General features: G+C 40.7%; 1 protein-coding gene and 2 long non-coding RNA genes across 3 annotated transcripts; 1 reads left to right on the top strand and 2 right to left on the bottom strand.

Annotated features, from left to right (window-relative positions):
- The first annotated feature begins 4,597 nt into the window (after window positions 1-4,597).
- Window positions 4,598-8,229, top strand: LOC103462662 (uncharacterized). Its single transcript, XR_533373.1, has 3 exons — window positions 4,598-4,997; window positions 7,747-7,930; window positions 8,027-8,229. It is a non-coding gene; the product is annotated as an uncharacterized LOC103462662 (long non-coding RNA).
- Window positions 8,230-34,622: 26,393 nt separating this feature from the next.
- Window positions 34,623-38,093, bottom strand: LOC103462661 (uncharacterized). The gene is made up of 3 exons (XR_533372.2): window positions 36,828-38,093; window positions 36,695-36,762; window positions 34,623-35,606 (listed from the first exon to the last, which is right to left on the bottom strand). It is a non-coding gene; the product is annotated as an uncharacterized LOC103462661 (long non-coding RNA).
- Window positions 38,094-41,860: 3,767 nt separating this feature from the next.
- fto (FTO alpha-ketoglutarate dependent dioxygenase) lies at window positions 41,861-181,675 on the bottom strand. Its single transcript, XM_008405567.2, has 10 exons — window positions 181,456-181,675; window positions 156,821-156,898; window positions 155,702-156,719; window positions 150,853-150,978; window positions 147,347-147,426; window positions 146,746-146,889; window positions 138,695-138,814; window positions 118,216-118,340; window positions 47,398-47,538; window positions 41,861-45,626 (listed from the first exon to the last, which is right to left on the bottom strand). Exons 1-10 carry the CDS (start codon window positions 181,531-181,533, stop codon window positions 45,620-45,622), a joined length of 1,917 nt encoding a protein of 638 aa, XP_008403789.1. The 5' UTR covers window positions 181,534-181,675; the 3' UTR covers window positions 41,861-45,619.
- Window positions 181,676-215,057: the final 33,382 nt, after the last annotated feature.

A 215,057-nucleotide genomic window follows, 5' to 3' on the forward strand; every position in this document is an offset into this window, starting at 1 on the left:
ATAATAATAATAATAATAATAATAATAATAATAATAATAATAATAATAATAATAATAATAATAATAATAATAATTTTAAAAAAGCAATATGTAGGCTACATGTTCGGCTGTGTTTTCAAGCGCACAGCAACAGAGGACTTGATATTTATTCCCTGTAGCTCTGAGGATGTTTGCTCCTGAGGGGGCCCCACAACACGGACCGTTCCTGATCACCAGGATTGCGCTGAAACTAAACGCTACTGAAGGGCCAGTGATCATGTCTGGGACTCAGGGCCTCTCCTCTGATCAGTGCATGAAATTAGGGATTAAAAATGCCTCCGCAGAAACAAAAGTAATCACGGCTGCGTATGTCGCCATACGTGTCCAACCTGCTCCCGGCTACAAAGAGCAAATGGAATGCATTAGCTTACATTTTGTTCCGAGCCTTTACGCAGGGACCATTTCCAGGGGGAGGCGCGGACGGGTGTGTAACTCATTTCCCCGCACGTTAAGTGGATGTTCTCTCCGCTAATGAGCTATAATCAACACTGACTCCTCTGCTTGTTTCTGGGGTCCACGCAGCGTTAAGTCTTCAGAGTTTGCAGGGGTGTAACGCAGCACCCGACAGCCTAACAATAATCTGATCACAAAAAAGTCAGGTGGAAAAAAATGACATTGTAAATGTCCTTTTTTTTTTTTTTTTAAATCAAGATCTCGGGGCCAGTGCCGGTTCCTGCATAAATGGTGCCCTGGGCGAAACTTCTTCTAATGTCCCCATTACCAGAAAACAAACAAACAAACAAAAAAAAAAAGAAGTAAAAATATATATGGACAGGATTCTCCATATTCAAAGGATTTATACGTCACAAAATGTGTTTTAAGGCATCGACAAAAACGTAGGATAAATTCGTTCCAGTCAGTTGATACATTGTGTTTTTAAAGCGCTCACCTTTCATAACATTAACAATTCTACTTTGTTGTATTTTACAAAGTAGAGCATCGTCTCTTAAATCTGAGATTCTGTTCTAAAGAATCTGTTCATTCAAGAAAAATTCAGTTGCTTTCTGAGCAGTTTAAATTGTTATTACCTTTATTTTATTTGTTTGCTTAATTTTTGTTTGCTTACTTCCAATCACATGCAATTCATCAATCAAAATTGCATCCTATTTATTTATTTATTTATTTATTTATTTATTTATTTATTTATTTATTTATTTATTTATTTATTTATTTATTTATTTATGTATTTATTTATTTATTTATTGCCTGATTGATTTATTGATTTAATTGTCTTGCGGCACCCCCAGCCACGGTAACCCTGATCAGAGAGCCATACCACCCAAAGTGAAAAGCGTGGGTATCCGAGGCCTGTGCATTGTGTTTGGTTTAGCTCGACTGATAGAGTTTGTGAAACTACACTTCAAGATTTCAATACAGATTCAGATTTAGCACTTTCAAAGACAATGAATTCCCAATTATGCTTCCTGTCCTGTAATTAAAAACTAATTAATTAACAGTTTTGTGGTATAAAGACTGTGGGAAACATTGCCCCGTTTGACAGCAAAAACAAATTATGCTTAATTTCCTATTTAATCATTTCATATGCTGTCTTGAGTGCTGTTGACCTCTGCTTGCTTTTGCCCTCAACACACTGAGACAGTACTCCAATTATTGAAATTAAATAAAAAATGAAAGCGGATTTTTGAACATGAAATTTAATACGTCTGCCATGTGTCTGGAGAGAAGTGGACAGAAGTGCCAGACAACTGGAAGACTCCGGCCAATGGAGCCATCAGAGGACCTTATGTGAATGAGGAGAAACCATGAAGTAAATAAACACTAGAGCAGATCTTTGGAGGGGTCCAGAGGAGTCCTGTGAAAGAGGAGGCTGCTGCACACTAAAAGGGTCACTCTTGTGTTTTCACCTCATCCACCCCTTCTGTCAATGTTTCACTTCAACCACGGTTCCCTCCAAGACCCTGGACGGTCCAACCACACCCCCTCCTTCCACCGAAACAGACAAATGTCATCTCCTTTGTGAACCTAGCTGGGGTTAGAAGTGGCCTGCTGTCTTTGTGCACAGGGCTAATCCTTTTATGAGCCACTGTCAAAACCCGCCCCCCACCCGAGCGCTTGCCCAGGCCAGGAGAGTCGCTGCCCCCTTTGGGAGCACCGGGCCTGTGTGTTACCTGACAGGGAGAGCACATGTTCCAAACAGTACTCACGTTGGTGCAAAGGCCTATGGGTCGGTGCACTCCACGGCAACTTGTTAGGGAAGAGAGGAGCTCAGTTTTACCCCTTCCAAACATTCTGTGTCTCCTGCATGTTTTATACGGCATGCATTATTGAGAAACCGAGTGAAAGTGCACGAGTAACATGCTAAAGAACTGCCAGGGAGCACAGACAGCAGGGTTGTTGTGCTTCCTTAGGTTGAAGAAAGGACAAAAGGACTCAGAAGGAGTGACATTCTCCAGGGTGAAGCGAGAGAGAGGGAGGGCACTGATTTCATGCCTTTTGTTGACGAAGGTTAGGGAGAGGAATTCTTTCACTGCATCCGAAAGGCAACAAGTGGAGAAGGGGGCCACAGGCCAGAGGGAGAGAGGGTTTTGGGAGGGTGGGCTTTTGCCGTTCACTCAGCTGAAAGATTGGGCTTTTTTTCAGCCCCTTTCAGATCTCTCATACAGACCCAAGTTACAGGGCAATTATGGAAATGCAGCTTTGAAGCCAAGTAGAGCCGTATTTGAGTCCCTCCTCAGGACAAAGCAAAGGCAGCCCCCTCCTCTATAAAACATGTTTCAGTCTCATATGTGTATGTTCTGAGCATCTATACGCAGCAAACAAAAGTTGCTTTGTGAGGTATTTTTTGGGTAAAGGGCCTCCTTTGCACCTAATTAATTTGCAAATAAAAGTTTTGAGGTGGAGATGAGCAATAGGCAAATAAATATATAAAGTCTGGACTTGGTGAAGGCCTCCAACAGCTGCATGATTTTACCCGCCTGGTGTCCCGGCTCCACACCCTCTCCTCTCACACGCCACTGACAGAGGCCCGGCAAAAACCATGAGCGCCGTGCTTTCTCAGCTTTGTACATTAGTCAGCGGTGTAGCACAGAATTTCACCACCTCGTGTGAACTAATAAGACACATTTTCTCCGGCTTTTGAGAGGATAGCAGGAGAGTGATGTCCCGACATCGCCCGACACAGCAGAGGCCTTGTACAACAGTGTTTTTACACTCCGAGCACATCTGACAAATGCCAGAAGTCCTAGCTTTCACTCATCGCTGTTAATGAGAGGACATATTTTGAACGTTTCCAATATTTGTACAGACTTCATACATGATGAAGGCCTTTTTCTTCCCAGTCTCAGGCAGAGAGGACAAGGGTGGGGTGAGAGACGGGGAGCATTCATGGCTCCTCTGGATTGCCTGACTCCTGAAGGGGGACTTAATAAATTCTTCCTCCTTGGAACACTGTCAAACAAGTCCTTTCTTACATCTCCCATGAATACATTACCAACAGGCTTGATTGATTAGAACCCCCTGCAAGAGGGTGAGGCGATGGACCGACTCCCCTGGTGTGATTAATAGACTTTATTAAAAGAGTCCTCTCCTTTTTAATAATGGTAATGTGAATGAAGGCATGATGGAGGGGGTGGAGGGGAGGGAAACAGGAAGTCTAACGATGATGGCCGGAGCTGTCCCTCTGTCTCATTCACATCCTCTTCAGTGAGTTCATTTTCACTTCTTCCAATAGGCGTTATCCATCACTTCTCTATGAGAGTCAAATAATACAGGCTGTTTTATTAACTCTTTTTCTCTTTTGTGCCAATATGAAACCCTTTAAAACGTCTCTCAGGGGTAATATGAGGGCCTTATTGAATATGTTTCCTGTTAGCAGTTTACGGCTAAATGAAAATGGCTCAGGAAACCACAAAACACCTTTAACAAATGCGTTTTTGGAAATAAAATGATGCTGATATTTCTCTGGATCCAGTGGCTTAGATGAGATTGGCTGATGTACATAATAGAGAGAAACTAAACATTGTACTTTTGGTTAATCAGTACTTTAAATAATCATTTAACGTTTTCATTTTGTTTTATTTCACTTTCAGTGCCTCTGATAGGAAAAATAAGAATGCATATTTTCAGTGTTTAACTTATTATCTTTAACTTATTGCATAACATGAGCAAGAGACACTGAGCTCTGAAAACAAACCTCGAATGAAGACGAAATACTGTGTGCATATATATATAAATACATATATTTTTATAATTACTTTATTCTGATATAAACCCAAACTATATGAGCAGCAGCACCTCACTACATGCCCAGTTGTTTGCAATATAAAATTTCCTTGTGTTATCTTTTTGATAAAAATTCAAACATTCCTTTATTTTACCGCAAATTAAATGTCAGAGAAAACAGAAGCAAAAATCGCTTTATGAATCTCCCGCATTCTCTTACTGCTTATATTTTTCTATTCATGACTTATGAAAGACAGTCACACCTGAAGTAATAATAGTAATTTAAATAATAATAATAAAAATAAGAATTTTTTTTTGTAAATAAATAAAACATGTACTTTACAACAAATTCTTGTTATTCTTCACGTGGCTGGTATGTGTGCTCTAGCAGCTTGCTGGCTTATCATTGTACCAGAGAACTTATGTGCTGTTTGGTAAGGAGTAAACCTTGTTCAGGAAACTGTTTATCCACCTCGGCACTGTGTCCGCTTATCAGCACAACACAGAAGCACCAGAGACTTTCCCAGCGCCGGACTCAGCAGCTCCGACTTATCACCTTGCTGCATTTTGCAACCTCACCACCAGCAGCACCGAGAGATTTATTCAAACATGGATACCGCACACAGGGCCTTTCAGAATCCCTGCACATTGCTTCGTGACCCAGACGGGTCCTGTTTGCTTTGCTTCTCCAAGTCAGACACACGCGTACAGTTCTATGGCGCATGACATCACCAGACAAGACTTGTAAACCTGAAAGGAAGGGTCGATAACAGCAGGTGAGAGGGCTTCTCAGTGTAATGACGATGCTTACCAGTGTCTAAGTTGTAAACCCTGTTATTGATTGTCTTTAGGTTTACCCAATAGTCCTCAAACTACCACGCTTGAAGGTCCACAGTAATGTGTCTGCTCAGAATCCAATATCCGCTACTATTAATGAATACTGACAAGCAGCTCAACCTTTGTATTTTTTTATTTAATGTAGTTAGTCCCACTGAGAGCAGGGATCCTGTTTCCAAGGAAGGCCTCGCCAAGACTGCATGAGTATATTTGGTTATGGTAATTTATAACAAATTCAGTAAAAATAAACAGATTTTATATTAAAAAAAAAAAAAAAAAGAAAAGGTGAAGGAAAAAGACAGAGGCTGGGAAATATATTGAAGAGGGACTAAGAAAGGCACAGTGCTAAAACAGTAACTATATGTTTAGACAAAGTGTTTACCACAGGCTTTACTAGGGGTATAAATAATAGATTTACCACTCTATCATGCAGGATGAGGATGAGTGACTTGCTTCCTCGTACTCCATGGGGAGTTTAAGAGAATATACGCTAAAGCCAGGAAAGGAGGAGGTAGAGAAAGARCTCTATTCTTCTCAACTTTCTTTGTGCCTAGATAAACTTGTTGTAAGAAACATTGTCAGCCACTCCGGCATGACACCTCACACCCAGATAATGGCATTGCCATGCAAATGAGCRATGAGGAAACATATACCAACAGCGTGTATGTGTGTGTACACGTGCATGTGTGGGCTCTCATGCATGCGGCTGTTTTGTTGGCGTTTCCCAGAGAAAGAAAGCCAATGCGACACAGTAACTCGGCAGTGGCAGGAAAGATTGTTGCCATTTCTGTATTCAGGATCTAAAMGTACTCAGAAGAAAAACTTCTGGCCTGAAGTTAATTCCCAATCACTTCTTTCCCCATATCTTACTCATCTTTAGACAAGCTGCTTCGAGACAATGAAAGATTTTAAGCAAACCAACCAAACTCAATGACAGTAATGCAGCACGATGAAKATAAAAAAATGTAKTGGGATACTAGAGATTTTTCTGACATTTTATTAACTTTATAAAACCTCTGACACGATACACTATTGATTGTTGATGAAAATGCTCAGGAAACAATATATTAGAGGAATATCAGATTATTTAGTAAAAAGATACCTTAATACTGAACATCAAAATGTGCAAATAAGTTAATTCTGATTTACTGAAAGCTACTTGTGCTGATMMTCATGGTTCTGTCCTGAATCCTAAGCGTTTTATCCTGAACATTAACGACATATTGCCTCATATAGTCGACAAGTTGCATTATTTGGTAATGAAATTATATTAAATTGGTGAAGTTTAGAACAATCAAAAGGGAAGTGAACGTTTTTAATTATTATTTTTGTCTAAATAAATCAACAGAAAATGACTGTATGAAATTTGTAATATTTAGTAAACAAAAACAATAACATGACTCAATTTTTTTAAACAGTGATAACTAACAGCTTGAATAGAAAATGTAAAAAGTAAGTTAGCTTGAAACAAGACATTGCTACATGTTGTACCGTTCCAAGGTTTTCTGCTTGAGTTATGGTGCCAATTAGTATTTGGTAGTCAATTTCAAACACAAAATAAACTAGTTTAAAAGCACAGCTAATAACTGTGGATGGGTTAGTGTACATGAAAGAAAAAAATCAAAGTGCATACCTGGAACTTGTAAAAAATAGAACTAAATACTGCATCGATAAAGCATGAATGATTTAATAAAGTATTTTTAAACTGTGTTCAATAGTAGTAGGAAATTTAATAGACAGATAGTAATTGTTTAGTTTGGTAAGTCATTCCATAGCATTAAAATTATTAGTCAATAGTGGGACACAAAAACAGAGTTGAACCAGAAATCAACACAGAAGTTCTGGTTAGGATCTGACGACACGTGGCGTCAATGAAGGTTCTCATTTCCTTTAAAATGTTAAGAAACTAAACACGTAAATTCAAACAAGAAAGTCTGACAACTTYAGGTGAAAATCACCAATAATAACTCATCCTCCTGTGTTCCAGGGAAAAAAAAATAAATAAAAAACTCAAGCCAATATAAAGTAAARCTGTCTATCCATCTCCTGTCACGGACAGGATGGGAATCAGGAAGTGGGCTTTTGTGAGACACAGCACAGAAAAGTGTCTGAACAAGTCAAGCATCAAGTATGAACAAGTATGAATGCTCCAGTCCATCTCCAGCTGTGTCGGCTCTCAAGGTTTTTGTCCTTTAGTAGCAACTGGTCACAATGAAGTGGCACTGTGGCAGGCAGAGAAGGGTGGGCGCTGTATCACTGTCTCCCTTTACAGAGGGACAAGTGCCACCCACCCCTTCTGTTGTCATGCTAAGACAGCAGCACTCACCAGAACTGTACCCTTATTCACACATCAGCCTCAAGCCCACGCCTGGCCGCAGACAAATGTGGGAGCTGCACATAGCTTCCTCCCACCAATGTCAACACGTCCTCCACATGACAAAACCCCTTGTCATTTTTTAAGAAATTAACTTTGCTCCCCTATATTGTGGATGCATTCAGCYACTCGATGACTCTAAGGGCAAGCAAAATGGACCTTGAATTCCCACGGGCCTCATCACCGAGAAGCACAGCCTTCCTGTGTAAAGGACCATGAGAACAGGCATATCTAATGTCATTTTACAGGTAGATAGAGCGGGAGATTGGGAAGTAATTGGAAGTAATAACAGAAAGCTCCCTTTCGTCCCACAGGACTCCATTTTCTCTGCACCCTGAAATTCCCAGAAGAGTTCTTGGCATATTTGCTGTGACGCGAAAGAAATACAGTGGATGAACTGTGACCTTTGCTCTCATTCCCTGAAGGTCACCACTCTACTTTACATACACAGATGAGGCCCTCTATTCCGGAAATGATAAGACAAACAACAGAGTAGAGGTAAGGTCAGCAAGTTAAACCAACAGCTAGAATGACAGTTAATTGGCCGGAGGGTAGTGTAACTGTCATCCATTTCCCCTGGGTTGACTTGGGAAGAATCCCCCCGGCTGCCTGAGCCAGCTCTCCTGAGACCGCCGCTTCRCATAAGAACCTTCACTTCTCAGCTGTCTCCCACAGGTTCAACCAGTGGACATTGGCGCAAGGGAAAACAAAATGATTATATTGCCTCCAATTTGATTATTACTTCATCATTATTGTTTATCTTGTGGTAATACACAATAAAGACTGTGACAAGTGAGGAGATGAAATGTCAGAGTGAATTACAGGCGTATGCAGAAAACTGGCCGCAAATCAGCTGGCAGCGCTAAAAGGTCTTACTTGCTAATTGCTCATATCCTACCAGCAGTGAGAGGCGTCCAGCCGCTGTTCAATAGGCTGGCTGACTGAGAGCAGACAGATAAGACTATGTGTAGGGATGATTCGACCCATGCTCTAATGAATTGCTTAGTCCTGTGTGTCAGAAGCAGTGACACATGGCATGAAGRCTCTTGGCCCCCCTGTTGGTGAGCTCAAAGACAAGGGGAGTGAAGGGAAAATAACTTCTCACACAGCATTCAAAATAAGCAATCGAGTGTGTGTGCGGATACGAGTGGGTGTGTGCTGGAGTGGCCCACATGCATCTCTGAGGATGAGTGATGGTTTTAGCAGAGTCTGTCTGCCTAATTTCGCAGGGCCTGGGTTTGGGGTGTGAATGAAGGAGAGAGTGTGTGGAAGATAATGGGCCATTCTCCACGGTGCTCTGAGCTCTGTTGGCACACAGCTGGTCATCCAACTAAACTGTTTTTCAATTTTCAGCACCATCCAGTCCCCTAGCAGAATTCCTGATATGCACGGAAAGGGAATACTGCGGAAGGAGGTCAACACAGAACGACAGAAAGAAAAACATTTGTGTTAATGGGGAGGATGAAGGAGGAAGTTATAATAGGGCCCACTACACCCAAAATCCATCTGGGACCTGGTAGGAGGGGGATCAGTCAATGACAGACAGGTGTTTCTCAGTAGGCTCTTTAATCTAATTCCAGGGCCTCTGCTTTGAAATCCTTTGGGATCATCTTTGTTTCTGCAATTTTCTTCCAATACAACTTTTCATTTGTCCCCATTTCAAGTAAATCATCTTAATGTACTAAAAAAGTAACAACAGAGGAGCGCACACTGAATATAAGTAATCTGATCTGTATTCCATGACTGAATTATCAAGGTATTTCTGAGCGGGTAGAAGAATGAAAAAGTTAAATAATTTCAATCTGAACTTAAAAAAAAAAAACAATAATGAAAATGCTAGTAAATATTTTTGATTCCAAGTGTTGCAAATTACAGCAGTTGTATGTTTGGAAGGATATCAAAACACCTGAATAAACTGTATCTGGATCTGTCAGAGGCAGGARGAGGATCTTAGAATTACCAATCATGCTTGTGTATGGCTGCTCACACTTTGCTATGCTATAGCTAGTTTTCCAGAGCCTATAATGAATGCTCATTCTGGTTTTCTCCACCACTATCAGATTCACCATAATTAACAGTGCTAAAACCTAGCAATAYTAGCACTGAGACTATCTGTGTCATGTTACAGTGTCACAACATGGTGACAACTTTAATACATTTGTGTTTTTATTGCTTTTTTTAGTATTTACAAAAGTTAAACACTGAAGCTTTGACCCTTCTAGCTATTTTCAGGATATCGGCTGAAAACAATTCACTCTCAGATTCTGTGCAGCTCTGGATTCCCATGATATCACTAATGCAGTTTCAACAGATGCTTATGTGTCACTGGAAGGAATCTTTAAAGCACAAAATTACAAAAATATAGTAGAAAATATTAGAGTGTTTTACGGTATCATCATATTTTTGATTACATTTGGAATTAGAATTAGTCCTGTAAGTCCACAAAAACATATTGTGAAATATTTGAACAAATACATAACCAGCATCAAACTGTACTTATGCCTCAATGACATGCAGTTCTATTCAGGGAATCCTGAAACCTAATAAGSTGCTGTCAGTCGGTTTTCTTGTCAGATGTGTTGGCGCACTGGTATGCATATTACAAACATGCAAGAATGAGGAAATTAGGGAGATTTTGTGGAACAGCAAGTGTTGCACCTAATTGAGGTTCATTTTCCACTTTTAATGAGCTCCACGTCTGAATAGTGTGTGTCTTTAGGATCAAGGATGTGAAAATTACAACCTTTCAGTATGTCGAGATGRAGTACATTGCCGTACTTTCGCATTACCACCGTTATCTCATTGCATCAATGGAGCACCTGGAAATTAAATTAAACTATCAGAAAGGCATTATTGGAGCAGAGAGTTTTGCTTCTTTTCAAGTGTTTCTTGCAACTGAATATCTACCATGAGTGGATAATTTGTTTTTTTTKKTWRKTTTTTTTTATTATTTTTTTTTACTTTGCTTGTTCTCAGATAATTCAGAACCAGCTGTAATAACCACACAGTGCCACTTAAAAGAGTTTAATTGTCTGTACAACAACCTGCAATTTAATGTTGAGCAACACCAACTCCAGAAAGATGTTTAGAATTTGGATGTCTTGTTTGATCTTGAAAAAGATGTCAGTACGAATAGTCACCTAATTATATCTCCAGGTTACGTAAAGCAAATTMATTTTTTTAAATACAGAAATCCTGTGTAAGAATCCAAACCCAGTATCTGTCATAGCATTAAATCATCCATTCACAGGTGACTCTCCCAGATTTTATCAGATAATTGGGTACATCTTGAAATGACATACCATCTTGTATCTGTTATTGTCAATTGTTTGATTTATGATACATGTGCATCTTTCTTTCCCTGTGTTGTTACTTCACTACACTCAACAGAGTAATCACTATAATTGGTTTATGAGTCACAGAACATTTAGACCTACCAACACCTGGTGTAGGGTGGAGCTTTCTTGCATGGGAAAGTTCTTTGGTATGAAAGAAACAATGTTTCCACAGAGTAAGCAGCCATATCTTATTACAACGTATCGGCCATGATGACTAACAAGACCTAAGTACGCTTACAATGACTGGAATTTGCATTTTACTAGGACAATCAATCTTATTACCAAAAAGACAGGCTGAAACTGTTACTGGAAATTACTAAGTTGAACACAGAAAAATAAAGCCTWTGAGGTGACTGTACACATAACATAATCTAAACAGTGAAAGCTTCTCAGAAAACAGAAACACAAGCAGAACCATCTGACATTTTCTCAAAGATGGTTGAATACTGTAGGTCTTTAATATATTTTTTGTCCTTTTTAGCAAAGACAAAGTCACTTTGTCTCAGCTTGCAAGCTGGGTAGGTGGTGAGGAGGTAAGAGGTGAGGCGAGAGGAGCAAGTGTTAAATAAAAATTCAAAGTGAGAGTCAAAGGCTTCTTATGAACCCTGACAACATCCAAACAACTGTTGGTTTTTAAAAACATAGCACTATCCGCAGCAATAAGCAACTTACAATGGTTTGTGTTGAATAAATCTTTCATACACATAGTACTGTAAWCCAGTACATCCTACCTATTGTATCAGGTAATCCAAGATTACCAATATCAATAGAACCACTAATTCCAGATTTTGATCGTGAATTTGAGTTACCCATCGGTTTGCATGGATACATGTCTCACTGTGCCATCAGTTTTATGCAAAAAATATGGGGAACTTTGAATGACTTCCCCACATTTGCATGTAAATGGTCCACCTCACTGCTTTTGTGATTGGGCAAAGTGGATAAACCACATGATCATGAGGTTGTGGGTTGGAAAAGATGAAGATAAGAAGTGCGCTCTGTTGAGGACAGGAAAGCACATCCAGATGACTGAGACACAACACTGTTACTCAACGTAAGCCCGAGAGACACAAACAGCACGGCTTATGCAGGGCTGTAATCTAAAATAAAATGACTCTCTGCAGAGCTACAAATTAAATAAACCTAAAATCTGGATTCCATTATCATGTCTCCCAATGCCTACATTTTTGTAACATTTAAATGGCAAAATAAATATGAACGCTGCTGTATCAAACAAGGTTCCAACCACTATTTGTTTTTGTGGGTATGCACTGAGAAATGAAAAGCTAACATGGTAAACACAGCCGTTTTTGCCGCTAATTTGTGAGTGGCACCGAATGTTTCTTGGTGCAGTGATTGCTGACAGATTTGTGGATGTGTGTTTTAATGAGTCTCTGATGGCAGTACAGAGGTTGTTCCTGTCAAACAGGCACCAGAACTGGAAAACTAACAAGGGGCGACCATGTGGACACACTGCAGTAACTCATAATAAGCTAAAAGGTAATGCTYACACCCAGACTGTTGTTATTGAGGCATTTCCCAAGAGTAAAAATTAGAGCTGTAACTGTGTTTCTTCACAAGAGGTGAGTCAGAGCTGTCTCCTTTTCCCAAATTGAGCCAACAAACTCTTACAGTAATCGTGGATTACATCAGACGTTGCTTATCTGAATAAAATCTAAAAGACTTCATTGCATAGCTTAGACTTTGTATTATCTATCTGACCCGTCTCACACATCACCGCAAAACACCACCCTCCTCTTATATGGCTTCCCTCTTTCCTTCAATATAAAATCCACATCACTGAGACTGCATCCACCATGGAGGGCCCCCTTATTCCACTTCTGCTGCAACGTTTGGCTGAGATTTATTAGCCTCCTTAACCGAAATGTAATTTTCACCATGTTGGTTTTTTAAAGTGAGGGTGGTAGGAAAAGGATTTTTTTTTTATTTTAGGGGGCTTTGGGAGTAATGTCTACTCAGCTGCGTTAGTAGGACAACTCATTCCAACACCAATACCCCAAAACCCGCAGGGACAGCTAAGTGATTTATTGGCCCCCTTTTATTGACAGCACAAGAGTGAATATGAAGGAGAAGCATAAGTAAGAATAGGAAAGTAATTGAGCTTGTCTACTATGTTGCGTAGTGAAAAAGTAATACAGGTGGAGCCATTTAAATAGGTTTGGACTTTATAGAGAATTATACCAAAAGAACTTTTGTTGTCTGACAGGATTTCCTATACTTTATTACAATGTGTCTTAATTCATTTCCTAGATTTATTTGGTTGGTTTGAAACCACCTTTAAAACATTTATTATTCATTACAATGGAAAATCACTTCATGATGGATCGCACCGYAACTTCATGCTTCTGCCGCATTGTGGTAACGCTCGACATCTCCTACACACTTTTGTTTTATAATGGTCTTAAAATTCAAACAATTTTTAGAAAGTTTTTATTTTGCTCTTGTCTTATCAGGGGAGAAACTCTGAAGGCTAATGTTGGCCCGCTCCCAGACCAGATAATGGTTTCCATGACAGAGCCTCTAAGCTCGGCAGAAAAGAACAGTTTTCACCATTGTAGGGTGAGTAAATGCACCTTATAAAGCCCAGGAAATTACATAGGATAGAAGTGATGTACCATTCTGCGGTCGTACTCAGGAGACACATAGACTTAAAGGAGACAGCTCTAAGAGATCACAGCCTGTGAATCATAACATTTCAAAGAAAGACAGGATAGACGGATGGAGCGAGGAAAGAAGTAGATGGAAAAGAGTCAGAGTGGGACAGACGGTGAATGGCAGATAAAGAAAAGAAACTTAGATATAATGATAAAAAAAATGAGTAGAAGGAGAAGCAATGAGAAGTTGAGAAAGCTGGGGGKTTTCAAAAAAATTACACAGTCACTCGTCTTCCTTTAGCCAAGACACATGTCTATGGTGAATAAATAATAAAGTAAAGCAGTTTCACAGCATCATGTTAGATTGCCAGTTCTAAAACAGGACTGTGACGGCTCTTGTCTGCGTCTGTGTCTCTGGCTGTGACTCAGGCTCCCCTCTGCCCCAGGGGAACCTTTCAGACCTGCAACTTCACAGCTTCATGAAAATAAAGCCCAGAAGACAGGCCTGACAAACACTTGTGGATGTGCGACTCTTGGTAGCGGAGTTACATGTGTCACACAGCTCTGAGAAGTTACGTCCCTCCCTTATGACTCCCCTGGATAAAAATAGTTGCTGAAGCAAGAAGCATTTACAGTGCAGGACACGAGCATCRGCACTCCTGGTGGATTTTGTGAAACRCCTTGAAATAAATTCATCTTTTACAAATTTTGAAGAATCCAATCTTCWGTTTTAGCACATTGGCTCAGAAGGGAAAATCTAGTTTAGATAAAATAGTTATTTTCAACAAACTGAGCATTGTCACAATAATTGGCCTTAAAAAGATAAGCAAAATAAATATTATTTGAGTATTAAAAAAAAAATTWAAAAAAATTAAGACAGCTATTATTACGTTAAACAGGAAACTTACAATTCACAACTTTCTATCTCACTGGATAGAAATATGAGTCTATATTACAACCACTAGAGACCACCTATATGGCAACTTGTAGTTTTGGAGTAATATCAGAAAAAAGTAGTTTTACAATCACAAATCTAAACATGTGGAGAAACTTTACTTTCAATGATGAGCTTTGGTCAGATAAGTCTAATATTAAAGAACAGCAAACACTCCAGACACGTTCAGTGCAAAACAAAACTAAGAATAAGTAAAGAATAGACTCAGACTCACTGTTSAGTACAATGGTGGATCTGAGAAGCTCTGGGATTGTATTCYTACAAAAGTCATGTCAAGCAAAACAATTAATCTGAAATCTTTGAAACACCAGGAGATTTTGAATAAAAATCTGATGGACTCTACCAGTAAACCGAAAGGTCGGTTCTTCCCACACGGTCCTCTAACAAAAATAATGGTCCAAATATAATGGTCAGATCACTTCAAAACAGTTCTCCCTGCAAACCCCCAAACCTAAATCCTGCAGACAACCAGAGCGTGAAACTGAAGAGAAGAGAGCAAAGGACAGGACCCAGAACTCTGGACCATCTAAAGAGATGCTGTTACGAGGAATGGTCAAAGATCAGTCTGTCTGTATGCGCCTATCTTCTAAGAGAGAAGTGTTGTTSTAACGGTAAAGGGTTGTTGCACTAAATATTTACTGCAGATGTCAATAACTGTGCCACGGGCAGTTTTGTTAAAAAGCTGGGGTGTTTTCAGTAAATGTTGTATTTTTCTGAGTAAATGTACCYAGAATAAAGTTTGAATTAAAAATATATATTTGAAGAGCTTTCACAAACCTTTACCAGAGGTTCGAAAATGTTGCATTGACTGTGTATAGAAATGAATATAATTATTTACCGATACTGTGAATTAAAATAACTACCTTGGACTCTGCAGTTAAAATTTATGAAATAATTTATTGCYAGAAWGGCCCGGCATTGAACCCACTATACACACTAGGCCAGACCCCAAAATAATAATWAAAAAATGTCTTGTATTTCAAGAGAAGAAATACAACGTTCCTGTTTAACAAGAACTAAAGTTCCTGTTTTTTCTATTATTCTTTGAAGCAATAAAAAGATAAAATGTTTAAAAAGTCAAAATTCCTTCAAACTGTACTATGTTAACCACTATCAAGCAGTTAAACAATAAATAAGAAAAACAAAACAAAAAAAAAAAGTAAAGAGAAAATTCAGGGTGAATTTAGTCGCTTTGTACAGTTTCAAAATTACTTTCCATGAAGAATAAGTACATCTTTTTTCCTTCCACTGAATTATCATTTATCTGTCAGCCGARCTGTGTAAGAATATTCAAGAACAGGTTATCCACTTTAGATGTTCATTATTACATTATTTTGTAATTTCATCTCTTTATTTTGTTCAACATCTGCTTCTSAGGATGATATTAATAGTGGCATTTATCAGCATCCTAAATCAGTCATTACTCCTTGAATCCCTTAGAAGTCAGAAATGTTGGCGTGCTTGAATTATTCACAGGTCAGGGTTAGATAGGGGTACAAAAAACGTCTTCTAAAAGCTGTCAGGTGCTGGACTGAAAACGGGTAAAATGTTGCCATGTCAAAGACATAAATGTCATAAATCTGTTCAGAAGGATAAAGAAATGTTGCAAAAAAAGTTTGGCTCCTTAAAGGCAGAATATTGAGAAACAAGAAATGGCTCAAGACTTTTGTACAGTAAGCTACTGTACGTTTCCTTTCCACTACTTGTGAAGCAAGTTTCAGCTGAGGTCAATTTAAAATTAAAGTTAGTCCAGCAACATCTTTCTAAAAATAAAAAACCTTGATGCAAAAATCCCATGTAAGCTTTGTATTAAATGCATCCAACACCTGATCCAGCAGGGAAAGAAAAAGAAAGGTTCTGGCCTGCTTTGGCTGTCAAAACCACTTTGCCAACATTTCTGTAATGCTGCTGCAAATGGGGGTGCTTAAGTTAGTATAAGCACATTATACATCCTTTCCCTCCAAATTTGGTGGAATGACTCAGAAACTTGTTGCTGTTCAGCAGTGCTCAAGGAAAAAGTTAAATTTCTATAGAGCACACACAGAGAGAGAGACATGCACCTCAACAAAAACACACACAGGCACACATAAAAATAACAGTAAAGCTTACAATGTCAAAAACGTTCATGTTTACTTCTGCACACTTTTTTTTTTTTACGTTTGTGCAAACTCAATCATATAATTTTTCTGAACTGCAATAAAGGAGTCTTTATTTTACTTGGCTGGGCATCCATCCATACACACCCCCGTATGCCCCTCACCCTCGACTCCAAAACTCTCCAACCGCACCACAGCAGGATCAGTTTTCCCCCCCAGAATCCCACTGAAGCGCTGCCATGTCGGCTGGAGACAATCAGCTGAAATGTTCCTCAGATATTCCTGCTCCCTTTTCAAAAGCCCCAAATTCAATTTATGGACACATTTATTACCATGTCTGTCAGTGACTAAAAGGGAGTTTCATAATCAGGAGCACACATCTGATCTGGTCACAGCAGGCTGCCCCGCTTGGCCAATATGCACTCTATTACACGGTCAAAGCCAGCCGGTCCACAGAGGAAAAAGAAAACACGAGCAAACAAAAGACTAGGTAGTTAGACATGGGATAGCAAGCCCTTAGATGTAGCATGTAAAAAAAAAAGGCTGATCTGATTTAAGAGTGGGGCCATAGGGGGAAATTCTGTTTGCACAGTTCTGGTGCAGGGGCCCTTGACCACGTGTTGAGAGATTGCAAAGCGTCCTCCAAAAGCTCCACAATATTCCCACAGCAAACCTTTTAACTGATGTCACTGAAATGTTTTTGTTGTCTAATGATGTTTCTGTCAGTATTTAACCAGAAGAGGGGCCGGAAACCTAAAGGGCTACTTTGAAAGACTAAACAAGTTTTCATTACATTGAGGTTTGGACCCTTACTCCAGGAGTTTTCATTGTTTGCTCTTTTTTTTATACCCCAAAGTTGCCAAAAACTACACAGTGTCTACCACTTAGCTCCAAAAAAGCAGACAGAATGCAGCTTGTTAGCGCTGGCTATAACAACTCTGAGGCCTTGGCGATTTACTATCCCTGCTCTGCTTGTGAAACATAGATTCTAATGAGCGTTCTGCACGCTGCGCGTCACTCAGCTCTGCAACACAGGGCATGAACTGGACCAAGACCTAGTGATTGAGGGCTTTGCTTTGCTGTGGTGTGTGCATGAGACTCGCACGCCACAGACCGCAGACTCCAATCAGCGGTTCCCGGCGCAGCGGTCGGACAGAGTGTCAGTGATGTCTGGGAGCCACTGTTCACACAAGCTTCTGTCCAGTCAGGCTGATTACCCCTGGAGAGATGCACACCTCAAGCCGAGGCCATAAATCAATACTCGCACACAAAGGTTTGCCTAAACTCTTGCCAGGGCCTGATGCAGTAAAAACAGGAGTAAAGTGGGTTAAGCTCCCCCTAGAGGCCAAAACTAGAGAGCGATTGAGTTAAGGAAACGAAGCGTGTCCTTCATTAGCTGAAAGATCACATTTTACCGCAGGAGCAACACGTTTACAGGGGATTGGGGTTCTGTGAAATCTCCACGAAAAAAAAAAAAAAAAGCGAATCTCTGTCTGCCTTCCAATGGAATTAGGGAGGCTATCACCTGACACTCACCCAGGTAATATCCTGGATGAGAGCCAGAACCAAACATCATCATGGTGAGCTTAAGTGCAACACCCTTGGAAAATATGCGCAGGAACTGAAAACTACATTTACAAAATTGCCTACTTGTCCCTTGTGTTGGTTTTGGACAAGGATTCCGAGTCAGAGCTGAGGGGCTCCTTCAGCATTTGCCAGGATCCTTAAAAGCTAGTAACTGATATCTCACTTTTTTCCCCTCACACACACACACACCACACACAACCACCTCAAGCATTTGGTTATTAAAATTGGAGCAGATCCCACCAGAATGTTTTACACGTTTACTAGGTGTATGTCAAGGTGAGAGACAACACTTGTGAATTATAGACTGGATTTGGATTTTGGGAATTGGAACTAAACGAAGGCTGAAGGAAAGAGAGACAGGGGAGGCATTACTGTGGGTGACAGTTCTGGCTGCCAGGATATAAATCTGACTTCCCTCCACAATCCCCCCCAACACCACCTCCAGCATGCTGCACAGAAACCACAGTGCCCCCTATAGTTAAAATCCACACATGTCAAACTTTATTGGCCTTAATAGTAAATGCCAGAATGATAAATAAAACAGTATCAAGACTCATGCTGTGGGGAGTTTAGTATGAAAGATCAATGAGTGGCTGTCTACAGGGAGCAGGCTAAAAGCATCCGTGCCATCTGTGGTAGCAGTGGGTTGACATGGCACACTAATCTCTTTTGGTTTGTGTGTTTGGGGTCCAGGACGTCCAACAGGCTCAGTGACAGCTGCGCATTGAAGCAAATCCGAACCATGCTTGCAAACAGAGCAACTGCAAACTGATGACAAACGCTTTGTTTGGGGAAGAGATTTTTTGTTTTTTTTTTCTTCTGCCTGTTTTTAGTGGGATCACAAGTCTGGCCATACTAATGGGAGAAAAAGAGCGCCGATTAGGGACGCAAATCATGCAGGCCTCGGTTATTTCCAAAAATCACTAAAATGTACAAAAAATGATCAAATTTGACAAAAGCTTCTTAAGCTCACAGTCAGATTTCTGTTTTTCCTCTGCAGATCACTGGCTCTGTTAACAGAAAGGCTTTTGATTTAGGCCTTGGTAACAGGCTGCAGGCACTACATTTCAATTTGTCTGGTTGTAAACCAAACAGTTTGAGGTGTTTTGGTGGATCCCCCTCTTGACATGCAGCTTTCAATCTTAAAAATTATTTTTTGTACATCCGCTGTAAAACTAAAATCTCCTCTTTAGACAGTGGTAGATATAAATAATGTATTACTAAAATGATTCTATTAAAAAAATGTGCTCGCATATTGTTAAAGAAAGATTGTATCTAGATCCAGTATTTACAGCCAATTGGCAGTGCAAGAGAAAAAAAATAAGCCAGGAAAAGTCTTGATCATTACGTACTCGTACCGCTTGAACAGTTGGACATTTTCACAGTTTCAACAACAGATTTCTATGCATCTGATGGGGATTTTATACATGTTATACATCACAAAACAACAGTGCATAACAGATGAGTAGAAGGGAATGACACATAGTACCCCTAAGTAAAATGTTGTGCAACCTGACACTATTGAGTCTGAGTTTTTTTGTGAATATTTGCATTTTTCAATAAAAGCAGTTAGATTGTGGTTTTATTTTCACATTCTTTAACACTATGGTATGGAAGAGTAATAGTATTGGGCTCAACATCCAAATGTCATAATGTCATTTTTAGTGGGATGTCAGCAGGTGACCCAACTCTCTTGGCTTATCGCTTCCATTCTGACCTTTAACATTAAGCACTTCAGTAAGAACTGGTACATTTTTGATCCAATTATTATTATTTTTTTTTCCATTTTTCAATCAGTCATGTTCCGATCCACCCCAAGAACCCGCTCACGGTTTCGCTTCCACCAATCAGCTCAGACACTTCGTGCGTTTCCAAACACAAAACGTCAGCATGGCGGATCGCTTTACAGGGATCACAGGGACATCTGTTAGGAAAATTAAATAAAAAAACTCAAACAGGTTTTTACATGTTTGTTGGAATTCAATTAAAATGCGATTAGTGGAAGAATTAGGGGGACAGACTGGTGCTCCGCAGCACATTTGGTTGGCACTATCCCTCGGTCTGGTCAGGTTACTGTGGGGATTACCCCTAACAGGATGACCTCTGACCTCCAGACAGGTGCCTGTGGAGAGGATGGAAGTATCTTCATGTCACCATACCAAGAGGGATTCAGCAGCCTAATGGCTGGAAGCAGTTCATCCTGCCATTCCAGCAAACATTCGTACTTTGAAATCACATATCCAAGTGGGCACATACTTCAAATTCTTTACCGTAATGGACTGCATGTGCTAAGATCACAGCAATCAGCTTGGAAGGTTAACTTTTTCTAAACTGTGTCTTGCAAAAGTGTTGACTACTTTTCGAAATGTCACATTTTTCCCATTAAAAGAACAACATGTTTTACTAGGGCTTTGTGAAGCAGATAAAGTAGTGTATAGTTGTAAATTAAAAGAAAGAAAGAAACAAAATTCTTTTCACAGTTGAACCCAGAAAATTCTGTACAATTACATAAATATACACATGCCATTTTTTTCAGTCTAAAGTTAAATCTCTTGCTTATTAAGGTCAGCTGGAATTACCAAGACTATTTCCATTTGATAACTTCTACAAAAATGTTAAGATCAAACCTCAAACACACTCCTTTCTTGTTTGAAAATGAAAAGAAATCAGCCAAAGTAACAGGATTGTGGAGCAGAAGTCTGGTTCCACCTCGGGAACAATTTCCAGGTTTTTGAAGGTTTATCTTTTTAAACACATAGGGACACGATGGCGACATCCAATCATCATACAGCTCAGGAAGGAGATGTTTTCTGTGTCCAAGAGATTAACACATTTCAGTCTGAAATGTTCTAATCAACCCCAGAAAAAAAGCTAACCCTTCTGAAGATGCTAGCTGTTATTACCCACAGTGAAATGTGTCCTGTACCAGACATGGGCAGAAAGGCATTTGAGAGGAAAATGTCCATCCATCCATCCATCCATTTTCTTGCACCCTTTTTCCCTCAGTGGGGTCGGGAGGGGTGCTGGTGTCCATCTCCAGCCAACGTTTCGGGCGAGAGGCGGGGTACACCTGGACAGGTCGCCAGTCTGTCGCAGGGCAACACAGAGACACACAGGACACACAACCATGCACACACACACTCACACCTAGGGACAATTTGGAGAGGCCAATTAACCTGACAGTCATGTTTTTGGACTGTGGGAGGAAACCGGAGTACCCGGAGAAAACCCACGCATACACAGGGAGAACATGCAAACTCCATGCAGAAAGACCGGGGCCGGGAATCGAACCCAGAACCTTCTTGCTGCAAGGCAACAGCTCTACCAACTGCGCCACTGTGCAGCCCCGAGGAAAATGTCATTATTCCAAAAGAAACATAAAAAGCTTGCAAATCTTTAACTTTAACTGCAGCAAATGTCTCTGCCAGCCTGTATTGATACCATGTGAACATCAGTTTTCTAGTACTGCAAGAACTATATTTATTTGGCCTGGACTGTGATTGAAGCTTATTACATAAAAAATATGCTTTTGTTCTAAACTATTTAATTGGCTCCGAGTGCATGTTTAATGTGGTTTCCCTGCAGGAAGGTAAACCCCAATGTTTAGGGCTTTGTCTCTAAACATACTGTTTTGCATGTTAGTCAAACAATTTTCTAATATGACTAAGGGTACATTTGCAAACAACATAAAAAGTCCTCTTTAATTGGATAAAATAGCATTAATCCTCAATATATCAGTCATATTTCTTGCAAACTAACAATCAACATTCTTGCGCTCAAGTTTACAAGGAGATCAGGCTGCATTTCAGTCATTGTACGTTGTGGCAAACATAAAACAGTGTGTATAGAAACGTGTTTCACCAGACTAAAATGATTCTGGTCAGTGTAAAACTTGGTCATTACAGAAGTCTATTATATTGTGTATCGAAACCAGCCGTGTAAAAACAAGGTCATTTGAGCTAAAAGAAAATCCTCATCTGCTTCCATTCTGTGGTGTTTACCATGTTTTCCCCACAAGACTAAACAGGCCCGGGTTTGTCTTCACCATGCGTTACACAGCCACATCAACCCCAAGATTTCTGCTCAGGGAGTGCTTTGGATTTAACAGCTTTCCTCTCAGGGGCCCGTGAGCGGAACGGGCGGCGTACTTTAGCGAGGTGAACCGAGGCCTTCAATGGATAAGCCGTTATCAGACTCCAACACGGTACACATGCAAGAAAACTTCCTGTTTTTTATTTATCTATAATTCTGTGTCCTCTCGGGTCATGCTGTTGGATAATAAGTGTTGCTCACGTTCCAGCTATGCTCGCATTCTGAAATTATGTAAAGACATAGGGAACGAAGGGGAGACCATTTTCATCCCAACACACAAGATTTGTTTCAAACGTTTAGGTAAAACATAGAGAGTACCATCGGCTTTTAGTTCACACCGTTATTCCCTGTGGAAGATGTATGACATCCCCGGAAACGCATTCAGGGAGGGAGCCTCAAAAAGTCAGTCTGAATTGTCCTGCTCCTTGGAAAGTCTTCGGAAGGATGGCAGATACGATGCGGCCAGCTGGAGTAAAATTCCCTTATTTACGGATCATGACCTGCTCTCGTGAGTTGTATTATCTCTTGAAGAAAGCCTCTGTGTTGCAGAATCAATTTGAAAAATGAAACAGAATGGAAGGATTAAAAAACAGCAGCAAGTGCACGGCTGATAAGAGCGTTAGAAATCCTTGCTGATCAGATAAAATGATTATCCTTGAAGACGTTGATGTGGCCATTAAAAAACAATGCCGAGAGATTATGGGTGCCTTTTAAAGTTAACACTTAAATGCCAAACTTCATTGATTGCCACAAACAGAGCTTATATTCACCCAAGTGGTATTTTTTTTCTAACACACATTTGTGTGTGTATTTCATTTGTTCTCTGCAGTGCTCACAATATGCTCACCAAGGACAACTGCTGAGGATTATTTGAATGAGAACCTCAATCATACATAGTTCCCTTCAAGGAAATGAAATATCCATATAATGAGAGGCAGATTATGTTTTAGTCTTTATCAACACAAACAGACACACTGGAGCTCAGCAGAAAATCTATACTCTCTCTACAGTACACAGTTTGATATCCCAGCCATCATGTCATTTTGAATCCATTAATCACTTACTGACAAGGCAGTGAATGTAACTGCCCCATAAAACAGATAAAGTCTCATCAGTTAGGCTTTCGCTGCTAGATAGCCGATCACAGCTGAGAAGCATCACGATGTCGTCGCGAACACAGAGGCCCTGCGATGTTGTGTTGTGATCAGAACGGAATGCCTCGCTTTCCTTTTGGTGAGAAAGTGTAAGAAGTCTCCCTGGATCGTTTCCATTTTCATTCAGCTTTGACAAGAGCCTAAACTCACACTGATCACTCACTGATACGTGACAGCATACCTGTGAGGTAAGGTACCCTGGCCAGATGAGATCAGAACTGAACTTTTTGCCTAACATGCAAAGTAATATTAGTAGCAGAAAAATAAAACTGCACATGACCCTGAAAACATGCGCAGTGAAGTGTGACATTGTTCTTAGCTGGAACAAAGAAGCAGGTTATAGCTGATGGTAAGAGGGATAAAGCTATTAATGTTTTTACTAAAAGTTACATACATTCAGTAAAAACTGTCCATTTACCATCTAAAACATTTTTGAAAATGTTGGTCACACCTCCCTCTCTTGCTTCAGAAGGACCAGGTTTAATCTTGGCTCTACGCAGCAGAGGAACATTTCTGGTTTACAGCAGCCTGACTACTGAAAACCAGAAATGCAGGTCACATGTGACCTGCAGGAAACAACCACTTTATCCCACCAACAATAAGGTATATTTGGTGTTTGAATCATTACAATAGGCAGTTGCAAGCATTTCTAGAGGCATTTGAAGTATTTGAAGGTTTGAGCTACTCTCAGGCAGCTGTGGTCTCTGACCAGCACAAATACTGGAGATCCACTGTACACACATTACTTCTGATTTCACTGGTTTAGCATCAAGACCTCGGTCAGATGCTGCCCACCCACAAAGTACCGATACATCTCTTTGCATATGAAGGAAGACTGATTTATCAACCTATATATGAACATAAATATCTACAGAAACAAAGTAGTTAGGGAAACTAAGGTGTTTTTTTTTCAAAACATGATCTTTTGAAGCAGATTCCTATGCTGGTTTGAGGTCATTCAACCTGAAACTAGAGACATGGAAGAGCTGCAGATCAAACAACATTTTCTCTGACAAGAGGAGATAAACAGAGTGCCAGGCTCACCTCAGAACAAAGCAGCGCCTCACCTCTCTGGCCCACAGCAGCTTCCCGACAGCCAGTGATGCAATGGTAAATCAAGAGGTGGGCAAACTAAGATGGAGACTAACAGCCCCATCACTCCTAGGTTTTGGAAAGTATGAGGGGAAAAGTGTGAGTGTTCACAAGGCCATGGGGTTGTCTCTGGGCTGACGAGCGTTTCAAGCACTATCCATCATTCATACACACACGAATGAGTAGGACTTTTATCACACAGGCACAATTTATTTGCCTTTGCTTTGATGCGTCATGTTCACATGCATCTAAGACTTTTCTAAGAAGTATATACACACACACGCACACACACATATAATATCCAGACAACATACTGTATGCCAGGTTTGAAGTCTGGCCTTAGCCCTTTGCTGTACAACCATCTTGCTCTGCCTGAAGATGTTTCGCTCTTCACTCTTTGTCTCCATCTATTGCTCTTTTGCAGGACCGGCGTCTATTAGCAACTCACATCACAGAACCTCGGCAATTAAAACGGATGTGCAACACCGTCTCCTCATAAGGAGAGAGAGTAACGAGAAAGGATGTAGGAACGGGAGGGGACATGAGTCAGAAATAAAGAGAGGAAAAAAGAAAGAGAGGAATTATAAGAGGGAAAATGTTCGGCACCACCTCTCCTTCAAAACCAGGACTGATACTGTGTCTATTGATCTTTATTACAATAGCAGCAAGCTGTAAAATGTTTGATGGTTTTGTACAGATCTTAGTCCCCCTCATCCATAATTACTGCTACACATGTAGAACCAAGGGCAACTTCAGAAGGGGCGCTGTTTGAAAAGCTGCTGCCAGACTGCAGGGATGATGGGAAATCTCTGCGGGGCCTCACGGTAGCTTCGAGCCCTGAGGCTATCATTCCTCCTGCCGAACACCTGAAGCAACTTAAGTTTTACAGAGATCAAATTATGAAGCTGATTTTAAATAAGAAATGAGGCCAACCAGGTACCCTTACTCGGAGAGAGAGAAATTTTCTTTTATTTAGGTTTTTAATGGGTTTGTGCAGTGACCTAAACACTGTCAAGTTTATTTTAGGTCCTAATGTTGATAGAGCCAACTGGAGCGTGCATGTACTGCTTATCCATATGAGTAAAATATCTGATGTTTTTAGTATTTAATATCCTTATATTTAAATCTAAAATAAAGTGTAAATGTGCTGCTATATCTACGATACTACATTTTGCAGTGATCAACTGAGTTTGGACAAAAGGTTCAGCATAACCGGACGACTATGAAACATGAATACATCTTCATTTGGTTTTCCATAGTTTTTCAAATTGGATAAGTAATTTTAAAACAAGATTTTTCAAACAAAAACAACCATTTTGAATCATGAAAGTCAAAGGCTTTCACCACGCAGTTCGTCAAAAGAAACAGACGTTTTGCTTCACGTATTCCTTCTAGCTGCGATTGGGCTGAAAGTTCCTAGAACAGTTTTCACTTTTTCATACCAAAAAAGTATTTTTCATGTCTTGTTACAATTTTTACGTGTTGTAGGATTTTGTTTCACCTTTGGCTGGAAAGTGGAAGTTGGGGGATTCAACCGTGCAGCAGAGCAGTCCTGATCAGTTGTTTCTGCATTATGAGGTCTATGGTTTTAGGTGGAGCAGAGTTTGCAAATTCAGACGAGACAAAACTGACCAGATGTCCAAGGAAACAAGCTAGACATTGTTTGCTGTCCCAGGATCTACCATCACACAGTGAAAGAAATTACACATTTCCAATGTGGACATGCTTATTGTCCCCACTTTTGTGCAAAGATCATCTGTATGAGAAAGTGGAGGAACTCCACAGTGGTAGACAGGTAATACGGAGCCCTCCTTATAAACAAAACATCCCCTCTTAAAACAACCTTCGACTATGTATGTTCACTGACAAAATAAAGAAGATGAGGTCCACTTGGGAGAGCATCAGACGATAGACATGGACAGAGGAAAACTGGTCATGATGCAACATGGGGTGGAAGAGAGAAGAGGGCAGAATTACAAACAGCCTCCAAGTGAGATGATTGTTGCTTCCAGCAGACGCAAGCAAGACACAGCGGTCTTTAGCCTGGCATGGCCTGAATAATGCATCACTCCCTCTGTAGCTGGGCAGATATATGGGTGAGGGGAGCACTGATTTCTGCCCCCTGGCATTGTTGGAGATATGAATAATGGATAGGTTAAATGCTTGTGCTAAGAATGAATTAGGATATGCTTTGTTCCATGGCTGTATTTATGTAATTATTGGCTTTGGACTCTACAAAGAGAACAAAGACAGTGTTAAATTGGGAGGCAGAGAACCTCTGATCTCATTGTGGACCATGAACATCCATGGTGAGCTCCAGCTGAATTTCTCTCTTCTACGGAAAGCTGAAGCCTCTGGTGTCATCCGACTGCATGCCATTGATTAACATTTAACAACTGGGGAATACTTTGTCACAGGAAAGCAAAGCAAACTTTGAGCTCTTGAAAGCAAAAGTAGAAATAAAGAGAGTTTGACAAAGGAAAGGGAGGGGATTTTAAAAAGGCAAAGAAAAGCAGAAAGACAGGCCTGATACACACTACAGAAGAGACATTTTCACATAGCCCACCATATATTTCTCATGAAGCCCTGACAGAGTACTTCAGACACAGCCATTGGTTGTCTAGGAGTGACAGACTGCAAAAGTCAGGATGAACAACTGGTTCCTGCCTTTCTTTTCTGTCCTCCTCTGTTTCCTGCTGTCTCTCTGTTTTTCTGCCTCTCCAGACTCGGCCACTGCTCTGCCTGGGCAACACAGGCTGGGAAGACGGAAGGAGGATGTAAGTGGGAAAGCAGCATGGGCAATGGCCAGCACTGGAAAAGAGGCTGGTCACCCTGCTGGTTTTGCTGGTGAAGCTGTGCACACTGCCAAAGAGCAGTGGATCACAGCCGGGCCTGTGTTTAGACAGTCTGACAGATCTCCTGCACACCCTGAGAACTCGGGGAATCTGTGCTCCAATCATACATCACCCCCAGCCACAATCTACATTCTCTCTCTCTCTTTCTCCGTTTGTCTGTTAGGTGAAGTTATCTTCGTTCGTGTCTCTTCATCCTTCGCCGCTTGGAATCTCCTTCCATCTTTTCCGCCTGCTTTCACTTCAGCTCTGCTTTCACTTCAGCTCTGCTTTCTCTTATTCTCTCATGTCTCCTACTCCTTTTGAGATTCAATAAGAGCCCTGGAGGCAGGAGAGAGAAAAAACAGGGGGCGGGTGGGTGTAAAAACATCTATGGCTTTATTTACAAAGGGCCCAGGTATTGCCCAGCGTTAAATCCAGGGGAAATGATTTATTTTCCGCCCATGTGTGGCACTGATCCTCGAGGCGTAACTCAGCAGTCGACCGGCCTCGTGCTTGCAATTTACAGTGGCTGCAGCGGCTCATAAAGGAAGAATGGATTAATCTGGAACACGACATAAACAATACGACTCTGACAGCCCTATTAAAACCTGTGCTACTCAGCATCAATTCTCTTTCACACTTTACATCTATCTGTCTCTCTCTCTCTGGGTTTTCTGCAGTCATTGGTTGTTGAAGGGACTCTCAGTGGAAACTCTGGAAAACTGACCAGAGCTCACACCCCCGTCACTGTGATTCCCAGAGTATCAGATTCAAAACAAGGGGCTGCTGCACATCTACATATGGCAACCGGACCTTCTAACTGTTTAAGTTTTGGACATCATCAGGGATATCAGATGTACTCTGTCCACATTAGAGGCTCCCACAGTGCTCGTTAGGGCCAGGCCTAGAAAGGCTTCCTGTCCCAAACACCAGCGGCTTCTCGTTTTCCATGAACTGGACTTCTTTTGGGAATGTGCTATGCTCACCCCTTTTTTAGATATATGCATAGATTTGAAGCGACACAAGATACAGATTAGTATAAGATGCACATACACACACACACCCACACCCACACCCACACACACACACACATGCAGACTTGGACATCTCCAAACAGTTGTCAGCTGCTCCCTGAACCCCTTGGGGAAAGATCACTCAGCATCTCCAAAGACCTCTAATAACTGATAGCATTCATATACTCACATACACAGCTTGTCATTTTGCTAGCTCCATCTCAGTCAGAAACAGGTGTAAGCCACACAGAAAACACTCACACAGAGGCAGAACCTTTTTAACCGCCTGAGTTTTTTTTAACACAAAAAACACAAACTTTCAAGATGGCAACCCATCCCAAAAAGACGAGACAGGCAGGCCCAAAAAGAAAAAAAAGAAACGCTCCGATCAAGAGACACAGTTACTAATTCATGTCCAGCTATGGATGAAAGCTTCAGGAACGTCAGGCAGCGAGAGAACAGACCTGAAATTGAAATCAATAAGTTCATTAGACTGCACAGCCTGTTCGTGCTGCAGCCTCCACTTCCCCTGCAGACATACACAGCAACACACGAAAAAACAGGGACGAAACAAGGTTTGACCTATGTCCACTAGCCAAGCATTCCATTTATTTAGCCCTTATCGCAGCAGCGATCTGAAGAAGCAGCTACACACTGATAACACCCCAGGATAATAGCAAGACCAGACAGGGCCTGACCAAAGAATGGCAGCCGAAAGAAAAGAGAAAGTGAAATAAAGGAAAACGCATCTGGAATCCTCCTGACGTTCACTCCCTTTTTTTCTTTGTGTACATGCTCACAATGCTGAAACATGAGGGGCTCCGAGGAAACTTTTGCATGGCTTGTTTTCTGCAGCCGCCTCTCTTGTTTGAGCCTGTAATTTAGTGGATCCCCATCAATAAGTGAGAGAAACGCTTTGTGGATTCCTGGTCTGACAGCTAACAAGACCCAGGCTCTATCTGCAACAAACAGACAGAATAGCAAACAATGTTGTCTGAGTGTGCACACAGCTATCCATGAATGCAGCTCATGATTCATGTACGCTACTGTCGAAGCTATCGCTGCAAAGGCTACACGGGAGCTAGCATGTGTCGTACAGGCATTGGGAAGAAAAACTTTTTACTATTTAGGTGACCTGAATAGGTTTTCTTCTGTAGTTCTTCTTCCTTTACAGCAATAATCTCCAAAGCCCTGCAGGGAAGTATAGATCAGTGCAGCTGATGTCCTCCACCTGAAACCAGACCCGTAATAGCTCCAGTCTGAACCGGCAAGGCCCCACAGCCTGTGTCACGCTGCTTCCCATTGCTGATTTATGCCTACGAGTTCATAGGGTTTAACATGCCACGTATCCTCACAGTAACACACACAAATGGCAGCGCACACAAAATCAATGAGTCACAAATTGTTCGTGACCTGAGCTCAACTTGCAGCAATAGAGGCCAAACCTGTATTCAAGGGCGTCTTTATCACGTTTAAAGACGCCTTTTCACCCACAGATTAATGCTCATGCCTTAAGCGGCCTGGCTAAACCAAGACTGTATCTCCATCTGCAGAAATGAAATACAAATGGACTTCACAAAAGAAATCCTTCATTTCAATCCTCCTTATCCTAATACCCGAGCAATTCTGTAAAACATTTCTTTTAAAGCATTTTCAATAAAGAAGAGAGAAACTATTGCAACCTTCCCCCACATATTGAAGTTTGAGAATTTGCCGTCCCAGGAGGTTACTGGGAACAGGACGTTTGGCAAGCTCCCGTTCACTAAAGAGTTCAACAGAAGCCAAAACATTTGTTACAGACTCATTTCATTTCCTGGTTAAAACGTCCAGGACTGTGAGGCAAAAGCGTGAACATGAGTTTACACAGAAAGGCTCAAAGGAAACCAAGCATCAAGCTTTTCCCTCAACAGAAACAGGAGCTGCTTTGGACCTCCGGTGGAAAATAGGAGGGGGGCCAGTTTAGAAAGGATTAGAGTGTAGCTACACTCAGCGGCTACTTTATTAGATGCAGCTGCTAAATTGTTTAACACAAACAGCAAATCAACCAATCACGTAGCAGTGTCTTACTGCATTTAAGTACCTAGAGGTGGTGAAGACAACTTGGTTGGGGACGTTCGAGCCAAGCATTAGAACGGGGAAGAAAAGGGATTAGAGAGACTTTGAACTTGGCCTGGTTGTTTGTGACAGGCTGGTTTGAGTGTTAAGAACGACTGAGGACTACATCCAGCAAGCTTTCAAACAATTTCAAACTAGATTATTGAACATGAAAGTTCATTGGGCTCCAGTTGTCTCCACAATCACAACATCTCAGCCCAACAGGGCATCTTGGGGAGTTCTGCATCATGGATGTACAGCAGCTATGATGTTCATCATGCCAATCGCTTCTGACATCTACCTAATAAAGCAGCTGGTGAGCGTAGATGGGCAGCTAGCAATATAGTAAGGCAGTGCTTCAGTCTGAAAGGTCTCATGCTGGCCGGCTGGCTGAATATACAAACATCCGTGAAGTTTGAACCACATCTAAACAAATTTTTCTCATTGTACTACCACTAACAGCCTTGCTTTTCCAAAGATTTTCCTCTTTTCTCTCCTAGGTCAGAATCTACAGCTAAGCTTCAATTTTATTCCGACTACACAGGAGTTTGTCCAGGGGCGGCTAAAGCTTATCCATATTTAAGGCCTGGAACTCACTGGAAGGGCCTAGCCCCAGGCACACGAACATCTTGGCCACATATATATACAGGAAGCAGTGCCGTCCAAGAAGCTGCTGTTGACCATTTATTTATGAAGTCAAAGCTCTGTGGCAACACGCTATCCACTCTGAAACAACTTAAAGCGGTTACATCCAGGCTGAATATTTCATCTCTGAATCGCAGCTCTTTTTGAGTTCTCTTCAAGGCAAGAATGGAGGGGAGAGATGCAGGGCAGGTGAAGAAAGAGAGGGGCCACTGCAGGTGATGCAAGACCCCTCTCTAACGCGGTCAAAAACAGGTGGGGCTGTAGAAGCGAAAGGGGAAAATAAAGGGAGGGAGAGAGGGAGCCACTTACAGGGCTCCTCAAGGTTAGAAGAAGGAGAGGCTTAGTATTCTTTATGTGTCTCGTCTTGAGCGAGGACTGACTCGCCCTCACTCCCATCACTGCCATCTCTGAAAACAAACTGAGAAAAAAAAAAAAAACATGGTAAAGTGAAAAATAGGACCAAAGAAAACGGAACGTTGTTTTGCATAAACGTGACGACACCCTGAAGTTCTCCAGAACACGTGGAGGGACATGGTCCATTGAGAAGCCTCGATTAAAAAGCTGACATCCTCACTGTAAATGCTAATGCACACAAGGCAGCAAAAAGTAAAAAAATCTAACAAACACAGACTCCTTCTTCCTTCCTCCACAGTCTCCACTTTGCTCTCTTTCATTTTGATCTCTCTTTCCACGAGAAGGGATGCTGCTGGCAGGTGGCTGTGTGCAAAGGTATTGAGGTCTATGAAATATTTACCAAAGCAATAATGACTCCCTGGACAGAGTGAGCAGAAGAAGAAGGCAAGAGGAGGAGAGGGAGGCAGGCAGGTGGGGGGGAGCAAAGCGAGAGATGGAGAGAGAAGAGGGGCTATCTCCTGTTTTTTATTTAAACAGCAAGATGATAAAGGAAAAATTTTAATTTGAGAATATTACCTGGTTTTGGCATAACCAACAGATGCACTACTATTCAAAATTTGGGATGAAAAAAAATACATTAAATGAACTTTAAAATGTTTAAACAGGAACATAGTGCCTTTCAAAGTTACTTTTCTACATTTTGCAACAAGCTTCAAGGTATTTTACCTGGAATTTATGTTCAGGATCAACCTTTGTGTTGTGCACAGTAGCACATAACTGCAAAGTGAACAGAGAAGGACAAATGTAATGTAGGATGTATGTATTCTGCCCCCTATGATACAAGCAGGTTCAAGTTCAGTTCACTTGAACTTGAACTAATCTTAAGCTCATTGTCTCCCACCTGTGTGTGTAAACGCGATTCTGTGAAGACCTCAGAACTTTGTCGGAGAATATGTGTGAACGAACCTCATCACGAGGACAAAGGTGAAGCGTAAATAATTGTAGATTGTTGTGTGTGTTGAAAGCAGGTTTGGTGATTAAAACAATATCCACAGATGTTCCATCCGTCATCCTAATAGAGTTTGGCATAACTGCAAACCTGGCCATCCGCCTGTGATGATAGGTACAGAAATGAGAGCACTAATCAGAGAAGCAGCCAACAGACAGGGACATGGTAACTCTGGAGGAGCTGGAGAGATCCAGAGCTCAGGTGGAAGAATCTGTGTCACAGCAGCCAAATAAATGATGTGAAACTATGGGACATGATCACTTTTGTTGACCTCGTCTTAGTTCAAACTTGGATTGAAACAAGAATTGTCAGCAATACCTGAAAATATTTGTCCACAGATGCTTTGCACCCAATTTGACTTTGCTTTAACAATTTTAAAAAGCAGCGTTGGCAACGATGTCGGCCTCCTGATGTACAAAGCCTTCAGGAGTCAACAAGTCTTGGTATAGCCATGAAATGAGCCGTCCTCCTGAGTCAGTAGTCAGAGAAATAAGGAAACGTGCCGCACTTTTCAGATGTTTAAACATCTCATGTGTGTCAGTATTTTTGCTATAGGCAGCGTTTCTGTGTCTGTTGGTATGCAAAAAGCAGGTTGATTAAATACACAGCATATTGACTCATAAAAAAAAAGAACTTAAAGAACTTGAATCATTTGCAAGTACAAACTCGGGAGGAAACTCGTACAATAATCCGTCCTTGTAATACTACCTCTCCAAGGCTGTTGAAAAGTTAAACTTCTAGGACGGGCTCTCCTGCTGCGAGTCTTTAATGCAGAGGGCCTCCTCTTGTTTGCAGAGAGGACTCGGCACCACACTGTGGGCCGGTTTGATCCGGACAGCCAGCAGAGGCTGCTTTAGAAAAAGCCAAGGGGAAGGAAACCCTACTGAAGCGCCAGTGTTTTCCCTTCATAGCGGTACCAGGATGTTGGGGTGGCTCAGAACAACAGTGAGTTCTCTAACCTGAGACTCAGGATCGAGGATGGAAGGAAGGGCTGCCTCAGCACGGCAGAGGTAGGGGGTCCGTTTGGATGTGTCTACAATGGGAGAGAGGTGCAGACGGAGAGCCGGGGTAGGGACAAACAAACATGAGCCCTTGCTCTGTTTAACTGTGTGTAATGTTGCTACAAACCCAGGAAGAAATAAGGTCGAGTTCTAAATATGTTCAAGAAGTCTGTAAATTGAATTAAACTCCACAAGATATTCAGAGTTGCACATTAAAAATAATGATCGCACCTCCCGCATTATAATTTGCATCACTTTCTTGTGGCAGTGTGCTAGCAGGGAGCTCTGCTGCATGTAAGCGTGGAAGATTTATGTCAGAGTGCGAGTATGTATCCAAAACATGACACTCCCTTTGTACTCCCTGAAGTGAGAGGCTACACTTCCTGATCAGCAAGCCTGACACACTGGACAGCTGACCCCTGACCCCTCATTTCACCTGAGCCACAGAGCGACCCCAGAGCCCATTCTCCAGCTCCTGCAGGGTCGCTCGGGTCACAGTTGACACAGCAGTACTGTGTTATGCTGAGCTTGGAGAGCCTCCTCACATCAGCAGCGCGCCTTCACTCAGGAAATCAGTGTCAGACCAAATGGATGCTCTGTCTGTACGCAGGAATGTGTTTGTGTGCATCTGCTTTGTGAATATCGGCATTTTTTTTGTTGTTTTTTTTTGCTCCTTCACCCATTGCAGTGGACACACCGAGAAACAACTTTGCTCTTTTTACTTCAACTGCTTTTCCCTCCTGTCCCTTGAAGGTACATGTTTTAAATTATAGATGAAGTCACAAAATCCATGTTACTCCACAGAATAACTTTATTACGCTTTAAAATATTAGCGTTTGAGTGACCTTGACAACTGTCATTTCCAAAAATGGTAAATGCGCATCATCATATATCAAAGTCCTAATATGAATGGGCCATTGTTTATAACTTAGAAATTAAGAATCTGTAATAATTAATTGATTGAATATTAATAAATGTTAAACTTTAGGTCTTAACTCGTATACAATAGAATAATTATGTGTTTAAAATGTCAAAACAACTTTAGCAAGAAGTCTTAAATCGAATGGAATTTATAGATACATTTGTTTTATTGATTGTTTCTTTAAAGTAAACATTTTAATGTGAATAAAACATAACTACATTCATCAATAGGACCAGTTTTCTTCTTAAGATCCTTAAATGACGTGTAATTATTTTGGACTAATTCTTTAAAAACCTTAATCTTGAAAATCTGATGACTTTCTGTGAAAAAAATCATTCATTGGAAAGAAAAAAAGGATTTGCCGTTCAGCAAAGCAAAGAAACATGCAGTTTAACATAACATAACAACTCTACAGCATCTTTATTAAAACAAAGACTAATTTATTCCCTAACATATACAGCAAAAAGTCAGATCGAAAACCTGGATGGAAAAAGATTGTGTCATTTATGAAACTTGCTTTATGGGTGCTTTTTAAAATGAGCCCCTCTGTATGAACAGTAATTGATCAGTAAAGCAGAGTGTGTTGAGGCAAAGCTTATGGCCCACGTCTTGACAAATGACTAGACAGGACCCTAAAAGCTGACCTGCACACTACTTGAGAGGAAAAAACAACAACACAACAGCGAGGACACGAGTGGAGAAAAAAAAATCCATGCAGGCGGAGCGAAGACGCATTTCGTTTGATGAGGGATATTGAACACCAGGAAGACCGGCAGGCAATTACAATGATTGGAGTTCTGTGCCTCGTGCAAAGCACCAGGCAGAGATTGTGAGGGGGAAGAAAGTCCACACCTTCTTGCTCCTGTGTCTACAGGGGCCTGACGCTTATTAGCATGCATGCTTTTACAGGCAAGGCCAAAGCAGTCAATGCACTCCACTTTATTTATTAGTAAATAGAGACAGATGGTGATGAGGGGTCGTATTGACTACCCATAGCCTTTTAAACAGTAATCAATAGCAGGGGTGGAGCACTGAGATGGGGGGGCATTAACTCAAATGAGCCACGACTGCCGGATTTTGTCACACACCGAGCAGTATACTGACTCTATTAACTGTCATGGCAGCACAAAAATGTAATTCACAGTTGACTTACAGGACCTGACGGGTGTCAACATATTTATAAGAGGATGCAATGCACTATTGATCCCATTGATTAGCTGAGCAGGCATGTCGCCGGGTTTTATTTTGGTGGCAGAACAGCATTAGRAGTAGCAGGGGCCTCAACTAAACTGCAGCCTGGATCAATGTGGAGATGTGTTGAGGCTGTATGTGACAAGCTGAACCTGACGGATGGACACACCAGCACAGTTTATCTGTAAGAGGGGGAGGAGAAAAGACAGTATAACTGATTTGTTTTCCTGGTGTAAAGTGTTAGCAACCTAGTTAAAATGTACTCTTAAAATAATTTAAAAAAAAAACCCATCTGTGTAAGTCACTGAGGGATATCACAGAGGACTTGGTTTACAGAAGCAGTACAGATTGTACTGTATATGAGAACAAGTCCTTTGTCTCCAAAAAAAAAGACATAGAAGATATTTGTGAAGACGACCAGGATGGACTGGAGTAATCAGGTGTGGTTTTTAAGCACCGGCTACGTATCTGGGCGAAATCTCCAAAACTGCCCCACAGGCTACCATGACTGAACGAGCGCGACAACAAAGCAGATTTGAACTATGAATCATCTTCTCTGCCACTTCCCAAAGGTGCTCTGATAGATTGAGAGCTGGTGACTCTGAGAGGATAAAAGAAATACCGCAAATTCTTTGTTATGTATTGCAGATTGCAATGATTGCAGATCAAATCCTTGTGATATTGTAGCATTTATGATGCTGCAATCACGCTAAAATGAGATGATAACTGTTTAAAGTAAGGGCCAATATATCAGAAAACCTAAAGATACGACTCAGGGAGGATCAGAGCTTATTAACACACCGGACAAAAAAATAGTGCAGAAGGTGGTTTATATTATAGTTGGAAAAATGATTTACAATATATACAGGATAAGCTTTCACCATTAGACGACTTGTTTAGTTTTACATTAACCACAAACATTTCCAATAAGTTAATGATCAAATTCTTTATTTAGAAAAAAAAGTCCATATGCTGATAAAGATCCTGACTATAACAAGCAGTAAAAGTCCAGTTCTGCTTCACCAGTAACCAGCCCAGGAATACACGTGCATGTTTCCTTCACTGGTTATCATAACCCAATACAATGACAATTCAAATAGAGTACTCTTCATCTTCATTAATGTTCTAGAATATTTGAATGTTAATATTGCACCATCAGACAATATAAAAACATCTCTTTCATCAAATAGTGTTGAACAAATTTGCTCGATAGTTACGAGCATGCTAATGTTAGCATTAGCATGCACCAAGAAATAAAATAAACACTCACCGGTTCTTTTCTTCCTGTTTGTAAGCCCGTCAAACTCAATCTTTCCAAAGATTAGAGGCATCTAGAAACTGAAAGGCATATCGGTAAGAATATCATAATCAAAAATGAAAAGCAAAATATAAATTTAGCCCACCTGCAGCAGCCAGGCCTGAACTTCCCTGTCCACAACATGCTCTCCCAGACCAAACAATGGGCTCCACCCCCACTTTTAAATACTCAAATCCTGCTACATCTTGCAAGATTTCATACATAGTTCACGAATGGTGGAAGGCAGGATAAAAGAGACAAAGGGAGACATAACCTTAATTATTAAAAATATCTGGATTACCCCAAATAACTTGGGTTGCAATATGCTGCATTATTCTGCTGATGGTATCCACCAGATGATGGACTGCAGTCATAAGAGGGATGAATATGATTAGAGACATTACTCACTGTACAATACTCACTAGATTCATGCTGTTTATGCCAATTTATGATCTGCCCATGTTGGTGTCTAGCAGATTTAGAAATCTGCTTCACAAATGAAGACCCATGAAACAACGCAAAACATTTTCATCATTTTTAAACCAGTTACTCACCGCTTCCTGTTCTTAGTTGTCATAACTTGCCAGTACTGGATTTTTACATAACCGGTTTGTAAAAATCATAGTTTGAGTTGTTATTCTCTGATACTTCACCTAAATCCACACAATTTCTGCTTGTCAATTGGTTGTTTTGTTCACTTTGTTGTCAAGTGGTTGAAAAAGTGTGTCTAATGTAGTGAGAAGTGAGTGAAATATATTGTATGTGTATGCCTTTACTACGACTGCTGCACTGTTGTCTCACGTGGTCTGTTGAAGTGAAAACAGCAGAGTTTGGTATTTACAAGTGCACAGAAATCTTTCAGAAAATAAATAAATAATTCTAGTTTAAGTTCTTCGATCATTATCCTCTTCACTATTTGTAACAGACTAGCTTCTTTCTACAAGCTTTCTGTTGACTGTGCATCAAGAAAAGTTTTTGTTTTCTTTTACGTTTTTTTTTAATTGAAAGTTGTTGTTTTTTTTTAGTAAAATCTTGCTGAAATTTTATTATAAATGTACAGTTGTTGAAGAAAAGTGCTCCTCTGACTGCTATAATCCAGAAATCGTCACTATAGTTGCATGACGACTATAGTTGTATGGCCTAATCCATACAACAGAGGCCGATGTATGGATTAGGCCATTGTATGAGCAGTTAATTTAAGTATATTATGAAGAATGGAGAACAAAGAAAGACAGATGGACAGATAGATAGATAGATGGGGCATGTAGAGATCATTTCTCATCTCCAACACACAGCATTAGCGTGCTGGAGAGCAGCAGTCAGAGGTCGTCTCCAGCATCTATTAATAAATCTTTATCATCTTGCAGCGCTTCCTCCCTGTGCTCAACACTCACAGCCAAACTCAGAGCTACCCCCCCCCCCTCTCCTCCCCTGTAACCCCGTGCACAGGGACCGGCTGAGCTGCAGTGAGCCGATGCCTTAAACCACCCACTGCCGAAGCAATTAAGAGTTTAACCTGGATGCAGCCCGGGGAGTCCACAGAGAGGCTCCAGTCAAATACAGCAAGGCTCTGCAAAGAAAGAGAGGTGGGCAAGAGAGATGGGGAGGAAAGTCAGCCGAGAGATGAGCAAGAAAAAGAAGTGCAGAGACGAGGATGGACAGAAAGTGACAGCAAGCAAGGAGGAAGAAGGGAGGAAGCACACATCTAGACTGGAAAATAGAGGCTAGCGAAGGCAGGGAGGGAGAATCTCATCTCAGTGTACACAAACCTCTCCTCCTTCGGAAGAAGGTCACCGGCTCTCTCCGAGGACTCCCTTAAATAAAGTCCCCTATCCTGCACTTTTCTGGGCAAACAACCTCCTCTGCTCTTTATTAACTAAATATGAGGGGGACTTTGACCGGGGGACAAAAATTCAATATTTTCCCCCACCAAATATTTAAACCAAGCAAATAAACAGACAAATAAATAGATCTCCTCTGCCAGGGGAGTGGAGGGCCAGCCGGTCCCCAGGATGTAATTTGACGGCCCACTTACTTGGAGGGCCAGAGCCCGACTCTACTCAGACACTCATTCGAAGAGCTGTCAATCAAGGGGCAGTAGCGTTAGGGATATGAGTGTGCGCGCTACTGAGATGGTGTGTGTGTGCGTGAGTGTGTGTGTTAAAGCGGGTGGCTGCCAATTCATCCTCAAGGTTGGAGCAGATAAGGTGAGCATCACTCCTGACGAACACACCACACCTTTCTGCCACCCACACCCCCCATTTTCAAAGCAATCCCTCCTCCCTTCTCATATCTGTCCATTGCCTCTTGGATTCTGCATATAAAATAATCCTTAAGAATGACCTAATATTCACAATTTTGTTCTGACAGTCTCCTGGAGATATATTAAACACGATGGCAGCATAGGAAGAGAATGATGAGGTCGATTGCCTTTGCAGTCCGATGCAACTGAGAAAGACTTCAAATGCTGATAGAAGACGAGGAACAGTAGATATTACACAATTTTTTTCTCTGTCTCATTTCTGGTTATATTCTCTGTTTCTTGTTGAACAACATCTCTCTTTCATCTTCAGCTTTGTCTTCATCTTTTGAAATGAGGCAGATCAACAGATCCATCTGCGTCTTTGTACTCGTCCTTTTGTTGTTTTCTGAGGAGGATCTCAGAGAGATTTTGAAAAGGAAAAAAAAAAAAAAAAAAAAAAAAAAAAACTCCCGGTAAGTAAAATGCATCACTGTGATGATTCTCGTACAATAAATGACTCTAATTGCCATCAACGTTGAAAGGAGACAATTTGATACTTTTGTCCCCAGCTGCCTTCAGGTGGAATGCTTCACCTGTAAAGTATTAGCTGTCACTTTGTTCTCCTGTGCTGCTTCGGAGAAAAAAAAAAAAAAAAAAGTCCTGTTAGGAGAAAAATGACAGCATCTTCCCAAATCTTGTGTAAATGCTCAAAGCTTTATAAATAGTGCCAATTCATTGCAGTGTACAGTCGCACACAGTACATTGCCTTGCAGAAGAATAAATACCGCTTGGACTTTTGCACATTCTTCCTACACTTGTACAACTGATAAGCCTGTGTGTATTATTGGGATTTTATGTAATCAGCCCATACAAACTAGAGCAAAGTTACCAAGCGGCTGGAAAATTATACGGGATTTCTCTTTTTGTTTTTTCTCTAAAAAACAAAATAATTTTTTTTTTTTTTTTTATGAAATATTTGTAAATTTTTCAATCTTCCTCTGTCTGAGACTTCAAGATAAAGTGACAAAATGTGGAAAATTATTAATAGTTTTGCAAGGTCTGCATGTAAGTAAGTACAACCGTTTTGATAAATGTATTCTTTGGTTTCTAATTCCACTGGTGATGTTGTTATAGCTCCTTTACCTCTGGCTGCCTTTGTTCTATCTTCCTAAAATGAATAAAAAGCTCTCTCTCTTTCGTCCTAGGTGTGGATTGCATGCGTGTGTGTGCGTGTGTTAGTGGGTTGCTGCATGGGGAGAGGACTGACGATATCAGAAAGTCCTTTCATCCATTTTAGATGAGATGCAGATGACTCAATTATGCTTGGCCCTGACATCAAGACCACTCGGCGGAGGAGCTGCTAACGTTGGAAAACGATCCATTTAATCCCACTGATATGAATGGCGGGGCAATAAGGGGTCTCGCAATGTTAAGAGAGGGAGACAGGTGTGAGTGGGGATGCTTCATCGGTGGTTTGGAGAAACAGGGCTCAGTGGACTGGAATGGTGTAAAAGTGAGAATTCACAATCAGAAACTTTCTTTTTGTTGCTTCTGTGCTTTATAGTTGGCTAAAGTACAACTAATTTCATTCTGAAATAAAGAACAAAAGCTGAACATTAGCTGACATGTAACATTGACTTTGGTTTGGTTCCCCAAGGCAAGCCAGGTGATTTTTGTCATCAGATCAAATAACCCAGTGGAGCAGACCGTTCAGCATACAAAGAATCCCAACTCCCGTGCTCCTGGGATCTGTTTCTACACTAGCCACAGTGTTGCAACTGCTACAAAGATCATCTTTTCAGACAAACTCCAGTGGTAGAAAATTCAACCAGCAGAGATCAATGAGTGTGGAATGAATATGGGGATTGAATGGGAGAAATGGGTCAGCCGTTCCAGACTGGTAATGAAAGAGGGTGAGATAAAGAGACTGAGGTCCTGCAGGACAGATGATATTGCGGCGGCTGGTTACCAGAGCCAGGGCCACAGCAAAGACCCACAAACATGCTCTACATTTGATCAGATTACTGTTTGATCTGAAAGGGCTTTCTCCCTGAAGACCTCCTCTCCACTTTGCAATAAGTGCACACACTCATCACGCCATAGCTTGTGTTCATCAGAGCTGCTTAACTGCAAGGCTTCTGACTACATAAACATCACCAACATGACTTCACCGTCAATTCGCTCTCACTCTCATGCTGAATGAACGGGGGGCAAGGAAGCATGTCAGTGGTGATCAGTTTTCTATCGGCCTATAGGCTGCGCTTCTTACATCCTGCAACTTCAATACTGTAAAAGCAAAAATAGGTATGTTTCAACACTGAGTATTTGAATGTTTATTTATTGGTTTTTAGCGCTACTGTAGCATTTCTGCAAAATAAATTCTTGAAACATAAAAAAAAAGACAATACTTATACTACTAATAAAAATAATAATGCTCATCAGAGAATTTCTCCAGCGTGGTGCAAAAACGTTGTGTAATTAATTTTGTTTAAATGCATCTTGCCAACATAAAATACAAATTAATGTTCTGGGATGGCCAGTTTGGACTGTGGATCCATCCATTTTAGATGAGATGCAGATGATTCAATTATGCGTGGCCCTAACAAAGCAAATAGTTTTACTGTCATTGCATGGCATCAAAGGAAAGCATGGTCAACTTCAGTGTTTTGCACACTACCCTCAAAAAAATCTATCATCTGGTTATCAGGTGGACTGGGAAAGTCCTTAAATTGTATATGGTACCATATGTATTCTTACTGAATACTTCTTGTTTCAAGCTTCTTTTGACAATGATATATATTTTTTAAAAAGTGAAAAGGTCTCTGTCAAGAGTCGAGTCAAAAATAATAATCCAAATTCCTTTAATAAATGGGTTCCTGTATGATAAAATTCCATGATCAAGTAATTAATCCAACTTTATTAGTAGAGCACTTTCATACAGTAAGGTGTAACATAAAGTACTTTACAGAATTCAGTAATACAGAGACAGACATTCAGCCACTTGACACACAACAGAATGATCAAATCACGTAAATAAAACAACTACCTTACAGGCAAAGCAATAAAAAAATAACTGAACGCATGGATAACTTCGGAACAAAAGGCACATAATTATGGTTTATAAAAAATGTTTTTCTTCTGTTTTTAGTATTTAAATTTTATGGTGGTTAATAAATAGAAATCTAGCAAAGAAACAAAATAGACTTTTATGTATCTTGCATAAACAACCCAAAGCTTTTACGAGCTAAATTGCACATGAATAGGAAAAGATTGCACCGGCCCCAGAAAGTGATTCAGATCTTTAACCTTTAGCTGGATTTACAGCAGTTACTTTATGTGCTGCACAGTCTTCATGCTGATGTGAAACTTCTCCGCTCTGCCTCTTTTATGACCTTCAGTGTAATTAACAGTTGCAAAACATTAGGGCTTGTGTTGCTTCACATGTACTCAATCAAGTCAATGTTTTGTTGGTGCTGAGTGGTGTGTGTCTGCGTTGGTGACAAATGAGAGCAGGCCGTCCCACTGCTGACAGCCGCCCCAGAGCTGCGATGCTATCTTCAGCTCTTCTCCCTGCTTCTACAATTACTGCTGCTTCTGTGGCCCCGGGGCCTCTGACACCAGCCAGGACTCCTTGGACACACAATGATCGCACACACAAATACATTACACATGCGGATCAGCTTACAAAAACTCAAGCATGCACATTTTTTTAACAAGTGTCTTCATTTTTGGTATATACAAAATACATTTTAGAGTGTGTAGCTCGTGCACTGATTGCTGCACAGAGCCCAGAACCAAAAGTGTGACCAGGGCTGCCTGATACATTATAGATCTGGAGTAGTTCCTCATTTAACCTTGACTGATTTTTATTCACCAAAATTTTATAATAAATCTACGTTTTGCAGGTGGTGTCTAAATATTTATCACAGGTAAGTTAAAACACATTTCTTGATTTTATTTTATTTATCTAAACTGTATTCAGCCTTACCGCCACAGCCGCACACTGGAACATTTGACTGGGATTTGACCCTAAACCGATACCTTTTCCTCACCACACACCTGGTTATTTTATCTCTCTCTGCCCCTATTGTCGGCCTAATTGAGTATGGCTCGGCTGGCTGGATGGCGGCTGACCCCGGTCAGAACAATGCATACCTGTGGCTCTCACCAGCGCCGTGTAATTGTCTCTTCAAGTGGGGCCCCTTTTTTTAGTTGCCCCCTAAGGGGGGAGAATGCTCCACACTCATCCATCACTCAGTCACTCAGCCACTACAGGAAGTAGTTAACACAAGCAACCTCTGGGACAGCAGCTGGTAAAGGGCGGGGCGGTGAGGTCTCAAAGTGCAATTGAGAATATTAGCCGTCATTTCTTTTACTGGGAGAGACATCGTTCAATCCATCTGTCCACGAGTCAGTCGGAGGAAAGTTTTTGCTGACACAGCAGCTTTTCTCGGAGATAAAAGAATCAGCAGGTTATCTGATAAAAATAAAGGAAAGGAAAATAAGCTCTAGTGCTCACTCAGGGGTATCGGGAGGTTTCTCCAAACACAAAATATAGTATGGCAAAATGTTAAGGGATGCAATATTAAAGATACTGGCACTGTTTTAAGTTGTAGCCCATTAAATCAGCAGAACATATTCTCCAGTCATTGACTTGCAAAAGGCTTCAGATCCCTTTAACTTTTACAGATTTGTTCCCGTTACAATAGACAAACACAAAGTACAGAGACTGTAACCTTTACTTAACCAGGTATGTCTCAATGAGATTAAAAATCCATTTTTCAAGAGAGAGCTGCACAAGAATGTTTGCAGCACACCGACAAATCAAAACCATATGAACTCCATAAAAATACAATATTGTATTCACATTTACTTGAGTACATTTTTGAGACATGTTCTAACGTAAGACTTCTTTTTTGCACACAAGTTACATTGTTCTAATGTTATCTTTTATCGGCTAAGCCTGCATACATTTGTTAACTACTATACGTATTGGTTTCAAAAGATTTAGGCTAGGAAATATGATTGGAAACATGATTTTTTATGTCTGCACCTATTTTTGTAATGAACAGTTTGTACCTGTGTGCTGTTACTGGGTAGGAATACAACTTTCAAAAAATGAGAAGGATTCAGGCGATTGGATAAAACACATTTCTTTTTTATTTACTGCCATTCCTACTGCTTCAGACATACAAGCTGAGGCGCTGGGAGCACAGAGTGATTCAAACAAGTCAACGCCGCTGCTGATCTACAAACCAATCTCCCCGACAATAACAAACAACAAAAAGCGCTGAAAGAGAAGAAGTAAGAAGAACAGCGTTTGGCAACCATTAACATCTTGGAAAAAACCTTAGAAGTAAAAAAAGGAGTGCATTTTGCATTTTTAATAGCAAACAGCATCTCTACTTCATCATGAATTAGAGAAAAATAAAACTAGCTGAGCTGCTAAATCACTTTGAGGTCGGCCCTCTTCCTCAACCCGTTTTTGCAGCTTTTCTGAAAGTGGATTTTGTCAGAAGCTCCGGATCTTCCCCTCGCTCTCTCGGATGGCCCGCAGCATTACAGGGGAACGTGGTGCTCTACACGCTTTAAGAGTAATTAAAAGCGACTGAACAGCTGTAATTATGAGAAACGGCGGTTGTGTTCCGGGTCATTCTATCAGAGCTGCCTTTCATCAGAGCAGAGGAAGAAGGGACTCTTCTGCAGCTCCCCGTTTCTTCGTCTTCAAGAACAAACAACTAGCAGGCGTCCTGCAGGGCTCACACACACCATCACATTCACACATTCGCGCCTTTATGTAGGCATGTGGGGGAGAGAGCGTGCACAAAAAAAAACACACACACAAGTCAACAACCGATCACATGTATAGTCGCATTGGTAAATGTACACACACACGCATACACACACACACACACACACAAAGTACATTCGCAAAGCAAAATGGCACAAGCACGCCACTGCACCACAAACACGACACGTTCTTCATGTTTTCCACCGGATGACATTCAGAACTTTCTTATCATAGTCTCTCTTTGGTCTCTTCAGGCTCATTCCACTTCTGAACACAATAAAACGGGGTTACACTATACACAAGTGAAGAATGCGATACCATGTGACCAAAGTGAGTTTTCTTACCAATCTATACTGTATCATAACACTGTGAGACAAGCAGAAAGCATATATGGATGTACTGTACTGTGACTACCGAGGAGTCGATCCATTGATAAAAGCATGTTCGGATTACGTGAGATTAAGCAACAGAGTACACAGAAATAATAAATAGTTACACAATGTATGCCAACACTGAAATGTAGGTTCCACGTATGTTTTGTTAGACCGTTGTGATACTAGTAGCTCAATGCTAAGCTCTGCGTTGTTAGCATGTTACTGAAGCACTACTCTGGATATAAAGGTGGTGGTCTGGTCTTTGCTCCCAGACAAATCCAAGTTGGAGCGACCGGAATGCCAGTATCGGCAGGGAAAGCGGTGGGTGAAAGAGAAGGAAAGGGTGTAGATGCCCCAATCACAAGGAATCCAACCATGATGGAATCACAATAAATGTAGCATCAGTGGTCAGTCTCCTCAAACTGAAGTGGGGACCATTCAGAGAAGCTGGTGGGTTGATTTCTTTCATCCTTAGTTCCTTTATCTGTCCTTCACATCCTAATGGAACAGAAACAAAACAATAAATATGAAATATTTATTCATGTGAAAGACTAAGGCTGAACATGGAATCATTGAATTTATTAAGCTCTCAATTATAGTTTAAAACAACAGTGGATGCACATTTTCTTGCAAAACCAATGAGCTCAATTTTGTGTGATCAAAGAAGAGTTTGCAAATATTGAGTCACTAGGTTGTGCAAAGTTGATACGGAGCCATACCAAGAAAAAACATAAATTGAGTGAAAGGTAATTCTAAAATTTTTTGTCTTATAGTTGGGGTCGGGTACAAGTACAAATATGCTGCACTTTTCTGATTTCATTTGAAAAAACAGTTTTCTAAGCCATGCATCGCTTTCATCTATAATGGAACGCATTTTTATTTTTATTTTGTGGTTGTAATGTAATTTGAAAACAAAGAGAAATAGACAAACATGAAATAGACATCATGAAAGTAGAGGACTTTTGAACTGGCTCCATTTACACAAAATAAACTCAAATTTTGAATCTTAAACATAATTTTGTTCACAATTTGAAGCAGGTGTGTCTGTTGGCTCAAGCTGTATGTGAAGTGACCAGTTCAAGTTAGACTTTTAGGGCTGTAGGAATCTCTGCGCAGAGTGAAATAGTGCTGCTAAGACTCGTGCTTGATTTTTGTTTTTTATTTAAATTGTCCTTTTGGGTCTTCATAATGACCATAAATGGCCATTTGTGTTGCTAGTGCCTTGAGCAAGCCTTTCAGCTGTTCCCACATCGTGTGCTCCACATGTACGTTTCAGTCTCCATGTCATGATTGACGGTTCACAAACTGCTCTAAATATAATCACATCAGTTATTGCGTGTCTGTGTGCACGTATTTATGTAAAACACTGAATAATAATAGCTGGTCTATTAACTTATAGAAAAGTGTTAAATAAACAGGCCAAGCACTTGAGTAAATGGATGCTGAATTGGTGTATTATTACAATCATACAGCAGCAGGCACATGTAATGCAAACCTAGTTTTGCTGTATGAAAAGCCATGAAATAAGTGTCTTTTATTGCTGTTGCATATTAGCCAAATGAAAAAAAAGAGAAAAACACAACCTTTAACTTAAGTTATGAATTTGGGACAAATACCATGTTAAAAAATAATTGATTGGTACAATTACTGACATCCAGAATTATACCTTAAAATGATTGTAACTGTAGAATTATTTTAATTTGTATTTAACTTTAAGTTGAGATTTTCTAGAAATTTTTACATAATTTATGGCTCTATGTTTCACTTTATGTATGCATATTTATGACATAGATATCAGGTTCTTTCAGGTTCCATTGATTAGACTGTAGAAGAACCAATACTTAAATTACCAACATTTGAAGGGAGTAATGGAGGTTAAAAACACCCTCAAAATCTCAACGGGATACTCACCAACACTTCTTTTCTTCTCTAGTTGTGGTCAGTTGGCAGACAGACTAAGCACAAAAATCTGTTAGTGTTGGAGGAGGTGAAGACTGGAGGCTGCAGGTGTGTGAGAAGAACTGACCCGACCCGACTCCAGTTACAGTCAAACAAATGTTTTAGATTTTTTTCTACGTGGATCCCTTACCACTAAAAAAAGGGTTTTAAGATGAGATTGTTTTCCCAACTGAATAAATGCACTCAAATGTTGGATTTCTTAATTTTTGTGTGAGATTATGCTACTGCAATAAAAGATGACTCAGGCAATTTTGCCCATCATTAAAAAATWTACTTATTCAGTGAGTGTGTACATTTATTTTGAGCCCACCTCCACAGCAGTGACTCCACTCTGCTGATGATATCAGCCAGATCAAAGGGCAGAGGCATGCCGGGGTCATCCACACCCCAGAAGGGTCGGTCCACTGGGGCCTCCTCGGGGGGTAACGTCTGCGCCAGACTCGAGTGGCACCTGAGGCGAGAGGACACAGGAAACACACAAAGCCATTAACTCCTCCCTCCCATCAGAACTAATTGGAAGAAACACACATCAGGGCAACAGACTTGGAAGACTTTCTGCTGCTGCGTTCAACAACAGTGAATTTGTTAAGAGCTGGAGATAAATGGAGGATGTTCTATCTCACTTGCAGCTTAGGAGTTTGTCTTTGTCTCTCTTGTATAAAAGAGACTGTAAGCATTTGAATTTCCTGCACTTGTCTTGAACGCTTGAACTGTTTTTGGCAATACTGACACACTTTCAAGCCAGGAAAGCTCCCAGAACCAAACATAGCTGAGACAAATAGGAAAAGTGATGTCAGAACATATTTTCTCAAGCGATGAATGCCTGTGACAGCATAAAAGTGATGATAAGACATGATATCATGCATCATGATTAATGCCCTGTTCATTTCACACTCACCAATAGCCCCACACAGCAGGATGCTTTCATAAGAACATCACTCTCTGTTGCTGCAGTGAGAAACCCCAGCCTCTTCGTGTAACAGCATGATTGTTGTGTGATTAATAATTGGAGGTCATCTGTAATTTCCACAGTATGTTGAACCCCCGCAGACCTCGGCCACATCTTTTGTCAGACCTGTGTAAATATTTACTGCTGTGACTCTGTTGTGCTCTCTGCTGTCACTGTAAATCTGCCCTCCCTCTTCCTCCTGACAGACGAGAGTGACCCCTGACCTGGAGGTGCAACAGGGAGAGGCTGGATATGGCATTTTGTATGTTCCCTGTGTAGTGTGTGCTTCCCGAGCCACAAGGCCAGCTATATTCCCCACTCAGTCATTATGCCACCGTCTGTCATATCTCTTTACCCAATCCACAGACGCCCAACCACCAACACCACCTTGTGGCCACCGACTGAGCGGAGGGCATGAAGGAGACCAAAAGAAAGATATGGGGGTCAGTTATGGATGGGATGAGGGGATGTTAAAGTTGTTAGGGGACAGCCGGGGGCTGCCACAATTTGTTGTAATATATTTTCTCCAGAGCCACTTAATGTTCAACTGGCTCTCAGCCTAAGTGCTGCATTTTTGGTGCGGTTAGCCCTTTAAACGGCTGCTGCATTACGGTGGTGAGGAGCAGCATTAACATCCACTGTCCAATATATCTTTTGGCGTTCTGGATCAGGGCCTGATAATAGCATCTGTTAACATGCACTAAGTACCATTATGTAGCACATCACTTCATAAATAATACGATTAAGCGACCTTGGGGCTTTGCGACGAGCCGTGTGTTTAAATGTTCTCATCATTTATTTAGGGTGCGAATTAAAGGAAGCACCACTTCAGAGAGGGAAGATGAAGACATGGATGGCATACTGATCTCTGCAGTGTGTGAGTGCAAACTGACCCAGACAGCAAACACACATACACACCGTGCGATTCTGCTGACATCGGCTTATGGACACCACAGGCCAGAGGAAGCCATGCTTTTGATTTGGTCTGATTAAGTATTCATGCAGCAGAGCTATGAAAGAACAGCCTTTTTCTGCTGCCCTGAGTCATAATGAAAGGCTACATAGCGTGAAACCCCGACTGGCCACCTTCAACAGAGCTGCTGCATTTATTTGACAAGGGATCTTGCAACATTTGTACGCAAACAGAAGGCTCCTGGTTTACCAGAGATATAAAAGATATAGAGGCTGGAGGACTATCAAAGATAATATAGTGAAGGTAATTCAGCACACACTTTTACACAATCTACCACTGTTTCCCCGAGTACCGTCCCCTGACTGCTAAAATGGAACCAAACAAAAAGTCAATACCGGGCGAGGTGCCTTAAGCTCTCCAGGGCTCTCACAAGATATTCTGTGTAAGCCACAGTGGCGTACAAACAAGGCCCTCCGAAAGACTTTCCCCTGGCAGAGCAGTCCACCTTAAAGTTAAGGTCAAAGACAAAAAGGCGTGCATGTGTGTGTTCAGTGGTGTTGGAAAGGGAGGGCTTTAAAGGAGGTAGAGAACGTGTTTGCGAGTCCAGGCTGTTCCAATGGATTAACCCCAGACAGATATGGGCCTAACTATCCCATCTGGCGCTCGGTCAAGAGAGATTGGCAATACAATCACTCATTTCAATTTGCCCTGAAACCTTATAGCCTGGCAGGCCCCTGCTCAAATGGTATGCTAATGCGAAAGGTATCTAGGACTCCATCGCCTCTATTCCACAGAGGCCTGTACCTCCGTGCAGCACAGTGCACTTGAACTGCGGCTGGGGCAGTAGCTCCACGGCCCTCACTGTAATAAGGGCCCGAGCCCCTTTGCGCTCAAACTAACCACTTTAGCTAAAGTGAGTGTTAATTATGGACAGGCAAAGCAGTCAATAAAAGGTTAATGTAAAAGTCAAAGGATAAATTCCTTTAAGCATTGCATCATTCCACCATCTCTGCGACCAACACACTGCTCACAGGTCTCCTAATCAATACGTTTTACTGTAATGCGCTCCCTATCGATTTCCTCCCCCTGCACTCCATGGTCCGAGCTCCATCACTTGGTTGAATAAAGGAAGGAGAGGAGAAAAGGGGGGAGAGAAAACTGAGTAAATAAAATGATTAACCTCAGTTTCACTTTGTTGTTTCGCTCTCTGAGTCCATCTGAAAGGCTTGTCAGAAGAGTGAAGGGTGGTCCAATATCATCCCTGCCATCAGATCACCCACCGTCCTGACCAGCCAAATCATCAGCATCATCAGTACTTTCAATCTCTGGTTGGTGTGTAATTGTGTAGGAGTACACTCAAGCAGGGTCATACATTAAAAGGCTCTACGCTCTTAACAGGGTAGAAATCCGCCTAATAGACAACATCAGTGCTTCCGACTCAAGCAATTACACTGATAAATGCACAATTGTGTCAGGCAAAGTGAAAAACAACCGAGAATGTAGATAGGAGACAACGCTTATTGCATTATTGCTACAGAAGGTTTTTTGTAATCACAAGGGACTACAGTGCGTGGGCTTCCTGACTCAGGACATCATCATACAAAATGCCAAAATGGTGTGTTGCTTTTTTACAAAAGTCAAAGAAAGAAAAAGGTAAGTGGAGGCAAAAAAGTTAGAGCAGCGCTTGTTTTCCAAGGAGGAGGAGGAAACGCACTGTGGGGTATACTAAATAACCAGGCAATACATGGTCCTGCTTTATGTGATAAATTACACATGAAGCATTTAAACATAATTTAGCAAAATTTTTCAGTATCTGTGTTTGGGCCTCAGTTAATTCCTCTCTCACTTTGCTATTTAAGTTCCGGCATTGTTTGATTTACAAATTAAGCATCGCACTCCCTTATTTGTTTCAGCGTTGGTAACAAGTAAACGTTCCTATTGTCTGTAAGAGAGAAAGCTGACTGATTGAAAAGCCACTGGGTGGAAACTGCAGGAGTGTGGTTGGTGAGGTCATTTTTTCGTTTGAAACTACAGCTGGTATGCATTTGAATTTAATTAAACTTCTACTGACCTCAGTAGCCATTCACTCTACATGTTCATTAAATTTTCCATAAGTGTTTATCGGAAAAAAAAAAAAAAGTAACAATAATGGAAAAAAAAACAACCTTAGGCTTACACCAACTTTGACAATTTATCACCTTATATTTAAATAAAATCTAATTCTTCTTTTTAAACATACATCACTGAAAAAAAATTATATAAGGGAGTAGGTTTATGATTCTTGACACATTCGCCCGAGTTGTCTAACTCTCTATTCCTGACTACAAATTAATGTTATGGAGCCCTGAATCAGCAGCCCCTACATGACTCTGCAATGATTCAGTGCGTACGGAAAATGATAGTAAAATGTGTTGAAAACTTTAACTGTAAATATAAAAAAAATTGTAACAACAACAAATAAGTATTACTTTTTGTGGTTTGAATAAAAACTATTGCTACACACCTTGTCTAAGAGTTTTGTGTGGTTATCAAGAAACATTTTCAGGGTTATGTTACTGTGAGAATCTCACACCTACCCTTGCCTAACTTCAATGAAAGTATGTTTTATGAAGATCAGAACAGATAAAGAAAAAGAAATATTAGACTTTAAATGTGTAACTATAGCTACCCCAGTGGTGTATTTTGTACACAGTACATTAAAGGACACCAGCGGAGACCAATATCAACACTGAACAAAGAACCATTTCAAAAGTATGTGTCCTTCCCTGCCTATGAACTTAACCACCCCAAAAGATAAAACTTGTACAAAAGTATACTGAACATCAATCAATCAGCCTTGCCACTTTTTCATCTGTATTACATGCCTGTGCTGATCAAGGGAAGTGAAATACCTTAGATCACCTGCTTCCTCATGCTCTGCCTGTTTCATCTGACTCGCAAGAAATTTTGCGCAGGTGTGAACTTTTATGGTTTTGGCAGCCTGAGTGCCTGAGAGCTGAGAATGCAATCAAACAAGTCATGAAAAAACAGGCATGTGTCTCATAAATCAGCGTGTCCCTGAAGCTAGGGCATGCAATCACGCTCCAAGGGAAAATGAGAATGAAAGAAGTATATTATCTATGTACTTTTAGTATGCATGCAACATTGTGTACAAAATTAGTGATTTAGCACATCTGCCTCTTATTTTAGGCAGTTACAGTTTTAATGGGTGAAAGACAGACGGGTTGATTGCTTCTAATCCAGGTACTAATCTTGGTATTGTGCAAGATACAAGACAGTCATCCAGAGAGCAGAACCCACGTACTTTTAAGGTTTGAATCTCAGCCTATGCCACCCAGAACTCAAAAAGTCACGTTGAACCCCGGTTTTTGTCATATTGGAGACATTAGACTGACACACAAACCTTTAAATTTAAATTTGATCATTTACTACCATAATTATAGCTTCAAATGTGAAGTAGTGGAGAATATGAACCAGCCAGCAGAAACTAAAGCGTGAGCAGGGCCAGCTTTTAACAGTTTCCTTAAGATCAAGCAAATGCTATTGTGTCTGCAGACGGCTGCTGACTGTACATTTTGTATGTGAGGTGGGCAAGTACCAGGGAGGGAGGGGGGCATGATCAAATGCGTGACATATGTTCCTTTCTTTTTGAGTCCCTCTAAGGAGCCTTGGCTAATAAAACCAACATCTGATGCACTCTTTTTTTCCCCTTTAATTAATGGTTGCGGTAACGGCAAAAAGGGGGCATTAGTAAGAGGGCTTGTTTAAAACCCCCACCACTCCACCCACGTGCCACTTACGACTGCGCTGCTGCTGGGAACAATGATTCTGTCGGAGTGTATGGGTACCTGTGGGTGGGGTAGCCTCTTCCTCAGACTCTGTGAGGTCTCCCCATTGCCAGCTGAAGTCTATATTGCTCATTAAACCACATGAAACAAATAAGGTTCGTTATTGGCATCTTAAGCTAGCTTCAAACCCAGGACTCTGGGTTACAAGGGAGTCTACGGCAAAATCATAGAAGTTTTGTTATACCTTCACAGTCCTCGCCTGTTTTACACCGAGAGTGTTTGATGTGGCCTGGCTCTCTGCCCTGTCTGGAGCTGGATGAACCAGATGTAACAGAAAAAAACACACACACACAAAAGCCAGGTAGACGCTAAAGTCAGCCTTCATAATTGAAGGCAATAAAACACTAGCAGCCTGGAAGTGCAAAGGAGGGGAGCTCCTAAACTGCTGCTACTGCTCTCAAAAACCAGGTGGACGTCTATTAGGTGCTTAACAGCGTAACAAATTACCAAACACCCTGGCCTGCTCTTTCTCCTCCTGAGGGTACTGGATGGAATGTGGCCTAATGTCAACACAGGCGCAAAATTTATGAGAGGACAACTATTGTTCAAATGCAATCAGGTTCTAATAAAAAAAGAAGGCAGGTAAAGGACAAATAGATAGGGTCCTCCTGGCAGTTTACTTTTCCAGCAAGGGGAGGAGAGACAGATCAACCCCTAAGGCTGAAAGAGAGATGGCTTGAGTGTGTGTGCTCAAGGTTGACTCGGTAAGAATGAGAATGATTGTGACTTTTGGCCTTCCAGCCACCTGTATCTGGCTGAAGAGTTATTCAAGTAGAACACACCGCTTAAAGTAGGAAAAAGAAATGAAAGACAATTTAAAAGAAAGTTTAACGTAGTATATCTGTACTGCGATGGGGCGCCTGGCTCTACTCAGCATGCAAACGTGACAAAATACCACAATGAGACATTTGTATGTAAACAGACAAAACTAATTAAACTCTGTTCCGACCAGACACTGAGGTTTTTCCGAATGACGTTCATTTATAAAACCCCTGGGGAGAAAGTGGAGCAATAGGAAGACTTGATGGTAAGGGTAAAAATGGTTACAATCCTGAGAGTGATTAAGCTTTTCCCAGCTTAGAATTACACAGGCTGCAAATCTTACGATGGCGAAGAGGCTTCATCAAGAACATGGTGAATGTGGCAATGGGAGCACTAACTCTTATTTTTTGATTGATTGCCTTTGCTGTGAAAAGTTATTGTGGGAGTGATATTGTAAAATAATATTTTTTTAAAATATTTTATCCTTCCCCTTCCCTTGTTGTTCAGATCCTCTAGGCCTTGTGGGCATCATCTGAACAGTGCAATAACGCTGGTGATGGATGTGGTGTGCTGCTATAGCAACCTAGCCCAGCCCAGCTACTGGACAATACCTGACCGCAGTCACATGATAAGGTCGATCTAACGACGGCACAATTCCCACCTGTCTTCAAGCGACAATAGAGGGGTCGAGCTAACTCAACTAATTATAGTGTATTGTATCTTAAATGGACAAGATACAAGTCATCCTTGTAGCTGCGGGGGATGTGGTGTTAAGTTCTTAAGCCTTTATGTAAAGCAAACTGTGAGACAGAAGCTTTAAACTGTTGCAAAACAGATATCAGGTTTCAGAAATGTGTGTATTAAACTGCTTTACAAGAAAGACAGAGTGACATACAGCAAAGGTTCTGTTTTCCTTTAAACAAAGTATGGGAACAAACAGCACAGTGTTCAATAGCAGGAAACAACTTTGAATCAACATGACATTTTATTTGAACAGCATACAAGTAGTCACTTCATTGCTGACACTCCTTGAGATCATATCAAAGGCTTTGTCAATAAATGACGTTAAATCCTTCTCGATGTGGCAGTCGTAAATTATGGAGCTCATTAGTTGGATGGGTGTAGGCGGAAGTCTAATATGGCCATCCAAATCCCTCTTGGTAATAAAGCAAAAATGGACACAGCCATTTAAAAGTTATTGTTAAATGATCAGGTAAATATTGCCATCCTAGCACGCACAACTGTAATTATTTTAGGTGCAGCATCGGTGATTCAGTTAAAGCTCTTTGAGTCTTCATCTTTTCAACAAACAAAGGAGTGGTGCTGTTCGAGAAAATGTTCACATGCGTGCATCTGCAAGAAGTCAATAACAAAACTACCTTTACTTTTTCTGTTTAATCTGCAAGACAAAATCCTACTGGTGCTTTACTTCCTCAGAAAAGCAACAATAGACAAAGTCCCAAATTCACTCAAGCATAGCACAGAATGTGTGTGCAGTCATGCATGAACTGTGCGTTCGTGCCAGACTAGGGCTTTCTGCCAGGTGTTTGAACTTCTGCATCACCAGGTACTCCTGCTGCGAGAACACAAGTTTTTTTTTCACCCTATTAAGTAAATAGTATAATCAAAGGGGCCTCTGCATTAAAAAACGAAAGGAAAAAAAACGTTGTGAACACCCAGCAATTTGTTTGGAAGAGCAGTCAGGTTAGGCCCTAAGGCACTGCACCAAACACCATTCAAAAGGCTAATGAAGTGAGTCATGGAATGAATACCTGGCTATTCAGTTGACTTGGTGTGTGGTTTTAAGGCTACTTTAAATGTAATAATTCACATTAGATGGCGGATCCAAACATGAGACCTACCAGGTAGGGAAGTGGAGAAACAAAAATAACTTTAGTCGAGCTAAAAAAAAAAAAAAAACCTGAAACGGAACAAAAGTAAACAGCCAAGAAAGTAGATTACCGAGTCAAATGAAGCAGAAACAAACCACACAACACGTCACGCAGAATACAGCACAATTCCCAATGCCAATGCTGTAAGGCATTATGCAATGCAATGAGTTTTCTGAGACAAGGCAATACATGATGTTAAGCTTATGAGAACGAGACAAGACTTTTAATTATTTTAAATATTATAAATACCTAATGTAAGTATTTAATGTAAAAACATAAAGAAAGTAAGTTTTACAAACTTAATTCAATTGCATGTAACAAGCTAACACAGAGCTACATTCTCTTTTTTCCCCCAGTGTARTGAAGTCTAAAGTCTTTCTCCTCAAGTCTTTGTCACATCTCAACTGTCTAACGGCTGACATGAATATTTTTTCACCAGCTGCCAARTCTAGTCTGCCTATAAAACTAACACCAAGTTCTCTTWATTTWAYCCWTAKAGCCAGTTTATCATTTTCAAAGAAATATTTTAACATTTAAATCAAGATAATAAATACAGTAACAAGCTCTTTAAATCCTTTAGAAAATTGACAATTAAACATTCTGAAAAAATCTACCTCTAGCACAATATTTATTTAATGCCAAGGATYCAAAAGAATGCAATCAACAGGCCAGCTTGAGAAGCCTGGTTTTAGTCAACTCTGTCAACACATGGCAAGTAAAGAACAAATSCCTCTATTGCTTCAAAAGAGTCAGAAACAGATAAAACATTTACGTCTATTTCCCAGGACTCTGACTAATACATTACATTAACTTTAACGGACAATATCATGTGTTGACAGCAACAACCTACTGGTTCCCAGGACATCCAAAGTGTGATTTTCTATTCCAACATCTCATGCAATGAGATCTTGTTTGCACCCCTRCATTTGGGGAAAGAACATCAGTTTACATAAAAATGTGGAATGAAAAAAATTACCTGTGAAAAATATGATGTAAAAATAAAATAAAGCCAGATGGTTTAGAGTCAAAAGCAACATTAAAAAAAAACAATGCAGCATAGGCAGCGCAATAATTAAAAGTACAATAAAAGAAAATCAAAATGACTATGAATTCTCATTTAATATGTGAAATGTATTCGTGGGGCAAAAATATAAGCTCTTTCTAGTGACTAGATTTTGACTGCAATCTATCAGCTATGGATTCTAACATGATTTGATGCCACAAAAAACATCAAACAAAAATCAACTCACTATACCTGAAAATCCCGTTTCACCACCTTTCATTATGAAAATACTGATGTGAGAAAGCTGATACTTCTTGGTGTGTCAAAAAAACAAAACAAAAGCCAAAGTTGGTTACAGAGGCTTAGTCTGTTTGCCACAAAGACAACAAGACGACAAAAGCCAAAAGAAGCGCTCAGCGTAATGAAAACAGAGGATTACAAGTCAAGTGGTAACAGATCAACTCTTTATTAGTTTCCTGTCTCAACGATTTTCCCTCTCCATAAACATCCCCACTCTGCCCTACCTATCCCAGCGAGGATGGCTCTTGTTAAATTCTCTGGCGTTGCAACTGATCCCGGGTCAGCTGTGGGGAGTAAGAGAGGGATAACCTCTTTCTGAGCCCCACATAAAACCCAGATGGCTGTGAGGAAGCTCTGATCCAAAAACTAGCTTACAACTCAATCACTGTGGTTGCATCTCCAAGTCCACAGTTTAACCCCCTCTGATGTCAGCCAAGGTCACAGATGCACGCTCGAGAGGCGAAAAGAGCCAGGAGTGAAGTGCTGCCAGAGCCGAAGGAATTAGATCCGGGCTGAGTGGCCCTCATCTGGCTAAGCCCAGTAAGCAGCAAGACTAACAGGCTGAGGCACGGTGGTTTGGGTTCACGCACAAACACACACCCATGCGTTGAAACTTGGGTGCAAACGGACACACACACAAATAGAAATATGGCGGCAAACACACATTGACACACACATACTAACGGAAGGACTCCGAGGGCTACAGATGGCATGCCCTGGGCCTGGTAACAGGGGCTCTGATTGAGCTAGTTTTAGATCCAGAGTGGAAGCTGCCACAACACACGAGGCTAAGGGGTTCAGGGGGAAGACAAAGAACAGCGGAAGGAGTGCGTGAGGCAATGAGAAGAGGAGGTGGAGTCTGACTTCACTACCCTCACAAGGGATTCAGCATTTTTAGTACAACATCAACATGTCACTGCCCATTTGTCCCCTTGCCCTGCTGTGCATGTGCTCCTACCTGTGCATCTTCACCTAAAGCCTACTGCCATACACACACTTCATGAAAACACACTTGCACAGTGGGAGCCAGCGGCCAATTCAGCCATAATTCCGCTTGACTTCCGCTGCCTGACTGGCAGGAGACGGTGAGGGTGAGGACAACAAGCTGTGAATACGGGAAGAGACAGAAAATCATTGAGAACCTTGCCTTTATGAATCTTTGATGAGAGTGAGTGGGGGCTGGCAGGGACTCTGCCTCTGGTTAAATCAGAGCATAGTGTGTGTAGTGTGTATATGACTGCCAACAGAGGTTGAGATGAACAGGGCCTGGACCAGGCCCAGACAACTGAAAACCCCGCAGTCTGGAACATTTGTTCCTGCAATTAGTCTCTGTCCTCCTTGTTCATGTTGGAGGTAAATGGTACTGGTAGTTACCAAAACTACTTTGTGTGCAAGTTAGGGGTATTTTATATTGCTAGTTTTGTAGCTGTSAGTTATTCCAAAGAGTAAACTGTTCAGACTCAACCCTTTTGTAATAAAAAACTATGTTTAGATGGAATAATTCCTTTGGTATAGCAGGACAGATTACTCATTATGTTGGACCTATGAACTCAATCTGTTTATGTATTGAGTACATAAAGAAAGATGATGGTAACATAAATTGAATTCAATTACATTTATGTATAGCACTATTTCCCAACAAATGTCTTCTCAATGTACTTTACAAAAAAAATCATCCGATTCCTATACAAATTAATGTGTTTATGGAGTGCTAGTCATATCATTATCTCAACCTTCGACAACATTAGCGCATGTTGCAAGTTTTTCTAATAATATGTAGCCCTGAATTGCACAACAAAATGTGAAGAATAAAACTGCCTTCACTATGGAGGATAAATAAAATAGTTAAAAAATATATTTAAATGGCCTTAAATAATATTTAAATGTTGTCATCTGATGTGACATGGTKTTCTAGATTACTAATTAAAAAACAAATCAGTTAGCAATTACTAAATCTTAATCTATCTAATGTGAAGTTATTGCACAACAGTGACACAGGTAAATATAATTRTATCCTCAGAATCACACAGCAGAAGTCTTTGACAATGTATCACTTTTATGTCTGACACTTTTGGTTACAGCCTCTATTTTCTCACTTAAAAACAGAACCATTCTGACACAAAATAACAGGTTTGGCTCACTGTCATGAAAAACGACACAGAACTTGAAACAAGGGGAATAACTAAGAACAGATTAAAATGATAAATCATGTCACAATGTCTTGTAAGGATAAACCAGTCTGCAACTCTATGCGTGGGAAGTTATATTACGCCCAAAACCCTCGTGGCGTTCCMGTCTTGCTTTTGTTTGTTTTTACCTTCACACCTGTTCTGACTTCGGACACATGAARAAGCCGAGGATGACTCAGAGGAGGTTGTTTTAATTAAAAATACAAGACGGGTTACAACAACGCTCCCTCTCATCTCAGAAACAGCTTTTTAATTGATGTCAAGCAGGTGCCAATTTTCTTCTCAACATGAGTTAGGTTATGTTACGAAACAAGCAGAGCAGCATAGTAGCTTTATCTCATCTGCCACCTGTGACAGCTCCGAATTCAGAGTCCTCCAGGAAGCTCGGCTCATGTTAATGTGTCACCAACGAAGCCTTTTGAAGACACGGATCATCCGTCTGTCAGCTAGCACTGAGGTAGTGCTGACTGACTTCCGATCACACRAAGGCTTCGCAGTCAAATGAACTGTCTTAAGCTGATCAAGAGTTGCCTCGGCTTCCATCTGCATCTGACAAGTTCAAACTTTATATTTCACTGCAAATGTTGATTTTATTAAAAAAAAATAAAAAAAATAGAGAAACAATTTCAACTGATATTTAGAATAACAGGATTTAGGCTAGAATTACCAGAGTAATGCATGGGTACCTCCTGGTACCCATGCATGAAAGCGAATGGTGGACAAGCAAAGTGTCTTTTCTCATCCACTGGAGCCTCCATTTCTATTCATTCACAGCTTCCTACAGCATTAGTTGAATCAAATAAAAAAGTATGTCAGATTGRTTTATAGGGTGGAAAGGAACGTCTAACAGTGCCCCCTAATGGTTCATCCCTACTTTGTGTTAATGACAGTATGGCATGGCAAAGGAATGTCACCTGACATCAAAGTAAACCAATGTCCAGTGTGTGTTTATAGGAAAGAAGAGGTGAAAAGAGCAGTACTTAGCAGAAAAKCTAACTTGTGGGTTTTATCTACTGGACAAATCAATAGCAGCGCCTAAAAGCAGAGCAGAGTGTGCTGGAAGGGAGCTAGAGGGGCTACCCCTGGCCTGCTGCCCCCCAGGCCCCTCCTGGGGGGGTACCTGTCTGTCTCTTCAACCTCGATTAATTCTGCTTCACTGCTCCCATCCTGCAGCTACTTGCTCACACAATAAGAAATACATGCAACAAGCCTAGATGTGCTTTGAAACCTGCATCCAGGGACATCTTGTGCCATCTTTACAATGAAGTGMAACAAGGAATCAATGCTGTCTTAAATATTAGAGTGCAAGTGCAAGTCTGTATGAGCTGAATAAGAGCTTATTCCAGCAAGTTTTGACAGCTGCTTATGCACATGCAGTGAGACAGGTGCAAAGATTGTTTTCCAGGGCTATGTGGAGGAGCTGCAGAGATCCACAGCTCAGGTAGAGCAATCTGCTGACAGGGCAACATTGGCAAGGCCAAATGAAGTCTTGTTTKTACTTTGCCATAAGTCCTGCAGGGCAACATGTGGGAGAAGGCGTTCTGATCAGATAAAACACAAATCACATTTTTGGCCAATTTGCAAAGTTCTATGTGGCGTCAAACACTAGCACTGCACAGAGTCTATAGAGAGATGAGTGGAGGTAAATAAAGAGTAATATTTGAAAAAACTTTGTTAGCAACAAAAGACCTGAAACTATGRAGGAAGTTCAMCATTGAGCAGGATTCATGACCTGCTGACCCCTAAGCCCCATCTGGGAAGTACCTGTCTGCCTCCTCAACCTTCTGCTTCACTGCTCCCATCCTGTACTGACTTGCTCACACAAMAAGCACATGCATGAAACAAGTCTAGAAGTACCTAAAACAATCATGGAGTGACACTTCATGCCATCTATGTAAAAGAATGAAACAAGGAATTGCTTTTTTTCATACATAAAGTGGTATTTCACCTTATGCAAGTAGAGACTTGCATAAGGTAAATACAAGCAAATTCAGACAAAGCCAGTAAGACATATGAGATACTTGTGCACACGCTGTATTTTCCCTTGACATCCAGTAGTACATGGACCAAATATGGACAAAATACAAATGGCGTCTCTTTGCGGTAGACTTTTACACCAGAGGGCAAAGGGAGCAGCATGTTATGCACAACAGGACACTCCCTCCCCTACCCAACCAAAAAGCCCTAGAGAGCAAGGCAGCACTAAAGAAAAGTAAAACTCCCTAAAAAAAATAATCCGACCTTTCTCCTCATCCCTTCTCCGCTTGCTGCTGCCTACTTACTTTCAATCACAGTTAACATCACAGAACAAGAAGTGGAGGGAAGGGAGGAGGTGAAACACAAGCCTACTGCACAATGCACTTGTCTGGCAGCTGCTTGGTCTGACATTTGAGGCCATAGGGACCTTGTTGAAAGAGCAGATGCTCACTGATGTACAGACGCAGGAACATGGCAACTACACAAGTGGCTGAAGCTGAAAAAAATCTGCACAAACATATGACAGGAAAGAACAAGGGGAAAAAGCTGAGGATGGCAGGCTCACACAGAGATGTGTCTGTGCAGAGGCATAGGTTCAAATACACAATGGGGCAGACATAGTTGACTTATATGGGAAAGACTATGATACAAACATTGTGATGCATGAGTTATACTCACAAGATCATACATCAATTGCACATTATTTTCAGCAAAATACAAATGTTACAAAAAAAATCCACCTTCTCCATGTATAAAAGATAAAAACATAAATTGGCCCACCATGAAAAATAATGGTCCCTTTAAATAAACTGAGAAAAAAACTAAGGATAATTTGGTAGGAAAGCCTACCCTTTATTTAACCCTCTGTTTAATTAATGTGYGCTACATGATAACTCTGGAGGAGATGCAGAGATGTACAGTGGGAGAATCTAATTGGACTTCCAGCAATGTACTTCACAAGTCTGTGCATCGTGGGAGAGTAGTCAGATGACAGAAATATATGGAAGACGGTGCTCAGGCCAAATGAGATGAAAAGGTAATTTTCTTGTCTACATACGGTACTATATGTGGTGGAAAAGACTGAAGGAAAGATGAAATGGCAAGAAAGCAGACAGAAACAAAAGGGGGAAACACAAGATAGAGAATGCAAAGTGAGTGGTACAAAGCAGGGAGCATTATGGTGCATCTCCGGCGCAGAGAAATTCGTTTCCGTAGAAGACCGCGGGCGGCGTTATGGAAATGGGTTGCTGGCAGCTTCTTTGGCTGACGGTAAACAGGATCTTGGTAAGGCATATAGCCTCTGGTGAGGCCCACAGAGACTGGCATCATTACAGTACCATGCTGAACTGCAGTACTCCCACGGTCCCTCCTTCCATCTACTTGTTCTGCTCCAACCTGCCCAAACTCAGCTACTGAGTAATTTATAAATCTGGGCGGGGGTGACTGCGGAAGCAATACGCACACATCCTGACACCAAATACATGACATGTTCCACATGTCTTCACACAAAACTACAAAGAGGCCTTTTGTCTAATGAAATTAAAATACTAAAACGGAGCTTGTGGTGTTTTCAACACCTTCAGAACTATTTTTAACCACACAGTTAACCACATTGAATTACAGATAATTGATATCTTCAGCTGTAAATAAGCTGCTTATTTAAATAATGATGGCACTGTCAACTTAGTCCAGAGTACTAGTCTGTAATTCATTCAAAAGTTGTGAATTACAGACCAATAAACTATTAGACAGTTATAGAATCACAGAAAATAAAGTTCAATAATTACACTCATAAATACTTACATTATTGCATATGGCTGAGGCCTTCTCAGTAGCTTAATTGCTCTAAAACAGAGGCATCCAGGGAAATTCTGCTTCCATGTTTCTCTTTGAATTTTGTTGGGTTTGTTTGGATCAAGAATTTCTGCAGAGAGGTTCTTCTCTTCACAGCAACTGATGCAGGCTGCTCTCTTTTCTCTTCCTAACAGCTGCGACTGGCACAATAGGGCCAACATTGCCTTTGCTGTGATGCAAAACAAAGTACATCAGCGTAACGCGAGGTCTTACACAAAAGTAAACAACTTCATCTTGTGTCTGAAATATGTGTCACTTTGATTGTACAAGGCTGCCCATCGACACAGCTGTGTCTGGTTCAAGGAGCTTCTCCTAATTAATGAGGAAGAAAAACAGAGAGAGCCAAAGGGAGAGAAACTCTCTCTTCCACACTTCTCCTTCAAACACATTCCCTATCCTACAGGACCCCATTGTTTGGACTGAGGCATCATGGGTTGCCTTGTTTACAGATTTTAATTGCTCTGGTGATCTGCGGGTAAAACACCCTGATGTAATCAGCCAACAAAAKAAGTGTTTCTCTTTCTGACAATTGTAATAAAATGTTGTMCAGCAATCGGTGGGGGACACAGAGGAAAGACACCGATAAGGTTAGAGGCAGGTGCCATAGAATGTAAAGAAAGTTTGAAATATAGAAGGAAAAACATCAGGGGTAAATGTTTTGGATGCAAATTTTCTCATAGAGAGAAACTAATCCGAACAGGCGGAAAGCAGGGATAAGGATGGAACTGTTGTCCAAGGAAATGATTGCTCTCCCACCTCAAAATGACAACCATGAGAAGCTCACCTTTCCTGGACCTCCGAAGCGGAACCGCAGAGGAGACATCTGCTGCAAGCATCACACAAAACAAAAACACACACAYCTCCACAGACAGATTTGGAACGGGAGGTAGGTCACCTACTAGAAGAGATTAGTGTCACCAGGTAGAGGTATGAACATGGGACTGTCAGCTAATGTTGTGATCTGGGAGGAGCTTGCACATCTAGTTCTCCTGTACTCATACTGCTTTCAGAAAAKCAGTTGAGAAGCTTTTAGGTTGCAATTGAGAATGGATAATCCTCACATGAAGTGGGCAAAATTTATTAAAAGACCAAATTTAGCACTTAGTTTGCAATTTGTTGGGTATTTGCATTTAGAATGTTCACAGGTTTTTAAACCCAGGACCCCGGTTTGTGAAAGGTTTGCATAAATGAAAGCCAATCAAACCAAATGATGGCCCTGTACCTACACTGAAAAAATGGACACAGAGAGCTTTAGTCAGAGAAGCCAAGAAAACCATGGTAGTTTAGGAGAAGTTCCACAGATCCACAACTCAAGTGGAAAAATCACAGGACAGCAGTTATAAGAGAACTCTACCTAAGCTAACATTCAATTTCTAGATGTGCATAAATTTCACAAGTGCAATTGCAATAAAGGTGGTTGGGCAATGTATGAGCTCAGGGATCTGAATACCAAAGTATGCCACACTTTTCAGATTTTGTATYCTTTCTATGACAACTAAATCTCAGTATAATACACTGAAGTTTGGGATTATAGCGTGAAAAAAATCTGGAAAAGTTTGAGGGGCATTAATACTTTTGCAAGGCAATGTAGGCCTGTTGATAAAGGTAATACAAACACCCTGTGCATCAAAGGTCTATGAAAAATTAAACATCCAATCAGATGGCAATTATTCTCTTTAATCTCCCGAAGGCAGCCAATAGCAATATGCCTAAGGTGATGGTGGCCTAGAAGGGATACACATCTTCAGTTCTGCACATTTCTCCATCCTAACACTTACTTTGCATTATGCTCAGCTCAGGATAAAATTAAGTCCTGGAAAACTTTCTAAAGTGCTTCATTTTCTCTTATTTGTGAACTTGCACCATCTTGAACATTGATACCGACAGATTAGTCAATTCCCCTTCATTTTCCCCAGGCAATAGATTGCTTAAAGGTATTTCAATTTGACACAGGGATCCCTGTTTATGTTCCAAAGAAACTGGTTGTCTTCCTGTGTTTTTATCAGTAGGAAATACTTAGATTATCATCAGCATTGAAGACATATGCACAATTCTTATCGACTTGTCAATAACCTCTTTTGAAGATTATTGTAAAGTATCCATAAATTGCAGTTTTAAATCCATTTATTACAAGAAGCTAAAGTAGATAATGTCTACAAATGCCTACAATCTACAGCTAATACAAATAACAGTAAAGGCAGCAAACGACAAAGTATAAGAAGACCAAAACACAACACAAATCCCATTCTGTCACTGCATCAATGCTATCCTCCCCAACACCAACACCCAATGCAATCAATGTGTGAGTGGAGCAGCTCAATGCCAATGATTCTCCCTTGATCTTAATTAGAGGAACACATCAGATACAAACGACATCTCAACTCGATCGACAGCTACATTGTGAGGAGACCGGGGTCAAAGAGAGAGGCAACTTACTGTCAATTCCTTCACAAATGAGTTGGAAAGTCTGCATCCTTAATTTGAACTAAACAGCTCTGAGGCCGCTCCCGCCGAGGTTCTCCCTGGATTGCAAATTAGTCAGCAGCTCACACAACATAATTACCAAACAGAGTTCCTAGATGTGCTGATGAAATATGGATGGGGAGAGATTCTATCTGGTCCCTCCCTGACTGTTCCACCCTAGGTTCTTTACTCTTAATCTCCATTTTCCACTACGTCTCTTCCCCACTCTGTGATGGCAGACGGGTGGTGGTGTAAAAGCCCAAACAGGCTGACAGGCTCCTTAGCCGCATCGCTGAGTGTATAACTAGCAGCATTAGTGAGCACCTACACCCATCTAAGATGAGTATTCAATGTGGCATTTAGGGAAACACACATGTACACACACGAAGAAATACGCACGAGTGGCAAATTCTGGTTCATGCATGTTCATCCAGTGATACATATGAGCATGTCCAACGGTGCTTACATGTTGCAAAGACACAGACRCAAGTATGACCAAGGGGGGTCAATAATGCTGATTTTCCTCGTCAGCTCCTCGGCAGGCACTGGTTTAAAGAGACATCAATCTGTGATGTCAGCACTTACCTAATGAACCTTTTCAGATCGATGGAGGCACCGCTCTGCTACACAGCCTGCCCTCACTGCATGGCTTGTTTTTATTCTTCCTCTGACTAAAAGCTGGATCCAGCTACAGCGCATCCAGGTGTGTGTCTTCATGTGCGCATTCAGCTGTGCAGCACAGACCTAACAAAGAGTGCTGATGGGCCTATTAATACTGCCTGCATGTACGAGCATTTTTGAAGCGCAAACAAGTCAACTCTAATACACGAGTCGATATACATGTATTTGTGTACAGATGGGTGTACTGGCACCCTGTAGCAATAAGACCTTTGCAACAGCAYGCTTATTTGAATGCTTTCTCGACATTCCTTGGATGCATTGCTGTCATACTTGTACGGTAATGACTATGAGTTTCTCTATCTTTGTAAGAGGGATTTTTAGAAAGTTATGAAGCACTTGTATACAAGAATTTTATAAGTTTGTGCACAAAACTAGGTCTAAACTGCATTAGGTTTTGCAAGTGTTGTCTTTCTGTTTTCATATGTTGAAGAGAAATGCTTGTTTCTGTGTGAAACTCAATGTCCTACAACGTAATGAGATTGAGTTGATTGTAAAAAAAAAACAAAAAACAAAACAAAAAAATGTGCACTGTATCAGACAAGTCTGTCATTGAAAACRGCTCCTGGCTTCCTCTGGTGGCGATAAACCTGTGCAGATGTTTCTTCTTTTTCTTTAAAATGCAATCACTTCATAGGCTTGCTGGCAGTAGCGATGGCGGTGGCAGCAGTGTGAGATGCTGTACAATTAGATTAGTTCCATTTCCTTTGATCGCACTCGCCCTGTCCCATTTTGCATKTGACACTTCAAAAGCAGGAGCCTTCCTGCGCCACTTAATTGACCAGAATAAACATATTATATTGTGATAAGTGTTGCGATTGTTACAAATTGTACGGCGTGACTGACACAAATCACGGCATTAGCTTTGCCTCTCTTATCGGCGGCCTCCTCGTGCCTTTTCAATAAACAATCTGGTAGACGGAAAAGAAGAGGAGCGAAAAAGCATGGCGAGAAAGAGAGGGAGGGATTGATGGCAGGCGAGGCGAATGGGAGCGCTGYGGCCATGATCTAACGTTTACCCACTTAGCCATTCAAAGAGTCATCTTCTTCCATCAGCGCCTCGCGCAGCTCTGCGTGAGAAACATTATCTTTCCGCAGGAGCTATCATTCACAGATGGCTTCCCCCTCTCAGCAGTCCGCCACCACGCACTTCCAACACAGTATGTGTGCCTGTTTGTGTCTTTCTCTTTCACTCCACATACTTCTATTGGTACGGCCATGCGAGTGGTAAAATACATTTCAGAGAAGGAAGAGAATAATGTGAGTGAACAATATTTCCTTCATGTGTGCGTGTGTGTTTGTGTGAATGTAGAGGCTTGCACGTGCAGAAAGATGAAGAAAGCTGGTGGAGGCATGGGGTTGGGGGAGGATGTGAGCGAGGCTGACGTGTTAATCAGGGAATCAGCGTCCATCCACTAATGTCTGCCAGTGTAAATAAGGCCCACATCTCCTGCCGTCACATACGCTGGCTTTCCAGACCATTAGGCCCGAGCTGGCTGGCTGAGGCGGCCCACTGCTCACAGGAGACTCATTTACGTGTCTATAGGCATCTGTGGCTGGTGATAGGGAGCCCACGTGAAATTAATGGGACCATGGGTGCTGCCAGCMAGCCAGGCAGCTCTCCTGTGCCCACACACACAGCAATCACCAGYGTGTACGCTTGAATGCGCGGGCAYGCACACCCAGCGCGAGCATGTGCGAGCGCACACACAGACGTTGAATGGCACATGTGCAGCGGTTTTTATGCATCCCGAGTAAACTAACCTTTGCAGTAAAGATTTTGCAGCTTTATTAGTTTAGGAAATGGCTGTAATTAAGGATAATTCATAATGGCTGCTTCTCCCCTCTCTGTGGTATTAAAGAGGGGCAGGCCTAATTTGACCTGCTTGCATTTGTGCACCAAGGCAGTAAAAAGGGTGGAGTGAGGGATTACGTAGGCACAGAATGTGAAAGGGAAGCCTCTACAAACACCRATATATGGAACGGTCAACAGGCCAGATGAGGGCTATTACCATAAGTTTTAATAGGTCCTTTTAGAGAGAAACAAAGTAACAGTCCCCAAACTTTAAGTTTGCATGAAAGCCAAATATGMACATGATAAAGAAAAAAAATAAGCTTTCAGCATCAAAATGTGTATTCMCTTTAAAAGGTTCTATGCAGAAACAGCTAAATAAACTTGGACAACTTTCTCCCATTAACAATAGCAAAAGAAAGAAAATGTTCCAAAACCTCGTGACAAATATTTTAGTTGCCCCTAAACACAAAATAACACAGATCTATAGCCAGTAACTTTTAGTCACGGATAGTGAAAGTGAGGCTGGAAGAATCACCAAGGAGTGAAGGTGTGCATCCGGGATAGGCCAAACTCTCCTTTTACTTTCCCCACAGGGGTGAGAAATGAAACCAGAAGAGGGGATCAATAGCTCCACAGATCCTGCAAACTCCTCTCCATCATTACCTCTGATGAATAATAGAGGACAGTCTCAAGCTCTTTAAGATTCCTGTTGTCACATAATGTCCACAATGAGATCTTCATTAAAAAAAGACAGAAGAAAATGTACCATCACCACAATTGCAAAGGACTGCTTGTATTATATGGTATATTATGCTTAAAGTGCTAGACAATCAGGCTATGCATCTTAATAGTATATTGCGGCAGTTGAATTGACTCCAAGTGCTACACTCACCAGATGTATATCTGTGGAAGCAGAGCTGCAAAAACTCATAAAAAGTGACAGAAGCATTGCTTAATGGTAAGAAAAGACCATGCAATATTGATTAATTGTAATTGATATTGCAATTGTCAGCAACAGTATCACAATAGTTTCCTGATATCGAGCAGCTCTACTTTGAAATATATCAATATACATTTAAATAGGTTGATTAAAAACAAGTTAACTTTTTCAAAGGGAAAGAAACTACCAAAACGTTCCAGATGCGCCCAACATACTGCAAAACATTTTTGACAATGAATATTCTCAAATATGAGGGCTCCTCACTTTGAAGTTAAAGCCGCACCTGTTCTCTTTAAGACTTTTGCAGAGTTTAGGCATTGAGCACCAGTGATGCTCGGACCGTGAGCCTTTAAGTCAGAAAATCAAGAGCAGCTGCTTAAACCTACCCACAATCAATGATGGCGTAGCAACCTGTCCAAAATGTGATTTCCACACTGTCCGCCGCATCTTTCACACATTATCGATTCTCTTCGCTTGTAACATTTTCTGTTAATTCTGTTCACCCACACAAAATCTATATGTGTGCATTTCAAAGCAGGCATCTGAGGCTGAGCACAGACTGCCTCAGCTCTGCAGCCAAGACAATCACTGTCAATCTACCTAATGACCAAGTGTCTGCTGATGCATGCTACTGAAGTGGGGTGGGTCCCCGGGTGCAACATGAAGCAGAATAAAGAGTATCCCCTTATTTCTCAAAGTGTTGAAACTGTTGAAAGGCTGTGTAAACCCTCCCCTGCTGGAGCTTCCTCAATGCTTCACACTTTCCTCTGAAACTTTAGTTCGATCAAAGAGAATGGGGCTCCTAAATAGAAGAAATACAGRGCAACTAGGGTCGGGGTGAATCACAGACTGCAAAAGGAAAGGAAGTCTAGAATATTCTGAATGYGAGCATTAAATTGGGTAGAAAGGATAGCTCTAACGACGAATGGGACAAGAAAAAGTATAAGAAAAGCTGAAACTAGGAAGTTATTGGATGAGAAGTTGTGATCTTGTCCAGGAAAAACTTGCCCCCTTTTCATCGCTCCAAGCACTATTACGCTGTGAGTGCAACCCTTTCCTGAAGATGGAGGAGATTGAATCAGACCTGCTGACTCGCAGGCCTTCTCAGCAGCAAAATAAATGACAAGGCGAGTGCTGGTGAAAGGAGCGCGAGGGCAGCCCAACGGTGTGACCCCGCTGATGAGATGAGAGGCAGTCCAGATCTGCCAGACATGCTATTAGAATCTGAGACAGAGAAGGGACCTGTAGAGAGAGGGAGGAAGAGATGCTGGGAGCATGGTGTCACTTTATCAAATTCTTCCCTGGCACACGGTAACAGAGGTCAGGTGAAGAGAACCATGCGGGGGGAGCGGAGAGTGTAAAGCAGAGGGAAAACACATTGCTGCTCTAATACCTTTCATAAAGAGAAAAGCCTCCTTATCCGACAGCCATGATTAAATATAACCTGAGTGCTGGAAAACTAACCCCCATACCCTGCCCAGGCCTAAGTTTGTGTGAGGACGTGCATGTTCTTGTGTACACACTCGGGGTGAGGAGGGTAAAAGCAATTTGAGGAGATCTTGTTGGGTGAGTGGAGTGTATGTCTTTGTGCCATAGAGGGGTGAGCAGAGGAAGGAGCGGACGCTTGATGTGCTCATCGTGCCCTATGGCTCCGTGACACCATCCGGGTACCGCTCAATGTGTTAGACTTCTGTGCTCCTTAAAATTAATGCTGTCATCAGCAGCTGAAGCTAAAGTGAGATGGTGTAACTTTAGCTGAAGAATAGCTGCCGTGGCCTTATGATGCCATTAGAGAATAATGACATTCAGGTGTCAAATGGCTATTGCTCTAAAAGCATCACAACTTGACATGATGCTTTTTTTCTCTTTCACATTTCACCAACATGCAAGCTACCATAGGATATACAATAAAAAACAAACTATACAGGCAATATATCAAATCACTGGTTATACCCCTCTATGGCAGAAGCAGGTTGAGTCCTCTCAATACATCAATATGTCTCTCTTTTTCCAAGCATGTGGGTCAAGAGTTTAGTAAACTCTTTTTGTACTGTAACTTGAGTAATATGATATCATTAAGTGGGAAAAAGCTGGAAAAACACTTCATGGTTACTGTTAAGTAAGGTGGAGGATCAGTGATGCTGTGGGACTGATTTTCTTTCAAAGTCCAGCAGAAGTTTCTTCTCTAAGCAAGATGTGAGATACCAGGACATTTTAAGTTTTCATCATAAGAATCCCATTTAAGTGCTTTTGCAAACACCTTTACCACAGGTACCAACACCAGAGTAGGGACCGGTATTTATGATAAGAGACAACATGTGCACTTACTCTAACCTTTCCCTTAAATGCTCTTTGACGTCTAACCCTACCAATGAAATATAGGTTGTATTTATCTGAGACAGCTTCTTTATGTGCCAAAAGAAGAACCTGGAAATTCAAAAACAGCAAGACAACACCATCAGATTTGATGAGCCAATATATCCTATAACCTTATTTTAGATATATGCCTATGTGGTCCTCAGAGATAGAGAAAAATTGGGCCATCAGTGTCACTCAAAGCCCCACTGTGGAGCCTTGTTTTCTTGATCTAATAGAAGGTAATGATCCAGAGAGCAGGGCTAGGCTTCCACCACCGTAGAGCAGGCCTCCGGGGGCTACTCCACCCCTGACAGAGCCAGTGGTCGTGGCAGTGCAATAAGAATAAACACATGCAGGCGGGGAGTCTATTTGGCTGAGAGTGATGGCTAGCTTGTTGCTTATCCCAGCCCAATAAATCTCCATACAGGGCCGCGAGATGAGCACCGCTTATCTCATCAGCCCCGCGACTGATGCCTCCGACCGAGTGCCGCCGCTCACACCCCTGATTTATCACGAACACGAGAGGGGAGAAGTTCCTCACCACAGCAAAGCTAAAATAGAGGGGAAGAGGAAGGAAGGGTGGGAGAAAATGAAATAAAAAGGGGGAGGGAAAAAAGACATATTGAAAAGCAGAGGGCACAGGCAAATAATGCAGAAATATAGAGAGCAAACAGAAAGGTTTTCAAGGAAAAACATGGAGGCTTTGGCGTGAGGCAACGCAATAATCTAAAAATAAAAACCGCCTAACCTGAGGGGGAGAAGAGGAAAGCTCGGGGGTAAATGTCACCATCTCCGTGTCAGAGAGCTGTGGTGAGGGGAATTGCACTTGACGGCTAGATTCTTTGGGATTCAGCAGATTTTTAAAGACAGAAAGAAAACAGAAAGTAAGACTGGGCAATAATATTCCAAAGAGACCAAACGCGTTTTGTCCTGTAGCGAAACATGCCCTTCTTAGAGCTGACGCTGGTAAAGCACACTCCGTACTGTTATCTAATGGGCTGCTTATTGTCCAAAACAAAATAAAGTGAAGATTCTTCTGAAAGTTTTTAATAAACATTGAATCTCCTGCACATACTGCAGGAAGCAAAGTTCAGTTGTGGTGTTTGAGATTAGGGGTGATTGACACCATGTTAGGCAATCAATTGAACAGATGGAGTATTAGAATTCACAGCCTTTTCGGTATCCTCTCTCAGCTTCCGCAAACATGAGGACAAAACTTTGGTGCTATGAACGAGTCTGTGCCCCCATCTGCCCACCCACTCCCAAATGTGGGGAACTGGTTGGCCCGCTACCAGTAGATGAACCCAGGCATGGCTAGAGGATGAGAAGGGGGCTTGTCTCGTTGACGGAAGTTGGCAGCAGCAAGAAGAGCATTGGTTTGGGGTGATGGGGACAATGAAATGGAAAGAAGGTTCATGGAGACTAGGAGATTTATGCCAGCCTGACTGTCAATCACTGAAGGCGAAAGTCAAAGCCGGCAAATCAGAAAGGCAGCCCGCAAATTGATCCGTCTCTCATTTTACCTTGCTCGCTGGCTTTTTCTCCATCTTGTGGCCATATGAATTAGTGTGGTGTGAGGAGAGAATAAAGGAGGTGGGAGGGGAGGAAGGGGAGTGACGGGAAACAGACGGGTATAATATTCTCATCACTCTTCACTCCGCAGTCGCTGGTGAGGAGCGTGGCCCAGGGCACTCAGCGGCCCAGCCAGCCGCCTCGCAGACCCTGCAAATATTCCTAAACCTCAATTTTTCATATTTCCCTGTATGCATAAGGAGATGAAAAATCATCCGATCATTTGTATTGTCTGACTGAGGTTATACACAAATATTAGTTTATCTACCGCACCTAAGATTGCCTCCCTAAGCAAGACGGATTGGTCTTTTGGAGAGGGCAATATTCCCCGGGAACATATTCAGTCCATCTTTTATGTGCTGCAATTCACAGAGCAGCAGGTATGAGTTCTATTTTCAGACAGGCTCGATAAAACTGAACACCCGACAGGGACGGTGCTTATTTCACACAATACGCTTTAATTGCAAGACAGTTTTCGGCTGGATAAAATTTATAGTTCTCCAAACTGATCTAATGCAAAGACGCTCGACATCTAATATTCACATTCTCTCCGCATTTACTGAACACTTAGCTAAAGTGAATATTAAAGCAGAACAAGCTTGGGAATCAATTTAACTTGAGAAAAAGTAGGAAAACGGAAAGAGAAAAAAAATCCCCTCTTCAAATCACAGTCTCAATCGATTTCCTTTACCTCTTCCCTAAACTACTAAGTGTCTGGTCCTCGGCTTGGAGCGTGCAAGAAAGGGAGAACGTAGGGAGGAGGCGGTGCAAAGAGGAGTTCTGGGTCAGAAATCACTGGGTGATTATTCACCACTCAGCCATGTGTAAAACTCATTAGACAATGCGTAATGCCTTTAATCAAATCAATGGCACAAGCAACTCTAAACTGATAGCTCCCATCAAAACTTACATAAAGCATGGCAAATTTCTCATTCAATGATAAAAATAAGTGATGGCTTACGAATTATCCTCAAAATGGACCTAATTGTTCTGTGTCTTCAGATCAATACCACGGAGGGAAATAAATAAGAAAAACGATAAATGAGAAAAGTTAAGAGTGGGAACTGCAACAAAGAGGACAGAAAGGTTGTCTTCTTTAAAATGAAAGATTTTATGCTTGCAAGATGCTACATCTGACCGCAAAGATAAGGGCTGCTATTAAAATAAGCTTTTTCACATTTTGCAACATCAAAAGCACAAACTACAATGCTTGTTATTGGGATGTTTTCTTCGCTGGAGTTTTTAATATTTCTTTACAAGTGGAAATGTTAATAACGAGGTCTGCTTATGCATACTGAAGCCCCTAAATAAAATCCAATTTAGGCAATTACTTGATAGTAAATAGGGATCCTGTTGAGATGACAACTATAAATCATACAGTCCACAAACCTAATCTTTATGACAGGCAAAGCAAACTTTTGGAAAGAGACAAAACTGAACTTCTTGGTCAATGTGTAAAACACAATATGAGGAAGTTTAACTGAAAATAAAACCCCAACAATACTATGAAGCAAGATGGTGGTAGAATTATATTGTGCTTCAGCTCCTTCTACTTACCAGTCAACTTATTACTGTTTACCTGTTATCACTCATGCTGGACTTAAAACTGAAGGAGATGGAGCTTTTGAATCTTTGCCACTGCAACAGTTTAAGGTGCTTCCACAGTGTGTATAAGATTCAACTTCTGTGTATGTTTTTAAAAGATAAAACTTAAAACAAATTATTAAGCTTTACAGACTTAATAATTTCAGTAAAAGGGGGTTCTACAAATTATTTTATTGACTCAGGTTGCCTAAATACAAATGTATTTTTCAAAATATGTTAAATAGCATGTATTATATTTGACCACTTCATAATTATGAACCATAAACTTTGTGTATAAAATATGTAAAAGTTTGCAACTGTAAAGGTAAGGGTATGAATACATATGCAATGCACTGCACATGCAATAGGTGTGTAATTTGCAGGCTGGTCAATGTTGCAGCCTTGGAAGCGGGAACAATTAGACATGGCAAAAACAAAATACCAAACAGGGAAAATCCATCAAAACGAACAGCAGGACAAGCTCTCCTCATAATCATCTTTGCCTTCTAAGTCTCCTCAGCAAGCTTTGAGTTAGTGACAGACTCGTTTGGCAGGGCGGGGGTGTGGGGGGCTGTGGGTAATTAGGCGGGTGGAGGTACAGATGTTGAGCTGTGGAGGACCCTAACCGGGACACTGAGAAGCACTGGAGCACAAACAACCCTGCATCTGCCTCTCTCTGCCAGCTCTAAGTACCCCTCTTTGTCAGGGTATGGGTCTTCATTTTTTACTGTTGACAGGCAATGTTATTTCAGTTATTTGGTGGCATCTGGTTAGGCTGGTCGAGAGAGAAAAGGAATGAGAGGAGAAAAAAAAACAGCAAACACACGCACACACATCCACAGGACACACTTTAATTAATTGCGGGGAGATTACATGGTCTTCCAACCGTGTAGTTTGTCATCAGAGCCCATTACACACTTCTATTAGATGTTTCTTCACAGTGTCATGTGTAATTTGAAGGAGAGTCTTGGTGGAGGATCTCTGAAGTAAGGTGAGGGCCCTAATCGGGGGGACTTAAGTTCGTTTCAACTGCAGCAAAAATAAACTGCGCCACACCTCAATTAGTACACAGCAGAGTGTAAACAAACAAGTCTTACAGAAGCAGTGCATATTTCATGGTGTGTCACTCACTCACAGCGACACTGAGGGATGTGGTTGTTTCCAGGCCCGCCGCGGGTCTGCCGCACCACGGTGGCATTGCTCTTCATTTCCGCGGGAGAAGCTTTATTTTCATTGCCAAGCAATGAAGTGTCTTTGTATGACTGGGGTGCACACCACAATCAATCTTACAGCAGCAGAGTTAACAGGACAGAAACCAATGCAGCCGTTACTCGGCACAGAACATTACCAGTGTATGGACTCATTATTCATCAGAGGCTCCATTAGACACCGCTCACTACGCTGCCACACTGGATATGAGGCGGGGAGTCAATGCTGCGTCACACACAACACTGCCCACAGCGCAGGAGCACCGAAGACAAATCATGCACGCCGTCTCGGATAGGAATATGTTTCTTCAGTTTTACCGTTTTAATTTGAGGCTTGTTAATCTGAAGGCAAATGCGTGCTTACTTTTTATCTTTGACCGTTAAAGAAAATATGTTAAAATGAACAGATTCAGAGTGACTCGCAAAAGCATTCATCCGTCTTAAACTTCTCTAGGCTTCATCACATTAGACCCAGAAACATAAATACATTTTATTCAACGTTTTTTTTTTTTGTGCACAAATCTAAAGTGGAAGGAAATAAATGCATTATTGTCAAGGTTCAAAACAAAGATCCCAAAACTGTTGCATGTGTTTGTATTTAGCAACCCCGACTCAAGCACCTTTGTAGATATAGAGTGAGATTTTTGCTCAGTCTTCTTTGTGAACTAGCTCAATGTTAGTTGTTAGTCAGTCTATTTCAGTTTCTCAATTAGATTGAAGTCTGGGATTTGACTGGGCCCTTTTAACATATTAATCTGCCTTGATGTAAACCAGTTGCAGTTCTGTATGTTTAGGGCTGCTGTTCTGTTGGAATGTGAAACTTTGCAACAGTCTTAAGTCTTATAACCTCTGACAGGTTATTAATTTATATTATAAAATACATTTACAATGTACTTTGCTCCATCCATCTTTTTGGCTACTTTCAACAGCTTCCCTGTGGCACCTGAGGAAAAACATTTCCACAGCATGACACCACCATGCTCTACCGGTGTGGGGATGTATTCATGCTGATGTGCATTCAGAGTTTTTCTCTGAAAGCATAAAACTTGGATTTTGGTTGCATTTAACAAGAACGCTATACACTTCTAACATTCTTCCAACAATTGCCTTCTTCAGATTTGTAACATCAGATTTGTAAAATGTAAGATTAATAATTATCCTGTCAACAGATTTCCCTGTTTCAGCCATGGATTTCTCCAACTCTTCCAGAGGTAAAATGAGCCCCAGTGCCGCTTTTCTGATTTAATGGTTTCTTTGCCTGGCTTGTCAGTTTATATCAGGGGTGTCTAAAGAGCTGCCTGGGAGCCATTTGCAACTCTTTAAATGATGTTTAACAGCACTGGGTGCACACAAAGTATTTATCTTTTATCAGTCACACTGTGCTTTCATTTTAATTTCACGTTAAACAGGACCACAAACATCCAGTGGTTTTCACTCAAGTTAGTGCGCCCATTCATTAAACCTGACAAACAGTGACCCATTTCCCATTCTCGCATCTGATCACAGAGTACAAAGAGACCCCCAACCAACACATCAAAATTTAAATCAAATTAAGTTTTTTTTTTCAAATTCCTGATACATTTCCTACAAAAACTAGATTAGTATTACAACAAGTATTTTTAAAAATGTATCCATTTATATTATGTTTGTAAAAAAAAAAAAAAAACAATAATTTGGCCTGCATTGCAAAAGTCTGGACATCACTGGTTTGACTAGCCTTTTCTTTGTGGGAGTGTCTTCATCCTTCCTTTCAGGAAAATAAATGGAAGCGCTCCATGTCAAGGTGAAACTAACTGCAAGGAGTGGTCTTCATGTTGCTGTTTCTTGTCTGATCTTATCTTGCAAACCTTTGTGGTCTTCACAGAGGCACTGTATACGTTTACAAATTCTAATTAAATTACACACACTTGGAATTTATTTGCAAATTGGGTTACATTTAACAGCAGTTAGTTGCATTTGGATTTTATTTCAGGCCACCAGAAAAAAGGGGACTGAATACAAATCTTTGCTGCAGTTTTCAGATTTTAATTGGTAAAATCTTAAAAAATAAAAAAAAAAAAAAAAAACTTGTTTTTTCTACGTTATGGTTATTCACTACTTTGTGGTAATGGGCCACATAAACCCCTAGGTTTTTATTTGCAACATGCCAGAATGTAGAAAAAGATAACATTTTATGAACATTTTACTAAGAAACTGTATTTCTTTTGTTTCACTCAGATTTTGCAATGCTGCAGCAGTTTCAAACTCATCAACAGCATATATAGTCAGTTCAGGACAAACACTCATCTATTTGTCGTTTTTCTTTTATTTTTAAAATGCACAACATGTGGGTCTCTAAAATATCCGAGAAAACTGTCAACATTTTGCAGGCACTTTCATGTGTCCCAATGCTGGTAACCAACACTCTGACAGTCTGTGTGCCCTCATGGGCCACCATCACAGCTGGTAAAGTAGCTAATGGCACAGCATTTAACAGTCAACATGAGGGAAAAGGGAATAATAGACTATAATTTATACATCAGTGTAATTACCCCAGCTCTAATTGGCCACACATATTGTGTAAACTTGGAGAATTTCAACTGCAGCGTCACATTCAGGATTTTACAACATTAGACAGCAGTTAAAAGTGGTGAGAAGACAGACAGTGGGTGCTGGCTGCTGAGCGGTACCAGGGTGGCAGCGCACAGCACATGAGGTGTCCCTTATGAGCCTGTCTGCTTTTTTTCCTCCCTCCTTGCTGTCAGCGCCGTAGCCATAACCATCCCCTGCCATCACTGCCAGTCGGGCCTGGGACAGCTGCTCACCAGAACAACCTCAGCACACACGTGCAGCTCAACTTCTATGGCAAGCAGGCGCAGGGACCCTTAGTAATTGGGCTTTCTCACTCCACAAACCAAAAACAAGTGATAGCACATTCCTGTCTTGCCACACTGGCAGTTAAGAAATGGCACAGTAAAAGGCAGCGCAAACAAACATCCACGAAGACGGCAACACTCAGATTGTTGCAAACCAGGCAATAAACAGCAGCCCCTGGAACAGAAGGTCAGGCAAAACCCGGTCAGGTAAACAGGAAGCCCTCCTGCAAACAGGAAGTGACATAGGTCCTCGGATCTAGATGTACTACATCTATCTGTGTAGCACGTGGAGAAAGTCAAAAGAACGGCTAATGAGCAGAGCAAAGACAAAGGTATGGATGTTTACAAGTGTCTGACTTCAGTTTGAGAGGAAACTGAAGGCAGACTAAAATGGAAATTGAGGACAAACAATCAATGCCTCATTATAATCTCACAACATGCATGCAGGCTTGTTTTTATACCCTTGTCAGTTTATTGTGAGAGCCTAATTTTGGCTTGTGTTTGTTATGCTACCGCTATTACAGGCTGATGTGTCCTCATTCTTAATTTCTGTCCCAGTTATTTTTTATTGCTTTCTTGTTTATCTTCTTCTCAAATGTTTCCTGCTGTACTCTAGAACTTCTCTGCAGTATCCATGTGAATCCCCAGCTGTAAAACAGTTAAGAGGATGACATATCTCTCTCATGCTTCATCTGCAACATTATCTTTTCATCCTCTTTTTCTTCCCAGGCCAGGGAGAACAGGAGGGTGGTGGGGGGCGAATGTTGATGTCTGCTAACTAAACTCCAACCCTCAGTCAAACCTGCAATTACTGCCATGTCTCTCTCTACCTTAAACATTGCTTAACAAGAAAAATATGCCAATATGCCGCAAACGCTTTAATTTGGGCTCCAGAATTAAACAAGCTGCTTGAAGCTGTGTTGTAAATTACCCTGAGGAATGTGCAACTCGGTTCAGACACAAAGCACACATTACTTAGACTCCTTCAATAACAGAACACTTATAATTTGTCCCATTTTGGGGATATTTATTGTTTTTCAACCTGTTCTCCTGTCCTATTGGACCTCTGTGGCCTCGGGCACACGTTCTTATCTGATGCTGTGTCAGACATTTGTTATAAGACCATAACACAACGCCCGTCTTTGCAGAGGAGATGAACCTCTTCCTTGACAAGTAAGGACATGGCTACATAGTCACTAATATGCAAAGGAATCTGTCTGTTCCATGTCTGCCTGTCTCTCATTGAAGCTGAACAAAAACATTTTTAATAGAGTTGACATACTTTTATTTGGGTGTATTCGTGAAGTTGCATGAAACACTTCAGAGTTTGACTTTGAAACCCTAAATACAATATATTTAGTGTAAACTTCAGTTATTAGAAGGGTTATTGAACAAATCTTTGATCTCTTGTTCTGGTTGTCCAGGAATCTGACAACACAGCATGCCAGAGTTTTCACTCTAATGAGGTAGGTTGGATGGATAATAACTCCAAGTTCTGAGCTCTCATGATCACCAACACCGGAGGGCAGGACTTGGTCCTAAACAGGCCTTAATATCTGGCTCGGTGTCCTGCCCGAGGCTGCTGTCAATGAATGATGAATCAGACACACCTGATGGCTCTATCTCTAACAAGGATCTTGGAATCCTCATCAGAGCACTTACTGAATCGTGATTAATTCCCTCCAACACTGCTGACAGAGAAGGTGCTTCATCTGTCGCTGTTCACTTTGCCTGGCTAGGCCCCGAGCAAGAAACAGACAGGCGGAGATGGAGCATTACAGAGAGAAGAAGAAGGTGTAACGCAGTTTAGCTGCTGGTAAAACAAACAATATTGAGAGCAGTGTACTGTAAAGGAGGAAGAACAAAGCGTATGACTGATCCGCTGGCAAAGCTTTTTATTTAACAAAGAGCGCACTGTGAGGCCAGCAGAGAGGTAAAAAGACAGCGTATCAAAAACAGCAATGATGAAGTCTTTAAAAATAATGACAAAACCAAAGTGGGATGCCAAATGAAGAAAATGGCTGCCAAACAACAAAGAGATTACTGCTGAGAAGTGATGAAACAGGGTGATGTCTAAGATGTGGTAACTATAGGAGACAGACACTAATATGTTTTGGCATCTTTAAACCTTTTATTTCTCCCTGGGGAAGYAAGCTCAGGACAAACAAAAGGCCAAAGATTGCACATTATATTCAAGCACAAGACGACATGCACGATAAAACCATCATGAGCTTCATGTGCCATTTGCACGGATCCAACTTTGCTCTGATACCAATAAATAAAATGCAGTCTAATTGACTGCCTTAAGAAGTTGTCCAAGTGGAACATGTTTTACTTCTGCTTAATCTATAAATCAAGCTGTTCTGTCAAGACAGAACATTAGAGAATATTTGTAAACAAACAGTGTCAGAAACACCAATGGACATACAAGAGGTCAGAGGTGGAGGGGTTGAGAAGTTGAAAACACTTTACAGCTCAAAGAGCATTGTTGTAATCTGTCATCCAAAAGTTGACTGAGTCAAACCTACCATGATGGCCTTCCACCTTAAGGTAAAGTCAAGGGAAGGAAGAAAAATAGAGCAGCAGTGAAGAGACCCACTCTTACTCTGGAGGAGCTGTAAAGATAGACAACTCAGGTGAAAGAATCTGCTGACACCAAGTTACGCATTCCACAATTCTCCTTTGTAGAAAGTTGGCAAGGAGACAAACATTTTTGAAAGAAAACTATRAGAAGACATGTTTCCAGTTTTTCCAAAAATATCAAAATGTTACTCAGCAGTACAGGGAAACTGCTCAGAATTGTTAGGAAAACAGATGAAGCTAAAGATGAAATCTGGAATGGACAATCTGTTCAGGGTGCAGAAAACTAGATACTGGGAAGGAGGTTTTCCTGCCATCAAGCTAACAATCCTAAACATACAGCCATATCTATAATGGATACGTTTAGATTCAAGCATATTCATGTGTTAAAATTACCCACTCAAARAACAGACACAATTTCAAATAAAAGAGTTARATATAAGTTTGTGGTTGTATTATAACAAGATATCTGGTATATTTTAAATAATATAATATCATACTCCCTGAAGATAATTTCAAAGGACTTATAGGCCTATACAACCCTCTATCCTTACATYTGATTTAAATATTAGTAGTCTTAAGAGATTAGTGTTTACTTATCACTTCTAGGTAATGAGGTGCCCTTTGTGCTCGATTAGAAAGGAGCTGGTTTGCAATACCTGGTTCTTTTCTTGCTGGTCTCCAAGGCTGAAATGGAGAAAAGCCAAATCAATGCTTGCTGCTCTACCCCTGTCATCACTGATATCATAAGAAAGTGCTAATTAACTTACTTCAACCTCTGGAACAGCTCTGACCAGAGGGCTAATGTAGCTTAATCGCATGTGGGGCCCTGTGCTTACTTCCCTCGGACTTTCTCGCTTCCCAGTCAGAGGTAATCGATTGTAAACTGCAGCTGAGGTCACAGCAGCCCACAACTTCCCCTGCTGACCCCTCCACACCCCCAGGCAGGACCTTAATGGAGCCATGCTCCTTAAAAATCAATACTCAAACTGGACATGGATCACAATATGAGCCACTGCTGATGGGGTCTGACAATTGCTCTTTGAATGTCTGAATGCAATAAATGACTGTTGCAATTCAGACGTTAGTGCATTCAAATTCCCAAAAAATCCCTAAACAGATCTGGAATGCACTTCAACAAAACAGTAAGAAAGGAAACATTCTCCTTTAGTCTGAGTTTACATTTCCGTGCTTCCTCCAAGTAACGTCTTGATCAGGCGCATGCAGAGGAACAAATGTGTGCTACAGAGCAATCTAGTCTATTGAGACTCCTAAGCCCACTCACAGAGCGGGGAACGACCTAGAAGACAACAGCAGCAATAACCAATAAGGCAACCCCATTAATTCCTCCTCACCTTGGGAGGACCTGTTTGAGTGACTGCGTCCTGTTAAGATTAATTCCCGCCTAATACTAATTGGTCCGTCAGCCAATGGGGCCCTGGGGGAACGGTTCCCTTTGGWCAACCCTCGCTGGGGCTCACCATCATTGGAGGGATGCTGATGAGCTGGCATTTTTATCAGCCACTGCATTCCGCCAGAGCTCCCCCAGGGCTCTCCACAAACTATAATTAAATCTCACACAATCCATAATTGTGGTGTTTACAATTACTGCAGAAGAAGAGCACGGAGACACAAGAGGAGGCAGACGGAAGAGCGGAGTGAAAGACTGGAAAAAATGAATGAAAGTGAGTAAAGGAACGGCTTGGCTCCACATTAAAAGGTGAAAAATKAATATTAAAACCTCTTTCTCTTACACCCCGTCTTCTCTCACTTTTCCTTAATAAGCTCTCAGGGCTGTTTGGCAGGGGTAAAGCCCATCACTTATTTATTTTTCCCAGATAGCCCTATTAATCTTCCCCAGGCCGGGAGTGCTCCGGGAGACAGTGATGTGGACTGGATCTGCCGTCCCTTGGGTGCTCCTCGAGGAAGAGCCGTAAATGACCCAAATAAAGGGTACTTTTGAAGGCTGCCGAGAGGCGCCGGCACCATTAAAACTAAATGAAGTGTTTATTAGCCATGCCGACAGCATTCTAAGCGCTGCCAGATCAAGGGCAGTTACAGTTAATGTGTCTCGCCGAAGCAGTCGCAGTTTGTTCTGCCTCACCAGAGGGCCTGGAAGAACCAAAAAGAAATGATTTCTCTTCAATTCTCACACCTGTTTTTCGCTCCTCTGCTCTCTTATTTTCGTCCCATCACCTATCATGMAAATGCCATACCTCCGAACTGTCTCTACTCTCACACCAGCTTTTCCCCCCAGTTATTTAAGCCACATATAGCTACAAAGTGTGACAGCAGCAAGGCATACAGAAGGTAGAATAAAGAGAAATGTGTTGAGAGTCTCGGCAGAAAGGGCCCCCATTACACTGACACCATYTGGCTGGTCAGGAGACATTGACAGGGAACCAAATGCTACTTTTAAGGCTTTGATTGCTCTGCTTTCTGAAATTTTCCCTAAAAAGTTTTCCTGCCCTCTAATTATATTCTTCGTTTCATTTAAGCTTTTAAGCAGCCAGACAGGCTTTTTTTAAGGGGTGAAAAGATAATTGAGATCTGGGCTCAGTTTCACTGTTACTGTTTATAAGGTTTCAGCTTTTAATGAAAAAAATGAGCTGAAATTGGATTATATGGGGAATAAACTGTCCATTCATCATCTTTATATTTTCCTTTATTAGGCAGAGTTATTGCAGCTATGGCAAAARACAGACATCTATATTTCCAAGAACACATTTCAGAGCAAATTCAGCTCCTCAAACAGCTCTTTGGCAGTTCTAAAGATTCTTTAAAATGGTGCTATTTTCTTATTAGCTCATCTTTTAACATTTTAATGCAATATTTCTTTCCCAAGTTCATGTATGCTTCCTCCCACAATATTACCATGTATGAGTGAGAGTAATGACGCTCATTTAGAGTTGAATTAAAATTCCAAACAATGAAAGCTGCAAAAACTTTCATACACCTCAAAACACATATCTTTTTTTTCTTCCACACACATCTCTAATTATTTTTCATCACCTCAAGCAGTGTACGATAATATCCCAGTTCCCGGTTCTGACTTGCCTTTTCTATGGCTGACACAATATCRAGCAACCTCCACCCTTCCTGCCCCCACGTCTCCTTAGCTATTCTGTTCTCTCCCGAAAATGAGTTGGAGACTCGACGACAGTCGTGAATGAAGTTCTCMGTCACCGTTGTGGGGCTTCGTATGAAGATTGATGTTGGACACAGCGCACTTCCGAAGTCAGAGGCTGCAATTACAATCCGGAGTGATTATCCTTGCCCATTAATAGCAGCAGATAGCATGTCACAATCAAGGATGTGCATAATTAATCAGTGGTTACTCTTTGCACCCTCCCTCCACCGCTTTTCCTCTGGGCTATTTTCAATGTAAAACAGGGTTATGGACAATTCCCAGCAGTGCAGACTAAACACACCGCCCAAAGCTTACAAGACGATGTGGGTGCCGCTATTGACAAAACATCACTAACTAGTAATGAACACAGTGAGGGCTGAGACTAATTCCTGATTCCTTCATTTATCTTCCCTGCACACTATCACAACCACATGCCTTCAACTTAGGTCAGTTAAGATTAGAAAAACACAGCACACTTTCCAACAGCGCATTATTTATGTTCTTTTTTTTCTGTTGATGTTAGCGTACTTCTTTTAATAAGAGCAGCCCGATATTATAATCATCATTTTTCKCAATTTCTTTTTGATGTCCAAAAAAAGCCTCCAGGCAAGGTAGAAGAGAGAAAAGGAATTCACACCAACACAGATCCTTTTTTAAATTTTTTATTTTTTCACATCTTCACCTGCACTGGTTTAACACACTGTTTGTAGATCACTATCAAAGCTTTCCTCTCTCTTTATTTGACCTTCCTCCCCAGAAGTAAACCCCAGGTTGATTCCCTTCACAACAAAACAACACTGTCAAACCTAAAGCCCGCTGACTTTCAAACTTTCCTTTGCCGTACACAAGACTTTCTGCTCACAGGTCCTCCGGAGAGCTGTGCCTTCCATCAATGCCAAGCCCAAACAGAGAAGCGTCGGCTCAGTCGCTGTGATTTATATAAGTTATTATAGCCCATTACAGAACAAAAAAATCAGGACAAAAACCCCACTTCACAACAGAAACCGGCCAAACAATGGGACCACAGTGGCGAGTCSTGCCGTTCGGGCGGGTGAAGTCCAGCAACATGCCTGGGCCTCCACTCATCACACATTGTCTTTAATCTAATTCTACACATGGTTTCGTTTCAATTCGAATCAAAAGCTCTCATGTTAACAAACCATAACAGATCTCCCTTAATCCGCCCGGCAACAAAAGATGGATGGATGCAAGAGACACTCCGCCTCTTCGTCCCTGGAATCAAACCTAATTTGCATACAAAACACTAGCTGGAGGTAAGGGCATATATTAAAGCCATTATTTTGTGTTGTTCTCACAGCAAAAAGTTTGCATAATTGTGTTTAGCATTACGTGGGATGGAGACTCACTATCCAAGAGCAACTTCAAATCCTTCCTGTTGCTGCTGGCCATCTACAGTCCTGCGTTCCCTTGATAATGCTGTTAGTAGACAAATAGGGACTTGGCTCTTTCTCTCTTTCAATAACCAATATGGAGACACTATTGCTTCAAAGGCTCGCACGATGCAATATAAGTATTCATGACCTTCCTCAACTATGCCCTCCACAATATTACTACAGCAGCTAAACATAAAGCTTTACCAACTCACAAACTGCTCTCTGGAAAGGAAACATGTATTGATGATTGGGGATGGAAATAAAAATAATAACTTGAGATAAAGTTAAATTCACATTTTTACTGTATAATAGTGACTTTTGTAAAATACCAAGTAGAGAAACAATACAATATTCCCGAAAATAGAAATTTCTTGTCCTAAAAGAATTCAGAAAAAGTAGTTGATATGTTAAGCTGGAATTATTATTCTATGATMATWTTTTATCATAKAATAAAACCCCAAATTTTGCTTCAGCTGCTCTCKTTTTGTTKCAGCAAGATTGTGTGGTGAATCAAAAGAGATGATAATTCACCAATTKTGCTCATCTTCATAGTTTTTCTGTTAAATCCAGGATATAATTTACGGTTCTCCATTGATTTGATTTGATAATTCCCAAAAGAACATTTCCCTTTTGTCTGTGCTCTCTCTGTAGATAATACCCTTGACTCTGTCCATTGAGCTTCTTTGTACATTTTACACCAGTTGGCAAGAAGAAACTTRACTGTAATGAATTATGATTGAATTTGCATCTCTTTATGTGATTTAATTGCATTAGACTGATGAAATAATATATATTATTGAATATAACTKTGATATGTTTATTTTTCTTTTGAAGGACCTTGAGATGAAATTTGTTGGAAATTTTAACTGAACTGAACTAAATCTTTATCAGCTCTTCAGACTCCCTAACTGACCATATTTTGATGTTGACCTGGAAAAAGCAGGATCCCAGTTGAGATTAGATAAAGTTGGCTTTAAATTCACAAGATAGTATTTTGCATCTGTTGAGTACTAAAGAAAAAGCATTCACTAAACATGAATATTAAAGAAATGTTCTGTGAAAAAATTTTCTAATTACTTTATGCTTTCTTTTAAAGGAGCCAAATGTTCAAGAAATCCGGACGTGGCCCGCAGGCCTTAAGTTTGACGTGTCTGAACTACCATAGACATTTTCAGCTAAAAAGACTTGGGAAATTGCCAAGTGATMAAATATTAATTTAGGTCTGTTAAACCGTTTTGGTATTTTTCACAAAGTCAATCAAAGACATAGAAACAAATTGTGTCTGTGTGACAGGCGGTTGGTTACAAAGTGTCTTGACATTTTTTTTGGAACCTGGATCACTGCCAAGTTCTCTATGAGGCGCAGACTCAACACTGGTTCAACAACAAAGTTTAGTCGCTTCTCATGTTAAACGGCTTACAAAGACAAAGAAATAAGAACATCCCTTTGTAATTGGTGAGGTTTTACAGAACAAGTAAAGTCACTTGAAACTAGGTGACCTGGAAAAGGAAACTTAAATGGGTATCACTTCAAAAAATGTGCCATGCCAAACATGGATGACAGCATTGTCAAAGTATGTGTTCAACGAATGTTTCTCAACAAAATACCAACTGGGGAGAAAGAAAATGATTGCAAAACTCAGCTCTTACAACGACAATGTGACAGTAGGCCTCAGGAACGTGTTCCACTTCGAGATCACCAGTTAGGGAATTAGTCAACGCTAATGTGGCCACTTTGCAAGATCAAACACTAGAAGGGTTAGTCACTGGCAGCAGGACTGTATAATAAGCATAAAAACATGTCGGAGCAGGAGGTCTAATTTGCAAAATTCTTCCTTAGTCAAACACCAACAGCAATGATGAAAACCTGACTTGTACATCTGTTTATGACAGCCACCTCAGGCAAAGTGTGAAAGGGCTGAATCAAACATAATTCATTATGTTGATGTAACGCTTTCTTTCCTTTTTTTTTTTTACAAACTCACCACCTTCATCCTGCACACACAGACAGACACAGGCAGCTCTCTCTTCAGGTGCCATGACGTTTATCTAGATCTCACCATATATCTTTGGGATATGCAGTAACTCTCTCAGCTCAACTTGCTGGGCCCTGTTCCTRTCCAAGGTGCCTGGAGGGGGTTTTACAGCACACCTGTGTGTCAAACAGGACTCGAGCTGTCCTGAGCTTTTTTTCTTTCTTTTTTTTTTTTTTCCAGCAGTGTCCTTGCCTCCTGGTGGCTTGAGAGCGGAAGCACAGATCATGAAAAAACATAAGCCATCTTCAAACACATACATAAAGGCCTCTGCRGATGCTTTTATCATGCTGCACATTAGCCATGCTCCGTTCATACATGTGACTGGGTTCCCTCAAAGGTGCGCTCGTATCATATGTGTGCAGCCCTGTCATCTGCATAGACGCGCATGCACACACACCAAAAGCACATTCATATTAGCATGTTGTCATGGTTGTGTGAGCGGCAGCTGGGTATAAATTGCAAACGGGTCTAGCGTAATGAGGACTGATGGCTTATGCCTGCTGTATATTCCAGGAGGGTGTCTTCTGACAGCTTTGGGAGCCGATAAAGTAATAACTAATAATGTGCAGATAGCAGCGCCACTGTGTGACAACTGTGCTGCAAGAGGCTGTGTGTGACTGAGGGAGTGACTGAGCGGCAGGGACGGAGAGAAAGAAAGAGAAAAGCAAAGTGAGAGGATGGGGGAGATGAGAGAGAGGTGGGGGGTGGGGGGGCTGTGCTGTTGGGGCTTCCTTTCAAGTTTCAAACACAACCTCCGGTGATGGTTTCAAACCTAATTCACTACCTCCAATAAACACAGGCAGAAAGAGAATACATAAACTGTTTAACAATCACTCACTTTGAAAAAAGAGGGAACAGAACAGAGGGAGGGGGGCGACTTAGGTATCCATCCGGCATTGCCTTTTTATAATCCGTCAAAACTATAAACAGAAATTGAAATAAGAAGAGCTCAGATAGGTGTGCAGGAGAAACACGAGGGACAGAGTAGGCTGCGCTTCCCCACCTCCCTTTCTCAAGGTTCAACATGGAGCCTCCTCCATAAATCATAGTCCCCACCGCAAGAAGACTGACGAGTGTCAGAGTGACAGATGACACTGTGCATACTGCTTTCTGCCTCCTCTCCTTCTTCCACTACAGCTTTGCAGGAGTCCAATCCACTGTCTTATTGATAGGCGTTCTGGCTCGGTAATGCAGAGCAGGCGAGCACCACAACAAATACAATAGCAGTCTGTGTACACTGGAGAAAGAGTTGCAGAGAGCCAAGGGGTCAGCTGAAGTTTAGTCTTGGCTCGCTGAATGTTGACTACTTATTCTGCAGATTTTCTGCTCATTGTTAAACTCTTTAGAGTTTCCCTTTACTACGGGAAAAAACAACCACCTGGCAGCATACAATCCAAAGATGACAGCTTTGAGGGAGATTTAAAGGCAGGCCAGTCTTTTTTCATGGTATACCACTGTAAAGAACTTTAAAGTAAAGGATTTCCAAAGCCTGACATCTTGCATGCCAACTAGTTCCACTAAAATAAGTTCAACTCCAAGAATATTTTGCAGAGGCACCATGGTTGATTCTATCCATGCTCTATGAATGTGGTTCATGTAATGAAATTCAGACCAGTCATTTTAAGATGGGGCCATACGCTTCCACACCACATAGATATAGCTGCCTTTGTTAAACAAGCATAAGCATAAGCACTATAAGCATAAGTTATAGTTTACAGTATTCACTCAGTCAACATGAAGGCCAGGGTAGATATGGATATACAGATTTTTTATTTTATTTTTTTAAATATGGTTTTATTGCAGTCACATGGATTTGGTMCAGAAATCCAACCTTTAAATTAAGTACATCATGACATTCAATGAAGAATTATTATTTTACTGACAGTCAGAGTTGACACCTATTAACACAGATTAAATAACACAGGAAAGACATTTACCTAACACTGACCTTTGTCTTCGCCAAAATTACCAGTACTGTTACCAAAAGGAGAGCACTTGAACTTCTTTTATAACACTTCAAAATATTGAAGCATGCACAGAGATGTAATTCCTCATTACTCCTCAATCTCTCTAGACTGCTCAGTCATGGGTCCTCTTGATTTACCCTTCTGTATCAATTTATCATACGTTTTAGACAGTAATGAATATCTTCTTTTTTTTTTTTTTTTTACAAAATAAACCTCTTGCTATATCAAATAGAACCAAACAATGTGTCAAGGCTACTAAGACCTTTCTTTAAGAGAAGCCAGTCTCCAGCTTTAGAAATCCTCCACCATGCATAAGAGTTTACATGAGATGTTTTTCCACATATCCATCTTTCGCTTCACACCAAAACCACAATGTTTGTTGTTGTTTGTGATGGTAGAACAGAAAGGTCTATTTGGCTTATCTCCATAGCAATCAGTTGGCATGGTATAGTATCTGTTAGTTGTGTTGAAGACCATGTTTTTTTTTTTTAAATAAACATGAGTCCTCCTCCAATCTGGTTGCCAGAGGTTAGGGGAAAATGAACTCTGTTTCACTTCATATTTATACATTTTCTTATACTGGAATTAGCATATTTTTCCCACAACTTTAGAAATGTGCTATAATTAACAGCAGGGAATTTCCAAAAAATATGTGTAAGATTTTGCAACTGGAATAAACAGTTATTTTAAGCCTTTTTACACATGTACATTTCACAGCAAATAAAAACATTTAGTCTCCATTTTTGTAAAATGTAAATCAAATGGGCCACACTTTCTTCTTAACGCCACATAGGTCAGATTATATTGCAGTATGTGACAGGCTAAGACGGAGAATATTAAAGACCTAATGACAAATCAGGAAACGATGCAATGCTAACATTTCCAGGTGTGACAATACATTGTAATTATAGATATACTAATCCCTAGTTGACGTACATGACATCTTAGGTTTTATACTGTTAATTCAGATTTTGGGACTAGGTGGAAAAATCTGTACTAATACGAAGACAAACTAACACTRTGCGTGTAATCTGCACAAACCATCAGCCCAAATTTTGGCCCCAGTGTTAATCTATTTACTTTCAGATCAGGGTGGAACGGACCAGCTGCACAGTCAACTTTGATCAAGTTTGGCTGTAAAMGAAAATAAAGTCRTGGCAGGAGGTCGAGGGAGGGGAAAGAGAATAAGAAAAGAAGGGGAAAGAGGGAGAATGCACTTTAGTGTGGTTATGTTTCAAGAGGTAAACCACAGGTTGGGTCTGGTGTAGCGGGGCTGATCTGTGTTTTCCTTCAGTTTGATTGGGTCTCTCATTAGGAGCCAGGCCCTGCAACCCGAGCTCCGCCTAATGCCTTGCCGTGTTTAGAAAAGCGCAGAAACCATTTGGCTGTAATAGCGGCCTTTTCAAAAACAAACCTCTGAAATGAAAGAAGGCCAGAGTTGCAAAAACCAATGGTGGATTTATTTTGAAAAGGAGGCATTGGAGACATGACCATGAAAAATCATAAACTGCAGCTGTAAAGAAAATGTAGCAGACTTCACACTGAAGCTACTCATTGCTTAGAATCTTTTTGGTACTACACCCCTTTTCGTGCATGGTGGTTCATCTGATATTCTGGATTTCACTCACCTTCAGCCTCATCATGAGATCTGTCAGAGAGTTACCTTATACACAACAGGCCCTCATTCCACACTGATGGTGTCAGAAGATAAGCTGCGCTCTATCTGTCACTTGTCTGTAATTTACTGCTACTTCTTTTCCTCTTCTTTTTTTCTCTCTTTCACACAAATTGTGTTTCTTTCGCCTGCAGCCGTTCAATCTACTGTGAAAGTCAAGAACATTTCCAAAAGTCTCTGATGCCGCCACAAYGTTTACTGACTTCAGTAACCGTTACCAAGGGAATCCTTCTATATGTATGAGCACAGTAAAGACAGGTAGCCAAAAACACTGATGTCTTCATGTTTTAACTTGCCCAAACCACCATAATGAGCTTGAAACTGTACAGGCTCTTTCTTTCATGTTAATCACCAAGGATGCTGATGGTATGTTTTCCCATGACTGAGGTAATAGCAAAGTCAAGGGGGAACTGGGTTTTGGGCCAGAGGTCAAGAGTGCTGAGTGCAGACCTGTCCCGAGCTGAGTCCTTCTTGCTCAGGGGGACAGGGCATCAAAGCCAGAAGGCCACCCTGCTCAGAGAAGCATCAATGGACCTCAGGGTTCCCAATAGTGACAGCTCCCATGTCACAGCCAGCCTTGTAGAACACAGGCAATGCACCCCAGGGCCCCGCTGAGGGACAAAAATGCATACAGACACCTGTGTCTGGAGCTGTAATTTGTCTCTTCTCATGTTCAAGGTGTTTTATGGGAGCAAAGGGACAAGGTGAAACAGCGAGCAAACAAGTGAGCCCACATAAACCTTCCCTCCTTCCCTGCCTTTGCAAGCGGCACAGAGCTTATTATCTACTAACCTTCAGCAGAAAAATAAAGATGTCTGGCATGTTGTTCTTCCACTGAATGATGACTTATGGGAATGTGAAGAACTTCACAGCTTTCCAAAAGGCTGCATTTATCACTGCATAGTTTGACTGACAGACACATCAACAGGGAAGGAACGTAACCAAAAGTTTACCCAAAGTACTTTCTGTTGTTGCCTAAGTCAGCAATTCTGTGCTATATATATATATACTTATATATATATATATTTATATATATATTTGGGTGCATGTATGTGTGTGTGTGTGTTTGCATGCGTATGGCTGTGGGTAAACGGTGATCCCTGCCTCCCGCTCTGTATTTTATGTTGGGGTATTAGCGAGGGTCCCTCCCAGAGGCAGTGACTACACAGACTCTTCCGAGGAGGCGCTCATCAACGCCCCTGCTTTCAAAGGCAGCTTTAGCCAGTGCCATTCAAAGCAATCAGCCCAGTCAGGGTCTGCCCATCCAGCTCAAATCCCTTCATGGCTATCAGAAGAACTCTGAGCTCGGCCTGCTGGGGGCAAGGCAGGGACGGGAGGTGGGATTTGCTCAGAAGGGATTGTGAAAAAGGCCGTGACACACGCTTATTCATGCCCCAGTAGCCCCCCAACAAAATACATATATGAAATAAATAATTTAAAAAAGATRGGGGTGAGGCGATACCCTCCAACAGAARTAATAGTGCCCATCTTGAGTTTTGCACATACTTGTGCTCACAGTCAAAGTATGCAAACGAGYTTTCATACACAAATGCATTAAACACCGTTATCCACAACGGTGAAAAACTCAACCCTTTAAATCATGATTCATCTGCTWTAAGACATTGATTTGTTGTGGTGGAAAAACTAAAGAAGAGCTGAATGTCAGCAGCAAAGCTGGGAATTAATCAGCAGTTGATAAGCTTGCGGACACAACAGAAAAAGTAGCAGGGCCTTCTCAAGTTGTGCTAATTACTTTCATAGCTAAGCTATTAATAAAGCACTTTTTAGCTGACAACAGGTACAAAGTTGCGGACAAAGTTGCAGTTAATTGTGTTCTGGACCGTAAACGTCCTTATCATGACAACCTAAAAATTTAAACTAACGGACAAAAGACTATTAACTAGCTTGTTTTATAATTTTAAAAAATGATCCACTTTTTCAGAATGTCACTTTAAAGATCTTGSTTTTGTTTTAGTTAGTTAGTTCAGTGGGAGGTGGAGTTTATCTACACAACAACCAAAAATGCATCAGAAGTGTGTCAAGGTGCCCTCGTATCTTTGCGGTGTGGGCAGAGAGGGTACAGCGTACTGAGGAGRGTCAGCCAAATCTTCAGTGTCTTGTTTCCCGTCTTCATCTAAATCCAGTAGTTCCCTTTGAATTGCTGCGGCTGAAATACATAACAAAGCTCTCCTTTGGAAAGGCTGAGCTAATCACAGCAGCAATTGGGATCGAGATACAGCAAATGAGTTGTTTATTCAAAGGCTRAGGTTTTTTGCCATAAAGTAAATGCATTCACTGTTTTCAAGCGCAGACATTTGTCATGATTTGCAGCTAAAGCAAACCATTGCTGCACGTATGATTGTTTTGATTTTTCAGACATGCATTTCAAATAACCGAGAAGCAAAACTTGTCGAAAAAATAAACAGATGTAAACGAACTGAGCTTGTTGCTAAGTCAGATTAACATCATCAGATCAAAAGTATCATAGGTCAGAAAAATGCTGTCTTTGCAAAAACTATATTTGTGATTTAACTGCTCTACAATAAATTACTATAAAATTAAAATAGTCAACTTATCATAGAAAAATGATATGCATATAAGTCTCGCATCTTCTGAAGTATTCAACAGGTTCTTAGTATGGCAATGTATTTAGCCCCATTCATCTTTTATAAACTTTCACTTGCTTCCCAGTCCTACTGAACAAAATCATCCCCACATGATTCTGCTGCCTCTATGTTTCATGGTGGCAATAATGTATTTATGGAGTTAGCCACACAGCATTTCACATGCACTGAAAAAAGTAGAATTCTGGTGKCATCTGACAAAAGCACCTTCTATCACATATTTTCTGTGTCCCATACATTGTTTAATACAAACTGACTAGATGACCWCTAATAACAATTAGAGCATTGTTCRGATAACAATAACAATTAGAGGTCATCTCATCAGTCTGCAATTCAAATATCTTGCGAATTTTCYATGAAACAAGAAACTCATTTCTGCAGTGAACAACTAAGAACTATATTTATTTGAGTTCTGAATGGCTATGGCATTCTTTTGGGTTTACTATACAACTATTGTTGACTTCTCTGATTAACGTTCTTTTTGCCCGGCCAGCCAATTTGTGTGGTTTAACATTTCTTTGTGGATTTGCAAGTGTGCCCTACTCTTTAAATGTGTTGATGGTGAATTAAATGTCCTCCAACCTGAATCTGCTTTGAAGTTCTCCACATCTTTATCCCTCACCTCTCTGTTGTGTTTCTTAGTCTTCATGACACTGTTTTACCACTAATGCTCTCCAACAATCCTCTGAAGCCTTTTACAACAGAAACTGGATTCATACTGAGATCCAATTACACACAAGTGGATCCTATTTAAAGTTCATATGAAAGGGTGCTCAATCACATAAAATCCCAATACAATACATTTTGTGCTTGCAAAATCAAGAAATGTGAACAATGTCAAGCAGTGTGAATACTTTTGCAATGAACTGTGTGAACTCTATTAATTATGTAGCCTTGAACTAAGGACCTGGAAGACCACTAACATTATGCATAATAGCAGACACAACTAGTTAGCTCTATGAGCTGTGCTATCAGTGGCCTTGCTGTCAGCTCCAAAGGATAAAGGGAGGSAAGATTAAGAAGGAAGAGCAGTTCAGTCTCACGTACACTCTTGCTGATATGAATCATAATGTGCAAACCGAGCAAGAAAAACAGAGGACATCTTGACCTGAAACAGGACAAGAGGCTGCAAACGAWCAGGAAGAGGTTTATTGGCTCAAACTTTGATAGAAACTATCAGCAGAGGAGGTTTTGGACTAACAAGGAAGAATATAATCTCATACTAAAATTTCAAAGCACTGGTACTTTCAAGCCCAGGACAGTCAGGATATTAGGAAGGTAAAGAGGCCTGCTGAGTGCCAAGCTATCTTGCCCTGGCACTTAATCAAAGGGATTAAGAACTGGGAAGCGAAACTCACAGGTTATCCTCCAGGAAGCATACCAAGTAGTTATCAAAAACACAGAAGTTCAAAGCAACTCAATTTTCCTATACTAGAAGTGTTTTGGTTAGAGCCCCRAGGCTCGTCTCTAGGTTAAAGAATCCAGTTAAAAATGTTGCCGTCTGCATGCTTGTGAGGCTGAAAAAGTTGGCAGCTTCAAGGGTCTCAGCTAAACACGGGTCCACTGGTAATAATCAGAAACAAGCTCTATCCTCAAAAGACTTGTTCCGACAAACAACTGTCACCCAAGACGGGATGGGGACAAGGGGTGGCAAGTTTTTGTTACAATTACTTCAAGACATCAGGACAGCAAAGAGTGGAGCAATCTGTTCCTCATGTTAACTGTAGGACAGCAGGATAGTAGCAGCACAAAACAAAATGGAAAGCTATTCTATTACAACATCYAGGATAGTGGCCAAGCTATCTACACACATATGCAATGCTTAAGTGGTAAGTATGAAGATTTCCTTTGACATGTATAATTAGACAAGTATAAGGCCTTTGGTTTGAAGTCTAATTTGAAGAGTTTGAAAGTGAAGGCATGTGACAAATCCCATGACTCCTCAAAAAGTCGCAGTGGTTTCTGCAAAATGCTGTGGTGCTTTCCAGCAGCCCAACGAAGCTCAACCAGAATGAGGATGGCATGCGCCGCAAAGTACTGAGCGGGTTTAGAAGTTAGGGGCTCAATTAGGGTTGGGGCCTCTCATGCTGATGACACGTGCCGTCATGCTACAGTAAGTAGTCTAAAAACAAAACAGATGAAAACAAAAGGAAAAGAAGAAATTTGCTTTGACTGTTTAAAAGAACCCTAGTGCCAAAAATTCTGACGCTGCACATGAATGCATGTAGAACCTCAAATTTCTGCACATCATTTTCACTTATTCCGGTTCAGRTTGTGTTAGGTCAGTAAAACCAGTCTCTAAAGTCTTGCACCACTCGGGAAAAGCATCTATAAACATGCACCCAATTTCTTTTAAAGGTATTACAAAAACTTAAGTGCAACTGCTTTGCCCAACTATCACTTAACATKAAATATTTTTTAGACATTTTAGCTCATGCTGACCTCGTTAGGATGAAATCAGTCTGGACGCATATTCGCCGTGTTCATTACCGAATCCTCTGACCTGCCAGGATCCTGGTATGGCTTCGATATACAGCCCCATCTGTCYGACGTTAGGACTATTGGAAACAGATGGACCTTCAATTGTATTTTTGTTCAAATTGCAAAATAGCTACTTGGAAAAGAAGCTAAAATAACATACAAACAAGAGCAACTATGATAACAACTCCGTCTGGAATGGAATGAGTACAGTAAGAGATCAAAAACATAAGGCGTACAAATTCAACTGCTCTTTGAAAAGGGATCACCCATGCCCCCCCTTACATTGCAGGTCCAGTATTGATTTACTCTGCAATTTTGTGTTTCTCTCTCCCCATGCAAGCTTTACAGTTTCTGTTGAGCAGGAAGACTGGGAAAATAGCMCTCACCAGATTTTTCCAAAGCATGAAAAATTGATACTTTGCTTCTTTTTCGACTTAAGGAAAATGGAGGAAATGCTGAAGAGGGTATTTCGAGACAAGAACAGAAACCAGAACTAAATATAAAGGTTATAGAGTAAGTTTAATMAACTATAATGGATAACAGCAACACCAAAATTTGGACCAAAACCTGGATCTATTACATTCTTTGAATGCTRTAACGCCACAGTGTGGGTTACAATGACTTCTGTGAGAATTTTTAAAACAGTTCTGCTCATTGACTGCTTTTTTACTTGATTTAAAATCGTAAAACAAAAGCCGAGTCTCCTTTTTTGTTCCGAAAAAAATGTTTCTGCACAGCCTCCCCTCCTCTCTTTGAAACCCTGCAATTTTCAGCCATAAAATGGAAAGAACAGATAAACAGCCCTCTTTTTTAAGATATTTCAGTCCAAATCACATCAAGGTATAAACAGCGAGCCCTGAGCACATCTCCCATTCTTTTTCAAAGTAAGTCCTGCTGTTCCATTTCAAATACCTTGGGGTTATGGGTCATAATGCACTTTCCATCTTCTGAACACGTTTATTCAGGCATCCTACAGTAAATAGGGGGTAGATTCAACATCAAATATCTCTATTCCCCACGTTGGCCCTTTCGTYTGTTCTCAGTAGAAGTGTGCTTTTGGGTAGCAAAGTAATAGATTCTCTTCTTTTCCTCCTAGACTAAGAATACTAAGTGGCAATATAATTGAGGCACGTGTTGAATATACTGTTGCTGTCTTTGGTGTCACATTGCGTTAAGAACGGCCGTAGGTAAACATAAAATCCATCAGAATGGCAAAATGACCAAGACCTAAAGATAACATAAACTCAATATATGTCAGGAAATTAAATTAGTGATGGCTTATTTTATGACTCAAAGCTCCCAAGCCATTAAAAGGGTAATAAATGTGTTATAAAGCTCTTACAAGCCCCTTAGGTCACTAGGGCMGAGCTGCAGAGTTGTTTACGAGATTGTTTATTACAGGCTTAGCTTATCTTTATTTAGCGCAAAAATAGTTGGCTAAAACAAACTCCATAAATAACTGCTTTATTGGTCAAACTACAACAGATATATTAACCTCTATATTATGAAGAAAATACAAGCATCGAGTGGCAAGGTGAGTAGAGTAGAAGAGAGAATGGGGAGCTGAAAAGAAAGTGGTAAAAAAAAGAAAAAAGAGGGCAGGGTGACAAGTAGGCGGCTTCATATTGCCTCTATCCACCACATATGTCTGGTCCACTGCAGAGCTGACAGCCAGGGACACAATGTGTTGACCTGAGGGCCTGTTACAGACTTGCAAGGRGATAAATATAGAGCAGCGGGACAGCATAGGTGTCTTAAATGACATATCTAATGATGCTCATCCTCTGCAGTCTATTTTCACTGAGCAGAAAAGGGTTATGAGAACACAGCTATGGTGCGATGGGAAAGCCTCAGCTCCGACTGCTGGTAAGTAAACACTGATATCAGCAGAACTGTGTCAATTACTGTACCCTTTGTGCACTTCGACCAACACCCTCCACCCTCTTCCATTAGTCACRTGCACAATGTAAACATCCACAAGTGTGTGCCTTATTTAKAGGAATGCGTGGGATTCTTAATAAAGTTTTGCATTTGAGTGTGTTCAATTTGCATATGAGAAAACAGCTTTGAAAAGACTTGTCTATAATGCATAAGAGCCTTTTAGGCGGTGTTTACTGCAACACTCTATTCCTCCCACTGACAATCCATGCACGGGTTTGCATCATTTTGTGAGACATGCCAGTTGTGAATTATTCAGCCGCTCGTCTTTGCCACRGCACCGCATTTAACAAACACAAGTGTGCGTTTGCATAGAGGAAGACAGAGGGGTCTACAAGGATACTACGGCAACACCTCAGTCAGTCCCTTTGGAGAGGTGGGAATCCTATTACGGAGCCGTCAGAACCTGTCAGATGCCTGTAAGAGGGGAATACAGTGTACACCACCGGTCCATTTACAGGCTGCATGCTCCGTGTACTTTTAAGGGGCCCTGGGCCTCGAGTGTCATRAGCAAAGGAAAACACAGTTCAATTTCCTCTYGCATGAGCATTAAACGAGCACCTTGACTGTACCAAGCCCCATGCATAATTCACTGCCAGTGATGTTTTAAATGTTACTGAAATATACATGGTTGTGTATGCAAATTTGGTAGMGCTTCTGCATGCTGTACTTGCTAAACAGACAACAAGAGAGCAGGCTGGCATGTAGACAGCACCTTTTGGCCACAGACATTATGCAGTTGCAATGTGTGTATGCTGGGGGTTGTAAGCTGTAAATATTACTGCGGCTCCTAATGAAAAGTAAGTTTTAACTACAGTTGCTATGCGTGAAGGTCCTATTGTGRGAAAATTCAAAGAGCTACGTTTTAGATTTGGGCTTGTTGGATTTAGGTATCTAAATCAAGATAGACAACTGTTTCATGCCGTTTCTGAGCACTGAAGGTCAGCTGGCTAAAACATCTCACAGATACAGACAAATCCAGCAATCTAAAAATAATTTCATTTGCAAAAAAAAAAGAAGAAAGAAAGAAAACATGAAATGGGACATTGACTGTGTGGAAAAAGTCACATCCAGCTACTTACAGTGTTACTTCACTTTTTAAAATCTACTGTTAAAACACTATGAGCTGACAATTAAGTTATTTTAAAATCAATCAAATTCTTGTGTTCTGTGCCTAGTTGCTTTAAATGAAATAAAAAGCAGAAACCTAAACAGTTCAACTTGATCGGTGTATGTCAACAGTGATGCTCTATTTTCTGAGAAAACATCTATTGGTTTTGAGAAGAACTGCAGCATAGAGGACCACCGTCTGTGTCTTTGTGAAGGGATGTTGATTGGAGAGGAGAAGGCAGATCGCTGGTGTCACATTTTATAAATGAGGGAGGAAACATCTTCATCCCACAGTCGGACACCCCCCCTCTGCTCTCTCTAACAATCCTCAAACATTGTATGTGTGTTTGTGAACATGTTCATAGTTTGGGCAAGTCTCAGTCCGATTCCCAGCAGTGAMTCCTTAACAGGGCCTTCCTGCAGGGCTGCCAGGCTGTCCAGATCCCCCACCCACCCACYTCCACCCCTKATGGGACAACAGCCCAGCTGACACCCCAGTGGCTTTGCCAAAAAAACCTATGCCTTTGACCCACAATCTGCTTCCCTGAACCTGGTGGGGGGACGGTGAGGAGAGGAAGAGAGTAAACACAATTAAGCATTAAAAAGGGTAAAATAAAAGGGGTACCATATAATCAGATGTGCTGTTGAAAAGGGTAGAAATACAGGTGAATTTACTAAAACATTCCTTAAAGTGATGAAATGAAAAACTCATTCTACTGAACTAAATGATCATGAGAATATCCAGCATTGGTTAGAGTTTGCAAGCTCCACATTAGCAAAAAACAGAGTGTATTTGTGTTTTATGCTCAAATATGCAAAATAGTGACCAATAGCTTTTAGATCCGTATCTAACAAATTTGTTTTCATTTTATGAAATGTTTTTTAAATGCATAGGAAAAATTWGTTTACTTTCTGAATTCCTTGTACAATGAACAATGTATTTGAACAGCATAATCTCAATCACAACCTTAACTAATCAGTACAACATGCACAAAKAATTTAAAAGGTACAGCACACACTTTTTGGTGTGTCCCATCACATACGTACAGTAAAACCGGCCCTCTCAGCTTTAGGTGCAGCTGCCAAAGCTGCGGTGTCACTGCTGTTCACTGGTGTCGAACAGTGTGTTAACAGGATGTGTAATGCGGTGTGCTGGTGCTGTGCCGCAGCCAGGACTGGGTGGCAGCAGCACGGTAGGCTACAGTAGGCTGCTTATCATGAAGCAGTTATGTAGCTGCTCTGCTGGGCCAGTCTAATTACAGGAGAACAGCGTGCACCAGTCTGGGCCTCCAAATGGCACCATATGTTTTCCCAGACTAACCGGCTGAATAAATGCCATTTAACCATCCAGGATGCGCAGTACTCTGTGTCCGGGAATCAGTCACTCACACTCTCGTAAAACCATTCACCCACCCACCCCAAAAAAAAAAAAAAGTCCTACTAGGCCTATCATCCTGCTTATCCCAACATGTGTACTCACATCTTCCTGTGTAGTTTAACTTCTAACAAATTCCATTATCAGAGTCTGGGTGACGGAGTGGGACAGTGATTCGGCGACTACGCTTTAACCATGTCAGCTCAATAAAAGAACCTTGTTAATAGCAAACAGGGCTTTGAAAAMGACAGCTTAATTCCAGGGTGTGCCACAACTGACGTAAGCAGTAACATAATCAATCACAGCCCTGTTTGTGACAGACCAATGCAAAGTAGTGTCTCAATGTGAAGTAGAAGGTTTTCAATTTGTCTGACAATTGACAACYTGAAAGGTTGGACATGCATTTGCAGAACACAATTCTTACTCTGATACCCCTATATAAAAAAGAAGACATTTCCTAATTATTGCATAATGTAAGTTGAGGAGAGATGCACATCAGGTGGGAGACTTGGTTGATAGGACAACTATTAGTCAAGCACTCTAGAAATTTTTTTAAGAARCAATTTAAGAAGAAAGCAAATATTAAATTAAACTCATATAAAGTCATGTTTGGAGTTTGTCAAAAACCATATGAACATTTTGGCCTAGATGAAACTCCTTAGCTGTGCTGTGGGGATGCTTTTCTTCAGTAGTGACAGAAAAACATTGACGTAAGTGGTTGTAACGTGATGAAATGTAATTCATCGGMCCAAAAGACAGCCTAAATATATTTTCTTTTTCTTTTACTCTGGACCTTTTAATTCTGCTGTAAGCCTAATACAGCACRTCTGATTTGTGTGATGTGGATTACTGAAACCCAGTCTAAGAAACATGCAGAACCAGCGCCAGGCCAGTAGCTGTTGCTTGTAAATTGCGGCCATGTGAGATTAAAGAGAGTTTTGTTGAGTTTTAATTTAGCTTTTTTTTTTATCCTGTTCCTCTAAACACACTTYCCTGTGTCAGATGATTAACAAAGGTCTGATTAAAGCGATTGGAACAAATTTTTCTGTTTGAATTTGAAAATATTTCTCTGTTTGACTGAATGACAGAATGCAATCACAGTATCCGTGATAACAAGAGCATAATACTTTGTGGCAGCAAAAAGCTGAAAACATTTCTATCGTAACCTCTTTTTCTGGAAAAGCTCCCCCGTATCACCACAAGATAGACCTATCACACATCATCAGTTTGTTAATGAGAACAGCCTAGACAGAGGCGCTTACAGATGCCAATCGAGGACAGAAAACAAAAAGAGAATGTAAGTAAATACGGACTGTAATTAGTATGACAAGGTTGAAAGAAGAGATAACACACGGCAACAGCCCAAAGGCCCGCGCTTTCACACATGCACGTGCACACGTAAGCCTCCACGTGCACGGGACACACACAGACCACTAATGGTACCATCACACACATGCTTGGAAGGAATCAAATGTTTTAATCAGCTTGCTACAGCACATAATGAGGATCCTCTAAGCCCTAGCTATCAGCTGCCATCGGCCACTTAGTTGCGCCTTCAAAGAGCTGATTTTTCACTTCTTCTACAACAAGCTTAACACAGTAGCTATCAAGAGGGAACACAGTCTGAGTATGTGGTGTAAAAAATAAAAAATAAAAAAGACAGGAAAAAGGCAAAGAAGCTTCAGTATGTGATGTACACTCTACAGTAAAAGCAAAGAGGCAGTTAAGTTAAGGTGGACAGGATGGTGTAGTCTCTTGGGAAAATGTGTGCAAGTCATTTGTCATCACTGTGATTTACAGCATGGGAATGCTAAAGCGTATCTGTCTTGCTCTTTTTGGAGTTCAGATGAAAGGGTATCTCATGCCACGTCACACTTCATAAACCTGACAGTACAGGTAAAAACACTAACGCACTGTATCAGATTTTTCCCTCACCGTTGTCACAAACACACACACACACACACACACACACACTTCTTCTGATGCCGCGCATTATGCACCTGGGCTAGCCACACCTGCTGCATTACACAAGGCGTTCACATGAATCAGTCAAGCCGGGTGCAGACACACCAGTTTCTGTAGAACTGCAAGCACAGTTGAATTCTTACTCAACTTACCGGCTATGCATGCGTGTGTAGGTGTTCGTACGTGCGTGTGCGTGCACTGGAAAGTGTATGCAAGGGTATGCACAGAATGTGTGCAGGTGGGCCTCCTGTTGCAGTTTGTGGCCTCCTGCCCCAGCCCTAACCTCTGTGATGAAGACTCTCAGGTCYCCAGCTGGAGAAGTGATGACCTGAGAACAGCACAAAAGAAAAACATTCGTCCTTGTGTCCTTGTCTTCTTTCAGTTGCAGAACYGGGTCGACCTGCCTAGGAACATCATTAGGCTGTCAGSCTTTAAATGACTTATTATACTTCAATGTTTCATTTCATTTCCTTTAACAATCTTGTCTTAACTGGATGGTTCAACATTCTTGACAATGCGGTTTAATCCACAAGTAAGGTAAGTACTTAACATGTGTTTCTTCCGCCGAAAACACATTTCAAATGTAGTCATTGAAGTGGAATTCCCATAATATTCTGGTAACAACCTAAATAAYCCTCACATACAAGCAATTCACAATAAATGAACCTATAAATAAAGTTGTGTATAATAAGTACTAACAATGATGGAAGGACAAGAATTGAGCATATAACAAGAAAAGAAGCAGTAAAAARATAAAATCAAAAAGATTATTTAGAAAGCAATTCTGYACCCAATTAGTGCAAATTAACATCAATTGCTTTTGTCCTATAAAACCCTCCCTTTATCTAGGTCTGACATCAAAAGTAAGTCATGACAGATAACACCAAAGAGCTGTCTCAACACCTTCTTATACTTTTTTGTTCTCAAATACACTGTTGGTATTRGTTGCAGACATTTTCGAGACATAATCTGGAAGTGTAAAAAGTATCATGCTACCTTAAACCAGAAAGTCCTATTCTACCAAGTTATGCCACGCTGTTAGAATGACTAACATGTTAGTYATTCTAACGTGTACCTATTTGAGYAAGTAGGTACAAGTTTCTGATGAAAGCAAAAAGTATTCCACTAAATCAAAATTGCMTCTGTGTAAACTCAGCATGCTCAAATTTSGTCAAGGTTTTCCAGAGAGCATCTCAATAAATCTATGAAGCACTGAGAGAATAWGGCTGGGTCATAAACATACAACCATTTAAAACACTGTGTGTTTTAAATGTCACYGCACCWCCATGTTTCATGTCACATAATTTCAATCCAAWTTAAAATTGATTGAAAATCCAATGTATAGAAAATAGTATGGAAGTATGAGTCAAAATCCTTGCAAGTGCCTAGTTTCTCTCAATCATCTTTAATATCTTCTGCTAAATCTTGTACACAATATACAGTCCACTGTATTGCACATAATATTTATATGTGAACTATATGAACTAAATTGCTTTGATTCCGTTGTATATCTCAATTACTTGGATAGTAACGGATATCGAGTGTAAATTTAATGTCAACTGCACCATTTCAAATTTTGTGAGAAAAACACAGAGATCTCCAAAACTTCCTAGCTTTTTAAATTAAAACATGYATTTCTGCATGAGTCTTATGTGATTAAGAAAAGATGCCTTCATKATTTAYCCATAAACTCCAACATACTGGATAAAAACAGTATATTATTTGTATGTTTGAAGACCACTTACACTACTCCTCTATCTTCCAGTTGTTACTAATTACATCAGCTGACACAGAGATGAGTGATGAACATATTCCTCCCTCATTTTCCATGTTCTGTTTCTCTGTTGTAGAAAAAAMACTTGAATTTCATGACAMAGCTTTGCTCTTTATTGGTGTTTACAATGTTAAAACATTACCCCCCAAGCAAAATATGTTTTCACAGAGCACGTCTGCACACGTCAAACCAAAAGCAAACTAACGTGAGCCTCTGTTATAACATCCGCCTGCTGCAAAATAAATGATGCCGTTAGCTGTGGTCTCGCAGGTGAAATGTGCCGTTGCTACAATTATTCTAATGCCAGCATGCCGGTGCTACCAAATGCTGCTGTCAACCCAGGGGTTTAATTAGTTTGGCACATGTGCCACTTATAATCACCTGCCATTACCAGTTCTGGCTACATCTGCTTATACGTCTGTCAGCAGTGGGCACGCTGTGCATGTGTGCATAGGTTTATAGGTCAGTGGGTGTATATTCTGGCAACAAAACATCATCTGTAGTTTGGCYACAAAGGGTTCACTGGCATCACTTTTATCAATGGAGTTAACAAGAAACAAATTAAACACTGCTACCTTTATTTTTACATCAATATTAAACAGCCTCATACGTCGACCACAGCGAAGACAATTTTATCAGTGATGCCGACTTGTCAGCAGCCCATCTGTACAGGTGCATTGTGGAAGCAGAGGGGAGCGGGCCTTCATGGTGTCAAACTGCACTGTGAATAGAGCTGCACCTCAGGCTGAATACATCTCATTGTRATTTCATGAGAGCTGGAAAAAGGAAGAAGAAGCAAAGAAAATTCACGGCCGCAAGTTGAATCTCAACCCAAAACAGGAAAATTGGAAGTTAAAAGTGTACCCTTCACTCCCCCTGGCATATACTTGGCTACCTCTAGGGCTGGGAGAGGAGGAGGAGAAGAAGAAGGAGAAGAAGAAGAAGAAGAAGAAGAAGAAGAAGAAGACTCCCAACACCCACAACCCCAAGTCTGTGTGTGTGTATATGCATCTAATCCTACAGATTTAGATAGTTGGATATTACAATTTTTCCTTCAATACAATAACCTTCAATAACCATCCCTATTATTCCCAGAAAGTTCTCATTTAGCACTAAACCAAGGCTTCAATATTGTGCTGGTTGAAAAAAAAAAAAAAAAAAAAACATCTATCGGGGACTTGTGTGGCTACACTAATTACAAATATCTGTAGTAATCCGGCGCCGATAAGAGAGTCATTACTCCACCAGACATTTATCACTATGGGATTGATGACCCATTTCAGAAGCAGCCTTTGTACGGGGAAGTGAAATCGCTGATATCCCTTTTATCCTACATCACTGTTGAAGCAATCCATTCGTCAGGAGGCAAGCTAGTTAGAAGTGTAATTAACAACCATGGACTTTGCCCCTAATAGAATTTTTGCAGGAAACTACAGATCGACTTAGAAGGTGATGAGGAGGGATTTTTACTGTGTTTGTCTTCCCCCACTAATTGCTGTACCGCGAGGCTGTCTGTTGAGAAGAAGTCTTCCAGTCTGTGTCAAGAAAATGCTACAGCAGCACTTCAGCTTCTTCCAAATGCAGAACTTATGTAAGTGTATAAATATGTAAGCACATGTATTTAAAGGTGCCTCAATGAATCTGTCACAAATTGGTAGGTCACAGGTAAAATATGCACTCCGCTGCTTAAGTCAAGGCTTTTCTTTGACTTTTTTTTTTGTTCTTCTTCTCAAGGAAACTTATATACGCACCTACCGATACATGCAAAGAATAGAGGAGCAGATGATCACAGTAGGTAAGGAGTAAAGGTCCAGCCACCTGCCGGCCGCATCCCGTCTTTGAAGCTGTAATGAACAGAGACAGCTTGGGGACGGCCCTGTGAGCTTGTCCCCCCGCCCAGTCTTCCTGCTTCGGGGCAGCGCCGGGGGTCCCGGGGTGACAATGATGCCAGAGATGTTCCACACACTGACAGGCAGGTCTTACCTGGCCAACCTGCTGTACACATTGCCCTGGCGACACGCACGAGAACGGGGACGAATGCAGGGATGCACAAAGATGCACCTGCTTGATGTACATTTGTCCACGCTGCTGCTGCACGCATGTGTTCATGTACCCAGGCGTGTGCAAAAACCAACTAGCACACCCACGTGCACGGTGACCCGGTGTAATCCCTCCAGCGACAGGAGCAGCTGCAGCCGCTACGGCAGACAGATGAAATTTTCATAACTATCTCCTCCAACTTCCATCCTCACCTTCAGGATAATTTATGACCTGCCTGCCAGCCTTGAAGAGACAATATGCTTGCAATGAAATGAAGTGTTCCTGCAGTGTAGGTTATAATTAACAGAGAAGGGGAGAAAGATGTGTGTATATTGGGTTAGAGTSGGGAGGTGCGTGTGTTCTCCTTATTTTAGTGGGCGCRGGTATTGTGCAACCACTTATATTGTACACATTTGTGTATTTAAATGCTAGATGTAGTTAGCTGAAAAAAATATTTAGCTAATATAAAACATTATTTGCCCCTGATTTGGATGTTGGAAAATTAGCTCAAGTTCATCAACGTAAGTGTTTTCTTAGCATATTTTGATAAGGATTTTTCTTCCTTGGTAGTTCTTAGATTTATGAATTCTGAGACAATAAAATGTGGAGGTTTAGCTAAGTGAAATTTAGTTATTGTTGTCAAAGTGAAATTGTATGTAGTCGTCGTCAGGATTTGGCTTCGTCTGGTGAAGTATAACTTATAATTAGCCATGAACATGAAGGTGTGCACTTTAAGCTTGACACCCAGTTTTGACTGTTTGTTACACTAAGTGTGAAACAATAAAGGCTCTTCACTTTCCCTGCTGTGTTGATGGAGCTTATTAATCGTGTATGCTTGTCAGGCAAGACAACATTTGGTTTTATTTTTCAATCATTTTGGTACTTGACAGAAGAAAAGAATGATTTTCTAGCATTGTGAGAATACAATAATTGGCTTATTGTTAGTCACAAAGGCAGCTAAAGTTCAGTTTATAAGTTTAATTTACTAGGTCAGGACATTAATATATATTTAAATGTGCCAGAGTTGGCCAAAAATGCAGCTTTTTAAACTTGTTATTCCTGGACAGCTTTTACTGCATCACCCTAGACACAAATAACARCAAAAACAAGAACACATATGGAARCGATCTAAAGAAAAACATGTACACTGTATATTAATTTACATCAAGTATCATAAGCATCTTAAAACACTAATTTGTGAAATATATAGTCTTTAAAACAAGACTAACCTAAATTAAAAAGTTGCACTGACAGTAAATGACAATGTTGACAAAGCCTGTTAGTGCCAACTTTTTAATCACCTGAATGGAGTTCCAGGAAAAAGATGTAACTTCCCCTACTGTCAATCCACATATGAACTGTGTTTAACCAATTTTTTTTAGGTTGAATTCCATTAGCTACACCAATTCTAGCCGTTAGATTCAAGAAGTCGCARGGTAGAGCTTGTCTGACAACATACAGTTGACTAAAAAGATCTAAAAAGGCAAAACATTACACACTAATTTAAAGAAAATCAAGAACAGAAGAGAAGTCACAGAAACGCACCGGTCTGTAAAGGATTACAGAATTATATCTAAGACTTTGTGACATCCTGTGGAGCACAATGAGAGCCATTACTTTCAAATAATGAAAACATGTGGCACTGGTGAACAGAGCATCAATGACCTTTGAGTGTCCTGCTCTGCAGAATGTTTGATGTCATCTAAAAATATGCTGCCAAAAACATGAAAAGGCCTTTCTCACATCAGCCAAACGCATCTTAAGCCCCAATTWAAAACAAACAATACATGGACTAAAGAGAAAACAGTGAAAAGTTTTGCAAGTTGTGTGTTCTTCTAAATCTGGTGTAAAATAAGCACAGAATWAAAAAAATGAACAGCCAGTCAAATATGATGGTAGTGGTGTGATAGTCTGGGTCACTTGTGCCGCTTCATAAGTGACTTGTGAAAATTCATGGAACCATAAATTCTGCTCTATTCCAAATAAATCCTAAAGGAGAATATTCAGGTGTCAGTTTGTCACTTTAAGSTCAAAAACAGCAAGAAATGTAGGTAATGCAAGTGAACAATGACAAAACTCACTCAAGCAAGTCCTCCACACAATGGTTAAAAAAAAAAGAAAATGATGGTTTTGGAGTGGTGCATATGTACTGGTAAGTAATCAAAATTTCTGTTTTTGCTTATAAAACATAGTAACATGGTTTCTGATAAGATTGTTAAACAGTTTATACACTCTATACATACATAGCAGCTTCTATTTACATAAGATTACTTTTGTCACTTGAAATATAAATGTAATTTTTTCATCTAAAAATAACTTTGAAATACAAGAGTAACATCTTGAAACCTCTCGCCTGATATGAAAAGTGGACTCCGGAGTAGACAAGTGTAACTTTTCAGAACAAGATTAAGATTATAGACATTATGTTTCAAGCAACACTGTCTAGCCATGCTACATTAGTCAAACATTAACAGCAGGTTTCATTACTTCATTCACATTAYTGGGGGRAAAAGTAGGAAAAAGTAAATTTTTTGTTTTCCCAAAAGTAATGATAAAATCTTCACAAAAACCCTGTACTTTGCATCAACTTGTCTCATGAGATGGATATATCGTTACACCCTGGTAAAATGTAATTCTAAAAACCAGGGTTTGGAGAGAACAACCTAAATTATCCTATAATGGCATGTTTTTGCTGTTTGTTTCACATCCCTCCCACACAACCTCACCCAATCATGCATTATCAGCTCTCTGGGATGTTGGGGTTCACCACAAGGAATGTCCTGGTTTGCCCAAGTACTCGTGAAACAGGCCTATGCCATTTCTCTACCCCTTGTCACTCCACATAACCTTCTTCTCCAAAAAGAAATTCTGCTTTCATATTAAACAGTCAGCCTTTAATGGGCAACTATGTCTCTAACAAGTGTGTTTAAATATCTGTGGGACTTTTAATGACATATTAAATCCTCCTTTCTCCAATTTCTGTGCCACATTCCACTGACAATGTCTTCTTGTGAAATGCGTAATTATGAAACGAGTGTTTCAATTAAAACCTGTAAATAATTGTGTGCACTTGTGTCTCAAGGCAAGCAGAGATATAAAACAAAGAGGGAGTGTTCGCTTTGCCAACGTTCCAATTCCACAGTTAAACCACAAAGAGAGGGAGAGAGAGGGAGAGAAAGCATGCCTCTCACTAGCTGATTACTGGCATGTTTGGAAACCAGGCATGATAGAGGTGAGGGAATATTTATGTAGAGAACTTGTCTGTACAGTAAGTAGAAGGTAAAGAAATAAAACCATCAGTCATCTCATCCACAACACATCCCTACAAGAATAGGACACTCTCTGATACATTCTTCAGCCTGGAAGCAAATTGGGATGGGGGACGATTTGCTACAGCAACAGCAGCCATGAGGTTCTGCCGAGGTCAGGTCGTGTCATGCTCAACAGTCTGATTGCTTAACAAGGGTGGGTGCATGAGAAAAGAAATCATAATTTACAATCAAACACACACCTCACAAACACCCAGGCCACGGGCGATCAAGGCTGCACGAAAAGTACGCACAGTCTCAGGGACCACACAGACATGTTTAAGATAAAGACAGACAAATTAGATGACAGCATCTCAAGCTAACCACTGTGCCTGCGCTAATTACAGGCTGCCTGGTGATGAAAGAGGCAGATGAAATGTCCTTATTTGGTTGTTTTTTTTTCCTTTCAGTGCCCCAAACCAAGTAAACACAGATATGCAGTTGACGGCAAAAGTACGTGGCACAGCGTAAAAGAAACACACAAAACGGAGACAGAGAAAATACAGTTGTGCTGTGAGAGTTCCACCCACCACACACAGGTGTTTGGCCACCGCTGGGGAGAACAAACGCTTGAGGTAAAGRGAAACAAGGGCGCAGCCAGCAAAAGTTTTGGCTTGTGACTTCTGCCAAAGAAAACAGACTCTGCAAACCCCATCTGAGCTGCTATCGATACAATAATAAAGGTGTTCATGCGAGGCTACTGTCTGTGGGCTCTGATTAAGCTAACAAATGCTGAACAACTAACAAGATTTACCTATTAAACAGGTAATGTTAGCAACGTGCACACACTCTTAACGACAATGCTGTCTTTGTTGTTGAGCCATAAGCAATAAACTGCATCAGGACTTGGGACATCACTCTCTAAAGTTAATTTACCCTGCATCCAGTTTAAATCGGCCATTTAAATCACTTTTACCCATTTCAGTTTAAGTTGAATTGAGCTTATGTCTGGTTTTGCCTTAACAATAATGTTTTGGTGTTGCCATTCTGAATAAATCTGAACTTCTGCTCATAAAGTGCTTAATTAAATTAACTACATGCAAAGCGAACTTCCTTGTGTTTTATAGCAAAKGCCTTATGGGTAAATTCAAATAAAGCAACCTCTCYTTTCAAATGATGGGAAGCAAGCTACCCTTTGCATTTTTGAACTGAGTTTAGCATCATAACTAGTATAAAAAAAGCCATTTGTCAAAAGGTGGAATTTAAAGATGTGTTTATTGTTTACTGTCCTGATGACAAATTATAGTTTGCTATAGTTGCAAAGGGAACACATGGCCTCCAAGCTCTTGATTTTACAAAATGAGTAGCTCTTACTGCCATGACTGTAATTCCATGTATTTAAGAATTGGCTCCATTAGAAAAGACTTGGATCTGTCCATCTTTATTGTCATCATGATGCCGGAAATCTTTGCAGCTTCCATCTGGGATGGAGGGCCTTCCATTGTGTAGCAACTTTCTGTCCCGCCCACACAGGAATCGGGACGAGGTTTGTCAGGGGCAGCACAACAAAAGGAATGTCGCCACTCCAGGAATGAAGTGCCAGCCGATTAAGGTTTCGCTCCTTTTTGTGGGTGTGCGACTATGCATCACCACAGGGGTGCAACCGTTTGCTGACAACTCTGGTGGGGTCATCCCCGACTGGGCACAGCTTTAACCTCTCCAGCCCCTTCTGGCCCCTGGTGACCTTTGGTTTTGATGACAGACTGGACTTTTTGTGTACCAGCAGCAAGCCCAGGTGAGGACAAGAAAGGATGACAATAGAAGAGAAGATAAAGCCGACAGAGGCTTGGAGACGGGCCCAAGGGTCACGGGTCAAGCTGGACAGTTGAGTGATGAGTGCAGCTGTGGACACGTGGGCCGCCTTGTCTATCCATTGGCTTTGCTGACCATGTCAGCTGATATTTCCTTTGTGCTTGGATAAAGACCTCACTAACCCTCCAAGATTTAGAGAAAAGAAATAAACACAGGCAACAGATGTAGTACATCACAAATTGGGTGTGCTTCTGACATTTTGACCCTACAGCTTCTTCTGTGTGGATTTAATTTTTTGTTTCCAATGGATAAGACAGACAAAATTACAAAAGTGTATTTGAGTTTTTAAAGGTAATCGATTTCACAAATGTTAACAAAAATCATAGTTACACTGTAAGTGCTGCATGGCCTCTTTCTAACCTGCAAGACAAATGATATACATATTCATAGAAACCCAGTCGGGGTGCTGCGTTTTTAATCAGCTATAGAAGGGCCATTTATCACTAAAGCAACACCATTAATGTATGTCTGTCAAGCAGCCACCTGCATTACCTACCCAGTATTAAGCCGATATCATATTGTTTTACTTGGGTTTAGGGCTACAATATTAGCAAAACATGCAATTATAGAATACTTGTTGTAATTACCTAACATTTACCTTACTCCTTTTGTTTTATATCATCACAATGGTCACGATATCTGGKCCTTAGCATCTTTGTGACTAAAATTTAGGTCAGATATGGACTTCAAAGGCATGAGAGTCCATCAGTACCACTGACTTCTTTGTGATCTACAGCCTTGCACAGTGGAAACATACKGTGGAGGAGGAATACGGATTCCAGAATTACATCTGAATTTTTCTATTGTTCTTGTCATATATTTRATGTTTCCATTTGTTTTCATGGAAAACACTTTAACTTTGCCTGTGCATAAATAGTGCTATACTAATCAACTTGACTTATCCAAATCACAAGAAAATAGATTGATTTAGACTATTATTACAAACTAACACAAAGGCTATGCTTTGTAATAATCCAAGGAGAAATTTAGTATCACTGAAGAGGTCTACACAGGCTTGGATGTGTAGAAAGACAATGATAGAAAGGCAGGTTAAACAATCTAGCAATCTCACACATGATGGGAAATCACACCTTGAAATGTAGAGTGAACACTGACAATGTTTAACTAAAGATGAATTTATAAAAATAAATAAATAAATAAATAAATAAATAAATAAATAAATAAATAAATAAATAAAAAGCTGCCACAACATTTCTAATGACATCAACTCTAAAAAAAAGGTTTAAGTTCACCATGTGTCRTATTAAACTAAAGTAAAAGAATAAGAATGATGTTTTTTTTAGTTTTGCTCACCTACTTCAATATTAACAATGGGTAAATACCAAATGTAGTAATACATTTGGTATTTACCAAATGTATTACTACATTTGGTAAATACCAAATGTAGTAATACATTTGGTATTACTAAGTTACCAAGTTAGAACAAATAGGAATGTTCTAACTTGGATTTATGTAAAGGTAAATTACCCTAATTTGCTGCAGTTTTCACACTAACAAACATGTTTTTAGCCCCCATGTATACACAACCCCACGCTGTCCAATCAAAGAAGCAAAGGGAATAAATGAAAAGGTCCTTTTTTCTTAAACGTTATAATGCATTAGCAACCCACTTCTCCTAAAGTAAACTGATCCACACATCCTGAGCTGTTCAACTGCTTCCGATGCCAAAGGTCAATCGCTGGGCTCAGTCCTACCATCCAGAACCGAGAGATGGGAGGCTGGGGTTTGCCAAGTCAAGCACAAACCCTGTTTTAGGTCATAAACACCTCGGCCTGTCTCCTTTTCTTTTTCTTTCTCTCCCACCGAGGTGAGTAGGGTTTGCACTCTGTTAATCTTTCACTTTGGGCCAGCTCGCTTTTACATTGGGCCACGAGAGAACAGAGGAGGAGAATGAAAGAAGGGTAGTAAACGACAAGAGTGGATAAAAGAGCAGGAAGAAAAAGCCATAGAGAGGGCCAGATGGGCACCTTCACAGTCCATTTATCAAACCCAATGTGGCCCTCCTCTCCCCTCCCYGCTGCTCTCATGTCCTAAACCCCCATGTAATTCTGTAATGATTTTCATTATCATATAATGACCTTACAAAGCCTACAGCAGTTTGCGTGGTCAGTACAAAACCCGCAGCTGTTCACTTCAGTGTTTGCTTGGCCACTGTGACAAACCTTTTTCCAGTGCTGTTTTTTCTGCTGGTTCGAGCACCGAGTTTGAGGTTCTGTAGGGTCAGCAACAATTATTTTATCCAKAACTGTTCAAAAGTAGTAAATATATGAGCGCAAAGAGTAAAAACACAACCTCAGAAGAAGTAGTAACTACTCTTCAAAAGCTGAAAAAAAAATAAAAATACAACTAAGAATAAAACTGAACAGTGACCRCATAAATGTGAAACATGATCTATGAATTTTTCAAACCTGAAACGTCCCTGATGCCAAAGGGATGTGCCACTTCCTATCCTAATAGGACCCCTTCCCTGGAGGTGGTATCTTGCTTCCTGTGTGGTACGCTAAACTGCTCGGCTGCRGCACAGTCACCCACCCACATAATAATCCATCTATTTCCAAGGTACTCGAGGGGCATTTACCGAAGGGACAGGGAGGCCAGCATCTATCAAAGAATTTGCCGTATGCATCGGGAAAACCCAGTTACCAGAAAAGCTCATAAGAATAAAAAAGCTCTCATAACTTTGTTGGCTCAGAGTGAATGAATGGACTGCTTCTGCTCGCACGGTGCGCACAGGCATCACTCACTCTGAGGGCCTATAAGTCACTTGTGAAGAACTACTGGTCAACACAGCCAATTCCTCTTTTTTTCTTGCTTCCTGTAAAAAAGATGCGGTAAGAAAAGGACAACAAAAACCCTTGCAACAAGCAAGCCTGGAAACATCAAAATGCCGCAAGAAAAACAAAATCATCTGTTTACTATAATTTTAGTATTAGAATAACATTAGAAATCCTAACTTAAATAAGATTGCAAGATGTTTTGAAAAGATTTGACTGAATAAAGTTGACAAATCTCAATTTGTGTTTCATGCCTTGCTAAAGTATTAACATCTCAAGAACACACAACTACAAACTTTAATACATGATATCTCATCTGTCTGACAAATACCAATCTGAATATGTGACTTCTGAAGACAGTTGTAGAATAATAGCACATTGCGCACCATATTTTAACAATTTAGTCTAACAATATATACATTTCTTTCTATTTGATAATAAAGCTTTTGTGCTGCTCTTTTGGCCCCCCAAAAAGCAAAGCATATCTTCACCCATAGAGTCAACTGTCTCACTTAACATTGCACATAGCCGTGTGTTTAGGTTTGCACAAATGCTTTCTGTTGACAACCACTTGACAGGACGACCCGTGCTTTTTTTATAAGAGGATAGTGGAGGCAGAGAACAAACACTGAGTGCGTTTAAAGGGAAGAGAAGGGTATCAGGAGCAGCCGGAGTTCAAACACATCGCACGTGAGTCTTGCCCCCCACCAAAACTAATCTCATCAGTCTTCCAGCACTGATAGAGTAAACGTCTCTCTGTCCAGCCGACAAGGACTGAGCATTTCCTGTCCCGGTCTGTGATGCTCGTTGTCAGGAACTTAAGGATTGCAGAGCAAAGTCTAGGGTTAGACACAGTTAGTAGGTGGTAACTCCGCATTGTGGGTGGCGGAGGTCATGGTGCTGATGGTAGGATGGTTTCTAGCTTTCAGCACATGCAGCTGGAATGCACTATCAGTGGAGGACCCACATCAGAGCTGTGAGACTCTGGGCGTCGACACAGCAGAGTAAGGTGTGTGGAAACAGGCTGTTTACAACGCTCATCTGGATGGGACGGAGCAAAGGGTCATGTAAAGGGGATAGATTAACGCAAAAACAGGCACCACGGAAAGATGAGAGAATCTAATTAGAGGGATGTGAACAAATACTGTGCCTTCAAAAGGTATTCTTACATCTTGAACAAATATTCAGATTTTCTCACATTAAAACCCAAAGCTTTGATGTATTTTGTTGAAAAGGACGAACATAAACTAGCTTGTAACCATGAAGACAGAAGGAAAGAAAGAGGGCCAAAAGGCCAATGGTTCACAACAGCTATTAGTTGTGCACCTCTTTTCTTCTTCTTTTGAAAGAAAGTGGCAAAAAGTTTGTCACAACTCATGTAAGGGACACAACAAACACATAGAAGCATTTGTTAGTGAGACACTGATGTTAGATCTGTTCAAAAGGACAATAAGCAGTTAAACATTTGTGAGTCAAGCGCTGGAAAAAGCAGCCATACCAGTGTTTTTGTATGTCCTAGCATTGAGGTAGAGGGTGACTGAGAAAATGAACAGCTAAAATAATACTGTGGGGCATGCGTGGGGGCCTTTCCTTATCTGAATAAATGGCCAGGGCTCTAATCCCTGTGCTCTCTGGTTTTATCAGGAGGGAAGGAAGTGAGCGGGCTTATCCAAGACGCACGTGTCGGGGTGATAGCTGCCAGGCCCGAGCAGGACAAAACACACACCAGCCACGGCAAAGCAACTCCGAGGAATTCACTTCAGCTCTTTGGAAGGAGTCATCGATGAATCAATTTGGAACTGATGTGACTTTTTCTGGTGATGTTGTCATGAGCTGATTGCAGTTGGAGTTTGTGGGAAAAAACTGGTGCTACTTGCTACAGGATGAATTTGGTTGTGTATTTTCTTTTCTTAAGGGCTAAAGGGTGTTAATTAAATATCTGCTTGTGTCGGATATTGGTTACTGAATGCCTAAAGAAACATTTGCATTCTGGGTTTTGACTCTTGATGCCAAAGAAATCTAATTAGTTATGGAAATTACTTAACTTGAGGCAAACCGCAGCAAAATTTAAGCAAACACTACTTTGATTGTTATTTGTTGGTTATGATTGATGCTTAAGACTTTGAGTATTGAGTACCTTTAGTTGATTATTTTGCAATCTATTTCATTAGTTTCCCATTTGTAGCTTCTCTCCCTTACTTTACTTCCAGGCCCGCCATACCCCACAGCTGCAGCTCAATCAAGTAATCGCACTCACCTGTTCTTCACTCCATTATTCTCATGCTGCATTCCAGTTACCAGGTAAGTTGGAACTTGGAGGTGGGATTGACGTCAGACCCAAGGTAAAAGCGTTCGAGTTTAGAAGTTGGTATTTCAATATGACAACGCCCATAGCCATTATTTGCAGTAGTTCTTACAAACACCATTTTAAGCTTTACTTTCCGTAAGTAAACACTACTTTTAATTTGTTCAGTTTAGAGTTGCAGGTGCTACATGTAACATTGATTGTAGACGAACTCTTACATGTTTGTCTTTTAAAATAAACATCTTTCCGCCTCACCTTGCCATGGTGAAACACAAAGTTGGCCTTCCATGTTGTGACTGGGGGTAGTCAGAGGTGCTCCCATTTTCCCAGTGGAAAATACAACTTGATTAGGTGATCCAGTTAATTTTTCCTACTGGGAAGTTGGAATTTCCCAGTTATAAGTTGAATTAATTCCAGATTCAGATTCCCTGTTCTCAACCACTTCTGTAATTCCTGTTATTCCAGTTATGTTCCTATTGGCCATTTTTGAAGGGTGTGGGGGGGAGAATGGCAGGCAGGCCTTTCTTCTTTGTGTAAGACATGAGATATAATATCATTAATCTACACTGTTGTCATGACTCTACCTGACTACACTTGGGTCTTGCAACCGTACACATTCTAACATTATGTGCACTTGACACTTGACAGCGAAGAATAATTTGAAAAACGGTGAAAGAACCCTTTCCTATCAACGACTACTCGTCACTCTGTTTCCACCAATTCTACTGTTACAAGCAAGTCACTGCATGAATAATTTTTCAAGTTACCAAATGTGTCTTGTCTGTTAATTTTTTTTTATTTCCTCAAAAAACTAAATATTACAACACAAATGGTAACGCCATGTTCGGAATCCCTGTCTAATTGAGTTTTTTTTCAACCAACCTGACAAGTTGACTCAGTCAATACAACAGGTCAACTGAGGAACTTCTTCCTTTTCTTACTTCAAAGGAGGGTGAACTTGTCTCAGATCAAGTAACATGTTGACATCAACTAAACAGTGCTTCCTAAGACAGGCTCCACTTTGTCAGCAATATTGTCACATGTTGATACAACCACAATATATAATGTAAGTACAATCAAAAAAATGTTTCAAATAACTGAAAATTATGCTTTTTAAACTCCCTTGCAATCAACTATGTTCCTCTTTTTACTCATTGATAGACAAAATATCCACTCTAAAAAGCTAATGAGCTAAATTATTTCATGGGTTTAATAATACGAAGAGAAATCCTTGTAATCTTTCTGTATTAGTGCATAAAACTTAATATAGTAAAGAAACAACCACAAACATACAATGTTTGCTTAATTTGAATGTAAAGAACACGTTTGGACTTTGGAGAAAAAAATACTAATTTGTCCAAACTTTTTCAGTTTTCTGGATTACTTTTTTTAAAGGTTTTATTGGCTCTAGTGGCTCTAGCGAATTGACAGGAAAGTGGGTATTGAGAGAAGGGGGAAGAAATGCGGCAAAGGTCGCCAGGCAGGGAATCGAACCTGCGACGGTCACGTCGAGGACTAAGGTCTTCATATGTGGGTTGTACTTAACACCTGCGCCTCCACAGCAGCCCCTGTGTTACTTTTGAACTTGTATATCATTGTCTTCTTCAGATTTGACATAGAGCTATTTATCTGCCTAAAGAGTACAGTGTCTAGGACCAAATTCAAGATACATGGTTTTACCTGTCTCTCCATGTCTGCCTCTGCTGGTGCCTGTCTGTCAGGGCAGACAGCAGGGTTTCGGCCATTTCCCTCCGTCCCTCCTCGGCTTGGCCTTCCTCCTCCACAGTAGCCAGGAAAAGCATGGTCTGAAAAGATGTAAAACAGATTTTAAGAGAAATACGTGTAAAAGCAGCAATCGTGATCTTAAAAACAGCGAACAGAGAAATGACACCTCTACATCCTACTAAAACATCCAAACTATCTGGCTTTAATTAATATCAGCCTAAATGTTCAAGACCATGGAATTAGGTGGAAAGACAACCTGAAGTGATTCATACAACACTTGAGCTTCTATTCTCAGTGTAGAAATTACACAGCTCTGAGCTGAGACTCAATTATAACATCCTCGGGACGGCAGCATACAGTAAGTCTAGTATAAAGTCAGTTTCACATCAGAGGATGGGCAAATTACACCCAATATTAGAGTGTGAGTCAATTAATCGCGTCCTGCACAGCGAAGTGTAATGTGTGAGTATCCCCCTGTTGAACATGAATTACAGGCCAGCTTAAAGTGTGACGTGGCACATCACTGCTAATCAGAGACATCCTGGCAAACCTTCGCCTCCGAGTCTTCCGCAGCCTCTAAGCTGGTAGAGAGGGAGTCAAACGAAAAAGGATCTGGCAGCCCAAATTAAATGCAGCGCTGTCAGCCGCACTCAAATCCCTCTTCCTCTTTACCCGTCACACATTTTCTCCCGCTCTGAATATCCTTAAATGCCTCCCCCCTTAGCCGAGCCTGAGAAGTGATGGATCTGTAACTGTGACTGACTCTGACGCCTTGTTAAGAACAGTCTCTTCCTGTCACATCCACCAGTCAGGCATGTTCATTTCTTCCCATTAACAGTGACTCCCCAACCCAGTCATCCAACCTTCCTTTCAGAAATACTCCACAATATGAGAGAACTTTCATTTCTTCCTCTCCACCTTTTTTTAATCCCTTTCTGACAATCCACCTGTCTGTCTTAATTCATGTGACGATGGCTTTGATTGTCTGCGTACGTGTTTCCAAAGGAGACGAGTAATATGCTTACTTCCCTCTGCACCACGCAGGACAGGTGTCAAAACACGTAGCGGTGTGTGAATGATTACACCCAACTCGGAGGAGACACCAAAGATTACAGTGACCAGGAGGAGGAAGGGCCAGCTGTACTCCCTCTGCAAACTGTGTCTTTCAGTTTGGATCAAACTCTGTCCTCCCGGGATGAGTGACGGGCTGAGAAAGTACCACAAAGTGCATTCAGACTGTATCACAACCCCAGCTGGTAGACATCACATTGCCGTGCCGCCTTTGTGATGCCCCATCAACGTTTCCCTTGAAACGCTGCAGAGCAAATGATTCGCAGTTGATCTGAAACCTGCTCCTGTGTGATTCCAATCTTGTTCCAACACATTTCAAAGTTAAAACAGGATGAACGGAAATGGGAAGGATTAACAAAACACGTTGGATAAAAGCTGAGGTATATGATTAATTGAAAAGTGTTGACAAGACGTCAGCCCAAACCCATAACTGTTAGGAGTGGGCTATAAATCGATTTCATTGATTAATCAAATTTCCTGTATAGTGAAGATTCCATTTTTGTAAAAATCTAGATTTTTTTTTTTTTTCCGTCAATGCACTCCTTGAGCTTCCATAGTTCAGAGGGATTGCAGCCCGCCCAGTGCCTACCATCTAGTGTTACAAACATGTATTTATTTGAACTTTTAACTCGGGTCATGTTTTTTAAGTTTTTGAAAATACATTTTGTTATTTGAAATTTCGAGGTGACAAAAATCATAAACTTGATTTAGTATAGGAAAAATGTTTACAGTTTAGTTTACTTTGATTTGTTTTGATTTTTTATTTCTCACACATAATGACAACTCAAAACTAAGTTTCACAGAAGGTTGGAACAGACCAAAGAACATTATTTAAAAATAAATATTAATTTAAGGACAATCACCTGGGATATTGCTGAGTTAATTCTTGTCCAGTTTATCCTTCTAGACGAGAGTATTGCATATTGTGGCAAAAAAGGTGCACAAGCAACCTTGACAGAACCATAAAGCAAAGCCCCTTCTACAATTCAGTGAAGTCACAAGAGTCAGATCAGATTCAGGACATGGCCTACAACACTCACAGGTGTGTAATGAACCCACCAGTCATGAACCAAAAAACATTGGAAAAGTCAAACCTGAGTTTACTCAGATAAAGACTGAAATGTTGACCAAAGTACACTTTTTTAATCAATCTAGAAAGCACCAAAAGAGTTTGGAGAAAGAGTGGAGAAACATAAAAACAGTGAAAATATTGTGAAGCCATAAATAAATTGAGCACATAGGCAGCCACTGTGGAAACAGAGATTGATCAATATTTATGGAGGTGGTGATTGCATTTCCCAGAAGGACTTGGCGACTCACCACATTGACAAAAACTGCCAATACTTTGGCTAAAGATGACTGCATCAACGTGGTTAATTCCTCCTTAAATTGCCTGACCAACAGTCCATAAATAGTGTATTTCTGAGAAAAAGATGAGAGAAAAAGACCCAAGAATGAAAAAAGTTGAATTCTATTAAAACAATCTGGGTCAACTTGAGGTATTTTTTAGAGCTTTTAAAATTCATCAAAAGGAATATGAGTAAGTTGTGTTCTTGCCACATGCTGCTTATTACTGTTAAAGAAAAAATATGATTTAAAATAGTTTTGTGTTAAGTTGTTTGTCACATGAGGATACAACCTTGTTTTATTCTAAGAGTTTAGGAAACTTTTCATGTCAGTTATGTGTTTATGAGGTTAATGTGGTTATATGCACAGAAAATGACAGAAAAAAACATCCTTGGAAATAAAATACAAGGACATCATTATTGACCTTAGATTTCTATAAAGTACTACATGCACAAGCTTTTTTCTTCYTTCTCAATGACTGCTCAATGCTCAATTTTTGTGAGCATGGATTTGCATTTAATTTTGTGTGTGTGTGTGCAGTAGAGGGCCCTCTCGTGTGCATGTGTGATTGCGTGTCAGAACGTGCGCACGTATGATCTTCTGTTTAAAGGACTCAGTGCTGAGAGAGGCCTTCAGGTTTAGCCCCAGGCTGATCCCCAGGCCATTTAGGCACCCCACTGCTTGTTTACTGGTCAAGCCCAGCCAAAGCCAGACMTCAGTCCTTTATCTTTGGGCTTATGTTAGCACAAATCAGCCCCTTCTTTACTTCTATTTACTCCTCGATGACAGTAGCTGTCCTCAMAGTCCACCTCTATCAGCCCAGTGCTGACCACAGATGTCCCGCTGACCCTGGCCACGGCCTGAGGTGAATCAGAGGACAAGGGGAACCTCGGTACCTCCATCCCCGTTTCCCAGACCCCCAAATTGAGCTCTGTCTATTTTGCTACAATGTCGGCATAAACATTTCCGTTCCTGTGCAGAGGCAGAGTAGGTAAACAAACACGCAGGCAAGCAAAGGTGGTGTTTTCGCTTGTGGAGAGAGCTGGAGTGATGATAGTGTTCCAAGCGGAGGCTGGCTGGAGGGCAGCCTGGGGCAGCTCACTAACACCTCGAGTCAGGACTGTATCTTAACACCAACAAKCATCTGTCTATTCCATCACATTTCTATCGTATAACAACGTGTCACTCATTCAACACAGAATAACACAATGGGAGGACTGTTGCTGCACACAGAGTGCAACATGATGTAAAACTTCACAGAATAGCTGTCTCTGATTACATAATGGCCAACTAGTTTTGAAGGCAGTATTGTTAAAACAAAAAGATRTGTGCAGGCACTGAAAGTTTGCACTCCATAAAACYTACCTACTTGCTGACTAGCAGAGTATTTTGGAAGCTATCAACRCCTCCATGGAATGCATAAGATGATTTTCATACAAGACTGTCAAGAAACCCGAAGTACTMCTAATCTSTCTTAAATCTTCTGCATTTGCAGGCCACAAATGCTCACAAACCTCAAAAGTGACTATGTAATAACTTGTTTAATAAAAAAGAWTTCTAGWTGAAAGTTGATCAATAAATGGTCACTCTTTGGATATGCTCTATATYCAAAGATGCTCAGACTATCTCTTGTGTCTCGGACACAGASATATGAAGAGATATCACGTATCTCTTCATGGAGATTCACTTCATGAAGTCCATGACACTTCATGAAGACAAAGCTAAAGAACATGTCAGAAAACTGATTTTGCTGCCACCTTTGCTTTGTGTAATATTACTACCTCAASCATGAACAGACTGTTTAAGATAATGTTTTGGCATCTCAACCAGATTTAGGTTTAAACTTTGAATAGACCATTCCAAAACATTTTTGTTGTTGTTTGTTTAGCTGTTCAACRGTGGGCCTGTTGATATGCTTCAGGTTTTTGCCCTGTTGCATTACCCAACTTTGCTTYGACATGAAATAAGAAACTGCTGCCCATACAGAAGCCAGAATCACAACTCTATTATTTATATGACACCATCTTTGACTGCTGCTATGATGCTCTCTAATGAAACGCTGCTTAAATGTTGGGTTTTAGTGACTTCCAGGCTACATTGCAATTTTGGTGAACCAATCACTCCTGTAGTTTCACCTCGGTTCCATGTTTTCTCCATTTGTGTTTAGTGGCTCTCAGTTTGGTTCAGTGAAGTCCCAATCGTAAGAAATTGTTTTGAAACCCTTTCCAAGCTGATGGATATCCTCAACTTTGTTTTTAATATTTTTAATGAAAATATTCAGCCTATTTTCCTGTCGTCATACTGGTTTTGCTTAAGCAACTTCTTGATTCTTCAGGTCTGACGGTAATCAGGCCTAAATGTGGATCACCAAACTGAACATATTTGTCTGGATAATCACAAATAGTTCAGAATTTAACAGTGGGGTAAATTACCTTTTCCACACACTGGGCCAGAGTGATATTGAAAATTAACTTCTGTTAATTGAAATAATTGAAATCATCATTTGAAAACAGTTTTGTAATTCTTTGGTTCCTGAAGTGTGAATTCTGCAATAGGGCAAATATGTATTCACAATTCAGAAACACAATAGTGTGACACACATTTTAGAAATAATGATGTAGAASCCCACTTTATGCATACCTACTCCTAATTTMTGAGCTTTTTTCTCATCTGTYTGGCTTTGCTTTGACTCTGCTTTTATCAAACTCCAKATGCTGGACAGAAGATGCTGCATGGGACTAAAAGGTAAACAATGTTAAAACAAATACAAGCTACAGCTGTTTATCAAGTGTCTTTAGGTTAGCACAGTTTTACCTATGTTTGGGACCTTCTTTATAAAATACATGGTTGTTGCACCACCTACTGCAATGAATAAGCATTTTTATTATTTTTGATTGGACTCCCTCAGACCATTTCAAATTTTACCTACAGTAAAATGCTGATTTAGCGTTCTTGTTTTATTTTATCAAGCAACATTCTTCCATAACTCAATCTCTTCTTGCCCATTTAACACGTCACCAATGTGGACTTTTGCCACCATTTCCAACCAGCTGCTCTAACACCTGATTTCACTGGCCTTGGGAGTGGGAATTTAGCAGATTCACAGCTGCCTGCATCTTCCTCTCCCCTTTAATACAGGAAACCAATATCACTTTGACCGCCAGTGGGGAAAAAAGGCATCAGGCACCTTGCTCTGGGTAATGGATAGCTTCTGCTCACTGATATAAACAACAGGGGAGCTGTGATCCTGTCAAGGCCATTTCCAGTCTGAACAAGGGATCTGTGTGTGTTTGCTTCCTTCCACCGCAGAGTTACTTTGTGCTCTTTATCGGTGGAACAACTACAGTATCTGGGAAAGAAATACGCTTACACCACGTACCCTTTTCTGTAACACAACACCACAGTTATAAAAAAAGGTGTGTGGGTAACTGTATGTACATTATTTCTGCCATCTGCCTGCTGTCACAAGATCATAGMTCGTTCRAAATTTGGGGAATATCTGAAATTAAATTTACTCTACTTCCCAGAGATTGGTTGATAATGTACGAGTGCATGTGCTCTGTATGTGTGTGAMTGTGTGTTTGTGCTTTACTGTGTCTCACACTGTAAGGCTCATTTTCCCAACAAATACCTCATTGTGAGAACCCACTGCTCCTTATGGGGCCCAAAGGCCAGACCCCGTAGAAAGGAGTGCTGTTTTGGGACCAAGGTGTGAATTGAATTGAATTGAATTTACATTAGGATTAGATTTAGGCATGTAATGGTAGTGGTTAGATTTAGAGTAARGATTTTTAGATTTTGAAGTAGCACAAATTATGATATATCAAAATTTGATACCACAAAGTATTATTCATTTAGATATGCTTATTTCCTCTTCGCTGCTACACAGTTTTTTATCATACCAACAAGGGATGGTCTTTAAAAGTCTTAAAATTTCACAAAAATCTTGTTATCCTATGTTCATAAAAACAAGAATTTTGATAAAGTGAAAAAAAGATATTCGTTTCAGAATTTCTCAAAATATACACAGAATATTATTTGTGAGAGGCAGTGGTCTGCTGCTACAGCCTCCATATAGCAACAGAAAGCACTTTCTCTGGCATCTCAGGCTTTACACCACAGGGGGAAAATGGAGAGTTTGTAAAATCGTGAATAAAACTACTTGCCTAAATGCAAAGAAACTAACATAACATTTTTGTTTTTTGTTGGGGGGTTTTCTACATTTTTTAACACCCACACTGATCATAAAAAAATATTATATTCAAAGACTATTGGCATTTTCATTTATTTGTTCATTTTAAAAAAGTKACCTTGAGAACCTGACATGGACACCAGGGCATTGTAGTTATTATTATTGTGTGAGCGTGTGTGTATGTGCTTTTGTGAGAGGGTAACGGTGAGTGTGCTGATGTGTTCTTGCCATCTCCATGGTGACAGAAACCAAGGCTTTTCTACCGGGTTGACCTCTGCAGCGTCTCGGGCGCCATCAATTAYGTCAGCTAGTAAAATGGGCTTTGCAAAACATAGCAGATTATATGGAGTGTAAAACATTAGAAAAATGTGTCTAAAACATCAGAGCAACTTGTTTGAAGTGACAAAGGGTTGGGGAGAAATAGAGACAGACCCGAAAAGGAGAGACCCCTGACATGTGATTTTGTTTGAAGGCTTTGTAACACACTCAAGTGGGCAGGRACGCTTTCTTTGACCCTTAAGGCAGTCCATCTTTTGGGCAGAATACGAGCAGGATGGACGGACATATGCTTTGCACAGGGTCAAATGAAGCAGAACTCACAGGCTTTTGTGCCGCTTTCTTTTGGTGTGAGAAGAAAAGGCAAATCTGCTGTCAGGTTGCAATCCAACGCACCCACAAAAATCACATAAAAAKTTTGCCATGCTGTTTTTTTGTACTTAATTTTTTGGACAAGTTTTGTCTCTGACTCATCATGAACGTGTGTGTATCAATTGTATTTAATGGCTCAGTCACATAGGTCCTAGCATGAACGWGTTTTCCAGGAGGGCGAAAAAAGGATAGTGCAAAACCTCCTGAGCGGACTGGCTTGAATGCGCAATCCATCCATCACAGTGAAGCTTTGAGAGGCCCTTTGACTAATTCAGGACAATAAAGACAGAGCTGGACAGAGATGTTTGCGATGAGCGCGACACTCAAGCACCTTCTGCTCTCTTAAACCCCCCCTTTCTCTCTTTCAGTTTATGAAAGCTGAGTCTAGATTCCAGCTAGATAGCAGATTGCGATCAGTGCCTCATTCTCCTGCCAGTAGAAAGCTTTTTGCTGACTGGGGCCAAAGCCAGTCTTTTTAAGCCCAAGAGTTACAGTGTTACTCACACTGCACCATACATCAGGTCTTCAAAAATGCTAAACCAATAAAATGAGTTTCCATCCATCTTGACATGCTCACACWGAAGAATTTGGTTTTAGAAGAGGGGGAAATGCCCGCCGGGGCAGAAATGCACAGCTAACAAAGTTTTGATAGACTGCSTGGGTTCTGGGAAGTAGTGATTCTTCAGTTTTAGCATCTGGCTGCAGTAGTGAGATTTTACAGGCCTTCTTAAATGTCATGTCTTACATCAAATGTGAATTAGCTATAGCAGTACAGTAAAAAAGAGTGACTGTATCTTAAGTGCAGCAGATTGGGATCTCTAAAATTATAGGTTCCGTGCCATGACATACTGTGCAGTCTCTTAAAACTACGAGGAGTGAGCAACATTTTATAAGAGAAACCTGGTTTAACCAAAGCTAGGATTGCAGTCAGATATATTCAACTAACCAAATGGACTTTCCCATGATAGCATTCAAAGTAATTAGTAAAACAAAAGCATTTTTCACAAAAGCTGAGAAAGAGAGATCATTACACTAGCTGCTTTCTGTTGACAAATTAAATCTCGGTCAAGTCAAGAAAGGCCTGGATGAGAAAAAGATCCTAGAGGTTCCTATWGAAGCCTTAAAAGTCAACATCTTTGGTGGGATTTTTAAGAAGCCAATTCCAGCACAGGAGCAATCAAGCATTGCTGATCTATAGATTTTTTGCACATARGAAATTCATGAATTCTAAATCTTATTTTTCAATCAAAATCTGTCATCTGCAGTTTTCCTGTGTAAATAAATCCAGTGCTTCGCTGCATTATTTAAACCCCTCCCCAGCTTTGGTTGTTGAGTTGCAGACAATGGCACACATTAGTAAGCAGTTAACTATAACTGGATTAGGAACTCACGTGTGCTTACTGTCTACTACAGTCTGGAATGAAAATCTCACACACTAATAGCTTTTACATTTAATAATGCCTGTTGAACAAAGCCGTATACATTCCTCAAAGATCTGGGAGAACGCTGATATAATCTAATTAAGTAAAAGGAATTACAACTGAATATGGTACTCTTTGGACTGAGTTACTTCATGGATGTTATTATTGAAATAAATCAAAAATCTGCCATACAGTGTAGTCACATCCAAGAGCTCAAACAGATCAAACTTTTTCAGTGTTTGTGTGTGTCTGTGTTGGCTCTATGTGGTTTCATCTTTTCTCAAAAGAGACGCTAATAAGAATGATGTTTGGTGGCCAACTTTTATTGCAAGTGTGCTTTATCTAATCAGCATTTGGAAACAAACCCCARAGGATTTTTCAAACAWTCTGTTCTTTGAAAACATTACTAAACAACAAAAAGCAGGGAGATCAAGCCTGCTTATCAATTGACAGTTCTGGAAAGGCAGAAAAACAAAAAAAAACTGARTTAATGTAGGTGATTTTTAATCACAGAATGCTTCTTGAATAGTTGCCCCTAAACAAACATACTTCACTTATAGATTGTAATCTAAATGATTTTTTTTTTTTTAGATTCAGAATACTCGCATCTCCAAATACCAGATTTCTTGAAACATTCACCCAGGTGCTTTTTCACTCTCATTATGTTTTGTGTGTATGTGCACGTGTGAATGGTTCTCAGCCAGGGAGGCTGATGAGAGCGGCTAAAAGGTGTTTATGAGACTGTTAGCCAGGAGAGGATGCTGCCCTGCAGCTTTCACCCAAATAAAAGAGTCATTCATTACTTCCAACATGACCCTCTCATTAYGCACAAATAGGAATTAATGAGTGCTATATCGGGCGCTCCCAGCTGAGTGAGGCGGGGCTCGCTAAAGGACTAGCGTTAATTACAATGTCCTACATCTCACCCATTTAACACCACACATCAGATCTCTTTTTGCAGAGAAGGGATAGCAATGGCCTTTCACTGCGCAAGGATGGACACTCTGAACTCAAGAAATGTAACTGTTAATGTAAAAACAGAGAACTATCAGTTGAAAAAGAAAACAGTTGAAAAATATTTTTTCTGCAGAGTTTTACAAGAGAACTTCATTTTGATCTCAGGTGTGCTGTGCTTCTTGTACTGTACAAGCTTTCTTTTGAAAGGCGCTGACAAGAACTTCACTCAATGCTCCTTGGACTTCCTCTTTAATGTACACCGTCATCTTGTTTACAGCATCAGCTTTACTATTGTTTCATATTTGCTGAGAACTTTTATTTGTGATGATGCTTGCCAATCTGATACTGCTTCTAAACATTTGACCTTTCAGGCAACCAGAAGTGTGATTATTGGCCAATATGAGAAGACTGTCACTGATGTAGGTGGTGCACTCTAGTTGTACACTGCAAGAAGCTGTAAAAATTGAAACATAGGAGAAGGCCTACTTCTTTTGGAACTACACAAATATCAACAAACTTCTTCCCTTCTGTTATAATTGTGCCTTTATGACTGTACTGAACTCTCCACCTGGTTATCTTAAGATAATATGTTTTATTTCTTTAACTGAATAAAGTCAGTTTTGCACCAGAGGGAATTTGTCATCATTTCCTGAGGAGCGGAACAAATCTGCCCAAACAGTAAAAGCAATCAAACTCTCCATTATGATATGCTTTGCCAATATCAAGTATCACTTGTATCACAGTATCACAGTATCAAGTATCAAGTATCAAGTATCACAGTAATTCTGTTAAACTGTTACTTAAATTGTCTTATTTCAAATAGTTCCAGGTAAAGTCTTAGTCAAGTTCAACAAATTCCACATGTTTACCTTTGTGATGGTAGGACGGATGGATAATGGTTGTGACGATGACTTGATATGGAAAGATTACACTCTTTAACAGCAGGATGTTTCATTTTTTATTTTTTTAYCTCCTTTGCAATTCTGCTCACCGTGCAAGATAAACATGGATCATAATCCAGCCAAGCGGCTAGCCCACTAAAACAGAAAGTTGTAAATTACAAACTGGGAGCACAATTTATTCACCTTTAGCCTTTTTACTTATCTTTATCCTGGGTGCCAATAAAATGTAGCTGAAAATGCATTTTTACTACATACAAATCTGACACAAACATTAGTAAGGTAAAAGATTTGTGTTATAGGGAATAAATTATACTGGGTCTCGGTTGGTTCTGTAAATGGTTTCTGCTTAAGCTACTCACAATAATAAACTCAAAAGCAGTATTTTGGGACATCTTAAGATCAAAAACAGTGAAATAATCTGGAAGAAATCAGTTGACCAATTTGATTAGTGGTCATCTTATTAATGGCCAACCCGCTTTTGTGTTTTTATGACTGCTGCACAGAAGTGTATTCATTTTATCTTTGGATCTTGATCTCACTGGTGCATAACAATACCAGAAAATGGATTACCTCGCTAACACCTATCTTCTATTTTTGTCCCTAATTAGGCTTTAACTGTTTTTCTTCCACTTTTAGGGGGATCTACAATTGGGGTGGGCTGTTTTGATTTTCATTAATTGGTTTCATTTATTGTTTCATCTGTGTGGGTAAAATAAAGCCCTCAGAGACAGCAGCTGTGATTAGGGGCTCTGTAAATAAATGTGAGATGAATCTGAGCTGAAGATAAACAATAATAAAAAATGGCAACCACGGGAGCTGATTAAAATTCAGATTTGGATTTAAAAGATTTGTTTAAAAGAATATACAGAGCTCTGGATAGCAGACCTGTATTTGTGTTCAGTTTGGCTTGCAGAGCTCATTTGGAGGTTGCAACCAAAAACTTTGTATATATTGAAGCACTACTTTGCAAAGTAAGTGTAATAACAATGATAAATGGCTTTCTTCTAATGAAGAGCTTAAAATTCAAAGTGCAAAAACTACCATTTGCAGCCCTTAGTTCCAAGTCTTAAGGTTTGTGTCTCTCCAACTTTGTGGAGACTRAAATCTTCATTGCACAATACTTCAAGTCTTACTGGCTTTAGAGCACCTGTGAAAATATATTTTCAAGTCTTAACATATTTTTATTTGGATTTCAKGTTGGTATCTGATAGAGCCTGTTCACCACATGAATGTGTTTAATCTGAATCATTGCACTGTTGCTCTGCCTGCATGTTTAGAGCCTTGATTTTTATATTTTTGTTTTGTTTTTTTCCTGGAAGGTGAACTATTGAATCTGTGTCAAGTATTTTCCAGACTCAAACATGTTTTCTTCCAGGACCACCCTGTATTTGGCTCCATCACCATAAAATGGCATTGCCACCACCGTGCTTCACTCTGGTGACAGTGAGTTAAGAGTGTACAATTATTCATCCAACATAGCACRTAGACAAAGAAGGATAATTTTTGTCTCATCTAACTAAGCACCTTAAAACGKCTTCTGTCTCCCCTTAATGGCTTGTGAAGCGTCTTATGGCTCTCTAACACCAATTTAACAATCTTACTACTCTTCCATGCAGACAAGAACAACAACAAGTACTTGTCTTTTAAACAGATTCTCACCTAAACTGGGACTCTCTGGTGTTCGTCCAGAGCTACCATAGTGGCTGTTTTGTCATTTGATTCTTTATTTGTTAGGCCTGTTAGCATAGACCGCAGTGCTTAAAAAAACCTAGCACTACCTGTTCAGAATGTTAGCATCTCTGGTTTGCTCTTTGGTCTTCATGAAGCAGGTGGTTCCCTAATATTGTCGAACAAACATCTAAGTGTGTCACTCAARCATATTGATGGTAACATTTTGCACAGATGATGGGCATATTTATTAGGTCAGTTCTAAAGACATTTGGTTGMCCAGATTTCATTAAAGGGTATCAGATTAAAATATTTGTACRTGTCAAAGTACTTTAGAAACCAAGTGTCCCCTTTTTGGCCAATATCACAATTATGCACCACTTTGTGTTAACCTGTCACCTCGATTGAAGGTTATAGTTGTGACGAGACAAAATGGGAAAATGTTATTGCAATACACTGCAAGTATCCCYGAGCTAGACGCTATATTTTTAATACATAAAATGATTACATAAATATATACATAAAATCTACTTTCTTGTCTTAATGACAAATAAGGATGTTTTCTTTTGTCAATGGCAATGTCTTTCGCTAAACTTCTGTGACATGATTGCCTGTGAGAGGAGTAAACAATTACACCTGGATCAAAGTAGAGCCATAATTATATGTCAAATGCTGGTTGGCATTAGCGTCTCTTGTCAGGTAGAAGAGGGGCGGGCATTGCTGTGAGATGTTCGGAAATATCTCTTTCATCTTTTTATACTTTCTCCCCCATCAAGGCATGTTTTAACAAACACACACTTCATCCTTCATCTCTCTTTTGCTCTCTTTTTTTTTGATGGTATGACACAGGAAGAAGCTGAGCCCTGCAGCCAACGCCGCCGTCCACACTGAATGCGATTAAAGTGAGCAGTGATTAATCTGGGCTGCCCCATAAGTCCTCTTTACCACTTTAATGGATGTTATCTCCCCCTCCTCTGAAGGCTTATCTTGCTGATCGGGGCCAAGGATGAGGAGAGGAAAAGGAAGGGAGGGAGAGTGGCTACGGGTAAGGGGGAAGAAATCAAAATAAATCCATACAGAGGTAAGTAAATGAATAAGCAAGTAAATAAAGTGAGTAAATAAATAAAAACAGGGATTGAGGGTGCTGCTAAGCGGATAAGGCAGATCAGTCTCTGTAAAGTGCTCATTTGTTTTCTAAGAAGACGAGACAAGCTGCCTTCGAAGCCCACAGACGGAATTAAGGGAAAAAAATCCTGTCGACGTTACAATTCCGAGGACAAAACTTTGAATAAATCTTCTCACAATAACAGTGAAAAGATAAGGTGACGACAGTACGCAGCCGCCATTCAAAGTAAATAAAGTAAATAAATAAATGCCATTACTTTCTGTGCAGTTTCTACATTCAGACAAGCAGTCAATAATGATGATATTTCCCTCAGGTGCAGCAGGGTAACAAKCTTGGTCAGGTTTGACTTAATCATGTGACAGAAAATACTAATTTCATCCCACACAGYGTTTAAGACATGATGTTATTGGAAGAATGTAATTTTAATAAAATAGTAAAAATTCTGACAACAGAATAATAACCYTAATTTTACTGGGAATACTAAAGTATAAGGCACATCAGCAGTTGCAGTAACTTCTTCACACATTCTTTACTTGACCTAACCTGAATTGCTTTATAATAATAATAATACATTTTATTTGTATTTTTTAGTACAGTTTCTAAAAACTCAGCTATTTTTTTTTTTTACAGAAATCACACAAAATTACAAACAGATTAATTAAGTACATCAAACCAAATCATAAACAGGAAAAAAGAAACCTTACATACAACCAAAACTAGACATGGGCCGGTTACTGCTATCAAGCCTGTTTTAAAACTAATTTGCCTTCACACTGTTCTTAGTATTTGTGCCAAACAAAGTAACCAGAGTTATGAACACAAGGCACAGAGTTACCCTTCTCCCACCTATTGCTGCACACTGCTAGGCAGCAGGCTGAAGRAAGACCAAATCATATTTTTAAAATGTTTTTCATTTGTATGATAATGAGCCAAAGGCAATTATTTACTCAAACTGACAATAAGGATTTACTCTCCTCTGTTCTCAGCCTGTCAAACTTATAAAGGCAATGTAGTCTCTAACTATATTTGGCAAGTTACCAGAGGCACAACTTAGTAAACTGAACAGATTAGCTTGTTACCATTTAAAGAACAGAAGAACAAAACTAAATATGAATGTATAAAATTTATTAGGGTTTTTYATAAGATGCCATATTTTACTCAAGTTGTTTGTCGGCTTATTTTTCTGAATTCTAACTTTTAAATTTCACTACATTGGCTTTAGTAAAACAAAAAAATTAATATTAATTCTGGTGGAAAATCAGTGTCTGAAAATTCACTAACAGTAAATTGTGTTTTTTTTATTCTACAGCTTTGCTGAAATCTGTCTTAGAATACAACTTATAAATAATGGTATTTTAGCAGCAGTATTATTATTAGCTGCATTTGTGCTTTAAACACACATATACCATGATGATCATTTTTGCTTGTTCTGTAGAAATATCAGTCACAATGAAAAAGTGTCTTTGTTCATCTTTCACAAAAGGCCATCACACCATGAGACTCTAATACCGCCTCATGCCCGTTTTAAACTTCTCAAAATGGACACTAGTGTTTTTGTTCTATTATGCGAGCACAGCCATAATACTGTGACAGGGTTAAAGCTGTTCAGGGCTTTCATTTTCCCTTTTTTTCCCTCCCCACTCCGGCTTACAGCGATGTTGCAGTGAGATTCTGTCGTAGACAAACCTCTGCGGGATTCCATTCAACACTAGTGTACATCTTTAGGTACAAAGCTGCGGGCTGCACTGGCTCCAGGTAACATAAACGCTCCCTTCAAGCCACCGCGTATATCTGCCCATGGAAATTCTCTAAAGGGGTTTAAGCGTTTACGAAGAAACACTATCAGGCACTGCCGAAAAATTCAGCTTACCCTGTTGAATAGGGACTTCAAAGAGAATTGCAAATACCTTCGCACCGCTACATTTTCTCCCCTCTTCTCTCCCCTTTTTCTTGCTCTGCCTCTCCGCGTCTCTTCCTGGTTCTTTTCATTTTCTTTTTTCATGCTTCCAAACATGAGCCGCTGTGTGATGTAAAATGTATTATCAGCCATATATTTCCTCTTTAAATGAATAATAACAATAATCTCGGAGTAATTTCTTTCTTGCACAGCTCTGTCTAAATAGGGCAAAGCAAGCAAGCTAATAAAGAGCTGTGGATAAACAAGGCCGCGCAGTAATGAACGTGTGGATTAGGGCCTCCAGTCTATGTTCGGCGATAAGGGGGGRAAAAAAGCGACTACTATGCAGGTAAGAGCACTTTCTGGCTGTCAGGGAAGGATAAACTACTCTGCAGCTGCACTATTTACTTCCTACACTCACATTGTGGACACACAAACAGAAACACTGATGGTTACAAATAAATCAACACCCGCACGCTCATTCACACACACCGTCAGCGCATAAGAACCACAAAGAATCGGAATAAAATAAACGTATAAGCCTATTTACTGAGGACAGAGCTCTAAACGCAAAACAATATGCCGCATACACACAGTGTGATTTAATGTTAGAGATAATAAATGGCTTCATAATGAGCAATAAAAACGGTCCTTAAACAGTTTACTGCTTAGTTCACACTTATAATTAATCTGGGTTGCATGTGTGCATTTAAAGTGGGTATAAAACTCTGTGCAAGTAAAAGAGAAAAATGAGTGCTGGGAAACATCTGCTGCATCATGCAGCTGTAAAAGAAAAAAAAAGAGAGAAAAACAAAGAAAACTGCCTTTTTCCCACCTCACCTGGACCAGGAAGCTCTCTAGAAATTTTTTTTACACACACGCATGCACACAAAAAAATGTTTTGGAAATTATTTAGCACAACGGGAAACCATAACATTTATAATGTTTTACAAAGCCATCAAATAAAGAGAGAGGGGATTAATTGCCCCGGTCCGACCTTAAAATAATTATTTTGAGCGGTGCAACTCTAAACTCCAACGAAATTGATACACTTTGATAATTAGATTCTTGGCACTGACCCGCTGAAGTCAATAAAGGTTATTAAGGCCAATTGCTGTCTAAACGCATTACGGGCAGAGTAAACTGTCCGTCGGAGGCCCCTGCTACTCCAGCGCCAATATGATAATCCATTCTCCGTCCTGGGGGTTTCTTCCCCAGCGCCTGTGTCTCCACTCTGCCATACAAAACCAGATTGGATTCGCTTAACCTTTCCAGGACTTTGATCAAATGAGCTCACACAGCAATAACATTTACATTGACCCCCCCACCCCCTCCAAAGTCTCCCCAACACACACACACACACGCACACACACAAACGCTCTCTCACTTCTCTCCACCTCCTCCTCTTATTCTACAGACTCTCCATCCCTCTTTCTACACCCTCTCCACCCACCCCCTCGTCTGCACGTTTGCTCAATAACCTAATCAGCTCTTGATGGCGGCCGGGCCAGGCCGCGTATGATTGCAAGCGCTACCCACCTCAGCAGCCCGAATTGTTTCCGAGGACTGTTATTACAGTGAGGAGTTTGGCGGGGGGGTGTTGAAATGGTCATCAAACATTATCCCTGTGCAAACACACAAATGTACAAAAGCTAGCCTCCATTATAAATCAGAGAGAGCTTTGCGATAAGGTAGCTCACGAGTGAGTTTGTTTGTGACCAAACCGTCAGAAAACAGGGACTGACAGGTTGGGTGAACGGAGCGGAGGGAGACGCGGCCCCGACACCACTTCCTGTTTTGTACGTCTTGAAGTATACAAATGTATTCAACAGTGTGGATCCCGTTTATAATGAAAGTGGATTAATTTCCTTGATATGCGTTGAAAAGATTTCCATCGACAAGACTCGCTCTCCTGTCAAATGAAAAGGGGCAGGGGGGGTGGGCAGAGATATGGTGAGATGGAGGAAAAGAAAGAGGGAGAACTAGAGAAATAAAGAGCGAGAGTAAGAAGGAGAAAAAGAAGAAGGAGATGGAGTGCATTGAAATCTCTTTGCAAGTGCTGGCTTTTGAAGTTGTGAGATGAGCAGCCACAGAAGTCAGAAAAGTGACAAATTAGGGAAAAAGCTGTACTGTGCAAGCAGAGCTGCTAAATCAATTAAAGTCATGCCGAGTGCATACATTAACATCAATGGCTTGCGCAAACACACACGCACACACGCACACAAGCAAAAAGGACAACAGAAAGAGAGAGAGAGAAATGTGCTCATGAGCTCGCCATCGCTTCTCCCCCTACAGTGAAAAGAAGAAAGATAAAAAAAATACCGCGCCGGTATTTAAAATATTCTGCATAGAGCCAAGATCTTCTGCCTATTGTGACTCACAAAGAAGCCATTCATTGTTGCTAGTTTAAGGAAATGTCACTATTGTACAACTCCAACGATAGCAGAGTCCTGGGGGAACACGAGGCTCGGAGCCAGGCGGGTCTAAACGGAATCCAGCACCCCGGATCACAGGGGAACATAGAAACCTTTCAGCTCCTGCCCTTCTTCCACCTGCCCGAAACAACCTTTACCTACCTTTACCTTTACACACATTATCACTATGCTGCGCTCTCACGTGAAGTACACTTGAAGATTATTCGGGAGTCTTATAAAAGAAAAAGAAAAAACGAAAAAAAAAAAAAAACAGAGGTGCCCAGCAAGCCGGTGGACTCGTTTTGTTTTGCTTCTTTATACATTTATTTATGTATTTTATCAGAATGTCATTCAAATAGAAGGATGAGCATTTGCATGACAACAGGCTGAGGAGCAGAGAGGGAGCCCCAGGGAGAGACAGTATCCACATACAGGAGCCAGTCTCTCCATATTGCAATATTCTTCATACAGACTAACAAACGCATACGCAGCCCAGCGCATCCCACAACGCTGCTGCTAAATATGACAATAAAGCAAGGAAGCCTGGCGGTTTGTATTACTATTTTAGCAGGATGAAACAATAGGCCCTTTTATTGCTACAGCGCAGTATATAAAACAATACGGTGTCATTTTATAAAGCCTATTTAAATAGACACGTATTTGGTTTTTTAAAATACCCACACCGATATCAGATTTGACTAAAAAAATAAATAAAATTGCGTCGCATTAAAATCTACTCCGCAGGCAACCAAAATATGTAAATAAATAAATGGTAAACAGCATCTGCTCACACTAGGTCACTCGTATTTCACCAAATTAGACGGCGCTGTCAATTGCCAGCTTCAAAATGTAAAATATATGCCAATATAGGGGACTGCAGGAGAGACCGCCATTATTTAAATAACTCAAAGTAATTTAGGGAAATGTGTTTTAATCCAACGGCAGAAAAGCCTCAGCTATCAAAAGCTCCCAAAGAGAAATCTATAAGCCATATTTATGAAGTGCTGTTTCATCAGTGTATCTGAGGTCGATGCATGTATGTAAATACTGCTAGCAAAAGCAATAATGTTGTCTTTCATCACAATAGAGAATCGTTACCTTTGTGTGCTGTGCCAGTGTTTTATTTTTTTCCCTTTTTTTTGGTGTTGCTTTTACATCTATTTCTTTCTCCAGAGGAGATGCTGCCTTTGTTTTTTGACATTGTAACAAAAATAAATTATTTAGGCAAAAACATAAATAAAGTTAACTTATTCTAATAAACATATGACAGTGTAATTTCAAGTTTTGAAAAAAGAAAAATACTGGAGAAATTATATTGCCAAGTGTGCTACTGTATGTTTCTACTTTAAAGAATTTCAACTTTATTTACAGTATCATATAAAGTTTTCACTGAAGAGCACAAAATTACTAACGAATACCGACACAAGAAACTTTCCACTTTAGCAATGCCCTGTCCCAAACACCGGTCCGAATCACACACTTCTTCTGGACCCAGAGGTGGAGCTCTAAAGCCCCCTCACCCACTCTCTGTCAGGGTCTCCGGCTGGCCGAGACAGAGCGGGCCTGCCGCTAGAGCCAAGCAGCAGCAGCGGCACAGGCACCGCTCTCCCCTCCAGCCCCTGTCTTTATCCCCGCCTGAGCATTAGATGTGATTACTGCTCAGCGCTCGACACTGACAGAGACCGAGAGCTCCCAGAGACAGCAGGAGCGGGAGAGAGACTGACTGCAGGGAGGAAAAGAGGAGCTCCGCTCTCCGCTGAAGAAGCAGCTGCTACAGTGATGCAAGAGTGCCCCCTGCTGCTTCTCGTGTCTGGGTATGGAAAACACACACATATATATATATATATATATATATATATATATATATATATATATAATAGAAGAGTATATGAGACAGTAAACTTTTCAAATCAAAACGTAATGAAGGCTTAAACCAACAGCATAATTACTATGTACTCACTTAACTGTAAATCTGATGTTCTAATCCTACTGTTTTTATTTTTTTTTCTTTAAGAAATAGCTGTGAGCATATTTTTTTATTTAAAAATCGTCTTAAACTCAATGCCTCCAACGTGAGCTTGCACAGTGAGCAGCTAAAAACCATTTATTCCCTCCCAAGGAACGTCACTGGACAGCAGATCGCTTACAGTCGAAGCTCATCACTGAAAACTAAATCAGTTAAATACCAGTGGAAACCTGCAAAATGCTGGTCAGCAACTACAAGAAGAGCCTACAAAGATTTGCCCAATAAATGTTGACAATGGTTTAAAATGTTTTACATGCCATTAAAAAAAAAGTAAATAAAAATAATATAATTAAAATGTACTTCTTTATATTATATTATATTTTGGAAGTGCCTGATTTCTTATCAAAAATACATTTCTTGGTTTAATGAGTAGAGTTTTACATTAAAATCTGCCAGGGATATGAATAGTTTTGGGCTGAACTGTATGTAGTCTAATAAAAGAAATAATATTAATCTGATTATTACTACTTAATAGAAGTTATTTATTCAAAGTATACCATATGTTACCATTTTTAAATTACCTATTATAAATGGATCCTCATAATTATGACTACCATTTACAAATCCAGTACTTCTTATCAATTAACAAATATTAATTAATGGACTTTTTAAACACATGTAAACACAGTGTGTTAAATAGTTTCGGTGGTACTCGTTTAAAATTTACGGAATTGGAAGGAGTTGTAGTTTGGTGTACAAAGTGTTTCTGTTCTATTTTTTCCTAAGCAGTGACATAACGGGTAGTGTGTCTTGAAACTGATTTACCATGGTCTCCATGAGCTTCCAGTCCTTCTCCAGCTGCTCCATCGGTCGGGTCCACCAGCTGCAGAAGCGTGCGTAACGCTGGCCCTGAAACCAATACTGCCGCAGCCATTCAAACTCCACCTACGGAAACACAAACAAGCAATGAGAAATACCAACAGCATGCAAACACTAAAATGTTCACTATCTTAAACACATGTAGACTCAGTCAGGCTAAAATTTGCTATAATTCTAAATAAACTCACGGGAAAATAAAAAATAAAAAGAATTATTATGTTCTTTTGGTGTTGCATGTAAGGACTGAAGCATTTAATTGTAGAATATTAAACGAATCCATGGTTGGGATAAATAAATATGTTGTCATTTTAATATTAAGTAAAAAAAAATTATGTTTTTGATATGTCAAATCTCATAATTACTTCAAAAAATATATATCTTTTGGTATATTTTTTACCCATGGAGGCTGTCATTTCTTCACCTGCGCAATGCATCCTGGGTTGTTGACGCAATTGGGTCTGTTCTATGATATTGTTTGACTGGTGCAAATTTAGACAATATCATACTGCGTCACTGTCGGCTTCAATTTAATAAAATTAATTAGTAGTGCGCTGAATAAAACTTCCGAAAGACCTATTTGTGCCCTCAACCAGAGAGGAAAACTGATGAAGGCCCTAACAGGTGGTCCTTACCTTGGCAAGCTAAAACCAAAGCCTGTGCAAACAGTTTTTACTAAAACTGAGTGCCTAAACCCCGCCAGCGCCTAGCGAGCGACAGACGAAACTTTACGGAGCTATACTGCCGCTGGTAGTGCATATAAAACCACGGACAGAGTCCCATACCAGTCAAGTCTCCCGTCTTGGCCAGGAAACTACCGTATTTTTGTCATTTTTGCCGCCGTTATCTCCCGAAAATTTCTCGTAATATAATAATTTCGTGATAACCCCCACTTTTCCCCCTTCCCCTAGCCGCCCTACGCTCTGACGTGGCAGTGTATCAACATGGCGACGTCTTCCGCTTATTCGTCTTTTTTATGACGGTTGCCAAGCAACGTTTAGATGTGCAATACCGCCATCTAGAAAGCATTGTTGCTGAATGTTGATTTGGGAATGTTTCTAAGGACATTTCCAAACCATTTAGAGACCGTCCTCCAACACCGAGAATATTTTTTTAAAGGGCACGTTAGACAATCAGGTTAAGATGGATAGCAATGATCCATGAGGTGAAAGACCCATCAGAATCACAACAAGGTTGACAATGGAAAATTATATTATTATTATCATGAGTCTATTTACCAACATATTCTAGAGAAAAACCTGTGAACATCAGTCTGAAGGCTGGACAAAAGGACGACGACGTTAAGCACAGCAACAAATCTGCACTCAAATAGCTACAAAATAAAAACCTCCATGTTGCAGTAAAGCACTGACGGCATAGACTACAATTAATAAATGCTCCAACCATAGATAACAAACATTCACTTCTTTTAAAGACACAAAGTTGGAAACAAAAAACACAGTTGCACCAAATAATGTATATGTGTGGATCTGTGCACCTTGGAGCGAGCACACCTGAAAACCCCACCCATCTTCCCCTGCTCTGCTGCACCGTCTGGAGCTGACAGTTTCTGCTGCGGAGACCACCCCCCCGCCCCCCCTCCACCCTACCCCTTCCCTCTCTCCTCTGCTTGGAGTGTTTTTGTTTCCTGCTCTTTTGAAGTGCTGAATTAATCCTTGGAAAGGATGCTACGCATAGCCAGGTGTAGCCCTGCTACTTCTGCGTATGTTGTTCAGCTTGCATGTTTGTCAGTTTGGGCCTGTGCTGAGCGAGCTTCGGTGTGTTTGTGCCTCTGCTTGTACCTGTCTGCTTAAGTGTGCGAGTGGCTTTGGTAATGTTTCTGCGGAACATGGCCGTGTTGAGTGTGTGTGTCAGAGATTGCTCCAAATGTTGCCAGCATCAACTGAAGGTGCTGAGTTGCCCTCCTCCCCCAAAACGTCCCACGAAGCGGCATTCACCCAAAACAATGCAAACCCCATTAAAGCCTGATGTAGACAACTGCACAGCACAAAGTGTACTGGCGTACAATAGGGCCGTATATCACATGGAACTCAAAGCACTATTGTTTCCCTTCTGACAACTATTTTTGTTTATTGTTCTCCTAACAGAGCATTAGCAAACGGATGAAGATGAGCCTTTTCAGCTGTAAACGTCCAAATAATCTCGACGAGTTTAAGCGGAACAATACAGCTGAAAATGTCCTATGGAATTAAAAAAGCTACATCCTTTTTAAGGATTCTTTTTGCCATTTTATCTGATGTCTCATACAAAGTATTATGTTTAACACAACTTTTCAAGTCCCAAAATACAGTTCCTTGCAAAAGTTTTTATACCTCTTGAACTTTTTTATATGCTGTCATGTTACAAATGTAAGTTTTAATACTTCACTACAGATTTTATGTGAGAGACCCACACGAAGTAACACGCTGTGAATTGGAGGGAAACAGGGTTTTCTAAAACCTTTACTCTTATATCCGCAATTAAAATCTAGTGCAACTTTAAAAGTTTTCCATTTAGAAAATAGAAGCCACCAGTGTGTGATATAATCTTAGTATATCTCCAGCTGTTCTGTGAAGGCCTCAGAGGCTTGATAGTGAACATTAGTGAAAAATGTAGACCAAGGAACACAGCAACAGCTCAGGGAAAAAGTTGTAGAGAAGCTTAAAGCAGTGTTAGGTTAAAAATAAACAATATCCCAATATTTYAGAGAGATGAATGAGTGAATGCATCATRAAAATACAAGGAATATAACAAAACTGCAAACTAAGAGAGAGACATGGCAGTCATCGTAAAATCACAGGTCGGACAAGAAGACCATTAATCAGAGAAACAACAAAGAGGAGGAGTTATTGATGCATGACATCAAAATTAAACTTTTTGTTCTACGTGATATGAATGGAGGAAAACTAACACTGCACATCACAACAGTGAAACACGAGGGTGTCRTCATCATATAGTGTAAGTCCATCTTCAAGCAGGTCAACTGTAAACACTCAGTCAGCCATGCAATGGAACACTTTGAATTAAACTATATTCATGTTCAGGAATGGTCCAGTCAAAGTTCAAACCTTGATTAAACCAAGAAATTGTGGCAAAACTGGAAATTTGCAGTTTACAGATGCTCCATGTGTAATTTGACAGGCCTGGAACTATATTACAAAGAAAAATAAGCAAAACGTTTAGTCTCTAGATGTGGAAAAACATTTAAGACACAGGAGCAGAAGGTGGTTCTATGTTTTCTTGACTCAGGAGGGCTGCATACAAACGAATGCCACTCTTCTCAGATTTATATTTGTCAAAATTAGTTCTTTCCATTCTACATTTATGTGCGACTTTGTGTTGGTGTGTGTTCATTACTTCTCTGCCTAGCCCTTGCACAAACAATGATGACATTTAATAGTTATGTCTGAATTAGAATTTAGCATTTTTATGAATCACCAAAACACACTCCTTAATACAAATCTATCATTTATTTGCTGTCAATATATCATTATCGGTTCATCAATGAAATGTAATTTACAAAGAAAAGGCCCAGCTATGATTATCCCCATATTTTACATACAATATTAAATAGAGTGAATGTACAAAGTAGTCAGGTTTTTGACTTATTTATTGCTGCCTTGATTCACATTTAGTAATACAAAGAAAGAGAAAGATTTTTAACATAAATTAGTTTTAACAGGCTCTATTTTCCAGTTCCTGTACAAATGTCATATTGTTACAAAAATGTAGTGACTGCTTAAGTACCCTGTAAATTGTGCGAACCTAAATTGTCTGAATGGAATGTATCTTTGTAATAATCTTAACTAATTCCGTTTAAAGGAAAATGCAAGTAGTTGTTTCAGGCCTAAGATGAAATATCGTTGAAAAGTTTTGAACAATCTTTTCCAAAACTCTTCTTTCAAAATGTTGACATTTTTATGTGGTCATTGTTGTGTCAGATGAGTGTCACCTTCCCCTCCATCACCCCCAAAACAACAAAGGACAAGAACTATTTACACAAACAACCCGAGTGAGGGCTGTCTGAGGTAGAAGCTGTGCACAGAGTCATCCTGCCATTTACTCCCAAAAGGCTCTGATCTCAGTGGGGATGACATGCAAGGACTGGTGCATGTCAGGGAGAATACACAGCCAGTGGCACTGCTCAGCAGCCTCCCAGTCGCTCCATACAACACACCCTTCAAAGAAATGTCATCCTTTATGGTCCCTTCAACACACTCCAAATCCACTCCCCTTCGATCACTACAGCTCAAACACACAACAAAGCCGCGAGGGCCAATATCGGACGTCCTTTTCTCCCAGGCTGTCCCTCCTTCTATCTCTCTGATTGTCTGCCTGTCCTTTGGTGGGAAGAAACCAACCTGTGTCTCCACTTTGAGCTGACACGGCTGCCTGTCCCCCACAGCGCAGGCCAGAGGCAACCACAAAGCAGGCCATCTAAAAGCAACYGAGGAGCGTTGGCTATTTGGTATTTGGAGTGTGGCCACCCAGCTGAGAGCTGCCARGCAGGAAACTCGGACTAAATGCCACCTTCCCGTGCAGGCGGATCGAAAGTCTGTGCGAAAAAAAAAAAAAAGGAGAGGCTGTTAGGCTGAGTTTTTCCTCTGAGATGGTAAGGGAGGGTGACTCCCCTGCGGCAGTCGCTGTCATCTCTCCAGGTGATGGACACACTAACTACACATTAGCTTCAAATTAGTCCAGCGACCACCCACTATGGCATCTCTGCTGGTAAAGCTCTGAAAACCTCGTTTCTTCCCCCCATTTAATGAGGCACAATTATTTTTTTTTTTCTTCACACCTTCACAGTATTCCCAGAGCGGGTCCAATCAATTTCCGGGGCCGGGGCCCTGAGGTGAGGGTTGATGAGAGTGTGATCGATCTCTCTCTGCCCTTCTCTGTTTACCAATCCCAGCCTCCTCACACAAGAGCCAGAATAACTGCTTTCCCCAAACTCTCTGTGAGTCTCTCCACTACTTACCACACACTTGCCAGAGTGGGTGTATATCTGCAAGGGTATGACTGCACAAAATAACGTGAGCCTTTTTCATTTGTATCTTTAGCAATAAAAGGTTCTTGTTTTATTTCCCAATATTATTATGAAGAACGTCAGTAATAATACTACTTTACAATCCTTGAATTTAGCAACAAGTAATGCGAAACAGAGGCCACTATAGCCCAAAAACATCTTAAAAAATAAGTACAAAGTACAAATAAACTGCAATTTATGAGAATACAATGACTGTATAATCTTTATGGTGGTAAAAAAATAAAAAATAAACACACAAGAAAATGTGTAGAGAACCTCAGGAGGCATCATGACCCTAAAACGAACACTGGAAGGCTAAACACACTTTATTCAGTTTACTTTCTGTGAGATGTGAAAAAAGACTATTCCCTTCCTTCAATATTTACTATTTGGAGACTAGCTCATATGTGGGGTGGGGGGTGTCCCTCAGGGCACTCTGTCACACGCCCACCTGGGAAGAGACATAGTGGCTTTAAATGAGACAAGACATTTGTGTCTGGAATTAGCATTTCAAAGCCTAACATGCACACAGGGGCCATGTGGTGGTATTATGTTAGACTTATTTGACTGACTAGGACAGCAGGTAAGATTAAAAGGAGACAGAGAGAAAAGGGCTAAACAGGTGGGAACTTTTCTTTATTTCAGTTTCTGCCTCCCTTCAATATCTGCTTCAATTAGGCACCTTGCTCCAATCCCAAACGAAGACAGACGGATGGCAGATGCTCTACTCCCTCACAATCAGGCCCCACCTATTACCTCTGACAAACGCCAGCCCCCCTGACCCTCCTTCAACTGCACGGCATCAATAGACTGTCAGTCGGTGCGTGGTTTAGCACTTTTTGAGCAAAGACCCACAAAGGCGCTGCTCAGGTCAGGTTGCCCGCGTGTCTCAGGCTTGTTCACTCCTCGGTCGTCCATGTCAAACACGACCTGTGCAATGTGCACCCACCAAGCACCAAAGAGGGCTGCCATCATAAATAACTCCACCAACAATACATCATTTAGCTGGGTGTTCTGCTCTCGTGGGCAACTCCAAACAAATGGCCACATCGATCATTGCGAGAGCCGGGAAGGGTAGGCCCGAGCCCCTGAGAACACCCCCTTCTTACTTAAGCACTTAAACACACACTCCCACACATGCAAACACGCACATACACCAATGCTTGTATAAAAAGCTCCTTGTTTTTGTGAATCAACCCGCCTCACCGTCCTGGTGAAAGCCGACGCCTGGTAATCCTGTGGCGCTCTGAGGCTAACTAGCAGGTGTTGCTAGCTGAACCAATGCAGCAGTTCTCCAAACACAGGCAGCCCTGTTGTTTGGCAGCGCTGAATGCTTAATATCGTCTTCAACCTTTAAACAACCTTATGTCAGACTCATCTGTCATGGCATCCTGCTGAGAGTCCCGGATGCTGGCGTCTGCTCGGATGTGCAATTCAGGCGCAGGGGTGTAAAGCGGGTGAGAGGTGAGATAGTATATTAACTGCTGGCCTGCAGCAAGATATGGCAGGAGGCTGAGGCCTTCTCTTTGTTGACCTCACTTTATCCCTCGAAACCCCAAGCCAGCATCACTCATTGTTTTATATGAAAAGAGGTTAGAGGCAGGACAGGGGCACGGCTCCATCTTTAGGAAGCATATGGAGAGCCTATTGGCTTGCGATCCATCACAAGGCAAGACAAATGAGAGCAACCTGAATTTCATATTGTAGACATTTCCCTAAGTATAACAACAAAGTACGGTAAGCAGAGGGTGGGCAGCTGGCAAGCTCCTGTTCTGCCATTCAAAGAGCTTTAACCTGCCATTAAACAAATCCCAGAATGAGCTAAAACTCTCATGATGCAGAAAAAAAACACTAAGATCAGTTAATGAGAAACTATTAAAGCTACCATAGTCCCTTAAAACAATGTGCTTTATCAAGAGTTTATGAAACAGACGTCAGAGTTGGGCTAAAAACAATATCATAATCCTTGAACATCTTAGAAAGAAGATAGTGATCAAAGATGGAGGGAGCTAAATACAGGAGCATCCTAAAAAACAACCAGGAAATACATTTTAACGGAGGCTCTCCATCTTATGTGACTGAGTTTGAGCTATTTTACAAGGAAGTCAGAAAAGGTCAGCGCTGCAAGGTGGGTCTACAAATTATCATTTAAGTGGTTGAACCCAAACAAATGCCACATGTTTTTTTTCTTTATCACAATTTCAATAACATAAAACCTCAAGAAAATACACTGAAGTTTGTTGTTGCAATTTAGCAGAATGTGAAACTGTAAATGTCCAATAGAATTAAGTGTTTTAGGTGAAACTGAATGGCCCAAAAAATGCTGAAAAATAAAACCATCAGTTTCGCAGACTGATGGATAGGTAATCTAAACTGCCTCATTTGTAAGATTCCTGTCTCAACTTCTTTCTCATGCAGAACATTAAGTCAACAAAAAAGATTATAACGTATGTATGTGCACTGGATTTACATACGTCACAAGGGTTTATATCCATTCGACAGAAAAAGCACAAATATATGTTTGCGCTAATACATTTGCTTCCTTAATTAGACGCTTATCCCTGTAATTTTCAGAGAACGCCTTCAGTGTATTCAACAACAATTTCTGCTGTCCGGATTAAATCATCCTCATCATCTTATTTGCAGATGGATCTTCATTGTTTTGAACCTGCTTGCGGTACCAGATGGGTGGGGATTAGAGCTTTGGGGCCACTCAGACAGAATCAGAGAGGTTCACAATCAAAAATTAATAAATGTGAACTCTTGAAGACAATGCCATTCTGCACATTTTGTCTGGCACAAATCCTGCTAATTTGAATATTTCCATTTTGAACAAATTCAAATGCCTTTCTAAAACTTTAAATTAAATAAACAGCTACTAACCATCCAAGGTGTACACACAGGAAATGAAAAACAAGTAAATGTATGTATTCATGTGCGCTTGAAGGTTAACACGTAACCACCGTGGCCCCACCTCATTGTGAATCTCCTCACAGTGCTGTAATGCTGTCGGCTGAAGGGTCATCAGGCTGTGGGAGCCCGTCTCGGGGTCAGTGTGCAGGTTGGACAGGGCCTCCTGGCACCGTGACTGGATGTAGGTCAGGGTCCCCTTAGAACACTGATAGGAACGAGACCAGTGTCACAAACAACGCCACGACACGGAGGAGCTACACAAGGTTATTAATCAAATGAGGCTTTGAAAAAGCTGATAATGTACGTCAAAAAAATTTTAAACAATCGATATTTTCTCTCTCTTTTTTTTTAATAAATTTTAATTTAACAAAGGTTTAATACAAAAAACATCTCAAATTATATTTGAGATAAAAAAAAATGTTAAATTGTGTAAAAATAAGTATAAAAAAGAAAATCGGAGAGGGTAATAAATAACTAATTAAAAAGTAGAGACATTTTATTTTATAAAATTAAAATAAGGTATGAATAAATGTTAAAAAATTTTTTTAAAAAAGCAAATCTTCAGGGAAATCAATCTTTATTTAATAATAATTGTGTTACTTAGTAAAACTAGCAGCAAGTTACATGGTATTTTCAGAGCAAATAAAAATCTAACGTCTCACCTCGGCCACTCTGTGAGTCGAGCTGAAGCGTGCCGTTTCTCCAGCGAGGACGCAGTGCTGGTGGGTGCTGTTCAGGTCATCTGGCAAAAACAACAAGCAGAAAAAAAACCCATCAGCACAACAACCGACATCGTCGCTGCAAACCACCAAACCAGGAAGCACGATGCCAATCCTCGATGCTGAAAGGAGCATATTGATGTGGAATTGATTGTTAATGGGAATAAAAGGGAGATATTACAACAGAAAAACAGATGAAAAGCGAACAGTGAATTAGACTAAATCAACTTGTACACTCGGACAGATTCCCATCGGCCCAGCATCGACTCAGATAGAGGGAAGAGCACTGTAATATAATTTTTAATTACCAAACAGAACCAGATCGCACTCAATCTGTCAAGATGGAAGCGCCATACCAGCAAACATTTGTCCAATATCACACAAGCTTTACAGTGAGGCCTTAGCKCTGTTTCCTGTGTATCCCGCCATGTGTTTCTTTGTGTGTATAGATGTTTCTCAGCTCTGCCATTATTTGCCTCCTACCAATAATTAATTTAGCCATGACAGAGCTGTCATTCACAGCACATGTGCATATTTACACCCGCCTTGAGCAAGAGTACACCAGCTAATGCCTGTGATTTGAAAGTCAAACAGCCAAATGCTTTAGGAAGAAGATATTATTGTTTGGTGGAAGGATGGTGGGGGGGAACAAAAAGAAGAAGAAGACGACGACAAACAAAACAACTTGCCGGTGTTTTCTTCACCCTGATGAGATTGTGAAGGATTAGGTCTCTGGGCAGAATTACTCTGCGTCTTTAAAACTGTTTATATCCAATAACAAATTATCTCCATCAATCTGCTCTTTTCCTGGCGCCTCTAATGCAGCCAGTGGGATCAGGAGGGAGTCGAGGCAAACTCGATAACTGTAATAAATATTTATCTTTCTTTCAACCCCTGTGCCTGCTGCCACTTGTCCTCCTTTTCCAGGAAGCAGGCTTTTAAATATATTGGGTCAACTCTTTTCTGCAGTTCCCCCCTGTGCAATGGGAGCTGGAAATCAGATTATTGAACAGACCCGGTGTCAAGACTTGCATTGTTCTTTTTTAACCACTGAAATTCCATTTGGGCGGAAATGATGGTGATTCAATTTGCCTCCAGCAGCTTAGACATTAGCAGTTCAAAGGGGCCAGCCGCCGACAAATGGTGCTGAAATTATATAATGGCGTATGTGGTTATACACCATTGTAGTTTCCTTTTAATACAGCAAAACTACTTATCAAGGGGTGTATGTCACCAAAAAACACAAGTACAATATATTTTAACACCCGCTTTAGTTGTGTCTGCCTCGAATGTGAGGATTTCGGATTAGGGAGGGGTGCCGTGCCTAAGAATTGCATGCGTGATGCATTTTTGAGCAATGCGAGTTCTGAAAATTTATAGCTGAGCGCATGTGTTGGAGCGCCATGCCAAGTGTTTCATTCAGGTAGGCCGACAAAGCAACAGACGGCCGAGAAAGGCGCGAGCTGCTATCGTGGTGGAGCAGTCGGCCTCTCAGGGGCGTACTCACCAAGTGGAGCATAAATCCCCACTGATCCGCGACAGTCAACTCCCATTAGAATGGTCTGCACAGCAGCCCATCTCTCTATTATCATGGCTGGCGTTAAACTGACAGTTTTATTGTAAATCTCCTGCTGAAGAAGGTCGGTTCGGAGCCCTGTCGAGCTAAATATTGGCAGACAGTGGCGCTCCATGATAAAAACAATCAAATGATCCTATTTCTGCTTATTTGTTTGTGGTGAATTTAAAAGTTCACTTTATAGGAGGTTAACCACCTAATTTGGTTTTATGCTTTATAAATATGCCTATTGTCGAAATATTTTATGATGATGCAGATGGCTCTGGAAAGCAGATTCCCCCCAGCATGAAGCAATTTACTGCCTGTGTCCCTCTGCACTTATTAAAAAGTCCATTATACAAATGAAAAATCTGGCTTAAAGTGGTAGCAACTCAATTACCAAAGTAAATGTTGGTGTGGCTACTTTACTACCCAATATCTTTTAAAGATCTCTCTTAAAAATAAAAAAAAACAATCAAAAAAAAAACAATCAATAGATCTAAAGATAGTTTTAGAGACTGATTACAGATAGACAAAAAACTTTGGTAGCAGAAAAAAAAACTCAGCATGATCTTACTACTACCATGCATGGCAGTTGTTAAGTCCAAATTGTTTAACCTTTAGTGGAACATTTTTCCAAGTTATTGTCAGGAAACCAACAAATTTAAATGGACTTCACCTTGTTTGGTAAGAAGAGCGCTGCAATGTTTAGTCAAAATGATGCAATAACTTTGCCAGAGGATTAAAGAAGAATGTACTTCCCGTTAAACTTGCTAAGGAACATTTAATACAAACTTGGTAGGGGATGTATGCATATATTTGAGCCTGTATCAATAATTGTGGCATTACGGTGAAGCGAGAAAGTCTACGATAAAGTGTCAAAAATCTGTTTCTCACATATGAAGGTGAATTGATAACATTTTGAAAACAAGAGCATCATCAGAAAAGCTAGGTCACTGCCAATCACTGCAGTATCATACATGGTTGCACTTAATAACATTATGACAAAAAATGTCTGAATGACAGAAATTTCAAAAATTTGAATTTCAGTGCTTTACAAGCAACATTTATCAAGCTTGTTGTGATGGACTGTTGTTTGTTTCTAAGTAAGACCCTTACAAGTAGACCTGTAAGGTTTTACATATAGCACCAAACAAAATGTATGTCTTGTCAATCTTAGTAATAAAATTAAAGAGTAAATCTATACTAAAATATGAGAAATTATCAAGCAGAGAAATAGAATATTTACTAAAGAAGGGTGCCTTTATAAAATAATAAATCCCCGTCATCCATCCAAGCAGGACTCCTCACTTCTTGTACATCTGAACACATACAGGCCTCTGCTGTGATGTGGATAAATGTCCTTGCACTCAGAAAATATGAGCGAGCCTGGATGGGCCCAGGGGACCAAAAAAAAGGAGGGTGGAGGTGTCTGCCGCAGCCAAAAGCATTAAGCCATGATTTACACCCCTGTGGCTTGCTGTCTGTTCTCCCCATAGAGACGTAGTCAGCAATGGGTCACAGGACTTCAAAAAATAACATTTGGTTTTCCTAACCTCTCTAATGCACACAATTTCATGGAACCTTAAAGCCCTGTGTTCAGGGCCAAGAAACCTCTCTTTTACTCACTCTGTCTCCTTTACAAGCACACACACGCACCCATACACACACACGCAGTGCCTCAGTTCCATTTCTCTCACAGAGAGAATTAGAAATATGAGGGCAGCAGAGAAAAAGTGCGAGTGAAGTACATCCCGCTGCTTTGGGTCATTTGGGACAAGGTACAAGAAAACACTAAAACCCAGAGTAATGAAAGTCTCCTCTTCTCGTATTCAGACATGGTGGTGAATGCATGTTAACATGTGCATGCGTGTTTTCGGAAGAGCCTCAGTACCTCTCATGTAGTAGCAGTCTCCGGACTCCAGCGGCAGCATCAGGCCAGGTGTGTGGATGTCCCAGGCCACCTTCAGGCCGATCCTCCAACATGACTTCTCCACGCTGCTGCCTTCGCTGCACTCACCTGCCGGTCACACACATCCCACTTCACTGCAGTATTTAAATACAGCGCCTCACCAAAGGAAACCTTGGCACATATGATCCTGCTACAACTACAAACTTTAATGGGTTTATTGCAATTTTATGTGATAGCCCAGCAAACAGCAGAACATCACTGTGAAGTGGAAGGAAATTAATATTTTCAAATAAAAATCTGAAGTGTGCCAACCATATGGATTCAAAGTCCCTTGGTTAATACTTTGTGGAACCATATTTTATTGCCCGTTCCAGTCGTTATGCTGCTGGAAGGTAAACCCCCCCAGTCTCAAGTCTTTTACAGTCTCTAACATGTTTGCCGTGTACAGTATTTAATCAATTCTAATACCCATAATACATAAGTACGTTTGGATTTGTAGGGAGCATAATGAATAATTGGTGGGTCAACAGATTCTCCCACCTGAGCTGTGACTCTCTGTATCCCATTCAGATTTATAACAGACATTTCGGATTAATTGGTCGGTTTTCAGTCATGTCATACTCTTTTGGTGAAACAGTATTTTGTGAGGATATTCAAGGCTTGAGATTTATTATCTAAACCTGCTTCAAATTTCTCCACAACTTTATCCATGACTTGTCTTGATGTCTTGCTTGGTCGTGGTTTTATTTAGACTGAGTTTATCTCAAGGCAACATTTGGATTTTTATTTTTAACAAATATTAGAAACCATGCATAATTTCCTTTCTATTTCACATCTCCTCTGCGCTGGTCAATAGGCCTGTCATGGTAACAAATTTTTCTGGACAATAATTATCAATGCAACCAGCGATGATTCTGTTCTTTTTGTTACCATTTACAAGTAATATATAGATAACGGAATAACAATGCAAATTTGCCCCCTCAAGCACCAATAAAATGTAATTTTCTAAAGAACACAACACTGGAACTGGAAGATATTTTAAATATCCAATATAAAATACAAAGACCAAAAACGATACATAAAACGGGAATAACAAAAGACATACAACCGAAACCGTAAATAAAATGGATCATAAAGTCTCTGTACACCAAACATATTATCGGTATGTAAATAATGAAACCCGTTTTATTATGGTGTTAATTAATTACACTTGTAACAGGCTTACTGGTTAACCACCTGAAATCCTGATTAAATATATCATGTTACTGTGATTGTAAAGAAAACTAATAAGTTTAGTTTTGAACTACAACAGTTTTTTTCTCAAAGGATGCAGCGGAAAACAGTACTACTCCATGAACACGCATCAGCACGGCCATAAAATAACATTAAAAACTATATTGAGAATTAACATGATAAAAGTCTGGACTGTGGCGATTAAATCAATACCACCCAAACAATGGATATAAGATGTAAGGCCTTGTCTCCAGAACGTGAGAATCACTTAACAACCAAGCAAAGATGATACGTGTTTCTGTGGTTATAACTGGCTGTTAGCACAGGATCTTTATGCTACCATTATGCTGTGCAAGAGGAAATAGTTGGATAAAAGCCCCTGATGTTGTTTGGTGAGTGTGCGAGGGTATGTGATATTCCTGTTGCTGAACCCGTTCACTGATACCACCTCCCCCGTTCTTCCCTCACTCCCTCAGTTCTTACACAGCATCCTAGGAAAACAAGATTTGGCTTGGCCGGCCGACACCCTTCAGCAAAATCAATACTAAAGTCTTTCTGGGCCTCTCTGCCCCGTGGCTGCCTTTTCCTTTGCTCAGCAAGGATAAATAGTAACTTAATTTCCAGCCATTGTGCTCTGAGAGCCAGCTAATGACAGGACTCCCAGAAGGCCTTGGGAATGGTGCAAGCCCATCCTCTGTGCCGGAAAACACTCAGTCGTGGCAGATTCCTTTGGATCGGAGCGGCCAGGAAAAAAAATCACGTCTCTGCAGTCTGCAGTTCTTCAGGTCAAAGGAAATAACGAGGTGAGGCAGCCGAGACAGAGAAGAAAATTTCCCACCCGAATCTCAAAAGGTGTAACAGAGAGAGCGCATCTGCATTCCTAATGATTACAGCAAACTGCATTGTGTCCTTTTAGGATGAGGCCTCTAAAAGCACAGCCTGGCTCTGGTAAGTCTCATCTCAACTGGAACACAGTTGTGTTTCGTTCTCATCAGAGTATCCCCACCAAAGTTTGGAGCTGTGGGGTCATCCAGAGCTGGAACTTGGAAGGTGTCATGTTTGAAGCCAGTGTTCACAGGGTCAGAGTTGAAATGGTCCTTAACGAATTAGGAAAACAGACCTTTAGAGCAGGTGTTGCTCCATATGAAAGGTCAATGCAGCCCAGCTCAGAAATGTGTCAGGAATCAATCAGAACCACACCTGTGTGGCACTGCAAACGTACAACTTGGAGACACAGAATGCAGGAACGTCCCAGCTCTAAAGTTTACAAACACTGGACCATCAGCTAAAAGTACCCATAACCCTTGAACTTTATTACATTTTAACAAAAAAAAATCTCATTGTATTACATAGGATTTTTAGGTGATAAGCCAATACAAACATAATTATTAAGCATGAAGTGAAAATTAAATGTTTCAAAAGTGTGATATGGATTTTGACTTATCCACCTTTACTCTGATACCTCAGATTAAAATCCAGTGACTCGTATCGCCTTCAAATGTAAGGAGCAAATTCAGTCTGAATGTATGTCATTTAAATATCAGTATAAATGCATTTGCTCTGTTACCAGATTCTGGGGTTTGTAATAGGAAACTAGAGAACAAAAAGCATCATAAAGATTAAGGGACACACAGAAGAAGTCAAGGATAATGTTATAAAACGACATCCCTTGGGTGAGATTTGAACATTTCACAGAGAACAGTAGATGACTCCATGCAATGCATCTAGTTCCCACTGTGAAACATGGTGTCAGCAGCACAGTCCTGTGGGATTTACACGACTAACAAGCTAGTCAGAATTGATGGTTTGATGGATGGGGTTAAAACATCAGGCTGTAAAAGACTTGAGATTAGGCAGCAGTCTCACCATCTCTAAACGTCCAGCCTGAGCAACAGTCAAGGCATGTTCATGTGTTAGAATGACACATGACTACGACGTCCCGTAGAGAATCTGTGACCTGAAAATTGCTAATGAGACTGAGCTCGGGATATTTTGCAAAGAAAAATGTGCAAACATTTCAATGTATAGGTATGCAAATCAGACAGAAATGTTTCAGAAAAGTTAAATMTGTAAATGCAATAAAAGGTGGTTGTAAAAAGTAATAATTAAATATATTCTGATATTTTAAAAGCACAAAAATTACACAGCTCTTTCTAGAACTTGACAATATCTCCAATAAAATGTGCTTTTAGATGTGTGGTGTCCTACAGTTTGTTTTGTATCTGATCTAAAAAGCAAAGTTCTCTGTATCCCCTTATCAAGTCAATCAGCAAACACTATTAGCTCTTGAGAGAGTATGCATTCGGTAATTAGGAGACATCGTATTATCCGAATGGTACAGTCTAGGAACACTTATCAAAGCAGGGCTCATTATTCCATATCAGATAATTGCACATCGATCATTTCTCGGGGAAATGATTTAGATGAGATGTAGCGCCTGCGATAAGGCCTGTTTGTTAGACTGCGCCATTGAGCCGACGTTAAGGGCTCAGATTCAAATGTCTGTGATCTCCCAACGCACAGGCAGCGATAAGACTGTCAGCGGCGAACTGGTGATGACATTTGATAATGCCCTGACACTATCACAGAGATGGATCTGATGGTTGCCTCACCAGAGGCCATGTCTACAGCTGCTGCAGCGGGGCTGCAGGGCCTTCATACACAAGGTTACCTGCATCTGATCCACCACACAGCAATAGAGATAAGTGACTTAGATGATTGTTAAACTGGAAGAGGAATATCATTCTTCATGTTAAGTATTAAAGTAAAAATGTATTCAGAAGCTAGATTTAGAATTAAATCTAGCCTTTTACATCCATTATCAATTTTAGTAGCATTACATGCACTTCAAATACAATACAGATGCATTTCAGTAAATTATAATAGTATTAAAAATGTAATTTATTTGAGTTATTCAAGTCAATTTTCTAAGAAATTATTACAATACAACAGACAGCAGATCAAAAGTGATATTTTTAATACCCTAATGGCCGTGTAATTATCTACACGATCATGAGGGAGAATGCTAGCTTGGCATTTGTCCAGCAGGTAAGCCATAAAGTCCAATGCTGAAGAAGTCCAGGCTGTTCACAGCGTGCTTTAGTGAAGCATGTTAATGGAAAGCTTAGTGGAAGGAAAAAGTGTTGTAGAAAAGGGCGCTCTAGCGAGAGCTGAAAGGATTAAGTTCTTTCCATTAAGACACTTCTGAAACTGAGACCACATCAGAAGCATCTCACTGCAGCTAAAAAGAAAAAGAAATACCATGTTGCTGAGTCAAGGCTTCAATGGTCTAGAGACTAAAAGCAGAAAGGCTCAGAATCCAAACTGCTTGAGGTCCGATAGTCTTTCTGCCACAGCACATTGATACAGTAATTTATAGACATATAAAGGTCAAACTTTTCTGCACTAAAAGTCATTTTTCATTGATTTTACGTTGTTATGAATTTCATGAGAAACTAAATTTATGCATTTTATTAACCATCAAAGTAATACATTATGAATACATACATTTCACTTTTTGAATTGAATCCATAGAATAAAATCATTAATTATATTCGATTTTACTGAGATTAACTCCTATATTTTACTTTAAACTTACCTTTGTCGTCATGACAACTATAGTTGTAAACAGCCACTGGTGAATGAGTGATGAGGTTCTCATCGTGGTGCCACCCTACCGCCATTTTCCCCATGCCGTAGTACGGCTCCTCCTTGAGGTGGCTCATTTGTGTGGGGTCCATGTAGTTCAGTAAGGTGACATTAAACTTGACTGGACCGGTGCACACCTGGGGAGGACTGGGCTGCGAACAGCCCAGCCCACCTGCAAGTTCCTCTTTATCCTGAATGTGGTAATCTGACAGGCTGTGCTTTAGCTGAGCCACAGGCTTCTCCTGAGCCTCTAGTCCCACGGGATCAGGCTTTGTCCCACTGAAGGCCTCCGTCGTCCAGCCGGGGCATTTTCCTTCGCTGTGCTCTGAAACTCCTGCAAAACTACCTTCACTCGGTTTGACTTGGGAGGACTCGCCCTCCTCAGTCTCCCACCCCGCTTCTTGTTTCGACCCAGAGCATCCTTCTTCGCTGTGCTTGGACTCAATGTCCCACTCCTCGCTGTGCTTGGACTCGGTGTCCCCCTCCTCGCTCTGTCTGGACTCCGAATCCCCTCCTTCACTATTCTTGGAGTCGTCACTGTGTTTGGACTCTGTCTCACCCTCTTCAACTAGTTTTGCTTCCCCTTCGGCCTTCATACATTGTGAAAACTGGTCTCCCTCCTTCAGTTGAGACACATCAGAACAGAGGAATGTGTTAAGCTCCCACAATGCTTTGCAAGCGTCCCTCAAATCGGGATCACAGCAGTTTTGTCCTTTAACCTCGGCGTCCTCGCTGTGCCAGGGGATGGCAAAGAGCCGCGTGTCCAGATATCGGTAGGTGTGGCCGGGATCACCCAGCAGCGCTCGCGACACGGCGGTGAACACGTCTCGGTCGCGGACGCGGACCAGATCCTTCAGGAGACAGCCCTTCTTTCTGAGGGTGAGCAGAGCCGCCTGGACTCGGCTGTGGAGCTCAGCAGGAAGCGAACACGATTTCCTCAACACCAAGCCAGAGTAGCTGGAATCCCACTGAAAATACAAAGAAACAAGGGCCTTACATAATCAACATCTCTATCTGTATAATTATTCATAACTATTTTGTCACAGTTAAAAAAGTAAGAGCAACTCACCAGTTGCTGAAAACCTCGATCTGAAGGTCCCAGAAAAGGGATCTTCTGGTCTCCCAACTCCTGCAGTAGCCTACGCCTCTGTGGAAAACAGATCAGTGAAAGAAACTTGACAGGGTTGTTTCCGAATAGAACGGTGGTTCTTAACTTGTTTGAAAGCACAGTAAAAATCTGTTTTGCATAAGTAAACTGAAAGAAACAGTAAAACAATTATCCAATCAAGATGAGAAATCAGAAAACTAAGATGTACAGAATGCCTCATATGTATTGGGGTCATATACAGCAGAAACATATTGTACTAAGAATTATTTAAAAAGTCAGTGAGGGGAAAAAAATCCAATATTAAGAAATTATTGTTTTTTTTGTTGTTTTTTTTAGTTTGGTGTAAGAAAAAATACAACACAAACAGTTAATGGCACCCCCAGCAATTCCTACCAAATATTTAAACATTTGCATTTTCGTAAATAATTCTCATATTTTCTCAAGATTTGCAATGAGTAATTAATTCCTGTAACATGACACGACACAGAAGGGAAAGACAAGGAAACAGGCCATTAAAGTAAGGCAGATGTGAGTTTATCTTCATAAGTCAGCAACATTCTACTATAATCATCATCAAGTTTTTTTCCTACAGCACATTTCAGCAGCAAGGTAGTTCAATGCAATGAACCAGCATGGACTAGAAAAACAGAACATAGTGACATCTTGGGGTCACCAGGTCACTATGCCAACCATTAAAAGCTATCCAGATGCCATGTGAGTGTGTGGGTTCTGTCCTTCCATCACAAACAGAGTAATGTAGGTCAGTAAACACCACCGGTACTTTAAACGGGAACTATGTGTTCTGTCAGATGATGCTAAGATTGAGCTTTTTGAACCAACTCCATTTTGGTCTGGCGCAAAATAAAGGACGACTTTTTGGAAATCCCCCCTATGTCTACTATTATTATTATTATTATTATTATGTCTAATACCCTAGGAAAATGGTGAGAGAGCACCGAATCATAAACTCTTAGGAAACGTTCTTAAATAAAACGTCTGGTGTTCTCTTTTAGAGAACTGGAGATGGGTTGTCCTTAGGTCTATCTGCAGGATAATGATCCAACGCATGTGACCACATCAAGACAGAAACGGTTCAACAGACAAGAAAAAAAAAAAAGTCAACCTTCTTCCACTGTTATCCCCACATCTGAATACTACAAAATCCAGCAGAGAGCAGAGAAGACGGAATTAAAGAGCACCCAGGGTTTTGGATGATCTAGAAAAAGTGTGTAAAATGAGGAATGTACCAAAATCCTCGTCTGACCCTGTGAAATGCTATCAGTGAAGCAAGATAGCATTTTTTTGCAAAGTTGTTAAGAAGTTCCCACTGAACCCCCCTCCCCGAACCCCCACAAAGATTAAAAGTCTGATGTATTTTAGATTAAGTCCATAAAAACATATTTGTTTTTACACATTTTACCATTGGGGTTAATAAATGAAGAGGGGCTTTTCGTTGGTCTATGCCCACCGCCGTACCGGACATGAACCTTTCGAGTAAAACGTGTTCAAGGGGGCTACATTCCATTCTGATCCGAAAATCAAACGGCAACCGGCACAAAATACTGCTGACCCAAATAATAATTCTCTGCCTTTCTTCTTCTCTCACAGGAGGAGGATACATGTGCACAGCAGCACCGCATCTGTGTGCATATGTAGACAATCACTCTCCACAGGTGCACACACACTCTGCGTGGTGTTCCTGCAGCAGTGAGGTGAAATGTCACCGGCACACCACTGACTTTTTACATCTTTAAAGATGAATGGCGTGCTCTTCAACAACCAAACATTTGTAACAGTTTAGGGGAAAAAAGGCCGTGTGTATATTTTAGCGACATTTACAGCATGCGTCCAACATTTTGCCTTCACTAATAATGCCAAAGACCTTATGTGGCACGCTGCAGGGAATACGGGAGACAGCTGCCAAAATATTTCCTGAGTTTTAAGAGTGAAATAAAACGTCTTGCTCGTAAACATTACAGTGCGGTTATAAAAAGCTGTGTGTCCCGATTTAAGGGAGAGAGGGATCAGAACCAGGGCAAACAGGGAAGGATTTGAACATTAAAGACAGAAGAGGGTGAAAAAGAAAAGATCCCGATAATGGAGGCCAAGGAAACGGGAGGGCATCTGGTTTAAGGCGGCTGGACGAATTTACCTTCAGGGCTGAATCCTCACCTTAGGCTAAACAACACAACACCTGCTGGAAGTTTTCTTAAAGGATGCATGAGAGCATACAGGCCTTCCAACTTATTCTGGAACAAACAAAAACAGACCTGCAGACAGTTGGAACCTAAAAAAACAAAACAACATACACTATTCATGACCAGGCTGCATTCAAAGGCTTTTGGAAGAAATTGACAACCTGACGCGCATTCATTGGTGTCAAAGTATAACCCATGACAGAGGCTGAAGATATCAAGGTGAGACTCCGGTCGACTCTTGTATGTGTGTTTGTCTATGATTGCAGCCATGTGTTTGGTCAAATCCATATCTTCTCATTCGCATGCTTTTTAACGTATTTATAAGAAATATACTTCTAGCCGGCTTCATCTTTTGTCGAGCAAAGAAAGAGACTCCTATAGACCCACACACACATTTATGAGTTCTCTGAATAATGCACTGCTGGGGTTGCGAGCGTGATGCCTCAGCCTGAAACGCGCACAACCAAAGCTGTCACAAACATGTCAAATACATCGGCCTGCTACGAAATTCCATGGAAAAAAGCCAAAGACAGGAAGTTACCGGAGCCCTCTGAGGCAGATGGACTCTCACAGCATTAGAGAGCTGCTGTGTCTGTCTTCCTGTCTGCATGTCTGCTACTGATTCTAAAAGGGGGGGAGAAAAGAAGTCACAAGGTGCGAAAAAAGGTCTGCGTTTCAACTCAGATCCAAGAAACAAGATTACCAATTTCTATAATACTGTAACGCGGGTGCTTCATGGGAGCAGTGCAAACCGTCTGTGCTAAGTGATATATCTGATGCTTTTTTTTTTTTTTTTAATCTCTCCCTTCCTTGATAGGATTATTCCTTCAGCCGGACTGTTTATCACAGAAAAACATATTAGGTAGAATAGAACTCAATTGGTTTGCTTTGATCTTGGCCTATAAAAGATATCATACTGTGTACCATATATTTAATAATTTCATTTATTTCACATCTGTGACACCCCAGTGGACACTTTCTTCAAAGTGATCCTCACAAAGTAGATTAATGTCCGGTGCTTAGCATCAATAGCTCAGAATAGCCAGATAACTGCACAGCTGCAGGGATAAAAACACCTTCAGTGTGACTTTTGTCTGCCTCGGAAAGGCTACTGGGATAAGAAAAACTGTGTTTGGTACAAATACTGACAGAGGACACCCACTTCCTGGTGGACTTACCATGACTTGGCTAATGCATCGTGAAGCACGGACAAAGCAATAGCGTTTTACCCTTTCCTACTTCTCAATGTCCCGCCCCTTTAATTGCTGTGTCCAACAACAAGTTGCAAATTGGGCTAGTAAAGGATCAAACTAATTATATTTGCCTTAATAATTTTTGGTAAACACAACCATTTTAATGTCTACTTTGATGCTCTGCTGTTAATTCTGTGTTGGTCAAATTGACTGGCACTCTGGCAATTTTTTCACCATCTTCCCAAGTGTCTTCTTTCGGTCCCCCAGTAACAGGTATGACGTCTTTAGAGATGGCTTTGCAACGGACCGCTGTGTTTAAACAGCAAGTTACTGGTATTTGTTAGACACCAGTTTCAGAAGGGATCACTTGGTTCAAAAGTAATGGTGGATCATCAAGTTTGACTAGTTGGCTGTAAAATGTCAAATTCAGAAAGACAGGCTGCCTGTGAGCATCAAAGCAGCTTCCTCCTCGCACCATTTGGCAACAGGTCGAAGAATGTAGGATCCTCATGTGAAGCAACACGGAGCGCAGATGCAGGGTGTGCCTGGTCTGTCAGATGCTTTGTGTTTGTATGCGTGATGGACATAACATCTATAGAAGACTTGTATTAAACTTTAAAATAACAAAAACCTGGAGAAAACATGCGCGCAAAAAAACAGAACGCAGTTCGATCAAATGCCAAATGCTCTTCAGGTAATGGAAGTCATTTCATCTCCACAAAGATCTGCCGTCTCAATTCGTCTGCAAACTGCAAAATCCTTGACCTTTTTCACATTTTATCAATTTAATTAAATGTATTTTGACAATATTTTTTGTAGTTTAAATACGTTATAAAGTGTTTAAGCAGTACAAAAACATTTGCAAGACACCTGACCAAACTTTAAAACTGTATTCTTTTAATGCGTGTCTCTCTAAAACCAACCAAGAAGGACTAGCAGAGTGAAAATGGCGACCCAGTGAGATGGCTAACAGGGCAGACTGGTAAATGGATAACTGGAATGTGTGGGAGCTGACCTCAGCATGGGGGTGTTGGTAATGTGTAACCCCTTCACTTTATACCTTTGTTCACAGAGCAGAAACTGAATTTAAATAGGGACTATGAGAGCCAAAGGGCAGTCAGCAGGATGTTGCTGGAAATATCTTAAAAAAGTTTGTTTCCGGCAACTTCCTTGTTAAAATGTAAATTTTTGGAGACAATGTGTTTTGTCTTGCAATGCATTTACAGATTCTATTCAGCGTGTAGGCCTAGTTTACATCTGCAGGGAATGTTTTATGCAAGTCACCCCATTCAAACTTGCACCCCATTCAAACTTGCACAAACAAAATATGTCAAATGTTATGCAGCTTATCATTCAACTTTTCTCAGAAACACAACAGGTATTGTATATAAGACTTCGGGTTATGCTGAACTCATGAGATTCAGTGACCGTTTTGTATATCTGATGCCAATTTCTGATTAGCAACAAGCAAGGGGAAAAGATTAATATCCCAAGAAATAAGAGTAGGTCTGCCATTAAGCACTGCATACTTTTTCAAATCAGACATCATTCTGTATATATTGACAGACATGTTCAGCATGTGTTCAGAGGGGGGTGCCCAGGTGGCCCGAGCGATGACAAATGGTAGACAGGCGGGCTCCAGTCTGCTAATTGTTGTTGGAGGCTGAACGCTGTGTCGTTGATTTCGCCTCGCGACAGGGCAGCAGGAGACGTGATCATTAATATCAGACCACTTCCATCCATCTACCGGAACAAGAGGCTGGTCGTTTAAAAAGACGACGCTGGGCAGACCTTTCACGTCCTGTTTATAACACTGATCTGAACACATTACCAGAGTGGTGGGGGGGGGGCACTGCCGGCCATTAATTAGGTGTGCACACACACCCACACGATGTGACCACACTTCACATCCGTCTACCAGTCACACCTGCAGGATAACTTACTCTGCCACACACACAAGTAGAAACATGGACGCCTTACGAGCGTATGGGTCATACATCAAAATGTGAAGGGAACTTCTATTGAAACACCTGCAAAAAGCTGCACCAGACAGTTCTGATCCAGAAGGCCCCTCCGCTTTTAAACTAGAGTTGGTGAATTAAGAAATGGAAAAGTGTAAACAAAAAATTGTATTTGATATCATTTATGTCCAATAAATAAAACATTTTGACAGAATAAAACAGTTGAACTAAACACTGTTTAATTTTTGCAAGTAAAACAGAAATAAGTTATGTAATCTAATGTATTTTTAGAGGTAAATACGGTTAACTTTAGCACATTTTAAACCAGATGGGTTTTATATTGGTTCTTATTTTGATTTGCAGATTATTTTTTGTCTCAGTCATGTCCAATGAACATATATTATATTATATGCAATAAAAATGTGTTTAATCTAATTTGCATTGTTTTTTTATACAGAAAATCAAGTTTCCAGGTATACTTAACTGGAAAATCTGCTAAATTACAGTATTGTAGAAAAGCTGAAATACTGTTTATACCAAGTATCTACTGCGTCTACTATGGCTATGCTACCACACATGTCTTGTCCTATTCATCTTTATGTTTACTTTCCATTTTTTTACTTGGGCTACTACTAATTCTGACAGCTGGAGAGAGCGTGGTGAGAGGGAAGGAAGCATCAGGCCTCATCTGTCTTTTTGGACTTTCCATCGTTTTCGATGCACCTGCCAGACTTACAGAAAGACCCAGGTTTCCAGATCAATCATTCAAAAGTATTTACAAATGCACAAAGCCAGACTCAGACAGGTTGGCACATGGCCACTCGCTTTAAGTGCTTTTCAATGTGTCTGCGGTGTCAACATCTATTTCACACTTATCTACACCTCAAAGGAGGGGGGAAAGATGCTTCTCTGACCTTTAGCAAGTGTCAAATCTGGAGAGAAGAATAGAAGGAAAGAAGAGAAGGAAAATAAAGGGATTTAAGAGATCTGTTGATGTATGGCATACCCAACTTTTTTTTTATTTATCCGGGAAAGATTGACTGAGCATGTTCTTTATCGGAAACATACGCTCTCCCTCAAAGTATTTCACACGAAGAAAGCTGCACTACATCTAAAGAGTTCCTGTGAACAATAAAACAACCCTTATCCTTCCATGTGACTCACGCTGGCAGAAAACATTTTTCGAAGGGCTTGTTTAGTTTTCTAGCCTCTCCAGGATTCAACCCAGTAGCATTCCTCCTCAAAGAGACAAAATGTGAATGAACCGTTTGGCTAGGACTGCTAATACCCATTTTACCCTAATTGTTAGTTTGCGGCCAGGCCATAATGTTTCCATTAAGATTATGTCGATCGAGGAAAGCTTTTTAGTTTTCACCTTCAAATTACAACTTGCTTGAGGTCAGCTGTTTTCCACCTGGAAAGGCCCGTTTTAATGCAGATACAGTCCCTTGATATTCCGGCTGGGTCCAGTTCAGTGAGGGTGAGGAGTGAGAGGATGGAGGGAGGAAAGAGAGGAGAGGCAGAAGAGCGTTTGATTGAAAGACTGTGATTAGCAGTTTTCAGCGGAGCACCAGGGCCACTGAGTTGTTCTAACAGGGTTGTCGCGTCTCGAGGTGCAGTCAAGGAGAAGTCAGTGCTTTAGAGAGCTCCCTTGATTTCTCCATTCCCCCCCTCCCTCTTTCACTCTCGCCATCCAGCCACACTTTCCCTGGCCCTCCAAAAAAATCAATATGGCTGTGCAAAGTGCAGCCTGGCCCATGGGGAGGGTGAGCTAACTGTAGGGGCTGGATGTCGGGCTTACAACGAGGACAAGAAGCGTCCTCAAGGCCAGTCCCACAGGCAGTGTCAAGGACAAACCAGAGGTCCACAGGACCAAGGCCACCAGAATACCCTTCCTCTCTGCGTCTTGCCTACTTTTAAACTCAGTGTTTCTCTGTTACCTTTGCTAGGCATGGCTCAGCGAGGCAGAAGTGATCAATAACCAGGTGGAGCGTTTAAAATGCCCCGCTCCAGAGGCTGGCGCTACGYTCCTCAGAGTCCATCGGACCTGCACATCACTCAGGGTGGTGACTGGGTGTGCAGCAGTCAGACTTGGTCATTGTAAGGTTTGTGATTTGTGACAGTAAACAATTCAATAGCACTTAGCGATACACAATGTCTGAGGGGTGTAAGGCCAGACTCTTCACACTCGCTGCCATTGTCTCAACATGTCACAGATCACTGGGATTCAGGCAGGTCAAGCAGCTATATAGGCTGAAGCATCTCGGTATTGTATCTTACTCCAAGGCAGCTCTGAAGGTGTTACTACAGCTGCACGCTGCCAGTAACAGAACAGAAACGTCTGAAAACATGTGCTATCATTGTCAACAGCAGTGTTTCTCATTTCCATACAGTAGGCTTGACGACGAAGGAGCTTGTACATAATGTGGATGAAGTGCGCAAGGAGGATTTCAGTCCTGCCGCGTGTCTCCATGAATGAGTGACTGATCACAGTAAAAGTGGCTTGTGCCTCTAATCCGGTACCACTGTTAGACAGAGCAAAGACCCGGCTCTGCGTACAGCCGCATGCGCTGATCAAACCCATCGTGTGACAAGCAACCATTCCAGATGACGGTGATTTCTCAGCTCTGTGTCCTTTCTGCTCCGTATTAGATCATCTTCTGACACTACCGAGTCTGGCATTTCAGCTGGGATAAAGAATGACGCTCAATCCAACCCAAAATGGTTGGGAGTCAAGGGTAAACAAGGGGCTAAGACATGGGAGTTGTGTATAATTGGCTGGCAGCTGTGACCATTATCATGTCGTTTATTATCACCTTATGCTAACCTTTAGATTTGATACAGTGTGTTGTTTGATGAAACAATTTAAAGACAAAATGCATCATTTTAGAACAAAAATACATCAATGAAGCTCACAAATACCAAAGAAAGCCACCAATCTGTTTCAGTTTTCCACGAACAGGCCTTCTACACCTTTAACTTTTCGAAAATTTACAACTATGTTTTTTCCAAAATAAGTTGGATCAACTCTTGAATTATCTGTTGCCCTATTTATTGAATCACATTTTAGCATAGAGTCGTATTACAAAGCAAGTGCAATAGTCCAAGTTTTAATCCTAAACCACTAGAAAAACATATGGCTCAAAACAGATGTCGACTGCACATCTAGGACAGGTCTAATCCCATCTCATGTAATCTTTGACCCAGATAAACTGGCATTATGATGCGACCTGAGATTAATATCAAATTAAGGGGTGAATATCATACTTGTCTGTTTACGCAACACCCAGACTATCTTCTTGGAATCCAGCAGTAGATAAGTTTATTGTAATGGCATTAGTAAAATCCAGAAGTGTAGCAGATGGCACTTGTCTTGCATGAAGAGCTGCCTCTTCTCCATATTTATTTTTCTCTCACTCATTCTGTACAAAGGCAAATATTCTACTAGGAATTGAACATCTTAATCCTTTTCACACTTCACAGTAGCCAGAATGGTGACTGATTAACATTCTGGAGGTCTAGAACCCAGTCATTTGAAAATGTAATTGCAGATGTCACACTGCATGCATGCATTTAGTTTGGGAGTTAATATTAAAGCTCGGAAACATGTCACAAGTCAGGAGGGACGTGGGCAAGCTGGGCCAGAGCCAAGTCACTAAAGCTCACGTTTGCACTGTGTGAAGGGGTAGCAAGCTGTCGCTACCACTCGCTGGGCACCATAGTTACTGTTCACTTCTGCTAATTATTGCAGCCAATCCGAGGGGTTAACGGGGCGGAGCCTGGCCAGACCATGTTACGCGGCATTTAACAGCTGGCTGGAATCGAGGTGAACGCATTACACGCTGCCCCTCATCCAATAAAAATAAAACATCCTGACATCTAAGGTGTACTTAGCATAGAGGAGAGGGAGGAAGTGAAGATGGCAACAAAGAGGCAAAAAGAAGAGGATGTTGAAATGAAAAGGGGGGTGAGGAAGGAGGGGGGCACACCTGATATCGTGATGTCCAAGTGCCACCTAGTGACAGCTCTCTGACTTTTCTGATCTAACAGGCACAACAGAGTAAAGGGTGAGGCAAAAGGATTCAGTATTACAAATGCATGTCAATAAATTAGCAATTGTATTAAATGTGTAGTATAAATGTAACCCAATAAAAAAAAAAAAAAACAACAGTAACACTTAACGGCAAAAAGTGTTGTATAAATGCAAACTAATATAAAGGTTGACCATAAGTTGCACAAGCAACAGGTACCGTTTCAGTATTGCGAAGCAAAGGCCTTTGAGGTTTGTTAGAGGTTTACAAGGCGTAGACTGTAGCTGAACCCAGTGCTTGAAAGTCCTTCATATACGTACAGGACATGAGCTTCAACTCCTGAACAACAGATGAACTAAAAATAAAATCAATTTGTCTACTGCTAAGTGGTCCAAAGTTCTCTTTCAGATGAAAGTACGTCTTCGCATCTCCGTCTTTGCATCTCGTTCGGAAATCAAGGTAACAGAGTCTGAGGGAAGAACGGAGAGGCAGCAAAAGCCAAGGTATTTGTGTTCAGCATAAAGTTTTCACAGTCAGTCGTTTTTTTTTTTTTTTTTTAGAGCCATGTCTGCTGATGTTGCTCCACTGTGTTTAAGGTCGATATAGCAATCTACCAGGACAGACTGACAAGCTTTATGGACATATGCCGAGTTCATTGTCTCACCAGGACTTGTATGTCACCCATTCTGACAAAGGTATGGCAACCTGAGTTAATGACCATATTACTGTGGTTGAATGGCCTAAAAACTGCTATGAAGAAAGATAGTAGACTGAACATTGCAGATTAGCTGAAGGCTCGAAGGGTTCCTTAGCATCTCAGCAGTACCACTCTACCTCCGTACAATAATGCACTGAAAAGGAGCCAACTTAAGGTATTGAGTGGTTGGTAATTTGGTAATTTGTTTATTAGGTTGGACACTTTGGTTTTAAAATTCCTGCTTTCACTGATGTTATGTATTACTCTACATATTTAAAACCTACATTTGTTTTTTTAAGATACATGGAGTCATCATCAAATACATCACTGCTTTTTGGAAAAAAAACATTTTTAAGTAATTTGTAATTTAATGAGATGCCTATATACAAGCAAACCATCCACTCCAAAGAAAAGCAAATGTCAATCAAGTCTCAATTAAACCGTCAACATAACGTATAGATTTATTTATAATTAAAATGGTTATTGCTTAATTATATCTAATCCAAAGAGTCGATCAAGCAAGCAATCAGTCACCTATGTTGAGGTGACCATGTTGTCTGAGCAGTACAGTTGTCTAAGTGAGCCGGTAACACTGCAATGGTAGGCCAGCAGCCCCAAGCTCCTAGGTCCCCTTCCCTCATTAGCTCAGGTATAAATCACACTCTGCTGGTACCCAGAGGTGAGAGGGATGGGAGTGGAGGTGAGCTTGAAATAATGCTTATGTCACGGCAGGTCAGCCCTCCATTATGGCCGTTTCAAAAACTATTAATCTTGCTTGTAGTCAGTGGCCTAGAAATAATTACTTCATCTAACCCATGTAATACAGCATGACCAGCAGTCGAGCTTGGTCAATTTGAGGCTGGGGAGGCAGAGTGGAGGCTGAGATAGGGGGTAGAGTCGCAAATTATCAGGGCCCTGTCTTCGGCTGCCGGGTGACTGATGTCCTGCTCGCTTCTGCTGTGGCCTTTTATATTCTTAACACTGATTTAGATAGATACATGCACGCTCTGAAAGGCAGATCATGTACGAGCACAAACGGAGCGTGTATGTGCATTAATGCATGACTGAATATACACAGACTGACCCAGGAACATGAAATTTGTGTAACTTAAACACTGAGATCTTTACAATATTGCACCCAACTTTGAAAAAAATTGATTTTCAATTTTCTCTTTAAAAGGTCCAAGTAAATTTGTCACCGTATGTTCTGGTTTTAATACTAGATGAAAAGCAAACAGAAACATCACAAAAACTGAAAACAATTAGATAATTTTTGACTCAATACACAAGTAACGGTAAAGTAAAGCCGTCACATTACACTTCAGGATTTCCTGGTACCACAACGTCCGGTGCAATCACCTGCCTGGATGGCAGAAGACTAATCCACCCCCACACCTCCAACATCCCAAAAGACATAGACAGAATGAAGACAATCATCGGAGGAACCCCCGCTGACAGCAAACAGATGAACTCATGAAAACTCAGCCTCCGTAAACGTCACAGGAAGTATGTATAGAGTGACATAAATAAATGCAGCCCTACAGTGCCTGTCACAGCTGGTGTTGCAGGTGMAAATTTAATTAGTCAAGGTGAAGTCTCCCTTGTTGTCTGGAAAAAGACGGAGGGGGTGTCCTCGCCATGCACAACTGTAAACATGCGCTATATCCTAATCAGGTGTCACCGTAACGTTTGATCAGCCGGCGAAAACTTGTCACGAATCCCCAGCAGAGAGTGGGCCGACGGGTAGAACAAAGAAAAAGAGCTGTCATAAAAGAGCGGGGTGGCAGCGGTGATGGCAGTGGCGGTGGATGAAGAGACTTTGCCCATTAGCAGTCTCTGTCGACTGTCTCTCTCCTACTCCCCTTAACGTCTCTCCGCCTATGGTTTCCCTTCGATCTCCATGTAGCTACCATCAGCACACACCTTCCTTATAGTGTCCCGCTGCAGCTCTGCGCCTGAGAACCTAAACCGCAGCTGTCACACAGATACTTCACAACCGCCAACTAAAGCTTGCAAAGGCAAAACCCCAAAGTAGCACGATACTATTGTTTACCTTCCGAACAACCGTGCATGTACAGAGGTACAAGCTGAGCTCGTTTTGTTTTCATCAAGCACCATTCCAGGTGCCTGGGTCCCCCTGAAAAGCCTGGGGAAGTAGAGGCGTGCATTCTGTGCTCCATCCGCCCAATGCCTTCAGGCTGCACCGAGGCGGTGGAGGAACACATTAGATACTGTTTACCTTTCAGTTTGGATGATATTGAATGCATTAGCTGATTGAACCCTATGAGAAACACAGGCGAGTGACAAAGCCCAATCGTCTTTGCGACTAGCATGGAAACTGAGATTACAGTCTAACAAAGAGCAGACAGGAGAAAAAAATATTTAAAACCCAAATAGTGATACATAAATTAATTAAAGGACAAAAAAACAAGTGGAGAATTAAAGTTAGAACATCTGTCAGCGACTTAGCTTCCCAACGTAATACCAGTGTTAGAACATTTATACCCTTGAAGTTAATGATCCCCTCTTTAATTGACAGTCAAGAAAAGCTGGCTGCGGCAGCATCCTGCCAAGACACCGATAAGGCTCCCCCTACCCTCCTCCCAAAAGTAAAATAAAAAAATAAAACAGTTTAAAGAACCTTGGCACTAATCCCCATTGTCATCCCAGTGCAGCAGAAGGACTTACAAACACAGATAACTCTGCTCAAGCTGTCTATTTCTTAGGAGTTACGGGGACAGGCGAGTCGGCGCACGCCTCAAATCAGTCACTCAGATTACCCCAATCCCTCTGCGCTGTCAGTCAGCTGAGACACTAGCCTGTCATCGCATTTACATGAGTCCATCTCATAAGTGACAATGCCCCGTGTATATGACAATAGCTGCGACGAAGGGGTCCACTCGCTCGCCGATAGCACCTCAACAGTGTGGCAGACAGGCTGTTGTTGGATTAAGCTCACAGCATGCCTGGCACTCCTGTCTTCACTGACACTCAAACAACAAGTTAAGGGGTCTTAACCACTTGGGGGTTTTTTGTTTTGTACTTTTTTTTCCCCCTATGGTGGGAAGAATGTAGGAGATGTATGTCACATGAAAGACGCATACAAACCTGCAATGGCAAACACAAATGCAGATCACACACACTGGAAAAAAAAAACTTCAAAAAGCTCAGAAGTTTAGAATAGGTATAAGAAAACCAGAAGCTTAGGGTGTATTTCTCTGGAACTGGCCTCAAGAATGACTTTAATCCAAATGATGAAGCTCAAGGACTAACAACAGAAATCAACACATTAACTTTTCACAGCAGAAAACAATGAAAAATATTTTGCTTCTATAAACACAGTTAAGATGGGATGTAAACAGGCCAGTTTATTAGGTGCTCCCTGTCAGCTGTAAATCTGATCCGCTTCTTGTCAAAATTGCCTGAACTCTTAAAACTAATAGCAAATATTCAACAAGGTTTCGGAAAAATTCCTCAAAGATATTGACTACAGATAAAATTGTAGTATAAAACAAACATCCCTTCATCAGTTCACTGTTCATGCCCGCTCATTCTTGATGGGTGATGTATGGAGGGATGAAGCCCATCTCCAGTGAAACCCCAAATTATGGACTACTGTCTGAATGACGCTCATTTGATTAGGGTATCTTTTTTTAGATTTTTTATTTTATTTTGTGCATTCAAAGATGTTTTTTAGATGTTGGTTGTAACAAGTGTTAGTTGTTATTTTTGAACAATCCAAGTAGATCAGCAGTTTCTGAAATATTCCAATCAGCCCGTCTGGTACTAACAATCATGCCATGTTCAGTCACTTGCCATGCCAAGTTTCTTCCCCGTTCTCATGCTTTGTTCGAACTTCATCAAGTCATCATCTTCTGCAGATCTCTAAACGCATTGAGCTGTTACCAGGTGATTGGCTCCAGTTAGTGTTAAGCAGCAAGCAGCTGAACAGGTGTGTCATATAAAGAAGGTGGTAAGTGTGCATCCACGATAAAAGTCAAACTTTGGTGTCACTTTTTCCAGCAGGTATTTGCACTTTTAAACGACTATGCAGTACATCGGGGCACCTGAGAGCTCACAAACTCCTGACTAGTTTTTATGCTTCTGTGGCTCACTCCACTTCAAACAGTCCTGAAACAAATGACAGTGGATGCCCTCTACACAGCAAGGCCAGGGCAAGCATGACACAAGGGTTGACAAGTGAACCCTCAAGCTCCCTAACCCTTACTCCACTATGGCATTCACACACGCACAAAAACACACACGCACACACACAACCAAGCAGTCCAAAAACAGAACTGACATGACCGCTCCGCAGCCCTGCCTAACCCCTGCTTGTGTTTTTTCTCTCTTCATCTCACAGGAGACAGCCCTCAATTCAGGATCTTTTTAGCCAGGCAAGTGGATGTGACCTGCTGCCCCCCAGACAGGCTCATCTGAATAAACAGTGCTGAAGAAACAGGCAGAGGAGGGAAAATCTGCCTACATTATGATAGGAAGAGAGGGGATGGGAATCAGCCAAGGGGCTCCTTTCTTTATGCACGTTTGATCAAGTGCTTGACAGCGCCTGTGGATGGAATTACGGACTGCTGAACAAAAAGTGAGGGTGTAAAGGCGGGTGGAAATGAGAGGGTGTTTGTGCAGCTTGGTCTGGACAGCTGAATTTTCCCGAGGCCTGACAGCATTAGGCTTGTGACAAGCCTGCCGTACCTCCTCACCAACACATACAAAATGCGAGCTGCCTCCTAGCTTTCCCAGTCCATCACTTAGGACGGCGGAGGGAAGCGTCGGGATAAGAGGTCAGACATGGAGAAAAATGGCAGGGAAGAAGAAGGCAAAGAAGACGACGAGCAAGAGGAAGAAGGGAGCGCTGGTCAGGGGTTAAGTGTAGAGAAGACAGCGATGAAAGGCAACTGTCATGCACCAGTGCTCGCCCAGAAGCACCTGTCTCGAGGAGAACATGCAAAGTGTGCCGGTCACGTCCTGACAATACCCCCACTTTTTCTACACACTCTCGCGCATACAAGCTCTCAGGAAAGGGCTGATGCTCCACCACTGGAAAGGCATCACCTGTCTGACAGCATGCCAGTCAAACTGTCGTTGGCTCTTTCGCATATGCAAGAAAAAGTTAGACTGATGAAGAAAAAAACACACGGGGGGCTCCGAGAAGAAATCACTGAGACATGAACAGACCACCTGAAGTGAGCAGACACCCCTCAAAGACTTGTTTCCGAGTAGATTCTGAAATGAGCAATACACAAAGGTCCAAAAACAATCCAGAAAAGCCAAACAACCCTGGAAGTTTCTTGGAAGCTTCTTTTTTTCCCACTCTAATAATGACTTTCAAAATGAGAAAGTAGTTAACATTTTATAGGTGAAAGTCTGTAACCAGAAGGCAGACAAAAAGCGCTATGAGCAACTACTCACACCCTTAAACTTTTTTTGCATTTTGTCAGATTACAGACACAAATTTCAAAACATTTTACAAGGATTGTTATTGTAGACCAAGATAATAGTGAATAGTGAATGTCCTAATCTGTATTGGCTGTCCCTTGACCATCATGATGCTTCTAGACAACTAATGTTCTCTAATGACTTCACAGAATAGATGCATTTTACTGAGACTAAAACACACAGAGATTAACTTGATTTGCTGTTTTTGTTATGCAAATGGTTACACTGGACTTTATTTAGGGGTATCTAAGTACAGTGTGCTGAATATACATAAATGCCCACTTTCCTTGTCAAATGTTTCACTTTTTACATGAAAACATTTTGAAAACCATCCTGCATTTCACCATTATGCACAACATTCATTTGATATATCAAATAAATCCTCAATACAACACCATTGAGTATTTTTGTAATCTGATACAATATAAAAAAGGTATATTTGCGAGGCACTGTGAGAGAAATGCCAAACCCTGTCTTTTGGCTAAAAGAGACGTGTGGCAGAATTTTGAACTCACTTTCACAGCTCGCATTTATGGAAAAGAAAAAACTTATGATGTACAAATTAACAGGTTGTATTTACAGCACCTTGTGAACCTGGCCCCCGCAGGTTTTGTGAATGAAGGCTTGCAAACTCTCCATTGAAACCAGATGATAGCAGCAGGCATTCTTACTTTATTAGAAAGGTGAGTCATTACAAAGGGAAATACGCCTCACAAATAAACAGCAACGAGAGCTCTTCCAGAGGAATCCTTTCATGAGCAAAACTGGCACACTGCTGAATGGAGAAAAAAAAAAATCCTTGAATCATAGCTTTGAGTGGCTAATAGACCCCTCAGAGAATTTAGCCTCTGTGTGTGAGGTGAGCAGGTCATTTCCATGTTTATTCAGTACTTGTCCGATAAGCAACCACAATGTATTGATTGAACTGATTATTATATGTCTCTCCAGTGAAAGGACACATGCATGACAAATGAACCCTACTTGAACAGGTCACATTGGAAGTCACCTCATGGAACCGAACAGCTGAACCGGACAGTCGGTTTGCATGATAAATACTCCTGCCTTGTTTGCAAATACGTTGCCATCTGTGGGTAATGTCTCAGCACCAACACACAGAGCAGTCAGACACATAAGCCTTTAGAGGCGATTTGAACTAGCCATGTTAAAGCTTCTACAACCTTGTAAAACAGCTGCCTGGCAATACTAACAAATACAATTGCAAAGAAGGGTTTGGTGAAGATATTTTCCCACACATGGCCAAATGTTAGCAATCAAGTATAATGTAAAACTTCAACAGAGTCGACGCAATTGTTTCTCAACAGTTGAGGGTCCAGAAACTGCACAAAGCAAAGCATAGAATAAGGGGCTGTTTTTTCCAGGCTAATCAATTCTAAGATGTCACAGCGAAAGAAGACCAGTTGCTGCATTATGATTAACCACATTTTACTGGTTACATGCACCTTTAGTCGAAAAAGGTAATTGATGCCCACAAACTCAGTTATCCATATGGACGGATGCAAAAAACTTGCTTAAAGTCTACAGCAGAGAAAGAAACCTAAACTGAACAAGTTCAAGGGCCAGAGGCATGAAGGGTTTATTACAGGAGGAAATTGCAAAGAATAAAAGGAAACAGGAAGTGTAACAGCTAAGCCAATAATTAGCCAAACGTCTGGCAGATATAAACGATTTTACTCTAACCAAGAGGTTTGTGTCAAATAAAAAAATAGATGGATGTCATTACAAACTTCTTATAATCAACAAAATAATTAATTTTGGCATCATAGCAACAAGGTCCACCTCAAAGTGGTTAACCCGATTCTGCATGTTTAAGGCCATTTATATTTGGCAATGACCTCAAAGTCAGTGAGGTTCAAAGGCCTCCCTACTACCACCCTTTAGCCCCACCCACAGATTCTACAACAGATTCAAATTGGGACTTTGGTTGGGTCATTGCAAAACCTTAACTCTATACAGGGGAGGCTGATTACCAGGATAAAGACCAGATGAGACTAATTACTGAGTGAAAACAGCTGAGGACAGAGGTATGTAGGGAATTTAAATGGCTCTCTGGAAATCATCCCAAAGAACCAGAAAACCAAATACAAACCCTAAAGATGACAAAGAACCTCAGAAAAAACGGTAACAAGAAGTGAGAGGAGCACTCTGCACAAAAGGAAACAGACTATCATAAGAACTACAAAGAGAAACAGCAACCAAACAAGTCTTGTGTTTTTCTGTTCCTAATAAAAAATAACACGCTAAAAATGCCTGTTGCATTTTAAATTTAGAATACACAATTTTTATGTTGTAAAACATAACAATCCAGTTAAAGTATTCAAAGTACTTTTGATAGTAAGATGTTTACCTATCACATTTTAATTTTTTCAAGTTTTTGTTGCCTCTAGTGATTTTAATTTTTTCAAGTTTTTGTTGCCTCTAGTGACCTTGAAAGGAGTTAAGACAGGAAAAAGGGTAATGAGAGAGGGGGAATACATGCAGCAAATGTTACCAGGCCAGGAATTGAACCTATGACCACCGACACGAGGACTAAGGCTTTAATAATAGGTCGTGCCAAGCCCCTGTGCCACCACAGCACCACCTATCACATTCTAACCCTTGTTAATGTTATTCAAAATGGCTTTACTGTCCCCTTTTTTTAGCTTTGACTCAGTTGACTTAATTTAATAAAAAGCAAGTTGCTATCTTGCACGCTAATATATATCCAGTCGCACTTGATGTTCAGCTCTATCAAGAATCTAATTTTTGCATTTAGCACAGTAGTCATAACTTTATACCTAATCAATGTATTTCTGGATGATTTAAGTTTTTCTGGACTGTTGTATTTCCAGAAATTGAAAAAATATAGAGAGCAGAAAAATTAAGACTTTCCATATTGAATGCAACTCTTTTAGGGTTTCCAAATTCACAACATTTAAAGCACTTTCCAGTGTCCATATTGTTAGTAGAAATGAATTTCTTGTTCCATTAGCTTAATGGAATCAGAAGTTTTGTGGCGCTTTTAGTGTCTGAATGACTGATTTCATTTCAAGAATGGTTTGACTACCCAAACTGATGTGTAAAAATGTCAATCCAGATATACGAGCACAGATCAAACAACCAAGACAAGGTAAGGACATGTAGACGAAAAGCTCACCGGCAGACTAATCAGCCCCCTCTAACACTCACACGGTCGATCAATAGAAAGACCTGGGGCCCTTGGCCAGCACTATATTACACACCAAAATTTCATATGCATTCATTGATTTTACTTTTCATAATAGTATATCATTGAGCTCCAATGGGAGCAAAAATGGAGGCAAGGGCCAGGGTCAACTCTCACATAGACACATGGATGGATGTTTGTACAATATTGATGGCACACGCAGAAAGAAATGACTAAATATCTGGATCAATAGCTCGTTTCCCTTGCTAGGACAGGTTGTTTCAGATGGAAATGTATAAATACTTCTTTATGGCTACGGGACTAATGCTAACTAACAGTGCAAATGCACCCCTAAAGGTAAACTCTTTGATTAGTCAAGGCCAGAGGTGAATAAAAGGGTGTGTATGTGCAGGGATGCCACACTTCCAGTGACCTGGGGATGATAATGCACGCAGAGGCCCAGTAAAGGGACCAATAATATAGCAAGTCACAAGCCCTGGGCAAAGAGCCCTGACCCCCAATTCATTTATACTAATGACCATCTCAGAGAATATCATTTCTTGTCATGTTAAAATGATGCACACCATGAATAATTAAAAAAATATATTTTCCTTGGTTTTATGGTGTAAGCAAATAATGAACAGAGAAACAAAGCACAGAGGAGCAGCTGGACATCAAATTAACCCCAGTGATCATTACTTTCTGCTGCTGATAACAGCAAGAGAGCTGCCTGTTTCTAATTTACAGTACAACACAGGAAAACAACACCCAACTACAGAGCTTCTTCTGCTCTGCAGTGGCCAGCAAGGCCATAAAGACAAGGGAACTGCATCACTGCCTGCTCCTTAATTAAATGAAAGCTGTTAGTTTCATTTACCTCCCTTCTTTTTTACAAAACGTACCTGCCTAGAGTTGAAGACCTCCCAGGCGCCATCCCTGCTCGGCCCTAAATCATGTTTGGGTGAGTGGCCCAGTGGGTCCCCACTGGACGAATAGCAGCCGCCCAGTGACTAGGCCAGCACAGGGCATGTGGCGGATCGACACCTAGGCAGCGATAAGTAATTCTGTAGAGGATTAGTAGCATGATAGCCTGATCAATACTGTGTGCTCAGGCCATTAGGAATGCAGCGAGGAAATGACCCCCTCTGGTAATAAAGCAGGGCATCTGGGTTCTCCTTCATTTGCCAACTCCATTAGTGTAATAGTATCATTATCTGCCACAGCCGTATTTTTCTAAGCACCGGCTTTAATACAGTCCAACCAGCGGGGGTCTGATGAAGCTCTGAGAGCCCCCATGCCAAGTGTTCCACCATCACCATTCTACACAGAGCCTAGGTGTAAATCTGGCTCCATAGGAGCTTATGTGTTACCCAGCCTCAGGTACACATACCCATGTTTTATGTCACTACCTTACACTATTTCTCYATTACTGGCTCATTAATAGAGGAAGCAGCATGCAGTTTAGGTTTTGAGGGAGAAAAGATGGCTGGCAGAGCGTGAAGCTGCTGAATGTGCTAAATCTGACACCCTCTCTTGCTAAAACATCAGCCTTGACACGACAGGACATTGGCATTAGGTGCCATAAATCGTTTCCTTTACACTAATTCATCAGCTAACATTTTGTAGGGGAGAATTGATTAACCATGTCCGGATGTGTGGCTACATAATCAGCTTTTACCTCAGTAGCTGTTAATTTAACAGGCCCACCAAGGGAAACACAAACCATTTTAATGAGTGTTTAGAAATTAAATACCCTAAACAGCTTGCACAAGGTGCCACAACCAGAGCAAACCAATGAGGCTGATCTAAGCAATGGCTGGGGCTGAGCCCAGGACCTCACAACATCTGGTGACCCCGTGTGATCATTACTTAGCCGGCTGCTCACACACACACACACACACACACACACACACACACACACGCTTCCTGTTTCGACCCAACACTTCATACTTGTCATCACTGTACAAATGGGGAGCTTGCATCAAAGAACACTGATACGGTGAGTTTGCATCAAAGAACATCGGGTTAAAGGACGGGGTCAGAGCTGTTTTCTCACTTGCCGAGGCATAAGTGGAAACTCATCCTGTGATGACGAAACTGATAGAACATAATGAAATGCTTTAAAGCCCTTTACAAGCCAAATGGAATCGTTACGGCGGTGGGAGGGGAGTAGGGGCTGCAGCGATAATGTAAAAGAAATATTACCCCTTTCAGGTCACAACCAGGGCTGCATATCATTTGGAAAACATGAAAATGTGATATTTTTAAATACAGCAATGACAATATCATTTGCAATCACCTCACATTTACCACACTCTACTCTTTCCCTTTAGCATCTTGTTGACTAAAATCTACATTAGGCTTCTATGACAACCATCCATCCATCCATTTTCTTTACACCCTTGTCCCTCAGTTGGGTCGGGGGGGTTGCTGGTGCTTATCTCCAGCTAACGTTCCGGGCGAGAGGCGGGGGTCACCCTGGACAGGTCGCCAGTCTGTCGCAGGGCAACACAGAGACATACAGGACACACAACCATGCACACACACTCACACCTAGGGACAATTTAGACAGACCAATTAACCTGACAGTCGTGTTTTTGGACTGTGGGAGGAAACCGGAGAACCTGGAGAAAGCCTACGCATGCACAGGGAGAACATGCAAACTCCATGCAGAAAGACCGGGGCCGGGAATCGAACCCAGAACCTTCTTGCTGCAAGGCAACAGCTCTACCAACTGCGCCACTGTGCAGCCYGCTTCTATGACATACAATAGCTAAATATAATATAAACTGGGGCTGCAACTAGAAATTATTTTCTTAATTGATTATTTTAAAGATTAATCGATTGATCAAATAAAAAAAAAATTTGCAATTCAGAAGATTTTTCATTTAACCACTTAAATCTTTCTGTACAATATTATAAATATATTAAAATATGAAACCTGCCTCTTGAGGAGTTCTTGGTAGATACAGATACAAACTTTTTTTTTTATCTTAAATGCTGCTACTTGTATACTTTTTTTAGCTGTTTTGATTTAATTACAACTCTGACGCTGTTTCAGCAAATGGTATTTTTTATAAATCTGTGTACGCATGTTAATAAATAATCAATAGCTAAATTAGTTGACGATTATTTCTATAATCAATTCATCACGATTAATCCATTTAATCGTTTCAGCCCTAATATAAATATTATAACCAACCCAACAGTCCTTCRTGGTTGTGATGATTATTTCAAATTGATACTTTGAGGAGCTCGAGGGGAAAAAAAACAAAAAACTTATGAACTATATCAAATAGTCTACATGTTCACTCAATCGAGCAACAAAACCTGTCATATCACATTCTGTTTTGACTTATTTCATAAATAATCAAGAAAACAAGCTGCCAAAAAATTTAAAATTGAAAAATTAAGTAACCATAACTACCTTGCTGAAGGTTGGTTTCTTTAAATAAACAAGCACCCATTAAGATAATCTCTAATCCTTTTCAGAATGGAACAGCAGACAGATTTAATATAAAAAAAGAAAAACAGATAATATCTAAAGTTGCTCTTAACTGTGTCATTACWAAACAACAGATACGACGAAACCTGGTTAAAACTGCATGCAATTCTTTCTTTGGCTGCTTTACTACAATAAAGTCATTTTGCAATTACATTGGCTCTTACTCAATCTTTTATTTATCTAAAGAGAAAGGAAGCTAAGCCATTAGGTCTGTGCCGCCCGACTGCCTGGAGGGCCAGCTGGAATGAGTTCCTTCTCTGAGCCGCTCATCTGGCCGCCATGGCTGCTTTCATAAACAGGAGGAACCACGTCTTACATAGTTTCACTGCTGTCTAACATGATCCAAACACATGTGCCTCAGCAGACAGTCACCAAGTTGGAGGATAGGAGGAGAAACAGACAGACAAACGGTAAGAAGCAAGACTATAAGTGCAACGGTGCAGAATTGTGGGTCATTGCAGATTAACAATTTAAAGTCCATATAATGGGATGCCAGAGAAAGTATCAAATAACCATCCCAGAGTTTTCTGAGCCTGCTAAAGAGAGTAAAGCCACCCTACAGTTCAGCAGGCCGGGAAAAAAAAACCTACAACAGCATTTTCTTGCCTTCTGCTTATTCTATGATAATCTATGCAATAAGCAAAGCGTCTTTTTATTCTATATTTTGATTTGGTCTACCAAGCAGGATCAAAATATGGGAAACAATAGTGGATCTGTAACATATATAGTGACATGAATCATTGTGGCTTTTCTGTTTTATGTCAAACCAATTATATAATGTTTTAGGTTTCTAAGTAAACTTTTGGTGTAAGTTCCATGATGCAGTCAAACTTTAGAATTTCCACTCACGGTTATCAAACAATCTCATAAAGGCCCATGTCTCGTCCTAATAATCATCAAGCAACAGCTATGTCTCCCCGCAGAAGTCCCAATAGGAAGGCATGGACCAAAAATGGCATTTCCACAGTGAGATAACTTTGACTAAATCCACCACTGGTTCGTGATATGTATGTTTTACCATGCTAAATGGCAGCCACAGAAAATTTCAGTCACAGTGATATTTTCTCCTCATCGAAAGGACTTTAAATCCTAGAAACAATATGAAGGAACATGTTCTGAGTTCCTGAAACTTAAAAACTAAAACAAAAATACCTTGATACAAATACTAGTTATATCTCTGTGGGAAAGTCTGTGGCTTCCAAAATGCCTCAATGCCGACTGTTCCTTCACCAACAGCTTTTTATTTAAAAATATATATTGGGAATTGATCATATTAATGTAAACAAACCCAGAACATCAGTAGCTATCTTATTGTTCATTAGATACAGCTAGGGTTAACATATGCAAAAATAATGGCTGAAAAAACTTCAACTGACATTCATGCAAACTGTTCAAAAAATTATTCCTTCATTCATCAACAATATAAACTGAAGAACATAAATTATCCCACAATTTCAGCATTTAGATTGCTTTACCTGTCTTATTTTTGAACGTAAACACATAGTTTAAAAGTAAAATAATTTAAAAGTAAAGTTCATCGTAATAGTCTTTTAGATTCAATCCTTTGTGTTGGCATAAAGCTAATTTCGAAGATTTAATAGAATAGAAATATCCTTTATTCTTCCACAGTGGGGAAATTCAGGTGTAACTTCAGCAAAGTGACAGAATAACAAGACGTATTGAGTGAATATCTCTAAATATATAACAGGAAAGGTCGTAATTTGTTATTTGAGAATGAACGAGTTTGTCCTGCACTATCAAATTGATACTGAAGCCAACGCATCAGCAGTGAAGCCTAAAGCTGCAGGAGACTGCTGACCTGGCAGCTGACCAAAATCCCAAATACTCCGATGACTAACTTCACTATTTGTTTTAGCTCTTGCGCTGAAGATGCTAATTGTAGTGCAATTAGCATCTTTTTTTTTTTTTCCTCTATTCCATTCATACGAGTGTAACATCCAAATGTAACATGCAAATGTTTTCGGATTTTGTGGTAGTTATGTATTTATATATATATAAAACTTTATTGCAATTGAGGTGAATCTATATTCGAATAATTGCGTGTTGTTTTAATTCGCATCATGTCGTCTTTCTTCACAAATATGGAGTGTAGTCTAGACCTGCTCCTGCAACCTAAAGCCACACATCAGCAGTTCATCTGCTTGATAAAACCGCCCTTTCAATGTGACTGTAATTCTTCATTGTGGCAGACTGAGAGGGGGAAAATGGAAAAACACAATAAAGGAAACAGGCAAGGTGAGGTATGCGCTGACATCCGCAGCTTTCTAGCCTCCAGAATGCAGCCAGCAGCACCGCATACGGAGCGTTAGATATTCAACCAGCGACAGGGCTTAAAAATATGCCAGACCGAACGGAGAAAAACGCTATCAATACCTTTCTTCTCTTCTCCCCCTCACTGTCACCCGATCTTTTCATGTTCCTGGAGTTGTGTTTACACTGCCTCGCTTTCATTAGGGGCGATGTTGGTTGTTGTAGTGCACGAAAAAACGTCGTTTCGACATTTTTTCGGTCTGACACACTGTTGACATAAGAAAGAAGTGGATTTTGTATATTTGCAAATCATCTAGTCCCGACCCACGGCGTAAAACGCGTTCTGGTCAGAATTTCTTGACAGGGGTTCTAAAAGCACAGCCTTGAGAACTACAAATCCCATAAGTGACAGTGTGCTTGCAGCGGAAGTAGAATCAGAACGCTCTGCGCAGGTGCGGCACCGGCACAGAAACGGTTAAATGTTAAATACGGTCATATACGCTTCTAAAGTACAGAACAAAGTAACATTACTTTAGAATAATTTCAATTTTTATGTCACTGTGTTGCTGTGGGATCCACACATTATTTCATATATGCATTTATTAAAGAGAATTTTCACCGGAAAGAGTTTTCCGGTGAAAAATGTCAAGAGAGAGTCAAGACAAATGAGCGATGGGGAGAAGAGGTACTTAAACATTACTTATGTATTTATTGACAGTTAATTAATTAATTAATTAATTTGCTTATTTATTATTTTTTCTATCAATGATTGAGCTGAGCCACACATAAATTTCTCCATTTATAATAGCACGGATTTGTAAATGTCATTGTATATTGTAGTTTTTACTGTCTAGATGCTTAGCTGTTTTTTATTTTATTATAAATTTACGTTGGATTATTTGTTTGTCTTGGCTTCAACAAAAAGTGAAATGATAATAATTGTTATTTATTTTTGTCATAATTATTTTACTTATAATAAAAATAATAATAAATTATAAATAATACATAAGTAATAATAATAATAATTATTATTATTATTATTATTGTAATAATAATAATAATAATAATAATAATTATTATTATTATTATTATTATTATGTCATAAGAATTCTAAAATAAATTTTAAACATGAACTCCATATGTTCGACACTTTTTAAAATCAAAAGCACATCTACTTTCATCTTAAGCCATGTGTAAAAATAGCAATCGTGCTTTGAACGGGCTCCAGCTAAAGTCTTGCCAGCCTTCTTTCAACTCTTGCATGCATCTCAAATCCAGGTGCCTGCTTTTCTGCCGGTGTGAGCTTCAGCTACGTCAGTCCTTTTCAACTCACCACAGATCATGAAAGTGCACCGTAAACACGCAGCAGCAGTGTGGCTGCCTTTGTCCATCACCTGCGAATGCCCTCCCAAGAGCTGAACCAGACTGCTCGTAACATAGGTCGAACAGAACTGAAATATGTTTTGTCCATTGTTCCTATCAAAGCACATGTGAAATGCATTCGGGTTTCACGGATGGCCTGGTGTTGGCTGTGGGAGGGCGGCGCAGGGGTGGATTGCAGGGGTCTGAAACACCTGTTACATATTACCATTACATACTTTGATCAGTGTCTTCATTAGTTCCCTTTGTAATATCTTCTCTTTTATGGTAGAGCTGACCCAAGTGAGCACACCAAAGTGGTTTAACACACATGTTTCATTTACCTGTCTTGCAAAGTGCTTAAAAGCTCACCCACTATGAAAGACGTGTGTGTCTGGCATTCTTAGTTATTAAAAGATGATGGTTCTTTTGGTTCCTTTTAATAACCTACATTTCCTCCCATCTGTCCTTGTCCTCCAACGGAAGTATAGGTTTGAAAAATATCCTTTTGACTATTTTTTTTTTTAATTTATGAAAACTAGACCCATATGCATGAAAAAACAGAGAAAAAGCTACGATTGTAATTTATTTTTTATAGTCTTCTTTATCATGTCAGATTCTGCCTACATCCAACCTTCATTTGTCATTACACAGCATATGTTTCTTTCATGTGTCTAACTGTGATTCACATTTTCTTATTGCCAGTCATATTTATGGTTAACATTAACAATTTTGGCTTACTTTGAAAGATCTGCTTGCGTGAGTATAATGTGGCAGATTTTAACCAACGCATATGTTGTGACTCTTGCTGAAACTTGGATTTCTGTTGTTTCTGTTACACTGTTTCTATTGGAAAGAAAAGTTGAATCCAAAATATCTGAGACACTTTAGAGACCACATTTCTAAAATTAAAGTCACAACTGGGCCCGTACACCACCTGGTTTTCTAACGGTTACAGTGAAGTTCAGAAACATAACTCAAGCTCTTGATGAATTGTCTTTCCATGTATTTGAATTTCTCCAAAACCTTTCATCACTTGATTTTAAATTAATCTACTAGTGATATTTTTTTTTAGAGAATCGCATGGATTCTTTGCACTAGAGTCTCTAGGCAATTAATGTAGATGGTTGCAAGTTTATAAAGGGGTTCCACATGGTTAAATTCTTAGCCACCTGGACAGAGATTTTCTGAACTCAGCCATTCACTTCTACAGCATTGCTTCACACCTGATTGTACAAAGGCTTGTGAGTGTCTCACATAGGTTTTGTCATCTGAAACTGTTATGTACTAATTGAAATGAAAGTACAATCAGCAGCATAGAGGAATTTCTTTTTCCTATGAAATCTTAGCAATAAGATTCAATGTTAACTTTTAAATTTATTGCATTTTACTAGATGGCAGCTTGTCTTTGAAATAGCATATTTATCAGAAATCAATACTCAAGGCCAACTGACGAAATGTTTATTTTGTTTAGTGTTTAAGGTAATATACTGCTCTGTTTTGTGGTCTTTTTGAGTGAACATTGCTGTTGCTCTTATTTGCCATGTCTCTTCTGCAAAAAGAAAAAAAGAAGATTTAACCGGGTTTGTCAGGTGATCACATTCAGTGGGAAAAACTTTGGTAAATACAGAAAATGAAATGTGAGGGTCATGTGTTAACTGACAATCACAAGAATCCCATCAAATCTAAAACTTGATCATTCACAATTTGATTTTTGGATACTGATAACCTATGACCCTACACACACACACAAAATGTATTTTATTAGAAAATCACAAGACTCCTTTAGAGGCTAACACCTTTCACAAAATACTATAGCACAAGAAAGAGAATAAGGATATAAATCTTTCTTTTTATAGCTGACCAAACGAATTCTGAAAATAAATGGATCACATTTTTATTACAGTTTTTTTTAAAGGAAACCGTTTGATAGTTTCCTTTGCTTTGCAATTGCAATTCATGTAAGTTTGTGTTTTCAATGTTACAAGTGGAAGAAAAGTTCAAGGGGTTAAATTACTTTTGTGTGTTTTCATTTGTCACATCATTTAGCCTCATCTGCATATTTACAATCCCTATTGTTTGTGCTGGTGATGTTAAAAAGAAAAACGTTTCACTCTCTTTTGTTCGCACACTGTCCACCAGCACAGTTTGTTCCCACAGGCAATGAGTCAAACTCATATTCACATGTTCTCACTGTCAGTCATCATGATGTGGAGCATGCTGAGGAGGAGAAACTTCTTCCCATGTTTTTTTTATTTGATGCTCACATTGGAGGCTCTGTGAGAAATCATGTAGTGCAGATTATTTACAGTAAGACGAGGCAATTACCTTCTTCAACAGCGCCTGTCATTTGTCGGACACTGAATCAGGGTCTAAAGTAGGCACCTCTCCTCTTATGTGTGACCTGCTGGGTCTGGCGTCAGACGAGGTCACCCTGTACGTAACTCTGATGTGGTTCCATTTGGAACAAAAGAGGGGAGGAAGAACCGCTTTGAACTTCTCCTATCATCAAAAAGTTCAGTGGATGGATCTGGCCAATGTGTTGGTGCTCATGTTTTCTGTTAATGTGCATTGCATCAGCTCTGGATGACCCTATGACAAGGCTTCCCTTTTGTGATATAATGAGCGTATAAAACGTTGCTGGAAGAAAGACAGGACAATGAAAAAACTCAGATTTGGAAAGTACTTTGTCCCAGGGGAACAGAGACCACTTTTTGTGCGCATTACAACCGGGGTCCAGCAGTCGGCTCTCCTTTGTGTTTTAAACTATTGAATTTCCTGAAATCTCTGAAATGCAACCGACATTCCTCTTTGTGAATTATGCCTTTCTGATGCAAGCATTTGAATTGGACCACCTTTTTGAAACTGCAGTTTTATCAAATTATAGATACACTATGAAAAAGGGAACGCAAATAACTCTCTAAATGTGGTGAAAGCATTGTCCGGCAGGATCTCCAGCGAAGGTACTGCGAGGAATTTTAAACAGCATTTTTCAGTCGCCACAGCCAAGACTGAGGAACGTCCTCAGCAATGTTTTGCCTTTGTGGAGACACGCTTGTTTTTGATTTTTATTTCTACTGAGTGACCATATGGAGCAAGTATGTGCCTCCTCTGCTCACTAACCTCTAATGCTTAGCCCTAGGAAGCTGTTATTTGTCAGTACTATAAAGCAGATTGCTGCCCAGTGGTTTCAATTAACATCAAAGACGTTTTTAAAGGCAGTAATAGCTGTATCAAAAGCCAAAATTCATTATTTAGCTTGYGTGCTAAAGTTTTCCAAAYGATTATGTCTTCTTTCAGTTGAAGATATATTTTTTTCCCCTTCCTGMCACTCTTTTGTCTTTTGTTGTTTTATAAAAATCCCTCACCACTCCTKCACAGACCCTCTGTGGCACCAGGGCACCTGATGGGCTCAAACCTTGTGGCCTATTTATGCCAGAATAAAAACCTRACTCTAAAATTTTAGGAAGATTAAACCATTTTTCCGTCTGTGCCSTAGAAGACTTTCTAATCTTCATTTTGTACTTATGCTGTAAGCAAAAGCTTAAACCTATTAAATGATGATAACCTGACCAAAAAAACGGTCAAACTTTAGAGGAAATAAACCAGGATAGTATGAGTCACAAAAGGTGCTCTGCAAAAATGTCAGTACACCCTGAACTTTTTCAAATTGTCTAAACTACTAACTTTAATCTATTTGTTTTTTTATGAGAGAGGCTAACGCAAAGTAGCATGTAACTGTGGAGGAGAAAAGCTAGTTGAATGCAAGTGTATTATATGTACATAAAATTAAGGGCAGTCACTTGGATTAAGAGGTCATCTGTGTCTCTATAACAAAACATGGCAGTGGCAGCATCAACCTGTGGGGGTCCRTTTCTTCAGTAGAAAGGCAAGATGGATAAAGATGTGTAGAAATACTAAAATTGCGAGGCATTATGATTTTATCACTTTACCACGTGTCCCYGTTTGCCTTTCTGTGATTCTCATTTTGTTCTAAATATTTGCTGCTCTTCCAGTTYGTTACTRAAACCTCAGATATGCATTAGATGCTTAAAGCTACACACCTGCTTYTGTATTGTATCCTATTATTTATCACTTCAGTTTTACTTTGAATATCCAGATTCTTTTCCATTACACATCGTTCCTGCTGATTTGTATTTTACTTCAAATTTTTGAGCTTTTTCTTTTACTCTCCTGAGTTTCCCATGCATAAGCCAACTCAAATGCTATGTCCAACATCCTGTGTTTGAGTCTTTTCATATGAGAGTTGTAWAAACTGAGTCGTTCCTGTTTTCCGAGGGACAAAATCTGCATCATTTCTTCAACAAAATAAGATCATTTTAGAGACACCAACATCAATCCTGAGRGGGAGAAACTTTCAGCTCCATAGCTGTGGCTCAAAGTGCATGTCTGGGTTTGTGAAACAGTACACAAGAACATCCACCCTTCTACGAACGTTGATTAAGCCTCAATAAATGATCATAAAGCCCCAAAGGAATGAGCCCTTTGGTTCGCGAACAGAAATGCGTGTAGCCTTAGCATTAGATGTGGTACACCTCTTTGCCTGGGATCACTTCCAGACACGAATATGAGGAAGCGCTTTGCTGTTGCTGTGATTTAAAAACCATGATCACTGAGCAYTTTTATAAGAAGCCCATTAAAAGTGAGGTTTTGACATACAAAAGAGCCCCTGTTTAAATCTCACGCTCATTGTAAGGTTGAAAGACATCATAAAACTCTATACGGAAGCATAGTCTCCGTGTGCGTCCTTGACTCCATCGGGAGGGAAACTCTTTTGTAGGGAAAGACGTGACCTGTTTCTCTGGAGAAAGAAGCCTGCAGCCTGCAGCCTGGGCCTCGCCGTTGTGCCGCAGATTAATCGCACATTTGTTCAGCATGACACGATCACTCACAGYGGACTTAACTTTTCACAAAGACGTCTGTCTGAAATATGCTGATCTGTCAAAACACTCCCCGGTCCGAGGGAGTAAGTTTCTGTAGGTCCAGCTGAGGTGGACTCAGTGGTGCAAGGTGACCCCTCCTCCCACGTGCCTTTGACAGTGTTTATAAAGTGCCAACTCCTCTCATTAGCACTCCCATTACCCTTTAGTTAAAGGAGGCCTGCACATCAAACAAAGCCAGAGCTAGCAATAGCTGATATGGCATTAATATGATATGGAAGAGTTCAATGAGAACTGAGCAAGATCTCTTTGATGGGGACTGTTTTACATTAGAGRCTTTTTATTAGGGCTTTTCTGGTCTTTAATGTGCATGTTTTCCCCTTGAGTCAGTGTTTCCAGGTTTAGGTCTTCGTGTTTGACCACTCTCTGAAGAAGAGGCACATGCGGTCTGCATACGACAGCAATTGCTGTTGGGAGGACATGTAATACGCTGCTGGTACTAGGAGAAAAAAAAAGCTGTTAGGTTCTTTGAAGTCACGGCTGGGTTCATGTACTTTATTTTCAATGGCTACATAACCATTCATTGCATTATTTTACCYATTTGTTAGTAATACATGTGATACAGATGAATGTGAGGTGGATTTAAGTTTGACAAGAGATCAAGTATTTATTTGACAGCCCAAAGTACACCCAAACCCACCAGTCTGACCAATGACATGAACACTGAAGGGTGTTTATTTATCCGTGCACATTTTTCCTCAGTTCCAAATTAGTTGACGTTAAGGAGCGTGCTGATGGTGACAGGTACATTTAACGCCGGCTGAAAGGTTTAAATCACACCCACCTTCCTGTATATACAGTGTTCTGTCTGAGGCAGCCTTCATTTTTAATTACTGCACATTCAATTGAAAGACRGGCTRGTTTATAATGAAGCCCAATGTTCTTTTTTGTTTTCTTTTAGGTTGTGTTTTGTTAAAAACTTCAGTATTTTGCACATTCCACACAGCTTGAGAAGTTGCCCTTCTTTTCTAATGACAGGTCAGCTAATGGAAGGGTGAAATGCATCAGGATTCGAAATAATTTTCCTGAAAAATAGTCACCATCACCGCAAAATAAATTAACTGCTTGCAGTAGCCAAGACAAATATTTCAACAACACATGGAAAAGTCATTTTTCAAGGCGCTAAGCCATTACTGTACAGAGTGGGATGCTTGCTGGTAGTACAGCAGGGTTGCAAAGGGGGTATGCTCAGATCATATGAAATGTTGCAATAATTCTTGATGCGAGTATTGAATTTCTTTTTTTTTTTTTTGTATGCCACATGTGTTTGCATGTCTGTTTGGTTTGGCCTGAAACTGAAAACAGCTTCTGGTTATTTAGCAGCCATTACAGCTTTGATGTCAAATGAGTCTTGTTTCCATTTGCTGAAACTTTGTATTTGTGTTGCGGTGCAAAGATTGAATGTCTGTGATTTGTTTCTCYGTGTTGTTTATAATGGCTTTCAATATCATTTTAAGAAGCACAGGATGGCCTTCGTCTTCATCATCCTTTTGTTTGCACCCCAACATGTGCCTTTACCACCGTCAGTGATTCAGCACAATAAGTTAATGATTACATGTTTTGGAGCTTTCTTCTTCTGACAAATGGGGAATCATTTAAAGTGCCTGTCAAGTCATCAATTYCCCCTGCACTCTATTTGTGTAGTTACTGATGTTTGGGGGATGTCAGTGGGGGACATCCTGACTTCTGAAATCTGTTTAACATACAAAACAGAAGTACCAATTGCTTTCTACCCAGAGGAGGTAATATTTTCCATGGGTCTCTGACCCACAGTGTCCATCAAAAAGTAGTCTGAAGTCAATGACCAGCTCTAAAAATGATCCCGTAAAGTGAAGAATGTGGGGTGTCGCCCTACAGGCCATGGACAACTGACAATATCTAAAAAAAAAACAGTGTGCCACAGCTTTTTCACACATGCAGATCATACTGTGTGTCACGGAGCCAAATTCTCATTTCAACACTGTGTCAAAGGCGGCTTTGGACCACATCCCGAGCTCTTAGCTTGTTTGTCTTTTGTAAAAAAGGACAACTACCCTACCAGTGCCAAAGTACTCCAAGCTCTTTGATTTGTGAAAATCTAACAGAGGGACTGCTCCCTGCTCAGCTGGTGCACAGATGTGTATGCGTGTGTGTGCAAGTGTATAGGGGAGCCCGCTGTCTGAACCGAACACAGATTAGTGACTCCTTTTTTTTTTTTTTTTTTTTTAAATTCCTAATAAATAAACCCCAGTGCATGCTGGGTTATGTGTGAGGGAAAATAACATGCCGCTAGCCAATCAGAAGCAGGTGGCGCAGGGCTTGGTGGCTGCAGTCCCTGCAGCTCTTATCGTAAAACAACTGCACTTTTAACTTTAATTGTAGTTGTGGATGGATTTGGGGGTTTGGGTTAGAAGTGTTTTATTACTTCGGACTGGAATCAAAGCAGCAGAAATATAATTATCTTAAAAGCAGGCAACAATTTTGTCATGATGGACGGTGGCCAAGTTTCAGACTCTACACACTGATAAGGCCACTCACCAAGAACAAAACACAAATGGGAAAAACGGCACGTTGGATCATTGTGGTGCACTGTAGGACCCACTTTCTGACTGTATCAATTATGTCACCTATAATCAAAAACACTGGATTTTATTGCATGCAGCAAACCCATATATAACAATATCCATAAGACACAGCTATACTTAAAAAACAACTGCGTTAAAACCAACCCAGTTTATGTCTCTTGGCTAAAACAGCCTGAGGTTAAATCTGAAGGAATCCAGGCCCGGTTGATTTAACACGGAGGGGATGGATTATTGGTTTGACCCAACATACTGGTTACGTGTTCAACCAAAAAATGGATCAAAGCGACTACTGCTTAAAGCTAAGGCTACCAAAGAACCAGTTGCAAAGACTAAACCCATTAAACCTTGACTAATAAGCAAGTTGGACTTTATATTTTTTTTAGTTTTAGTTGAAAGAAAGAGAGAAAGAGTGAAAAGGAGAAATCACACATCACAGGGTTTGATAAGGCTTTATTGGTGAACAATTTGATCTGAATAACAAAATTATTATTAGTTTATAATTATCTGTCCTCTTTGGGGCTTTTGGTTAAATGCCAAAATTAAATAAACAACTACATTCATATAGTTACAAAAAAGAGCCCTGGAAAACTTAGATGAGGATTAAAAAATGCTTCTCGTCCTGCCTGGAATGACCTCATAACCTATTTTTGGTCAAAATGTGCAAGTTGATCCTATAAGCTGGTACGTCTGTGCTAACTACTTAGCAGACAGAAGACTAATGTCAAGTTAACACACTTGCTCGATAATGTGATCTAAAGTCATTGACACGGCCTGCTGACATTGACATTATCATGAAGCAAAATTCGACCGCCTTATCGTTTCTTATTTCGTCCTGTTGAAGAGGTTCATTGAAGTATAAAGATGAGGTTCTGTTTTTGTCTCTTCTTTAACTCTTAAAGTCTTTCACCTGTTTCTGACCCAATGTTTTTTTTTAATTGCTCAACTTCTGTGGTGGAAAGAAAGAACCTAGCAGGGTTTTGTCAGTATATTTACCTGTCAAGTTAATATTTAGATTTAATCTTATCACTTCAGCTGTTCAAATTATTTAAAACAGAAAACACAGAACTATTCTACCATGAGTACATTTTTGTTTTCATTCTGACATCATAGCTAGTTCATGCTTCAACTCTGAAATAAAGACACGTCTGGGTTTCTCCACTGTGATTATTTACTGTAGACAAGTAAATGTGCTACTGAAATTAATAGTCAAACTTAACATGTTATGTGACTTTACAGAGAGCATTCAGGCCATATTATATTTCAAAATTCATTTTTTAATGTTATTTATCCTTATAGCTTTTTAGTGATACTTTCTCCTTCTGTCAGTCAGTATATTTGAATCTGCAGCAGAGCTAATCATAGCTTGACTCAACCCTTTTGACTTTTGGGTCATGATTATGATGAAAATATATTCCAAATAAGTTAAGGAATATTTTCTCCAGGCGTCCATCTATTTGTACCAGCGATTTCATTTGCACTTCTCCAGCTTCAAGACGGTGCCTGTTAATCCATAAGCCGAATGCATTGTGAATTGTTAAAATAGGCCATAGGTAGATCTCTGTGTGATGTCCCAGGCGGTGGTTCTGCTCTGATGGCCTCCAGTGAGCTTTTCTCTGAACATAGTGGGGGAGATTATGATGAGAGAGGCAGAGAATGAGATGACACACCCTGTCTCCTTAATTCGCTGCTTTATCGTGAACAGAGGCATTAAGAGGCACTCTCTTTTTTCCCCTCCCTCTCTCTGGTGAATCGTACATGTCACACTGCACAGTGTCTCTATATGAGTCAGTCACCTCAGGTGTTCCGCACTCATTTCGACGCAGGCATGGCATGGCGCGCCATCAGATTACTTCTTCCATGGCACCGGAGATCACAAAAGAAAAAGTGTGATTAATGATTTCAATTGAAGATTCGTCACTTTTGCTGCAACGTTTTAGATGAATCATTTCATTCTTTCATTGAGGTTTATGTTTCTTATTGCTGTGAAACAGTTTTTTTCCCCACACTATTAGAAAACACTCTACCGATGTTTCACACACTCACTGAGTTAATATTCATTTATTTATTTATGCTGATACTTCATTATTTTTGAAGTTTTTGCTTGGTCGACATACCTTTGGTTTAAACTCACATAAGCCCATCTGGTCAGCATGTAGAGTGCCTTAAAATATTTTACACCCCTTAAACTTTTTTAAAACTTGTCACTGAACTTCAATGTGTTTCTGTATGGCAGGCATTCTGGCCATCTGAGCAAATACTTTGTAGAATCACCTTTCGCAGCTTTTGCAGTTGCCTTCTGAAGTATGTCTCTATCAACTTTGCACATCTGCCGATTTGTTGCAAAACACTCAGGGCAACACTGATATTTTAACAGTCCCTTCGGGTTTTCTTCTGAGGAGTCCCTGCATTTAGCTCCCCAGATCCCATTGACTCCATCCAACTCTGCTGCCTCTGCTGAAGAAAAGAAGTCCCAAATTATGATGCCGCCACCACCATGTGTCACCTTGTGGACCATCTGCTTAGGTTTATGTGCAGTGTTTCATTTTGGTCACATTTATTCACGTGTTTGCTACGTGCTCTTTATGACTTCTGAGAAACTGCATGCAGGAATCATTATGGTTTCCTTTCAACAATGTTTTTTTTTTATTTTTTGTCTTGCCATGCACCTTCCAACACCAGATATTTGGAGAACCTAATTAATAGTTATCAAGTCAAGTAATTTCCCCACCTCAGCTGTTAACGCTATCCTTTTCTGGAATGTTAGCTTAGGTGAATGTAAATAAATAAAACCCCCAAACAGCCAAATTTAAACATTTACCACTTCCATCTGCATGTGTTTATGCAGTCTCTAAATGGCTGTAAATTTTCAGCATTATTTGCCAAGAAGAAGACACAAACGGTTGACCCTGTGCTGACCTATCTCACATCTAACCCCAGTTTCACACGTTTGACAGACAATAAAACAAAAATGTTGGATAAGTCTAATCCAAAAAGGCTGAGCCACAAAAACATCACATTGCCGATTTTTTGGGCCCCGTCCCATGAGCCCCAGCTCTTGGTAATTAGTCAGCAATTGGAGATAAAGCGTGTGATTAGGAGTGAAAACAACGTGGGGATTGCAGACTGTGGTTTGGAAAGGCAGATTCCTTCGGGAGACACAAGTCTGTCACAGAAGGGAGCTCTTGATTTAAAGGCGTTGATTCAGTCAAATTGCTCGTTGTGTGAGACAGCGCAGGCGTTTTTAATTACAATCATTAAATTACAGGCTAAGGAGTTATGGCGCGTACAATGCAGCATACACTGAGTCGAACTCTAAACTGCTTTGGTCCTTCTATTATGTGTCTGCATCTCCAGGATATCCATGTGTTGTTCCCTCTATGTGTATGTCTAATACAGAACTTTTTGACATATCCCACACTACACTGTCAAAGCAGCAGAGTTTTTTAATGTTTGTATTTTTGGTTTTAAACATCTGGTAGGCTAAAGCTCTTCAGCTAAAAGGCTTACAGAGGTGATGAGGCAGGGCTTTCCTTTAAAACAATGTATTTTTTTTCCACTTTTAGCTGTTTACGTTTCACAAATTATCACACTAAGCTATTTCTGAAGTGATATACGACCGACTCTCCCACCCTTTCACTGCTGTGAATGTGTCTCACATTTATACAACCTGTGATATTTGGTCCACCAAAATGTCTACATAGGGTTTTGGAGGGTTTTCTTTGGTTTTCGACGTGGTCCCGTTAATCTCCTACTGGCACCAAACAAATTTGCGTGTCTATATCAGGCTTTGAGATGGATACCACTCAACTATGTTGATTACTTTGTGGACAGATGAGTTTTTTTTTTGTTTTGTTTTTTGTGTATGTGTTTGAGTGTTGAACCTGCCAGTAGTTAATGTGTTTGACTTTAAGGGTCCCCTAAATACACCATGCACACTCCAGTGTGCGGGCATGTGCAGTGCTGCAAAATGACTTTGATTGTTAGTGTGTGAACCGCTCTGAATGTGAGCGCAGTGTGGGAGGGGTACACAATGTCAACTAACAGGAACAACAACAACAACAACAGTTAGGCTGGCTGCAGCCGAGCCTCAGCTATGTTGTAATTAGAAGTGGATGAAAATGTGGGATAACAGTGTCTTTAACCATAACCAAACGTTTCTCCCAGGAAGAGGATTACAGGCACAAACTGAATGTGGTCTGCACTCCACTCGGTTTGCCACATGTAGCTGATTCTCAGGCCACCAGTTCTGGCTCGCTCTCCTTTGCCACCGGCCATTTAGGGCTGCACCCCAGATGTGTGATACGGTCATCTTTAACTGCTTGAATGACTCACTCGCTTTCTTAAACTTTCATGCGTGTGTGCGCGTGTTTGTCCATGTATGTCCATGAACTCCTAATCCTATTATCCTCCAGTCTGTGCTGCCTCCCACTGGTTGGGCTTGATACCGACAGTGACTCCATCCCCAGCTATAAGGCATGTAAACTCGCTGGCCGCTTTCTCAGAAACACCTGTAAACCACATGGCAGCATTTAGGTATGTAGACAAAATCTGCTGACGATCAAACTGGGCATCAGAAATAGGAAGAAAGGAGATTTAGGTGAGTTTGAACGTGGCATGGTTGTCAATGCAGGAGGGATCTACTAGGATTTCCAGGGATTGTACAAAGAAAGGGAAAACATCCAGAAAGCGGCAGACAGGTTCTAGATGGCAGAAAGGCAACAATAACCCAACAAAGGTATGCAGAAAACCATTCCTGAACCTTAAAGCAGATGGACTGCAGCATCAGAAAGCTGCACAGTTTGCACAAGCAAAGATGGACAATAACACCCAATTGTTTCCTGAAACAACAAAAGAAAAGCAACATAAAATGATAGAAACTGAATGTGACATTACACATATGTATATAAAATTTACAACAAACCTGTGACATTTTTTATAAAATGTGTCACAAATATTTTGGCATCTTGTTTAATCTAAGCCATTTGCGAAGATAAAAAAAAAAAAAAACTTCGATTTGTGTCATACAGGTTGGAGTAAAACGCACAATTACAATTCAGATTCTATTAGGCATTTGACACTCTAAACTTGGAAATGGATGCCGATAAGGACGCCTCCCCTCTGCACTTTCCAAAGAAAAATGTAACTAAATTTGCACTGCAGCTTGGTATAAATCATGACCGCCACATGCGGGAACGAGTTTCAGGCTCTACCACCATGTCCTGGCACACAGAGCACATCTAAGAAAACTTGTAAACAGTCAACCATAATCACATGTAGCCCCAACAGAGACATGATTAATCCATTCCCTGCCTGTCTGAAAATGCCAGGAAATGTTTCCTTATTAGAAAGCGGTCCAAATATGGGCTTTCACTCTGCAATGGCTGTGGAAAAAGAAGAGTTTTAACCAATATGTCGGGTTGATCGTGTTTCACTGATGGCACGCTGTGTTAAACCCGGTGAAAGCTGCAGCCTGGGGGATAATTCGGACCTGTTAATTGCTGCCCTGTCTGTGTTTTCCCTTCACTGGGATGACCTCTGTATATCCTATCAGAGATATATGGTGAGTTTTAAGAGTTTAAGTGGCTGCAATAAAACAACACAAAGCCTGCTTTGTATGCTAAACTCTCACTCCAAATAGGAAAGAGTGCTGCCAGCATCCTCAGCCCTGCATGAGGCTGGATCTCGGCAGGATAGCAGAGCTTCATTTTCAGCTTTGCGCCTGACCCTTTGCATTCCTGTACCCCATGGTTGCCCCCTCTACGCCCCCCCAAACCTCCTCTGGGGTTCACTCAGGTGGGAGAGACTGCCCGGTCAACACAGAAGCAGCAGCAAAAGGGGAGGGAGAGATGGTTGAATGCAGACAGAATGGTTTGCTCAGCAGCCTGTTGCTTTGGTTTGTTTGGAGCTGCGGTCCTTGCTGGAATATGTAACCAAATTCCTTTCCCTGTCCCACAATCGCAGTTTGTTGCCAGCTTCCCTGGCAATGAGGCCCTGAATTAGGGCCAGTCCTCCTGCTCATCCCACAAAGCCTTTCATGTTCCTAAACCGCAGCCTGAACGAGGCGCCTTGGTTTCAACAGCAGCAGACCAGCATATGTTTGCCTAATTCCTAAGACATGATGACAGTGGTCTCCAAGCCACAAAAAGACAGCTTCGTTTTTTTTTTGTTTTTTTTTTCTTCACCCTGCACTTTAATTATTATTTTTTTGTTGTTGATGACTTCCAATAGTTACAAGCCACATGTTTTCTCATTTCACATGTTTTTATTCCTTTTTTTTTAATGAGCAGTCCCCCACACTCCTAAATTTTTCCTCCTGCTCCTCCTCCACGGTCAGCCCCTCGCTTTCCACAAAGATTTCCTAGCCCTGTGACCTTCTGACTGGAAAAAAAACAAAGAGCAGCGGGGGAGGTTTTTTCATTGCCCAGCAGGAGAGGGAATTATGGTTGGTTATTGCCCGCAACTGCTAGGTGTGAGGAAGGATTGCAGCAGTGAGAGGTGGACACAGTCTCCCTGTCACAGGTCACAGCCGATTACGACAAACTCGGCCCGATCTCGTAAAGACAGGGCGTCGGAGAGCAACACCCAGCGCTGTACCCGCCAGTGCCCCCTTGAACTTCAGCTCACACCGACGGGCGCCTCTTATTTTATCAGAGTTTTTTTTTTTTTTGCTGTCCAAAGAGGTTTTATTGATTTAATATTTTCATGAACTAAAATAAACCTGAATCTCAGAATGTAATAAGAAATATGAATTTCCACCACAGTTGGGTGGAGGTGGCAGCCAGCTGGCAGAGGAGTAATTGAATGTGTCTCTTCGGCGTTGAGCGAACAGACTCTCTCTGGAATCAAGCGCGCATTCTTGAAGTGTTCAACTTTGCGCAGTGTTCTAAGGTGCTGTACGCTGATAAATCAACCTGCTGGAATTTAACAACTGAAACTGGAGCAAAAATTGCATGGGTACTTTTCAGTCATTTATTCTATGCAGAGATGATACAAGTTTAACCGCAAAAGATACAACTAAATTTGTAAATTTCCAAGTAATATTCAAATTGTACTCATTAAAAAAAAACAAAAAAAAAACGTTACAGTTACTGCTTGAGGATTTCTTTTAACTCAAACTACTTCCATTAGTTATGTTCACATTAACATAATAAACTGTTTTGTCTACTTGCATGGATAATAGCTTATATTTTAAAGATTCAATCTAGAATCCTCTTCTGTAGTATATGTTTAAAACCTACAGGCTCAGTTTGATCAATATCGAATAAACCTGATTAAGTGATACACACAAATGGCTCAAGACTGAAGCAAACCAAGCTGCTACTCTGATCCTGTGAGCCAGCAGGGGGCGATCAAGAGTGCGTGACCTCTTGACCGCCCCCTAAGCTAAATCTGACCAGAGAATTTCGTGCTTATTTTAATGACTCTATTTCTAAACTGGCTTCCAAGACTAAAAAAATATCAAGTAAAGAAAAGGAAATCGTTTGATAAATTAAACGAGCTAACAAATGTATTAGTTATAGCTAGAGAAAGAAAAGCAGCTACAGTTCAAATGTCAGCAGCTTAATCAGTTTTGCCGATTGTTTTTGTGTGTCACGTTTTATAGATAGTAGGACAGCAAATGAACTGATAAACAGATGGCAGTAGAATCTGCTTACGAACTGAACCGAGTCTGGACAGAAAAACAATACTGCAAACAAGACCGACCATCACGACATGTATCCCAATATGGAGCTGGAACTGGGGAGTCAAATCAGATTCTGCTCAGGGTTCTGAACCGGCTCTGAGGATCACAATCATATCCACATACCAACAGGTTTTATCAATGCAGAGGATCCATTCTGTTGTAATAGACGCCTTTTGGGGGTCAGAATCATGACACCTTCACTGTTTTTTCATAAATGTTTGACTAGGGTTTATTATGAAGTGAAGCAGATGTTACATTAAATTTACAAACTCACCTCCTCGTTTATAGCTTTAATAAAAGTTAAATTTAACATCCTCAAAAAAAATAATCTATTTTTAAATTGTAGTTTAAAACCAAGATCAACAACCTTTGACATCCCATGATACCTTGCTGAACTCGACTTTGCATTTGCCGCCGGAGTCTGCTGAGGTTTCACATTTTTTGTGTTGCAAAGATTTTGTCTTTGGTGTCAGAGGAGGTGTTATTGATGGCGTGATGATAATAAAACCCACAGGAGGCATTGCTCTTAATGCCACCACAATCTACAGCATAATCTCTAACCCCTGTCTTATTAAACACAGAGTCTGTTTGCTGCCGAGGTGAGACAGAGAGCCGCAAATCTCTCACAGAGCCAAAGCGAAGCTTCGAGGAGCCAAGAGAAATAAGCACAAGAGTCGCACTCAAATTATTCAGACCTTAGTGCTGCATAATAGTGTGCTTTGATGGGGAAGGTATCCATATTTCCTACTTTTTATTCCACTTATCAGTCACGCTGCTTTCCCTCCCCTCAGGCCAGACTTTTGGAAGTTAAGACTCCTTGGATCACATCAGCTGCCTGTGGCTGTCATTGCATGTGTTTAGTTTTACCGCCAGTTTCCTTCGGCTTACTGCGGCCCCGATATCCTCTCATATGGTGTGTGACACACACTTATCCTGGGCAAATCTACGCAGCCGGCACTGCCAAGTCAAACAACTTTGTATATTGCTGACGTCCTACCCAATATCGTTAGGCTTTAAAGATCTGTGTGTTTTTTACCAGCTTGTTCATGTACAAATCTGACCATAGTTTCAAACACTCAATCATTAAATTCTCAGCGCCGCTCGCTGAAACGCTCAGTTTATTTTTTTTTTTCCCCCTGCATGTACAGACAGCCGCAATACATTTTTAGCAGCCACGGCAGGAGTTGTGTGTTTTCTAACGCGTTGGCCATATGTGGCACCCTGACCTCTTTCATAAACAGAACAGTCTACAAAGCACTACGGGCCTGTTCCACCAGTTTGGGGAAGGAAAAGAAGGGTTCATTAAAGCGACGCTTTGGGTGGGGCTCCATTGGGGTGCTTTGGATGAAAGTCTCATTGGAGCCATTCGTCTTTGAGTTAAAAACGTGGGCAGCACTTGAGACTGTACATAACCAAGGTCCATATCATCCTTGTATTGGTTGAGCCAAATACTTTACCCGTCTGTTCAGCAGAAGGTTGACAGAATTAACTTGAAAAGGACTCCCCTGTCCCTGCACTGTCAGGCACCATCCACTCCTTCAGGCAACTCCAAACTCCTCTGGCATCCTTTGTGCTTTGTTGTGTGGACTTGGATGCACAACAGTGGCTGGGCACAACAATTAACTTTCCATGAATAAACAGCTCTTTCTCTCTGAAACAGATGATCAGTTTCTGTGTTATGGGGTCTTTGATTGATGTGGGTGGCCAGACTAGAATGGTACTCACTTTAAGCAGACCCCTGAGCATTGGAGCCCTATCATTACAACCCTACCTTGAGACTGCGGCGCAGTGCTCTACCTGTGGGTATCAGGTGTTGTGAGAGCTTTCGTGGGGGCGGGAGGGATGGGGCAGGACTGGGTGTAATTACACATGCATGTGAGGGGAAAAGCTTCTGAGGGTAATGAGGTTTAGAGGACGCTGCCATCTCAGGGGGTGGTCCCTCCCTCCGCTCCGACGGGGATCCCATTGCCCCTCTGTCTGCGCCCGGTGACGCGAGTCGCCCGGGTCCCCCCCGGGGCCCCTCCTCTCCGCGCGCTCGGACAATGGGATGTTCTTCAGTGGGGACCTGGAAGGTGCGCCCACCCCGGTCGCTTCAGCCAAGCAGGCTCCCAGAGCGGCCCGCAGGCATTTCATCACATTACATCAGATCAAAAGCAATAAGCTAATTACAAATGACTGTGGGCATGCAAGCAGTAAATACAGAATCAACATAATTGATTTAATCCTCTCAATGCAAAGTGAAAAACCTATCAATGACTCGACTAAACGTACAGCCTTGTGTCCCAGGGAAACGGCGACAATTGGATGAATTAAAAGATTGCATGAGGCTCGTTGAACCAACAAAAACTCCAGCGACGCCAGGAGACGTTTTAATTTTAGCCTTCAGCTCTACGCCGTGGACACTTTCAGACTCACTTGTTGTGTTTATTCATCTGTTTTCCTTTCTACGGCGAAGGAGCTTTTGTGAGCACAAGTTTCTTCCATCTTTCACGGCGGCGGTGGCGGCGGGGAGGGGAGGAAGGGGAATGTTTTATGCATGCCACAATATGCATCTTGAGAGCCAAAGCATTAGGAATGATAGCCAAAGAAAAAAAAAAAAAAGGAGAGAAAAAAACGCTAAGGGTTTTCGTCAACGTTTACTTATTCATGACGCTCTGAGAAAAAGCAGAGTATTTTAGAGCAAATCCATGTTATGATTGGAGAGGCTCCCCCACAGAAGTCATTTTCCACCTGAGGACATGCGCTTTAATGACAGTTCGAGGTGGTGCTGCTGGAGCAGAGATACAGACTCCATGTTCTCAACACATGCAATATCAAAGCAGAGGGGAGGAGGTTTTTTTTATATGAAACTCATGCTGTATGATAAGGTCATGATTCCTCGCTTTCTTACCATCTTTTTAATCATCACACCAGGAAACATTTTGACTGATTTTTTTTTTTTTTCATTTTTTTATAAATCTATATCTGCTGACTTGTCACTTTCTGATTCTGCTCCCAAGTTTGATGTTCCCGAAACTGAATCAAATACATTTTTTATTCTCCTCTTTGTTTTTCTCACTGATTGTCACAGAGATAATGTAGATGGAGTTTCTTTTTTTGATGGCTGAATACCTTGAAAAAGTATTCATGCTAGCTTTAGTGTGTTTTATTTGGATTTTTTGTGACAGGTCAACTCAAAGTAGCGCATAGCTGTAAAGAGGTCCTCCACTGCTAGAAAAAAAAAAATAAATCTAGCCTTTTCAGAGGAGAAGCAAGAAGAAAGCTGTTACAAAGAAAGAAGCCAGAAGCAGTCATAACTAGTCACACGTGAACAGAGTTGAACTTTTTACAATACTGTGTTTGGTAGAATACTATCATCATGAACCAGCCGTCCCCATGGTGAAACACAGCGGTGGCTCTATTATCCTGTGGGTTGCTTTTGTTAACCTGTAAGCTGTTCAGAGTCAATCTGAAGATGGATGGAGCAACAAACAGTGTATTACTTGAGGAAAACCTGTTGAAGGTTGCAAAAGAACTGCAACCCTGGATATTGTCCTCCTGGAACGGTTTGCATATTAGTGAGTTGGACTGTTAGTCACTGTTGACTCCGTCACCATGTTGGTCTACCTCATAAAATCCCAATAAAATACACAGAAGTTTGTGGCTGCAACAGGACAAAATGTGAAAAAGTTCAAGTTGTATCAATAGTTATGCAAGATACTATGGCAAACAGTTTTGAACATAATGTCCTGGCAGGGTTCAGGAAGGACAAGGTGGCAGCCCTCAGTTGTGTCACACAGGACACTTAGCCTGATCCAGAGCTGTTTGCCTCAACAAAAAGACCTGACAATGATCTGTGAGGACCTTAACTTTGTGGTGCAAGTAAGCCATCTAATGGACAATCGTGAAAAAAAAAGAAAAAATACTGTCCTATCCATCTGTCTGTCTCTTTTTATAAAACGTAAAGATTAGTCTTCTGTTAGTAATTGTGGCAAACTGTCCAAATGGCAAACACCTTCCTCGCTACTTCTGCCTGTGGCTCATTATTTTCTTATTTATCTTGCATAACTAACCTCAAATTACCCATAAAAACATAAAGGCTAACAATTCTTCCCACTTCATCTGGCTCTGATTACCGTTTTTACGGCGCAGAATTAAATGTGCTGGATGGCCGACCCGTGCGTATATACGGGCTCCAGAGGAAGGGAGCTGTGACTCTTTAAGAAAATGGAGCTGAAAGGGCGGGAGGGGGAATCATCCTCTTTGTTTTCTGTAAAGGGACACGCCGTCCTAAATTGTTTCCATGTGGCCTCCGTCAGTGTGGATCTGAGGAGTGAGGTGGCAACAGATAATAATGCAAATAAAACGCATGGCAGTTAAAGGGAATGTACCAGCTGCGCTGTTTGAAATCGCTCGTCGTCACTCAGCCGGGTGTGTGGGCGTGCGATTGCTGGAATGGGACTGAGGGCTGCGTTATAAACTTACGGTCCCACTTATGGAAATGTTTGCACGAGCTCTTGACGGATGAGCAGCGCTTGTGTTTGCTAAAGTCTGAGAGAGTTCCCTATCTGTGCCTACGAAGAGCACAGTAGCAGGTGTCTAATGTGGCCATTTTGGTTATTCAACACATGAGTCCATTATGACCGCTGAGCCGTGAGAAGAATGGGGGAAGGAGGGCTGCTCCTTTAAATGGAATCTTTAATTTCACAGGCCTCTTGATATCCCGCCGCAGTTGTGATTGTGTAACTGAAAAGAGGAATCAAGGCTTTTGAAAGCACATTAAGCAGAAAGCAATTAACCAACACACAGTAGTTAATTTTTGTATTAATTCTTCAACAGCTGGTGCAGATTGCTTCCTCGTTTTTATCTTCACTCCAGCTGTTCCTCCACTGACAAGAACATTAAAGAGGATTTGTTCGTAATAAAGTGGCTCCATATATAGATACCTCGGTGAGAAATGGAACCCGGAGGGATCGCGGATTTACATATGGAAAAAGTTGGAAACATGGGCAGCTTTTCAAAACCCCGCTGGTCCTTCTTTCAGGGAGAGCCTCCAAAGGGAGCCGTTTCAAAGAAGCCTTTTCTTGTCTACAAAGTGTTGGTGTACATTTCAAAGTCTGTTATTGACATCCTTTACAGATGTGTTGCTTGGGGGAACATTTGTTATATTGTGTATCAGGTACTCAAGGCAAGACCCATGAACATTGTGTACTGGGCTGAAATGCGTGGGTTTTTTTTTTAAGATGACAGAAAGCCTTTTTTAAAATTCCTTGGGAAACAGCTTTCCATATTTGAAGCATGCTGCGGCTTCCTTTTTTGTCTCTGAAAACCAAATATATTATGTTTTTGGATCAGCCGGGGCAGGCAGGGCCTGCCCATGGGGTCTTTGCTGACTATCAAAACAAACATACCAGGAACAAGTTGAGACAGGCTGCCACCGATGCCACATCCGTCCTGTCTTAACCCAGCGCAAACCACAGGACGCGGAGCTGCTTATGCAGCCAGGCAGTTGCCCCACCATGCCACATGCCTGTTTGATTAAACAAGTGCAGGGTACAGCTGAGTGACAAGCAACGGGTGGGGTTGGGGCTCCAATTCTCTCTGCTGTCTTTGTGCTACCCCTGCTGGCCTTACATGTTCTGATTACAAAGAAGTAAAGTTGCGTAGATTTACCATGTGGCTTTTTGGGTGAAAACTTGTTCTGTTAAAGTCAATCTGAGTGTCCTTGAACGCATCACATCTGACCTTTGAAACAGCTAAACTGCTGCCACCACGGTCTTTAGAAACAGCCCCTACTGGAGGCTTCGGTGTTTCCACTACAAGTGGGATGGAAGTCTACCTCAGAAAAAATCTATGAACTTTATGAATGGAGGTTTTTTTTAGGATGTTTGATCAGATTCTTTCTGATCACACATCCCGCTCATTTTGTTTCAGTTTTGTCTTCTAGGGCTCTTATTTTGACAGGTAATCTGCATTTTTGTTGGAAAACAAAATGTCCAAATATATACATCCGTGCCAAGTATCAAATTGCTTTACAAGGTTTATATTCAACCAAAAAATAACCCATTAATACATAATATATTTATATAAAGTGTTAATTCAAAGAATTTACATGTTTAGACTAGTTTTAAGTTTGCAATAAGCTGACTACATGTGATTATTTTAAGTGTAAAATTCTGAGAAATTCCTAAACATCAGTATCAATCTATCAAATAGTTCCTCCTTTAGTTAGAACTTTGCTTTACTGAAACACATTAAATTGCTACAAGAACGACGAAAATTTGATAATCACTATAAATTAACGTAACTTATTGCTGCAACAAAAACTACAATGTTTTGTGCTTATTACTGATTAAGTGAATCCCTCTTCCCAAAAAGGCTTTTGTGCTTTTTTCAATTCTAGTTAAATAAAGATGTTTTGCGTGTGTGCGTAGAAAGACTGCACGAATAACCATGATTTAAAAATCCATTGGATCATTTATTCCCCTTGCAAAAAAAAAAAAAATTAAATTACAAAAAAAGGAAACCGATGTTTTGTTTTTATACTAAACAAGCACTGTATTTGCTGTGTTGCTTAGGAACTTGGTGTTAATGAGAATGATGCACATGGAAAAGAGCACTGTTGCCACATTTTCCAGCACAAAATTAGTGGCAAGAATTATGAGAGAGCAAACCATTTAAATACGAATCAGGTCTTAATTTATTGCTCTGTTCTGCTTGTCATTTGGCTTGGCTACTGCTTTGTTGCAGAAGCATGTGTGGAATAATTGCAAAACAGAGTGAGGTGGATTTATAATAGGGCTAAGGATGATGAAGACAGCGCAGGAGAAGGAGAAGGAGGGGACAGCGGCCTTTGTTGCGGCCGGGTCTCCAGATGTGTGGTTTCACTTTTAACGCAGTGGGAGAGGAAGGCGGCTTTCGAAGTCGATGTGCCAGGTCCAGCGTGCGCTCACATGTGTGTGTGTTTGACTGTACCACCTTCGCAGGGAAATATTTCAACTCGCATGTCATGTGCGTGCGTTTCAGAGAATGTGTTGGCTGCATTTCGCGTCTTGTGGCTGACGCTTTTACAAGAACTGCCAGAGAAAGATGGCCTGTCTGTAAAGCACATGCTAAGGACAAAAGAATTTATACGTGACAGGTTACCTGATTTAACCCCGTGAGACGACACACAATCAAAACACATTCTATCACTCACATGCCCACGTACTTGCTCCCATTACTCCGTCCTGGCTCTCGTCTCACATAATTGTGCAAATGTCACTGCTAAGCGCCTGTTGCCTCAGATCATCTGCCCAGCTGGTCATTACGATAACGCACATCAACATCCTTCAAGGCGCAGCTGAGAGCGGCGCGGTCCACGCAGAGTGGCACTGGGCCTCAGCGAGTCTCCAAGGGACCAGGTGTTACTTCCTCCATCTTCCTCTCTTCTCTTGCATTGAAATGCAGGACGCACTGTTTGCCACAGGCATGGAAGACATTAAGGTCCAGCAACAGCCTTCAAGTCAACTCTTTTACGCAGCTGCAAGACATGAGAGCGTGGCGAGATTCAGGAAACCAGAAGATTCATCAAAAGCACACGGGTGCATTTATTAGACCGTTTCCTTTGTCAGAAAGAGCCACGTAGTCACTTTAGACGCTGACAGATCTTTCACTTTTTTTTTAAACTTGTGTCATTATATCTGCATGTTTTGTTCTCTGGCTGTTTCCAGTGCTTTCAAGTGTTAGCTGTTGCTACTGATATTAATCTGTCATTTTGTATGTAGCACTTTTCAGGCCCAACAGCAACAGAAAGGGGTTTGCATAACTGAGGAACAGGGGACGACAAAAAAACAGCAATGACAATTTAAGTAAATAATAATAATGATGATGATTAAGTGAGGCTTAATGTGCCAAAATGTGTGGTTTCTAAAGGGATGTTGGTTTTAAGGTCTGAGGGAAAGCAACTGTGCAAATGATGATGACACTGTACGACAAAGACAGATTCTGATGTGGTATAACTATAATTAGAAGAAGGATAAAAACAAACTTTCTTTCAATTATTCATTTGCGGAGCACATTAAACGAACCTCAGCGACAACAAAGTGCTGTGCAAAATTAAAAAAAGAAATCATCTAAGTCGTTTAATATAAACAACCCTCATACTATTTGCTCACCGCAGTACGAAAAGTGAAATGATTTCAAATAGATCAATTTAATTGAAAATACAGAAAAACTGCAGAGAAAATTCACTTGAGACAGTTTTTATTTGACGAAATGCGTCATTTGTTCTTTATTCCCCGTTCAAGTAAAAGTTGATTGTTTCCCATTAATTCCACTGTGATTGTACCATTACACCATTAGTTGCCATAATTTCAGCCACCCACACTGCTGCGGACAGCTTAAGGGACACGGTGGCCCTCAGCCTGCTTCTACAGGCCGTACACTGCCGTTTTCTATGGTTCCCAAGTGTTGTATTAAGGTTTTACAGCCTTATATTCACTTATATGTGAGTGCAGGTTTTTACATGCCAAAATATTCTGCCCTCTTTCTCCCCTGTCAGCAGCTCAGGCTCTACTTTTTTCCTCGTCTGCTTTTATTCACCAAGCGTGTCTCCTGACTTTCCTGTGATCACCTGTGAAAGCGTAATGGAGCAACGCAGCCTTTGATGGGCTGAACCAACAGCTGAAATGATGATTATTTACCATGCCTGGTCATGAAGGTAGAGCAAGAAAGTTCACATTTTGTTCTAAAAGGCTTTGCTTTGATTTTCCTTTTCAAAGTCTGGTATCATACAAATATGCCAGGAAGAGACTATTTCAACCTCCCCTCTTATGCATGCTGCTCTCATCTCTGTGAAAGAAGTGTACACATAATAACTTGCACATGTCCCGCTTTTTGTCTTTGCGGTTTCCATTCAGCTGCGAATTGAAGGTAGACTCGGGGGGGTGGGAGGGGGGGGTTGCACCTCTTCGGTTGATGTGTAAGACAGGTTTAAATGGATGTAATTTTTGCTTTGAAGCAATTGTGTGACTCATTAAGTGGTGCCAGTTTGCGTGTGCGCTGGCTGTGGCTGTCGGAGGAGCACAGGCACTCCGTGAGCCGCTTTGCTTAAGACATCTGGCCCCCATTCGTACGAGACGGCGAGTGCCAACATGAACACATTAGGCGACAGACCAAATGCCTCTCAACCTTAGTCTAACACAGAGCACATGAGTAAAATATCCGAAACCTTCTGCAAGACTCAGCATTTGAACCTCTGCATCATGCAGAACTGAAGATTTCCCTTCCCTCACGCCGGAGTAAGGAAACCGACCCTTATTGAATTACGAAGGAAGTGCTGCAAAGTAGTGCAGCTCGGTCACCTTCAAATCCAAAGAGAATGATTAATTTTTACATTACAGAGACATCAGCTGATTCATTGACTGAAATGTTGTCACTGCTTCCCAAATGACCTGTGAACCTTCTGGTTCTTATTACATCCCGACCCACTTCTGTACAGCTCAGCTGACAACCCACATCATCATGGAACATAGACGAAATGCCACTTGACAACTGATACAATTCATGTTTGCTAAAATCCTCAACGGCTCTGCTTTTGCTTTGCTGCAGTTCCCTGTAGTTTTAGTACAAGTTTATTGTCAACACATGCCTGAGTGTTTTGGAGTGAAATGGAGCCATAAGAACTTAAGTTTACAATTTTTTTCACACGCTGAAACCTAACCAAAAGCTTTTGATTAACTGCTTGTATTTTGCGGAGGTGAAACTTACGATATGTGAGCATTGTTTATGTAAAAATCCCACAGTGCAATAAAAGTTTATTCCAAATACTCTAAAATCGTTTTATTTCTTAATCATGCATAATTTTTTTTTCTTTACATTTGATTCAAGAATTTCTAATTAAACACAAATAAAAAAAAAAAAGAAAAAACACTCCACATTTTACAAGCAGTAAGTTCTTTCCGTCATTGCGCAGACTTTTAAACTCTATGGTTTGAACTTATCTGGCCTGTGGAATCCTTGCACTCATTGACTGTAATTGGCTCTGGTTTGTTTCGTTCATTTTTAGTTTTAAATCTGCAAAAAGTACAGTGTCTTCCAAAAGTAGTCACGTTACAAATACAAACTTTGGTTGGTGTTTTGTGAATTTTGTGTGGATGGACCCACAGAAAGTAATTTGCAGCCGTGAAATGGAAGGAAAATAAAAAATAACTCAACTTTTTTTTTACCCATAAAAATGTATCAAGCCTTCCTCTGTCAATAGCTTTTAAAAGCACCTTTCACAGCTGCAAACATTAACGTGTGTGTCAGGTTTGCACATCTAGAGAATACAATTTTTACCCTTTAGCTTAAGCATAGTGATACTGGAAGGAGATAGGAAGTTTTTACATAAATTTGTCAGTTATTTTGTTGCTTAGACTTTGTCTAGGCCATTTTAACACACAAGTCAACTTTGACTTGTCCACTTTGATCAAAACTATTCCACTTTGTTCTTGTACAACTTTAAATGTCATTTTCTCTTTTGCAACCTCTGACAGGTTTTAATCCAGGATTGTCCTGCATTTAGCTCCACTCATTTTGCCAACATCTCAAACCAGATTCCATTTATCTGTTGAAGAAAAAATATCCCAGTGCAGGAAGATGCTGCCACCATAATTTTGGGTGGCCAAGACAGAATACATTTTTTCCTTCTCATTTGACCAGATCATATTCTTTCATGTTTGCAGCATCTTCCACGTGGCTCGTAGAAAACCACAGAGAATTATTTTGGCCTTCTTTGACTCTTGACTGTCTCTCTCATTATTGATTTAACCCTCCACAACCTTAACCCTGACCTGATGCTGTTTGTTCACAAATGTTCTCTAAACAACCTTTGGGGTCTTCAGAACTGACTTTACTATTTACTTAATTTGGTTTTTGGGGTTAACTAATGAAAAGGGGGGCTAGATAAAAAAAGTGCAAGTTTAGTATTATTTTAAAAAAAGAAATCAAAACAATCGTCTTTCTTTCACTTCCTAATTATGTGCTACTTTCTTTTGGTCGATCGTAAAATCTTTGTATTTATGGTTGTTGGGTGACAAAATCTTGAAGAGGTTCACTAAGCCTGAATCATTTTGCGAGGCACTTCCTTCTGCATTTCTTGTCGTCATAATCTAATTCCAGTATTTTGTTTCAGCCCAAAATAAGTTAATCGTACCACATTGCTGTCATGTGCAAGACGTCCATCTGCACATCCTGTTGTCAGACTTTTGTTCAAGCAGATCATTTTCAGGCGTCACTTCAACTGCTTGATTTATCATGTCAGGACGAAACTGCAACATCTTGAATGCGACTCCTAACGGAAAACTCTGGAGCGGTGGTCCACATCTGACCTCACGGATATGCTAACGCTGTGGCTTCGCCGAGATTTAAAAGTTGTCATGAAAACATTAAATTAAGGAGCAGTGCATCTGGCTTCTGAGAAGAATGGCGGTACATTACAGCGCAGCTTTTTAGTTCCAAGGAGCTGTGACTCATTTCTGATAAACATCTGCATCGTAAAATAAAAGCGTGGCCTTGCTCACGTCTTCGTAATGGTACAGTGAATGTCAGTTATGCGAGCAAGAACTGTTTTTTTTCTCTGAATTACAGTTTATTCAAGGAGTACATCTGCATCTGATACAATATATTGGGCACAGATTGTGACAACTATGTCATGATTTTCTCATTTCAAGAAAGGAAGACTGGAAAATCATCAAAATGATTACTCTATATCTATTATACTGAGTTCCAGAAACAATATTGCCAGTAGTTAGATCAGCAATTAATTTGTTTGGGTTTTATGACATTCCTAATTTTTTTTTTCCTCTAAAACTTCAACAAAATTCCTTCCGACTAAGAGAATTGTTGTTAAAGATGAAACTGACAGTATGTTCTTCATGAGTGATTAAAACAATGATGCTACATCAGTGTAATACGTTATTAAGAAAACCTTTTTATGCTTTGTATGCTTTAATTATTTTCCAAATCAGTAATGGCTGGAAAAAGTATTTCAAAAATTGTAAAAGATAAAGTAAAAATAATAAAAAAAAGAAATTATCCGACCCGTTGATGTGTGGTCACGTGGTTTCCGGACACAAGTCGCACCGAGCCGAGCTCCGCCTCCCACCGCAGCGTCGTTGTGTTTTGTGTGATTTACAGCAACATAGTAAACACGGCGATCATGGCACGGAGGAATGATTATTACGAGTTCGGAGAAGAATAAAATAATGATTGACGGGCTGGAAAATCTAGTTTTGTTTTTCACGTTACCAAAAAAGAAAAAAGAAGAAGGGAAACAGTTGGTGAGCTGCTGGTCCCACTGCATCGAACCAGAACTGAGCTCGATGACTTTAATATTTCTACTCTCTTACCGAAAAACCAGAGTTCCGACTTTTTGTGCTACCTGACGATACTACCTTGTGCAGATTTGTCAGCTCATGGAAGTTGAGAGTTGAGTAGCGCTGTTTTCTGCATAAATACACGTTCAGACCAATCACACAGTAATTTCACAAGGAGAGGGGGTCAAGAAGTTCGCCAGTCGGGTTGTGACAAAAAGACGAATAGAAGTGATTTCAGTAATTCAGCTCAGCCGTGCAGAACATTTTAGATGCATCTCTGCTTCAACACACCTGGCTCAAAGTATAAGGACTCTGAAGAACTAGACTGCATACTAAGGAGCCAATTCAGTAATTTAGTACACATGGACCAGGGACACATCTTAAAGTTGTAGGACAACAGAACCCTGTTATGAAGGAAACTGCCTTTTGGCTTTTTGCATGCAGGATGTTGTTCTTTTGGCCATTATTCATGTATCATAATCGTAGCCGAAAGCTGAATGTTGATGTACTAAATCGAGAGCTTCACTTTTGTCTCAGCTCTTTCTTTACCACAACAAAATTAGCATGAACAGAACACACTTCTCCGGTTTGAAATCATGGCCTCGGACTACGAGGACCACAACTGTTTCTCTGTAGCTACGCCTCGAGATTCCRGCAAAGAGCACCGYAAACAGAAACAGGAGTCCAACCTGCCCGAGGAACACGCTTGATTTCGTTCCAAGAATGTGCTCTGAGCGTACAAGGACCGGACAGCGCTTTGAAGCAACACGTCACCATTACGTCAGCTCCACCACAAAACCAAACAAMAATTCAGTTTCATACCTACAACAACATAGAGTGGGGGGGGCATGTTTTCAGACTGCGGGAGGAAACCGGAGTACCTGGGGAAACCTTGTTCGGGTAAAACATGTCAATTCCATACAGAAAAGCTCCAGGCAAGATTTGAACTGGTAAACCACATCCCCTGCCCTAATTGAGTAAATCTAAATCATCTGTGTAACTAAATCCATATTTCACTCGATGTGTAAAAGCAAATGGGCGTCTTAGTGCAAAATGAATAAAGCCCTGGTTAATGCTCACAAACGCCGTCTTTCAACACGAAAGATTACTTACAATGAGAGCATATGAACATAATCAGTATTAATAGTTTGTTTTTGTGTGAGACATGAATTTAGTTTGCTGCTGAGATCTTCCCGCCTCCCTCTTTGGTTCAACTCGACTTTGTCACCACTCTCTGGAATGTCCTAATGACGGTCCCCAATTTGGAGTTTTAATTCATTGCTGAACCACAAACACTCTTGCTTTTTGTTTAGCGAGTATGGAAAACTGCTTCTATCACACTCCAAATAAATTGTTTTACAAGTGGAAAGCCAAACAACATTTAGGCCTTTCTGGTTACGGTTTGGCTTCGTGGGATCACAAGAGCTTTCCCTTCATTGGTCCCAGTCTCGAAAACTTTCTCAGATAAAGTGGAAGAAGCAAACAAATAAAACGGCAAAAAGAGCAAAACCCGAATCGGTGAGAGGAGTTAACTTTTCTAAAGGTGCAGTGACATGAATGAGGATTCCCAGACCCATCTGTCTTGTAAAATTTAGAGACCTGGTAATGCACATAAATAGAGGATTAGTGGTCAGCCTTGGAAACACATGTGCTGAGAGCAAAGGAAGCAAAGCAGCAAGGGAAGTTTGGCACGTGTAGCAGCTGTGTGGTTGTAGGCACTGCGGGGTTCTTTGATCTTCTGTGCTCAGGTGTGACAGGTTTTGGCAGAAATGGAGGCTGTAGCAGGACGAGGCTGAACCTGGACGGGCCCATATGGTCTCAGTAGGAGCGTGAGAAAGGGCACCTGACGTGCAGGAAAACATGAAGTGCCGAAACCTTTCCTCCACCCCCAAAAAACTTCTGAAGCTATATCATTGTACAGGCCTGGTCATGTAGGACCTAAGTAATGTTTTTTTTTGTTGTGTGCGTGCGTGCGTGCGTGTGTGCGTGCGTGCGTGCGTGCGTGTGTGTGTGTGTGTGTAGCTGAAATGTCTTAGCTGTCCAAATGGACGAAAGCGATTAAAGCAACAGAGCAATGCAAGTTTTATAGCAAAGTGTAGTGAGACTGATGCCTCATCAGTCACTCAATTACCTGGATGCAGTAAACCACATCCACATGTTGTTTAAATTAAGTGCATGAAAATAAAACTGCACACATTTTGCTAGTATTGCAATGTGCTGCCTTTATTTCTAAACATTAATGGGTCATTGCTTCTCGTACCGAAACTGTCATTGTATTGACCTTTCCATCAGCAGCGAGCAGCTTAACTCCAAAAGAGCCTAATAGGCCGGGTACAAAAAAACATGGTGCCATCATCAACTCAGCAAATTCACAGTTCGTCTGGTAACCCGTCTTAAGGTCTTTCAATAAATCAGTCCAAGAAAGGATTTATGAAAATGACTGAGTGAACTCAGGGGTCATAGTCAGTTTAATTTGACACTTGGCAGTAAATCCCCTAATTGTTTTTCAGTGTGCCTTTACAGTTGTACAGTAAGACCACAAGAGCACCAGCTTGCATATCTGAATACATGAAAGGAAATAAAATGTTGTTTTTATGTGCTGTCTGCTGGACACACCTACGTTTAATAACACTTTGCATTTGAATTTATCCCACAAAAGTCGTCTGCAAAATAGGAAATTAGCCTTTTGACCTCATGTTTAATGAGTCCAAGTCAGTCGTTACTTCTATTTTATCATGATCCGATGTGCTGAGTTTCAATGTTCAGCTCTATTATTTCTTATGGGCTAATTAAGACGTTTGACATTAAAGAAATTCCTCCTCATGGGGTTTGGCGCTTGTCTTGAGACTTGTTCTGACTCTTCCAGTGTCTGTGGGCAGAGCGGAGGCCTGAGGTTTTCTCCTCCTGCAGCTGTAATTTCTCAAGCAGATGCAAGTCGGTGACCGTGGTGGCCTTTCTGACCCCGTCAGAGTCCATCCAGYGGAACAACCTCAGAGAGAAGACAGACAGAGCTCTTTTGGACTGTCCTCTCCAACAAGGTGCGTTCCCTCTGTTTCCAGTTTCCCCAGCTCGGTGACTGGAGTTTGTTAAGGCTGTCATTTGCAGGGAGGCTTTACAAAGGTCACTGTCTGTGTATTTTTCATTAACAACCCAGTGCGGCTCACTCTTCAGCGTGATAATGAGAACCATCGCTTCGGTGGATCTGGAGAAACATTTTTGGTGTCAGCAAATGTCGCAGCTTGATGGCATATAAATGTAATTTATCAGTGTGTTTATGTTGCCGGTTTAGTAGGACATTTTTATGCCCCGCTAGAGCAGAGATGCTGTGTCAGTCCATAATGACAATGTCACTTGCAATAACAGGAAGATTTGGTATTTGTGGCGTCGTCTCATAAAGCACCTCTGCACAGTTTGTGAACTGTGACAATTTTATGATTGCATTTTACTATGTTTAGGAAAACTTTTCTACATCAACACACCACACTAAGTCAGGAGAAAGAGCCGAGAATCTAATGAAGTTTGAGTAGAATAGAATGTCCTTGTGTATCACAATGTTTTACTCAAAAGGGTGCAATATTAAATTCATTTCTGTTTTATGATTTTCTGGGAATTCACAGAGTTATCTTTTCATGAGTCACAACTCAGAAAATCTGTTATTTTATGGTGTATTTTTATGAAGCTCTTGTTTTTCTTCTTTTATGTGCCGTCTATTAAAGTTACCCCACCGTCACCAGTCCAAGATGTGCTGCCATACCTGATGAGTTAAAGTAATTTTCTATAATCTGATCATAGAAAATTTGGCTTTTTATACCAGCTAGAGACAGCACAGAGCTATTTTGGTTGTGCTACCAATTGGTCTATATAGGGATAAGAATCCCAATGAATGGGAATGAATATTATGCAGTAAAATTTCAATATACATAAGATTATCATATTTTTATGATTACTTATGTAAATAATTCATGAACATACTAAACTACTGACAGTTCTAGCTCACGGGTAAGAAATACTTTCTTTACAGGTTTAAAATAGAAATATGAAGAAACATAATTACACTATGTGGATTAAAAATGGAGGTATGAATCGGTGAAGTGGTGAAATGTGATAATCTGGTTCTCCTTGTTGCTTTTCTCCATTTACCTTCCCGGCTTAACTCAGGCCTCCCATGGATCCTGAAGACACTTCTGGATTCAGGACACAAAAGCAATAATTACCTGAACAACTCACCTTATTCCACTTGAATCCCCTGGTTTCTCTTCTCCATCCTACTTAACATAACTCACCTGTCTGTGTTTCTGTCAATCAGTTCTCAAGGCTTTTTGATGAGTTAACACATAAAGAGCRGAAGTGACCAACATTTGCTGTAAAAAGAACAGCTTGAAACRGAGTGCTCTCTCTGTTCTTGTACATCAGCTAGATGAAATAAAGAAATTAAAAGTGTTTCCTTGCTTACAAGAAAGAGAGTTTCAGCTGTTTGGAAATGTTTCTGGTTCTGAAAACCAAGGRTGGTGTGGAGACTAAAAGAGGGCTATGGGTCACTCATCCTATGAAGAGCAGAAGTGCAAAAAAATACTACCGGTATATTCTGCTTTATGAACATGGCAGTGTGTTTTCAATCAATCAACTTTTCGTATTGCACATTTTAACAAAAAGGCAGTCCAAAGTGCTTTRCATCATAAAAACACAAAAATAAAAAGTAATTAAAACACCATAGTTACATATCTGTGCTTTAGTTATTGCTTTCTTAACATAACAATATTTATGCTATTGATCAGATATTATAATGGCCGTACTAATCAATGTGCCACATGATGATTTTTGCAACATTGTGCTACATGCT

The sequence above is a fragment of the Poecilia reticulata genome, linkage group LG3 (assembly GCF_000633615.1).
Source record: "Poecilia reticulata strain Guanapo linkage group LG3, Guppy_female_1.0+MT, whole genome shotgun sequence".
NCBI classification, from domain to species: domain Eukaryota; kingdom Metazoa; phylum Chordata; class Actinopteri; order Cyprinodontiformes; family Poeciliidae; genus Poecilia; species Poecilia reticulata.

What these genes read in the sequence shown, in the direction of transcription:
- fto (XM_008405567.2), bottom strand. Translation starts at nt 181,533, where the DNA reads ATGAAAGCGAGGCAGTGTAAACACAACTCCAGGAACATGAAAAGATCG. An exon ending in ATCGAGGTTTTCAGCAACTG is followed by an intron (nt 156,720 to 156,820) that starts GTGAGTTGCTCT and finishes TTGTATTTTCAG; the next exon opens with TGGGATTCCAGCTACTCTGG. An exon ending in GTGAGGAGATTCACAATGAG is followed by an intron (nt 138,815 to 146,745) that starts GTGGGGCCACGG and finishes GTGTTTCCGTAG; the next exon opens with GTGGAGTTTGAATGGCTGCG.